This window comes from Lissotriton vulgaris, chromosome 3_2 (genome assembly GCF_964263255.1).
Source record: "Lissotriton vulgaris chromosome 3_2, aLisVul1.2, whole genome shotgun sequence".
In the NCBI taxonomy this organism is placed as follows: domain Eukaryota; kingdom Metazoa; phylum Chordata; class Amphibia; order Caudata; family Salamandridae; genus Lissotriton; species Lissotriton vulgaris.
Genome location: NC_141690.1, coordinates 329,721,405 through 330,009,762, shown reverse-complemented (window position 1 = coordinate 330,009,762; position 288,358 = coordinate 329,721,405). Strand labels below are relative to the sequence as shown.

Genomic DNA, 288,358 nt, shown 5'->3' with positions numbered 1-288,358 from the left:
AATGCAGTTCACAGCATACAAAGCAGATAATGCTGATGAAAGTTCAAGTTCAAACTCAAGCTCAAGTACAAGTCTAAGTTCCTTGGAAAGTAAAAATACTGACAAAGGATGTTAGTGTACAAATGTTTGGTTTGTGGTAGTGCACTCTTGGTATACCTGGTTTGTGTATTTCAAAATATGGTCATGCAGGTTGTTGGTGCATAGGTTGGTACCCTACTGAGCTGTTAGGGTATATATACAAAGTCTTGACATGTGTGCTCTGTGAAAACAGGACCCACTCCTTCCTTGCACTCCTTTTTCTTTCATTCAAATCTTACTCCATGAATTCAAATACTTTTCTTTTGAAAATTTATTTTCATTTTCAAATCATTTTTGTAGCGAGTTTTTCCAATTCATATTACTTCATATATTTTTCATCGTCTTTTACATGATTATGATTAGTCCCAATGCATTTCAAGCATTACGCTCTTCATCAGGGGATTATTTTTCTGAAAATACAATACACATATTTCAATACTGTGGTCCGATAATGCAACAACTCCAACTGGAGCTAAATCATATAACAATTCTGTACATAGTTATTCCCTGTTCCCCTATTTCCAACACATCCTATAACATTTCACCGCTCGTAAAAAACGTGTGGGTGTTCTACGTTCTAACTCATCACAACATTAAAATTCACTGACCTTCAATACTTTACGTAAGTTCTCAAAACTGCAAGAAAAAAGAAGGAAATTTCTCTCAACGATTATGTCTCTTAGTCTAGTCATTAAGCTTGCTCTCAGAGAAAGCTGAAGAAGATTTTCCAGGAAAAAGAACTCACAACGTATAACATTGTGAACCAAAGAAAAACCTGAGAGATAGATAGATTCTGAAACTAGTGAAAGTGAATCACCAGCGGTCAGAAGATCAATGAGAAGGAGAGTAACAAACACAAAATAAGCCTCATCTGAATTGGTATATCTAGCTACAGTATCTGAAGAGGAGAAAGAAGAAGCAGAATTAGAAAATTACAATGTAGTAAATTATTATCAATATAATTTTGAAACTGAATCATCATCATTTGATCTTTATTTCGACGTTTTTTCAGCCATAAAAGATTACAATTAAAACTGAATCTGATAGTGGAGCAGACACAGAAGAAGAATCACCTTGAAAGAAAGAAGAGACTGTTGTTAGGACCCCTGTCAGACCTGGCATCCTTGGTGTGGTTCCCCTGACTTTTTGACCTTTGACCTCCTGTTTTGCTGACTTCATTTTTGCTGTCTTTAGGACTCTGGGATTATTTTAACACTACTGACAAGTGCTTTACTTATTCGACAATTGGCATATTTAATTTACTTATAAGTCCCTAGTAAAGTGTACCTTTAAATTAAATGCTACTTGTGTGCCTGCAGCACTGATTATGCCACCACTACAGTAGCCCTTCAAACATGTCTCAAGCCTGCCATTGCAGAGCCGGTGTGTGCAGTTTTAATCGGCCATGTCAACCTGGCAAGTTAACATTCTTGTCCGGCCCAAACCTACCTTTCTAATACATATGAGTCCCCCCTAAGGTAGGCCTTAGACAGCACTAAGGGTAGGGTGCAGTGGATTTAAATGTAGGACATGAACTAATAAGGTTGATTTGATCAATAGCGCCCTAGATGCAAGGCAATGCCCGGTTAAATCCGTGGCAATCTCCACTCCTTGTGCAGCCTCTTACTACCTAGAAATTCTGCCACCTGTGTCCTTTGAAGACTTAGCCATTTTAACAGCAAAAGTCAAATCAGGTTCCCCAGACGACCCAGTAAAACCTGACATCTTTAGAAAATTCTACAATTGCCTGATGATGGAGGGTAGGACATTCATCAACAACTACCTTCAATCAGCAGTGATTCCTAAATCTTGGAAACACGCTAAGGTGTACCGCTACTCAAAAAACCCACTCTTGATTCATCCTTATCAGAGAATTACAGACCTATATCTCTGCTTCCATATCTTGCCAACATTATGAAATTTCATGTAAACACCATCATGACTAACTATCTAAAATCTAATTTGATTCTGGATATCTCTCAGAATGGGTTCCGCCCCAGACATAGTACGAAATCAGCACTCTTGGCAGTTACAGAGCAGCTCTGGGCAGCACTAGACGAGGGCAGCACGTCAGCACTATTTTTCCTCGATCTTAGTGCCGCCTTTGATACGGTCTCCCATAAAATTCTTCTCCAACGACTTGAAGAGATCGGAGTCAAAGGTGCGGCTCTGGACGGTTTACAGCATTTCTCTCGAAAGGCTCGAAAAGCTCCTTCCAGGTTCGCACCCCCTTACTGATCCAGTATCTACCCTCTAAGGTGCGGGGGAACCCCAGGGCTCTGTACTGAGCCCTATGCTGTTCAACGTATACGTCCACCCTTTGGCTTTGTTAGCCAAAGAACGCAACATCAAAATGATATGTTACGTGGATCATACGCAGCTGGTGTTAACCTTCACTAAGAGCCCGATTACTGACCAATTGAAGTTCTGTGCGGATGTCCTGGCCATCTCTGAGTGGATGACTATCAACTACCTGCAGCTGAACTCTGCTAAAACAGAGTTGCTCCTGGTATGCCGCAACACCCATAAATGGGACTTCCAGTGGTGGCGTATGGCCTTAGGCTCCCCCAACCTAAAAACACTGTTAAGGATCTGGGAGTTCTGATTGATACTGCCCTTACCTTCGAGCCTCATTCAAAGAAGGTGGCTGGTACATGCTTTGGTCTCCTGCGCAGCCTTATACACATTCTGGTTTTTTTACGCCTCTATCCGCCAACTAATAGTGCAGTCTCTGGTCTTGTCGTGCCTAGATTAATGCATCTGTCTTTTGCTGGGCACTAATAAAACTGTCATGGCTAGACTCCAGCGAGTACAAAATGCAGCAGGACGCATTCTTTTTGCCGTACCCTGGATATGTTGTATCACTAGTCTTCTACACCGTCTCCATTGGCTGCCCATAAGTCAAAGAATTCAATTTAAACCCTTATGTACCACTCATAAGATTCTACATGGTCAGTCCCCAAATCTTGCAAGAGCTCCGCACAGCCTATGTTCCTAGGTGCGCACTTAGCTCTGCTGACCACCATCTGCTGTGCACTCCACGAGTTCGCCGCTGCAAAGCTGGGGGCCGCTCCTTCAAAGCTCAGGCTCCCGCATTGTGGAACTCCATCCCTCTGACTGCTCGCTATACCTGCGATCACTGGACATTCAGGAGACTGATTAAAATCTGGCTTTTCACATCCATTTAGCTGCACTTTTTCTTGTCTTCCGATCTGCAAACGCTGGGACGCCCTGTTGCTGGGGCAGCCATGCGCTGTATAAGTCCATTTAACATAACATAACATAACATAACATAACATAACATAACATAACATAACATAACATAGCATAACATAACATAACATAACATAACATAACCTTTAATTTTTACATGTCCTGGTACTAAAAAAATGAATACATTTGTTTTTGACTAATGCAAGCCCTATCTGTCCCATAGGTTGACATTGGAATCACCTTATTGGGAAAAGATAGATAATATTTAATAGTTTGGTGTCTCTGGACTCACAATTAAAAATCACAACTTGAATTGTAAATTGCAAGTCTGAAAATGTCACTTTTAGAAAGTTAGCATTTTCTTACTTTAACTATTCTGTGCCTCTGCCTTCTCTGAATACACGTCTGGGGTGGGTGACAGCTGTGCTTTGTACATTTCCTCTAGACAGCCACACACAAAGGGAGCTTCCACATCCTAATGGGCCATTAACATCCTGATGGGTCACACTGGGCAGGATAGGATGGAGGAGCTGACACTTGCACTTTAATGAACTGCAGTGAGCCTGGGGCCAGGGCAGGAAGGGCAATGACTGTGCGAATTTCAAAGGTCTCTCTTTGACGTCTCCCCCACTTCAAAGGCACAACTGGGTATAAGCACTGGACCCCTGACAGCACCAAATAAATAAACGTCTGGGCCTGAGGACATTCTGCTAGGAAGAAGGTCTGCTGTGCCGCTGAAAGGATTGTCACATTCTGGACTCTACTTGGTTTGCTGGACCCTTGCTTTGCTGGGCCTGCCCTGCTTCCTGCTGCCCTCCTTGCCTGGGAGTGAGACGGTCTGGACCTGCATCCCTACATCCCCAGAACTAAAGTGACTCCAAGGGCTTGCTGGCTTGCCTCCTCTTTGGAAGTCTCATGGACATCAAAGACTTTTAACAACCCTGCTACAGACTCTGGACTCTGCCAACCGTGAGTCCTGCCCTGTCAAATAGTTCTTGTGGGAAACTGTAGTTTCTTGGTTTAGGGAGTTAGGAAAGGATTAGTAAGGTTGGTGAATGAATAAACAATTTTGGTGAGAATTCTCAGAAACTAATCTTAGGTCCTGTAATAATCATAATGGTTTGTGCGATTGTTCTGTTCCTTTTGCTAAGATTTGCAATGTGTGTTATTAAGAAGTGTAGAAACAAAGATTATAATAAATTGATGAAAAGGAAAAGATCCGTCAAAATGGAGATGGGATGATTTAAGGACTGTGTCCATAACCAGTTGAAGATGGTATAGGAGAATTCCAGAAAGAAATAAGAACGTGATGATGATGACAACTAAATGATATCTTGATTATTAACGTTTTATTATTGTGTTTTAGTGTGTATAAAATAATCAGAGGGGAAACTGTGTTAGGGTTTTTCTGGGTTTATATTTTTGTAAATTAATATTGATGATGAATAATGAGTTTTATAATGAAGTTGTGGTAGTAAATATGCCTGTAAATAAAGATACATAAATATATATTTATCTTTGTGAATAGACCCCTACTTTTGCAAGCTTCACATAATTCTTAGTGTTGATTTATCCATAATACTTTTAATTCCTAAGTATTTTTCAAACAAAGAGCTTTCCAAATGTCGAGGGACTGTCTTTCACAGTTATTTTAGCTCCTTCTTATTCTTTGTAATGTAATGTATGTATACTTGTAAAGTGCACTGTTACCTCGTCACGTGGCGTCCTGGCGCTGTATACCGCTAGGGAACCCGTCCTGGCTTTCCCTGTGAGAGGGCACCCCCAAGGTGAAGCCAGGCATCCCCGGCGCTGCTAGGGCCGTTGTGGAGATTAAGCAAGCTATTGCCCAGAGTTGCAGAGTGGGACCCATGGTTAGCGTAGGCACCTAGGCGAGAATTATCGAGTCCGCGGACATTGACCCAAGACCCTGCCGCGTCGGGAATTGAACCCTGGTCCCGGGCCGATCCCTGCTTCAGGATCGCCGCTTCTAACCAGTGAGCCACACTTCTCCCTCTTTATTTGGGGCCTTAGTTTATAGACTACGAGATTGTTCAATGAATTCCCTACAGGTGCATATGGATTCGTCTGGCCAATTGTCGCTTCTCCACTCCAATTATCTAGTGTTAGGGAATTTTAATCTACACATAAATGACTTGGCCAACAGGGCTACTACGCAGTTTTTGTCTGATCTAGAAGGATTCAATCTAGAACAACTAGTGAATGGTTCCACACATAAGGCAGGTCATACGTGGGATCTTATTTTTTAGAACCTTTCTAATGTTCAGGTTAAGCCATCCCTAAAGCTTATCTCATCTGGCCACTTTTTAATACATTTTGAGGTTTTCATGACCTTGCCCATTAGGAAGAAGGTTTTAATATATAAAACCTCTACAGCATGGCACAAGATTTCTGAACCTCGCATAGTTGAGGCTCTACAATCAATCCCTATCCATTTATCAGCCTCTTTAGATTTGGATGCCGCTAGTTTTAATATTTACCTCTAGGAGATCAAAGCCATCTCCGGCATGGTTGTCATATACGTTAAAGGCAAAGAAGAATCAGTGCAAGCTTCTGGACTAAAATGGAGGAATTATTATGACAATGACAGGGTTGCGAAAATTGTCTATAAATCAGCCCTGAAACATTTTGTACATCCATTGTTATGGCCCATTGAGGCCTATATCTCGGCCACTATCCCTTCCGCAATGAAAAGGCCTCAGAAACGTTTTACGATTGTGTAAATTCCTTTCTCTCTGCCTTGCCTCAAAGAAGAAGCTCACCCCTTCAATCAATTTATGTGACGATCTTTCAAATTTATTTTTTACGAAAGTTCAAACAATTTTCAATCAAATTCCTACTCAAGTCTTGACTGGACTAGAAGAGGATTCCAGCCCATCATCAGGCCCTTTACTTACTGCTTTTAACTATATCACTCTGGAAGATTCTACTGCCAAATCAGCCAAATGCAAACTGGGATCCCCTCTATACCAATGTCCTCCTGATATTTTAAAGCTTGCTTCCACCCTTGTGAATTCCACTTGAATAAACTGTTGAATACTTCTCTGGAATTTGCTTTTGTTCCAAGGAGTTGGAAGCAGGCTCTTCTGCTCCTTAAAGAAACCTAATGCTGGTCCTAATATTTTAAGTATTTGTAGACCCATATCACTCCTGCCTTTAGTGGCTAAATTGTTTGAGAAGTTTGTCAACAAACAACTCTCCTATTTTTTAGAAACCAATCACCTCCTACATGATTCTCAATCTGGATTCCACTCAGAATTTAGCACTGAATCGATCTTGCTTAAGGTCACTGAGTTAATTAAGGGGAATCCCGACCAGAGCTCCTCAGTGATTGTGGTTTTAATTGATTTGTCCTTAGTGTTTACCACGGTTTCTCATCCAATTCAGTTAAATAAACTCAGTAGAACTGAAATTTGAGGAAAAACATTGTCTTAGCTTAAATCCTTTATTGAAGAAAGCATGCAGGCAGTATTTCTTCCACCTTCCACCTCTACCTCCAAACCACTTGAGTGTAGGGTCCATCAGGTCTCACCTTCTTCAACATTTACTTGGAGCCTTTTGTGAGTCTTGTTGAGTCATGGGGTCTGCCTGTGGTCTCAAATGCCGTTGATACACAGCTCCTCCTATCCTTTCAGGTGAATGATGTTGTGGTTTACTGGTACAAGGATTGTGGTTGCTGCTTGAGAAGAGTTGTTATCCCCTCAACCAATAAACTAATGTCTTACAGACTGCACCTGCTGAACCCCTTTGGACTTCAGAAAGAGGGCTATATTTATTGTAACCTGTGGAGTGGGACATCAATGACAGAGCCTTGTCTCACATGAACCCATTACAAAAGAGTGGACTACAAGGGTTATTTGGCTTGCTCCTGTTTGGCTACAGGGAAACACAAATTGCAAGTAGCTCAATTTTATGAAGAGCCCAGCTGACCAGTTCCAGCTGGTTCCTGCTGGTGACTCTCCCTGGAGTGAGTCCTGGCCCCCAAGTGGTGTCCCTAAGGTTTTGGAGCCCCTTGATAATTGTATAATCCTCCTGCCTAACGCTAAAACCTGAGACTTAGAAACTTTTTCAAGGATTTATACCTGGAGAGCCACCAGAAGACTGGGACCATCCTGGTAAGTCAATCTGACGAAGATGCTGGACCAAAGTTTCAGATTGTTTCCACTCTGAGCTTTTCTGCAGGTGCAAGTCTCTTATAGCAGGACATTGCAGAGAAGCTATTCTACCTCATGGAGCCCTGTCTAGCAGCCTTGTCCTGCTGGAGGTATCTGAGCTCCAAAAATCTGATAACGTTTGAAGGTGAAAATCTTCACCAGGTGAAGGCGCCAAAAGTATCAGGTTAGCGAAGGAACTCCCTTGAGAGAGAATGTTTAATTTCTCCCACTGAGCGCTTTCCCGCCAAATATCAACGGCTTAACTAGGGCTTTGACAGCCAGCTATCTGGCCTCGTGGAACCTAGCTCTGCCACAACCTACTGCCTCGTCTGGCTGGGAATTTTTGATTTCCATTTCAGAGACCAAGGGCCCTATTTATATATTTGTGGTATGTATGCTCCATCACAACAGCAACGGAGTATATTTATACTGCCAAGAGAAAGGTCTGCCCACCAGATTTAAACGCTGGTGGACCTTAGCTGGAATCACAGCAGGAACTACTCCTTCTCTGCCATGATTAAATCCCTCTGACAGCTCTTTGGAGTAAGGGCAGTCAGAGGCAGACATATAATTCTGCTCACTTAATTTAGATGGGTGGAATTATAGGTCAGTTTTAACTGCCCATCACCTCCAATTAAAGCCCTGGCGATTAGGAGCAGTGAGAACGCCCATGGCGAGGGGAGCATTTTCTTTTTTCTTTTCAAAAAGAAAATCACACTTCTGGACTTTCTTTTTGGGAAAAAAAGAAGAGTAGAGGGCACAGTCATGCAGACTGTAAATAGCATTCACAGGAAGCGCCATGACGGGGGCCCTAACAATGCTTCAGAAATGACCATTAGCTTGGCAATCATTTCTAAATTAGGCAGGCGACACCTCCGTCAAGGGGACAGAGTAATTTACTCCTGCTCTCTGAGAGAGAATTGGGCCGCCCTACTATATATGAATTAGGCTGTAAGTTAGAAGGTAAATCTCATGTCCAGAACAAGCTTGGTTTTTGTATCCAACCTGCTCTCCATCACAGTCAGCCCTAATTCAGCTCTAGGTACCAGTCAAGTACAACCAGATAAGCGTGGTTGGTGCATGATGCTTTTTGCCACTATTTTATTTATTTACGATTTTGTTTCTTTTCATCGCCACTGTTGCCACGCAGCAAGAGGGAGCAGGACTCCAAGTCCTAGGCTCCTTTGTGGACGCCACCATCGACGGCAGGATCCCGTGCCTGGAGGCGCGTAAAAAGCACCAGAGGGCTCCCGCTTCTTTTCACCACCACTGTTGCCACACATCGAGGGGGAGCAGGACCAGGACTCCAAGTCCCAGGCTCCTTTGTGGCCCACTGACGCCACCATCGACGGCATGAGTGTAGGGTGCTGGGAGTTTGTCATTATGAACTCCACAGCACCATAATGGCTACACTGAAAACTGAGAAGTTTGGTATCTCAGCACATTAAACTCACACTGATGCCAGTGTGGGATTTAATGTAAAATGCACACAGAGGGCATCTTAGAGATACCCCCTGAAAACTAAACTACCACTAGTGTCTGGGCTGAATGGCTGCTTTCAGCTGCCACCACCAGACATGTTTCTGGACCCCTGGGTCGAGAGCCTGGTGCTCTCGGGGGCCTGAAACAATGCACATCCTGGGACGAGGAGCCAAACCTGGGACGAGGTGCCAACCTCCTCCCCCAGGATGGGCAAGGTTCACGAAGGGGAAGCTTCAAAGTCTAGTCACCTTTGTGAGCTTCCCCAGGCAACTTTCTGCTCTCAGCAGCTGGTCCCCACTGGTTCTGACCCCCACTTTGGGGTGGAGAACCGGCAGGAAAAACAAGTGAGGGAGAGAGGTGTGCTCACCTCTGCCAACTCCACCCCTCAGGTGGGGTAGGCGAGGTGAAGCACAACTCTCAGTCCACGCCATCTTGAAGATGGGGGACTCAGCCAACCAGGGACAGGCTCATGACCCCTCCCACTGGAGGGTGGCATAATAGGGGGTGTACCCACTCCAGGGGAGGGATCCATTGGTCCCAATATTTCTACCTACCTGTAACGCCCCTAAATCTTGTATTTAGGGGCACCCCTAAACCTTGCTTCCGCAGATGAGAAGAAACTACAAGAAGAAGAAGAAGAAGGACCGAACAGCCGTGCAGCAGCTAACAAGAGGAAGTCGCCCAATGACTTGGCCCCAGCCTTACCGGCCTGTCTCTCCCTTATTATTATTATTATTATTATTCCGAGTTTTGTATAGCGCCTGGTTACCAATAGGCATCCCCGCGCTTATCAGAACATAACACAGCTACAAGAATGCAAGGATTAAACAGAGAACAAAAAAGTTTTTAAGAGTTTACGAAACCTGAAGAGACTGGCTTCGGAGCGCAGTTGTAGGGGCAGTGAGTTCCACAAGGAGGCCACATTTATTGAAAACCTTCTGCCCCCAGTTCTTGCCTTTTTCACCCTGCCAACCTGAAGGAGATGTTGGTGGTCAGAGCGGAGGGAACGAGAGGCCTTATAGGGCTGGACCATCTCCTCAAGGATAGGTGGACCCACCCCATGCAGGACTTTGTGGGCGATGCAGAGTGACTTGAATTTCACCCGGTCCTTCACAGGGAGCCAGTGCAGTGCCCTCAACGCCGGGCGGGCAGATTGCCGCCTAGGGAGACCCGTCAAAAGCCTGGCAGCCGCGTTCTGCACTTGCTGCAGTCTGTTCTGCTCCTGCGAAATTCCGGTGTGTCCTGCAGCCAGCAACCTCGAGAACCCAGGAGGACCTGCTTGCCTTCAACCCCAAAGACTTTGTCTCCCTATCATGATTTTGCCCTATAAGTTGGTATTATTGTATGATATGTGACACACAGCTCTCGTACTCACAAGTTATTTGGAAATCACATGTCGGTTGTTGTTATTGAATGTATGCAATGCCTCGTAAGGCAGAGATGACATTTATGCTCCTTTTCTGTTTTTGTGAAATCCAATAAAGAAATAATAAATTAAAAAAAGACTTTGTCTCCCGCGGAACACCAGATTTGTTCACCTGCGCCCTTTGGCCCAGTTGGGAAACCGTGAATCCGCAACACTCTGCACCCACCGTCCATGGCCCGAATTTGAGTGGGCCAACACAATGAGGAGGTCCCCCCAGCGATCCTGACCCGAGATCTGATGGCCCCTGACCCCTGACCTGCCTGATCTCCTGCAGTCTAAATCCAGAAGGCCCCCCTAACCTCGACCAGGAGCTGGTAAGAAGATCCGACCTCAAAAGGCATTACTGCACCCAGTGCCCCACGGCCTTTTGAGCTCAAACCAATAGTGCCTAACTAAACCCAAACTTCGCAACCTACCTCTTGAAGTGGTGGTCGCACCCAGAAGACCTTCGTCCCCAAGCCTGCAGTGTCTTTGCAAACCGGAGATTCTCTATTGAAAACAACAGGCCGCCCGACGTCAAAACAGCACCCTGCACCCGGCCGCCCTAGTGCCACTGAGGGTGCACCTTCAGTGCTTATTTGTTTCCCCATTTGCCCTGAGCTAAAGTCCAGGAGCTTTGGTCCAACAGCCAAGTGTCCTGCTAGCTAGCAGCCACCAACCGGAGGCTCCATCCGGTTGGTGGCTGCTGGATAACATTGGGCCTTAACACTTTGCACCTGGCCGCCCTAGTGCCGCTGAGGGTGTAACAAGAGTGCATCACTGACCATAGGTTACCCCTGAGTCTAACCCCAGAACCTCAACTCCCACTACCAAATACTTACCTCAAAACTGATAACACTATTTTCCTCCGTACCATAACATTGACTGTTTTTCTGTGAAAAGTGCTAAATGTGGAGTTTGAGAACCTAAAGAAATTCTTTAAAATTGCATAATCTAACAAAAACGATTTTACTTCAGGAAATGTCCCAGAGTAGTATCTAGGTATACTACTCTGTGTAAGTCTAGTAATCTCAAAAGTTACTTACCTGCTATTTTATTAAAAAGCCTATTCAAATCTATGTACTGCATTTACTAAGTATTGCATTTCTCTGTAATCCGTACTATTTTATTTGAAGTTTTTATAGAGAGCGAATTTGACCCGTTAGGGTATCAGAGCGCTTGACAGGAATGAGCAATACTATACAACATATTTGAGGGGGGCTGGGTACACAAGGGATAAAGGACAACATTTGCATTCGCATTTTAAGAGAAAATGTAGGTCCCTGGGTCCATACTGTAAATCAAACCAAAGTGCATATACAATTATCATTCAAACTGTATTTCAATTGCATTTCTACTGTAAAGTATTTATTGCTTACCTGCACCAGGCTTGCTTGGTTCTATAAAACAAAATAACTAAAAGAATATGTTTATACAAAAACAATTGGTCTGTAAAGTCTTGTGAATTCACGAAAGCTGTATAACTGCACATATTGAAAGGACATAGGTGCAATTTTGACACTTTATGTAATAATTGGGCCCCTAATTAAGTCTGGGGTTAACAATGACCTTTTGTGTTTATTAAAATTCTTTCTCTCTCTCTCTCTGTCTATCAGCTAGCTTCACTGTGAGTGACAGCATTCTGTTCTTTCACAAGGAATATATTGACACACAGTCATTTTGTTCAGTGCCATGAACTACTGCAGCAATGTGTGCTGAGACCAAAACAATGTTTGCTTTTGTCAATGTTTGTTATAATGGTGAGGGCCAGGCAGCTCCCACACCAATAAGGTTTTACAAAAACCATGCAGATGACCAACAATTTCAGACTTACTGGCTTTACCAATGCTTGTTTATTTGTATGTTTCCCATAATCTTATTCAATTGGTTACACTGATTTTCCATTATGAATATTTTGGGGAAATACTAGCATACATCAACACAGTTCAGTTCATTTAGTCTTTATTTCGAATAAAAAATTCATAAAAGACAGCAATATTTAAAAAAGACATTATCAACATTACAATATTATACAATGGTTCCCCAGGTACAAAGCAAGATTTACCACAATCATATACAAACATTAAAAGCTGATTACTGTTTAAAAGGGGGTTTACAATTAAAAAAAGGGTTTACAGTTTCTTTACGCGACATCAACACATTTTACTTAATGATGCTGCAAAGAAATGGTCCCTAAAATTTTACAGAAGTTTAGCGAAATGTTTTTGCATTTTTTTGTGAATATTTTATTTTGAAAGCAACGAATCATCAATCTTGCTTTCAAGCTTTTGCAAATATTTGCATCTAATCAGAAAGCATTCTGGGAGCATTCTAGATAGCCTCATATTGCTAAACATTGAAAACGTGTGTACACATTTTTATACTAGAACCACTGTCAGTAGCGCAGTCTGAGCTTACAACATTTACTTAGAGAGCTCACCCAAATAAAAAAGGCTTTGCATTAATGAACTATAAATACAAGTTTGAACAGCGTTAACACATATGTACGAATATTACCTTAACTTTCCTTGATCCTTAATAGGGTACTGTAAATTGGCAGCCAAAGGGTTTGTGTTGTAGAGGCTTGGACCTACACCTGAAAAAGTTAATCCCTTAACCCCAGACAATATGTCCCAGGCATCAGGCTATAGGAATTCCACATTCCTGGAAAGTTGCAAATCCTAAACTGTTGAGGTGGTCCATCTCCCTACAGGGAATGACCTTTGTAATGGAACACAGACCTGGGACTGCCCATGCCAATGCAGATGGACTTTTCATCTGCTGGAAAGGTGCAAATCCTAAACTGTTGAGGTGGTCCATCTCCCTACAGGGAATGGACTTTGTTGTGGACACAGACCTAGGACTGCCCATGCCAATGCAGAGGGACCTTCCAGGTTCTTTCACTTAGAAAATGAAGTCTCTCTAGGGGTAAGGTTAGTCTCATCCTCTTTCGTTTGGGGGGGCGGTTGTGTGAGAAAGTGCCCTCTTTCTGCATAGTTGCACCCACCTTTTACTGAATTGCTGATGTGCTTTGACCGAGTGTGCCCTGGCCTCCTGCTAATCATGTACCCAGGGCCTATGTTCTTTCCCTAAAACTGCATTGAAGCTTGCCTTAAACCCAATTGTCATCTCTGGCCACAGGTCAGCCCCTTGTAAATGGTACCACAGGTACCCAGGGCACTGTGACCAGAGAAGGCCTCTAAGGGTTGCAGCACTTATTGTGCCACCCTTAGAGGTCCTGTACCCTGACACTCACACACTGCCTTTGCAGGCTGCATGTCTTGCCGCAGAACAAAGTGAAGAGTCGAAATGGCACACATCCCTGTGTGCCTTGCCTACAACCCACTCCCTTGCATAGATCAGTCACCCCTCTAGCTGGGTGCAATATACCAGTGGTGAGGGTACAGGTGCATGAGCCCTGTACCCCTACAGTGTCTAAGTCCATTCTTAGACATTGCAAGTACAGTGCTGCCATTAAGAGTATATGGTGCTGGGAGTTTGTCATTACAAACTCCACAGCACCATAATGGCTACACTGAAAACTGAGAAGTTTGGTACCAAACTTCTCAGCACATTAAACCCACACTAATGCCAGTGTGGGATTTAATGTAAAATGCACACAGAGGGCATCTTAGAGATACCCCCTGAAAACGAACCTACCACTAGTGTCTGGGCTGAGTGGGGCCTCCTGCTCGCGGGGGCCTTAAAACAATGCACATCTTGGGAAGAGGTGCCAAGCCTCCTCCCCCAGGATGGGCAGGGTTGATGAAGGGGAAGCTTCAAAGGCTTGCCGCCTTTATGAGCTTCCCCAGGCCACTTTCTGCTCTCAGCAACTGGTCCCCACTGGTTCTGACCCCCACTTTGGGCAACCAAACCACAAATCTGCACCACTCTGCACCCGCCGTCCACGGCCATAGCTCGAGTGGGCAAATACCACAAGGAGGTCCCCCCAGCGATCTTGACCCGAGATCCGATGACCCCTGACCCGCCTCAAGCCTTCAGCCAACGCCTGCAGTCTAAATCCAGAAGACCCCCCTAACCGCGACCAGGAGCTGGTAAGAAGATCCAGCCCCAAAAGGCACCCCTGCACCCGACGCCCCACGGCCTTGTGTGGCCAAACCGATGGTGCCTAACCAACCCCCAACTTCCCTCTCGAAGTAGTGGTCACACCCAGAAGACCTTCGTCCCCAAACCGGCAGTGTTTTTGCAAACCGGAGGTTCTCCATTGAAAACAACAGGGTGCCTGACGTCGAAACAGCATCCTGCACCCGGCCGCCCTAGTGCCGCTTAGGGTGCACGTTTGGTGCTAATTTATTTCCCCATTTGCCCTGAGTTAAAGTCCAGGGGCTGTGCTCCCACAGCTAAGTGGCCTGCTAGCCAGCAGACACCAACCGGAGGCCCCTCATCCCCTATTGCTGTGGTTCCCAAACTGTGCGCCGCGGCGCCCTGGTGCGCCATTATCAGGAGCCAGGGGCGCCGCGCATGATGTGGGAAAGGAAGTGTGAAAGTCGCACTAAGAATGTGTCACTTCCCCCTCCCCCCCCCCCCCGCCGCCTCCGTGATGAATAGGTTGCTCTCCCCCTAGTCTCTGCCTTTCTGAAGCAGAGCATCACGGCGGCGGGGGGTGCACAAACAGCGCACACAGGACTCGGCTACAGGCATAGCTGTGAGGCCCGCCTGCCAATTTTGGAGCTGGGGAACCGGGTTCGACCCTCGACGTCAGCTCAGAATCCTGTGTCATTCTGGGCAAATCACTTAATCTCCCAGCGCCTACAAAAACAGAATACATGAATGTATCCTTGTGTAACGTGACTGGTGCTCTTCGGGTCGAGTTTGCGCTATATAAATCTGCAGCCAAAAAAATAAATAATAATCCAGCCGACCAAAACACAGAAAAAGGGTAAAACTTTTCAACTGTCAAATGACATTCAATAACGTTCCTATTATGACGGCTTTTTCAAATTCATGTGCAACGTTGTACCAAGTCCATTATCAGGCAAAAAAATCACATTATTGATGACATATTTTTTGGATTCTTTAAATGGTAGAATAATTTAATGATTGGGAGAGAGAGAGGGTGTTTGTGCGCTGCTTAATAAACCTGTGGCGGTATCCCAGTGTTCTCTCTGGGAGCACAGATACGCATAAAATGACTGTCTTTAACCTCACTTGGGTAGGTGCTTGCGGGGTCAGGGGCCTGGTGGAGAGCGTTGGGTGGGTGGGTGCAGGGTCAGGTCCTTGTGGAGAGCATTGGGTGGGTGGGTCAGGGGTCTGGTGGAGAGCGTTGGGGGGGGTGAGTGCAGGGTGAGAGGCCTGGTGGGGAGCGTTGGGTGGTTGGGTGCAGGGTAAGAGGCCTGGTGGGGAGCGTTGGGTGGGTGGGTGCAGGGTCAGGGTCCTGGTGGAGAGCTTTGGGTGGGTGGGTGCAGGGTTAGGGGCCTGGTGGAGAGCGTAGGGTGGGTGCAGGATCAGGGGTCTGGTGGAGAGCGTTGGGTGGGTGGGTGTGGGGTCAGGGGCCTGGTGGAGAGCGTTGGGTGAGTGGGTGCAGGATGGGGGGCGTGGTGGAGAGCGTTGGGTGGGTGGGTGCAGGGTGGGGGGCCTGGTGGAGAGCGTTGGGTGGGTGCAGGCTCAGGGGCCTGGTGGAGAGCATTGGGTGGGTGGGTGCAGGGTCAGGGGCCTGGTGGAGAGCGTTGGGTGGGTGCAGGTTCAGGGGCCTGGTGGAGAGCATTGGGTGCGCGCAGGGTGAGAGCCCTGGTGGAGGGCGTTGGGTGGGTGGGTGCAGGGTGGGGGGCCTGGTTGGGAGCGTTGGGTGGGTGGGTGCCGGGTCAGGGGACTGATGGAGAGTGTTGGGTGGGTGGATGCAGGGTGGGGGACCTGGTGGAGAGCGTTGGGTGGGTGCAGGTTCAGGGGCTTGGTGGAGAGCATTGGGTGCGTGCAGGGTGAGAGGCCTGGTGGAGAGCGTTGGGTGGGCACCTTATGCCCTGAGGCAGCCACACTCTGCCAGCTTCTGTCTTTGCCTCACTCCTCATTGAGGGGTCGTCACTCGTGACTGCTGCATGTTGGAGAGTGTGAGGGGAGAAGGGTGAAAGGCAGAGGGGAGAAGGGTGCAAGGAAGAGGGGAGAAGGGTGCAAGGCAGAGGGGAGAAGGGTGCAAGGCAGAGGGGAGAATGGTGCAAGGCAGAGAGGAGAAGAGTGCAAGGCAGAGGGGAGAAGGGTGCAAGGCAGCGGGGAGAAGGTTGCAAGGCAGAGGGGAGAAGGGTGCAAGGCAGAGAGGAGAGGGGTGCAAGGTAGAGAAGGGTGCAAGGAGGAGGGGAAAAGGGTGCAACGGGGAGGGGGAGAAGGGTGCAAGACAGGGGAGAAGGGTGCAAGGCAGAGGGGAGAAGGGTGCAAGGCAGAGGGGAGAAGGCTGCAAGGCAGAGGGGAGAAGGCTGCAAGGCAGAGGGGAGAAGGGTGCAATGCAAAGAGGAGAAGGGTGCAAGGTATAGAAGGGTGCAAGGAGGAGGGGAGAAGGGTGCACGGCAGAAGGGAGAAGGGTGCAACGGGGAGGGGAGAAGGGTGCAAGACAGGGGAGAAGGGTGCAAGGCAGAGGAGAGAATGCTGCAAGGCAGAGGGGAGAAGGCTGCAAGGCAGAGGGGAGAAGGGTGCAAGGCAGAGGGGAGAAGGGTGCAAGGCAGAGGGAAGAAGGGTGCAAGGCAGAGGGGAGAAGGGTGCAATGTAGAAAAGGGTGCACGGTTGAGGTGAAGTAGGGTACAAGGGGAAGGGGGAGAAGGGTGCAAGGTGGAGGGGGAGAAGGCTGTAAGGCAGAGGGGGAAAGGGTGCAAGGGGGAAGGTGATGAAGTTAAAAATGTGCCCCCCTCCCGAAAACATTTCTGCGGATACCCATGATCAGAGCCCACCTCACGTAAACTTCTTGTAACACCACAGAGCTCCTTGAGCCTTTCTCTAGCCTGGTTACTTTTAGTGGGAGTGCTTTATACTACTCTATGTATGCGTTGAGATGTACTTTGTGATTGCAAATAAAGTTTTATGATAGTGATGGCTACTCTCTGAATCCTTCATCAAGTCTAGGCTTGATTCTTCATGTAGACCAGTGGTTCCCAAAGCGTGCGCTGCGGCACCCCGGTGCGAGGGTAAAAAAATGGTAGGGAGCCACGGCCAACTGCCAATTTGGTCAAGGGAGCCACCAGTCAAAAAAAGTTTGGGAACCACTGCCCTATTGGATAACATTGGGCCTCAACACTCTGCACTCTGCCGCCCTAGTTCCACTGTGGGTGTAACAAGAGTGCATCACTGACCCTGGGGGACCCCTGAGTCTGCCCTTAGAACCTCAACTCCCACTACCAAATACTTACCTCAAAACCTATAATACTATTTTCCTCCATAGGATAACATTGACTGTTTTTCTGTGAAAAGTTCCAAGTGTAGAGTTTGAGAAGTTGAAAGTTGAAGTTGAAACGAATTTATTGAGCGCACATTGACCGAGCGGTTTCTTGGCGCTGAGGACAGATGTAAAAGGAGAACTGCTCACTCAGTAAAAGCTTGTGAGAACAGCCAGGTTTTCAGCCGTTTGCGGAACTCCATGTAATGAGCCGTAGTTCTAATAGTAAAAGGTAAGGAGTTCCAAAAGGAAGGGGCCAGGTAAGAAAAACACAGGCCATCATGTTTCTTCCTTTTGAAGCGAGGGATATGCAATACATTTTTATTAGAAGAACAAAGATCACGAGTAGGAACATAAAGCTTAGGTTTAGTGGAAACAAACACAGGGGCAGATCCAACTAAGGCCTTAAAGATCAGGCAACCAAGCTTAAACAGAGACCGTTCAGTGAGGGGTAACCAGTAGAGGGATTTAAGAAGAGGAGTGGTGTGATGGGATTTTGGAAGATTATAGACTAGCCATGCGGCTTGATTTTGAAGAAGTTGAAGACGGCGAAGCTCCTAGGCGAGTATTCCGACATACAGGGCATTTGCGTAGTCCAGACGCGAGATAACCATGGCTAGCAAAATTAATTTAAGCGCCTCTGTGGAAAAAAACGGGAGATCTTACGTATAATGTGCAAATTAAGAAAATATGACCACAGCACTGACTTGGTGATGCATAGAAATGTCACTGCTGACCTTAATGCCTAGACTTTTAACAGTGTGGGCGGGGGGAGGGGAAGAACCAAGGGAAGAGGGCCAGAAGGTGGAAGACCAGGGGCTTGAACACCACCGGTAAGAACCAGCTCGGTCTTATCTGGATTGAGCTTAAGGTGGTTCATGCTCATCCAGTCGCTGATAAAGATCATAACAGATTGAAAATTGAGGATGGAAGAAGGGGAGGAAGAGATATTAAAGATGAGCTGGATATGGTCGGCGTAATTAAATACCGTAACGTCCAGTTTGTGAAGGGCCAAGATAAGAGGAAGAATATAAAGATAGAAAAGAAGGGGAGAAAGAGAAGAACCCTGGGGGACACCACAAGTGACGGGGCAGGCAGTGGCTGAAAAGCCGGCTAACTGAACCGCTTGATGACGGTTCTCCAGGAATGAGGAGATCCAAGCTAAAGAGGATCCCAGTAGGCCAGCACTCTTGACACGGTCGACCAAAATGACATGGTCGACCGTGTCAAATGCGGCCAAAAGATCCAAGAGGACCAAGGCCTGAAAATAATTTGCGTCGGAGCCACATCTAAGTTCGTCGAGGACAGTGAGAATGACAGACTCAGTTGAGTGCGCAGGACAGAAACCCGCTTGATGAGGATCCAAGAAGTTCGAGGTCTCGATAAAATTACTCAAACAGGATGTAACGTGGCTCTCTAGAAGCTTCCCCAAAAAGGGGAGTAAGGAAATAGGGCAAAAACTGCTGGGGAGGGAGGGGTCGCCCCTGTCTTCTTCAAAATGGGTATAACTTTAGCAGATTTGAAAAGGTCAGGGACCACCCCCAGTGTGAGAGAGTTGTTTAGCAAAGAAAGAGGGGGATCAGGACAGGCAGAGAAGACCTCCTTCAGTAAATAAACTGGGCAACTATCAGTAGGGGAGCCCGATTTAACTTTAGAAAGCAAAATAGAAAATTTTTCCCTGGAAATATGAGGAAGCTGATCCAGAAATTGGGTGTTGGGGTGAAGAACAGGGCAAAAAAATTGGGAGAGGGAGGGGGAATATTTGCTTGAATGGTAATGATTTTATCAATGAAATACTCATTAAGGGAATTACAGAGAGCTTGTGAAGGGGAGGGTTTAAGAGTAGCCCTTGCAGATGTGGCAAGGTCGTGAACAATAGAAAAGATATCCTTAGATTTATTGGAAGAAAGGAGAATTTTGGATGTGAAATAGTCCGATTTGGCAGAAAGGATAGATTTTTTATAGTCATACAGTAGAGTGCGATATGTGGATTTTAAAATGGGGCAGTAACTAAGCCTCCATTGACGTTCAGCTCGCCTTAGGGCCAGTTTTTTTAGTTTTAACTCAGATGAAAACCATCTGTTAGAGCCGTGAAGGCGTTGAGTCTTCAGTGACTTTAGGGGTACCAGCTGGTCACAGGCAGAAGAAAGCCAGTTGTTAATGGCCGTGGCCTGGTCATGGAGAGAAAAACCAGCAAAATCAGGACAAGAAGATGCAAGAGAAGAACAAAGAAGGGACTTGTCAACACGTCCCCAGTTGCGAACCCAGGTGTTGATAGGGAGCGAAGATTTGCCCTCCTCCTTGAGGTCAAAAGAAAAGGAAATAAAATGGTGGTCGGACCAAAGGCAGGGGCTCATAGTCGGAGTAGAAATGTCTAAATTGGCCGACCAAACCTGGTCTATGATGTGACCATAAATATGGGTTGGGGAATATATGTGCTGAGCAAAATTCAAATTACAAAGGAGATCAGTGAAATCTTTGGAATGGGAGTCCTCCCGGGGATCAGAAGGCCAAAAGTTAAAATCGCCTAACACTAAGAGGCGAGAGGTATTAACAACTATGGCGGCCAGCAGTTCCCCAATTGCATGAGAGAAGAGGGGCATGTTCTGCGGAGGACGGTAGAAAAGGGCACAAGTGAAAGGGGCAGTGGTGGAGATCGATCTAATAATAAAGTAATCCACTGCTGGAATAACTAAGGAAGGGATCAGCAAAAAATGAAGTTTCGAATGAATAATAATCGCTACTCAACCTCCAGATTGCCCAACTGGCCGATCAGAGCGCAAAACATAATAAGGGTCAGGAACGGCCGCCAGGATATCAGGGGAGGAATCAGGAGAAAGCCATGTTTTGGTTAAAAACAACATGGCAGGCCTAACTAAGTCCAAAAAAGAAAAGAGCTCGAGCTGATGCTTGACCAGGGATCGAGCATTGAGAAGGTAGACTGACAGGGTCTTCGGGGCAGGCTGTGTTGACATGACAAATGACCTAACAAGGGAAAAGAGGACGCGGTAGAATTGGCTTTTAAGATACCAATTTCTTGAATTCTTGAATGGATATGGTCCAGGATCGCCCAATTGCCCAATTGCCCTGAAGAGCAAAGAGTTCTTGGGAAGAATACCTGTAGAGATGGGCAGAGTGCTTTGCCCCTGGTCCCGGCTGGCAGCGGACGGGCGCAGACGGGCTTACCTTTGGGGCGCCTTCGGCGCGTCCGCTGCGCACGGGTTAAGGCATGTGGGCTATGTAGGCAAGCGAGAAAAACGTGGTACCGGAGACTCCACCCCCCAAGGTCAGGTGGTTGCTTGGCCTCCCCGCACGCCCTCCGCTCAATCAGGCGAGCCTGCGTCGGACCGGGGCTGTGAGGATGAGGAAACCGGGAAGGGGAGCAGAGATGCCAGCAGAAAGGCGAATTACCTTCAGGCAGGTGAGAAAAAGATCACCAAAGGCGTAAGGGGGCTGCTAGGCAAAGAGGAAAAAAAATAGCCAGCTCCTAGACTTATATCACCCAAAATAAGATAAAACTAAATAATAATTTAAAAGTCACAGCTGAGCACACTTTAAAATAAATAGCCAAGACTTATGTGAGGAGGAAGCCCCACTTACACGCGTGAGAAACTAAAGAAATTCTTTAAAATTGCATAATCTAACAAAAACGATTTACTTACCTGTTTTCAGGAAATGTCCCAGAGTAGTATCTAGGTATACTACTCTGTGTAAGCCTAGTAATCTTAAAAGTTACTTACCTGCTATTTTACTAAAAAGCCTATTCAAGTCTATGTAATGCATTTACTAAGTATTGCATTTCTCTGCATTCATACAGTAAATCAAACCAAAGTGCATATACTATTATCATTCAAACTGTATTTCAATTTCATTTCTACTGTAAAGTATTTATTGCTTACCTGCTCCAGGCTTGCTTGGTTCTAGAAAATAAAATAACTAACAGAATATTTTTCCACAAAAACAATTGGTCTGAAGTTCAGTCTTTGAGTGTGTGAATTAATTTGCTGACTGAGTGTGTCCAACAAATGCTTAACACTGTTCTCTGATACTGCCTTACTGCTCGACCACACTACCACAAATAGAGAGTAAGGTTCTATCTAACTTTTACCTCTGCCTACCTTTGGGGTTCCACTGGACTCTCTGCACACTATACCTCACTTTGGTATAGTATATACAGAGCCAGCTTCCTACAATTATGTCTTGGCTTGATGCATAATTCAGTGACATCCACACAGTTGTGGTCAGAATTCCGATTTTCGTCATCATCATGTGAAATTAGCAGACAGTATTGCAGGATTCAGAACACTACACTTTCTGGTAAAATATTTTCATCTGCCAAGATTATCTGTTCATACTTGGCCAAACGGCTGCTTGTCATATGCCAAGTTTGGGTAAAAGTCAGCAAAATCTCGACTGAATGAGGGAGAATCACAATAAGAGTGTAGCCCATCTCAAGTCCCTCACTCTGTTTCGTACCTGTACAGACGGCGGCAAATGTTTTCAGGTAACTTGGAAGTGCTACAGCTGCAGTATTCAGTGTGGCTGAAAAGTAGCCCCCTGGCTGAGGGTCTGCGCCAACACAGAGAATGCAGATCTGTCACATTTGTGACAGAACAAAAAGAAATCCTTCTCATAATCTGGCATTTCTTGTGCTGGTGCACCACATACAGAGCTTGTGTCTGAGTTCCAGGAAGGTACTCATGCATTCCTCGCTCCAAGGTACCAGATCACTCACGTTATTGTGGATAGGACCCTGTAGAGGCTTTGCCAGTAGGGAAAGGTTAAGAATCCACTGACGAGAGTAGCAAACCATTTCCAGGAACATTCTCACCTCTCTTTCTGTGAGGGATGGCTTCGATCTCTTTGGACACCTTTCTCACTCCCTTCTCAGTGTGGTGTCCCAATTATGTGACCTCTTTCTGACAACATTCAAGTTTATTAGGAAAAAACCTTGTGTCCATTCTCTTTGAGATAATTAATCAATGCATTTGTAAGGAGCTATTCCTATTGCTGCTTGCAGGCTGTGCCTCGTCAGCTCCATCCTGCAGCTACACACCATAGAGCGCCTCTCCGATATCCAAGCGTACTTGGCCAGCGGCATCTTATTTACATCAGGTGTGTGTTGCGTTTCCCAAACTCACAGAGATTTATGGGACGAGAATCCCTACATGCCAGATTAGGAAAATGCTGCATTCAGGCGAGGTGCTGCCATTAAAAGTTCCCTAAGAATTACTGACTAGGCGTTTATTATTATTTTATTATTATGAATCTGTCTATCACATGTGCTTGTATACACAGCAAATGTACTTTTTGAAACATTTGTTATCCCAATCCAAGATGGCTGAATATCTTCTTAGATTATTGTCAGGCCCTATTTTCCACAAAAAGGGAGCTCCATTTTGCAGTCCAGTTGCATCACAGTTATTCCCGAATCACTCACTGAACTCCGTGGATGCTCAGCACTCTTTCCAGTTGCTATTGCTATTCCTCTACTCTTCGACCTGCTGCTTGGCCTGAACAACTATAAGGTTGTATCTGGTCTCCACTTTTTCTCCTTTTTGCTGTAGTATTTTCTGGAGCATTGCTAAATTTCCTGTTACAATCTGGCTTCTGGTATTATCTCTGGAAATAAACATCCATTTCTGAAAACTAATAACACTCTACAGACATCTCACAGAAGACCAGCGCTTGGTAGGTTACAACACCTCTAGAGCTTTCATTGTTGAGACAGATGCCGCAGATTTAGCTATGGCTGCCGTTTTGATTCAGCCAGGTCATGACGGAGAAGAAAATCCCATCGCTTTCATCTCAAAGAAGTTAACACCAACAGAAAAAACTATTCTATTCTGGAAAATGAACTGAAGACGGCTGAAATGCCAGAAACCAGTCCTAGAATGCTTGTTTCCGGTCCAGGGAAGGCATGGCTTGACAGTTTGGTCTGGACTGTTCCCATGAGGCACAGGCTCAGACTGATTTGCATATGGCCATGTCTGAACTGGGGTGGCAGAGTGGGCTAAAGAACGGTGAAGGATTAAACTCAGATCTGTTGACTGGGTGTGAGTGTTTGATTGGTTCAGATGCTCAGTCCATCACCACCCCCTTTTGTACCGCTCCTAGCTAGCAAGGCAGCTTCTATCGAATAAAGGCATTTCTTGTTTTCTTGAGTGACTGTTCATACCAATCACAGAAACCTTCCAGTATACTAACAGGCTGAATGTTGGAATAGTAGGCAAGCCAGCCAGGCATTTTTCTTTACTTACATTCCTAGATCTAAAATTATCATTGCAAACTCATTATCCAAATGTTACCCTAATCCTGAGAAATTCAGGACTACAGAGAAAATTATTGTTTCTCAGGTCTTCAGTTCTGCAACAACCTACACATTTCTTGAGTCAATCTGTCAAGAAACCAAACAATTAAATCTATGCAAATTAAAACAACTATATGGTTAATTTTGGATTAAAACACTAACGGTTTGATTTCTGTTGAAAATAAACTATTTATTCCAGCGAAAACATTCACAGAAATATACACTACAGTTATGCCACAAAGCACTAACCTCTGGACACAAAGGTCGATGCGTCACTAAGATGTCATTAAAATTCATCAAATCCTGCAAAGTCGATGCCCAAAATAAATCTGAAACACAAAGAAAAGCAGGATTATTATTGTCCGCTAAAAGTGCTTCCAATTCTTGGGAGAGTATATCTACTGACTTTACAGTTCAGTTACCACAATCTGAAAAATGTACCACAATCATGATTACAATGGATTCAGTTACTAACATGATTCACTTTCTACTCTACCTAAATACAGAATGTGTCAGAAATGTCTAAAATCATTTATTCCAACATATGTCGACATCATTGATTGCCCTTTAAAATAATTTCTGATCATGGCCCTCTATATGTCTGAACAAGTTTGGAAGTCCTTATGTCATAAGCTAGGCATCCAAAGAGCATTCCCTCCCTGCTTCCACCCTCAGCTAAATGGGTAAACTAAGAGACTAAATAATAGTCTTGCAGAGATTTTAAGATGCTAAATTTCTGCAATCCAAAACAACTAGAAATCCCTCTTACCTACAGCAGAGGTTGTTCACAATAATTCTATTCTCAATTCTAGTAGCTATTCTCCTTCTTGCACCTTAACATGATCCAATCCTCAAATCCTTCCACACCTCTCAGAAACTGAAGCTACTGTACCTGCAGTCCAAACCTATTAGAGAAATTAAAGAAGGTTCGAGGGAAACCACTCCAGAAATTACAAATTGCAAAAAAAAGGCAAATGTCTCAGGAAAATCGCCATTGGCAACCAGCTCCAACCTATATGACAGGTGACAAAGTTTGGTTGTCCTCTATCAAATTTCCTCGCTCTATATGTTGGTCTAAATTCTTTCCTAGATATTCTCCACTAGATTTTTTGGACCGGTCTAAATTTCAAAGGTTATTAATCCTGTCGCAGTATGACTCAAACTCTCCCATACCGAGGGTTCATCCTTCCTTTTATATCTCCAAATTAAAAATGTAAATCTGTTGTAAATGCCAGTCAGTTAAAGTAGGCCAGATGTCATACTTGTCGATGAACAACCTGAATATGTAGTGTAAGAGATATGAGACTCACTGTATTTTAGAGGGAAACCATAATTGGTAATTAACAGGGACTGCCCAATAGTTCCTTTTAAATGCTCTGGCCTTCCAATCACAGAAGTCATTCCTGACACTCCCTCTAGATTAAGATTATATTGGGGGAGGAGGACCGTGGATAAACGGCATCTATTTTCACTTTCAATTTCACTGACTCAGCATTTTTCTTCAGTTCAATTTCCTTTCCGGTAAAATCCCAAACGTCTTCCCTTACTCTACATTTTAAATCAGGAGGCAAGTCTTCCTTTGTCAAAACAGAAAACAAACAGACATTTGAATCTTGTGATTTTATTTTGAAGTCGTCGTCTTTGTCTTGGGTCTGAATTGCCACTCAATCTGGCTTACAGAAAATTGTACAATTTATCTTGTGCAAAAGGTCCCTTCCCAACAAATATACAGTACTTGTCTCACTTATTATGAATTCATGATTACTTTCTATTGGGCCAATCTTTACATGGACATTTGATGGAACTTGATTTGTTATATTTCTATTTGAGATGCCTACAACTTGGAGTTCTTTTCCAGAGAGGGGTAGGTTTAGAACTTCCATCTGATAAACTTTGGAGTGGGTGGAACCTGTATCGATCAGGGAGGCCATTACTTCACAATCAACTTATGGGTCACTCTGGGCTGCATCTAGGACTGCACGGAATATGTAATCATTCTCCTTCCTCAGGCACCGTAATTGGGAGTGGTTAGGGCCAAGTCCAGTTGGACTTTCAGAAGCAGTGAAAAACTGGTGAAAACTGTCATCAGTAAGTATATGATTATGCCTAAATCTAGGCTTTTTTGTTGAAAATTAAATCCTTTATTTCACATGTTTTTGCTGCATCATTGGCGCTTGGGGTCTTTTTGCATTGTATGATCTCTGATTCTGCATGTTTTGTACAGGGTTTGGTCGGATGGAAGCTGCTGACTGCATCACTCCATTCTGAGACACATATTCATGTTCTGAAAATGACAATCCACCTAAACATCAGTCAGAACTTTGCTGGGATTCAGTCTGGTACACTCTTGTTGCCAATATACAATCGTGTTACAATAATTGGATGGTGTGCTCTTTTTCATGTCTCTTATGCTCACATTGACATTTGAATTGTCAACAAAACCTCTACCTTCATGAGAAACTACATTTCCTGTTTGCACATACTGAACACCCCCTTGAGCGCCAACTCCTTGCACACCTACTGGAAAAAGAATCAAAGTCTGAATCTGACACAAAAGAACCTCTCTGCCTACTCCTCTGAGTCATTTTCGTTTGTATCAACAAGTAATTCTCCTTGGTCTTTCTTTCTTTGCATTGTGCATGTCACTGCAATATTGTCATTGATTCAATTTCTCATTGAGGGCTTTGTCTGCCAAAACATCCTATTCTGCTCAATCTGAGAACTGAGTTCTAGGCTCAATGAAGCACACACGCTGAAACCAATCCACTAAGGCTTTAGTGAGCTGGGTCTCTGGGGTATCCTTTTTCGCTATGTCCCCTTAATTCTTTGACTACTGATCCTTCAATTTTTTCAACTTCCCCAATTCTATGGTACAATTCACTCATTCTTTAATGTGCACTCTTAAATTTAGCAATCTCATCTCCTTTATTTGTTCATCACCCATTACCATTCTTAAATTTGTGAGCATATCTTTCCTCTTATCTAAATCAATCCCATAATCTTCAGCCCAACTTTCCAATTTCTCATTTGTCTCTCGGGCCTGTCTGGTAGCTTCTCTACTTAGACATTTCAGCTCAGCTTCATCATTTGAATTAATTTCTCTATGTCAATTGTATCTTTCAAAATCTCTTTGAATTTCGCTTTCAATCTCAATATGTCGATGTATTTGGCCACTGCTTCTCCAGAGTGAGGGTGTGAATCAGGGACAGTACCAATAGCAAAGGTAGTTGTGCTGGGTGCGTCTTTGGATGTTTCTAGTGTGACAGAACGTCTTCCCCCTCCCAGTGCACTCTGTACAGTAGATAAACTCGCACTCTTTCTAGCACCGGCTCTTAATTCTCTCACCACCTGCCCAGTGGTTGTGATTATCCAGGAGAGAGGGCATTTTGGTATTAGCATACAAAACGTTAAAAATATTTTGGTTTGTGAAAACATAGGGTTGGTGCCTTTCTGTTGTTCCAAAGGTCCACTGTCCAAAGTGTAAGTGTACAATAAGTTATCACTAAGTGTTGTGCTAGGATGGGTGGATTGCTATTTAATAAATATAAATGTGAGTTTCGTTTAGGAAACCTTCCATTCCCATTTGTAGTGGCGGCGGGTTTCTTTGAATTTGTGGAACGTCGCAGCGTCGGCCTACTTTGCCTACAGACCGGGTTACTACCTTGGAAATAACCTCCTTTTGGAATTGGAATATTTACCCGTTCCTCGAAATATACACAAGAAAAATATGTTTTGGGTTTCTTGAGAACACAACACTGAGATCCAAGCCCTGAAGAAGTTCTGTTTCAGAACGAAACGCATTGGCTGGCTATCACTGAATTTTTCCAAAGGAACATTAAATAAGCATTGAAATATACACCAAGACTCAGCGTATCAATAAGGACATCATTTGAGTTATTTTTTCATTGTTTGGACTTATTTACTAAGCGGTGCTATTCTGAATTCAAGGAGAAGACTTAGTGATAACAAACCACCCCAGAGCAAATCTTGATGCTAACCAACTAGTCCTAGTGAGACACCCAAAGATGTAATCAACAAATCACAGCGCGGCTCACAACGCAATCAACCACTTAATGATCCAGAGGTTAACCAATCTTAACACGTCTGCGCATCACCCCACAGTAAGTAACCAACCATGGGCGGTGTGCAGGGCTGTGAGATCTGAGTTTGGCCCACTTAAAACAATTTATGATTGACAATTCTTGCCTGCTTTACTTAAGTGAAAAAAGGAAAGAACAAACCTAACCTAAAAGATTTCACACACACAGAAGAAAGTCGGTTTTCGACCAGCTGTGACCTACTCTCGATCAGCCTGTTTACTCCTGCTCACCAAAGAACAAAAGATCATCAACCTGGATGAACATGCATTCACAACTAGACCTACCATGGTGTGGATGTGCCACGTCATAACACACACCTCAACTTAACCAGACAATTCCAATGACAAGCTTATCTTTCGAAATGTTAAAATTTTTAATGAAATCTGATAACCAAACCTCACACTCTGAAACAAAAATACACAACAGAATAATAAAACAATGCATTTAATGAACATAAGCGATGCACAAACAAATGTCAACAAAAATTGATGCAGGAGACAGTTACTAAACACTGACAAACTCAACTTAAAATGAGACAAAAATCTAAATTGCAATAAACAAAACTCCTAGGATTCCACAAATCAGAGCTGCATAGCCAAAGTCTCACAGCCTGTATAGGTTATTGGTGATACTGGAAACTCAAACTACAAATATCACAGTGCACTGCTGAGCATACAATATATCACTCTCACTGGAACATTCTACCATGATGTATCACCCTATTTATACTCACTTCTCCTTAATTCATGCATCAGCTTCAGGAACATCGAAACTCTGCCACAAATCCAAAATGGACCATTCGAATTCTGGAGTACAGACTGAATTAGTTCAATTTGGTGTCTGGACCTAATTAGCTGTAGCATCAAGATCCAGTTTCAGGCTGTCCAGTTTCCAATGATCCAGCCTCAACCCATCCTCCGCTGTCCTATCTCTTAGTGCTAGTTCTAGTAATGTCAAAGACAAAGGGCTTCTGATGGACTGGAGCTGTGTTAATTCCCTATGAATTTTGTTTCTCCTCAACTAGAACAGTCCAACTAATTCCAATACAAATTACAACTTAAACCGTAAAGTAAATTAGGCCTTACAGTGAAAAGTAGACAAGTATTACAAAAATGGTTACAAGTCAGTCAATCAGGCATTAAACTCAAATATCAGTATGGAGCTCAGAAAATAATACAATAGCTGAACAAATAATAGCAGCTCAAATAAAATAAGTCATAAATCAGAGATCAGACCTACACCCTCAGGAAAGAGCTCATTTTATAATGCAAAATACACTTACGATTATACATTCAATACATTTGTTTAAGCGTCCAATGGTTGAACCAATCATGTCACATTATTCAGCACTAGCCCACAGATTCACATAATGTGGTTCCCACCACTGGTGCCCTTCGGACACCTCAATAGTTAGTACAAATGTCGTTACTTGATATACAACGACAAGTTCTCATGAGAAATCGCCTTGGTACCAAAAGGTGAGGCCTTGGGCACCTTCACTCCCAATGAAACAATGAGTTACAGAACTCTAAAGGAATGAAGAATTATTCTGTACCTGCAAAAATGACATTACATCTCAAAGTGGTGTTTACAAAGCTGCTAGTATATAAATTGCCAGTGAGAAAGAAACAAAATTATTGCTGCTGAAAGATGGCTGCATACAGCACCAATGATTTTGAAATTGCGGTCAAAAACAGCTCATGTTAGTTTAAGCATACAGTTCCCTCAAGAGAATGTTTTTATTTCAATTACATATTCATTTTCATCGTGTTTATGCTAGTGTGTGCAAAATTATAAAACTCTACCCCAGTGTCATCAACTCTTTTTAAAGTTTTTCTTATCATTTGTTTTACCTTTTTAGGTCAAGCCTAGAGCAGCGCATGCGCTACTTGCTCGACTTTTAGTAAGGGATTTTTCAAAGTGGTACCAGAGGCTTTAGCTGGCCTCAAGCTTGCGTGCACGTGCGATTACACGCGCGCAGCCGCCATGTGGGTTTCTGTCAAGGCTCATTAACCCGTGCATGTGCCAGTCCATCTGAAGCCACTCAATCTGTACTTAACTTGGATTTTTCCTTATTCTAAATATGTTTGAGCAGCGCAGCATGCTGTTTTTATTTTCTGGTTAAATCTCTCTCCTGTCTCCAGGCTTTTTAGTTTAAACATATATATCTCTTTCTCCAGTGAACAGAACAAAAAGTAATAACTTTCTCTGCCATGCCGGCATCACCGTGTTTCTCTTGTCATTGTCAGCGCTTTCCACCTGGATCTTGTGTTTCTCATCTGTTCCCCGTGCACTAACACTCAGCATCCAGCGTGTTCCCCTCCCCAAGCAGCCTCTCTGCAGAATGGCACCACACATTTTCCTTCGCAGAAACTCTTTCTAGATACAGATGCAGACACATCGGGTTTGGCCAAGGCAGACGCTCTCCCATTGGCCGTGGGACACTCTACTCTGGCTAGATCATATATTTCACGAAATGGGGCGCTTAACTTTCCCAACCGGGGTTTCTGTGTTTTAATGCACACGTTTTGAATGCATTTTCAACACACAGCCTTGTATTCTTTGCCAAAACATCACTTTCTAACAAATACAGAAATATAGGTGCACGCATGCTGTAAATGAAATCACATTCGATCATTTCAAAATCAAATTATCTGCTTTTTAGTTATTTCACATGTTGTAACTAGTTTGTGTGGGTTAGATACAACAAGGAGTTCATAGTCGATATTGAATCCTTACTTGATCTCATAAAACATAGCATAAAATATACCATAATGTAAAGTAACGTGAAATAACTTGAGGTACCTTGACATGAGATTAAATGGCAATGGAACATTTTAAATAATGATAGTCTAGGTATAACCATGGCCTCTGGAATTATGCAAATCTGTGGCTGCAGCGTTTTTCACATGATTATTGATTTGTCTCCATTCATCTGTCATCTGCTGCATTATCTGTAGCTTCTAGATGAAATCAAAATTGTTTCTAGCTTTAACGGTTCAAAAGTTACTAAAACGCAGTGACTAGTTGCAGCGTAGTGGAAGGTCCTTTGTCAAGGTTGAGAGGCCACCTTTCTGTTGCTTTTTGCTCCACTTGGGGGTTACATTGGTACTTATGAGTTGCAACCTATCCCAGACACTGTTAACAAGTGTGAAAATGAGGAAAACAAATGTATTAATAGTCTCACAAAATGTAGTCAACCCTGCCACATAATTTGGTCCCCACACACTGCATAATTTCAGTGGCCTTTAGTATAACGTATTTGTTAGACCTGGCACCATTGGTGAGGGTCTCCCTTCCATTTTTCGCTGTTGTCTCCTCTGTTTTTGCTGGTATTAGATGCTCTGGGCGCTGTGTCACTGCCATTCAGTGCCACAGCGCAAATGCTCCCTGGGTAAATATGATTGTTGTAGGAGAGTAGGGTTTGCTATCCTATGGTCACCCCAAATTTTTGCTTTTTGCTTCACTGGTTTATGACTTAATGTGGCTGTGGGCCTGCTAATCAGACCCACAGCCTGCTGTTCTCTCTCTAAATTACTACCAATGCACTCTAGGTGCATTACGAATTGGAACTGGTTCACCTTATTGGCCCCTGTAACAGTGTACCCTAGGTACCCAGGGCATAGGTGTTTCCAAGGCCTACCAGGGGCTGCAGCATGTATTGTGCCACCCCTGGCCTGGCCTCCATATTTGACACAACTGGCTGATCACTCAGCTGGGGTAAGTGGGTGTAATCATCTCTTACTTAGATATAGTATCCCTATATCTAACCTTAAACTGGACACATATGTTCCTATCAGCCACTCCTATGGCAGGCCTCATCAATCCTGGAGGCAGAGTGCTTGGAAATATGTGAGATGGTGCTCTAGCATGAGCTGAGCCTGTCTGCAGCTGTCGGTACCCACTCCCTTAGCTGTTCCGGGATATTGCCATACCATATACTCTTAAGTGCATTATAATCCTCGCGGTTATTTGCTAACTTTGGTTTGGCTTTATCAAAACATGTCGAGGAACGTGTCATAAGATTTGGAATACTATCCCCTCGACAGTTCTGTCGACGGGGATAGCATTCCACCCTTCTAGAGGGACACGACATGTGCGTAGCCTTAACCCCGGTTAAAGTTAACCAGAGCCTCAGCATCACAAAATGGATGCTGCCACCACAGACACAAGTCTGACCTCCTGCTGCTGGGAGTCCTTCCAGCGAGGGAGGCTTGGACAAAGGGTTTCCTGCCTTGGGAGGTGCGAGCACCACCCCAGACAGGATTTTGTGTATTGGTAGGACAGGGCTGAATAGATTGAGACATGCCCGGGGCACACAAGGTGTCCCTGTGCATAAGCCAGTCCAAACCGGTCCTGGGACTTTCCAGACCCAGGCCTGGCGAGGAGCTGGACAAAGGAAAGGGGGTGTAACCGCCCCCCTTCCTGGTCCCACCCAGATGAGGGACCTAGCAGGTGATCCACCCCTCAGATTGGGAATAAGAGTGGGAGCAGTGCCATTGCACCTCAGATCATCCTGAATCAACTTGAAACTAAGATGACGACTTGACTTCGACATTCTGCTGCACAGAAGACTGAAGAGCATCTCCCTTGTGGCCTAGGAGTGGACACCCTGTGAACACAGGCACCATCCAGCAACTCGACGTCTGCTTTGCCTCCGCCTCCCGCCGGAGCCCGAGCCCAGAGCCTCACAAGACCCAGACTCCCAGACTTCTCACAGCCTGATCCACAGTCCTTGCAAAGAAGGGAACCGTGGAGGCACCGAGAGACGTGGGACCGGACCTCTTGAAAGACCCCCGAGAAGCTGACTGCGCAGCATCCAAGGCATCCTCGACGTTGTGCTTTGGGGACTGAGAAGCCCCACCACCGAGCAGCCCTTGCACGGAAGATCAGCCCCCCAGCATCTCCACGATCTGCGTGGGGCCCTTTTGCATTGTGCCACTCGACGCGCCATCCCGGCCACTTTCCACGTGGTCAGTGGTCATCTTGGCAACAAAACCTACAAACTACACTGCGGGTCTGGTTGCTCCAGACTTGCCCTCACTCCTGTAAAAGGGAGCACCCGCTCTGACCTTGCTGGTCCGAGTGATAAGCCTTTTTCGATTCCTGCGTGGCTTGCATTAGCCAAGGCCTGTTTTCTCCAATCAAGTTGCCGACACCGCCAACAATGAGAAGCCTGCGTGGGACAGCTCATGATTGACTCCTGGACGTCCTCGACCTCTTCGTGTCCATGTGGCTGCAGAGAGAAGCTACACCTCAATGCCTGTCTGCACCCGACATCGCCTGGTTCCAATCTGGTTCCACGGTAGTCACTGGCTAGTGACTTTGAACATTGTTCCCTCTGCTTTCAGGTCTTCACAACTTCAGATACATCCTTGGATCCACCGGAACTCTTCACATCGAGCCGCCTGCAGCATCTTCAGCTCCAAGCACCATCGTCCTGCGTGACGAAACCCAACACTACTTCAACCCTATGCCCCCTCTTCCTGTGGGTGAAGTAACTCAGCAACGCCGGTGTTCCCACACTGGTACACACCTCTAGGGACTGTGTCTTAAGTTTCAGCGTTCTAGGTCACTCGGAAGGTTCCGAACTAACTAACTTTGTAACTTTTACGCACTATAGACATTGCATTGGTGAGTGCGTGCACTTTAAACACTGCACCCGAGTCCCGCGGGCCTTTCCCGACTTAGTCACTGCTAGTCCCGATCAGCTCCAGCGATTCCCAAGGCCCTAGGCCTGTTTCCTTTTCGATTGGTATCTCTTATACCACTTTCTTAGTATATGGTTTAGGTGGCCCCTAGGGCTCATCCATATTGTGCAACTTTAGTATATTTTAAACTGTGTTTTGTTTAACGCTTGTGCTTCTGTGCTCATAAAGAGTTCATGGGATATTTGTAGTTAATAAATATATATATATTTTCAATATATATGTGTGTGGTGTCTTTTCATTTGGTATTCAAGGGGATTGTGTATGGTAATACAGCTGGCTTCACATGCCTTTCAGAGTTTAGCCTAAGACTGCTTTGTCCATGTTACCACTAGGATAACTGGTCTATAAGGTTGACTTACAACCAATCATCATAAGGGTTGCTTGGCATGGTACAGGGTGATCACTAGAACTAGTGAGCATCATATACCAAGCCAACTTCTCACAATTGTGAATTGGTATATCCCTGATTGGCTTACTTGGTGTACCTGTTAGTCCCTAGTAGTGTAGCCTGTGTGTGCCCAGGGCTGGTAACCCAAATGCTGCCGGTGGGCCTGCAGCGCTGGTTTGCGCCACCCACAGAAGCACCTTGTAAAGTGTTCCTCAGACCTGCCACTGCAGTGTCTGCGTGCAGTCATGAGCTGCCATCTTGGCTACGAAGTGCATACACTTACCAGACCCTGAACCTTCCCTTAGCATCATGTCAGTCACCCCTATGGTAGGTGCATTGTGTGTGTAAGGTAGGACATGGTTTGATATGTGTAGCATGTCCTGGTAGTGAATCACCCTCCATTTTGTTTTTCACTACTGCAAGGCTACCTGTTCTCCATAGGCTAGAAGGGGCAGACTGGCTATTACATCTTATAGTCCTAACTGTCCCAGGGAACATGGTAGAAATTCGAGTTTAGTATGCCTGAGCTCAGAATAATAAAATACATCTTTTAGCAAAGTTGTTTTTAATATTCTGTGTTTGAAAATATGACTTTTAGAAAGTAGGTATTTTCTTGCCTAATCCTTCCAGTGTGCTCTGCTGTTATGTGTATTGCTTGTCTGGGTTTAGAGGGGCAAGGCAGGCTGAGTCAGACCTGGGTTGAATAGAGAGATCTGCAATGAGTACTGGGGAGGGGTAGCTCCTTGACCTGAATAGGGCTGTGCCTGGCAAGGTGAATGCTGGCTCCACCTCCTACAGTGCGTCTGATGGGAGACCCTCTCTTTCTAAAAGGAAGGATGCAGCCTGGTAAACAAAGTGCTCGAGGCCTGAGCAGAACTGGTTCTGGCTGGGTTCAGTGACTAGAGACTTTTGAGAACAAAGACTTTTGGGGTATAAATATCTGTGCCCAAACCCCTGAATTTTGTATTGCTCCTGGATGTCAAGAGGGACCTCTGTCCGTGTTACTGAAGGAATCTGCAGGAGAGGACTGTCCCTGTGTTTGTGTGCTATTTCTTGGACTGGCCTGCAGTAGTTTCCCTTGGACTTGGAAGAAGAGGGAAAGGGACTTTTGAGAGACTTTTATTTTTGCTAAGCAATCACCCAAGGGCTAGAAGAGAGCTAGCCTCCTGCTGGAGTCACAGGCACATCTGCCTCCCCCACTAGCCTCCTGATTCCTCCCAGCGAGTATTTCTATCTGCAGGTGAGGCCTCTGTGAGTTCCAAGGCCTCTAGTTCTACTACAGAGAAGAGAGTGCTGAAATCGTCGCTAACTCTATTTGCGAGCTGCCGCAGCTGAAGAGCATAAGAAAAATCATCGTGCTGCTGCCGCCGAGCACTGGCAAACCAAAGATCCTCGCATTGCACGCTTGCGGGCCACAAAGTGCTTGCTAACCCCAGAGATCATCGCATCGCATCGCACGTTTGCGGTCTTTTGAAGACTCGCTAACTCCGGATTATAGCATCGAGATCGGCACATCACGACATGGCAGAGCGCCCGCCGAGCGTCCGCCATTTTCCTCGCATTGCACCCAGATCGTCGCTCCCTCGCGGGGCACCATTTTCTTTCGTCGCAACAAGATCGCACACACAACAGGATCAGCGCATCATCCTAACTTGCGGCAAGGATTCACCGCATCGCTGGCCTAGCGTGAAGAAGTCCGTCGCTTTGTCCCGCACACACCCGCAGACAGGCGCATCATCCTCCCTTGCAGAAAGGATTCAACGCATCACCAGCCTAGCATGGGTAAATCATCGCTACAGCTCGTTTGCGACATTTTTCTATGAAATCCAGGTACTTTGTAAGTAAAAAGGTCGCAGAGACCCCTGCTTTGAACTGAGCCCCTATTGAAACACTTTGAACTCTTTTTCCAGCTTTTCAAGAGTGCCCCCTTTTTCAGTATTGTGGCTTTTTACCGTTATTGGTCTTGAGTTAAGTCTATATATAAAGATACTTATTTTTATAACTACTTGTGTGGTGTCCCTTTGTAGTGCCCTTCACTGTGTTACTGTGTATGATCATAAATGCTTTACACACTGCCTGTGAGCTAAGCCTAGCTGCTCGTGCTACGTTACCACAGGGTTGAGCAGGGGTTATCAAAGGGTGTAGCCGCCTTACTCTGACTTAGGAAGAAGGGTCCCTACTTGGACTGTGGCCAGCCACTGCCAACTATAGACCCCCATTTCTATAAGTATTGAAATTAAAACATCTCTAGGTAAGGGATAAGCTAAGTAAACGTGCCACATGTTTGCATATTCTCTTTAGTAGTCTATACTTTATTGAGCTCGTTGATAAGATGACATGCAACATGCCCGGTTCTTCAGCAGACACTAAGGAGCTTATTTACAAGCCCCTTGCGTGCAGGTACGTCACTTTTTGGGACGCTCCGGCAGCCCATTTCGCTGCCCCATATGTACAAGAACAGGTAAATCCACCCTACATGGCTTTTTTGTGTCCTTGTAAATATGGCTTCTTTTCACTCAGAACTTTGTGTGAAAGGAGCGTGCCATGGGTGCTGCTGTGGGTGTTCGCAAGCAACACCCATGTTTTCTGCCACATTCCCAGATTTACAACCTTTCGTAAACCTAGGAATGCATCAGAATGGGGAGGCATAGGGAGGTGTAACAAGGAGAAATGTTTTCATTTCTCCTCGTTTTTTTCCCTCTTTCTATGCATTCTGCACCACACATAGAAAGAGGAAAACACCTCTTGTGAGTCTTTTGTGAAGGAAGGTGTCCCTTCCTGAACAAAATAATCATCCCCGCAATGCATGGAGGCCGTTATTTATGAGAAAGTGACTCTGCGCGGCTCCGCAAGCCATTTTGCTGCGCCTCACGGAGTCACTTTCAGAGCACGGGGTTGCGTCATATCTACAACGATATGATGGATCCCTCTGCTCTCCCCAGTGGTGGCACACAATTGGCTGCCGTGCGCCGATGCAGGCACCCTTTCACTATGGTGCAAGGGTGCTTGAGTTGCGAGAATGAAAGTTTTTGTGCAGTAAGGGACACCTTCCTGCACAAAAACAATCACGAGGTACTTTCCTTTTTTGTATGTGTCCTGCAGAATGCAGCACGCATAGAAAGAGGAAACAAGTATTGGCATAGCCATTAGGTCTCGCCTTTGGGACCTTATAAGTGTCTAGCCATGCACCAAGGATATTGTGCTGCATAACTAAATACTTATAAGGTCCCAAAAGTGAAACTTATTGGCTATGCTAATGTTTGCTTTCCTGATGTTGCATGGCATCAACAAAAAGGCACTGGCGAGGCCCAGGGGTGTAGCTTGGTTGGTAAAATTGGGGGAGCTTCAGATTTTACAATAACCACGTTGGCATATCACGTTAAAATAAATTACATGAGAAGCACAGCATGGGGAGGCTAAGGGCTAGTAGAAAGGGAGAGGGGTGGGTTAGGGGGTACTTAAAACTCATTATTTTGTAAAGTAACCAACATGTTTAAGATCTTCAAAACAGACGGGGTAGGGTAGTGGTATGTGTGAGTAAGTGTAAAAAAAAAATCCAGGTGAAATCCGACCAACACCTCAGCATACCCGCCTGAAAGCATCTGTACCCAACTATATTTTAGAGAATTGTTTTATTAGGGGGATGTAACACCACAAAACTGCCATGTCCTCAAACCCCCTCCTCCCCCCCCCCCCCCGACCTACCTACAACCCTGGGGAGGCCAATAGCCCAGCATCAACCTATTGGCTTTGCCAATGCTTGTTCTTTTATTTTGCTTCTCCATCCTAAGCTCCACTCTCGACTCCATTCAAAACTGGATGTCAACTCATCAACTGATTCTGAATCCCTCCAAAACTGAATTCCTCCTCTTCTCCTCCTCACTCTCTCCTCCCCCGGTTCAATCATGGATGGATCAGATGAATCTACTAAACAATAAACCCATCATTGTCGACAGCGCCAAATCCCTTGGTGTCATACTAGACAAAAAACTCAATCTAATTCCCCACATCAATTCCATTGTAAAATCTGCTCGATACCAACTGCGCCTTCTTTGGGGCATCCGTCGCTTCTTCCCGGAGCGGGACCTTATAACCCTGGTTCAATCACTGGTCCTCTCCAGACTCGACTACTGCAATTCTCTTCTTACTGGCCTCCCCAAATCCCACTTGTCCCCACTGAAGTCTGTTTTCCACTCAGCAGCTCATTTCATTTATGGGGCCAAAAGAAGCGATCACATCACACCGATGTTATCCACCCTCTGCTGGCTTCCCTTTGAGGCTAGAGCTATCTACAAGACAGCTTGTATCACCCACAAAGCCCTGCACTCCTCTTCTCCTCGCTACCTGGCGAATAAACTGAAACTCTCTGGAGGCTCTAGACCTTCACGTAATGCGGAGAATCTACTGCTTGAACCTCCCACTTTCAAGAAGGAAAGAACGATGGCCCAATCCTTTTCAGGCAACGCAGTGAGAATCTGGAACTCATTCCCGCCTCAGCTCCGGACCACCGCCTCCTCCCAGGCCTTTAAAAGGAACCTCAAAGTTCTCCTCCTCCAGAGACACCTCCAAAAGTAATTCACGTCCTCTCTTTTTATGAAGGAAGACCTCCCACTACTGAAAATTCCTACTTTTCATGTCCATGGAAGTGCCTTCCCAGTGTGTTCTTGTGGTTAGAGTGTTTGCCTTTTATTGCAGTATTATCCATGTACTTGTGTTTGGTACCCTCTTGCAACTTGCACTCACCACCTTGCCCCTGTAGCACACGGTTTGCTTCCTCTCACAGGTTTTTTACCTTTGATACTGAGAGAGCACAATTTGAATGAAACGTACGTATACGCCATATGTACAAGCCCATGGCGTAAAGTTAGCTCATGTAACTTGAGAAATGAGAAAATGTATCCGTACTTATTCAAGAGTGTTTTAGTAGAGATAGAAAGCCCCTATAGAGTATGGGCTATAATAGAAATGTGTGGAAATGCTTAGAAATATTAGACGTGATTAATCAGGATCCATGTTATGTAGCTGCTAAAGGAGGAATGTCATGCTGCAAAGCACAGAAGGGAACAGGCCTCATGGCCAGGGCAAGGAAGATTGGAAATGTACACTTATACATGACATGGATTGCACTATGTTATTTAGTAATTCTGTTTATTCGTTAGATTTATATTCCATAGAAGTGTTTCTCATAATTAAAGAATAAGGTGTTAACATGTTATTTTAGTTCTCGAAAGGATTTGAAGAGAATAGAACCTCTGCGAGAAGGGTTGTAGGCCTGAAGAGAGAATAAGTTTTTTTCTAATTTGCACGTGCTGGTACATGACGGGTTGTGTCGAGAAATAAGTTGCAAACTTCTGTTAGAAGTCTATGAGAAATGGGATCCAAGTTGCGGATGTCTGTCTGCAGGTGCGAGGGGGGTTCCAATCAAAAGTTTGATGAATAGAGCTCTGTTCGAGGAGACTGGTACATACATGGAGGAGGATTCAGGAATGTTTAGGGGGTTTCAGCGAGCTGGAGAAGAAGCCTAGGAAGCAAGGTCAACGCTAAACACGAGGCCCAAAGGAAGATCATCATGGAAAAAGCCAGAACCGACACCACGTGAGGGGCGTCTTTTGAGGGGCGTTTCAACTGTAATTATGATTTTGTATTAGGGACAGCACCCCTGGGTGGAGAGAGAGCAGATGCCTGGGGACCTTACAGAGAGCGGATGGGTAGGCAGAGAGGGGTCATGACTGGAGATCATAGGTTTTCACCTAAGACTAAGAGTGGGTGAACTTCTTAGGAAGTCATTCACAGCTGACACCTTTGATAGGTTGGGACTTCGTTAAGTAGGGATACCATCCAGTACAGAGTAGGGACAGCCTAACCTGATTCCTTCCTTCCTTTGTAAATGACGGATAGATTACAATTTGTGTCTATTCTTGCAACCCTGATGATTTTGGAATTAATTATAGTGATATTCTTTGGTCGTCTAAGAATTTTTAGAGAACATATGTTTGTATTAGTGCCTCTATATCTTTTGAATCTCGTTTTGAGATGCCTGTATTTGCAGTTATCCGTGACTCTATAATAAACCTTTGAAACTTAGAAGTAGTATGTGGTTTTTCAGAGTCGAGCCCATTATTAGTCAAACTAACTTGGTATTGGATGCACTTTCTTTCCTCAATGACAGGCAATAAAGATTCAGTCGACCTGAACGGGGTTTAGATCTGGAGTGGTAAACTGGAGATCAAAAATCCCGCCCTCCCAGTTGGTAGCTATAGAGGATGGTTGCCTTCTTGAGGAAGGTGATCTAGGCCAGGTTAGATTACCCCAAGGCCCCTAGAGATCGATGATCAGAAGAATTGCCCGCCGAAGAGGGTGCTGACGGCGTGAGAAAGAAAAGCAGCAGTATCGGTCGAGAGTGAGTATAAAGGGTCATGCGTGTTAGATTGCGGTGTTTTTGTGTTTTATCTATGTCGTAATGTCTTGCGGAGTTGAATGCCTGTAGAGTGACTGTGGAACAGGTTGTGAGCGCGCGCAACCGGTGCAAATCTTAAGTTCAGAAGAGAGCTTAAGTGGTTCGGGTGTATCGGACATCCAGAGTAATTGTCAACCAGTGTGAAGGGGGTCATGAGGTACCATTGTTCGCCCGCAGGACCGTGATAGGGGGAACGTAAGAGTGAGTGTGTGAGTAACGGACGCTGGTCGGAAGTTACGGTGTGTAAGCAACCTATCAGAGAGACGATTGCCTGGAAAGGCATTTCGTCAGTTGTGGTGACAATTACAGATAAACTGTGGACACACAGGCAAGAGAAGTGATCGCTTGGTCGGAAGTAATCACCTTTCAGTGTATGAATGGGACGCATGCGTGACCGAGAGACGAGCTGAGAAAGGAGGGGAACTGCTGCAAAGGGGAGACGAGTGACGTCAGAAAGTGCCGCGCTGGGATTTGCCGGTAGGGTGAGACCGCGCTGTGATAGGCCAGCTAGCAAAGCCGCGCTAGGATTGGCGGATTGTCACCAGGAAGTAAACAGAATAGCGAAGCAGGAAATTGTACATTTGATCATGAAGTGTTTTAAATGGTTAAGAGCGATGTTTAAGAGAGAGAGGCGGAGATCTTATGATGGGGAAGAGGCCCCGCCGGAGGGTACGCCGGCTAATTATATGGCGACGAATGTTGGGTTGCATACTATATTGTGGATTTCAAATTGGTGTAAGATTACAGAAGGGAATGAGGAACTGACGTTTCCAAAGTATGGGACGTTTAGATTAGAGATATTACATCAGTTAAAAGCAGTTATGACCTCAATGAGACCTCTGCCTAGACCGACCCAGTTTGAAGCCCTTAATGCATGGATTAGGGCGGCGCACGATAGGAACCAGAACAGGCGTCAAGAAAGGGTGAAACGATCGGTAAGAGCAGTGCAGGATGCCAAGTGGGATGCGGATGCTAAAAGATGGAGAGTGCATAACCTTGAAGTAAACAAACTGTACCCAGTGATAGAGGTGGCGGGAAACAGGAGCCCATTAGAGGAGGATGATGAGAGCGAGACAGAGGACAGCCTGATAAATAGGTTGCTAACAGATAGGCCACCCCCGTACAATAGAGAGACAGAAAATGCCGAGCCCAGCAGAGAAGGGGGGGCTGGCATAGGGGAGTATAGACCGCTTCCTAGCACGGATTGGGATCCCACTGCAAGTAAAGAATTGCCTCAACCTAGTCCGGTGCAGAAGGTAGTCGGAAGGTTTGTGGTACAAAAGGTGTCAGAAACGGAGCGTGCCACATCCTATGCACTGCCAGACGCCCTGCAAGTACCTGTTACGATAGGTCCTATAGTATCGATTTATGACCCAGAGAGAGCCAGAGGGGAGGAACAGGTACGATTGGACAGGGAGAGAGCAGAAATGGCGAGGAGGAACGATACAATCAATTCCCCAAGACAGCTGCCAGGACCAAGGGACTGGAGCACCCCAGTACATACAGCAGTAGATCCCACAAGAGGTCAGGGGGGCCCGAGATGGCCGGTAGATCTGAGGGGATCAGAGCCGAAATCCTTCCAGGAGTTAAGAGAGTACCTGAAGGAATGGGATGCGGCAGTAGAGGCTCACAAGAGCCTGATAGCAGCGGAAGCTGAAAGGGAAAGCCAAGATAGCAGGATCCGGACTCACTGCGGGGCTGATGAAAGCAGTCCGGAGTGGGACGGGAAGAGTCAGGAAAGTAGAGGAGATACTCGTCATACCAGGAGTGGAGGTAGACCAGTATTGGAAAACAGGAGCCCTGAGTGTGGAGGGGTGTCCCGCCCCGTTCACTGCAAAGGGGATAGGAGAACGCAGGAGTATAGGGACAGCTTTAAGTGCACCCACTGTGCGTCTGGCAATAGTGGACAAAACGAGAGTTGCGAGAGGTCTCGCCATGACCCCTGTAATCAAGAACATGAATGGAATACCGGGGACATGGGGAGTCGAGAAGGAGCTTTCCAGGTACTGAGTGACACTAGGCAATGAGGGAATAGCGACAGGGTGGAGAACAGCAGAGAATCCTATCATGGGGCTAGGGAAAACAGAGAGAATGGACAAAATGAAATTGGGGGAAACAGGACGGTGTTTCACCACCCTCCAAGGGAAGATGGCCGAGCATGGGACTTAGAAAGAAGGGAACAAGGGAGGATTCTCCTGAACACCCCTGAGCCGAGGCGTAGGACTCGGAGCTGGGATGGGAGAGATACCAATGAACATCCTAAGAAAGACATGTTGCGAGCCGAGATAAAAGCAAAGAGACTTGATGTCGCCAGTTTAAAATCAGATCTGGATGACATGGTAGATGGTACTTTGCCTTTGGAGAGAATGGACATGTACGAGCAGGATGAAGTACTGTTCATGGCAAAGGACATCACTCGGAAAGCGAGAGCAGCACATGAGAAATTAGCCGAACTGGCAGGAAAATACATGGTAGACTTGTCAAGGACCAAAGCATTACAGGGTAACCACAGGCTACATTATTCAGATCAGGACCTAGATGAGAGAAGAACAATAGGATTAAAAACACACATAAGGGAATTGATCACTGGAATAAGGACATGGAGAGCGCTGGATAAATGGGAAGAAAGATGGTCCAAGAAAGGGACCGTCAGGAGAAGCACACTTGGGATGTCCCCAGAGGGAGGGCTGCAGAAGATAGAGGCATACCCTTTGCGTGAGGTTGCAAACGGGAGCTATGTGCATGTGCCCTGGAGTAGGGGGGACTTAGCTGCCTTTACCAATTCCTTCCCTAAATTGAGGGAGAATCCAGTGGAATGGTACAAGCAGGTAGAGAGGTTCGTAAAAATCTCCAAAGTACTCTGGATTGACCTGAACACCCTGTTTGACATTGTGGTACCAGGAGACTTGTGGTCAGCATGTAAGGTTAGTGCTGAATGGCCCACATCAGAACCAGAGAGAGATGCACGGACTAATGGACCGTCCGAGACAGTAATGACAAAATATGAGAGAGTGATGACTTGGCTGAAGGAAAAGGTGCCAATGCAGGACATAGATTGGGTCAAAATAGATCGAACTAGGCAGGAACCCAAGGAGACAGTTCATGAGTATTATGAGAGGTTGCTGAAGACGTTTAAACAATATAGCGGGTTGGACGTAATGGATCCTAAAGACATAGGGCAGTTTGTGTCTAAATTTGTTTTGGGCTTAAGACCGGATATTTGTTTAATGATTCAGCAACACTTGATTTGTTGGCAAAATAAACCTTTGGACGAAATTCTGAGATATGCTAGATTCTGCAGTGATGAGATAGATTCAAAAGCCAAAAAGCTAAAAGAAAAGCTGATGGTGGTACAGATGCAGTCAGCCGGTAAGGGTGGACAACAGCAACAGGGAACAGGGACCGTGGGCAGGAGACAGAATAACCAGAACAAAGGTAATGAGGAGAACTCCAACTCAAGACCTAGGGTAGACATTGCGACATTGAAAAAGACGACCCGGTGCCATCAATGTAACGAGGTGGGACATTGGAAACGCGAGTGTCCCTATAACGTTGAAATTGGAGAACTAGAGATAGAGGAGGAAGAGGTTCAAAACACTCCAGGAAAAGGGGCAACAGCATACCAAGGAAAGGTGGTCAAAGGGGGGACCCCAGCTCCACGAGCCCAGTTCCCTCAACCACCCAGAATAGGGACAGGGGGAAAGACCTATAGACAGATGCCTCTTTTCGTAGGAGGAGAAGAGTGTTACTACGTTGATCCCCTAACGGGCTAGAGAGTGGAGAGAGAAGACTGTACCCTCGGGGCAGTCTTAGAGGTGGACCAAAGGGGACCATACGTGGAGGCCGAAGTGGCAGGGTGTCCCACGACTTTCTTAGTAGACACAGGGGCCACTCGATCCACGTTGAGATCAGCCGTAGTTCCAGGCCTGCCCATGTCAGGAGAAACGATTCAAGTGGTGGGGGTCGCAAACAGGAGAATAACAAGCCCATTGACCGAACCAGTGCTAGTGAAAATAGGGAAATACAGCGATGAGCATCAGTTTGTGGTTTGTGATTCTAGCCCTGTATGTCTATTGGGAAGGGATTTATTGTGCAAGTTAAATTGTACAATATACTGCACACCGCAGGGAGTGGAAGTACTGACTAATGATGATGACGCTGACTTTAAGGTCGCAAACTCAAGAACGTGCGTGGAGCTGTATCCCACTCTGACAGTGGATGAGCTCCCTTGGGATCTAAGGGAGACCGTGACCCCAGAAGTGTAGGATTTCACTGGGGAAGAGATTGAACTAGTCAAGGGAGTGGACCCAGTGAAAATCATAGTAAAACCGAATGCTGAATTCCAAGAACACCCCAATATAAATTGACCCCAGAAACGATTGCAGGTATAAAACCCGTGATCGAGTCCATGATTAAGCAGGGAATACTGAAAGAAATCGTGGGTAGTCCATGTAACTCCCCGATTATGGGTTTGCAGAAACCAAGTGGGAAATTCAGAATAGTGCAGGACCTTCGAAAAATCAATAACATAGTTGTCTCATGTTGTCCAGTGGTACCGAATCCATCAGTGATATTGTTTCAGATACCGTTCCAAGCCGAATGGTTTACAGTGATAGACCCTTGCCAGGCTTTCTTTTCGATCCCTTTGGACGAGGATAGCCACTTTCTTTTCGCTTTTAAGCTGGAAGGTCGCGTATTAACATGGTGTCGTATCCCACAGGGGTATACAGAGAGCCCATCGATTTTTAACCAGCTTTTGAAGAAAAATCTTGAAAGTCTGGTGCTGCCCCAGAATTCGGTTCTGGTCCAGTACATATACGACCTACTTGTTGCGTCAGAAACTGAAGAAGCTTGCAAGGAGGACTCCATTGCTTTACTAAATCACCTAGCTGCAAACGGGCACAAGGTGTCTCCGAGCAAATTGCAGTACTGCCTGACGGAAGTGCAGCATTTGGGGCACAGAATTGAAAAAGGAAAACGGAAGGTGTCACCAGACAGAATAGAGGCGATCATGAAAATGAACGCACCTAAAACACAGAGAGAGGTCAGGATGTTCCTAGGGATGGTGGGTTATTGCCGACAGTGGATAGCGAACTTTTCACTGAAAGCAAAACCCTTGCAAAAACTGACGCACAAGGAGGTGAGTGATCCGGTGCCATGGGACAAAGATTGTTTGATGGCGTTCCTGCAGCTGAGAGAGGACCTGTGTCGTGCTCCTGCTCTGGGAATGCCAGATTACGACAAAACATTCTTGCTTTACTGTTTTGAAAGAGAGGGTTGTGCTTTGTCAGTCCTGGTCCAAATCCATGGGAATGCCCGTAGACCAGTCGCCTATTTTTCGGCTACCTTAGACCCAGTAGCCGCAGCGTTGCCCGGATGTCTCAAATCCGTTGCTGCAACGGGTGTCAGCATTGAAAGGTGCGAAAACATAGTCATGGGACACCAGTTAGAGGTGTATGTGCCACATTCTGTTGAACTGTTGATGACCAGGACCAAAACTCAGCATCTGACCAATAGCAGGCTCACGCGCTATGAGCAAGTCATTCTTGCTGCAGAGAACGTGACCCTCAAGAGATGCTCTGTTTTGAACCCTGCTACATTGATGCCACTCCCAAGTGACATTGAGGATGATGAATGTACAGATCACGATTGCCTTGATGTGACTGAACTATGCACCAAACCGAGACCCGACATCGTGGATGAGCCACTGACTGACCCTGATGAAGTTTTCTTTGTTGATGGCTCATGTGTAAGAGACGATGTTGGTCAGTTGAGAGCAGCTTATGCTGTTTGTACAATTACTGGAGTTGTGGAAGCCGCATGCCTGGAAGGAGTACACTCCGCTCAGGTAGCTGAAATTGTTGCATTGACGCGTGCCTGCTTGGCAAGCAACCAAATTCGAGTCACCATATACACCGATAGCCAATATGGTTTCGGGGTAGTTCATGATTACGGGCAATTGTAGTCTCAAAGGGGTTACATGACCTCTTCAAGTTCACCCATTCGAAATGGGGAGTTTGTACGCTTATTGTTGGAAGCCTTGCAATGTCCGGCAGCTATTGCCGTTGTGAAATGTACAGCACATACCAGAAACACAGACTTTGTGTCACAGGGCAATAGATATGCTGACGAAGTTGCACGTTATTGTGCCGAACAAGGGTACTCTTTCACGGAGGTGGAAGTGGGTGGAATAAATGTAAGGACTGAGTTAGCTATGATATTGGAAACCGTAGATACTTGGGACGAGTTAAAATGTATACAAGAAAATGTACCCGATTTTGAGAAAAGAACATGGGAAACTGCCGGATGTGTGATGGGCGAAACAAACTTTTGGGTTTCAGCAGATGGAAGGGCAGTGTTGCCAAATGAGTTGGTGAGCCCAATGGCAAGGCAGATACATGGTCCAGTACACCTAGGGAGAGACGCTATGTTGAGGGTATTCAGACAAACGTGGTACAATCCCAAGTTTAGAGTAGCCGCAGAAGCAGTGTGCCAGCGTTGTGTGACCTGTCAGCAGCTGAACATAGGAAAAAGAACACGAGTTGCATTGAGTCACATAGGGAGGTCTGGGGGTCCGTTCAATCGGATGCAACTGGACTTCATTGAAATGCCAAGATGCAACCGCCTTCGATACGTCCTGGTGGTTGTTTGCATATTTTCCAGATGGGTCGAGGCATACCCTACACGCAGGTGTGACACCCTCACAGTAGCCAAGTTATTGCTTAGGGAACTCCTCCCGCGCTTCGGGGTACCGGCCTCTTTGGAATCAGATAGGGGAACACATTTTAACAGCGAACTTGTGAAGATGATTTGTGCAGGCCTGAACATAGACCAGAAATTGCATTGTAGCTATCGACCAGAAGCTTCGGGAATTGTGGAGCAGATAAATGGCACCATAAAGTCCCGAATTGCCAAAATGTGTTCATCAACGTCTCTGAGTTGGCCTGATGCCCTGCCACTAGTTCTTATGAGCATCCGTAGTACCCCAGACAGAAGAACGGGACTATCACCACACGAGGTGTTAATGGGGAGGGCAATGAGATTGCCATCAGTACCAACTGCAGCATTGTTGAATATCACAGATGATATGAACCTGGACTATTGTAAGGGTCTGTCTGATGCCATTCATTCTGTGTCCCTTCAGGTGCAGGCTGCCGAGGTCCCGTCGTGCCAGTGTCACAATCAGCCAGATTGACTAACCTGGATATCCGGTACAGCAGGAGCGAGGTCGTAGCAAACTTCCTTCCTCCCTGGATACGGTACTACAGTCGAATGCAAACGTGCACTCGCCTATAGGACCCCACCCCGGGAAGGGGAAAAAATGGATAAATAAAATATAAAGTGGTGGCAGCCAGAAACCATCTACCGGACTTGACAGCAGAAGAAACGCCAAACGTAGAGGTTGTAAATAAGGACCTGCAGAGGAATACAAGAGCAAGACCGTTACCTTTGGCCCTCCCACTCCCTGTCTTATTGTGTATGTAATAGTGGGAAAGGGCACTTACTTGATGAGGCTTCCACTCCACCCAACAGAAAAGAAGGCAAAATGGTAAAAATAAAGAAAAGAAAAGAAGAAAGGATTTGCCCAGAATCCTTATATCAGTTAAGAAGTACACGACTTCTACAGTGCTCTTCAGTAATGTCACCAGCCGGTGAATAACACCAATCAGATCACATGGATCCAAAGCAGTTTCAAAAAGGAAGGTTCAAGTAAACACAGGGTTACAGAATCCGGAATCCGAGCCACTCAACAGCTCACTGTGAATCCCCAAAATGTTCAGCAAGGTACCTTTGCCACAAAAAGAACGTCCATAAACGTTTGCGCAAACAAAAATAAGAGGAAGAGTTTCAACAACACTCTTCCATCTAGCATCTGCTAGTGCCTGTTCAATTGTCAAACTGCTGAGGCAATCTAATGTCTAATCAAGGCTCCACTGGAACCCCAGCTCACCCCACGGCTCAACAGCCGATGTCCGTATACCGCGTTCCTTACTTCCAGCGCGGTTCCTGACAGCACGGCTCCCGTCTCTCTCTCCAGCTCTCAGCGTGGCTCCCCGACGCTGCTCTCCAGCTCTCAGCGCGGCTCCTGTCTCTCTCCAGCTCTCAGCGCGGCTCCCCGACGCTGCTCTCCACTGATCCCAGTGTGCTCCATTAATCTGTAACACGAGCGCGGAAAAAAGGTTTCCGCATCAGAAAAACACAATCCACGGAAAGCACAGATCCAAGGCTCAATCCACGATACGAGGAAACTCAGGTGACAAGCACCATTGCGAACGCGGAAAGAAAGTATATAGAAAACGGACTTCAGCAGTCAAGGACAGAGACAAGGGACTACATCAGGCATTCTGGGATTTGTAGTGCTCTATGTGGCTACAGTCGTGACAGAACCCCCTCTCAATGACCGACGTCTCGGCGGTCCACCAGGCTTCGATGGGAACGTAGCGTGAAACCGCCTTAACAAACCAGGACAGTGTAAGTTACCGAGAGGTTCCCAAGAACTCTCCTCAGGACCATACCCCTTCCAATCAATCAGATACTGCAAGGCCCCCCTCACCCTTCTAGAATCCAGCACAGCCTTAACTTCATATTCCACATCCCCTTCCACCCTAACTGGCTGGGGTTTCGCTACAGCTCTTGTCCCTTGGATATAGGGTTTCAGCAAGGACACATGGAATACGGGATGTATGTGCCAGGAAGAAGGAAGCTTTAATTTCATGGCTACTGGATTAATCACAGCCACAATGGGATAGGGACCCACAAACTTAGGTTGTAAACGTGTGTTGCCTTTCACTCTCAAGTGTTTCGTACTCAACCATACTTTGTCTCCCACTACATAACAAGGTTCTGGGGTTCTCTTTCTGTCTGTCTGCAGTTTGTCACGGTTTCTGGCTGCCTCCAATTGTTCTTTGGCTGACTTCAAAACAGATTGAAGATGGGCATGATGTTGTTGTATTGAGGGATGAGAAGAAGGGCATAACTGGTCGAACGGCAAGGAATTGGGGTGATATCCAGTGAGGCAAAAGAAAGGAGAACACCCTAATGATGAGTGAGTGGTGTTATTGTAGGCGAACTCAGCCATCCACAACAACGTCCTCCACTCTTCCTCCTGTTGTAAAGTAAAGCACCTCAAATACTGCTCTAATGTTTGATTCAGTCTTTCTGTTTTACCATCCGTCTGTGGATGGTAACTTGTGGATAGTCTGGCATCTATTTTCATCACTTCACATAGCGCTTTCCAAAACTTTGAAGTGAACTGAGTGCCTCTATCCGTTATTAGAACAGAAGGAAGCCCATGCAACCGCACAACATTCTGCAGAAAAACTATAGCTAATTCACCAGAGGTGGGCAATTTGGGTAAAGCAATAAAATGACCCATTTTGGTGAGGTGATCGACCACTACTAGAATGGTGTTGTTGCCGAAACTGATAGGCATCTCCACTATAAAGTCCATAGAAACTGTATGCCATGGATAGGGAGGAACAGGGATAGGACGCAACAATCCAGTACTTCTTTGATGTTGCGCTTTAGCCTGGATACATATGGGACACTTAGTAACATATTCTTCAATGTCTTTTCTCATGGTTTCCCACCAAAAATACCGGGAGGTGGACTAGAAAGTCTTGAGGATCCCTGGATGCCCACTCAAAGATGAGTCATGGGTCCATTGAAGGACTAACTCCTGTACTTCATGGTCCGGTAGGAACAACTGATTGTTTCTGAAGAGAAGTCCATCTTTCTTCTGCCGTTGCAAAGGCTCCTTGGTTACCCAGGCTTGTGTATCTACAAGGCTGCTTTTGTCTTTTACTAGTTTCAAGAAGTCTGCAGGACCAACCACTGCCGCTACTGTTTGATGGAAAGATGCTCTGTGAAGAAGGAATGGGGGTTCTTCCATCGCAGTAGACTGATTCTTGAGTACTGATTCCGGTCTGGATAAGGCATCAGCTTTGCCATTTTGTGTGCCCGGACGATACTTGATTATGAAATCAAAATCGGAGAAAAATAACGACCACCGCAATTGACGAGGTGTTAAAGCCTTTGCACTCTTCAGGAAGAGAAGGTTTCTATGGTCTGTAAAGATTTCCACGGTATGTCTTGCCCCCAACAAATGATGTCTCCATTCTTCGCACGCTCGCTTGATAGCCAATAACTCCTTATCAGTTATGCTATAATTCACTTCGCTAGCAGACAGTTTTCTGGAGAAATAGGCCACTGGGTGCAGCTGGCCGGTATCTGGATTCCGCTGGGATAATACACCTCCGATAGCAAAATGCGATGCATCAGTTTCTAATACGAAAGGCTGTCTGGCATCTGGATGGCGTAAGATGGGTGCCGTAATGAAACACTTCTTCAGGGTTTGGAAAGCCTGTTCAGCAGCCTCAGTCCACTTGAATGTAGCTCCTTTCTTCAAAAGGTGAGTTAACGGCTGGATAATCGTGGAGAATCCTTGTATAAATCGCCGATAAAAGTTGGCAAAACCGATGAAGCTCTGCAAAGCTTTTACACTCCCTGGTGACTCCCATTGGGTGATAGCTTGAATCTTTTTATGATCCATTTGTAACCCCTTAGGGCCGATGATATACCCCAGGAATTCTACCTCAGTGGCATGGAACAAGCATTTCTCATGCCTTTGGAGCCTTTCCAGTACTTCCATTACATGCTTAACGTGTTCCTCCTGTGTGGCGGAGTAGATAAGGATGTCGTCAATGTACACTATGCAGGATACATCCAATAATCCCCTCAGCACCTCATCCATAAAGTATTGAAAAGCCGCCGGGGCATTACACAGGCCAAAGGGCATCACTTGATATTCGTAGAGCCCGTATTTAGTGCGGAAAGCAGTCTTCCATTCGTCTCCGCGACGAACCCGCACTAAATGGTATGCCCCCCGCAAATCAAGTTTAGTGAATATCGTCGCATCCTTCAACTGATCCAAGAGCACAGGTATTAAAGGAAGAGGATATCTGTTCTTCCTGGTTACTCTATTGATGGCTCTGTAGTCAATACAGATTCGCAAACCCCCTTCCTTTTTAGGAATAAAAAACAGAGGAGATGATGCTGGAGAAGTGGAGGGTCGTATGAAACCAGAGGCTAGGAGTTTCTTCAGGTACTCTTGAAGGTAAACATTTTCTGATTCTGTGAGAGCATATATTCTGCTACATGGAATGTTGGCCCCAGGCTCTAACTCGATCACACAATCGTAATCCCGATGAGGGGGTAGTTTGCTGGCTTCTTTTTCATCGAAAACGTCACGATATTGGCTATACACCTCAGGAAGAAAAGAGATGGCATTCACCTCGAGATGTATTCCTACTCCTGCCAGAGTGCTTGCTGGAGATTCTACGTGGATGGTCTCATGGATACAAGGGAGGGAACAATGATCCTTGCAGTACGCAGAACTCAAGGTGATAGTTCGATCAGCCCACTTAACAACAGGATCATGCAAAGTCAACCAGGGCATTCCCAAAATTAGTTTGAACTGCGGGGCATCAATTAAATCAAATGATATATATTCATGATGGTTTTGTCCCACTTGCATCACCAACTGACTTGTATGATAACACACTGGCCCGGAAGTTAAGTCAGACCCATCCACGGCCTTCACAGCTTCAGGGGTCTCTTTTTGGATACAAGGAATTCCAAGTCTTTTGGCGTATTGCAGATCGATGAATTTTCCTGTTGCTCCACTGTCCAACATGGCATGTACCATCACAGGTTGACCCCCTGGCCATTGTATTGTAACACAGACATTCATGTGGGGTACGGCTGGTTGCATCGTATTGGCGATGGCATGGTAGACCTCTGATTCGGTGTCTAAGCTCAAGCAAGGGGTCTGTGACTCGCTTGAGCATTCTCGTTTCCCGCCACATTGAGGGGATGTTCCACCACAGAAAGAGAACGGGCACTTTTAGTCTTAGCTCTGCATTCTCTAATGAAGTGTCCAGATTTCCCACAGTACATGCAGAGTTTGAGATTGCGTCTTCGATTACGTTCATCTGGAGATAATGGTCCTCTTACACCTCCGATTTGCATGGGTTCAGAGGTATCGGAGGTTGTAGCGCTTTCTGCAACGGCTTTAGGTTTTACCATAGGGAACCGGAAATCATACCGATGTTTGTCGCCTCTGCGTTCTTGTAATCGATGGTCAAGCTGCACTGTGAGGTCAATTAATTCTTCGCAGGTGGGAGGCAAGGTGACTACCTGCGCTAACACATCCTTTAATTCACCTCGCAACCCTTGATAAAACAAGGAGATTCTCTTTGAGGTTGGCCAATCAGTTTTAACAACAAGACGGTTAAAATTGGTAATATAAGACAGCAAGTCTTGCGATCCTTGTTTTAGGGTAATCAGTTCCCTATCTAAGGTCAACATATGTGCCTTACGATCAAACAGTTTACGCATCTCGTCACAAAACCCCTCAAAGTCGTCTAATACTGGATCCTTCTTTTCAATGAGCGGGAACGACCAACTAGCTGCGTTACCCCCCAAATAGGACAACATAAAGGCTGTTTTTGAGTGGTCATCAGGGAATACCGTTGGCTTACATAAAAAATGTAACCTACACTGACCCAGGAAGGTACCGAATTTCTTAGGGTCCCCCATAAACCTTTCTGGAGGCGCAAGAGGCAGCTGAATCGGTTGTACTACTTGAATAGTGGGAGACCCTTGTCCTGCTCCCTGGACAGTGGGGTTCTGAGTGTGTGTCGGAGGCTGGAAAGTAGCTTCTTTAATGTAATGGGTTCCTCTTAAACCAGTAGGACTGGTACGTGCTATTCCTGCTACCTCCTGTCGTAGGGTACCCATCTCCTTTCTAAGTTCCTGGTTTTCTCCTCTAACGGCATTTACTTCCACCCGTAGAGCGTTAAGGGTCTCTAACATAGAAGCTAGAATATTCTCAGTCTCCATCGCTCAGGCTGTAATCCAACGTGGGCTTGTCACTCTGTCACAATCAGCCAGATTGACTAACCTGGATATCCGGTACAGCAGGAGCGAGGTCGTAGCAAACTTCCTTCCTCCCTGGATACGGTACTACAGTCGAATGCAAACGTGCACTCGCCTATAGGACCCCACCCCGGGAAGGGGAAAAAATGGATAAATAAAATATAAAGTGGTGGCAGCCAGAAACCATCTACCGGACTTGACAGCAGAAGAAACGCCAAACGTAGAGGTTGTAAATAAGGACCTGCAGAGGAATACAAGAGCAAGACCGTTACCTTTGGCCCTCCCACTCCCTGTCTTATTGTGTATGTAATAGTGGGAAAGGGCACTTACTTGATGAGGCTTCCACTCCACCCAACAGAAAAGAAGGCAAAATGGTAAAAATAAAGAAAAGAAAAGAAGAAAGGATTTGCCCAGAATCCTTATATCAGGTAAGAAGTACACAACTTCTACCGTGCTCTTCAGTAATGTCACCAGCCGGTGAATAACACCAATCAGATCACATGGATCCAAAGCAGTTTCAAAAAGGAAGGTTCAAGTAAACACAGGGTTACAGAATCCGGAATCCGAGCCACTCAACAGCTCACTGTGAATCCCCAAAATGTTCAGCAAGGTACCTTTGCCACAAAAAGAACGTCCATAAACGTTTGCGCAAACAAAAATAAGAGGAAGAGTTTCAACAACACTCTTCCATCTAGCATCTGCTAGTGCCTGTTCAATTGTCAAACTGCTGAGGCAATCTAATGTCTAATCAAGGCTCCACTGGAACCCCAGCTCACCCCACGGCTCAACAGCCGATGTCCGTATACCGCGTTCCTTACTTCCAGCGCGGTTCCTGACAGCACGGCTCCCGTCTCTCTCTCCAGCTCTCAGCGCGGCTCCCCGACGCTGCTCTCCAGCTCTCAGCGCGGCTCCTGTCTCTCTCCAGCTCTCAGCGCGGCTCCCCGACGCTGCTCTCCACTGATCCCAGTGTGCTCCAATAATCTGTAACACGAGCGCGGAAAAAAGGTTTCCGCATCAGAAAAACACAATCCACGGAAAGCACAGATCCAAGGCTCAATCCACGATACGAGGAAACTCAGGTGACAAGCACCATTGCGAACGCGGAAAGAAAGTATATAGAAAACGGACTTCAGCAGTCAAGGACAGAGACAAGGGACTACATCAGGCATTCTGGGATTTGTAGTGCTCTATGTGGCTACAGTCGTGACAGCCAGGACTTGTGTCATGACCTGTGCCCTGGAGACTGGGTACTGGTCAAAAAGCACGTCAGAAGAAGCTGCCTAGATGTCCGGTGGCATGGGCCCTACCAGATCATCCTAACATCGAATACTGCTGTGAAAGTGGGAGGTGTGCCCAACTGGATCCACGCGTCCCATACGCGGAGAGTTCCAGCACCTCTGGAAGAAACAGCTCCTCTCTCGGATGTAAGTCCAGCTGTGGAGAGAGAAGCCATAGAGGGGGCCAGCCAAGCTGTAGAGGTGCCAGAAGAAGCTGGGAGCGTGTCTGACCAGGCCGAGGACGGTCAGTACAATAGTGAAACCGACGACGCTACAGAAGGAGGAAGTAGCTGGGAGTATGAATCAGACGCTGGCCAAGCTGAAAGTGAGCACGAGCAAAGCAGCAAGTCAAGGAGCAGGAGGGCAAGGCGTGGAGAGGCCAGCTGGCCGCAAAGGAGAAGGTCAAGCCTGAGGTCAACTCCAGAGAGACCCCTTGCTCCAATATCCGAAGACTCAGACCTGGACGAAGGCGCTCTGGGCTCTGAAGCGGCAGATCCAAGAAGGTCAAGGAGAGTACGTGTGCCTAGCAGAAGATACGCCACTCCTGAGTGGACATACCTGGCGACAGATGTCTTGGGAACGAGCTACAGGGAGAATAAAGGCGGTGATAGTGACCAGCACTGAACCCATCATCACAGTAGAAGTACAGCTGTTGGTGCCTAGAGTCGAAACAGAAGGGTCACTAACGTTCAAAATCCCCAACCCTCCCTACCTAAGCAAGTTAAAGCACATGTTCTTCACCGAATTACAATTCCCCGACTTCGGAACAACGATAACAAGTCATGAAGAGCACATTCTTCGTTTGGAAATATTGAACTACGCTATCCAAGCCGCGGGTTCAAGCCTCATTGTAGATGCTTAAAGACTTTGTAAATAAACGAGAGTGAGAAGATAACCTAGCGCCTAGTGGAAGCAGAGAAAACCTAGGGGTTTCCTTTAAGTTGACTGAGAAGGGCTAGCGTTGTCTGTGTTAAAGTTCAAAAAGACTTTGTAAAAAGAGATTGCCAGCTTCCGATTGTGTGGTTCTAAAGACTGAAGGATCAAGAGAGACTGTAAAGGAACTCAAAGAGAAAGAACTTTGTGTTGAAAAGGAGAAAGGAATCATACTGTCTGAAGAACATGGAGGCCGGTAATCCGAACCGCAGAGCCAAATGTATAATAGGCACACTAATAGTGGGAGTGATAATTCTTATAGCTTTAGTAGTTACTGTATCATATGTGATGGGACACGAGAGTGAGGCAAGGGTACCAGACGAAAAATCTGTAGTGACACCATAACCCACAGCTGCTGGTAAGAAAGGGGAAACAATACAGGAGAAAGCGTTGTTAGCAGCAGAAACCCGTAGGTTACATATGGATGAGTCCCAGGGCGACTATAGGTCAAATGCTTATGCCAAACTGTTATATGAGTATGTTGATGCCATGGAGGTCAAGAACTGTTATGTGTGTATGCAACTGCCTGCGTCTGTGGATGAAGGCATTAGATACCACCACCTCCCACTGACTTATGGCATTACATGTAGCTTATTGCTTAGCATATTTTACGGACGAGATAGTTTTGAGTACTACTTTTCTAATTATGATTCAGTGTTACCAGAAGTCCCAAATTACAAGCAAATGAATAAATGGGACTACTATAAGAGTGAAGACAGATTGGCGAAATTCTTCATTCCTTGGGATACTTTAGATACTTCACATGCCCGCAGAAATAACCTGACTTGCAAGGTGTCAGAAGTCGAGAAGAAGTTTATAGGGCAAGTGGATGATCGTTACAGAAGGCAAAAGATTCTGAAAAAATCAGGACAGTGGAAGACAGATTGGACCGAGGAGGAGAAAGCACACAAAAGGAAGGGTAGTAGTGGTCCAATAGCTTTGGATAGAACACAGAAAGGGAAGTTATGCCTTCACAGAAGCCAAACGTACTACGAAAACGTATTCGTAGGGGAGGTCAGTTGTGAACATGCATTTAGATTAGAATATTACACAAAGGACTTCTTGAAAGGAATGCAAGTGATTCCAAATGTATATTTTGTATGTGGAAGAAATGCCTACGTGAGACTACCTGATAACTGGTGTGGATCATGTTATTTGGCAATTGTCTTCCCCAAAATATACCATGCCCAAGACTTAGAGATCATAGAGGGCAAGGTCTCAACAAGAGGAAGAAGAGACCTAGGGGATGCGGAAATAGTTGGAGATGTATTTGGCGCTGCATTTCCTATTTTAGGACTGATCCTCAATGATGTCAAAATTAGGAGACTGGCAACAGTCGTAGACAGATTGTCTGCCAGTACTGCTAGATCCTTAATGCTGGTGGAAGGAGAGATGCAGTCGATAAGGGCCATGGTGCTTCAGAACCGTCTTGCGTTAGACGTCCTGCTAGCCAAGGAAGGCGGAGTCTGTAAGGCTTTGAGGGTCCAGGAATGCTGTACTTACATTCCAGACAACTCAAAACCCCTTGAGAAAGTCATTATGAATATAACTAACATCCACAAAGAGATCGCAGACCTAACTAAAGTAAATGTTTGGGAAAAAGTGGGTCATGGAATGGGTGAAGTTGGAGGTTGGTTCGCCAACATAGGGAAGAGCTTTGTATGGTATATACTAACCCTGGGCGGAGTTCGTGGAGTGGGGCTTCGCGGAGCTACGCGAAGTGGGCGAGAAACTACGCCCACCTCCGCACTCCGCGTAGCCCCACTCCGCAAAACCACTGGCCGCCAGCCCCGCCACCCGCCTCCCTCCCGCCCTCCCTAAATACTTTAAAATAAAGGAACGCAATAATTTTAAAAGCACTTACCTTGCCGCCGCTGGCCGCCGCGTTCCCCGGGGCTCGTTATCTTCCGTCTTCCGTATTTTGCCGTAATGCGCATGCGCGGGCGGCCGCGCATGCGCATTTTCTCGTGAAAACGCGCATGCGCGGCCGACCGCGCATGCGCATTACTGCAAAATACGGAAGACGGAAGATAACGAGCCCCGGGGAACGCGGCGGCCAGCGGCGGCAAGGTAAGTGCTTTTAAAATTATTGCGTTCCTTTATTTTAAAGTATTTAGGGAGGGCGGGAGGGAGGCGGGTGGCGGCCAGCTACGCTCCGTCTGCGGAGCGTGCGTAGTGCCGCCTGGCTCCGCCAGCTCCGCAAAATGCGGAGTGGGCGGCACTACGCACACTCCGCAGACGGAGCGTAGCTGGCCGCCCACCGTTAGTATATACTGAAACCTATCATCATAATAGTGATCTGCGTGATCATATTGTGGGGATTGGTGAGGTCGTACCAATGGTACAGATCAAATAGGCTGGAGAGATCCAGGAGAGAACAGGAACGGAGATTAGCTGCAATACAGGACAATCAGTACAGGAGTCTGAGGGCTTTAGAAATGCTGAAACGAGGGAGCCTTGCAACAAGTTCTGTATGAAACATTCAAATTGATGTACTAGTGATGACCCCTAGAGGTCATCAAAGGGGGGAACTGAGAGAGCGCAATTTGAATGAAACGTACGTATACGCCATATGTACAAGCCCATGGCGTAAAGTTAGCTCATGTAACTTGAGAAATGAGAAAATGTATCCGTACTTATTCAAGAGTGTTTTAGTAGAGATAGAAAGCCCCTATAGAGTATGGGCTATAATAGAAATGTGTGGAAATGCTTAGAAATATTAGACGTGATTAATCAGGATCCATGTTATTTAGCTGCTAAAGGAGGAATGTCATGCTGCAAAGCACAGAAGGGAACAGGCCTCATGGCCAGGGCAAGGAAGATTGGAAATGTACACTTATACATGACATGGATTGCACTATGTTATTTAGTAATTCTGTTTATTCGTTAGATTTATATTCCATAGAAGTGTTTCTCATAATTAAAGAATAAAGTGTTAACATGTTATTTTAGTTCTCGAAAGGATTTGAAGAGAATAGAACCTCTGCGAGAAGGGTTGTAGGCCTGAAGAGAGAAAAAGGTTTTTTTCTAATTTGCACGTGCTGGTACATGACGGGTTGTGTCGAGAAATAAGTTGCAAACTTCTGTTAGAAGTCTATGAGAAATGGGATCCAAGTTGCGGATGTCTGTCTGCAGGTGCGAGGGGGGTTCCAATCAAAAGTTTGATGAATAGAGCTCTGTTCGAGGAGACTGGTACATACATGGAGGAGGATTCAGGAATGTTTAGGGGGTATCAGCGAGCTGGAGAAGAAGCCTGGGAAGCAAGGTCAACGCTAAACACGAGGCCCAAAGGAAGATCATCATGGAAAAAGCCAGAACCGACACCACGTGAGGGGCGTCTTTTGAGGGGCGTTTGAGTGGATACGCCGGTGTGCGTAATCGCAGCGCTCTACAAATGTCCCAATAATAATAATAATAATAATAATAATAACTGTAATTATGATTTTGTATTAGGGACAGCACCCCTGGGTGGAGAGAGAGCAGATGCCTGGGGACTTTACAGAGAGCGGATGGGTAGGCAGAGAGGGGTCATGACTGGAGATCATAGGTTTTCACCTAAGACTAAGAGTGGGTGAACTTCTTAGGAAGTCATTCACAGCTGACACCTTTGATAGGTTGGGACTTCGTTAAGTAGGGATACCATCCAGTACAGAGTAGGGACAGCCTAACCTGATTCCTTCCTTCCTTTGTAAATGACGGATAGATTACAATTTGTGTCTATTCTTGCAACCCTGATGATTTTGGAATTAATTATAGTGATATTCTTTGGTCGCCTAAGAATTTTTAGAGAACATATGTTTGTATTAGTGCCTCTATATCTTTTGAATCTCGTTTTGAGATGCCTGTATTTGCAGTTATCCGTGACTCTATAATAAACCTTTGAAACTTAGAAGTAGTATGTGGTTTTTCAGAGTCGAGCCCATTATTAGTCAAACTAACTTGGTATTGGATGCACTTTCTTTCCTCAATGACAGGCAATAAAGATTCAGTCGACCTGAACGGGGTTTAGATCTGGAGTGGTAAACTGGAGATCAAAAATCCCGCCCTCCCAATACTTGCACAAGTGCCACCTTCACCTACGTAAGGTTTGTTCTTGTGCCTGAGTGTCTAGCATATATTGCAGTATTATACCTCAAATTATACTCTATTTTCTCGTGTAGCCTGCACACTTGTCACTTTTTCCTCTTGTGCACTTTTTACTACCTCATGTATTTTTGGTAGCTCACATTTTTACTACCTCATGTATTTTGTTTGCTTAGAAGTGTCACTATTACCTTGTCTACCTCATGTATTTTTGGTTGCTCACAATTTTTACTACCTCATGTATTTTTGTTTGCTCACGATGATCACTTTACCGTATGTAACGTAACGTATGCTTTTGCAATCTGCTGTTCGTGTAATGTTCTCAGTTTGTATCATTTCTGTTCCTATTGTAAAGCGCTCTGACGCCTTCGGGCAAAGTCCGCGCTATATAAAACTGCATAAATAAATAAATAAAATAAATAAATAAAAATGACACTACCCCAACAGAGAACACGCTTCTCCTGCGACTGTTTCCATGGAATGATAATCACTTTGTTACAGTGGTCTATGGTGGCACGTTGGAGGCAGACAACCATTCCCAGTTTCGTGTGACAGTCGACTCGTCCTACATAGTCTTCATCTCCCCCTAGAGGACGCTAGAACTCTTGCAGTAGCAATGCACTCTGCCTGACCCTATCATGGTATCTCCTCGGGACAGTCTGCACCGTCACGCAGTTTGACATGCGCAGTCAGTTCTTGCCGTGGAGGGCTGGCTGCACTTCCCACATGAACACATGAACCCGAGCCGGAGGCTTCTCAGCGCAGTGTGCAGCAGGATGGCAGAGGAAGCGAAGAGGCTTGCGGGCTGCGCCGCCGTGGACAACCACGTGAAGGTAACCGTCCTCGCAAACTATGCGAGAAACGCGCCCATAGATAGTGCTGCTCAGTAGAAGTGCTTGGAAGCTGGGAGGAGCTATATGTAGTGTCTTTCGTGCGCATAGTTGACATGATTTTCAAGGGTCGGCGGAGGCAGTAGCAGACCAGGGGGTTGCACTGTCCAAACCAGCAGGACCACGTGGGCTGCACACAGAACATGAGATGAGCTGCACGCGCGGCCCAGAAACAATCACATGATGCACCGCGGGGTCAGCCAGCTGCACATGTATGTATGCATGTAGCTGATTGAATCCCAGGGTTTAAAACAAAACTTTCCTTGTGTTATGAAACCTGGGGCTGACGTAAAGCGCTCCGATGCATTTGGGCTAAGTTCGCGCCAAATCCAATTGAAAATAAAATTGCACCTTTAGCATCGCTGCGTCCCGTATGCAACAAGACCATGAAGGGACAAGAAGGTCCTTCTTGGAGTGGTTCGCTTAGCAACAAAAAAATAGGTTTAACATACAATATTTGAGTCCTTGCTTCTTAGCCACAGTCAATTTCTCTGGATTGGATTACCTTCCATCATGCTTTCCTTATTGCTGACAATATTAAAGGCGCTGCCATAAAGTGTCCCAGGTGGACAGTTGTGGAGCGACTTTTGTACTGTCCAATGCACTTTTTGTTTCATGCCCGTGTGACGAACCGAAATGGCAATCATGCAGATTATAACTCTGGACCTGTATCTATCTGATTTTATTCTGTTGACTGCAGATAAGGACTGTATGTACTTTAGGGCCCCTCGTGACTCTCTTGCCATTTCTCCATGCAGTCATGGAAGATCGCAAGGCCAGGCGTGCAGAACAAGGGAAACTCCTCCATTTGCCATGAATCAGATGATGGGCAAGGTCAAGTCCAGACCATGGATTGTGATAAGTCCAAATGTTGCCCATACAGGATGTTACATTTTTCCTCCACGCTTTGGCCTTGTAAGATTTCTCGGTCTTACAGCTTGTGTGCTGCTGCCTGCTGTAGGCCCATTTGCCTTCCAGTTGCTTCGGGTTCATAGTTATGTTTTTTCCAGTGTTTGGCAATTGTTACATGTTGTAGCGCAGCTAGGACCTCGTCCCATGGAAGGGATGCATTCAGCCCTCCAAGGTATCTGGTGTAGAAAGGTCAAAGTAGTGTTTAAGGCATATTGCCCTGCAATATTTAGCAGGTAGGCTGACGCATTTGATTTTCAGTGTGACCTGACAAACTTTGGGTTGGGTGGTAGATGTAAATGGAGTCAGAGAGCCTTTGCTAGAGAGAGCAGATTAGGAAGGCATCGTTATATTTCAATGTTGCCTTCCGGTAGTTTTTAGCTTTTTCTATGTTTTGGTGAAAATGTGATTAGGTTTGTGACAATGCTGCTGGTTGATATAGGAAGTATTCTAAGGCAGTCATGTGTCATGGTTTCTCAGGTTATGGTTAGCTGATTTGGTTTATTGCTTCACCCATGCAGTGCCTACCTGATAACGGATAGTACATGTCTAACTTATGCTGTGCATGAATGCATGTCTTTATCCCATACTCTGATTTGCACGCAAAGCATTGAATGTGGGGTGAAGTGACGCTTTTTGACCAAGAATGCAGAACTGTCATGCATAGCGCATGGATAGAGGGCATTTGACACAGTGCACTGTGTGCTTCCAGGCCCTTGGAAAATAGAACACAAGGCCTATGCCTTGGAAAACAACTAAAACGGCATACTGCACTAATGAGAGAAATTTCTGATAGGCAAGGCATGTTTACCAGAATATAAAGCAAGATGGCCAGAAATTTTGTAGTAGGGTAGAGGAGGAATACAAGGCCACACTATCTATTCATGTAAGCTCTTCCCTTTCGTGTGGTTCTTGAATAGGTTCTAGCTGCTTTCCCACACTAGGACGTGCCACTCCTGCCTTCTCATCGGAGCTGCGCAACCCGACTATTCTCCATGCTGCAGCTCATACCAATTTGATTGACAATGTGTTGTCTTCTCGGCAGACCGTGCGAAGGAGAAGGGCTGGCGTAAGCAGTGTATGTTCATGACCTGACCTGACCTGACCTTGTAAGAGCCGGTCGCTCCTCCCGCCGTGTGGCTCCTCCTGAGTGCGCCGGTTCCCCCTGCTGTTGCCGCCTGTTCGCCGCTGCTCCCAGGGCTTAGGTGCCTCTTGGTTGTGTTCTATTCTGCTCTGTGCCTTTTTGTGTGACCGTTGGCCCCCTGTACTTTGCCGATTTTGTGCTTGTCAGCCGCCTGGTTCCCGCTGTTTTTCCCCACTCCCCGCTGCTGCTCCCCCGCGGCCCGTCCCCTTTTCTCTTGTGTACCCTCTCCCCCTCCTATTCGCCACCCTGCTCCCGCCTCCCAGCTGCTCCTCCCTCCCTCCCCTCACCCACTGTGGAAAATGAGCCCATAATCCTATCGATGCCCAGGCCGCTGGCGCAAACCGCCTCTTAGTTTCCATGTTGAATAATTACCAAATAAAGAGACGGGCGCTGGAAGCAGGAATCAAGAACAGAGTTTAATTCTCATGAGGAGAGCCAGTCATTTCGGACACGAAACACAGTGTCTTTCGGGAGGTGCTCTAACAAGTGAGCTGAGACTCTTGCTTTTATACCTTACAAAACACTTGATGGTACAATCAGGACAGTATGACGCAAAAGAAAGACATCCCTATAATCCTCGTCTCAATCCTACCCCACACATGTTCACAATGGGGACCCTTGACCTGCTGATAAGAGGGGAGGGCAATCACGCAGCTGAGTGTTCCGTAGGATGTGTACGCCTGATCATAGCCCAGGGGGTGGGGTGGCTAGGACGAATAGTGGATCCTTTGAAGAGGAGTGACTTCATACAATGAGGGCAGTAAATGGTATCTCCTGGCTTAGGCGATGGCCTCGGACATGTGTGGTCAGCCGGACTCGGGGGAAGGGGTCATCAAAGGAGTGGTATTCATGCCGCGTGGACAATCGAGCGCGGAGGGAAGGCTTGTCAACAGAGGGGCATTCATGGAAGGGAAGGAGGTGTTGGTCAGGCGCGGCCGTGACTCTCAAGGACAGGGCCTTGCAGAAGAAGAAGGTTTATGACTTGCCCATGTGAGGAGAAGGGAGGGGTAGCCAGGGTGGACACAGGGACAGAGTCACGCAGAGAGAGAGAGAGAGAGAGAGATCTGATGACCAGTACATGAGAGAGCGGGGGCAGTCAGGTGCAGCTGGGGAGGGCTACGTCAGCCAAGGCGAAGGATGCCTCTTCAAGAGGGGATGGGGGGTTTTGTGCGGGTCAAGCAGGAGAGTCGCCTTTCGCAGCAGGGTCGCACAGGGGGGAGAGGGTTTCATGGCCTACGCATAAGAGAGGGGGGGTTTAGGGTATGCGCAGGAGGGAAGCCGGGGGTTCCAATGGGTAAATAGGCCATGGTGCCTAGAATGGCTGTACATATGCATAGGGGTATGGGCTCTTACTGGCAGAGTGATACGGTCAATGGTCTACGGAATTCATGGTGCTCACAGGGAGAGGAGTGGGAGAAGAAGGGGAATGAATGCTGTCTATGTACATCAATTTCTTCAACTTTCACAGTCGCCCCTTTTTACATAACAGCAGTCATTTTTGCAATTGATGGATTTACAGGTAGACAGGCATCGTTGATGAATTAGCATTTTGTCGATACTAACATTTGGTGTTCAACCATAGACAGTCGAGGTGATGGGCAGAGTGCAGCACATAGGAAATTGCATTTTCATTGTGTTCCTGACGATAAAAAAAACGCACTACATAGCATAAATCTTTCTAACTTAAAAATGTGACCAATGAACAGTTTTGACCAGGTAGTTGAGAGCGGAATTCAGTTCAATACACATGATTTCTTCGTCCCAGTGTCTTTTTATCAGTGAGCCATCACTGGTAGGCTCTAGTCCGTGTACTTTCGTTGGCGCTGTTGAGCACCGGCGGTGGAGCTATGGGTCCAGCTCAGTTCTATCCTTTCGCGTTGCAGGGTGCGGTCAGTCCTCTGCTGTCAGACCACAGTCCTGTTCCCTAAATAATCCGTTTGGCGGCGCCTTATGCTCGGCACCTATATTTCTGTGGCACCACCCTATTCCCATATGAAGGCAGTTCTTCCTTCTGGCAAAAAGTCACGTGGAAAAGAGGGTGAGCATGGTTCAAATAGTCGATAGGAGAGAGGGCGGAGTTGGGTCAGAGTTCCTGGGACACGCAAAAGGGACCAAGGGAGCAAAGGATAACAAGCAGGCAGGCCCATCCATCGGGCCCAAAGAAGGGGGACGGAGACTCCAGGCACACGTGGGTTAGCAGGCGGGGGGCTTCGAGGCGGCCCATCGTTTTTCATTTTCCACGTTGAAATTGCGGTCTCGTCCCGTATCCTGTTGCTCTGCGGCTCCACCTTTGGTCGAGGTCACACGTGTCCCAAGATCCGCAGTCAGGCTGTACGTCACATCCGACCCATCTCCTTCGGTGATCGTGAATCTTTGAATAGGTACAAGACAAGGTTTTAGAGAAATGGCAGAAGAAGATATCTACGCATGTGAATTCCTCCCTCAATTCTACGCATTTGGGAGATACGCTCATTGGTCAGTCAGAGGTCCTATTACCAAGCAGTGCATGTGTCAGCATTCCTACTGAGTTTATGGCAGGTTTATTCATTGTCCTGTTTATAACTCAAGTGAGGATAAATGAGATTCCCATCAACTGTGCATTACATCATATTCAACATTACGGAGCATTTCCCTTCAGGACTGGCTAACATTTTTAGACAGGGCGGGGGTGCCATCATCGACAGTCAGGTAAAACAAGATTTTCTCGAGGGTCAACAGCTACTCATGGTCATCATGTTTATATCCGGGACAGCAACTGGGTTCTATCAAAATGGGGCGGGGAGGCTTCGGGCGCTTACGCTTCGGTGCAAAAAGGGGGGTGGGGCAATCTGGGCATTGGGGGTCAATCTAGACGTTGGCGTTCGTCTCTGAAGAACAGACATAAGGTGCCATTGACATGCAGTTCCCCTATAAATGGCCAGATTTGGGGGACTTTAGTCGTCTTACCTGTCCTTTCCTTCTCAGCCAATTCAAGTTCATTCATTTTGCAGAAAGGAGAGGCAGTAATATGGCGAGATACAATCATTTTAGTTTCGGTCAATTTTCGCTGAACACCTTCGCGTTCAATATGTATCAAATCAGACCGGCGCCGGTGGGGCACAGTTTTACCAAAAAGAGGGAGAGAAAATAGGGAGACTCTCATAGAGAGTGAGAGTCGTCCGCAATCTAAACGAGCCATTCGGTACACGTATGACATGTAGAGAGAGAGAGAAAGAGAGAGATAAGGGGGTGGAGAGAGAGAGAGACACAGAGAGAGAGAGACGTGTACGAAAATAGGTCATTTAGTGCGCTCACAACACGGAACAGCAAAGGTCAGGTAACACGCAGATACAGACAGAGGGAAGACATAAATCCGTACATCACACACACACAAACTCAAACAGGGAAGACGGCACACGTATTACACATATATAAGACATTCACGACAAGGCAGGAAACAATTGTTAGCCTACAAGATCTGTTTTATATATCCTAAGTATCTTTACTATCCTATTTATCTACGTGCTTAGCTCTTTCTACCCTTCCCTCCTTTTCCTTCTCGCTTGTCACGTCTGCGAGCGTTCCCAATTACCAATACTCACACCTCGGTTGGTCGATCAGAATTTAACCTGGTCGTGCTAGTTACCCATGGTTGGATCTTAAACCATTTTTCAGTTCCCTCCTTTGGTGGGAAGTTCTCCAGGCTGAGGCAACGGCAAGTATTGATCGGGAGAACAGTCGGACAGCTTGGCTATATCTATAAGAGTGTGAGAAAGGGGGTAGTGCATTTTGAACATCAGCAACATTTCTAACTTCCTAGACGGGTGGTGCCGTGGCAACCCTTACCCGTATAATTTTCTTTGTCCTTTCCCTACCTAGTCAAACGTCCAGTTACATTATTTAACACGTCATTTCTAGTCAATTTTTCGTCATTCAGTACCTGTCCAGTTTCTATGTCAGTCCATCCTCTCAGTCGCTATGTCCTAAGGAGGAACAGTCATGTCAAGTCTACGTCTTTTAAAACTTGTCGTTAAGAGTACTACACACTTATTCCCTCCTTCCCTTTTCGTCGGTGGTCCGACCGTCGCTCTTCCACACTTCAGCCGACGTTCTGACGTGACCTGCAGAAGGGAGGGAAAAGAAGGGGTGGGGGGGGGGGGCAGCATTCAAAGTACATCAGCATGTAGTAGTCCAAAAATGTTTTTACCTACCACCTACTCGACCTATCTCCGCGTACTGCATTTCTTTACCATCTCGGCGTTTAAGCCTAGAGGGACCAGTAATGTCAGATAGATAATCATTGACGATCTGCATATCTACATGAGTTACTCGGTCGTAACCCTCTCTGTCGGGTGCAAGGGTGGCGGCCAGGTGGCATTTCTGTGGTGTCGTTTTTTAAGGGTGTCTAAAACACTTTTCCTGGCTGCCTGCGATACATAATGTAGCTGCTAAATATCTGATCCCTTTTGATCTACATCCTTCATCATACTTATTCTTCGCTCACAGTAGTAGGGCATCCAAAACTCATTAATGCAACTGCTACAACCATGCTTTCTTTTTCAAAATACTTTTAATAAATGAAATTGGTGGCAGTTCATTGCATAAAGTGCAGCAGTGCAATAAAATCGCATTAAAATTTTCTTACAGAGCAAGCATGATGCATGTCAAGAATTCAGTTTTAATTAATTCATAAATTCATTATCCAATACTCATTCTTTTATCTAAATTACACCAATTCATTTTCCAAATCATAATCAGTACCCACCCTAAGTCAGTTCATTATCCAAGCACATACTCAACATCCTTCATATCTACTTTCATTATCCAAAAACTGCATATAGATCTCGGGACAAAAAGCTGCGCAATCAGGGTGCAACAAAGTTTATTCAAATACGTTTCATTTTGTGTCGGCGCCATTTTGGGTGGGGTCAGGCAAGTTCTAGCACAGTCAGAGTGTCTCTAGTCTCGCATGGTTGGCCCAGAACTTTCCGTTGGCAGTTCAAAAAGTTTTGTGCTATGTGGTTAACAGTCTAACAAATATGGACCATGAGTCAAAGAGTGGGGAGAGCGGCAACAATTTTCCTACCGGGTCATTCTGGTGTTCCTCCGGAACTGAACAAGTCTGTGCCGTGGCGGTATTTTAGCCATTTCCAATCCGAGGCTGGCGCCGGCAGGAGTTGCACCAATGTCGTGGTTCCCAGTGAAGGGGGCGGGGGCGCCCATGCGGAGGGATCGGGGTGCCCCCCGGCTCTTATAGAATCTTCAAGGTTGAGGAGAGAAGGCATAGGGTGCGTGCCCGTCCTGGGCAGAAGACCGCTTTTTGATGTTGACCCTCTTTAAGTAAGAGCATTGGGGTGTCGCTGGAAGCCTCCACCTGGAGGGAGGTGGGGGAGGCTCGTTCGCGTCACCTCCCCCTTCCAGCGACCCCGCGCCGTTCCTCGGCTCCGTCGCTTCGATATTGGCCGTGCTGGCTATTGAAGATGGGGGGGGGTGGTCGGCGGCTGAGGCAAGACAGCCCCCCCTTTTCTCTTGACATGTGGCGGGACTACCTGCAACTGTCCAGGCGTCGACATGTGGCGGCACTACCTGTAACTATCCAGGAATTTGACATGTGGCGGGACTACTTGGAAGCGCCGCCATTCTCGCTTTTGGCTTCGGCCTTCTTCGTGGGTCGGACCAGGCGAGAGACAGAAGGGGGGGGGGGGTGGTCGGTGGCTGAGGCAAGACAGCCCCCCCCCGTGGCCTGCAGGGCAGCAGAAGAGGAGAGAAGGAGAGGTCTCTGTCATTCTTTGGACCGCCTGCCCAACATCATCTCCTCCTGACCGTGGCCAGGCGAGCCCCTCGTGCCTCGAGGCCTCGCCTTCCGGATGGGCGTAACCGCGAACCTGTTGCACTTCGGGAGCTTCCGGAATGGGGGTAGGTACCTATTGAATTGTTTCTATTTCATGTGACCGTTATTTTGGGCGTGGCGGGAAATGGGGCAGACATGTTGGGAGCAGGAATAGGCAGTGAAGCCTAGCTACCTCGTGGCTATTTCTGCTTTCAAACTTTTCACCATTTTATATTTCTTGTTACGAACTATTTCTAATGTTTCTTATTTTTAGTGAAGTCAAAAGCTCATCAGGGGGTTACTGACTTAGCCTGATTTCTTTTTATTTTTCTTTCTCTTCCTTAGCGTGTTTCGAGCTAAAGCTTTCTGTTAGTAGGGAACGGTGATCACTTCATATTTTTATGTGTCCTTTTCACTAGGGGGTACTTCTGGACGGACCAGACGAGTTCCCTCCAATAAATGGTCCGGGGTGGAACGAGATTATCGATCAAAAAGGGGAACATATATTCCTTCATTAGGGTATCATCCTGGACAGACCGAGCGATGTACTTCCACTTACTAGAGTAGCCTCCTGGACGGACCAGATGGTCTACTTCCACTAAATGGCCCATGAGCGGGGAGCATATGTCCTCCATAAGGGTAGTCTCCTGGGCGGACCATGCGAGCTGCCCCCCAAATAACCAAACAGTGGGGAGTGGGTAGGACTGACGAATTCACAAAGGGGCATAACCTACCCTTTACTACTTGCAAAGACTAGATAGAATATTTCTATTCCACGTTGTTTGCAGGCAGAAAATACCTCAAACGAAACAATTCCTGGAACAACAATGTCCAGGCAACCAACCAATCAGTGGGGAGAAAAATAGGCATGACGGATTACAACGGGGACAAATGTCTGCATTACCTGCCCTTCGCTATCCAAAAAGGAAGACAGAATATCTCTACTCGTCTCAGTTTGTAGACAGGGAAGATCTCAAAGAGCAACAATCGATTATTAATCGACTTCAAACAATCCAGTGGGGAGAAAAGTAGGCATGACGAATTACAACGGGGACAAAGTCTGCATTACCTACCCTTCTCTATCTGCAAAGAGGGACGACGTTCCTATTCGCCGCTGTTTGCAAACAGAGAATGTCTCGTTCTCAAAAGAGAACCAATATGTCAAGTAGCCTTCAAAGCTAAATGAACCAATACCAACAATATCAGTATACAAATACCGATTTTCAATACAAACAATCAATCAATCAGGTGGATAGAGCCACCCTACCAATCAGGCGTAAAAACACCCTACTTAATCTTACCCGGAACGGACCATACGGACAGTTCTACGACTTCCTCCTCCAGCGCCCGATCGTTCTCTTACTCCATGTAGCATTCCTGTGGGATTCCAGTCAGGACAATAGGTCACTCAAGAGAGGTCCGTTCAGAATTGGTGAAGTTCTGTCGATCGGCAGCCGGGCGAGGGCCCTCTCAAGGCAGGCATACCCCGATCATTTAGATGTTCACTTCTTCGTCTGGATCTCTCTTACCGAACCTTATGTCACTGATGGACCCCGCGTTGGGACGCCAATTGTGGAAAATGAGCCCATAATCCTATCGATGCCCAGGCCGCTGGCGCAAACCGCCTCTTAGTTTCCATGTTGAATAATTACCAAATAAAGAGACGGGCGCTGGAAGCAGGAATCAAGAACAGAGTTTAATTCTCATGAGGAGAGCCAGTCATTTCGGACACGAAACACAGTGTCTTTCGGGAGGTGCTCTAACAAGTGAGCTGAGACTCTTGCTTTTATACCTTACAAAACACTTGATGGTACAATCAGGACAGTATGACGCAAAAGAAAGACATCCCTATAATCCTCGTCTCAATCCTACCCCACACATGTTCACAATGGGGACCCTTGACCTGCTGATAAGAGGGGAGGGCAATCACGCAGCTGAGTGTTCCGTAGGATGTGTACGCCTGATCATAGCCCAGGGGGTGGGGTGGCTAGGACCAATAGTGGATCCTTTGAAGAGGAGTGACTTCATACAATGAGGGCAGTAAATGGTATCTCCTGGCTTAGGCGATGGCCTCGGACATGTGTGGTCAGCCGGACTCGGGGGAAGGGGTCATCAAAGGAGTGGTATTCATGCCGCGTGGACAATCGAGCGCGGAGGGAAGGCTTGTCAACAGAGGGGCATTCATGGAAGGGAAGGAGGTGTTGGTCAGGCGCGGCCGTGACTCTCAAGGACAGGGCCTTGCAGAAGAAGAAGGTTTATGACTTGCCCATGTGAGGAGAAGGGAGGGGTAGCCAGGGTGGACACAGGGACAGAGTCACGCAGAGAGAGAGAGAGAGAGAGAGATCTGATGACCAGTACATGAGAGAGCGGGGGCAGTCAGGTGCAGCTGGGGAGGGCTACGTCAGCCAAGGCGAAGGATGCCTCTTCAAGAGGGGATGGGGGGTTTTGTGCGGGTCAAGCAGGAGAGTCGCCTTTCGCAGCAGGGTCGCACAGGGGGGAGAGGGTTTCATGGCCTACGCATAAGAGAGGGGGGGTTTAGGGTATGCGCAGGAGGGAAGCCGGGGGTTCCAATGGGTAAATAGGCCATGGTGCCTAGAATGGCTGTACATATGCATAGGGGTATGGGCTCTTACTGGCAGAGTGATACGGTCAATGGTCTACGGTATTCATGGTGCTCACAGGGAGAGGAGTGGGAGAAGAAGGGGAATGAATGCTGTCTATGTACATCAATTTCTTCAACTTTCACACCACTGCGCCATTTATGGCGGAGTCCGCGCGCGCAGCGGGCGTGCCGATTGCGCGCCGAAGGCGTGCCAAAGGCAAGTCAGTCTGCGCCCGTCCGCGCCTGGACCGCGCCAGGAACCTTGGATCTCGACAATGCAAACGTACCCGATGAACCTACGACGCCGCCACCCTCCACGCACTCAACACCGGCCGAAACCCCGCCTGCTACCTGGCCACCCCAAAAGGCACCCACGGTCCCTTCACGTGCCAAGAGTGCAAATTCACCTGCATTTGCCCCGGACCAGCACCCGCCAAGTCTATCACCAGCAAGAATCACCTCCAGTGCATCCTGCTCAACACCCGCTCCGTCCACAGGCACGCTGTCGAACTCTGGAACCTCCTAGACGCAACAGCACCAGACGTCGCCTTCCTCACGGAAACCTGGATGAACGCCTCCTCAGCCCCCGACATCGCCATAGCCATCCCGGACGGCTATAAGATCACCCGGAGGACCGCACCAACCAAACCGGAGGAGGCATCGCCATCGTCCACAGAAACACCATCCGCATCACGACCAACTCGGAAGACACCATCACAGCCGCCGAACACCTGCACTTTCGGATACACACCGACCCAAGGACCACCCTCAGAGGCACCCTTATCTACAGACCCCCGGGACCACGCACTCAATTAAGCGAAGCCATCGCAGACTTCGTGAGCCCGCACGCCCTCGCCTCCCCAGACTACATCCTCCTAGGAGACCACAACTTCCAACTGGAGAACAAAAACGACAGCAACACCACCACCCTGCTGGACAACCTCGCCAACCTCTGACTCAAGCAACTTGTGAACATCTCCACCCACTACGCCGGCCACACGCTCGACCCCGTCTTCTCCCCCAGCAAACACATCTCCTTCAGCCACTCCACCGGACTCCACTGGACAGACCACAGCTGCGTCCACTTCTCCTTCAAGAAAACCCCACCACCACCCGCAACAGCCCCCGCAGAAGCTGGAGCAAGATCACCACCGAGCAGCTCACCACCTCCCTCTCCCAGAACCCTCCCACCATCACAATGGACCCCAACGAAGCAGCCCGCAACCTCGCACAATGGATCACCGACTGCGCCGACGAACTCGCACCACTGATGAAACCACCCAGCAGACCCCACAGCAAGAATGCCTCGTGGTTCACGGACGACCTCATAAACTCAAAGAAAACCTGGCGCTCCCTGGAGAAGAGCTGGCGCCAGGACCAGACATCAGAGAACCTGACAGCCATTAAGAACTCCACCCGCAAGCACCACCAACTGATCCGTACCACCAAGAGAACTACTTACAAACAGCGCCTGGACAACAACACCCACAACAGCAAGGAACTCTTCAGCATCGTTAAAGAGCTCTCCAACCCCAGCGCCTGCAACAACTACATCACCCCCTCGCAAGACCTCTGTGACTCCCTCGCCTCGTTCTTTCACCGCAAGATCGCCGACATACACAACAGCTTCGTCGCACAGACCAACAACCCTACCACCGATCCAGCGCGCCCAACGGCCACCCTCTGCACCTGGAACCCGGTCAGCACCGAAGACACTGCCCGCACTATGAGCACCATCCACTCCGGCTCCCCCACCGACCCATGCCCACACCACATCTTTAACAAAGCCGACTCCATCATCGCACCCCAACTCCGCGATGTCATCAACAGCTCATTCGCATCAGCCACCTTCCCAGAGAGCTGGAAGCACGCCGAACTCAGCGCCCTCCTGAAAAAACCCACCTCGGACCCAACGGACCTCAAGAACTTTCGACCCATCTCGCTCCTCCCGTTTCCTGCCAAAGTCATCGAGAAGACGGTCAACCAACATCTCTCCGCCTTCCTCGAGACAAACTAATCCCTGGACCCATCACAGTCCGGTTTCCGAGCTAACCACAGCCCTGAGACCGCCCTAATCGCAGCCACCGACATCAGGTCTATGCTTGACAACGGGGAAACCACCGCACTCATCCTCCTGGATCTCTCAGCAGCCATCGACATGGTATGCCACCTCACCCAGATACAACGCCTCAACGACACCGGAATCCAATGCGCGGCCGTAGAATGGATCATCTCGTTCCTCGCCGGTAAAACCCAGGGAGTTCGCCTCCCCCCGTTTCGGTCTGCGGCTACCGTCCTCTGCGGCGTCCCACAAGGATCATCGCTCAGCCCCACCCTCTTCAATGTCTACATGAGCCCCCTTGCGGCCATCGCACGCAAACACAACCTCAACATCATCTCCTACGCCGACGACACACAGCTGATCCTCTCCCTCACCAACGACCCCGCCACCGCCAGAGCCAACCTCCAGGAAGGAATGAAGGACGTCGCGGATTGGATGAAGCTCAGCCGCCTGAAGCTGAACTCAGACAAGACGGAAGTCCTCATTCTCGGACCATCCTCCTCGGCCTGGGACGACTCCTGGTGGCCACCTGCCCTGGGCACCGCCCCCAAACCCACAGACCATGCACGCAACCTGGGCTTCATCCTGGACTCCTCCCTCACGATGACCAAACAAGTCAACGCCGTCTCATCGTCCTGCTTCAACACCCTGCGCATGCTCTGGAAAATCTTCAGATGGATCCCCACCGCGACTAGGAAAACGGTCACCCAGGCCCTCGTCACCAGCCGCCTAGACTACGGAAACACCCTCTACGCCCGAACTACAGCCAAGCTCCAGAAAAGACTGCAGCGCATTCAGAACACCTCGGCAAGACTCATCCTGGACATCCCCCGCCACAGCCACATCTCTGCCCACCTGAAGAATCTGCACTGGCTCCCCGTCAGCAAGAGAATCACATTCCGGCTCCTCACCCACGCACACAAAGCTCTCCACGACGCGGGCCCGATGTACCTCAACAACCGCCTCGCATTCTACACGCCAACCCGCCAGCTCCGTTCCGCCAGCCTCGCCCTTGCAGCCGTCCCACGCATTCGCAAAGCCACCGCCGGAGGAAGATCCTTCTCCTACCTGGCAGCCAAGACATGGAACTCCCTCCCCACCCACCTCCGGCTGACAAAGAACCATCTTGCCTTCAGGAAGCAACTCAAGTCCTGGCTGTTCGAGCAGTAGCGACCCCCCCCCCACACCCGCCCAGCGCCTTGAGACCCTTACGGGTGAGTAGCGCGCTTTACAAATTCCTTGATTGATTGATGTGTCCGTATGAGCTACCATGCTGCTATTGTATGTTATTGATTATGGAGAAAGCAATTAGGATAGGACAATACCTACTCTTTAGGGATATCGTTCCACCTCAGCTATTTTTTCCCCTATTTTGTTGATTGAGTTTGGGCTTGTACAGTTTGTACATTGATTGTATTTGAGCTTGTGCACTAATGTGTTACGCGGATCTTGCTGTCCTGGTAGTACTAGTGGAGAATAAACGGCCCATGTTCTCTAAACTAATGTCCATAGCATATACACAGAGCTTATTATATAACAGAGGTAACATAAGTATTCCTTAGCACCCCTGATCGAGATTAAGGCTGTGCCCTACAGAACTTACTGGGCTGCAGGCCACAGTTAGATAGTCAAGGAAGAAAAACAACATTATGTCCAGTCTAAGCAAAGGGTAAAAAGGTAAGAGCGGAATTCTATTGGATTAAAAAATTGAACTCATTACAATCTTTTGGGATGAATGATCGGGTGGAATACGCGTGCTTTTTATAATTGTTCTATTTGGGCACATCAATGCCTTCATTTCACTCTTAATCCTAGAGCAAATATGAAATTGATCACCATTGTTAATGTATTTCGATTATGGACACTTATGACACATATCGAGTATTCTTTTAAGGACATTCGTGATGCAGTACTTAAACTTATTTAGCCTCCAGGACTATTTTGACCATTTGTATTTCACCGTTTTTTTACGATCTCTACATTAGCACATTCAAACACACTAATATAGAATGCACCCACACCTATCTTCCGCATTTGAACTTCAGATTTAACATCTGCCGATCCGGATTCCTGATTGGGTACACAAATCATGTGACCCATAGTGATGCCATATTCTCATATCACATGATCACCGAAGGTTTAACATAACCGCATGCCATAGGTCCTCGAATTTTCCCATAATTCCGCACCAGGAAATGCAGAATGGCGCGGTGAACGCGAACGCTTTTGACGAACAATCGGAAGTTGAGCGAATATTCGCTACATTGTATTTCGGAGTGTAGATCTATTGCGTTGCTTAATAACATCGAAAAGAACGAGTCTAGTTTAAATGCCTGTACGTTTCCCAGACAGTACTAAACTATATCATATTACCCAGCATAACGCAACAGCGTCTGACTCGGCCAACGCAATAATCTTGTCAAAGCAAACTTCAGCGCACGCTGCACTCAGCCACTAAATCTTCCCAATAGTTGACAGACAAAAGTAGGCCATGGACCTATGCAGATAGCGTAACGACAATTAGAATATAACGCAATACTCATATACCAATCGTTGAACTATAGGATGTATCACGTATAATGTATGTGTGTTAAACAATGATATGTTTAACATTGCAAGTAGCATGTATATTCTTTTGGTTTTTCCGATTCAAAATGACTGAACTGCTCTTGTATCTTTCCTTTGTAGACCCCTGAAGAAGGGTCACCCTCATGACCCGAAATGCATTGGGTGTTGTAAAAAGCATTTGTTTGCTCGTATAATGATGTGAAAAATTCAAAACAAATTTAATCATGAAGTAATGAAAAAGTGAACAGAATAAAACAAATTAATGGAAACTTAATCACGTGAAAGACCTCTTGAATTCATGGATCATATTGTGAAGAAACAATCATGTTTCATAAAAGCAGTGCGCAAATCTTTGAGGTTGGTGACTCCAATCACATACAGTTTACTAGTTCCTGGGCACTGTCAGACACGGTGTGACAGATTGTGCAGAACAACAAGACCTCTTGCAACAAATAGTAGAAAAACGAGAAAAACGTAAAGTAACACCATACATACATGAAACATGTATGTATGGTGGACTTTCCACCCCCCCCAACCCAAGGGGGAAAATGTATCCAATGTTTTTTGTAAAATGCCTTGCTTGGGATTTTGGTGTTTTTCTGCAATGGATGCATAATTGGATGGTGGTCTGATTTTAAACTCTTCAAAGTCCTGACAAGCTTATGATATCAGTAGCGGCCTGTGCCACACCACTGGCAAATGCATCTCTATTGGACTCCTGTACATAACAGGAAAATAAACCGATACATGCAAGGGCACACACCTCATGGTGGCACGAACCCATACATCTCATGTGACATACTAGAGATATGTACATACATTCATAGTAGGGCTTCCCATGGTATGGGAGCAGTATTTCTAGTGACATTTTTCACAGCACTGCTCATTGGGTTTTTAATTCTACACTATGGGAATGACTGGATAAGGGGCCGTGCCTGCATGAACCCATAAGTGCTGGAGTTAAACAGTGCCTTTGAGACTGCTACATCTATTTCAATAGCGCAGTCAATGAAGAATTGTGGAATTTGTCACCTCCCAGATCCCACCGTTTGCCGGTCCCACCTTGGCAAGCTGTTACTACTCCTTAGAAAGTAGTCACAGGCTGGGAGTGTCAGTGGACCTAGTGTGCTTTCCATACTTTTCCCTTTTTGGGGTAATGGGGAGACCTTGGGCTACTGGGTTTTAGGTTCACAGAGAGCAGGAGAGCAAGATTTAAGAGAGTTTACAAGCAGAGGTCTTGTGGTACAGGGTTTAAGCATCCCATGCATTTCACAGCAGTTGGGATTTGGACAAGTGTATTCCCTCTCCCAGTGTTAAACTTGCATAGGAAAGATGGCCTGGTCGTAAATAGAATTACAAACCTGCCTGCACTTGCCATGTATCCCCTGTTCTGTTCATAGGTGCTTGAATCACAGATTTAGCCAAAGTTTGCAGCCTGTTGGTTATTTTTGTGGAGCAGTCAAAACAATCAATCACACACTTGTACTGGGGTGTCTCTTGAGGATGCAACACTTATGGCTTGAGCCAAGGGGTGATCTCAATCAGTACTCGTAGTAATGGTATATTGTACCAGGATAAAACCCTGACAAAACTTGGGCGCAGGATCGAATGTATTCTGTGTTAACCTAAGTAGTGGGCAAGGTTAATTTCTGTGCTCAAGTCTGGGGAATCGAACCTGAACTTGCTCGGCCTCTGGAAGTATATGTATTTTCAAACTGAATTGAACTGGAATTGTTATAGCACCAACACAAGTTATTTTAAGCTAATGTTCACCTGTTTCTTGGTGAAATCCTGAAGTTGTGGCCATCACCACTTTAAGCCCCCAGAAAGGTTTGATAGAAGTGATCCATGTTTTAGGCTCCTACAATCGTCACTCCTATTCGTTTAAAAGGGCTGATAACTGCGGGCAGATTCTATCCAGAACTTTATTGATGATGCAAGTAGGCATAAATTTAACTAGCTCTTGGCTCATATTAAGTCTTGTCCTTGACAATTTATTAGTTGTTTAAAGTCCTCAAGATAGAACTTTTCTGGCTACAATGCTGCAGCCCAAGTGATTACAAATTGTGCTCACTGGGCTGTCGTATCTGGGTGCCTCATTGTAGAGTGTAAATCTTCTTCTCTCTCTTACTTCCTATTCCAAACAGATTCTTATGAGAAAAGGGCACGTGCCACCAAGAATAGTGAAGACTTTCTAAATGTTATTTTGTTTGCACAGACTAGGGATAGTTTTAGGTAGTCAAGCAAGTGAAGAATCAGGTGTGCTGCTCAAACAGCTTGACATGGCGTATAAACTGAAGGGTTAAGTTGTGTCCTATGATAAGCAATAAGCTTAGAGCTCACCTAGGATTTCTTAAACAGAAGATGCAACATCATAGACGCCTGGTCTTTCTCCTAATTACAGATTACTTTGGAATTCCAAAAGTATTCAACAATCTTGTCCTTCCCATTGCAGATCATAGATCATGTATTTAGATATTTTGACTCTGATAGCTTTTCAAAGATTAGCCCCCAAATTGCTCTGTTTTTGATTTTTACTTAAAGCCTTATTTCTAAATCGTGAATGCAACTTGAGGTTTTGGAATTAGAGAAGAGCTAGGGTTTGGTGCTGGGTTGGTGAAAAGTCTTTATCAAAACACCAGATTGTACCTAGAAGTCAAAAGAGTAAGTTATTCACCATGGATCACAAGACCAATACCATACAGATAACACCCGTGGGAACACACCATGCAAATTTTTATATGATGTTGGCCGATTAAGGGCTCAAGGACGTATGGAAAAAATTCTCATCAGAAGCCACACTGTACTGCCCTCTTTTGCATCATTTGGGTTCTCCTCCTCCAGGAGACAAAACAAAACGGCCGGTCTGATGTTACCGTGACCGAAAAAGAAATGTGAGAGGGAAGTAATATATGATATTCAGATGTTGAGGTGGCGACTGGAAAAAGCAGTGTGAAGTGGTAAGAGTGAAATGGTGAGGGGTTATAAAATTAGGTAAACTGGGTAGAGGTCAAAAGTTTATTAGTATCTCCCAGTCCCTAAGGTTAAAAGACAAGTGCAAGTGCGGGTTTGAAATAATAACCGCACTCAGTAGTGGTCAACATGTTTCTGCATTTAAAGAAAAGAGTTTCAATGCATTCTTCAGGACCTGTTATTTCAAAACTACTGCTTTTCAGGAAAAATAATAAAAAGATATCACCTGAGAATCCCAGGTTGTGTGCTCAACCATGTACTGTTATCGCACCGTACCAATGGCATTGGATCCACAGGAAGGACAAAAACAAACAAGACAAAAGAACATGAATGTGTCATATTCCCGCGTTTGTTTTTAATACTTTGTCAAATAAAACCTTAATTTAATGGCGCCAAATTCGCACATGCTGAGAAATAAGTTCCATTGCAAACACTCACCCATAAACGATGGTTGAGGAGCTTCACCCCACCTGGCTGCGGCTCAGGTATTAGGAGCACCGCTCTAAAGTAGGAAAATTGAATTTAAAAGAAGAGAGGCAATCATGGCTCAGTTGAAAATATCCATTGAATGGTACATGGATTACTTATGAACATTCACTGCTTATACCGATTCTATAGAATCAGATGGTTGATCTTCAACTCAGTTTCAAAAGAAAAAATCTCAAAACGATTAATATGATTTTCTACATATTGCGAAGCTCTGTGTATATTATTGCATATGTAGAGTATCACATGAATTTTGGCAAAGCCTCAAGAAACCCGTCTATGAGTTTCTGGACATGCGATCAAACGTACTCGCGCTACGCTGCTTCAGAAGGTAAACTCCTAGCCACGTTAGGTGATACAGAGGAAAATCATATCCCTGGCGATTTAAGCGCGTTGAGCACAAGGGTATCGTGCGCATGGCTTACCTATCCGTCGGTGTCTCCCAACAGTCATCCGAGCCGTCTGGGGGGGCACCGGTTGTTTGACTCGCGCCGTGTGTATGCGGCTGTTTCGGAAGGTAGAGTCACGTGATCGGCTGTAGTCACGTGATTGGTATGTATGTCGGGATTTGGTGTTCGAGAAGCGTTATATCGTAGTTTTAGCGAACAACAAACGCTAGAACCCAGTATATGTTTAAAAACTGTCATTAAGCCTATTGTCCTGGCTGTTTTAGACTTATTATCGCATTTCATGTGTATTTTGGTGGCACAGTATCGTATGCCCGAAATTTCTAAGAAAGGCATTTCTTTTGAAGGATACTCAGTGCGTGCATGATAAAAGGTGTCACTATGAGTGTTGAAGACAAAAGCAAGTTCGTTAGGTCAATACGCTGAACATTGTATATGATGGTAAATTAAAGGGACATCCACAGTATCGGCTCATTGAGTCCCTCCTTATCACTGTTCAGTCTGTAGACCCATTTCTGTTCAATTTTAAAAAGAAAACGGCCAGCGTCAGGGCAAAATTCAGGGATCTGTGGTTGTTCTAAGACAGTCCAGTAGAATTCGTCAGGGCCGTGTCCTTTCTCCAAGAAATGTGCAGTAAGGCGGGTGGCTTGTTTACGGCACCATACTGTGCTCTTATGCTCTTGCATTCTCGTCCTTACTTTCCTAGTCGTCATGCCAACGTATCGAAGTTGGCAAGGACATGTTTGTTATCAAATAGATAAGGTTACTGCTGTTACAATTGGTGAACCTGGTTTGTGTCCACGGTCTGTTTGTCCCTATATCTATGCTGGTTGATTTGCAAGTTTGGGGACACACTGAGCAAGCCCCACAGGGATGGTGGCCTTGGACAGGCGGCAAATCCCACAGTGTGCCCACCTGTCTGGGTTGTTTGCTCCGTGGGCGTGTGTGGACTAACTGGTCCTTGAGATTTTGTCCTCTTTTGAAGACAAAAAGAGGTAGAGGGATGTCATCCCCCCCAGTTTTTAAGATCGACCAATGTTTTTTTACGATCCTTTGAACTTGATTTGATCTGCTGTTAAATGTATTCACAAAGGTGATGCGGTTGGTTTTTTCTTTGGGAGGATGTATCTCAAGCAGAGATTCCCTATTATTATTTGATGCCCTCTTTTTGGATTGGCGAATGATTTTCTTTGGGTAGTTTTTTGCACTGAGTTGTTGTTCCAGGTTTCTCGAATGAATCTTAAAGGCCTCTTTGTTGGAGCAGTTCCTTTGTACTCTGAGAAACTGGCCAAAAGGTAAATTGTCTCTTAGTGCTCGAGGGTGACAACTGACGTATCTCAAAAGTGCATTTCTGGCCATAGGTTTGCGATAGAGTTCAGATTCAAGGCCATTAGGAGTCGCGTGAATCTTCAGATCGAGAAATGCCAATGTGGTCCGACTGTATTCGATGGTAAATTTCAGGTATACATTTCTGGTGTTAAGCCATTCATGGAAAGACACAAGATCGTCTTCTGTGCCTCGCCAAACCACCAGAATGTCATCTATATATCGCTTCCAGACGTGTAGCGATAATAGATAAGGGTTGGCAGGTGTAAGGACCTCCTGTTGTTCAAAGTTATGAACGTATAGATTCGCCAGACTTGGAGCGAAGACACTACCCATGCTAGTCCCAGATGTTTGTAGGTAGGTAGTGTCTTCGAAGCGAAAGTAGTTTTCTTTTATTGCGATTTCTGCTAGATTCATAATAAACCGCGTTGGCATGATGGACTTGTGGTCACTTTGTTCTAGTAGACTGCCCACAACTTCTAGTGTTTCAGTTTGCGGAATCGATGTATACAATGACTCTACGTCAAACGATACGAGAATGTCAGTGTTGATGTTGAATTGTATACTTGGAAGGAGTCTCAAAACGTCCTTCGTATCCTGAAGGAACGTAGGCATGGCTTTGACCGTAGGATTTAAGAAGTGGTCAACAAAGGTCGACAGTGGTTCCAATATAGAGCCTATGCCTGAAATAATAGGCCTTCCAGGTGGCGGTCTCTGGGGTTTATGGATTTTAGGAAGGCAATAAAAGTATGGTATGGTGGGTATCGGGCGGAGGACGTGGCAGAAACAGGTTCACAGGCGGGGAGTCGCTTAGGAGCAAATTGACTGAGCGTGAAGGTTTTCCGCCTGCCGTCAGCCCATGATGTTCCAAAACGGACAATTGCAAATTTTTTGTCTCCCTTAATGAGGCGAGACCACTGGATATTATCCTCCATAGGAACTTTTACTATATCAGGTTGTATTAGTCCTTTTTTCGTTTTCTACACCTTAGGTCAGGATACCTTAGTGAGTGTCCACCAAGGAGTAAGAATGAATGTTTTGGTCCTGATGAATGCTGAGCTGACTTTAGGCTCTCAAGCAGAAACATGTTGACCATCTTTGTTTATTTGTCACTACTGTGAGGACTTATTGGTTCAAACTAACTCAACCAATCACCAGTCCTTTCTTTTTTTCACCGTTTTTAATAGTCAGAGCTACCTTCTCAATAAAATGAATTGCTTGATGAGTAGCCTACACTCTTTTTAAAGCACTTTTCCAATCACCAATTCATGTTCCTTTCAAACTATCAGGGGCCCAATGAAGACAACTGGCTACCAACTTTTAGTTTGGGCCTGAGGGTCCTTTTTCCACACTAAGCACGTGCACTCTATTCCTTTACTAACTGGGAACCTATAGACGGCGTAAACCACTATACTGACTACCAGCACATCTGGCTTCCCGCTCTTTTTCTTGACGTTTGTTTCCTTTGTTTGACACTCTTATGTTGATTGATATAGATAAAGGGACAAACAGACCGTGGACACAAACCAGGTTCAACTGTAACAGCAGTAACCTTATCTATTTGATAACATGTCCTTGCCAACTTCGATACATTGGCATGACGACTAGGAAAGTAAGGATGAGAATACAAGAGCATAAGAGCACAGTACGGTGCCGTAAACAAGCCACTCGCCTTACTGCACATTTCTTGGAGAAAGGACACGGCCCTGACGAATTCTACTGGACTGTCTTAGAACAACCACAGATCCCTGAATTTTGCCCTGACGCTGGTCGTTTTCCTTTTTAAAATTGAACAGAAATGGGTCTACAGACTGAACAGTGATAAGAAGGGACTCAATGAGCCGATACCGTGGATGTCCCTTTAATTTACCATCATATACAATGTTCAGCGTATAGACCTGACGAACTTGCTTTTCTGTCTTCAACACTCATAGTGACACCTTTTATCATGCACGCACTGAGTATCCTTCAAAAGAAATGCCTTTCTTAGAAATTTCGGGCATACGATACTGTGCCACCAAAATACACATGAAATGCGATAATAAGTCTAAAACAGCCAGGACAATAGGCTTAATGACAGTTTTTAAACATATACTGGGTTCTAGCGTTTGTTGTTCGCTAAAACTACGATATAACGCTTCTCGAACTACAAATCCCGACATACATAGCAATCACGTGACTACAGCCGATCACGTGACTCTACCTTCCGAAACAGCCGCATAAACACGGCGCGAGTCAAACAACCGGTGCCCCCCCATACAGCTCGGATGACTGTCGGGAGACACCGACGGATAGGTAAGCCATGCGCACGATACCCTTGTGCTCAACACGCTTAAATCGCCAGGGATATGATTTTCCTCTGTATCACCTAACGTGGCTAGGAGTTTACCTTCTTAAGCAGCGTAGCGCGAGTATGTTTGATCGCATGTCCAGAAACTCATAGACTGGTTTCTTGAGGCTTTGCCAAAATTCATGTGATACTCTACATATGCAATAATATACACAGAGCTTCGCAATATGTAGAAAATCATATTAATCGTTTTGAGATTTTTTCTTTTGAAACTGAGTTGAAGATCAACCATCTGATTCTATAGAATCGGTATAAGCAGTGAATGTTCATAAGTAATCCATGTACCATTCAATGGATATTTTCAACTGAGCCATGATTGCCTCTCTTCTTTTAAATTCAATTTTCATACTTTAGAGCGGTGCTCCTAATACCTGAGCCGCAGCCAGGTGGGGTGAAGCTCCTCAACCATCGTTTATGGGTGAGTGTTTGCAATGGAACTTATTTCTCAGCATGTGCGAATTTGGCGCCATTAAATTAAGGTTTTATTTGACAAAGTATTAAAAACAAACGCGGGAATATGACACATTCATGTTCTTTTGTCTTGTTTGTTTTTGTCCTTCCTGTGGATCCAATGCCATTGGTACGGTGCGATAACAGTACATGGTTGAGCACACAACCTGGGATTCTCAGGTGATATCTTTTTATTATTTTTCCTGAAAAGCAGTAGTTTTGAAATAACAGGTCCTGAAGAATGCATTGAAACTCTTTTCTTTAAATGCAGAAACATGTTGACCACTACTGAGTGCGGTTATTATTTCAAACCCGCACTTGCACTTGTCTTTTAACCTTAGGGACTGGGAAATACTAATAAACTTTTGACCTCTACCCAGTTTACCTAATTTTATAACCCCTCACCATTTCACTCTTACCACTTCACACTGCTTTTTCCAGTCGCCACCTCAACATCTGAATATCATATATTACTTCCCTCTCACATTTCTTTTTCGGTCACGGTAACATCAGACCGGCCGTTTTGTTTTGTCTCCTGGGCGAGGAGAACCCAAATGATGCAAAAGAGGGCAGTACAGTGTGGCTTCTGATGGGAATTTTTTCCATACGTCCTTGAGCCCTTACTCGGCCAACATCATATAAAAATTTGCATGGTGTGTTCCCACGGGTGTTATCTGTATGGTATTGGTCTTGTGATCCATGGTAAATAACTTACTCTTTTGACTTCTAGGTACAATCTGGTGTTTTGATATTGTGTTTGGGGCGTGTACCTGGTTAGTCGTTAAACCTGCCCTTAGACCCTCTTCTCAATCGTTGTTGTGTATGAAAAGTCTTTATCACCTCGACCATGGCTCAAAATCGTCTTAGATACCCCTCAGAACACTATACCAGTGGATGAGTGCTAAGACTTGTACTACAAGAAATGATAAACTCGCCTTGTTAGGGTCATACCTCAGTACAGTGAATATGTTGTTGCAAGCAATTCTCCACATACATCTCAGGATTACCCATACGTATTTTCTCGTGCTACGTTCCACTTTTTTATGCTCCGTTAATGTGCAGCATGGTAGCAAAACTGCTTGTCACTTTGCACATGATCTCTTCTGGGTCAACCAGTTGTGATCTGCTTCTTAACCCCCAAGAACTTCTTGTTCTGCATGGAATTGTTCATCACTTTGTAATCTGAATGCCTGTAGCTGAAAATCGCATCAAAATGTTCACGCTACCAAAGTAGCCTGTCTTCTGTTTTTTTAGCAGGTTGGTAGTTCTCAACACGTCAGTTTGGTTCTGTACTGTCTTCGGTAATAGCTGTCATACTATTAAGTGTTTCTAACAATAGCAGTCATTCTTCTATGAGGGGATAGTGTACTATTAGCTGGGTCTGGTGGCTTAGTGGATTAATGCGTCCATTGCATGGGCCTGTGTTCGACCTCATGGTCACAGGTTTAAATCCCGGCGGGTCTACTCAGCCTTTCATCCATCTGAGGTCGATAAAATGAGTACCATTTATTTTTATTTATTTATTTATAAAGTTTTATAAGCGCTGCGAGGCCTCCGGGTAGTTACGCGCTATACAAGTGCAATTTTTCATTTCATTTCATTTATATAGCGCGAACTTGATCCCGAAGGATATCAGAGCGCTTTACAATTTGAGGCAACGGTAAGAAATCAGAACATTAGTCTACACTGCACTCCATGCAACATACACTCCAAATACCACTCAGTGCCACATAATTATATGCTACATAATTACACTGCGCTCAACGCAACATACACTCCAAATACCACTCAGTGCCACATAATTACACACCACATAATTATATGCTACTCTTCCATGCAGGAACAAAAAGGGAAATTTTTCCCCCTCAACTTCTGAGGACCAGACGGACAATGGGGGCAAACTGAGAGTCAGGCTCTCTTCTGATCATCATTGGTTTGTACTTGTGATGAACCTCTTTTCCTTCCTGCACATCTCCCGTGAGTATGCCTTTGGTTCGATTAAAGGAATATCCTTGATTGTACACAGACTGTCTTTGAAGATAATAAGTGCGTCCTTGAGCTCCATACTGGTTGAATCCTGCTCTGAAATTCTGTGCTCTCCACCAGCCACGAAAGTAAATGTCCCAACTTTGCGATACTGCAACTAACCTAACGCCCTTGCTGTATCAGTGTCCGCTTTAAGACCTTGCAGAACTTCATCAACATACTTACCAAAAAGAGTGAGCTTATCAAAAGGCATGTCTAAGATTTTAGAGTTCACATCAGTACAGAAGGCTGGATTTTAACCAGCATTGCCTCCTTAGTGCAGTCCCTCCTTCCAACTGAAAAATCCTGCATCTGAAGAATCCAACGCTGCATACATAATAAAAGAAGTTGGGGGCGTGGCTTAGCAGGCTGCATAGCGGACGTGTGCTAGCCAGCTCCGCCCAGCCCATCACTGATCCGACACTTATCCTAGCTCCCTCGGACCTTAACCAAGTCCTGGAGGGGGCATCTTGACGCCAGTCACCTGTCGGGGCAGTCCGGTGAGCAGCGGCGGTGTCAGGAGCGGCTGGGCGCTGCAGGCGACGTGTCCACGAGGCGCGGCCTGGTCTATGGTGGTGGAGCCAGGAAGTGGATTTCAGCGAGTCCTGGAGGTGGCGCGAGCCACGTGGCTTCCCACAAGTGCCTGCGGCAGCGGATTGTGATCCTGGCGCTCAGTGGTGGCAGTGGTCTTTGTGGGGCAGGTCGGGCCCGGGGTTCAGGCTGTGTACACTGGTGAGTAGCTGAGGGGGAGAGGGGGCACCCCAGCTAGCGGAGAGACTCTGCTGCGCCCGCACACCGCGCCTGGGAGAGAGGCCGGATTCTGGGGCCCCGGGAGGGCCCTCCTCCCAGACATTTGGTGGCTGCAGTGCAACAGTGAGCGGGAGCCTCCCCCCTACACTCCCTCCCCCCCTCCCAGACTGGTGTCTTTGTCTGGGGACTGGCGGCTTTGAGTTGGGTAACAATGAACATCTGTTGTTCAGTGCCAAGAGACCTCTGGGTGAATGTGCGCTTTACAAATACACATGTTATGTTATGTTATTACAATAAAGCTTCGGTGGGGATTACCCCACTCCGAGTTGAATTGAGAAGTGTACCTCTTATCAGTCCTTATAAGGCAAAGAGTAGCATGGAAAAAAGCATCTCCTTTAATTTAGAAATGTGCTCTGTTCGTTGCTTTATTTTTTTAAATACTGATGCAACTAGTGGTTTCACTATTGAGACATTGACATAGCTTTTTGTACAACACATGGTTGAGCTAGAGCCTTGAAGGTCAATGAAACAAAGCAATATTTTCTGTAATATCAGTTTAATAAACACTTTTTTTCCAGTAGGTTGGCTTAATTGTGTGCTGAGCCAAAACAACCCAACGCAAAAATTGATCACTTTGCATTGCTTATCTAATCAAAGGAATTTATTTTTGAAATAGTTTAAGTAGTCGATCACTCCTAGCGTGAACCACCCTATGGGGGGGCGGGGAGGGGATGAAGGGGAGATAAAATGCGGTGGGAGTGACTTTCAGGTCGGTACCTAAAAGATGGATCTCCTCTACGGGAATTTAGTTGCTCTTGATGTCTATTTTAATACTTAACAAGCATTTGCAATGCAATAGGTCTCGCATTAGGAAAGTTTGAGCTATTGGAATTTGAAATGACAAATTTTTTAGTTAGGTTTTGTTTTTGAAAATAGCGAAATTAATAGCTTTGTCATTTACAATGCCAATAGTTATAATTTTTGCAAATGTGACACATATAGCACTTGTAATGCAATATGTGTTGTATTTACGTGACTTACATGTATTGATATTACAAATAACAATGGCTTTTAATTTTTTTTTACATAATTAATACTTAAATAAAAGGTATTATAATTTATAATGGCAATAGCTTAAACTTTTGTAAATAACTTGTGAAGATTATGTTCTGTGTCTTTTATTGTTACAAAACTCCTAGAACAGAAGTGAAATATTAACATCTTTTTGTTACATTTGTAATAAAGCTTGAAACATTGAGAGAACATATTTGAACTAGTTGTTGAATGGTTGCACAGATTGATGTTGTGGTGGCGAATGAGTGATGCGGGGTGAGGGTGAGTGAGGGTGAGTGAGGGTGAGTGAGGGTGAGTGAGGGTGAGTGAGGGTGAGTGAGGGTGAGTGAGTGTGTGGGGATGTGTGAGGGAACATATTTGAACTAGTTGTTGAATGGTTGCACAGATTGATGTTGTGGTGGCGAATGAGTGATCCGGGGTGAGTGAGGGTGAGTGAGGGTGAGTGAGGGTGAGTGAGGGTGAGTGAGGGTGAGTGAGGGTGAGTGAGGGTGAGTGAGGGTGAGTGAGGGTGAGTGAGGGTGAGTGAGGGTGAGTGAGGGTGAGTGAGGGTGAGTGAGTGTGTGGGGATGTGTGAGGGTGAGTGAGGGAGGGTGAAGGGGGGTGAGTGAGGGTGTGGGGATGTGTGAGGGTGAGTGAGGGAGGGTGAAGGGGGTGAGTGAGGGTGTGTGGCCGAGGAGGTGTGAGGGTGAGTGAGGGTTTGATTGTGTGAGGGTGAGTGTGTGATGGTGTGAGGGTGAGTGAGGGTTTGATTGTGTGAGGGTGAGTGTGTGATGGTGTGAGGGTGAGTGAGGGTTTGATTGTGTGAGGGTGAGTGTGTGATGGTGTGAGGGTGAGTGAGGGTTTGATTGTGTGAGGGTGAGCGTGTGATGGTGTGAGGGTGAGTGAGGGTTTGATTGTGTGAGGGTGAGTGTGTGATGGTGTGAGGGTGAGTGAGGGTTTGATTGTGTGAGGGTGAGGGTGAGTGAGGGTTTGATTGTGTGAGGGTGAGTGTGTGATGGTGTGAGGGTGAGTGAGGGTTTGATTGTGTGAGGGTGAGTGTGTGATGGTGTGAGGGTGAGTGAGGGTTTGATTGTGTGAGGGTGAGTGTGTGATGGTGTGAGGGTGAGTGAGGGTTTGATTGTGTGAGGGTGAGTGTGTGATGGTGTGAGGGTGAGTGAGGGTTTGATTGTGTGAGGGTGAGTGTGTGATGGTGTGAGGGTGAGTGAGGGTTTGATTGTGTGAGGGTGAGTGTGTGATGGTGTGAGGGTGAGTGAGGGTTTGATTGTGTGAGGGTGAGTGTGTGATGGTGTGAGGGTGAGTGAGGGTTTGATTGTGTGAGGGTGAGTGTGTGATGTGTGAGGGTGAGTGAGGGTTTGATGGTGTGAGGGTGAGTGTGTGATGGTGTGAGGGTGAGTGAGGGTTTGATTGTGTGAGGGTGAGTGTGTCATGGTGTGAGGGTGCGAGGATGTGAGAGGGTGGGGTGATGTGAGGGGTGTGAGGGTGAGGGGGGTGTGAGGGTGAGGGGGGTGTGAGGGTGAGTGAGGGTGTGAGGGTGACTAGGAGAAGCTGGCAGTGTAGTTCTCCGGTTCCACACCTAGTGGCACAACATGACTGAATAAAAGAGGAATGGCAGTCCACACAAGTCAATACATCGCATAATCGGCCATCGGAAAATGTGAGAATATTCGGACGCCGCTAACGAAGAAGGAAATCTTGCACAAACATCAAGATCCAGTGTGAGGGCCCCTGGAGCCGAACTGAAACCAAATTGGCACGCAGCCCTAACTGAGACACTGTGGGGTGCTACGGAGAATAGTAGCCCCTCGCAGTGCACTATGGATCCTACACCCTACTCACAATAAAGAGGGAAGACATTTTAACAAGCAGAGTGCATTGAAACAGCACTTAAAGTGCAGAAAGCATGTGAGATGCATTAATCCCCGGCAGAGAGCGCTAAGAATGACCCGTGACGGCCGCTGCGACTCAGACACACCGTGTAGCATTCGGCATCGATCACAATAGCAGGAGCTGCACTCAGAGCGTCACCTACCTTACAAGCCCACCCCCCCCCCTCGTTTTTTCGTCCCACTTAATGCCCTGGGTGCAAAGGACGCACAGCTCTCACTGCGGTACATGCACTCATACAATCCTCGCACGGACTTTGCAGGAATCTAGCCGTATGTAGCTCGAGAAAGCGCCTAGACTCGAGGCTTGGGGTGACTGGCACACAGATCACTGTCGGTGAGTGGACCGGGGAGCTGGGCTTCAGGGCAGCAGAGGGCGTGTAGGGGCACCTCACTCAGGCATCAATGGGGGGGGGGGGGGGTTAAACATCCTTAAATTAAGCACTGCCTGGACCACAGGGGTAGAATGGGGTTTCTAAAAGACCCAGGATACGGGCGTCTTCAGGTAAATGATTGATGTTTGAAGTCTGGGGCTCACCAGCTGCTGCAGGAGGCCTCTCGTCTGCGAGGAGACAGCTCTTGTGCAAGCACAGCGCCAAAGTCCAATGAAGAGCTGCATTTGAAACCAGACGCGCCCACGGAGTGGCTGCTAGGAGAGGAGCAGTGCCCGGGACCTGCCGCAGTGCCCAGAAACGATCACGTGACACGACACGTGGGAAAGGTCTTTCAGTGGAAGCAATTTTTAAATAGTCAAAGCAAGGTTGTTTCCAAAATTATTTCTTTCCTATAACATGCATTGGTAGAAGTTACTCTTTATAACAATAGAATTCGTATGACCAGACGAAAAACAAAAAATAGCAACCAGACTGAACTGCCGTTGAAATGTAAATGTTGCACTACAAAGGAATGAAATATCTTCCTGCTGAGTGTTTAACTTGTACACAACGCGAAGTCATGCACAACCCACTTCTTCCAGAGAATAAAAAACAAGTTCATATTATAGGGTGCCGCCGCGCTGCCCGCGGCGACCCGGAAGCTCTTGGCCGGCCGGCCAATCCACTCGCGGCCGACTGGAAGTCCCGCCTCCCGAAGTCCGCGAGCTGCCGGCGCATGGAGCGCCCTGCCGGTCCGGGATAGCCCGGGTCCCCAGGAGGGGGCCGGGGAGAAGGAGGAGTGTGGCGCCTGTTGCGGGGCTCCTCTGACCTGAGGGAGCCCCGATTTAGAAGAAGACGCGCCGCGCCGTGAGGAGCGGAGCGCGAGAGGAGCCCCGCCGGAAGAGCGCAGTCGGTGAGTGGGGCCCAGGGGTGATGCGAAGTCCGTGCGTGCCTGTGTGTATGCCTGGAGGGGAGGGGAGGGGGGGGGGAGTGTGTGTGTGCGCGCGTGTGTGCGCGAGGGAATGTGTGTGCGCATGCGTGACTGTGTGTGATTGAGAGAGAATGCGAGGCGGGGGATAGTGTGCCGTGTGCCTGTATGTGTGCTGTGTGCCTGTATGTGTGCCGTGTGCCTGCGTGTGCATGCGCGCGCCTGTGTGTGTGTGTGCGTGCGTGCATGCAGAGGGGTGGGGGCTGCCTGTGTCTGTGTGAGAGCAAGGGCTTTGCACCGCGCGAGCGCAGCTCAGACGCGCGCTCCCGAGGTGAAATCTGACAATGGGAAAGCGCGCGTCTGATTGCTGTCCACTTTCCTAAATACGGGCAACATAAGTTGTCGAGCTGACAGCATTCATGCTTTGCATGAATGCCACATCAGCTCGACCTAAAAAGGGTTATTTCTTCCTTTCTCCCTGTTTCACGTGTTGTGATGTTTACAGTGGTTAGGTCTGATAACAGCTTTTTTAGTTTTGTGAAGTATTGCATATCTCTCGAATGATGGAGATGTGTGTTTACTAGAGGTGAACTAACTAAAAAGAATTTAACACATTTTCATTTGTATTTAACAGAATAATCAAGCCCTCGGTATTGGAAGTGGTTCTACTATTGTCCATGCAGTTAACAGACTAGGTGAGAAACTGTGTTTTGGTCTGTTGGATAACTGAGGTGCTTTTCCTTTTTAAAAAATAAAAGTTGGGACAACATTAAGCCCCATCTTGTCTTTAAATATTTCTGTCCTGAGTAAAATGAAGAGTGGAAATCTCTGCAACCCACCAGTGTAAAAGAAGGTAACTTTCCTAAACTGGCACAGTCTACTTTCCATTCCCACGAGAAGCTGGTACCTTCCCTTTCTTCACTACCCTGTGATTTGTATGTTAACAAGTTAGCTGTGCACAAACAAGGTCTGATGAAGGTCACCGGGCAGCAACAGCTGCCAATTCACAAACATAAGAATGTCTGTTATTGCATAGTTCTTTCAACCTCTTAGCACTCTCTTGCCATTGGAGTTGCAAAGCCCCCATGGTTGTAGTTGTGCATAGACATGTGTATTTGCATCTGAGCCACCAACCATTTAGCATGGAAAAGAAGCTTGTGCATAGATGAACACAATTATAAAGAATGCAGAGAACTACACAGCTTAAAGTAACCTTGTCCCCTCTCATTGAAACTGAGAAATATTCTATTACTATATGAGCAAATATGCTGAAACAAATTACTTTTTTTCATGTGAAGGTATCTGGAAAATTAAGAGGAGATTCGATTAGCCAGATGAGCAGAAATTAAGTTCATATTTAATGAAAGAAAGTTCAAGGAGTTGTTTGGTAACTCACAGGAGTTGAAAGAGACCGATGAACTCCACTTGCAGTTCAGTTGTTTAACAATTTTGCATTTGTTGTAATTCTCCAAATCTAGGATTGCTAGTGGATTGCATTTTTGTTTGGGAAATACAATTTCTAGAACAGGGTACTTTCACATGTATTGTCTTTGATAGAAATGGGATTTAGAAATGGTAAATGGGATTTTGTCAAGGATCAGTCAGCACTATGACATGAGAAATGAACTTTGGATATGTTGAAAGTATTTTTGTTTTAATAAGCGAGATGTTAATAAAATCTATTTTTAGTGTTGGAATTTTTATAACAGTATTTATTAATTCTAAATAAACAGTTTAAAATTATAAGCAGGTGGGCCAGGAAATCTCTTACCATGAAATACTTTACAGTTAAGTCACTGACATGTTGTATGAGAAAGGTACTTGAGGTATGTGTCACAATATTTATAGCACAAGCCTCCCTCTGTAGCATGGTAACTGCATAGTGCATGACCAACGAATATGCCCTTAAGCTTACATGGGGACAGGTTCATGTAAGTAGTGCTTCTTGAAGAAATGGCCCTCGTTCTTTACAAAATTGTAGGAGGGTAGGTTTCTTTCAGATGATGATGATGAGAATTTTGTTTCATATCTCGGATGTGCAGATAGAGGGGGCATTATTTCTGTTTGTTTAAAAAAAAAAACTTTTTGGAAATTCTTCTCTCACAATATGGCAGTGTCCTGTTTCCTGATTTAGTATTGACCTTTTAACATGGTTAGTTTCTCTACCAAGTATGTATTGTTGCTATTGAAAACAGGGAGTCAGATCACCTCTGTTCCTCTCCGAACCCACAGAGATCAACTGCATAGTTCCCCAGGGTTCCTCCCTGAGCTTCACCCTCTTCAACGTCTACATGGCCCCTCTCGCGACCATCGTCGGGAACCACAGACTCAACATAGTCTTCTAAGCTGATGACACCTAACCGATCCTCACCCTCACAGACGAACCAACAACCTCCAGAAACAACTTCCACAACAGAATAAAGTCTGCGGTCACCTGAATGAAGAGCAGCTGGCTCAAACTGAACTTGGACAAGACCGAGTCCTCATTCTAGGACCCTCACCCTCCGCATGGAACTACTTCTGTTGGCCCTCCACACTGGGAACCCCACCCCCATAAACCACACACGTAACCTATGCATCATACTGGATTACTCCCTCACAAAGAACCATCATATTATCGGCGTTGCCTCATCGTGCTTTCACATGCTCTGCCTGCTTCAAAAGACAATCAGATGGATCCCCACCGAATCCAGAAAAACAGTCCCTCACGCACTCATCCACAGCAGACTCGACTATGGCAAAGCATTCTAAGCAGGCATCACCCAGAAACTCCTCGTGCAATTTCAGAATGTTCTAAACGCAGCAGCCAGACTGGTCCTCAACATCCCTTGCCGCAGCCACATCCCGAACACTTCTGACAACTCCACTAGCTCCCAATCAACAAAAGAATCACCTTCAAGCTCCTTACTCACACCTACAAAGTTCTACATGATGGACCAGCATACCTGAATCACTGCCTCTCATTCCACGCCCCCACCAGTCACCCCTGCTCTGCCAGCTGGCTCTTGCCACCATCCCTCGGATCTACAAGACAAGAACGGGAAGAAGATCCTTCTCCTACCTTGCCGTCAAGACCCAGAACATCCTGTCTACCCACCTCAGACACGCCCGTCTTTGACCCAATTCAGGAAAGACCCCAAGACCTGGCTCTTCAACTGAACACCTAAGCGCAGGCAGACCAGCAATCCCTTACCCGACACCCCCCTCCCCCCCAGCGCCTGGGGACCCTCTGGGTGAGTAGCTGCGCTTTACAAACCCTGATTGAATGTAGGCATGAAGCTGTAACCAATATGTTCTTTCAGCATTGTAGTGATGGTATTGAAGTTCTTCAGACTTTCTATAGCATTTTGAATACCTTTCTGGGGTTCCAAAGTGGGTTTGAGGACACCTTTTAGCAGAGCATTCTCTCTGTAGAGGTGCAACAGGACCACAGATTCCACTCTTGTCCTCAAGTCCGTTTTGGATAGAAATGGTTTCACTTATTTTTCAGTCGGAGCTCATACTATGTTGAATTTTCTTGGCAATGTACTCATTGAGCGAGAGGTTTGGGTTAAAGCAAGGTAATTAGTTAATGTAGGTTCCTTTCCATTGGCTGTCAGCTGGGGGTGAAAATATCTGGATTTATGTAACATACCAAACCTTGAACCAAAAGTCAATGCAGTCTCATCCGCCTGCTTCCACGCCGTACCCATCAAGATCTTCATGTGGCTGTGGCTCCGGACAAATACCAGAAGGTTCATCATGCAGGCCGTCATCCCCAGCAGACTTGACTACGGAAACACGCTGTACATAGTAATCACTTTACGCTTCCTTAAGAGACTCCAGACAATACTCAACTCAATGACAAGACTCGTATTCAGCCTCCCCAGACGAACCCACATCACACCACATCTCAAGAAACTAAGCTGGCTCCCGATTGGGTAAAGATGCCAGTTCAAGATGCTAACTCACACTTACAAGGCCCTGCACAACGAAGGACCAGCATACACCAATAAATGCCTGACCCTCCACCAACCGACCCAACACCTTCCATCAGCTTCCCTCTCAGACACCCCAAGGATCCATTGAGCCAACAGCGGATGACGCTCCTTCTCGCACCCGGCATCCAACAACCTCACCCTGCACCTCAGGACCGCACTGTCGCTCAAGTAATTGAGAAGAGAATGAAAGACCTGGATGTTTGGATGGTCAAACCTCCACGCAGTGGCAAAAGCTCCAGCACCTTGAGACCCTCACAGGTGATTTGCCACTCAGTACAAAGGTTTGGTTTATTAACCGCATCGCTGCTGCGGCGATTTTTGCGCTGTGCGGCAATTTTTAAATTACCGCGATACATGACGAGCTGAGCTCGTCATCAGCATCGAAGGGGTTAAAGGATCTATCTTTGTCAGGTTATCTTATCATCCAGTTCTGGATCACTTGTCATACCCTGAAGAGATTTTGAATTTCCGGTGAGTGCTGTAAGTTTATTAGTGGATCTTGATGCTGTTGTTGGTGAGTATGGATCCAGCAAAGGTTTAATGCTGTATGACAGAACTTGTGCGCTGCTGCTGGCAGGCATTGATGAACCAAAGTCTTATTAAGGGAAGTTTGGCTCTTGTGTACCATAGCCAGGCTAGCCAGGCTCAATTACTCAATGAGTAGCCTTGTAAGAAGTAACAGGAAGGGGAAGGGAGTGGTTGCAAGACATAAACGCAATTTAAAACAGCCGAAGGGGGGTGGGGGGGTCAGAATTCAAACACAGGAGCTGACAGATCATCTGATAATGTGGCTAAAGTCTCTGCCAAAAATCTTTTCTCAAATGTATGAACTACGACCGGTCAGGTTTGCTATTCTTATTTAGCGTGCTTCAATGCCTAATTCCAGTCATCAGTTAGCACCCAGGATATAAAAAGCATTGGCAAAGGCAGTAGGTCTTGCCTATGTGAGAGCTATTGGCCAACTTCTCACAGAGTGGCGTAGAGTTGAGTGCTGTAAAGTGGCGCAGAATGGCATAGTGACGAGGAGTGGATAGGAGTAGTGTGGAGTGGCATCGTGGAGTGGAGTAACCTAGAGTGGCATAAAGGAGTACAGTTGTAGGTTTAAGTAACTAAAACATCAGTAAGAAGCTGTATCCCTGTGTTTAAAAGTAGATAAACACACTGAACACCCAGGAATAATAATTGTGCTTTTCTAAAAAAAGACGAGGAAGAACACATGTAGTTGGTCCCTGCTCTAAAGGGGCGCTAACACAAAATGTAAACAATATGTCTCTATTGATGTAGTCCCGTATATAGTTGCATGAAAGCTAGAGCACCATCGTAGCCAGTGTGACATGGACCCTAGTGCAAGGAAGGAAATGGCCCACGGCTGGTATTTAAATGATAAAATACAGCAGTAATCGGGGTTTAAGTAGCCCCTCAGGGGCCCACTGCCACTGCACCCATTGCACCAATGGAAGCTACACCACTGCATATTACATACATATTTAATGACTTGTTAGCTAAAGTAAACCCAACATTTATAGCAAAATCAACTTAATAGTTTATAATGACACAATCAAAGCCATCCCTTAGTCTGATATAGTTGCGATCCATTTCATTAATCAGAATGTGAATTTAAAAAAATACTATTGTTTACATTCCTCTTGCGGCTCAGTACTGTTAGTTATTTCAAAGTATACTCTTTTCAACATTAATATTGTAGTTTGCAGCCACACATTCTGTTCTTGCGTGTCAATATATATATATATATATATATATATATATATAATACTATAATACTGAGCCACACTATCTTTTGGTTTGTTTAAAAAAAAAAATGTGATGGCCTCTCAAAATGCTTTACAAGGTTGTTTTTTTTAATTTTTACTAGCACCGGTGGAATCAGCCACGTTCTGTTTGTTGTTACTTTGTAACTACACTGTAGGTTAAGTATTTTACCCACAAAGACTTGAGATGTTTTATGTTTCCTAAAATAGCTAATTCCGAAAAACGGAAATGTAATTCTCTATTAAAGATTCTGTAGTTTCCATATCCTTATACACATCTCCTAAATAAATGGAAAAATAAGTTGCCTCTAGATTCTGTGGTGTTCCAAGTAAGAACATGTAGCTTCATGTACGTCAAGGGATGATGGAACGCTGAATCAAAACTTCTTTCTGGGACATAATTCTTTGTATTTTATTGGATAAGAAGATGTATACCTACAGCCAAGCAATTTCACTTGCATCTTAAAAAAATACCTCGCCCATTCAGGGTTGAGACTCTTGTATTGTCCACAAATACCTATTTTGTGGTCCTGGGTTTACAGTATGCTGGGTAAAAAATGTCTTTCAGAATATTTACATCTACAAATCAAGCAAAACTTGGGTGAAGTTTTCTCCTTTTAGCCAATACCATCCCATCACCGATAAGAGCCATACAAAACAGTGGACTTTCCAGAGTGTATTTTTGATTAATTTAAAAAACTTCTTGCTCTTTGTATACTTTTTCCTGCAGGTAAGGTGGAGGTTTACAATTTCGAAGAAAGGTGAACTCTAGCTACAAAGATCATACCTTTCTCAGCATGATCTCACTGTCTTTTTCCCATAATGCATTCTGCATTGGGGTGTTATTGAATATTTTTTTCCTTTTGAGGCTCCTCATTCATTTCTCTAGTTGGGGGAGGCACATGAGTGCTGGTAATCAGTGCGTTAGATGGAAAATTAGAAGTGCAGGTACCTGCTTGTTTCTGACAAGTGCCATACTATACAATTCAAAGTATTAAGTGGATCTGGAGAAGTCCCGGTACTCTCCCTCTCATAATAACAAGCATTGGCATAGCAATAGGTCTCGCCTTTGGGACCTTATAAGTGTTTAGTTATCCAGCACAATATGCTTGGTGCAACAAGGCGAGACCTATTGGCTATGCCAATGCTTTTAAAAGTTGAAGTTACATTTCCAACTTATTCTCTTACTTCAAAAACTGTTCCGAATGGATCGGGATGAGGCAAACGACAGCAGCGCCAAAAAAAGGCAGAGAACGCTAACCAATACTGTCCTGCACTTGCTCCCTTCAATGAAAGAGAAGATGCAAAGTGCTGATTTATTCATGGCAGAGCCCCATGTCATGACAATACTGTCAGCTATCGCCCATCTGTGCCCGGGGAGTTAGAGAGATGGTTATCTCCGTACAACTGACACTCACATCTTTTATCCCTTTATCTACGCAATGACAGCTGAGAAGAGGAATCACAGGGCGTCTAAATCGGACACAAAAAAACTGAGCTTAGGTATAAGCTAAAATAACTGACCGAGATAAAACCAATCAGCACAAAGGCAGCGTCCTGGCCCAGTTGAATGTATTAATGGTGCCGGAGTAGGGGTCGTTAAGGGGACCCGAAGGGAGACCTTCACTGTGAGAGAGGAAAAAGCAGAGCATGCAGTGACCAGCCAAGTGAGAATGTTATTGAAAGTACCTTGTAAGGAGGGGGCTAGCTGCTCCCACTTTCGCCATCCTTTTTCAGACTTGGAAGCGTCCATGTTTCAAGAATGGAAGAGCTCATTTGGTGTAACAGGGTGGGGGAGGACTCGTGGCAAGAAGGCTGGGAAATGATTTTTCACAACAAGCTGGGCGGATGTGTGAAACTTCTCCCAGAGTGGAGGAGAGGATGATAGTGGCAGAAAGCAATACTGTTCGAGGCAGACGAGCAAGAATGTTGATTTTCGGTGATTGATATAAAGAAACAGAAGCACTAAAATACCATTGTGGCCCCGCAGCCGCGAAAGTTAATTGTGAGAGGGGGAGCAGGAGGTGAGCCCGCGAGTGGTGTGCTCATGCGGGCTTGGGAGAGCAGTCTGCTCTTTTTCAAAGCACATACTCGTGCTTGTGGTGCGCCGCTGCACACTCCTGCAAGGCGTATGCCGCCACAAGCACGAGTATGTGCTTCGAAAAAGAGCTCCCCGACGTCTAAAGGTTTCCTATGCAGCGCATGCGCGCTGGGTAGGCCAGACCTAAAAAAGTGCTGGTACTGGTACCAGGCAAACCCGACCCATTTAAAGCACTGGTCGGTATTCGTTTCTCTTTGTGCTACTCTTTTCCCTAAGGGACATTTCCTCACTTGTTACCACGGGAAACCACAGTTTGTAAAGTGGAAGGGTGAAAGATTTTCTTGGGAGAAGAGGCGTGAAGGGCAGAAAAGATTGTGGAAGTACAAAGGTGGAGGTACCCTCCCACCTTTGAATGAAAAAAAGGGGAGGAAAAAGGATGTAGAGGCATGTCTTATGGATATAGGCTCTCACTTTTGTGTTAAAAAAAAATCAAACAATTTGATAAGAACTAGTAGATGGTGCGCATCATGGCATAATGTCTAGGTCGCAGCACTCCGACCCTATTAATCCAGCTTTTACCCAGCACAAAAACGTTCAGTGGGAAGGGTGGCACACAAAAAGGTATGCGGGTGGTGGGGTTGGGAGTAAACAACAATAGGGTATTTTACAGCAGGACAGTGGCACGCCTGAGCCGTGTGCTGCTGGTATTCCTACGTTTTCTAGAGCCGAGTCTCAAACCACGTTCATATTTCCTATGTAGACATTTAGGAGTGGTGCAATATGTGAGCTTTTTTGATAGAGAAGAACAGACCAGTTTTGAATAATCTTGTTGTATCCTTTGCATTATCGACATTTCATTAATAAAATGCCGAGTGAAATGATTTCTGGGACAGAGAACATGAACTGATATAACTTTTTTCTTTTTGTAGCTGAAAGGGTGAAACAAGAAAATCTGAATGTAGTGTGTGTTCCCACATCATTTCAGGTAAGAGTGCTCACACATTGTATGTTTACGCTTCTATTTAGTCGCAGCTATATTAAAGACTGGGCTAGCACGAGTTATGGCATATCTGCACCCAGGGCTTTGAGTGGGATGAACAAACTGGGGGGGGGGTCTCTCACAGAGGGGTGGCCAGGCCAATGTATTTAAGGGCGTGGCTTAAAAACGTGTATGCTAAAAAATCTGTGCTCAGCATAGTGTGCCGCCCGACTTGTATTTTGCTGTGTCTGTCATTGCATCCAGATATATGATACAAGTAACTTCATACGAACAACAAGCCAGGACTTTTGTCTTTGTCAATGGTTTTTAGTTGCATACGATAAATAAGCAGCGACTATAGCTTGTATATCATATTACAAAAGCATCCACTTAAAGCCCTGGTGACACCACGACAATGTTTGCTGCCCCTGAGTTTCAAAAAGAGAAGGGAAATCCAGAGAGAAAATGACTCTCTTTAAAAGACATCCCTTCCCCTACAACGCTCACCTGGCATGACGTCATGCCTTTTAAGTTTCCACTAGTTAGAAGAGAGCAGTGCACATCGATGTGCCTGCTGTCACTACAGTCTGGAAAAAAGCGGACCGCCTGTGCCAGGGCACAAAACAGAGCCTGTTAGGAACCTGTTTCGAGGCCTTCTTTAAAAACCTGCTGGTGCTCTGCTCCGGTGAGACCCGGCCCACTTAAAGACCTGTCTGCACCCATTTCTTCACAGAAGGGACTCTTTGCGTGGTAGCATTACTTCGTGGCCTCTTGCCACAGGCTTGTGGAACCAGGCATGTGTCTCAAGGCCTCATACACAATTCAAAGTTTTCAAGCACTCCTGCCATATTGCTAAGTTTTCAATTGAAGAGTTTTGCACCGATGCACCTCCGTGGATGCACAGTTGATCACTTGGCTTCCAAATACCCACGTCATTATTCAGATGCCAACAAGAATTTTGTCTCCCTTCTTTACCTATATGTGGCGTCACGGGCCATTTTTAGCAAAAAGCAGATGCAGGCAAGAGCCACTCTTAAATGAGTGAAGCGGAGCATCGAGCCGATCTGCGAACGCCGGAACACCGAGAGAAGCGCGTGGCAGGGAACGCGCGTCACAGCTGCTTCGAGGAAGAGGCTCTCCACAGCTTTGTAACCTTTGTCGGCCAGAGGCCGCCACCTGCGAATGAGAAGGGAGGTGATGAGACAGTGAGCCCCGGTCCATCGGTCCACTGCGGTTTTCCGAGGTGAGAAGAAGGGGACAATGAAAAATTGTCTAGCAGACGCGACAAAGAATTTTCAATTCTATTAAGGACACGGAGGCGAGGATTATGCTTCTCTTTACTTTACTGACATAAACAGCAGCCAATAAAAACTTTAAACTGGCATGACCCCGGAAGGACAACCCCCTCCAACAGTCTGCACCAATCAGTCTCAAGTCCCTTGTATAACTGTCCATGCACATAATACGACCTCCTCTTTCTTTGCGAATACATCATCCGTCCAACGTGACCGGAGGTCAACATGGCAACCATCGCATCCAACGTCGAGGAAACCATCCTCTGCATAACTGCAAACAATCCAGATCATAGGCAGGTCGACTCAAGTCCGCTACTGTCGATCACCTGAAACAAGAATATATGTCGTAATGGCTATTCCTCAAACTGGAAATACAATCAAGCCATCATAAACATTCGGGTGGGTACAGTACATCATATAATCATTCAATAATGCATGACATCCCAAGTCTGCAAGCCCGGGTGGGATAATCCTCGCCTCCGTGTCCTTAATAGAATTGAAAATTCTTTGTCGCGTCTGCTAGACAATTTTTCATTCTATGTCAGTCCACGGAGGCTCAGATTATGCTAGTTTAAAGTTTCTCCACCACCACTGAGGCTACATCCACAATAGGCTTATGATAAAATGTCTTGAATGTGGATTCAGAAGACCAATCTGCCGCAGTCACAATATCCTGAAGCCGAGAACCAGCCCCAAATGACTTAGATGCCATAGCACCCCTCACAGAATGAGCTCCAAATTTAGAGTTATCAATACCGGCAAGGTCCAACAACCAGGTAACCCACCTGGCCAGAGTCGCACAGGCGACTGGGCGGAAAGGCCTCTGCAAGAAAATTAACAATTGACCAAAACCAGTCCTAAACTCTCTAGTACAATCCACATATACCTTCAGACATTGAACAACACACAATTTACTGTGATGAGGAAAAGCAGGATAAGCAATACATTTTGTATGCGTCTTAGTACGTTTAGAAATCGTAAATGAAACTCCCGAGGGAGTGAATACTCTACCTGCCAAATCCAAGGCGCGAATATCCGATACTCGCCTGCACGAGATCAAACAGAGCAAAAGTGTAAGCTTCGCCGAGAGCTGCTTGCGAGACAGCCCCACATTAGCCGGCCAGGTCGTCAAAAAAAAACGAAGGACCACAGACACGTCCCAAAGTTCAGTGTACCGTGGCTGAGGAGGATTCACCAGGCGAATCCCCCTAACTACTTTACAAACCAGGGGATGCTCCCCCACCGGCTTGCCCTCAACATGCGGATGTCCCGCCGAAATAGCCGACCTGAAATTATTCACCGATCTGTAAGCCATTCCTGACCGCGCCAATTCAGAGAGAAAGTTCACTATCACAGTGATATCGGAACCCATTGGATCACCCTGTCGTTCAGCACACCAACCGACCCACCGTCTCCAAGCTGACTCATATCGCTTGTGAGTGGAAGGTGCCCATGCCTGAGATAAGAAAAAGATAGCGTCTTGCGAAGCTCCCGGCATTTGTCAACGGCGCCGGAAAGTCTCCATGCCATAAGAGACAACTGCTCCTGAAGGGCCAGCGGATGGTAAAGACCCATCGGGTCCGTCAGAAGATCCGGGAACGCCGAGATCCGCACCGGCAGTGCACAGGCGAGACTCATCGCTTCTGGGAACCATGCTTGCGCCTTCCAGCACGGGAAGATCCATATCATCTCCGCCTACTGCCTCCGAACTTGAGCCAGAACCCTCGGGATCATAATAAATGGAGGAAACGCATATAGAATGCCCGTCGTCCGTGACTGAAGAAGGGCGTCCGAGCTGATCGCCAACGGATCCGGCCGCCAACTGTAAAACTGGGGCACTTGTCTGTTGAGCCGTGAGGCAAACAGATCCACCACACACGGACCCCATTTGTGATCCAGTGCACTGAAGATCCGGGGGTGCAACCTCCAATCGCTGGCATCTCTCAAGTATCGAGAGTTCCAATCCGCCGTCACATTGGCGGATCCCGGTATATACTCCGCTGTCACCGAAATTTGATGGGCCAGGCAATAATGCCAAAAGTCCTTGGCTATCTCCGCAAGGAGACGCGACCTGGTGCCTTCCAGGCGATTTATGTAGCGTACCGCGGACACATTGTCCATGCGGAGGAGAATACAACACGAAACTCCCTGAGGGGACAGAGTGCGGATCGCAAAAGAACCCGCCAGGAGTTCCAGACAGTTGATGTGGAGACTCAACTCCTCGCGGGACCACCGGCCCCCGGTCTCCACCGAGCCGCAACGGGCTCCCCAGCCCCACCGGCTGGCATCCGACTCAATCACCACTTCCGGGGTGGCCGCGAAAATGGCTCTGCCGTTCCACGCATCCATATGCTCCAACCACTAGGTTATCTCCGTACGTGCCTCCGCAGAAAGAGAAATCCGTTGGGCATAGGTCAGGCCCTTGCGCAATGCAAGGCCTTCAAACGCTGCAGGGTCCCGTAATGCAAAGGACCCGGAAAGATCGACTTCTGTATGTTCAGGAGAAAACCCAAGTCCTGAAGGAGGTGGATCGTCCACGACCGATGGAGCGACACCACCTCCGGTGACCGACCTAAGATCAAGATGTCGTCGAGGTAAATAATGAGGCGAACACCCCGTTCCCTCAACCTCTGCACGATGGGTTTCATCAGCTTGGTGAAACACCATGGGGCGGACGACAGTCCAAAGGGCATGGCGGAAAAGTCGAACCACCGATCGCGCCATTGAAACTGCAGGAACCGCCTGTGTGGAGGATAGATGGCCACTGCTAAATAGGCGTCCTTAAAATCCAGACGCGCCATCCAATCCTGCTCCAATAGTATATCTCTCAGGAAGTGTATCCCCTTCCATTTGGAAGTGTCGATAAACGACCCAGCCATTGAACTCCTTGAGATTCAACACCAGTCGATACCCTTGGTCCTTCTTCGGGACCACAAAGACGGTGCTGACGAAGCCTAGCTCGTGTGGGGAGGATTCCACAAACGCTCCCTTCTGGATCAAGGAGCATATCTCTGCGCCGATGCAACTCTGCTCTGTTCGGGAAAAAACACAGTGGACCTGGTCTCCGCCGCTGCATCGGGGAGGCATTAAATTCTATGTGGAAACCCTGTACCGTTTGCAACACCCAAGGGTCGTTCGTGAGCTGGCGCCACCTGTGGAGAAAAGGTGACAGTCTGCCCCCCACCATATGCTCTGATGGGCATAGAAGTCGTACCTGAATAGGAGTAGTCTCCTGAGTTCGCCAGTTGTCCACGATAATCTCCTCTTTGCCCCTTGCCACGACCTCCTCTATCACGGGAGGGGAAGAAGTTGGGGTGTTGATTACCTCTGCCTCTCTGCTCTGCTCCACGTGAGGTCTGCGCATAACCTCGGCCGGACCCTCGACCTCTTGGGCGGCCGGCCCTATCAAAAACACCACCATGGAGAACCCTCTCGATGTTGGACTGGGCCTTGTCCAATGCGGAGAAGGTGGCAACATATTTGCCCATCTCCCTGACAAATATGTCTCCGAATAGCATACCAATAGCTAGGACACCAGGTTCGGAAGGGGCTATCTCCGCCAGCTGGGAGTCAAGTCTCATAAGAAAAGAGCGCCTCCGCTCTGTAGACACGGCCACATTCGCATTACCTAAAGCACATGGCACGCTGTGCCCATTCCAGAACATCCGACCCATCCAGCGGCACATTCCTATCTTTGGCTATCACTGCCGCGTCCAGAATCTTCGTTAGGGGACCGGTGACATCCAACATTTTGACTTGGACACCTCTCCATGCTCCATCCAGCCCCTTTCCTCTGATCCTTCGCAAACTTGCGCATAAACGCCGCCATTGTGGGATCTAAATCCGGAGTGTCAGCCACCTTCCCTGTCAAGGCCGGCCTGGGGCATCCGGAGCGCAACGTGGCCCTCACTCCATTATCGAAACCCTGACGCAGGTTGTTGCTCACATATTGTGCCACCTCAGGGCACGGTATCCACTCAGTGGACCGAGGGTGCACAATATTGTTTGGGTTAAAGATTCCTGGGTACCTGACCATCGTCCGCCTTTCGGGTGTGCTTCACCTTTCTAGATCTCTTGCAGGGGGCCACTGATTCCACCTCCGAATCAGATGAATCCGACGGAGTCGGGGAAGAGTCCCCAGACGTGTCATTCGCCATTGAGCCATGGTCCCTCAGGACATTCCTGGCCATTCAGGCCAACACCTGGGCCGAGGACTGAGAAGAGGTACCGCCCTTCCCGGCAGATTTGAACTTTCCCTTTCCGTAATTTTTAAGGGGCTTAGCAAAAGGCTTAAGAGCCTGGACTAGTGCAGTCTTCACTGACCCTTGGCCGTGGGAATCCAGGGCCTCTACCAAATTCTCCTCCAAATGCTCTTCTTGTGGCTCATAGTCTACATATTCATCATATTCTGCCCACTGGATATCCTCCTCGGCGTAGTACGCCATAGCTCTGAAGCAGGGAGGTGTGGAGGAGCTTCAAGGGGGGGGAGTAGCCCAGGGGAGCCTCCAACACACACGCAAACTCAAACAACCAAAATCACTACAGGCAATGAGGCTGAATATTAGGTGGAAGGAGACCCCTATTTTGCACACTGTAAGCTCCCCTAGAGCAGAGCTCTAATGCGGATGCGCTCCGTTTAGCGTTCTACTGAGGCCAGGATTGATGCAGTCTGAAAGCGCGATGCGTGAGGAGCCGGTAAAGTGAAAAACGAAAGTCGGCTCCTCGCGCATGCGCAGTGCGTGTGGGGGCCGGGCTCGACTGCCTCCTGCGCGCGAGCGTCTCGCGTCTGCCTCCTCCTGCTCCACCGCCCCCTACCGGTACACCGCCGGTCGCGCTACGCGCTGAAAACCGAAAACGCCCGCGCGGGCCAATAAACAATAAAATTTGAAAAAAGGCAATAATCACAAAGTCATCAAAACACCTCAACCACGAGCGGAGGTCCGCTCAGCACATATCATCACTGACGCGCGCGTGCGCCGTCTACAACCACCGCCCTTACACACATTACCCCCAAGAAAGAAGTAAAATAGAAGGGCACTTAACTCGCTGCTGCAGCAGCAAAGAAAGAGGAGGTCGTATTATGTGCATGGACAGTTATACAAGGGACTTGAGACTGATTGGTGCAGACTGTTGGAGGGGGTTGTCCTTCCGGGGTCATGCCAGTTTAAAGTTTTTATTGGCTGCTGTTTATGTCAGTAAAGTAAAGAGAAGCATAATCTGAGCCTCCGTGGACTGACATAGAATGCTGGCGTGCTCCTGCTGCTGCGGATAGCTTGGTGAGCTCCATTATTTGTTTACCCAGTGTTAGATTCGGATCAAAAATTGTCCCGGGCACGCAAAAAAAAAAAAAGTGCCCTACATTTGCAGATTGCCTTAACGCAAAACATTGCTTCACCAAAGTTTTATTAAAGGAAGGGGGTGCATGTCTCTGACAGAGGAATGTTTTTTTTAACTTGATTTAGATTAAAAAAATGCACGGATTACTTCACACCGGTGAACTACACGTGAATACAAGTGAGGCCACTTCTGCTCAGGCCTCCTGCCCCCAACCAATCTGCATACATTAATTGGCCGGCCCAGCGAGAGAAAGGGAGTGACCTCTCCGCCCGATGATAAAAGGAAGGTAATAGAGGCCCATCTGCCTCTAAAAAGGCCACTCCAGCACCCAGTGGGCCGCTTCCGAACAGCACAGACACTGCCCAAATCGACCACCAGGCTGCCCAATAATGCAGCCCACAGCTGGAACTTGGATACTGGCCCCTTGACCAGTGCCCGAGTGCCCGCCTTACCAATCCGACTCTGTGTTCACCCCAGTCTCTCCATCATTCCTGTCTACTAGCCTCGTCTGCTCCAGCTATTCCCCATCATCCTCCTCGCCAGTCCACCGTCCGTTACAGCTAACCAGCCAGCCTTCTGACTTGGAAACAAATGGTCTGTGCCACAAGTGTGCCCCTGGGCAAGCGCTGTTGGTGGTAATAGTGCGCTGGAAGTATGGTGAGAGGAAATCTCCGTGGCAGTAGCTAGAGCCCCATGCACTGTGGAAGCAGCCCAAATAAGTTTGGTGAGGCCAAGGCTTTAAGTGGGATGAAAAAACCGGGGAGGGGGTCTCTCAAAAGGTCGTGGCCGATGTAATTAAGGGCGTGGCTTAAAAACACGTACGGCGAAAATCTGTTCTTAGTGTGCTGCCCACTGGTATTTTGCTACTTCTGTCATTACATCCAGATATATAATACAACAAGCATTTGCAATGCAATAGGTCTCGCATTAGGAAAGTTTGAGCTATTGGTCTTGTAAATGACAAATATTTTATTTATGTGTTGGTTTTGAAAATTGCGAAATTAATAGCTTTTTCATTTACAATGCCAATAGTTTTAACTTACGCAAATGTGACACCTATAGCATTTGTAATGCAATATGTGTTGTATTTACGTGACTTAGATGTATTGATATTACAATTACCAATTTCTTTTTTTTAATAATTAATACTAAAATAAAAGTTATTGTGATTTATAATGGCAATAGCTTAAACTTTTGTAAATAACTTTTGTGAAGATTATGTTCAGTATATTTTATTGTGACGAAAATCCAAGAACAGAAGTGAAATATTAACATCTTTTTGTGACATTTGTAATAAAGCTTGAAACATTGAGAGAACATATTTGAACTAGTTGTTGTTGAATGGTTGCACAGATTTATGCTGTGGTGGCGCAGAGTGATGTTGTGGTGCCCCTGAGTGATGCTGTGGTGCCCCTGAGTGATTCTGTGGTGGTGCCGAGTGATGCTGTGGTGATGCGATAGAGAGTTAGTGCAGTAGATAGAGTGAGGGCGATAGATAGATAGAGGGAGGCCGATAGAGTTTGGGCGTAGGGTACTGCCCCTAGAGTACCCTATTCCTGATACAAGCAGTACACAGCATTGATGACACATGAGCTGTACTGCAAAAAGTGTACATTTGTGGTCCCTGAGGATCAGTTTTTGCCCCTTTGCTCTAAGACAGCAAAAGTGAGAAAGAACGAGAAATACATAGAGATGGAGAATGTGAGAGAAAAATTAGAAGAGGAGAGACAGAGAGGGAAGGATGACAGAGTGCAGAAAACATGTAAGAGAGAAAGAAAAATAAGGCAGAGAAAGATAGGATATGAAAATAGAAGAAATAAATGAGGATAAATAGATAAGAAAGAAGCAAAAGAAAGGCGGTGAAGGAAAAAGATACATGAGAAGAAAATGAAAGGAAGAAAAAACGAAACAGTGAAATGAATGAAAGGAGAAGAAGAAAATAGAATGACAGAGAAAGGCATAAAGAGACAAATAAGAACATCAGAATGGAGAAAGAGGAAAGAAGGCAAGAGAAAAAAAGACAACAAGAAAAGGATGGAGAGTAAGGCAAGAAGAAAATGAGAGGTACAAAGGCAAAGAGAGAAGACGTTAAAATAAAATGGGAAAAAAAGGAGCTACATGGAGAAACGTACACAAAAATAAATAGAAATAAAGAGAAAAAAATAAGAAGGGAGGAAAGATCAAGACAGGGAAAGATGATAAGGCTGAAAGAAAGGAGGGAACGCAGAGAAAAGGGTGGGAAAGAAGGGAATAGAGGCAGAAAGAAGTAGGACAAAAGAAAGAAAGTAGAGAAGGAAGAAATAGGGGATATGAAGGTAAAGTAAATGGAGTATGGAGAAAAAATGGGAACGAAAAAGAGAGAATGAAAGAACAAAGGAAAATAATATTTAGAAAGAAAGAAAAGAGAATTAGAAAGGAAGAACGATGCAGAGAAAAGGAGAAAAAATAGAGAGAATGAAAGAAGAAAAGAAAGAACCAGGGCTGGTGCACAGAGTTCTCTCTCAAAGTTTAAGCCAAATAGACGTAACTGTCTGGCTCCATGCCCAGGACCGTATTAATTCTTCTTTGAGGGCACTAGCGGAAAGTAGGGGCACCTTCCTTTAATGATAAACTCCCCTTCAGTGAGGGGAGAATGCCTCTGCACAGACTTTCTTCTGGCCCTTTGGTGAGGTTAGAGGTTGGACTTGAACGAGCAGATGAGGCCATGTCTACTGGTCTGAGGGAAATCAGACCGTCCTGGCTGTGGCCTCTGGGCTCCTGTGGGGACCGTGAAGGAGGCCTGGCTACTGTTTGAGGGCACCGCTCTAGTGTCAAGAATGTAGATGTGAACCCCACCAGCCCCCCAAGCATCTAATGTGGACAGCACCGTGCTGGGGGTCACTCCACTAGGTGGGGAACCACACCGTGCAGGGGACGAGCCTCTTGTGCAGCCTACATTGTTCCTACTGAACACATTCATACGAAATCACAATCATGCGAAATCTGATGTACACATGAATACGAAATCTTGTACACATACATCCGAAATCCGATGTACACAGTAGTACTAATGTGCAGACCAAATGAGTTTGGGAGATCTCTCTCCACTGTCTTTAAGGACGACGACATTCTTGACCTGGTTGTTGAGTCTGTGCATGTTACCCTGTGTGTAGCAAGATTGTCATGAGCTCAGAGCCACATTTTTCAGAAACCATGGTTACTTAGTGCTAGACTCCACTGTGAAATATCGCAACCCTTTAAAAGCACAATTTGTGAAAATTAAAGCGTGGTACAAAATCGTGGTTTGGGCTGGGAATATGCAGAATGGCACATCTGGAACACTTTTTCCTCCCCCTTTGTTTTGGGATTGAGGCAGGAGATGTGTTTGTGTTCCCTGTCTTTTCAATAAATACAACATACATGAAAAAATACCAGTTCTGCAGCTGTCCTTATAAATGTCATGTCAGGCTGGGATAATAAACATTGTGTGTGTGTGTGGTGCCGGTGATATGTGACGCTGTGCATGAGGTGCTGTTAGGATATGCATCTGGGTTCGCCTGTGTGATGGCGATGTGCTTTGTGTGCATTTCCTTATGTATGGTGTGTGTTGTTGCTGGAGTGCTGCATTCGTATGTAATATGTGCGCTTTGTTGATGCGTTTTCTCTGCTGTGCATGCGTGCGCCTGGGTGATACACGCGACTGCTGTGTGCATTTAATTGGTCATATATGTGCGTGGGGTGGTGGTGTTTTTTGTGTGCAGGGTCTTAGGTTTGCGTTCGCAGTGTATGCTGTGGGCATGTTTTCTTTTATGTACTCATGATGTGTGCGTTATGACAGAATGTGTGTCTTGTGTGTGCAAGCGGTGTTTGCAGCGCGCATAGTAATGGTGTGTGCTTGTGCGTATGGGTTGCTGATGTTGATACACTGCCCTGGTGGGGTGACTAGTGTATGTTTTCTCTCGTTGTGTGCATTGTGCTGGTAAGTCTAGTGCTAATGTGTTTTATTCCAAGCGTGTTGGTGCTTATGGTCTAAGTGATGTGTATTTGCTGTATGTGCGTGTGTAAGATGCGTGTGTAGTGGAGTTTCTGTCTATGGTGAAGTACTCTTCTGCTAGTATTGCGCTTTGTGTGTTAATTAACCAGTGGGTGTGTTTGCATACTTGGGTGTGGTGATGGGTGAGTGAGTAAATTGCTGCTGGTGCGTTTGTCGTACTGTGTGCGCATACGTTTGTGCTGCTGGTAATGTGTGTGGGGGAGGGGAGGAGCATAGAAGCGAGGGGCGGGACCACTTTCTCCAGCAGATAACTGGAAGTCGTTCAGGGAAAGATTTGCTTAGAAACCCAGACAGGGAGATCGTATTTTGGGGGACATTAAACAATACATGGATCCTACCCCTGACTTGTTCCGGAAGACAGTGAGAGATGGCTAAATCGGCAGATGTACTGAGAAATGCCAGCCAGTGTTAGTTACGGAGAAATCAGAAGGAGCTGTCAGGCAGTCAGTCTCAGATCCGCTGCAATCAACCCAGGGCAAAGAAATGTCCGGCTGTGACAGGTCTGGAACAATCATGTTGTGTAAAGTAACATCGAGCAGTGCCGAGTTCAGACACCACCACCCCGGGAGCTTTGCAAAGATACCCTCAAGCATCAAAAGTGCATTTTGGGTCACTGAACACTCCCAACAGCAAAGGCACGTGATCGTGGATCAGTCACTCCCATCAACGTAAGTGGCCACGGAGGAGAGAGCAGTGACCCATGTACGGTTATAAAAAAAATTGTCGTGGGGGCACAGAAATCCGGTAGGGGAAGGATTCCTAAACCTTGCAACAAACAAAGAACTCCTCTGACCCCGAGCCAGGGTTCAGGAGGTGCGTGCATTTGTGGGTGTATGTGCGTGCTGTCCCGTCGTTCGAGTCTCTGCTCATGGGGCAGCTGACGGCTGGCTGACTGTACGCAAATATGGGTCTGCAAGACGTCAGCGCTTTGCCGTGAAATGGATAAAAAAAAAAACAAGCAGAGCCGGCACGGCTTCCTGTACAGGCGGGAAGACCTCAGCCAACAGAACGAGAAGCGAGGGGGCGAACCAGACGCCATGGGAAACCAGTCACATCAATGCTACTGTAACAAGTAAAACAAGTCAAGTGTGAAGCAGTGGGCGGGTAATCTGATGCCTTTGAAGCTCTCGCTGCCTTTGAAGCTCTCGCTGCCTTTGATGATGGAATGCGAGTCACGGAAGGCAGGCGCTGGAGGGGGTGGGCTGCCTGCAACTCGAGCGACCATATGGAGAGGAAGGGGGGGTGGACGGCCTGCTGGGAGAAGCTTGTGTGAGGGAGGCTGGGCTGCCTTTGATGATCGAATGCGAGCTCGTGCACGAGGAGCTTGTGGTCACGTGATTCACGTGAACTGTTGGAAATCCTCATCGTAAAAAGTCAGTTTTGTGGTTTGGTTGCAATAGGTCTCTCTGCGAGACCTAAAAAGTAACAATGCACCTAAAACAAGCCAGTAGTATTGGATTTGTAAATGCTTGTTAATTGCATAAGATAAATAAGCAACAATTATGGCTTTGTTGTATAGCATATTGAAAATGTTTCAGTTCTGAAATGGTGAGTCTGTGAAATAACTATAACGAGTCCCTTTGAAGTTACATTGAAGGCAGGGTAGAGTGGTACTGTTGCAGTTAAGTTATATATTTTTTTTCATCCGGGGGTTGAGGACAAAAATGGAGAGCCCCATAGGGACCTGTCTCAGCACTTGCTTTTTAGAACTGCCGGTGCTGAGCACTGCCAAGACCTGGCCCACCTAAAGCCCTGGGTGTGGCCTTGCTAGTTATGTAATACAATACGACATGCCATTGAGCTTATCGGTGCCGTGGCCACGAGAAATTCCTGACTGCATCCAGAAGGGTTCAGATCATGTGAAAATTGCCTCTAAAGTTTAAATGTCACTTGGGACATCTTAGTGGGAGATGTCCTATTGTTTTCGTGTGTTCCTTTCTAAATGTAAAATAACTTGTTGGGTCCTTAACTGGGCCTTTGAAAGGACATTGTTCTGGATACTGATGACTGGCCACAAGCTCACTAGAACCTGAGTCCTGCCATGCCCCCAAATATCAGACTATTTTAAGAATTTTGGTGGGAGGTATCTTTTTTTTTTTGTTCAAGTTTGTTGCCTCTACATTTTGGGGTGCCATCTTTAATTAAGACTTTTTTAGAGGCTACACCTTTTATTCATCTTATTTGTACCAAGTTGGTACACCAAACACAGACTTGGGTCTCAAGTCTCTACATCTGCATCTTTTGCCCACTTTTTAGATACATGAGTGAGAGTTTAGCCTCTGCTAACATTCGGAGGCCTGGGCGCTGCTGTAGATTCTCAATTAAGCCTGAGCTAAGTCCTGAAGGATAACTTTCGCCTTAGGGCCAATGTTAACAAAAATATAGATATATTACGCCTAAAGTAAAGCATTGACAACATTGATGTCATTCGGTATGATTCCTTTTGTCATTCTGAATTGCTAGTCCTCTACACTCCCTTAAACTTGTAACCAGTCAGAGTAACTTGGTGTCCAAGTAAAATGCAAAACAACGTCATGGTTTACTACCCAGGAACGATCCACTTATTGTATCCCAAGAGATGGTGTCAAACATATTCCTGGACGCCTCATTCCCCTACCTCTTCCCTCCTTGCTTTTGCTGAAATTATAAATCATAAAGATTGCAGGGACCAAAGATTTTCTTAGGAGCCCACTGCTGAATGCTGGGGTTGCCAAATCCCAAGTCTCCCTAGTCTTGAATCATTCTTTCTTCCACCACCAGACACTTCCTGCCCATCACACGCTTGCAACTTCTGTTTCATCTCTGCTTTCACTCTACATCTTTGTTTTCTTTTCTTTTTCATCTTCTCTAGTTCCCTTTTTCTGCCCTTCTCTCTCTTGCTGTGTGAATGTGGGTGATGAAAATGAGGTGGTGGTCCCCACAAATGGGTGTTGGTGTCCACGACCTGCATTATCTGGCGCAAGTTAAGCACTGCTTCTTATAAAAGCTGTATCGGCTTAGGCCATTGTGTGTCTAGTCTGAATCCACACACTCTTCCGTGAAAGGGTGAGCATCATTTACTCCAGTTGGGACGTGATTAAACAGGTGAGCCGGAGGCCTGCAAGCAGCAGCACTTGAACAAAGGCAGAAGACTTCATGGGCATTGCTCATATTTAAGAAATCCACAGCAACAGCCTCTAATTTACAGACACTCGTCCTCCTACCTAAGATGAAAAGCTGCTCACGATTAATTGTGCTGTCCTTTCAAGTCCACCACAGTGTATCCCATCCACTCTGGAGACTGCCTCTCCAGTACTTGCTTGTGAAAGAAAGATACTGGACTAAGAGTGAGGCAGGAGGGAAGACCTCCGGGTGCAACCAATCTTTCTGGTGTGTTCCTTCTGGTGTGACCTCCAGGCTTAGAACCTGTTGCCTCTCGTCTCTTCATTGCATGGGGCACAATCCTTCCTGCCCGGCACATCTGTCTGAAGGTTGCATTGTCCCTGACACTTTGTTAGAGACCGTCTTGGGTTCTACCTGCTGATCCAATAGCTGTGCACCCCCCTTGACCTTGAAGTACAGTGTCCAATGAGCTTCCCATGGCCCTAGGGCCCTCCGGACGCTGATCACACCTGCTTGGCACATGTCTTCTCAGCTCTTGTATCTTTGAGGTCTGATACTCTGACTGCAGGTGGGCACAAGACCTGCCAGTGATGAACGCTTGTCCAAAGATCTGCTCTTGGAACATTCTGGAGCGCTCACATCAGCCCAGCGGTGCATTATCGAACACAGACATACTGGTGCTCCCCGGTGCCTGTTTCCAATGCACACATTTAATTTTGAGCTACAGCTGCCTGAGAGACTTCCAATGTCCTTGCTCTGATGAGGAATATATTAGACTGCATTCACCAGTAGTGCTATCACATTTGTTTAAGCTCTCGAACCTTGAACTGAGAAAAGGTCTATTCTCATTGTAAAGTAGGAGTAGAGACTGGATCTTCAGTTTGTTGTCATATACGTGTGAGTTTCTAAACTGTGCTTGCGAGTTAGTCTAAAAAAAGGTATTTACTTGCCTCAGCATGGAAGTCCATGATGGGGCAAGCTACAAAACACCCTTCTCAGGTAAGTAACGTGTTCCCAGTGTTACTTTCAGATGCCAGTGCCATGGAATAAGATGCATCTCTTTTAAGCGCTTCATAAGAAAGACATGTTTCTACCTCGTTGGAAATATGTTTAGCCTTAGCTGCTATTTAAGTAAGCACTCTGAAATGAAAATGTTTGTACCAATGATCATGGGAACACTTTTAATTCTTTGTTAACTTGTGAAGTGGCGCTAGTTTCACAACATTCCTAACTTTACCAAGCCATTTAAATAATGTGTAGCATAGTTAATTACTAGTAAAAAGTTGATGTACCTTTTCAGCCTGATTGTTCAATTTTTACTTTTAGGCACGTCAGCTGATTTTACAGAATGGATTAATTTTAAGTGACCTGGACAGACATCCAGAGGTAAGAGGGTGAAACATTTCTTCAGTACTTAGTTTAGGAAAAAGATTTTGTAACTTCGGTTAGTCCCTTCCTGAAACATTATCCTCTTTGACAGATGCAGATGAAGTCCAATGGTTTGTTGCGCTTCATCTTTATTGTAGAACAAAATATAAAATGGGCTTGCATTGAGGGGTCCTTGTCTGTGTATAGACTTTTAATGGTATTTTCTGATCAGGTTATTGGTCAAGAGTGTTCATTCACATTATCAACAGAGCCCTTTTCTGTTCTGGTGCTCAGAGGATTGGTTCATGGCTGCACCCAAGCAGGGCTGGAGTGTGAACCCTTACATGTGTGCACCTTTGTGCTGGTGGAGACATTTACTCCGCACATCTCTATAGTGAAATTCTCGCTACTATTAAATTGCCTTTTGTGCATTAACTAATACCCCCATGTTATGCCAAAAGCCTAACATCTGTTTTTTACTCCCACAGTGTTTATACAGCACGCTTACCATGTCGTGATGTTTCTAAAGTCAATTAATTCTCTTACCAGTTAGTGCTGCATTCATATTTCATCACAGTGTCCCAGCATCTTTTTTCAAACAGAAGTCGTTACAACTGGTTAAATTCTGTGCTCTCCTTTATCATCCCACTCATGGTCACATGCACGCAAACAAACCGTAATATAAAATGGGCTTGCATTGAGGGGTCCTTGTCTGTGTATAGACTTTTAATGGCATTTTCTGATCATGTTATTGGGTCAAGAGTGTTTATTCACATTATCAACAGAGCCCTTGTCTGCTCTTCTGCTCAGAGATTGGTTCATGGCTGCACCCAAGCAGGGCTGGAGTGTGAACCCTTACATGTGTGCACCTTTGTGCTGGTGGAGAAATTTTAGCAAGTGCCGAATGCCGCTAATGGCTGCCCCTCAACAACCACCGCACAGAAATATACCAACACAACAGATTTCACACACGTCATGGACCTTATTTTTTTTTAAACTAAGGCAAGTTTCACAACAGCTAAAAACTGCCTACACTAAGGAAAATAGTTAGGCCATTGTTATTCGTGTTGCACTATTTTAGAATAGTTTTTACTTTGTTTAGTTTGTGCGTATTATCCTTCAACAATTTGACACAAATGTTGGTTGGTGGTGGTGGAGGTTGGCTTTTCTCGGTGAAGCTCTGGAAACAGTAGGCTTTTTTGTGCCATTCTGGTGTCTTGAGGTGTGCAAATGAGCCCACACAAGCTTAATTTGTATGTCATACAGCAGACCACCATGTGGTAAAATGTATTATTATCTAGTTTTCATCCATAGGCTTTAGGCGCTTCACAGTCCTACCTCCTACCTGTGCGATCTCACAAGCGAGTCTTACCATGTCCAGCATCAGAACATGGCAGCATGGCTGACTGTGCTTCTAGGTGTTAATTACTAGACTAAGTCACTCCTTACATGTGATGCTAAAATCTCAAATTTGTTTGTGTATGTAGCAAAGTCTTGACTGTACTTTTTAGTAGAACAAAAACACGCAATTGTGTTGAAAGGTATTGTGGCTTGTGATCTCTTGTTCACTGCAAAGGAAATGATATTCTTCCAGCATGGCACTTCCCTGTTGAAGGTTTTGCAAATTAAGATGCGAACCATAAACTCTTCTTGTATTGTGTAATACAGTGGATGGTGTGTACGCTGCATAAAATAATGCATTGTCGATACATCAATGGACTAAACATTCAAAGGGTGTACACATTAAGCAAACTGTAAATCTGTTTTTTTCTTAAATCTAGCCATCTGTATTACTTACCACTAATTAATCACTGGAATCCCATACACAAAAGAGTTGGACTTTGATTTACTCCTGTAGGGTTTTACCTCTATTTAGAGTGAATTTCAAAGTCGTTTTAGAAAATCCAGGCATGACGTTCTTGCTCTTATAGAAAGCGTATGTGTAAGTATTCACACACAATAGGCTTGGTGCTTTAATTCTCTTTGGGGAACTGCTGTCCTTAAAAATACTATTAGCATCAGGTACTAAAGGGAATAGTTGTAAGTTTACGTATGCTAACATATACCACACATACATTTGCCCTTTAACTCTAGGGAAATTATGTTCCCCCAAGGAAAACCCCCATCACCAGTTATGGGATATATTGCCCCCCTAGATAGGGACGTTACCTTAGCATTGACACTAGTAAATATTAAACTGTATCCACGGTGGGAATTCCTACAAACTTGGGGGATCTTGGGAGACCAGAAGATCTTCTTAGGTAGGTATCCCATTCTGGGAACACAAACAACCATAGAAATAAATCTATTTACAAGTCTAAATCCAGGTTTCGTGACAGCCGGGTGATGTGGACTCCGGGCTAAGAAACAGTTTGATCTTGGGTAGATCACTTGATCTCCATGTGCCCAAATATACAAATTTGGGCAATGCAATCTGTGCATGTGAACGGTAATGTTTCTGTGTAGTTTAAACTTGTAAACCCCCACTTGATGTACATGACCTTGTATTATCACATATCCCCATCACCCCAAATGATGTAGAGTCCTTCATTTCTCTTCAGATAAGTTCTAACTCTAAAAATACTGATATATTCTTTACCTTTGCACTCATGCTGAATGTATTTATGCACCTATGGTCACAACCTTTGTGTCCTAGGATGTCTGGATATTTATACTTTCTTTCTATCTTATCAATCGTCCAAAATGCCTTGCCGCCACTTTCTTAAAATAACTAACCCGAAGAAAGCATTCTGCATCTCAAACATCCAGACCTTGATGCATAGCTCTAGCAAATATACACCACAAAGGCTTCTTATAGTTTATCTCTCCGAAAACACGTTGTACCCAGAGCTAACCGCTGCGCTATTGCTCAAACTGTTCTTTTCAGTCTGCTTTACATTTACAGTACCTTTGACTTACAGTTTAAGCAGAACGGAAAATGAGGTGAAGAATTGAAGACCTACCTAATGCCCCAAAAAAGACAACATCAATAATACGATGTATTTTTTATTTTTTAATTAAGGTTTTCATCATATAAAATCAGATACAAACAGTATGCCATCAATTACCGCTTGTAGCAAAACATATTGCAGTTGTTACATTTGTGTTACATCAACCAAAGTGCCAGAAAAAGCATTCCAACCCAGTCGCCACCTGACAACACCTCTCATACCACACAGTTCTTTTGTTCACATCTGGAGTATTCAGCAAAGTGGACGTAAGTTGGCTCCAAAAATCTTTTGGGCGTGAGGGCATTGGCCGTTCCTCAGCAAATATTTCCAATTGTTCATTCCAATAGGACATGTCCAGTAGCCACTGTTTGGGTTTATGTGCTGATCTCTCGCCCCAGTGCATAGCCACTCTACGTTTAGCTAGCAGCAGTGCTACTGCCACACATTTATGATGTGTGGGTTGTATCCGTTTGACAAGTCCAAGCAAACCCATTTGGCTCCATAACCATAGCTGATGAGTCTGCCACTACCTGTATCCAGTACTGCCCGACTGTGGCGCACAGCCAGGGTAAATGCATAAAGTCTGCGTCTAGTGCCCCACTCGGTGACCAATTTGTACTTCCTCGCAATCCATATCCAAACGGTCTAATAGGGTGTGATACATTTGTTGTAAGTATTTAAAATGAATTATGTGTAAGTTGGATTTTGGTGTGAGCATTCCCGTTAATGTGCAACAAAATCCCCATTCCTCTATTGTCAGGGGCTTGTCAAGTGCGTCGTTCCATCTGGGTAATGCTGGGTTCTGGGTCGTTTACCCATCTGTTTCAATCAATCAATCAATCAATCTATTTGTAGAGCGCGCTATTTACCCGTGAGGGTCTCAAGGCGCTGGGGAGCGGGGGGGGGGGGGAGCTTCACTACTGTTCGAAGAGCCAGGTCTTGAGGAGTCTTCTGAAGGCGAATAGGTCTTCGGTCTGCTGTAGGTGAGTAGGAAGGGTGTTCCAGGCCTTGGCGGCGAGGTAGGAGAAGGATCTGCTGCCTGAGGTTGTTCGTTGGATACGGGGGACGGCGGCGAGGGCGAGGCTGGCGGAGCGGATCTGGCGGGTCGGGGTGTGGAAGCTGAGTCTGCTGTTCAGGAAGGCTGGTCCGGCGTTTTGGAGTGTTTTGTGTGCGTGGGTGATCCTCTTGTCGACAGGGAGCCAGTGTAGGTTTCTCAGGTGGGGGGTGATGTGGCTGCGGCGGGGGACGTTGATGATAAGTCGGGCTGAGGCATTTTGGATGCGCTGTAGTCGTCGTATGTGTTTGGCTGGGATTCCGGCGTAGAGTGTGTTGCCGTAGTCCAGCCTGCTGCCGACGAGGGCCTGTGTCACCATTCTTCTTGTTTCGGTCGGGATCCACTTGTAGATCCTGCGGAGCATGCGGAGGGTGTTGTAGCAGGAGGAGGAGACGGCGTTGACCTGTTTAGACATGGAGAGGGAGGAGTCAAGGATGAATCCAAGATTGCGTGCATGGTCGGAGGGTGTCGGTGCTGTCCCCAGAGTGGTTGGCCAGCAGGAATCGTCCCAGGCTGAGGGGTTGGGTCCGAGGATGAGGACCTCCGTCTTGTCGGAGTTCGGTTTCAGGCGGCTGCTCCTCATCCAGTCGGCGATGGCCTTCATTCCGTCGTGGATGTTGGTTTTGGCGGTGCGTGGGTCCTTGGTGAGGGAGAGGATGAGCTGAGTGTCGTTGGCGTAGGAGATGATGTTGAGGTTGTGGTGGCGGGCCACTTGTGCGAGGGGGGCCATGTAGATGTTGAACAGCGTCGGGCTGAGGGAGGAACCCTTGGGGACGCCGCAGATGATGTTGGTGGCATCGGATCAGAAAGGTGGGAGGCGGACGCTCTGGGATCTGTCGGAGAGGAAGGATGTGGTCCAGTCGAGGGCCTTCTCTTGGATACCGGCTTCTTGGAGGCGTGTTTTTAGAGTGCGATGGCAGACCGCGTTGAAGGCGGCCGAGAGGTCCAGGAGGATGAGGGTAGATGTTTTGCCGTTGTCTAATTGGCGCCTGATGTCGTCTGTAGCGGCGATGAGGGCTGTGTTGGTGCTGTGGTTTCGTCTGAAACCGGATTGGGACGGGTTCAGGATGTTGTTGTCTTCGAGGTGGTGGGTCAGTTGCATGTTGACGATTTTCTCGATGACCGTCGCCGGGAACGGAAGCAGGGAGATGGGTCGGAAGTTCTTGAGGTCCTTGGGGTCCGCCTTGGGCTTTTTGAGGAAGGCGTTGATTTCAGCGTGCTTCAGCTTTCCGGTAATGTCGCTGTTTCGAAGGAGATGTTGATGATCTTCCGTAGTTGGGGTGCGATGGCTGCGTCTGCCTTGTTGAATATGTGGTGTGGGCACAGGTCTGTCGGTGATCCTGAGTGGATGGAGTTCATGACCTTGCATGTCTCGACGTCGCTGACGTTGGACCAGGAGGTCAGGCGGTAGGTGCTGTTGGTGTTCGGGAGAGGGGTGGAGTCTGGCGTGGTCGGGTCGGTCGTGGTGTTGAAGCTTTCGTGGATGTCGGCAATCTTGCGGTGGAAGAAGATGGCCAGTGAGTCGCACAGTTCCTGTGAGGGCGGGATGTCGTTGGTGTTGGCGCTGGGGTTGGAGAGTTCTTTTACGATGCGGAAGAGCTCTTTGCTGTCGTGTGTGTTTTTATCCAGGCGGTCTTTGAAGGAGGATCTCTTGGCTGATTTGATGAGGTGGTGGTGTCTGCGGGTGGCGTCCTTGAGTGCTGCGTGGTTGTCCGATGTTCGTTCGTGGAGCCATTTCTTCTCCAGTTTCCGGCGTGCTCGCTTGGAGGCCAGGAGCTCAGCGGTGAACCAGGTGGCTCCCTTGCTGGCGTGGTTGTTGGAGGGTTTCTTCAGTGGGGCGAGGGTATTGGCACAGTCGTTAATCCACTGTCTGAGGTTGCGGGCTGCGGCGTCTGGGTTGGTGGGGTCGGTGGGTGGGTTCTGGGAGAGGGTGGTTAACAGCTGATCTTTGGTGACTTTGCTCCAGCAGCGGCGAGACAGCTGTTGGGTGTGATGGTGCGTGGTTGGTTTTTTGAAGGTGAAGTGAATGCAGCGGTGGTCGGTCCAGTGGGGTTCGGTCGTGTGGTCGAAGGTGACGTGGTTGCTTGTGGAGAAGATGGCGTTCAGCATGTGGCCGGCGGCGTGGGTGGGCGCGGTGACGAGTTGTCTGAGGCCGAGGTTGACGAGGTTATCGATCAGCGTGGAGGAGTTGGCGTCATTGTTGTTTTCGAGGTGGAAGTTCAGGTCCCCGAGGAGGATGTAGTCAGTGGAGGCGAGTGCGTGGGTGCTGGCGAGGTCGGCGATGGAGTCGCTGAAGCGGGCCCGGGGTCCGGGGGGGTCTGTAGATGAGTTCCTGTGAGGGTGGTGTTGGGGTCGGTGTGGATCCAGAAGTGCAGGTGTTCGGCGGTGTTGAGGGAGTCGTCTGTGTGGGTGGTGACCTTGAGGGTGGACTTGTGGACGATGGCTATTCCTCCTCCGATGCCGTTGGCGTGGTCCCTGCGGGTGATCTTGTATCCGTCTGGGATGGCCACGGCGATGTCTGGTGCAGAGAAGTCGTTCCACCACGTTTCAGTCAGGAAGGCTACATCCGGGCCTGTGGTGTCGAGCAGGTCCCAGAGCTCGATGGCGTGTTTGCGTGCGGAGCGGGTGTTGAGGAGTATGCAGCGGAGACGGTTGGGTCTGGTTCTTGGTGGTTTGATGGTTCTGTCGCAGGTGAATCTGCAGCGGTGGCAGGAGAAGGGTCCTTGGGTGTGTTTCGGGGCGGCCTGGTTGCAGCGTTGGTCTCGGCCGGTGTTGAGAGCGGGGAGGGAGTCGGCGTCGTAGCGGAGTCTGGGTCGGGTGCGTTGGGGGGCACGGGGGCCAGGGGTTCTGGCGCTGGGCAAGGTCCAGGCATGGACGCGCTTGCCTTAGGTGCGCCAGCGGAGCGCCCGCGTAGCGTCTTCCATATGAGGGGATGTGGGAGGAAGGAGCAGCTGGATGGCGGGAGCGAGGTGGCGAATGGGATTGCAGGTGGGCGGGCCACAGGGAAGCAGCTGCGTGACAAACGGGCGGGGGCCGCGGGAGAACTGGGCACAGGAAGGAAAAACAAGATTAGGCAAGAAAACAAGTACAGGCACAGAGGAATAAAAACAAGTCTGGGCAAGAAAGCAAGTACAGGCACAGGGGAATAAAAACAAGTCTGGGCAAGAAAGCAAGTACAGGCACAGGGAAATAAGAACAAGTCTGGGCAAGAAAGCAAGTTAGGCACAGGGGAAATATACAAGATTAGACAAAAACAATGCAGGCAGGGCCGTGCAGCAGCGTGGGGAGCGACCAGCCTGTTTGAGCTGCATTATGTAATCCCGTTATGAGATTCCTACGTATGGGGCTAGCAACCAAAATTTGGAGCGTTCCCAATGCAGGGGGACACTGTTGGTAAAGTAGGATACAGCTCCTTTATAGCAGCCATGAGGCGATAGTTTGTGGATGCCAGTAATGGCGTCTGGTGTTGAGTGCGTGGGATGTCCGCCAAATAGATGAACTGTCTTGCTGGATTCATATCTTTTAATGTCTTTTGCCCATCTTTATCAAACATGTTGAGCACACCAGCCTTATGAGTGTCCGAAATTGCCGAATGGTGTTTTCTAGAGAGACTACAGGGCATACAAAGGAAGCTTCTTGGTTTTCGCACCAAGTGTTCTCCATGCCGTCATTGTGCAGTGGATAGTGTTATTCTCCCCTCTGCGCTCATCTGTGCATTGATGTGGCAAAATGGTGCTGAGTGGAATGGGGTGTGTGTTGTCAGCCTCCATTGATACGTTTCCTGTGTATACGTGAGGACTATACCGATTAATGTGCAAATAGTGCCTGGGCACATAAGTAATATAGATATATATGTCCAGTGCACCAAATCCTTCTTCTGTGAATGGAAGTGTTAGCGTGTCCCAGCTGATCCGGGCTGCATACCCTTTCCAAGCTAGTGTGATCGTGTTAATGACCTGACCGTTTTTAGGAAGTGTTGTGGCAGCACTATGGGGATTTTGGTGAAGAGGTATAGAAACCTGGGTAGCACTGTAATTTTCGGGATCGCCACTCTATCTGCCAGCGATAGCAGCATTCATGACCATCGAGCCACCTACTTCTCCAGCTTCAACGCCGCCATCCCATAGTTCTCACAGAACACCAAATCTGAGTCTCTATGGATCCAGATCCCCAAATATTTGACAGTCTGTGCCCTATTCCAGAGGAAAGTCCAGTGAGTGAGGTTGCATACTTGATGTCAGGGGGAATACAACTGAATTCATCCAGTGTATACTGAGGCCGAAGTACCATTCAAAGCAGGTATATTCCTGGATTATTGGTTACGGATGTGCGACTCCATATTGTCTGCGTACGGGGAAAGCGTGGCGTCTGCATGTCTCTGATGGAGCATGCACACTAGGGGCTCAGGGGCGCGATTGTAACCAAGGCTGGGGACAGGGGGCAGCTTTGTCGCATATCTCTGTGCACAGGTAGTATCTCCAATGTGTGTTCATTAACATGCACCCTTTTTACAGGGTCTGTGTACAACAGACGCACATACCCATCTTAGGAAAGCCTCAAGCATACCCATGCGACTCAGTATTGTGAACGTATACATCCTCTCAATGGAGTCGAAGGCTTCAGTGACTGTAGGAAGCTGGCTCTGTATATGGTATGCCACTAGGTGGTTATACCATGCACAGAGTCCAGGGGTTCCCCAAAAGTGTACAGGGCTCCATGTAAAACCCAAAGTGCTCTATTAATTATAGTGTGTGCGAGCAGCTTAAAGCCCAACACAGAGAAGTGTAAGACATCTATTTCCCAACATTGACCAATGATGGACACACAACTCAAAAAGGAGATCCGTACCAATTTTAGAAAAATATCCTTATTGTGTATTTTATTTTAAGCAATCAAAAAATCAAGTGGGGAAAGGATCACTTGTCCTGCATAACCTGGGTATACAGTTATCGTATTGACGTGTCCCAAATAAAAACCCCTCATTCACGGGTTTTCGATAGAAAGGGCGGTATATCTTGGTTCTATACAGTTATCGTATTGACGTGTCCCAAATAAAAACTCCTCATTCACGTGTTTTCGATAGAAAGGGCGTTATAACTTGGTTCTCCACCTATTGTGCACGTGATTGCATCATCATAGGGTTAGTGAATTATGCATCCTCCACCCATAGGTATACCTCTGGTTAAAAACAGTAGTGATCAGTGATGTGTTGGGAAGGGGCGGGGTTTCACTCTTTAAAAATACTCGTACAGCCAGGAATTGATTTATATTAAGTCTGGATTCGAGACTTAATTTGCTCTGGTGCGCTTTAGAGAATTATTAGGGCTCACGCACTCAAAAATTGTGTTTTATTCTTAAAATAGGTCGACATGTTTCAGCCCTTGGCTCCTTAGATCGGTCAAATGGGTTTTCTTCAGGTCCACTGTGGCATGTGTACTGAGACTGTGAGCGTCTCAGTGGGTGTGATCTAAAAAAAAAAGAGCCTTTCTATTTTTGGGGAGGTAGGAAATGGGATATATTAATCCGTATCCTGGTCAGGTCTCGCAGTACCTTCAGTGGTTATGTATTGTGCCTCAATGGGTTCCCAGGGAGGCCTACTGCTGTCTCGCTCCAGTCACGACTTGTGCTGACTACCACTCTGAGCCCTTATTTTAAGATCAAGATCTTCGCAATAAGGTAATTACGTTTTCAGAACAATATCCGAGCATTTCAGTGTTATCCTATGTAGGAAAACAATAATGCGGTTAAAAGGTTAAGTATTGCACTTACAGTTCCAGTTGTCGGGCCAAAGGTGGACAAGAATTAGGGGAGTACCAAAACTGCACCACTGGCGGCACAGGGATGGATGGGTGCAGAGGTCAAAATCGTAGTGCAGCCCAATGCTTTTCAATGGAGACTGGGGTGCTTGAAGCCACACTGCTTGCTTATAAGTGCATGGGCCAAACTTTGAGGGTTAGGACCAGCAGAGGGGGGGGCCACAAAGCTGCACCAAACATACACTACCAGTGGCAGAGGGTCGGCTGGATGCAGGTTGCACTTTCAGCATAGGACACCCAATGCTTTTCTTTGAGGATTTTGCTTTCGACAAACAGGCTGCAGACGCCATACTGGAGGTTGCAGGGGGAAGACCAATGACGGCAGAGGTAAGTACAGATGGAGACATTCGTAGGGGCACAATCGATTCAGCTCATCGAGGTTCAGGGGTGCATTTAGACGTCTGAGTCTTCTAACGGGAGCCGGTCGCGGTCCGGGGAGCCACTGGATGCAGGCGGCAGGTGTCGTCAACGGGGTCCAGTGGAGGTCAGCCAGCCCTGAACTCAAGGTCAAGATCGCTGGGGAGACTTCACTGGACAGGTGAGCAACTTAAACTCGAGCTGTGGGCTTCGAGTACAGAGTGAGCAGGAGTTGCGGTTTCTGCTGGATCCAGAGTCCATGTAGTTGGATGCTTCTGGACAGGGCCGCTGTCCTCGGGATATCTGGTCTTTGTTGAAGATCAGGCAGTCTTCCTCTAGATTCTGGGAGTCGCCTACTTTGCAGAGCCCTTAAAACTGGAGACAGGCCAGTAGGGCTTGGGCCAAGTCAGTAGTCTTCTTCGGGCGTTGTTGCATGGCCTCATCTTCATCCTTCTTTGTAGGTTGCAGGAATCTAGTTTCAAGGTCTGGAGGAGCCACCTAAATACTAAATTTAGCTGTGTTTGGGGTAGTAGCAGGCAGTGTCAATGTGCACCTTCATGTGGTACCAACACCCGCTATTATGTCATCCTCCTGTGGGAGCAGGGCATAGACCTAGCCTTGATTGGAGGAGTCCCTTCATCTTTAAGATGGAGGTGGGCTGAAAAGTATTTTTAACTTCACCTCCTCCACCTTAGGGATGGAGTTGGCAAAGGTGGTCACATCTTCTAGCCTTTTTACGTTTTCCCACCGGTTTTCCTGCCCAAAGTGGGGGTGTAAACTGTGGGCTGCTATCTGTTTCAAGCAGAATGATACTTTGTGTTTTTTTTTTAGTTTAGTGTATTTTTTACACATTTTTTCTTGCAAAATAGGATTTTATAAGTATTATAGTGCAGTTAAATATTTCTCACATCAGTCTTCAACTAAGCATCAGTCTATCACAACGAATGCGTGTTTCTTTGAGAGCTAAGGTTTCAACATGACCTCTGTGTTCTCCAAAAAGTCCCAGCTGCTGCTGTTCCAGGAGTCTCCTCATTTATTGTATGGGGACCAGAATAATTCACCATCCTGCTACCAGTTGTTAGGTGTGGCAAACTAGTCCTCTATATAATTAGAAAAACAATAAAAGATTTTGCAGACCTTGAAAGCTGTCTGGAGCCAGACCTAAAAACTAGTTTGTATTTAGTTACAGCTGTCATAGCTGTTAAACTCGTAATGGACAACATACAATAACATAACATTTTGCATGGGTGATCAAAAACATGTTACTAAATATACACCTCTCATTCTGAAAACCGGCCCTTCTTTAACTCTTTCGCTGCGGCGGCTATTCCGCCGCAGCGCTAACAGGGCGGGCGGCCGCATGCTGGTGACAGAACTGCTCCGTCACCAGCCGCGGTTGAGCTGTGCTCGTGACGGAGCGGTTCCGTCATGGCCCGCCCCGCTCAATAGAACGCGCCACGCAGCCGCGAAATAAGCGCCGCGCAGGCGCGGCGGCCGGGCCATGACGGAACCGCTCCGTCATCAGCACAGCCCAACCGCAGCTGATGACGGAGCGGTTCCGTCATCAGCATCGAACGTGTTAAAAGTTCATGACACGTGTTATACATTTTAGAATAAACACAGTCATTTCAATGCCATTTACATCAAATGTGGCTGTACCTCTTTGACTGATATTAGTAAAAGACACCCACTTTTCGTTTGAAACAACCAGAATGTAATCATTCAGTATCGGGCTAAATAAAGTACATTTTGAGTAACTGCCAGAGATAACAAATGTCATGGATTACCTCTTGTAGGGTAGAGATCAAAGGAGTTTAGTTCATTTGAACTTAATTCATACAGATTTCACTTCAGAGACTGAATCACATGGAGCATTGAGGACCAAGATGGCTAGATTTAAGGAGCAAAGCAAACACAAGGAGATGATGGACGGAGCGGTGAAACTTTTTAGACTGTCACCCCCGGTGACTGATCTTGGTTGAACCTATCTATCATCGTTCTTTAGCTCACTTCGCCACCCCAGTTCAGACCCAACCAGATGCAAATTAGTCTTGATCCTGTGCCTCATGGGAACAGTCCAGTCTGGACTGGAAACCAGCATCCTGGCACTGGTTTCGGGGAAGCACCCCTCATCAGCCTGGATGGATTGAATCCAGTGGCAAACTGAGCTAAGGACCCACGCCAGCAGGCCCTTAATATGCAAATGGAGTAGACTACTTGCTTGTTTGCAGATCTCCAAGGACGGATTACATGTAATTGGATATAAAGCTAAAAAGTATTAATTTTGTGTTTTACAAAGTGCTTTACAAAATGAAAGGCGACCCAATGCTAAAGGTAGATGAGCAGCGAAGGAGCATATTAAAGCATGAACTGTGTGAGAGCAAAGGAGCAAACAATGAGAGGTTCGGGAAACAATGGAGAGTGGCAATGAGAGACTGAAAGGGAATGGGAAAGTAGATAAATTGGCAAAAAGAAAAACTACAAATGTAATATGTAGTGACATAAAAGTTATAGAGAAGTGGAGTTTGGAAATGAAAAAATAAACGTAAATACAGTGGTAATAGAAAAGAAGTGAGCGAGAAGCCATACATTTAAATAAAGCTAGAATATGTGGGTGAGTAAAAGTTAAGAAGCAGAAAGGAATGAAAACTAAAGAGTAACACATGAAAATACTGTGGACGTGTATTTGCCGGAGAAGCAATTGATTGCAGTTATTGGGAAGGAATTTATTGAAGTGAAATCATGGTGTGCGGGCAAGAGGCGCGGGTTACAAAATAGAATGTAATGAATATTCAGTGGAGGATTAAACTTTACATGCCAAAGAACGATTAGAAGCTGTGAGAGGGAAGCAATTTATTTAAATTAATTTAAATAAAACATGGATTTGCAGGTGAGTGAAAATTTTGGGTGAGCAGGGGACAGAGTCAAAGGAGAAGTTAAAGAATGACAGGTGAAGTAAGAGTGACAAAAAAACCCTTTTGGAGCAGTGAGTGGAAAGCAATTTCTTTAAATAAATTCAACGGTGATGTGCAGGCAAGTTAAAGTTAAATAAAACAGTGATGTTCAGTTCAGTGTAGGAATAGGTATCGGAAATGGAATAGTAGAAAATAAAATGTTGTGGAAGTCCGTTTGGAAGAAAAGCAATTTGTGTCAGTTAATGGAAGGATCACAAGAGGTAATGTGCTGACAAGTGAAACTTACTCGAAAAAGGATGGGGACGAAAGAAAAGTACATGCAATTACATTGGAGGTTTCCTTCCAAAGATCGAAAATTGCAACATTCGGGCGAATAAAAGTCAATCGGAGGCAGAGGAAACCTAAAAAGTATGATTTGAGTGTGAAAGGGAGAGAACGGATGACATTTGTTCTGTTTTGAAGGTAGGATGTAATCCAGTCAAAAGCAGTTTAATCTATTCCGGCTTCATAGAGTCTTTGTACTATTGTCATGGTCAACAATGTCAAAGGCAGTTGATAGGTCCAAGAGTAGCAGTGCAGCAACCCAGTTCCAGTCTGCTGTGTTCTTAAGGTCATCCCAGATTGCGCTGAGGGCAGATTCTGTACCTCTTCCTGGACCGAATCCTGCATGGAAGTTGCAAACTTTGGAGTTATCTTCAATGAACTGAGACATCTGGGCGAATGCTGCTCTTTCTATTATTGTGTCCCGGAAAGGTCCATTTGTAATCGGTCTGTAGTCGTTGGGGTCAAGCGGGTCCGGGTTAGTTTTGCTTAATAATGGGTGTATGTATGCCCTTTTTAGGTTTCGCCTCGCCGAAGGATGCGCTCTGCGCATCTTTTCGGCGCAGGCGAAATCCTGTTGAGAACTGTAAGGTGGCTTTGTCCGGCCCTCGTCCTTGATTGGCTGGCTCCGTAAACGGAGCCTTGCCATTGGACGAGGGGCCTGTCCGTCAATGCCGGACCAGACACGGGGGCGTTCCCGACATTCTTTGGCTTTTGCCGACGTCACGGGACGCCGGGAACGCCCCCGTGTCTGGTCCGGCATTGCCGGCACCTCCCTTGCTGCTCGGGTCTCCTTATTTGTTCCTAGATGCCCCTCTCCCGCCTCCCTCGTCCTCTCCCGCCCCCCTCCCGCCGTTCGTGTACTCTCCCGCCTCCCTCGTCCTCTCCCGCCCCCCTCGTTCTCTCCCGCGCCGGCCGGCCGTCGTCAGCTCTCTCCTCCCCCTTTCCCGCCCCCTCCTGCTTCTTTCCTGGAGGCTGAGCGAGGCGGGCGGGACACAGCGGCTCCGTCTGGACCTCTCCCGGGCCGCTCCAGGCTACAAACACCGCTTGGCTCTGCAGGCATGGACCGCCACCACCGCACCTCCCCACCGGGGGCCCTGGAGTGCCAGCCTAGGGTCCGGAGCAGCGGCGGTGAGCAGGACGCTACAGGGTGAGCAGACGCGAACTTCCGCCCCTTCCCCAGGCCGCTATCATCTTTAAACTGTCCTCGCGGCTTCCTGACACAGGATGGGTCCTGCACAAAGAGGTTAGAACAACAAGCAGGGGGTATGCAGCAAGAGGGGAGGCGCAGGAAGCGAGGGGGTTCGGGAGCGAAGGGGGTGGCCATGGGGGAATGAGAGACGGGGTGGGCGCAGGAACAAGCAGACGACGAGAACGACATGGAGAGAGAGGGTGCCTTGCATGAGGAGGAGAACGAGCGAGCATGTCTGTAGTGAACCGTGGTAGTGCTGAGTGTAAGGGTTATGCAGGAAATGGTGCAGTGCCAGTATCATCTTAAGGGGTTAGGGGACCCCGGGCAAACATACTTTAGGGGCCCCTGCTAAGAACAGCTTTATATGTTATATCCGATTTTCTGCTAATTCACGCCCCATGATGACAAAAAACATTGAATAATACCTTAAAATCTGAGATGGAGGAATAGACCGATGGGCGATAGAGAGAAAGTTCACTTTCACAGGAGCCCCTGGGAAATTGCCCGCAGGCTCCGTGGAAGTCTTTAGTGCATGTTAATATAACTTGTATATACCCCTGCAAGCTGGCCTCATAGAGCTGTTGGAATTGGATACCATTACTTCCTGGTCTCCCGGGTTTCTTCACAAAGCAGAGCCTTTCTTTTTAAATTGGATTGGCTGTAGTCTGGGTGGGTTAATATTTGGCATACATGCGTGGATGGTTATTATTGTTTGGTATATATGCAGCTGGAAATAATAATGAGTACTTGCCACATAAAGGATTGGTATCGGGTAAACTGTAAACAGGGTTGAGCTGACCGACTCATCAAGGCAGTGCTTAATTTGTAAAAGAATAAGAGCCTGGCCCAAAGTTTTGCTCAGAAGCCAGAGGCTGACTTTATTGAAGATCCAGTTACCAAATTCTAACGCTCTATAGTCCTGATTCTACCTCATGCCTTTTTTATCCTCACCACACACTTCCTGCCTCGTAATTTCAGTCATGCAGGTTTTTGTTAATTCCTGCTTTCACGCTTTGTCTCTGCTTTTTAGGTTTCCTGTTTATATCACCGTGTGATGTCACAGTACCCTCATTGTTTATACCACCCAGCTGTGCTCAGTTTCTTTATAGCACCTTGTGACATCACAGTGCTACTTGTTTACATTGCCCTGTGTGGCTCTCCTCTTGATACTCTTCTGCAGGAGTAAATGCACAAGCCAGTTTTCATCGTAGTGCAAAATGATAACTGAAATAGTTGCAATCCAAATCGCATTTGCGAGAGATTAAGCTATTGCCATTGTAAATGACAATGCCATTTATTTATCTGTTTTCAAAACCAACACATAAATAAAAAGTTTGTCATTCACAATGCCAATAGCTCAAACTTTTCCAAAGGCGAAACCGTTGCATTGTAAATGCTTGTTTAGGTCTTCTAGAAAGATTCCTAAAGTTAAGGAATTATTGACGAATCTTGGTGTATTATAAAGAGTCAAACACAAGATTGACAATTTGGGACTCAAATAGGAAGTCGCCAATGAGTGTCCGGAAAGCCAAGCAACAGTAAGCAATAGATGGGCTGAAAGCCCTTCTATGTACTTGGTAAGCCACAATGTGTCTTGCACCATACAGCGCATGCCTAGTATTCTTGTCCCAAGCAATGACCTACGGTTGAAACAGGCACAGAATGTTGAAATGAGTTGTAACAAGTTGAGTTGTAACATCTGCATGTCTTTGCATTTTAACAATTCATTAAAAAAAAAAAAAAACTAGTTTGAATGTGACGTTTGTATCAGTAAAGAGAAACACATTGGACTGGCTAGTGTGTTTTTTTAATATAATTATAAAAAAACAAAAAAACTCAATTTTGAAACTGCACTGATGTGCCAAACTTTACTTGCATTCAGGCTAAGTAACTCAAAGAAATAAAGTACAGCTCCAATCTTTGAATGGTGTTAAATCTTTTATTGTCTTATTGTGTTTGCTTTGTTCGCCCTAAGTGGAAGGGTATGCCCAGACGTGTGTCCCTTGCTCGTTTTGCCACTGGATTCAAGCTAGCCTGCCTGATATGGGGTGATGCCCCAAAACTGGTCCCAGGATTCTTGTTTCCAGTCAAGGGAAGACCTGGCCTGGCAGTTTGGGCTGGACTGTTCCCATGAGGAGCAGGGACAAGAGTTGACTTGCATATGGCTGGGTCTGAACTGGGGTGGCGAAGTGAGCAGAAGAACGATGATGGATACAAGTTTCAGCACTCATCATGCTTGCTAACTTTCGCTTATCTTTTCATAATGGTCACAAGTCCACATTTATTAGCCACCTTTTTAATAGCTTTACATGGTTTCAATAGGCGGTACTGGTAATAGCGTAACTAATGGAAGTTTAGGATTAAATATTTTTCCATTCAAAGCCCCTCTCTGAAATCTCACGTTGTCTCCATTTCTTCTTTATTATCCACAGCTTGATGTTGCTATTGATGGAGCCGATGAAGTGGACTCGGACCTCAATCTTATAAAGGGTGGTGGGTAAGGGACTAAACATGCTTTTATATGTGGTTAGTCGAAACTTGAGTTCTAGATTTTATTATATCAACAATATTTTAATACTTTTTCTTGTTGGCATCTCATTCCTTACTACGTGAAGAATCATTATCAGTTGTCAAGCTAGAAATTATTGCTATTTAAATTTGTTGAGTAGAATAAGAGAACCTTGCAGCTGACCTAAGAATATAGACTGTGATGGAAGAAAATCCAAGAGGCGGTTTGATTTTTGTGCCCATATTTCTGTCTGCTGTAAGTCTGCTTTGGATAAAATGTTTCCTGTGGTAATATGTACATCTGCCATAATTTAAATGTACAGCAGAGGTGGTGTTTAAGTCATGATTGATAATCATATGAACCATTCTTGCCTATGAACATGTGGTTAAATAAATCTGACCAGTTCTGTCATACATCTTTTAAACACAATGCTACTTTATTTAGTTCAGACTGATTAGCCCACGGAATTTGCATCTCAGCTGGTCCTTTTAGCGCACATTTAATTTCAAAACCCTTCTTATCACATTATTTCTGCATACCCATTGTAGCCTCTGATCATGGTGTTTGATTCTGCAAACAAACCTCATTTTTGTTTTTTAATGTAATTGTGATGGATTTAAGGAACAGCTGTTTCTTTTTATTCATGTTGTATGAAACATGTTAGGGAAATAGCCACTGCTTTGAGTGGCCCCTAATTCAACTCTCCAGCCCTTTCCATGTACATTGATGATATTTTTAACTTGAAAGTACATATATGTGGAGTTCAGTAAATCTATGCTTGCCTATATATCTATATATTTACATTCACAATATTTTGGTATTTTGTGTATTATTATTTGCCCTCTGAGTAATAGGTGCAGCAGGTGGTGAGTACTAAATTGCTGTGTAGCAAGTATGGATGTAGTCTGTAATTCAGCCCAAGTTGCTGTAGCAGTGAGCAGAGAGTAGTGGTGCTGTTGGTGAAGCCGAAAACAGGCTTGGACAGCTCGGGCCAAAGGGGATAAAAAGAAACTTAGGAAGGTAAACCTCAGGCTGAATGACACCCCGTTGGAGGTGGTAGAGGAATTTGATTACCTCGGGGTGAGACTTTGCAATAACTTGAGCTGGTCAGCCCATATCGCCAAATGGTTTTAAATCTCAAAAGGGTTGCAGGAGTAATTCTTAAGAACCAGCGTCGATCTTTCAGTCGTCCCATAGCCCCCACCCTGGCAATTTATGAAGGGAAAGCTTTGGCAGCGGCAGTTTATGGCTCAGAACTTTGGGGGGCGGAAAATACAAAAGTTTTAGCGGTGGCCGAGAATAAGTTTATTAGAGATATGGTCTCGCTACCCTTATCGTCCCCTTTGAAACCTCTTTTTTTGGACATGGGTAAAAAATCGGTTGTGGATCTAGTGCAAATTCGCCCCTTGTTATTCTGGGTTCGTCTTAGAAGGACCCCAGAACTTTATAATTATGCTAAGGTTCTGGATGAGCTTATTAGTTTAAATGTAGCAAACAAAATTAAATGGCTCAACAATTTAAAGAGACTTGTAAAATCAATAGGTCTGGAGGAGAGTTGGATCTCGCAACTGCCACCCCCAAAAGCAATTGTCAAAAAACTTTATTGGGATTTGGTTGCTGCCAAAGAACACAGGAATCCAAACTGGGGTCATTTAACTAGTACCTTCCTTGATCACAAGCCCCTTAGGAAGTTAGAGCCCTTTTTGGATTTTATCCAGGTCCCTCGTGATAGAACATTGTTTCTGAAACTCCGATATGGTATTCTACCCCTTAACTCATTCAAGGCATGTTGGAAGGGACATAGAGGAACAGAGGACAAATGCCCAGGTTGTTCCTGCCCAAAAGAATCCTTGGGCCACTTCCTATTTGCATGTGTAGCATATAAAAAACCTAGAGGAAGGTGGTTGAAACCTGTCTGTAGGAACCTAGGGGTGAAGGACCATAGATTAGCTATGCGTATTTTTTTAACGGATGTTTCTTCAATGTATATGGTCTGTGGAGTGGCTAAATATGTGGCGAATGCTTGGCTCATTAGGTCAAAACTCGTACCTACTGTCTGAATTGTTTTATGATTTGTTTTATGTACAGTCTATTATGGATTTATTAGGGATAATGTATATGTACTTTTATGAAATTTTGTTTCGAATAAAGTATTTCAATGCTTTTATATGTGGTTAGTCGAAACTTGAGTTCTAGATTTTATTATATCAACAATATTTTAATACTTTTTCTTGTTGGCATCTCATTCCTTACTACGTGAAGAATCATTCATCAGTTGTCAAGCTAGAAATTATTGCTATTTAAATTTGTTGAGTAGAATAAGAGAACCTTGCAGCTGACCTAAGAATATAGACTGTGATGGAAGAAAATCCAAGAGGCGGTTTGATTTTTGTGCCCATATTTCTGTCTGCTGTAAGTCTGCTTTGGATAAAATGTTTCCTGTGGTAATATGTACATCTGCCATAATTTAAATGTACAGCAGAGGTGGTGTTTAAGTCATGATTGATAATCATATGAACCATTCTTGCCTATGAACATGTGGTTAAATAAATCTGACCAGTTCTGTCATACATCTTTTAAACACAATGCTACTTTATTTAGTTCAGACTGATTAGCCCACGGAATTTGCATCTCAGCTGGTCCTTTTAGCGCACATTTAATTTCAAAACCCTTCTTATCACATTATTTCTGCATACCCATTGTAGCCTCTGATCATGGTGTTTGATTCTGCAAACAAACCTCATTTTTGTTTTTTAATGTAATTGTGATGGATTTAAGGAACAGCTGTTTCTTTTTATTCATGTTGTATGAAACATGTTAGGGAAATAGCCACTGCTTTGAGTGGCCCCTAATTCAACTCTCCAGCCCTTTCCATGTACATTGATGATATTTTTAACTTGAAAGTACATATATGTGGAGTTCAGTAAATCTATGCTTGCCTATATATCTATATATTTACATTCACAATATTTTGGTATTTTGTGTATTATTATTTGCCCTCTGAGTAATAGGTGCAGCAGGTGGTGAGTACTAAATTGCTGTGTAGCAAGTATGGATGTAGTCTGTAATTCAGCCCAAGTTGCTGTAGCAGTGAGCAGAGAGTAGTGGTGCTGTTGGTGAAGCCGAAAACAGGCTTGGACAGCTCGGGCCAAAGGGGATCCCCTCGTGCCATTGAGAGAAAGCACATGATAGTGTATTAGAACATTGGAATGTTGGTAGCTCCATTGCAGACAATGGAGTGCTCCCTGCTTCTACTTGCCGGACAAAGGCCCGCAGAGCAACACTCCAATGTTCTACAAAGGCTTCTCGAAGCTCGAGGGGATTTACATACCCTCGAACTTCGAGAACCCTTTTTTTAATTTGTTAGAACATTCTGCCCTCTTGTGGCAGAATGTTCTAATAGCCTTATAGCCCTTCGTAGCGGGCTATACCGGCTATTAAAGTCCCGCTGTCTCGTTAAAGTCCCTCGCCCTCGGTTAGGGCCTTTAACGATTCAGCGGGCCTTTAATAGCCGATATAGCCCGCTACGGCGGGCTATAAGATGCATGCTCATCCCTCAGTTGAGTGGGTGTAGCTGCTTTGCAGCGAAGAAGCATAAGGAAAAGCTGTTACCATATATTATACGGCTTCTGTGCAGGAGATGTAGGGTGTTAAATATGTGAGGCATGGCGTTACAATTGGGGGTTACACATAGGCCCTGATTACTAGTACAGGTGCTGTTTATCGCACCTGATAGATAACAGTGCCATGGAGTAGTTTATTTATAGGGTGCCATAAATAGCACCAGTTACTAATTGGTGGGGAATGACATTTGGATATTGGTGTTTAAAGCACCCAAATCTGCATGAGACAGTGAATACCGTTTGTAACCCCCCCCTATTACATTTTTTTTTTTTTTTATTAAATTTGTACTTTATTACACCTTCAAATTGTGCACACAGCCTTCATCGCCTACAACCCGGAGGCCGGCGGCAACAGTAGTCCACACCCAGGTCAATAAGTAGAGGTCACACACGTAGCCACGACTCCAACCACCCGAAGGCCTGCTAGCGCAACAGTAGGAGAGGAAAAAGTGTGAGACAATACCGAGTTATGAAAGCAATTGATGACGGACCACAATATAACAAAACAAAATCCGACCAGCAGCGTTGGTGATGTCACTCCATATCGCAGTTCTGTGTGCACAGGTAATACAGCCTGTATATACACAATAAGCCAATTACCTGAAGACCGGAGGATAAAGTCCCCCTGGTAGGGGGAGATGAGAAGGTGTAGTAAACCACTAAAAAAACCCACCCAAGAACAAGACCCCCACCCTGCAAACTAGCCAGACTACCTCTACCCGTGACCACTCGCCCACCCCCACCCATTACCACAACTGCGGTCGAACTCAGGACCCATAGCTACTGACTCAAGGACCCAATGGAACGGAGCAAAGTACTAGAGGGACTATGCGAACCACCACCCAGAACAGCCGACATAAGTATCCACCCAGCACACTGCACAGACAAAACGTAGGCGGGATCCCCCACCCACCTCCAGGAAGGGAACATTCAACCATCATTCTCCTCAGAGTCAACCATCGACACCCCACCTTCCTGCAGCTCATCTAACACCTCCCCCTCAGAATCCGACTCACTGTCCCCTTGCGCGCTCTGGAACTCCTTAAATAACCCCCAGAAGTTTTTGGGGCGACTTTTCGGGGGAAGCAGTTCACTGTACACCTCCGACTGCGTACAACAGTAGAGCAAGTCGGCCTCCCAGCGCTTCTTAGTAGGAACAGGCCCCCTCATCCAGCACAACGCAACCAAACGCTTGGCCACCAGCAATGCTGCGTCAGCAAGCCGCCTCAATGTCACCGGCAGCGGTTTAGAGAAACCCAGCAATGCCCGCGCCAGGCAGGGTAAAACCTCTGCGCCCAGGAAAGAGCTAAGTTCCGCGAAGACCTCTCCCCAAAACTTATGGATGCTAGGACAAGTCCAGGCCATATGGAGAAAATCAGCCACAGGGAAATGGCAGCGCTCACACTCCGCTGAATCCCGCAGCCCATACCTATGTAGCCTATCCGGCGTATAATATACCCGCTGCAGGTACTTAAAGTGAATTAGGCGGTGTCTACTGTTAAGTGAAATTTTCCTAGTGTTAGCGCAGCAATAACGCCACATCTCGTCCGTGATCGGGGATTGAAGGTCAGCCTGCCAGGCCAATCGGGCCCTGGAGGGGGGGCACCGCCGATGCCCATCACCAAGTTTCTTAAGAGCAGTGATCAACTTACGGGAAGAGGGGGTCTTAATCACATACGTGAGCTCAGGCACTTCCTGTGGTTCCGCCAACTCCGGGCCCAGTGAAACCAGCGCCGCTCTACGAACCCTGTGGTACTGGAAGTTATGTAATAGCGTCGCCCCAGGGCAGGACTGGAGGGCCTGCTGCGACGTCTTCATAGTACCATTTAGGAAGAGATCTCCCATCTTGTCGATGCCCAACTCCCGCAACGCTTTCAGGACGCCTGTCTCCGTCAGCGGGGCTAACCATCCCCCATTACATTTCGATAGGTTTAACCGTGCCACTGCGACTTATGTGTGGGGTTTCTGCGAGGGCGAGGTGTGCGGATTAGAAGTTTCTGGACCTCTTGGTATTACAGCTATTTTTGTTTTTACTCTGAGTGGCCAATTTCTGCCTTTAGAGAAGAGTGTTAAAGACATGTTTTACCCTGGAATATTCTTTGGAGTGGTTAGTGATGTAAGCTAAGACTGGATGAGGGTTTCGTTTTGTGGTCCTACTTTTTCTTCCCAATACAAGCTTCTGTTAAGGAGGCCTTTTTAAGTGCTCGAATGTTATCCTGGCTACTTGGTACAAAATTTGTGATCTGCTATTGATGCATACAATGTTTCAAGCAGCTTATGCAAAGGGGAAAGTAGTTGTCATTCCTCTCCTGAATATGTAGTAGTGTTTGAAGGACTCTGTCAAAAGTTAGGACTGTCCAAAGCTCTCCTTCGGAGTTGTACAGGCACTAGTCCACTCTTCTACCCTTCTGTCACCGGTAGATTACCGCCCACCACGGGATGAAGGCATCTGACCCTGAAGGGAGGGTTGAACTGCTTCTGTCTGTCTCTCCGTAGCTTGTTTGAGGTGGCAGGAGCTTCCTGAACCATACACTACTGAGAGTGCATACTGTTCCAAAGTTTTAGCTGTCAAGAAAGATAAAGATCCATCCATCCCTGACAGTGTTTCATTTTGGGTACCTTAAGCTAAAAATTACTGGAGGAACTAAGAGTTGCAAAGGTGTATTCCAGGAGAATTTTGGATGTGTGGAACGAGGGCGGCGGAATTGAAGAGTCTTATGACCACTTCTGAAAACAACACACTTCGAAGCAGAAGACAATTAACACTTGTCCAGTGAAGAAAACCAAGAATGAGTGTGGCAGTGGTGTTCTGGATGGTATAAATGAACCCAATTCCAGTGTTCAATACAGGATGATATGACTAGTTTATTTATTTATAAAGTTTTATATAGCGCAAACAAGATACTGAAGGATATCAGATTTCTTTACAAAGAATGGAAGGAAGGACATGCATCCTATATCGAACATCAAGTTAGAATACAATGCAGGAATAATCTCATAATTCCCAGACAAATGAATCGGGGAGAGTAGTGCAATAAACAGGTACATAGCAGGCTCCAAAGGGGGGCAAACCGTGCGGGAAAGAGCATACATCGAATATTGACATCAAGTAGGAATACATTACATGAATAATCACTTGATTCCTAGACAAATTAATCAATGAGAGAGATACAATAAGCAGGAAAATAGCGGGCTACGAGGGGGGCACACAATACGGTACAGAAGAGCAGCATCACACGAAGGTACAATAGATGTAGGATCAATGATTTCGAGCAGGTGACCCTAGCCCAAATTAAGGTAAAAATGTGTTCATAAGGAATCTTTTGGCTTCCAGTTTGAAAGCAGTCGTTGAAGAGATTCTGCGAACTTCCGGTGGGAGAGAGTTCCATATCCTTGGGGTAGCGCCAGAGAAGGCTCGGAGACAGGTTCTCTTTTTCCTAAGGATGGGTGGTTTCAGGACGAGAGGAGAGTGATAGCGCTTCTAAAGGCTCTCTCCCCCCACAAGACAATTCAAGCTTTTGCGCAACAGTTCACACTTAGCAGTATTCTACAGGCAGCAGTGGAAGATTTTTCCTCCATTCTTTCATGGCCAGAAAACAGGAGGCACATTCACTAATCTCTGCTCAAAGAAGTCACTGGCCTGCAGTCCTGGAAAGTATCCTGCATTTGCGTGGTTGTGGTTCACGTCTGATTAATCACAGACTGGGGATAGTGTCAACGTCTAACCTGTTTTTGCAGCTGTTTATTTATTTGAATGTAGTCCCCTATGAAATGTGCTAGAAAGGGTAAAACGGCAAGCCACCTGCATATTTTGTAGAAAGCGTGTCTTTTTAATTTTTTTTTTTTTATTTATTAAGGCTTACATCAAATAGCAACCTCTTATTCCTAGATGGAACTTGAGTACAATCTATTTTGTCACTATATTTTATCACTTGGGTTAGTATGTGGAAAATGTGAGTTTCCAGAACTTATTAAAATTAAAAGGCTGTTTTCTGCCTTATATTTCCCACATGATTTATTCAAGTGTCACAAATGAAGAGTATTTATTACAAAGACAGTGAATGGGCAGTGTGATACACAACATGATAACCACTTTTTATTTAACCAAGGGGTAGAAGTAGCATATTGTTGATATACACACTGGGATCCTTATGGTTCTAGGGTGAACTCCGCACAGGAACTACGTCATATGCAGGGAGGTGTTAGGGTGTGGGTAATGTTGAATATGAGATAATGCGCAGTGCGTGAATGTATGCCGAGGAATAAAGAAGTGTTTGACTACAGCTCCCATGTGGTGTACATTATCCCCATGCTCCATGGCTGGGGAAGACACTCCTGTCCTGCATTCCGTCTGTGCCTTCAGATTTGCTTGTCTCCTCCTCCCAGCTGCACGCTCCGCCCATTCCATGAGTGCACTTTACTGTCTCCAGTCCTAGTAGTGTAGCTTGAAATAGGCAGTAAGTCGGCACCTGAGAGACCACAGCTACTGCTTCTCCGGCACCAGCGTAGGGTTTGGAAGTCTTGTGATCTCTTTAACAGGAACGTGACCTACTCACTTGGTCTGCTGTAGTGGAAAATGTGCTGTGTCTTAATAAACACCTTCTGCTAGTCCTGAACATGGCTTTTTGCCAGTGTCTCTTTGCACAGTTTGTCCTAAAACTACTAGTACCAGAATGCATCATACTATTGGTTATATAACCAGAACTTGCAGAATGTGTCCCAGCACAAGAGACCATTTGACCATTATAGATTATTACTGTAGTGTGTTCATTCCAATGTTATTGATTCAACGAGGAAAGAAAAGACCATAAAACAAGGAAATATCATTAGCTGGCTAGTGGTTTTCATTTGAAATGATTTTACAAGGTTATAAAAAGATCTGGAGGGAAAACAAATGTCATTCTTTGGATAACTTGGAGGCAAGAAAGTTAAAACATTTGAACACTTCTGGATTAAAAGTATAGACCGCGTCTGCACCTAAAAGCACAAATGTGTATGACTGCGACTAGCTTTACTGGAGTATTTGTTTAAAAAAAATAAAGGGGACAAAGCAAATTGTCCTTGCTTCTCATAACAAGCATAAGTGAATTAATTACTTAAGCAATCGCACTAAGCCTTACAAATATAAAACAGAAACCTTAAACTGCCGTCTGCCCGGGTTATCCCCACAACAGCATTGGTCATTTTACCTTTTAGGTTTCAAAAATAGTATCCTACCCTTTTGTATGCCAACAGTCAGCGTTAATTTTTTTTTCCCTTATTTTTTTTTGTTGGGCGAGATGATGATGATGATAGTAGGCGGCCTTTGTGGAATTATTGCTGGCAGGAGGGCTGATATTGTGAGAGACCACCAAGGTGTCACTTTGTGCTGCTAGGGACTATTCCTGCTGCTGGTGGGGTCATACCACTTGCAAAGTGTCTGATAAATGCCTAAGTGAAAGTTCCTGCTACTGGTGCCGGAAATGTATATCTGCTTGGGCCATTGTGTAAGTTTGAACTAACATGTTACTCAAAATGTCACGTGCCAGACCTGGAAATGCCACCCTTTACGGCACAGCAAACATGGAAGAGTCACACATACGGATCCTGGAAACTTGGCAGCACTGAGGGTGCCCCTGCCCCAGCCTGGCCCCCTTGACCCTGAGCTACTGCCTCATTAGATTAAGGATCAAATGAAAGCGAAAGGTTATGGATAGGTTTAGATTTAGTTTGTAGTGTGCAGTTGTCTCATCTCAGATTTGTTATCACAATAGAGCAATGGGGACATTTACTTACTTCCAATACATTGAGCTCTACTTTAGTTTGAATATTAAGCCTCTGCAAGAGGTATTGCCACATTTATGTTTCTGTGTACTGTATTACTGTAATTGACCAGCAGAGGGAACCATTAAACCATATATGCTTATTTTGGGTGAGCTTGCGTGTAGAAAATCCGCCACAACCATACAGGCTAAGAAAACAATATATATACATCTTTTAGGAAGGTGGCTTTTCATGTAGTGTACCATAACGAGGTACACTATGTAGAAAGTCCAGACTACCCATACTGGCTTACAAGGTTTAAATTAACAATCCCAAATGCTCTCTCTTCTGGTAGTGTGGGCGAGCAGTTTAGGCTTCTCAGAGGTTAGTGTTAAACATTTGTTGTACACAGTCAATAAATGAAACACGCACTCAAAAATCATCTTGAATAATAAATCCACATTTGCAAAGCGCACATTCACCCGTAAGGGTCTCTAGGCGCTGGGGGCCGTCGGGAAGATCAAGCAAGCTATTGCCCAGAGTCACATGGTGCTGGGCTAATCTGCCGCCGGTGCCGGGGATCGAACCGTGAGCCCCAGATTCCGGGGTCAGTCGCCCTAGCCGCTGCGCCACACCTCTTCCTCACCTTGAGACCAATTTAGAAAAATGACATCAATTTTTAGATAAGTTTAGAGACCAAGATATTCGTAACCGGTTAAGTACTTTATATTTTATCAAATTTTACAGTAAAAACTGTAGAAAATGACAGCTGCCAGATTTGAGGCATGAGCCTCAAATATAATAATGTTATTCTATGGGAGACACATTCACTGCATAGGTGACTTACATATGACTTGCAGAACTGTTCTTCTAGACTTGAGGTAAGTAGGGGCAAAGGTCCAAGAAAGCACCAACAGATCAAGTTTACCTGCCCTGGGGTGTCCAGGTGTAGAGGTGCTTTTTGCAGTAGAAGCCTTGAACCTGCAAAAGCTGCAAGTGGGGGCTGGGGGACCAGTCCGGTAGATTTCAAATTGGGTTGGGGGGAGGCTCTTGAGGGTTTCGGGACCTCAGAGACTCCATCTGTTTACGTGAACCTGGGCTAGAGAGCTCGAGTGCAAAGGTGTTTTTTTCCAGCGGGTTGGTGAGTTAGAGATTCTCACAGATCCTGGTGTTCCTAGCTCCAGTACCCTAGGTATTCGTGCAGGGCGGCTCCTTGGGGTCCTGGCATCTCCCGATTCGGTAGGGATACTGATCTGACCTGAGAACCGATATCTTTTGCTTGGGTGCTGTTCCCTCAGTGGGCCCGGAGGTTGTCGGATTTCTGGACCTGGCTGCACCAGTCTGTGCTTGCTTGTGCAGGGAAGTGGCTCCTTCACATCAAGGGAAATGCTGGTGGGTAGAGGATGTGCTGGGCAGACCTCCAAGAGTTCGGGGAGACTGTTCCGCTTCTGGACAAGTTGGTGTCAGTTATTGGCGGGAGAGCAGCAGTCAGGCAGGGTTTTGCAACAAGGAAGATGCTGGTCCACAGTTGTCACATCTTTGGCCCTTCTTAGTCCTTCTTCAGGCAGACGAATCTCGAGTTCCTGGTGTCAGGGACTTGACTAAATACTGGTGCCAAATGGGCAGGGTGTGGCATCTCTCAGTTCTGGGGGAAGCCTGGGTCGCATATCAAAGGTACCAGGATCTTTGAAGTCCTTGGCCTCGATATGCTAAATCACTAGGAGGAGGTATGAACATCGTCCTCCGGAGCAGGCCTTGTTTCTGACCACAGAGAGCGCAGCCTCTCACCTGCAGGGGGGTCAGAAACTGGTCTGTGGTGGCAGGCTGATAGATACCAGTCAGCCAGTACATTACATACTGGTAGGGTCTAAGGTGCTCTCTGGGGGCATTTCATAATAAATTGTGTACTGGAACCAGTACAGATTTATTTAGACATGGTGTTTGATACCAAAGCCATCATGTACCTGTGGAACTCCTAATGACCAGTGCCCAGTACATAAACTTAAGATGGCTTCCCTGTTCACTTGTACCATCTAATAATTGAACTAGACAGCATAGGGCCATTTCTGTTTATGCAGATATGCCATCACATGTAATATAATGCTACAAGGCCTGCTGTAGGGGTAACTTACATATATTGTCTGTAATCACTTAGACCTGTGGACGCCATGTCATATTTTCGCTTGTTGTTGGCACCATGACGCGCAGTCTGTAATGGCAGCCTGCATGCAATTTACAGGATGTTCCCGTTAGGTGGCATCATACATGCTTCAGCCCTGTTGGACCATCGTTAATACCCAGGTCATAGGTACCAGCTGTACCACCTACTAGGGACTTACAGGGATGTTAAAGTGTGTGCCAATTGAGTTACAAATAAACAGTTTTATCTTGTTTTTAAGGAATGAGGCCTGGGTAGCAGAGACCCCAGTGCACATCAGTCGAAAAACATCTGTACCAGTGGCAAAATGCGGGGAGGACTGACAAAAAGGGGCACTTTTCTACGCATCTTATGCAAAAATTCTTTACTACCCAAGAATAGCATTTTCCATTAAAGCCACTTAAATTAAATCTGCTTTCTTAAACATTATAAGAGACTTTTCAAACACAAAAATGTGAAGAGATCCTCAGTTACTTCAAAGAGAATATGCATGTGATTAGGGAAATTTTGACAGGACACAAAATCCTCAGTACCCCTACCTGAATGCGCACATCTACAAGATTTCATCAACCTAATCAATCCGGAAGAACTATCCAAGTTCATCACACATCTAAAATCTACTGTTTCTGTCGTCCCTTACCAGCAAAAATAATTGAGTCAAGTCAAGTCAAGTCAAAGAATTTATATAGCGCACTACATACCCAGAGGGTCTCAAGGCGCTTAGGGAGGGGAGGAGGATTACTTGTCAAATATCCACGTTTTAAGTTGTTTTCTGAATGCTAGGTGGTTCTGGGTAAGGCGAAGGTAAGTGGGGAGTGAGTTCCATGTTTTAGCAGCCAGGTATGAGAAGGATCTGCCTCCCATGGTGGTCTTGTTGATGCGAGGTACAGTGGCGAGGGCTTGGCTGGAAGAACGTAGTTGTCGGGAGGGGGTGTAGAAGGACAGTCGTGAGTTGAGGCATTCTGGTCCGATGTCGTAGAGTGATTTGTGTGCGTGGGTTAGCAGTCTGAAGGTGATCCTCTTATTGACGGGTAGCCAGTGGAGGTCTTTCAGGTGACCAGAGATGTGTTCGTTGCGTGGGATGTCTAATATGATCCTGGCTGAGGCGTTTTGGATTCGTTGGAGTTTCTTCTGGAGTTTAGCGGTAGTACCTGCGTAGAGGGTGTTTCCGTAGTCCAGTCGGCTCGTGACCAGAGCGTGGGTGACTGTTTTTCTTGTTTCGGTGGGGATCCAGCGAAATGTTTTTTTGAGCATGCGAAGAATGTTGAAGCAGGATGAGGATACGGCGCTGACTTGTCTGTTCATTGAGAGTGAAGAATCCAGGATAACGCCTAGGTTCCGTGCGTGGTCTGTCGGGATGGGTGCTTTTCCGAGGGCTTCCGGCCACCAAGAGTCGTCCCATGCAGAGGGGGATGTACCTAAGATGAGGACTTCTGTTTTATCTGAGTTCAGTTTCAGATGGCTGTGCTTCATCCATTCGGCAACTTCTTTCATTCCTTCGTGTAGGTTAGTTTTGGCGGTGCTGGGGTCATTGGTGAGAGAGAGGATCAGTTGAGTGTCATCCGCGTAAGAGATGATGTTGAGGTTGTGTTGGCGGGCGATGGCCGCGAGGGGGCTCATGTATACGTTGAAGAGGGTGGGACTGAGTGAGGACCCTTGGGGTACGCCACAGATGACTTCCGTGGCCTCGGACTTGAATGGTGGAAGGCGGACTCTCTGGGTTCTTACGGTGAGGAACGAGGTGATCCATTCAAGTGCTTTTCCTTGGATTCCGATGTTTCTGAGGCGTTGTAAAAGGGTGCTGTGGCAGACTGTGTCGAAGGCTGCAGAGAGGTCGAGGAGGATGAGGGCGACAGGGTCTCCATTGTCCAGTAGAGTTCGAATGTCGTCTGTTGCTGCGATGAGGGCGGTCTCAGTGCTGTGCTTTGCTCGGAAGCCAGATTGTGAGGAGTCGAGGGATTTGTTGGCTTCGAGGAAAGCGGCGAGCTGGTTGTTGACAGCTTTCTCGATTACTTTAGCCGGGAATGGAAGGAGTGAAATGGGGCGGTAATTTTTGAGTTCGGTGGGGTCCGCTGTGGGTTTTTTCAGAAGGGCGGTGAGTTCAGCGTGTTTCCAGCTTTCCGGGAAGGTGGCGGAGTTGAGGGAGCAGTTGATGACGTCTCGGAGGTGCGGTGCTATGATGGAATTTGCTTTGTTGAAGATGTGGTGAGGACATGGGTCTGTGGGGGATCCTGAGTGGATGGAGTTCATCAGGCGGATGGTGTCCTCAGTGGAGATTGGGTTCCAGTTGTTAAGGGTGTTCAAGGGGGGAGAATGTTCAGCATATGGTTGGGTGGGTTGGTCTCCGGGTTGGTTGTCGAAGCTGTTGTGGATGTCTGCAATTTTGTTGTGGAAGAATGAGGCTAGGGAGTCGCAGAGGGCTTGAGAGGGGGTGATGTCGTTGGAGTTGGCTGAGGGATTAGTAAATTCCTTGACGATGTTGAAAAGTTCCTTGCTGTTGTGGGCGTTGTTGTCAAGTCGATCCTTGAATGCTGTTTTCTTGGCCTTTCGGATTAGTTGGTGGTGTGTGCGGGTGGCGTTTTTGAAGGCGTCCTTGGTGCTAGTGGTTGGGTCTTTTTTCCAGGCCTTTTCAAGGTAGCGGCAGAGTTTCTTGGACTTCTTAAGATCATCGTTGAACCATGAGGCCTTCTTGCTGCCAGGTTTGCTTTGACGTTTTTTCAGTGGTGCTAAGGTGTCGGCGGTGTTGGATAACCATAGGGTGAAGTTGGCGGCGGCTTGGTTTGGGTTAGAAGAGTGGGCTGGGGTGTTTAGAAGGAGCGATGAGGAGATCTGGTCGATGGTGATTTTGTTCCAGTTTCTTTGCAGAGTTGGTTGGGGGTGGTTGATGGGTTTTGGCTTGTTGTAGGTGAAGTGAACGCAGCTGTGGTCAGTCCAGAGGAGATACGTAGTGTGGCTGAAAGAGACATGATTGCTGGAGGTGAAGATAGGGTTGAGTGTGTGGCCTGCGATGTGGGTGGGGGTAGTGACCAGTTGTTTAAGTCCGAGGTTGTCCAAGAGGGTGGTGGTGTTGCGGTCGTTGATCTTTTCAAGGTGGAAGTTGAGGTCTCCCAGAAGGATGTAGTCTTTGGAGGGGAGCGCGTGTGGAGTGATGAAGTCCGTGATGTCTTCACTGAATTTTGCACTGGGTCCTGGTGGTCTGTAGATGAGGGTGCCTCTGAGTGTGGTATTGGGGTCGATGTGGATCTGGAAGTGAAGGTGTTCGGAGTTGGCGAGGTTGGAGTCAGAGCTGGTTGAGATGCGAATGGATTTTTTATGGACGATGGCGATTCCACCTCCTGTGTGGCCGGTACGGTCCTTGCGTGTGATCTTATAATCTTCAGGGATGGCAATGGTGATGTCTGGGGCGGAGGAAGCTTTCATCCATGTTTCTGTTAGGAAGGCGACGTCTGGAGAGATGGTGTCTAGTAGATACCAAAGGTCAATGGCGTGCCTGTGGACCGATCGGGTGTTGAGGAGGATGCATTGTAGGTGATTGGGGTCGGGAATCTGTGGTGTGGCCGTAGTGGAGATGTTGTCGGTGCCGATGAATTTGCAGGAGTAGCAAGAGAAAGGTCCATGGGTGTGTCCAGGAGCGGCTTGGACGCAGTTGGGGGCGCGACCGGGGTTAAGGGCTAGGAGGGTGGCGGCATCATAAGTAATGCGGGAGGGGTGGGTAGCGCGAGGGGCAGGGACTCTGGCGCTGGGCGCGGTCCAGGCGCGGACGGGCGTAGACGGGCTTACCTTTGGCGCACCTTCGGCGCGGGTTGGGCGCGGTCGCTGCGCGTGAACGCTGCGCGCGGGAACTGCTGTCGTATATGGATGGTGGAGGGGGAGGGGCGAGGGCTGCTCAGCTGGGAGGCGGGGCGGGTATCCTCCGACCACAACAATCAACAAAATGGCAGCGGAGCGCTGGTGGATAACGCGCAAGCACAGCCAAAGTTACACAGGCAGTTACAAACAAAACAGAGCAAAAGCGGCAATGAAAGTGATGACGGAGCACAAAAGCGCTAATCAAGGCAGAATGCAGGAAATGGCAATGAGGCGCTGCACAACGATACCAGGTGTCGTCAAGACACTGGGGAGCGACCACTCGGCTCGGGAGAGTAGAGCGAGTCAGAATTGAGAACCCTTTCCCCCTCTTCATAGACAACTGGGGTTATCTGGTTAATGAATCACTTACTCAAGGCAGATTTGCAGGCATTTCACTGCAGGACAAACATAGACACTCTAAGCGTCAGTGTTTGCCACGCAGTGATTGCCGTTTTATTCACTTTTATTTTTATTGGGGTTGTCCCCCACCCCCGTACTCCCACTGCGCTCCCCACTTTTCCCTCAGACATTTCACCACCTACAACTGCAGCACTGTTTTAGCACCGCGGTGCATGTGGCGAAATGTCAGTCAATATAATTATCGCAGGCCAAAGTCTACATAGTCCCATATTTTTGGCATTTTTTAAGACCGGCCAGATGAACTCCTCTTCAGAAAACCCAATCTGGATCAGATCTTAACTTCTGACTAACCTCCAGTTTCCAACCTAGTGTGGTTTGACAAAGATGGAAAAAAAAGAACAAATCAACTAAAGTCTATCCGGAGAACACTTTTTGGCCAATTGCCAGACTACCAATGTCAGACCTGTTCTTCACATTGAAATAGCAATATTAAAGGTGTAAGATTAGGTACACGTCCAAGATAAAAACAACTCGTCTTAATCTTCCTGTTAGACCATTTGGCAGCCTTGGGTACAGTTGACCACAAAAGATTTCTACAAATAGTTGAATACCGCCTTGAATTTTTTAGAGCAGGTATTAGGTTGGTTCAACAAATTCCTAACTGACAGATCCTAAGTAGGAAAGATTAGCAGTCATACTTTGACTATTGCCAACATGAGATGTGGAAATCTGCAAGATCAATGCTTGCGCCTTAAAACCTGATCCTACGTTTGATGGAGCAAGGATTCGCACGTAACGCGACTTGCTCTCTTCATGAACCTCGCTTAAATCATAACTGTACTAACTCCGATTATTTGTCATCTATTTGTATTTCCCCAACACACGGGTGTCCCTAGGAGGCTTGCCTATGTGTTTTTTTTCATCGTAATCAAGCTTGCACATTAATAAAATGGCCGCTTTGCAGAAATCCAGTCTGCGCATGCGTCGGTCATACCCATGTGATGTGACGCACTCGCAATCTGGAGGGAAAAGTTCGCTCATGCGCAGTGGTGTTAAAATGGCCGCTTGTCACTAATCATGCTTCATGCTATCTTAGGCCGCTTTTGTCTGCATCTTTTCTGCACTAACTCTTAATGCTGTAAGTATTATAAAATAAGGGATTAAGAGTAGTTGGTCATGGTGTACAGTGTATTCATTTTATTCTGTGTTATTAATTTGTTTTCGCTTACTTTTCATGTACCGCGTAAATGAGGCCCTTGAAATGGGGATGGGATCCATTTTGAAGCTGACGTATCCCTCATCACGTGATCAAAGATCTGGGACGTGCAGCAATGGAACCTGGCCGGATTGGCCATTGAAAAGGGGACTGTCCTTTCCCGGCGCACCTTTGCCCTTGAAGATGTGCTATTTTTATTCTGAAATGCGCAACAATGTTGCAAACCTTTTCTTCACTATTGTACTTTCCCACACGTATGCCTGGGAACCCAGATGTTAGGGCGAGGGTAATGTCACGTGAACTAACGTAATAGAAATATAGGTGGTAACAAATGTCTTATATCACCTCCCTTGACCAATCAGAAGATGGGACTTTGTCATTTTGCAACATTTATGGGTGGTCTTGGGGACTTAAAACTGTATATATAGCCTAGCTTAGCTTAGAGAAATTGTCCGACTTGTCCGACTAGCAGACCTGTCACTGACCCTACGAACTCTATAGGTGCCTGATACAGAGTGCTGCGGAGCATTCTGCCTGAAACTTTCCACAAACTCCAAGGGGTGGAAATTAGTCCTAAGTGCTAAGCGAAGCACTTTGCTGGGAGATTCGAAGACCCAATCGGGGTTATTGGCGGATTCCGTGCAGAAGAGGGGGTAACGCTGGCGTTGCATCCGATGCTGTGAGGGGTTGGTCGTGCCTTGGTGAACCCAGTCCTGACCCAGACCTGAGGGGTATCCTGTCCTGACTGTCCATGAGCTGTACCTGCTCACCTCCTGGTATTCCCTGAATCCTTGAGGGTCCTTGTCCCGTTCTTTCCCAACTGACCCGTGGCCAGGGTTAGTCCTCATTCTCACCTAGGTAAATATTGACATAGGTGTCTGTCTATACTATACTCTCAACTTTTCCTCCTCTGATTAAAAGCAATCTTGCCTGTGATGTTCTCCATATCTCCTTTTGAATGTAATTTCATGCAATTGATTATTAGCAAATGTTCCACTTTTACCCTTCCCATAGGACATTGTTAAACCCGACTGTTTATCTAGATTGTTCCACTTATTCCTTTCCCCTTAGTATGTTTGCCGTGAAGTTAGAAAGATAGCATAAGGTTTAGGAAATAGTATAAAATTATTAGGTCACACATTAGGTTTTCCTCACGTCCTTGCCCTAGATTAAAACTGTATTTAGATAAATATTCATTATGATTCATGCCCTATAGTGTTCCCTTATACTCTATCATCCTCACTCTCATACATATTTATATTCTGGTTCTAATACTTATCATTGATGTATTACTTTGCATTTGCCTACTTGTAATGGCATTTTCGTTCTAAACTTATACTATATAAAACCCTTAAAACCATCAAGGTGTCTGTGGTCATTATACATTATAGTAAATACTAAAGGTATTAAATGTGTAAAGTGGAATTTTCTCCTCTTTAGGAAAACCCTTATCACCTGTCCACTGCTAGCTCCTGATCTGTCAGGAGTAATGTGCCTGGGGTAAGTCAGGTACATGAATAGTAAGTGGTGTAAGAGTCACCCACTCGATTACTGATAGTAGCGTGATAGAGGTTTCACCCGGTTCATTGCGAAACACGGTCATCATATGCACGCCAGGGCCCAGTGCGTGGAGAATTTGGAAATCTAGTGACCCGGGTGACCGCGCGCTCTATCAGTAATTTCTGGTTAGCAGAGGAATGGTTAGGACTAGTAAGATAGGTAGATAAGATAGTTAGAAAATAAACCGTGAAAAATAAATGTGCTGCTAAAATTTTAATATTGATTATGTTACTTAATATTTTATTGCGCAACTGTTTTTGAAATATTTTAATTGTTTTAAGATAATTTTATATATATGTATTGCTGCTAAATATTATATGTTTTGTTAACCAATTGTGTGTGATTGTTGAGTGTTGTCTGAAATCCCCGGGGAATTGTATAACGGATGGTGAGTAGAATCCATTCCGTTCTGAGGTCATTTGTAGGGAGGAAAGGTTAGTGCATGGTTCAAGTGTAACTGGAAGCGCTAATTAGGTCTTTTTCGGAAAACTGTATGAATGACAGTAACGGGACTGCTGATAGAAACCTTGGTCTGATATCACCTAGTAAGGGTCACACTAAGGGAGTAATAGAGTCATCGGAGCTTGTATGATAGCAAAGGGAAACGCTGACGAACCCCAGGCTTAGTATATATCCCGGAAAGTGGATGAGACTGGGTAATAGCAGGTTTTCTAATGCTTGCGTGAGGGTAGGCAAGAGAAGTCTATCCAAAGTGTATGAAAAGTAGACAGAAGTGGTTTACTTGCAGTAAAAGAAAAACTTTCTATCTCTTTAGAACACTCCTACACAATGGCGAATGTTACACGTTGTTGACTAAAATAAAGAATAGCACCTTAGAGAAAATACAAAGTTTCCGTTACCTTGTGAAGGAGGGAGACAGTCGAAGGGCTGCTCTGACGTCACTCCGTGCCGCGCTGGTATTGGTTAAACCAGCGGGTGTGTAGTGAAGCCGAAGTTGTAAGGGAGGGGTGAGTGCCTGAGCGTGAGAACGCGTCTCGCGAAAAGGCCACACACCCATTGGTCGAGAACCTTTGCAACCTCTGCACTGATTGGTTGTTGAGAAATTGGAGTCGCGCTAGCATTGGAAGCACAAACGAAGTAAAAATTTTCCGCACCGAGCTTATAGGTTGTTACGAGCGGTGTATGTGGTACCCTGATTTCCTGCCTGATCCACGAAATCTAGGGTGTCATAAAGAGTTGATGAGCAGAGGCAGACCTCACAACATGTACGGAGGAAAGAGAAAAATGTCATTTGTCAGCAAAATAAAGAATTTCTTCAAAACTGACAAACCCGTACGCACTAGGGAGGGCGTGATCATTCCTCCGCCAAATACTCCAGCCTCTTTCATGATGTTAGAGAAAGGGTATCATACCTGTGTATGGGTAGAGAACTGGGTAAAGTACACTGCGGAGGATGGAGTTTTAGCCTTTCCCATTGATGGTACTTTTAACGGGAGAGTCCTATTTAACCTGAGGACCCGAATGAATGAATTACATCCCAGACCTAGATTAACTCAGTATGAAGCTTTAGAGGAATGGGAAATTGAGGCTCTAGAGCGAGACAGACCCCGAATGGACAAAGGAGTGACCCGATGGTATCCAAAAATGATAAAAGAAACCAAGGAGCAGAAATTGAAACAGTGGAGACAAAATATGATGGTAGAAGGGTTATTCCCCATGTTCGGAGCTAATGAAATGGTGGGAGGGAAGAAATGTACTGAGAAAACCAGACACATGATGCCCCTGGGTGAATCGGAAGATGAATTTTTAGAGGACTTATTTATGAAAGGTCCCCCGCCTTATAATGAAGACACCAGCTCTCAAAGCTTAAATACTCCATTGAGACCTTCAGGAAGAAGAAGTACTAGGGAAGCCGATTCCACAGGGATAGAACAGAGAAGAGCGGGAGGAGAGGGATTTGGTAGACCCGACCCCGTGGTCCCGAATTACAACCCTTTTGGCGAAGAAAGACCAGTTTTATCCACTCCATCTGCTCCGAATATATATCCTTCTCTAGCACCCCAAATGATACAGGATCCCCCCATGAATCGAGTATTACACGAGCAGGAAAGGGATGCCCTGAGAGGACAACGGAATGATCTCATACATGCCATAGCTCAGATTAATCCAAATCCTGAAGCCCTGACGATTCCAGTAACCATTGGTCCAGTTTTTCCCCTATATGGGGACAGAATGAATACTCCAAAAACTCCAGTCATAACCCCGATGATGCCCCTGCCCAGAAGGGAACCACTCATTATTGATGACCAAGCAAGTGAATGTGAGTCCATGGCCTCCTTGATGGATCTGCCTAATAGGGAACAGGGACCTAGTATGTCTCAAATGAGAACTCAGACTAGGAACAAAGACGTACTAATAGAGTCCTCATCAGGAACTCAAAGTGCGACAGTGGTAACTCCAGAGGAAATAGAAAGATGGACTCGAGAATTAGAAAAGGGAACCCCTCATCCGAAACCACTGGATATTTATAAACTAAGGATAGAGCTAGAGGAACTGAGCGCAGGGAATGTGAGTTTAGATCGATTGAATGTCCCAGAGGAAGATGAGTTGTTGTTCATGTGCAAACACCTTACTCGGAACGCAAAAATATACTATGACAAATTAATGGACACGGCAGTTTGTATGGGAATAGATATCAGCAGATCCAAGGTACTACAGAAATCCTATAGGGTAGAATTTTCAGACAAAGATCTAGAAAACCTGAATACCGCAGGGAAGAAGACGCAGATTAAAGAACTGATAAACTTAGCACAGAAATGGGGAGATTTAGACAAGTGGAAAGCCAGGTGGGCAAAGAAAAAGGAGGATATCAAGGAGAGACCACGGACTGCTGAGTACGTCCTACAAGAGGCTGACAAACCAGAAAAGTTATGTCCCATGAGAGAAGTCCCAGGAGGAAAATATGTCCATGTCCCTTGGTCCAGACAAGATATAGTATCATTTACAAATGACTTTCCAAAATTACGGTAGAAACCAGTCGATTGGTACCGACAGGTCGAACGCTTCATAAAAGTTCAGAAATGTCTTCTGAAAGACCTGGATGGTTTTTTCGACATTGTGGTCCCTGTAGATTTGTGGACCGACTGCAAAATTGAGATTGATTGGCCTAGCGAAGAGTATGCGAGAGACGAGATAACAGGAGCTCCCGCACCTGAAGTAATGAGGAAGTATGAGCAAGTCATACAGTACCTCAAGAAGAAAGTGCCCGCAAAAGAAACTGATTGGACCCGTATAGATAGAACTACCCAAGAGCGTGATGAATCAGTCCACTCTTATTATGAAAGGTTACTGCAGGTCTTCAAAACTTACAGTGGAATCGATAATGTGGACCTGAAGGATATGACACATTTCTGTTATCGATTCGTGTTAGGATTGAGACCTGAAATATCCCAGGGGATTAGGGATAACAAAATCAGTTGGCAAGGGAAACCCATTGATGATGTTCTCAAATATGCCAAATACTGCGAAGATGAGATCGAGAACAAAAAGAAAGCCCTAAAGGAGAAAGTTATGTGGGCTCAGGTGAAATTAGCTGAACAACAAGAAAAACAGTTAAGTAAAATGACTAACAGTAATAATGCTCCAAATCCGAATGCTGGGGGTGGAGGCAGGCCCCGGGTAAAAATGAGTAGGGAAGAGGCTATGGAAAAATTCCCCTGTCACGGATGTGGTCACATGGGACATTGGAGAGATAAATGTCCGCACTTGCAGGCTGGTAATGCCCCCGTAAATGGTTTAAATCCACAGGTGCAGAAAGAGGGGATCCGAAAGACCCAACAGCAGGTAAATCAAGCCCCGGTGCCACGCGCACCTAGACAGAATTATAGGAATCAGGGTCAACAGAATGAAAGGGTCGAAGTGTGGGAAGGAGAGAATGAAAGAAATGCACCCATTCCACAATACCTGTTAAATGATACTTTTCTCTGTGATGATCAATACTGACGGGGCCTGAGAGGGGAGGACAAGGAGTGCGTGCTTGGCGCCTCCTTACCGGTAGACCAGACTGGACCATACATTGAAGGAAAGGTTGAAGGGACAGATGTCACCTTTCTGTTGGACACTGGCGCTACCCGTTCCACTGTGAGAACAGCGGACGTTCCTAACCTACCCCTCTCGGGAGAAGCTATCCAAGTAGTGGGAGTTTCTAATCAAATAATCAGTACTCCAGTAACAGAACCTATGGAAATTTCCATAGGAAATTTCAAGGAAATGCACAGATTTGTAGTCTGTGATTCCAGTCCCGTAAACCTATTAGGACGAGATTTGTTGTGCAAAATGCGTTGCACCATCTTTTGCTCACCAAATGGTGTTGAAATTCAGACCCCAGATGAAGATGGCCTATATAAATTGATGTTACTGAGGCCCGACACAGAAATTAAGCCCATGTCCATTGAGAGTCTACCTGAAGAACTGCAATCAAGCGTACTACCTGAAGTTTGGGATTTCACTGGGAAAGATGTAGGCTTAATGGCAAATGTTGACCCAGTTAAAATAACTATAAAAGCAAATGCTGTATACCCAAATACCAAACAGTATAAAATGAGTGCAGAAGTGAAAGAAGGAGTCGCAAAGGAATTAAACAGATTGCTCAAAGCAAACATCATTCAGGAAGTGATGAGCAGTCCCTGTAATTCACCCATACTTGGAATTAAGAAGCCTAGCGGAAAATATAGGGTAGTGCAGGACCTGCGCAAGGTAAACCAAATTGTAGTACCTTGTTGTCCCATAGTGCCAAACCCCGCAGTAATACTGTATCAAATTCCTTGGGAGGCGGAATGGTTCACTGTCATAGACCTGTGCCATGCGTTCTTTTCCATCCCATTACATCCAGAAAGCAAATTCCTTTTTAGTTTTGAGTTCAACAGTCAGGTCTATGTCTGGAATCGTGTCCCCCAGGGGTACACCGAAAGCCCATCGATTTTCAACCAGATTCTAAAGAAATGTCTTGAATCCTTAGTACTGCCTAAAGAGTCTGTCCTGGTACAGTACATAGATGACCTGTTGGTGGCATTTAGAAGTCAAGACGACTGTGTCACTGATACTATTGCCTTGCTGAATCACCTAGGAAAAGGAGGACATAAGGTCTCACCAGACAAACTACAGTTCTGCAAAACCTCAGTAAAATATCTGGGGCACCAGATAGAGAAAGGGATCCGGAAAGTCACTACAGAAAGAATTAAAATAATTCGAGAGATGTCACTACCAGTAACCCAGAAGGAAGTAAGAATGTTCCTAGGAGTTGTTGGGTATTGCAGACAGTGGATCGTAGGTTTCGCGGCTATAGCTAAACCCTTGATTAACATGACAAAGAAAGGAGCGGAAGACCCAGTTTGTTGGAATGATGAATGCATGACTGCTTGGGTAACACTGCGGAACTGTCTGTGCACAGCTCCAGCCTTAGGAATGCCTGACTATTCCAAGAACTTTGAATTGTTCTGTGACACGAGAGACAATTGTGCGCTCTCGGTCTTAACCCAGGAACATGGTCTGATAAGACGTCCCGTGGCCTACTTTTCAGCCGCCCTAGATCCAGTGGCTGCTGGATTACCTGGGTGTCTGAAAGCAGTAGCTGCTACCTGTACAAGCCTAGAGCAGAGTGAGAACATTGTGATGGGACATCCTGTCACTGTATTTGTTCCACATTCAGTTGTAATCTTGCTCACCCGAACCAAGACACAGTATCTCACCCCTAGTCGGCTGACTAAGTATGAGAGGATTCTCATTGGTGCAGAAAATGTAATAATTTCCCGATGTAACATTCTGAACCCTGCCACTCTATTGCCCCTTCCCATTGATGTAGAGGCAGGAGGTGAAATTGACCATAGCTGCATAGACTTGACTGAATTTAGCACAAAACCCCGTCCTGATATCAGAGAAGTGGCCTTGGTTGATGAAGACCTCAAAATGTTTGTGGATGGTTCATGCTTGAGACATGAGAATGGAGGTTTGAGTGCTGCCTATGCTGTAGTCACTTTGGAAAAGACCCTGGAAGCTTCCTATCTTTGCGAAGTTAAATCTGCTCAAGTAGCGGAGCTCATTGCCCTGACAAGAGCTTGTAAAATTGGGAAAAACAAAAGGGTAACCGTTTATACTGACAGTCAGTACTGTTATGGGGTTGTTCATGACTTCGGCCAGCTCTGGTTGCAAAGAGAATTCATGACTTCCTCAGGTTCTCCTATCCGAAATGGAAAACCAGTACAAAACTTACTAGAAGCAATCCAATTGCCCAAAGAATTGGCTGTGGTCAAGTGTGCGGCTCACCGAGCTGGAAATGACGAGGTGACAGCCGGAAACAGATATGCTGCCCAGTACTGCGCCCGACACAAAATGTCCCTCCTAATTAAATTATGGGGAGGTGAAAGCAGCTGCCAACTGATGTTGTTTGAAAGATTGGGAACATGGGATGAATTGAGAGAATTACAACAGACAACAGACAAGAAAGAAAGGGACATGTGGAGGCAGGATGAATGTCAACCCAGGAAAGGAGATGGTGTTGTGGTCCACGTGACTGGTATGCCTGTACTACCTGAACGACTGGTTACCGCAATGGCACGGATAATACATGAACCAACACATATTGGGAGGGATGCCATGTGCCGAATGTTTGAAAAGGTGTTCTACAGTCCAAAATTCAGGAGCACAGCAGACAAACTTTGTCAGAGGTGTTTAGTGTGTCAACAGTTCAATGCAGGAAAGAAAACAGTAGTGGAACAAAGTACCATTGGGAGAGCAGAAGGTCCCTTCATAAGGATGCAGGCAGACTTCATAAAACTGCCCCTGTGCAAGGGATATCAATATGTCCTGGTCATAGTTTGCTTGTTTTCCCGGTGGGTGGAGGCTTATCCAACAAAGAAGAATGATGCCCTGACAGTAGCTAAATTGTTACTTAGGGAACTGATCCCCCGCTTTGGAATTCCTGAGACAATTGAAACAGACCAAGGTGGACATTTTTCAAACGAGGTCCTAAAAGAACTCTGCAAAGCATTCAAAATGGAGCAAAGGCTGCACTGTGCCTATCATCCAGAGGCTTCTGGAATAGTCGAGCAGATAAACGGCACTCTCAAGTCCAGGCTGGCAAAACTGTGTGACTCCACAAAAATGAACTGGATAGAAGCTTTGCCCATGGTGCTGATGAGCTTGAGAAGTATTCCAAACAGAAAGACAGGCTTGAGCCCCCATGAAGTGCTGATGGGAAGAATGATGCGACAAGCATGGGTACCTGGACACAAACTGCTAAGTATTTCTGATGATATGGTGCTAGAATACTGCAGGCAGTTGGGTGACCAAGTGCGTTCTATCTCTCACCAGATTGGAGAGACTGCTGTCGAATGGCCTACAACCCCAGCTCACAAGCTGAAACCAGGTGATTGGGTGGTGTTGAAGAAACATACCCGGAAGAGTTGCCTTAAACCGAAGTGGGGCAAGCCTCGACAAGTGATCCTTGTCACCACAACTGCTGTGAAGTGTGCTGGTGTACCAAAGTGGATCCATGCAAGTCACACGAAGAAGGTGACTGGAGAAAACGCGACTGAAGCCGAAGGTAGTCCAGCAGAGGAGACTCCAGAAGAGGGTCCGGATCCCGCTGACATCGAACTACCAGGCACAAGTCAAGAAGTTGAATGGTTTCCTGCTGATGACCAGGTTCTTGATCCAATAAGAACCAGAAAGTACTCTTACTTAGGTAGTGAGTGGGACAGTGCAGGTGAGTCAGAACAAGAAGGAGAAGGTCAGATCATCAAAGCCATCATAACATCTGATCAGGGAATAGGCCAAGTAGGGACAGATCAAGTCATCAACACTCCTTCTGAGACAGAGGAGACTGGAAAGGGACAGATAGTAGTCAAAGCAGAAGTTCATGCGGAAGAAAATCAAGAGATTGAAGAGCATGAACAAGGCCAGTTAGTAATAGATGAACGTGTTCAGGAAGAAGAGTCCAGTGAGTCACTCACAAACGAAGATCAAATACAGACTAAACCTGAACTAGGTCAGCTTAAGGACCAGGCAGAAGAAATAGATGAAAGACCTGGAACTAGTCAGACAGGAAGGGAAAAAGACACTGCTGAAGCAATAGTGCGACAAAGAAGAAAAAGCAAAAGAGTTCACGAGGAAGAGCAGGTTTCCTCGACTACAAACAGGATCGAAAAGAAGGATGAACCCCGATATGTAAAAAGACTAAGACTAAGAATAAAAACAGTCGAAGAAAAACTAAAGGACCGAAAAAGGGCTGAAAGTGAAAGAAAAGAAGCCCGAGGAAAGTCCATCCGAAAGGGCGGCAGAGTAAAGAAACAGAACAGACTGTATCGAAGCCCTGAGTGGACCTATTTGGTGTTGGAAGAAATTGATGAGCCCGAAGCTTGTGGCAAAAGCGACGAAGGGTCCATTGCTGATCGGAGTTCTGACGAAGACCCTCCTTGAGGTGAAGTGAAGTAAAACCTCTGCTGAGAAGAAACGAAGAGGGGTTGAGAAAACCACCTGTAAGATAAAATGTCTGATTCAAATGTCACTGGAAGGTCCAGATTTAGCTGTTGCAAGACATGCTGTAAAATATGCATCTGTAGTGTAGTGGTATTAGTGATGATATGGATAGGATTAACAGTGTTTATACCTTTTATGATAAGCAAAGACCCTAACATGTATCCTACAGACTTGACAACACAAGACGCAGAAGTTGTAAATACTGAAGAAACACCACGAAGAGTAGAAAGACGCGACAATGCAATGAGTCTGAGACATACACGACCCGATTTAGAAGCATCAGATGAGGGAGAACTACATTATCACCAAATGAAGAACAGGACACACTTAAATGTTTTCGCTAATCTTTTAGTACACTATGTAGAAGCTATGGAAATAGAAGATTGCTATGTCTGCATGATGCTACCTACCTCAGTAGCCGAAGGTGTGACATACCACCATTTACCCCTGACCTATGGAATTTCCTGTAGTATTTTAGCTAGTTTATTCTATAGAAGCACTTTACAGTATTATTACTCAAACACTGACGTTATCTTTTCAGAACTTCCTATTAGAGGGAATCTGAACCTTGTACATACCCTTGGTGGAGTGACTCGCTACATGGGGGAATATTTCCTGAATATAGGTGACATAGATCTGAATGAAGCTCGTAGAGACAACTTGACGTGTTCCTTACATGCACAAGAGAAAATGTTCTTGAAAATGGCAGAGAAGAGAAGGGAAAAGTTTCAGAAAAAGGCAAATGACGAAAAGAACAGAACCCCTAGATGGGCAGAAAACATGGATAACACCTCACAAAGCGAAGTTACTCCTGCTCTGTTGCTGGATTTTGAACGGAAAGGGAAACTCTGTCTTCATAGAGAAAAGACTAGTTATTATAACAATGTATTCATTGGTTCCAGCGAGTGTGAACATAATTACAAGGTAATTGGAGGTTGGGGTTTCAAAAATGGGTCAGAACCTGTGTTTCCAGGAATTTATTATATATGTGGAAACAAGGCGTATTTCAAATTGCCAGATCACTGGTATGGAAGCTGCTACTTTGGCATTGTCTTTCCGAAAATATACCATGTGAACAATGCAGCTGGAAGCAATGAGATTACTAATGGCTTAGTGCGTAGAAAACGTGAAAGTGTAGGAGAAATTATAGGTGATATTTTTAGTGCACTGATACCTGGAATGGGGGTAGCTCTGAATACTCATAGAATCTGCAAATTATCTACAGTAGTGGATCGGTTATCAACTGACACTGCTGCGGGATTTCTGATGATCAATACCGAAATGGTTGCGATCAGATCAATGGTTTTACAGAATCGCCTTGCTCTTGATACCTTATTGGCAAAAGAGGGCGGAGTCTGCAGGATGCTGAGGGCACAACATTGTTGCACTTACATTCCTGATAAAAGTGTCGAAATTAAGAGGTATATAAGAAACATTACTAATTTGGAAAAAGAACTCAAACCATTAGAGGTTGACAGTGCCTGGAAGAGACTGACTGATGGTCTCTCCTCTGTAGGTAGTTGGTTCTCTAACTTAGGTAAAAGTCTTATATGGAACATACTGATGCCAATAGCTGGAATAGGTTTGATTGTTCTGATCATATTCATCTGTTGCAAGTGCCAGAAATGCAGAAAATATATAGTGAATAAAAGAGGAAAGCGAAAGGCTGAAGACTTAGAATTAGAAGAATTAAGAAACCAGATATATAAGAAAATAAAGAACAATCATACACACAGAGAGGCGGAGAGAAAGCTCAACAATAAGTTCATTGAGATTGACATGGATGAAATGGAAGAATGAAGTTGGCATCTGTTTTCATGTGTAGTGATGATAGTAAATATCATCAAAGAGGGGATTGATGGAGCAAGGATTCGCACGTAACGCGACTTGCTCTCTTCATGAACCTCGCTTAAATCATAACTGTACTAACTCCGATTATTTGTCATCTATTTGTATTTCCCCAACACACGGGTGTCCCTAGGAGGCTTGCCTATGTGTTTTTTTTCATCGTAATCAAGCTTGCACATTAATAAAATGGCCGCTTTGCAGAAATCCAGTCTGCGCATGCGTCGGTCATACCCATGTGATGTGACGCACTCGCAATCTGGAGGGAAAAGTTCGCTCATGCGCAGTGGTGTTAAAATGGCCGCTTGTCACTAATCATGCTTCATGCTATCTTAGGCCGCTTTTGTCTATGCATCTTTTCTGCACTAACTCTTAATGCTGTAAGTATTATAAAATAAGGGATTAAGAGTAGTTGGTCATGGTGTACAGTGTATTCATTTTATTCTGTGTTATTAATTTGTTTTCGCTTACTTTTCATGTACCGCGTAAATGAGGCCCTTGAAATGGGGATGGGATCCATCTTGAAGCTGACGTATCCCTCATCACGTGATCAAAGATCTGGGACGTGCAGCAATGGAACCTGGCCGGATTGGCCATTGAAAAGGGGACTGTCCTTTCCCGGCGCACCTTTGCCCTTGAAGATGTGCTATTTTTATTCTGAAATGCGCAACAATGTTGCAAACCTTTTCTTCACTATTGTACTTTCCCACACGTATGCCTGGGAACCCAGATGTTAGGGGGAGGGTAATGTCACGTGAACTTACGTAATAGAAATATAGGTGGTAACAAATGTCTTATATCACCTCCCTTGACCAATCAGAAGATGGGACTTTGTCATTTTGCAACATTTATGGGTGGTCTTGGGGACTTAAAACTGTATATATAGCCTAGCTTAGCTTAGAGAAATTGTCTGACTTGTCCGACTAGCAGACCTGTCACTGACCCTACGAACTCTATAGGTGCCTGATACAGAGTGCTGCGGAGCATTCTGCCTGAAACTTTCCACAAACTCCAAGGGGTGGAAATTAGTCCTAAGTGCTAAGCGAAGCACTTTGCTGGGAGATTCGAAGACCCAATCGGGGTTATTGGCGGATTCCGTGCAGAAGAGGGGGTAACGCTGGCGTTGCATCCGATGCTGTGAGGGGTTGGTCGTGCCTTGGTGAACCCAGTCCTGACCCAGACCTGAGGGGTATCCTGTCCTGACTGTCCATGAGCTGTACCTGCTCACCTCCTGGTATTCCCTGAATCCTTGAGGGTCCTTGTCCCGTTCTTTCCCAACTGACCCGTGGCCAGGGTTAGTCCTCATTCTCACCTAGGTAAATATTGACATAGGTGTCTGTCTATACTATACTCTCAACTTTTCCTCCTCTGATTAAAAGCCATCTTGCCTGTGATGTTCTCCATATCTCCTTTTGAATGTAATTTCATGCAATTGAATATTAGCAAATGTTCCACTTTTACCCTTCCCATAGGACATTGTTAAACCCGACTGTTTATCTAGATTGTTCCACTTATTCCTTTCCCCTTAGTATGTTTGCCGTGAAGTTAGAAAGATAGCATAAGGTTTAGGAAATAGTATAAAATTATTAGGTCACACATTAGGTTTTCCTCACGTCCTTGCCCTAGATCAAAACTGTATTTAGATAAATATTCATTATGATTCATGCCCTATAGTGTTCCCTTATACTCTATCATCCTCACTCTCATACATATTTATATTCTGGTTCTAATACTTATCATTGATGTATTACTTTGCATTTGCCTACTTGTAATGGCATTTTCGTTCTAAACTTATACTATATAAAACCCTTAAAACCATCAAGGTGTCTGTGGTCATTATACATTATAGTAAATACTAAAGGTATTAAATGTGTAAAGTGGAATTTTCTCCTCTTTAGGAAAACCCTTATCACCTGTCCACTGCTAGCTCCTGATCTGTCAGGAGTAATGTGCCTGGGGTAAGTCAGGTACATGAATAGTAAGTGGTGTAAGAGTCACCCACTCGATTACTGATAGTAGCGTGATAGAGGTTTCACCCGGTTCATTGCGAAACACGGTCATCATATGCACGCCAGGGCCCAGTGCGTGGAGAATTTGGAAATCTAGTGACCCGGGTGACCCGCGTGCTCTATCACGTTACTCTGGTATTACCCTTGTCCATTATGCAAATGCAGTGAAACTAAGAACTATCCTAAGAAATGGTCTAGCCCAATCAAAAAAAAAATGGATGCAACAAAGTTCTCCTTCTAAACCCCCAGAAAATTGAATTTCTCCTCTTTTCAATGTTAACATAGCAGATTGGATGCAACGCTTCTGCTACACACCAAGCCGGTAGAATTCACACTTAATATAGTCCTCACTCTGGTCTCTAAATCAACAGATGGCGAGAGCCGAAAACTTTCATTTCTACGTATAAACAAATTCTCTGACTTATTACACAGCTGCCCTTTCTCTTATATCGAGATTTGATTTTGGGAATGCATTTGTAGAAGTTCATCTATTAACTGTACTGATCTCAGCTACTATGTTAGTCCTCTTTGTGATTAAATTGGACCATGTTACTCCGATCTGCATTGGCCGTCAATTACCACCAGAATCCCAAATTTGCTTATCCACATGGCCAGCCGTGAAAGTACGCTAACATCTCTTGCTGATCTTCTCACCATCTGGAGTGGCCATGGGGGTCTAGGAGGTCATAAAACCGTTCTACAAAAACCCTGAGCACAACTACAACAGCACAAAGCAAATTCTCTGGTGCAGCCTCCTCAGTCTGCAGCGCTCTGACCTCTTATCTGAGAATTCTGACCACACTCACTACTTGCCAGAATCCAGTGAATACCCACCTCTTTAGACAATACCTATACTGTCGTCTTACAGCAAGTCTCCCAACTCAAAAACAAGTCACAAACTTCTCAATATTGGTTATTGGATCTTTTCGGCTCCTCTGGCCATTAACTCTGACCTCACTCATTCCTTCTTGCAGAAAGCTACAGGTTCGCCTTTTGTATATCTCCATATTCATTTTCACATAGACACTGGTATTTCACTTTTTATTATGTTCACTGTTTGCGTTCTTGCTAGTTGTTCAACCTCACTTACCCATCTTGATGTAATTCTTCTAATAACATTTTGGAAAAGTCAAGCGCGTTCATACAGATGAGGCCCAGGTGTACCTTCAATGTTGAAATAAATGAGGAAAATGTGCCTGCAGGTGAAATATGAAGTAGAATTTGTCTCATGCATCATAGTTTCATTGAAATTCCAGGAATTGCAGCGAGACCCTTGTTAGTGAAGTATGCTGGTGGTGGAAATTGTCACAGTGTACTTACTGTATCTGTTGCACTTAGCTGTGGGAGGTGAGTAGGAATTTTGCTGCAGTGTCTAAATGAAAAGATGCTGTAATAGAGCTCCTACACGTGGCACCTTGCTGCCCCTAATGCCTGTGATCTTATTCCTTATTTCTTTTGTGTAGTTCCAGCCTAATTTGTTGAATTGAAAAGGTAGGTAACTTCCTTTTGTCTGGAGCCCTGATCACTATCTGTATGACAATGTAGTTCTAGGTTGCCCTGCTATGCCAGATCTAGAAAGTAATACCGTATTCTGTTTTCCATTGAATAACCGCTGCTTGTCCTTCATTCGCTTTCTAGAGGTTGTTTGGCACAAGAGAAGATAGTCGCTGGCTGTGCGAAATCTTTCATCGTCATTGCTGACTTCAGGTAAAGTAATTTCTGGCTTTGTTCTTTGTTGGAAAGGTGGGGATCAATCCACATCTTTCAGATAAAATTGTGTAGACTGTGGCACAACTGAACTACACTTCTGACTGCACTATAGCCATGCAGTAGGTAGTCAAATGAGATTACACTTTCCTCTGTGGGTGTAATCCAGTCTCTTCAGATAATCAGATGAAAGGGACTACTTTTTTACAACTGGGCTTTTATGTTTTTGTCTCCATGTAGCAGTCTGAGTTATGCTGCAGAATCTTGGTCACCGCTCTCTAAAATTGTTGCTCTTTACCTCACTGTAATTTTGTGAAATGTAACACCAGAGACCTTATTACTGTATGGTTTGTAATAATGTATAGTTAATTAATCAGTATCCTTTTACAGCATACCATACAAACTGAATTCCCCTGAGGCTCTGGAAGTAGATGTTACTCAGCTTGTTTTAGCAACCTAAGAAGGATGAAAGGCAGTGGGGTCAGCAAAATTAGTACATGCGACTTTCAGATTGCTCACAGAACAAACACTTGCGTCCACTGAGCTATCTTTTCAGCTATGTACCGATTGTATAAGTAGATATAGGGCTGCATTTTGGAAAAGTTTGAATTGATGATAACATAATACTGCCAGTGATTTTTGGACACTGAAGACTCTTCATCAAATTTGTATCCTGCGTTTCAGACCAGCAAAGACTATATGGACCAAGCCATTTTCCGAGGAATGGAACACTGGATTTCGAGTCCACATTTCCACCTACATGTTTCATTTTTATGAGTTAATTTTATTTTGCCCCCCATCCAGCCCTAGATGGTCACCACGCATGGAAGGAAAGGTATGGCCACTGTCAGCAGGCATTTCTGAACCTCAGAATGTATTTGTCAGTTTAGACTTAAAAGATAAAGCTGTGGTAGCATCAGAGGGTTGAGTGTAGATGTTAAATAAGGTCTGGCACAGTGAGGAACCTTGATAACACCATGATCAGTGTTGAGGGCAGAGCATAGAAATGGAAGCAGCTCCGTACCGTCAAAAATGCAATAGGACCAGGTGATGGCACACAGCAGATGCCTCCTGTCTCTAAATGACCCGATCGGGGCATGGCCCTTGGGTACAGACACTGTGTGTAATGCGAACAAAACCAGTACAGTGACACATGTCTGACATCATCAGGTAAAGCTTCCAGCGCCAGGTCTGTCTCCAGACTTGCCTGAAAACCTGCTCAAGTTTCTTCAAGAAGCTCAGATACTTTGGAATTCCAGTTGAAATCTGGCTATCTTTTCCAGAACACTCGGCACCTTTGGTAGAGGAGGGTAGATTTGGTGATTCAGATGGATGCATAACCCTTTCTAATAGTTCCGCTCAGGTTTTAAATCTAGACCGCCTTGGTTAGATATTTAAATGCTTTGCAAATACGTTTTGCTATCTCAGTTGTTTTCTAATTTAGGAAGAGCCTGGATCCTAATAGAGAACGTTATTTTGTTGAATTTAGTTATATAAAATATTGTTTGCCTATTGTGCACATGGAAGGAGAGAAGATCCTGCTAAGGCATAAATTGTCACATTGGAGCACCACAAATACCATACTCTTTACATGAAGCTATGGCCAGGGTTTAAATGTACTCCTGCTTTTTGTGCGGTTTTATTCACTCCAAGTTGCCCACCATGATGCTTTTCGGCTCCAGCTCTATCATTGTTCACATATAAAGGCGATGTTTTGTATTACTTTTTATAGTGTCTCCACAACCCTTGTTTACGTGAAAAATAATGAGGTTGAGCGGTCTAGGGCGCCACGTGGACTTGGCTGTAAGGCTTCCATCCGGTGTGATCTTGTTTAATAGTTTTGATTGTGGACAACTCCAGGACCCCAAACCCCACGGACCCTGACCAACTTTTTATATTTAGAGGGTATAGTAAAACTATCAAGGAACATGCAAGTTCCAAAGCAGCTTTCATTCCCAACCGTTGTGTGTTCATTCATGCATGTTAGGGACTTGTACTTATGGACCACTACTCTAGATTCATCATTATTTAGATTGGTCAAGTCCTTGGTGCTGATGAATGCCTCAGACCCTACAGGGCTGCTGTAGGATAGAAACATGTCCACCAATTCCCTTTGACTCTTTGGATAATTGCTTCCTGCAAGTCCCATTTATTTTTTGAACTTATCATAGATTTCACTACTAGCTAATAAATAATTAAAATACTGGTTATGGTTATCTATGTATAATTTTACATCACATGGCCCAATCTATTATCACTTATTTCCTTTGTAAATTAGACTTTTACAAGGTGTCATCCAATGGGCCTTTGTGATCCATAAACACATGATACAAGTTCTCCTAAAAGTGCTCAGCAAGCAGCCATTGGGGGATGCAATTCTCCCCTCCCCCTCCCCCCAAGGAGCATGACCCAATCCATGCATCCTAAAAAAGGTCCCTCCATGTACATAAAAATAGCTTCTGACAATCCAAATAATTCGTAACGTCATGCCTTTTTTACGGTTGTCTAACGTGGGACAGTGCTCACTCTTAAATATTTGCTGGCCTTGATGTAAATAAATATATCACTTTAAACCACTGAATCGAAATTTGCCTAGCTTACGTAACGGTAAGTTTCAATTCTATTAAGGACACGGAGGCGAGGATTATGCTATATCTTCCTTCGCTTTATTAACATAAAGACTCCACAGCAGCTTAGGAAAAGATATAATAAGAACAAAAATGCTTTAAACATAAAGCATTAACGTAATGTTCAACAAAAAATAAACAACAACTCCCAAGAGTCTCTTGCGTAACAATAGTCCATAGTCCTTTTACTCTGTCCATCATCACTATATAACCGGACTTCTCATCATCTTCCTCCTCTTTCTTCGCGCAGATCACGCTTGAGCCTCATTGGTCCTGCTTAGCACCGTCGTTGCCTGTCAAAAAAGGAACAGCGTCAGCGAGGTGGCCCAGGAATGCGACAACAAGGCGAGGAGCATTCAGTGATCAACACAGTACTGACAATGTAAAGGAAAACGCTTTACTTACTGCCATACGGGTGGGTAGAGACACCACTGTGGCCCGGGTGGGATAATCCTCGCCTCCGTGTCCTTAATAGAATTGAAACTTACCGTTACGTAAGCTAGGCAAATTTCGATTCTATGTCAGGACCGGAGGCTTCAGATTATGCTAGTTTAAAGCTTACTTACCACCAACTGAGCCAAATCCACCACCGGCTTAAAATAAAACCTCTTGAAGGTGGAATCCGAGGACCAATCCGCCGCGCGCATTAGGTCCTCCAGACGAGCACCCACCGAGAATGCCTTAGAGGCCATGGCCCCCCTGGCGGAGTTTGCTCCAAAGAGAGAAGTATTGATGCCTGCTTCTTGCATGACCCATCGCACCCACCGAGCAATAGTAGGGGAGGAGACAGCTTTGTGTGGCTTCCGCAGGGCAATCAACAACTGACGCTCGCCCAGAGGGCGCAGATCCAAGGTCAGGTCCTCATATGCTTTGAGGCATTGCACGACACACAACTTAGGAGTGTCAGTAAAGGCTGGATAAGAAATGGAACGCGACAACGTCTTAGTACGCCGGCCCACGGTGAAAGTAACCCCATCCGGGGAAAAAATGCGTGCAGAGACATCCAGCGCGCGCACGTCCGAGACGCGCCTACAAGAAACCAGACATAACAACATGGCTAACTTCGCCGACAGCTCCTTAAGAGACAGATAAGAATTGGCTGGCCACGACAGGAACAAATTCAGAACCAAATTGACGTCCCAAAGGACGGAGTACCTGGGTTCTGGCGGCAGTGCGAGGCGAACAGCCCGCAGAAGCCGACACACAAAAGGATGTTCCCCTACTGGGTGGCCATCGATGTTATCATGGCCTGCAGAAATCGCCGACCGGATAGCATTGATCGTCCTATACGCTAGACCCTTGTCGGCCAAATGCGCCAGGAAATTCAGCACGGGAACAAGGCCTGCGACCACGGGATCCAGATCCCTTCGTAAACACCAACGCATCCACTTAAGCCAAGCGGATCTGTAACGCTTCGTCGTACTGTCGGCCCATGCTTTGGAGAGCAAGTGCTCAGCCGACCCCGAAAGGCCCGGGAGCGCCCAGCATCTCCTGAGAGCCTCCACGCCACGAGGCGGAGAGTGTTCTGCACGACGAGAGGGTGAGGTTCCTGATCCGGGTTCGTCAGGAGCAGAGGAAACAGGGGGAGTAGGATTGGAAAATCCCAAGAAAGTTCCAGAAGAACCGGAAACCATACTTGAGACCTCCACAGCGGTGTAACCAACACCAGTTCCGCACCCTGGCGGCGTATTTGAGCCGCCGTTCGCATGATCATGGAGAAAGGGGGAAACGCGAACAGCTGTTCCCGACTCCAATCCTGCAAGAACGCGTCCGTGGCCTCCGCTAGAGGGTCCGGCCTCCAGCTGTAAAACCGCGGCAGCTGGTGGTCGAGACGGGACGCAAAGAGGTCCACCGAGAAGGGACCCCAAAGGGAGTGTAGCCACCGGAAGACTTCCGGATCCAGTTTCCACTGGCTGGCGTCCCTGAGATGTCGAGAGTGCCAATCCGCTACCTGATTGCATTGGCCTGGCAGATACTCCGCCGTCACCGCAATGTGACGAGACAGGCAATAATCCCAGAAATCCTTCGCTAAATCCGCCAAGGCGCGGGAACGAGGACCTCCTAGGTGGTTCACATACCGAACCGCCGAAATATTGTCCATCCGTAACAGGACACAAGCCTTGACCGAGTCTTTGGTCCAACAGCGAACTGCGAAGGAGCCCGCAAGGAGCTCCAAACAATTGATATGCAATTGTTGTTCTTCCGACGACCAGGCGCCGCCGGTGGAAAAATCCCCGCACCGGGCGCCCCAGCCCGACCTGCTGGCGTCCGACTCTATGATCAGGTCCGGAGCCGAACCGAAGATCGCTCGCCCATTCCATGCCTCCATGTGAGACAGCCACCATGACATTTCTTCCTTCACTTCGTCTGTGAGGGGAACCCACTGGTCGTAACACATCCCCCGGCGCAGATGCTGCGCCTTCAAGCGTTGCAGAGCCCTGTAGTGCAGCGGGCCCGGGAAAATCGCCTGGATGGAGGACGAGAGAAGGCCCACCACCTTGGCGATATGACGCAGTGACGTACGCTCTCTTGCGATCGTCTGCCGAAGCAGGTGTCGAATCTTCGCGACCTTCCGACCCGGCAGGCTCAGGACCGCCTGTACCGAGTCCACCACGAAACCCAAAAAGGTGATCTGCTGAGTGGGAACCAAAACCGACTTGGAGCCGTTGATGACGAACCCTAGTCTCTGAAGCAGGCCGACAGCTTGACGCAGCTGGCCCGCCAACACCTCCGGGCACTGCCCCATGAGGAGGATGTCGTCTAAGTATACAAGCATCCGGACCCCCCTGACTTCTGAGAAACTCCACCACCGGGTGGAGGACCTTCGTGAAGCACCACGGGGCCGAAGAAAGACCGAACGGCAGGGCGGTGAATTCGAACACCTTGTCGTCCCACAGGAATTGTAGGAAACGACGATGAGGGGGGTGGATGGGAACGACCAAGTAGGCATCCTTGAGATCCAGTCGTACCATCCAATCCCGAGGGAGGAGCACGTCTCGAAGGAGGTGGATCCCCTCCATCTTGAAGTGACGGTAGACCAACCACCCATTGAACTCTTTGAGATTGATCACCGGCCTCTTGCCCCCATCCGTCTTGTCCACTAGGAAGACGTTGCTGAGGAACCCATGTGGGTGGCGCGTTGATAGACGGATGGCTCCCTTGCGCCGCAGCAAGTCTGAGACCTCTTCGTCTATCAATCGCGCGTCGGATTCTGAAAAAACCATCGGGCGCGGGGGCCTCGCCTGAGTTGGCGGGTCGTAAAACTCGATATGGAAACCTCTTACAGTTTGCAAAACCCAAGCGTCGGCAGTGAGCAATTCCCACTCCCCGTAAAAGCTTGCCAGCCGCCCCCCAATCGGAACTTGATCCAAGCAAAGTACACTTACCGGGGGCATTTCCTTGTCCGGAGTTCTTCTTGAACACTCTGCCACCATAGCGCTGTCCCCTCGTGGGGTAGAAGTTGGTGTAGTTGGCTGAGGTCTGGTACTGACCTCTTCCGGAGCCTTGTCCTCGGTTGTTGGTCTGCTGACCACGGCCGATCGCGCGGCCCCTGCCGCGACCGGCCCCTCTAGAAAAACGCTGGTGGAAGACCTTCTTGATGCTGGACTGAGCCTTGTCCAGCGACGTGAACGTATTCACGAACTTTCCCAGCTCGCGGATGAAAGGCTCACCGAAGAGGCCACCCTGAGCCACGGCACCTGCCTCCGACGAGGCCAGGTCCCCCAGCTTCGGATCCAGCTTGATAAGGAGCGAACGCCGCCTCTCCTTGGACAGGGCACAGTTGGGCGTTGCCCAAAAAGACGATCACCCTCTGGGCCCAGTTGGAGAGCACCTCCGGTGAAATGGCAGTGCCATTCACTCGAGCCTCCTCCGCCATATCGAGGATCTTCGTGGCGGGCCCGACCGCATCCAACAACTTGTCCCGGCAAGCCCGCCAGGACCGGTCGATCCCCTTCCTGGGGTCCTTCATGAATTTCGCCAGGAAGGTGGCCATCTTGGGGTCCAACTCTGGTGTCATGGCCACTTTCCCTTCCAGGGTAGGCCGAGGGCATTCCCCACGCAGGCAACCCCTCGCCTCCTTTTCTAGGGGCTTGCGCAGCCTGCCCGCGACAAACTTCGCCACCGTCTCCCCCGGGGCCCAGGCCGCGGATCGGGGGTGGACGATCTCGTCCGGGTCCAGCATGCCCGACTCGGGGCATCTCCTTCGCTGAAGGTGTCGGAAGCCAAGAACGGGTCGACTCCCCGTCGTCATCCGAGTCCGGAGAGTCGTAGATCGGGGAGGCGGGCGCCGTAGACACGTCGCCCGAAGTGCCAGGATCCACCAAGGGTGCAGGGGGCACCGCCGTCGCCTTGGCCAGGAAGGCGTCACGAAGCCGCTAGAAAGCGCCCCTGTCCACGCCTTGGGCCTCTGATGAAGGTCCCTCCCCACGAGGTCTCTTCGGAGCGGGTGGCAACCCGCCGGACGTCCCCGGGAGTTCGGGGGACGGAGGCACCTGCGCCGCTGCCAGCTTCGCGCACTCCTCCACGATGCGGGCGGAAAGGCGGTCCTCCATGGGCCCTACCACCTCCGTCACGCAACGATAGATGGAGTTGTCTACCGCCTGATAGAACTCATCATCCTGCAGATAGGGGCAGGCTTCCTCATCGTATTCCCCTTCCATCTCGGAACCAAGGGCAAATGCGGGGCACCCAAGAGGGCGGCAACCGAGAAAGTTCTCGCATGTGGGCAGGCCAAGCGGCTGCGATCACGTTTTGGGCCAGCTGACGTGGCAGGTGGGCTGCACCAACCCCCAAGCGCGCAGACCCTCCTCGCCGGGACCGGGTCTACGTACCCCTCAAGCGCGCTAGGCCACACACGGGTAAAGAGGTGCAAAGATCTCACCCGAAGGTGATTCACGCGGTCAGAACCGCCATACAGACCCCAGAGGGCGTCAAAAAGTGGGCAAAAGTACTGACCCGGATCACCAGGTGTCAGAGGGGTACGCGAGGATCGGCCCCCGTGCAAGCAGACCCTACGGCGTGGCTCCTCGCACTGCGGAGGCGCGCCGGCGGGTCGGCGAGACGACAGGCCGCCCCCTTGCGGTCTATGTACACACCGCACACAAGTGGGAATAAAGTCGCGTAGGAACGAAGAACGTTCCCGCAACTGGGGACTCTGTAAGGAAATAAACCATGCAAGGAGTCCCCCCAAAGATCGTACACAAGACAATCAATCACAATGAAAAGGTAACAAATAGAAAAGCACTTATCTGGCTGCGGGAGCAGCGAAGAAAGAGGAGGAAGATGATGAGAAGTCCGGTTATATAGTGATGATGGACAGAGTAAAAGGACTATGGACTATTGTTACGCAAGAGACTCTTGGGAGTTGTTGTTTATTTTTTGTTGAACATTACGTTAATGCTTTATGTTTAAAGCATTTTTGTTCTTATTATATCTTTTCCTAAGCTGCTGTGGAGTCTTTATGTTAATAAAGCGAAGGAAGATATAGCATAATCTGAAGCCTCCGGTCCTGACATAGAATTCATGGTAAGCACTCACTGTTACCATAGTTGGTGACCAGTTGTATAATCTTGGGAGTTTGTGTCTTTGGGTTTTGGCACCAGGCTGGATGATCTTTGGAACTAGTTTAAAATCACTCAAGATCAGAAGGGAGTTCAAAATAAATGTAGTCCAGTAACTCATCTGAGATCTATTGGAACAAGATGCTTGTGTTGCTTGAGGAAATATTACGCTTCCAGTGTTTACGTAAACATTAGTTAATATTTGTTTATTATGTTATTTTCTTAATTTTCATATAAAACTCTAATACTATGGGAACCATCTGATGGCTTTCTGTAGAATATTTGGACATTGGACTACAGGTCAAGTTGTTAAAATAAGCATTTGTGGAGTTTGGTATGTTCTGTGGCGTGAAGGTGAGCAGGTATAGGACAGAGTGCACACTCGGGAACAGTTTTGTTGCTTAGGAAATTGTAACAGTTCAGCACACTTCCTGTGACTAAGGGAGGCCACTTCCTCAGTAAGTTGTGAAAAGGTAGAGGTTTTAAGTTCCTGCTTTTGGACAGCTCAGTCAACTTAATTTGCAGATCAGCAGAGCATTGCATTTTTATGTAAGTCAAATTATTACATTTTCATCATTTCTGCCACTATCTGTGGATAAATGTAATACTAGAGATTTAATGTGTAGTTAGAATCTATTGTGCATAATTTGTAAGCTATTTTTCTTACGTTAGGTTAATTTTAACTTCTGGTATTAGTACAAATGATTCTGAATTGTGCATTTTGGTTAAAGGAGCAATGTATAGTGGAGGCACACTGAGCTACATGACAATTTGCAAAGCATTTCTGTGACTGTAAACCCAATAGTCAAAGTATTTTTTCCAAATAAAAGCGCTTTCATGGCCGTCTGTTTTTTCAAAGCGTGCGAACGGCCTTAACAAGAGCATGACATCTCATTTCTCGTGTGCTTTAAACTTCTGTAAAAGGGACTGCTCTAGGTGTTGCAATTTACATTGTGAAATCATCAACCTCCTTATCGGAACAGGGAGTGCTTTTGGTGTGGTTCAAGATCTGCTTTCTGAATTACGGTGATATACGCCAAATCAGTAGCCGGATACAACCTAAGATTGTACTTTACAACTGAAACACCTTTACCTGTCCCATAAAAATGAAACCACAATTACCTTTTTTTTTCCTTTTTCCAGGAAAGATTCCAAACATTTTGGAGAACAGTGGAAGAAAGGCATTCCAATTGAAGTCATTCCAATGGCCTATGTGCCAGTGTCCAAAGCTCTCGCCAACAGGTTCGGAGGAGTCGCTGAACTAAGAATGGCCGTTAGTAAAGCTGTAAGTACATTGCGTCGCTTGGGCTTGCATTACACACTTGGAGAATGATTGTGGTATTGGCAGTGAGCAGATGTCCTCTCTCACGCAGGTTAATGTAATATGAAGGGAGCGAAGGAACAGATCCATGTTACATGTTTGTGTAGGAGTGTGCGTTGCCATTTAGGTTGTACGTTCTAGCGTCACATTTTTTGGGGTACGTCCCAGACTTCATGGATCGTTGGGCAGCTTGCATCTGGAGCGACTGCTGACAGGAACGCTGTCTGCTGGCTCTTCACGCAATCAGAATAAATTGGAGTTTTAAACTTACTTCTGTGTCATGCTGTGATTCTTTGGACTCAATATAATTTGGTGACAATCCTGAGATCTGAACCCCCAAAGAGTAAAGAAGCACATTGAAACAAAACCTTGAGGTCTGTCACTACTACCTGCCTGGTGGCTGAGGTACAGGAGAGGTATGTCGGGCAGGGTCAATGAGTGCGGGTGGGGTGGAGATCGAAAGAAAGAACTGGGACAGTTCACACATGCATGTGGTGCACAGCGTGACATTGGCTTTCTGGATCAGTCCTTCCCTCGAGTTGGTTGAAACAGGCAACCGGATTGGCAGCAGAGATGATCTTATTCCTTCACAATGTGTCCCATTGGTTGCGTGAGTGGCAGAACGTGTCGGCCATTTTCCAAAGGATGTTGGACAACGGAGAGATTATTTCTACAGGGTTAAGGAACAGCAATTTGAAGCACATGCAAGGCTGCATTATGAAATGGAAAACAAAATAATTGACTAACAAGTGAAGACTTTCCTAGGTGAGCGCATTTTAAATTATAACGGACAAGTTTTAGAAAAAACAACAGGATAGGAAAAGCTGCTTCTAAGTGATTATAGAGAACGTTTTTGTGAGGCACCTTTTTCCACTGCTCATAATCCTGTGGTTATCTAGTTCAAAATGCTAATTTACTAACCTAATATTTTCAGGAGTCTGGGATTCCCAGAATGTAATAGAGCCAATGGCACAGGACATGGCTACTTAATAGACATAGATGGCACCAGGTTTGATTCTGTCGTGAATAAGGTGTTGTTTATATAATTGTCCTGGCACAGATATTTGATCACCTAACTGAGATTATCCCACCAGCTCCTGTACCTGCCATGTGGAACGTGCATGTGGAAGCAATAAAGAGACTGTAGTATCACTTTAAAGATGATTCACGTGTAATAGTGGAAATGCATAGTTTTATCATCTGCGTATGGCACCAACATGAATGCATCAACAGTTTTTTTAGCAGAATTGAAGATTGTATCTTCCACACTGGATAAATAACAGATAGACCAACTAATAGTCACTTGTAATTATGGTAGGACACCAGGGAGACAATTGTTTTGCAGGCACCAGGCTCTTCATAAAGCACTGGAGATAACTAGAGGCATTGAGAGGTCTGTACGTGATCTAAGGAACTAGCAAAGTCCAGGTTCAGTGGGAGGTCATGGTCCTTTAGGTGCAGTCTGTGGCAAAGCCAAGTACAGTATCTATACACCAAGTGGTAGTAGGAGACAAGAGATAAATACAGGAAATAACAAGGTAATTTTTTATAGGGGAGGTTCACACAATCTTATGGTAGATTCAAATGTCTGTCCAGCAGTGAGGGAGGCTTGCATGAAGTGCAAGAAACTCATCCACTTTGCTACAGTGTGTCACAATGTGCAGACAGTGCTTTTAGTAAATGAACAGCAAATAGATTGGATGGCATGGGCGAGTGGTATTGTATATTAAGATGGTAGAAGGCCATGTAAAGGCGGGCGAAAAGGGACGTTTTTATCCCTACCATGTTGCCTATCAGGCACTGCCACCATGGTAGGAAATAAGACACCCTCTGCTGCACTGCTCAAGGAGCCAGACGGATATGTGATCCTCTACCTCAACCGTGCATTCCCGAACACTACCTCCATAGCGCAACCGAGAACCTTAACTACCTCATAAACACTACCTCAACAACGCGACAGGAACCTTGAATGCCTCAAAAACACTACCTCAATCCCGCCCCTCAGGCGGCTGTCAATTTGCTGAACTTGTATGATGTCTGTCTATTTTTTACTGTACTATTTCGCACCCTTTCTCCCAATCAAATTGTGAAGCGCTCCGATACCCTTGGGTCTGGCCAGCGCTATAGAAAACTCTAAAAATAAATAAATAAATGTGATGGTCGGTTTTGCTGACTGCCAACCATCCTTCTGCCATTGAAATATGGCGGGCAGATAAGGTGGTTTCGATGGCCGTGGGACCGTCACCGACAGGCTGTCGGTGATGATCCCACCTTCATCATAATCAGCCCCCTAGGTGTGTGACACTGCCTCATAACTGCAACAGCTACATCCACATCCCTTTCTCGGCTGAAAAAAATGTGTTCTATAAAGTAACTTCTGGTCACTGGCAGACAATTGAACAGTAATTTGTCCAAACTAATTTTTCTTAGGAAGGAAGATAGTGTCCTTATATAAATAATTTGTATAGCCTATAAAATAAACATCCATTGTGAATAGTGATTTTTATTTTAGCTACTTGGTTATAAGATGCAAAAATGGTGCTCCATATTTTCTGAGCTATTGTTAGAATTAGCTAGGCTATTCCAAATGCATAGGTTTAACATTTGTATACTGTTGGAGCCTCACTGGTGACCTGGAACGTCAGCTTAAGTTACAACTTGAAACATACAGGTTAGGTGTTTTAAATTTGAGTGCAATACATAAGGCCTTTTATTTGTAGTCATCCTGGTTGTTGACTCATTTAGTGTCAAATTTAGTGCTTCCAAACCAAAAATGGGTTTACTTCTACTTGTTTAGGAAAAGGCACACGCTGTCAGGGGCGGTTTAGAAGTTCCACTCTACTTACATGTCACAATGCAAACTATTTAGATTCACAAAAATCTAAAAAGAATCTTGAGGCAAAGATGAAGAATGTCTTCTTACACTTACGCTCTGCACAACAGAGTCCTTGTCACATGGTGAGGAGGACAGAGCAAGGAAATATAGTATCCACATGTCACGACATTCACAGTCGATTATGGCATTTGAGATCATGTACATAGTGTTGTGTTTTACCAAATGGATTGACTAATATATTATAAGGTCTGGTGGCTGTTGATATTGGATGGAGTTTTTGAAGAATAAAGCAAACCTATATAAATTAGTGAAGCTCAAACAGATTCATGCAGCCAGTCCTGCAGCTGCACTGACTGCAATGAGGGGGGAAAGGGGAAATACAGTACTGTTTGAGCAAAGCATAAGTGCATGAGGTCTATAAAGGACTAACTTTTCATTTTCTTTTCTTCGGTTGTATTCAGCTCTAATTTATTTTTATTTTTTTACACATTGAAAAGGATTTAATGGCAGTTTGTTTGTTTAGGTAGCTTATATGTATGTGCATGTATGCTCCATCTCTAAGATGAGTTTCACTGTCGGTTTCTGGGTTTGTGTCATTGTCCTGCTGCAGATAACTAGGTCAATTGTGCAAGTGAGATATGGACTTTAAAGAAATCTGACCTACTTTCACTTCTTTCTCCGCAGGGTCCAGTGGTGACTGATAATGGCAATTTCCTTCTAGACTGGAAATTTGATAAGTTACACAACTGGAGCACAGTGAATACAGCTATTAAAATGATTCCAGGTAACCGGTTCTCATGGGAAATTGGGTGTCATTACGTACATTATACTGGCCCTTTTTAGGTCGAGCTTTTGAGACCTCTTGTATATACTTTAGTATATAGTTATAAATTAGTATATACTTATATGTGTATGTACTTTGTGGGCTCTGGAGATCAGCCCTAGGACTTGTCTGCTTCCGTGTAGGGACTTTTTTTCTGTTGAACTGCCTCAATTTTACTGTCTTAATAGAAAAGGACCAGTAGAGGCCAGTAAAATACCAGAATTGCTTTCTGCTGAGGGACTTTCTTTTTTAATTTTTCTGGCAACTGCCTCTATTTAACTTTCTTGATAGAAAACGACCAACAGAGGTCAGTTAAATACCAGAATCACTTTAGCATTCTCTAGATTCCAGTCCATAGAAATGACATCTGGCTCAAGCAATCCCAGATAGCCCTAATCCAGGTGTATTTCAAGAGGATACAACACTGTTTCAGCTTCTGAAGGTCTCTTAGCCCTCCACTGGGCTCGCCTGCTAAGATTGGGTGCTTCTCTCGCCTGAACCCCCAACTCTAACTAGCACTGTTCCTCAGCCACTCTTAAGAAGGAATAGAGCCAGCCTGGCAAGAAATAGGATAATGTTAAAGATATGCCTTCCCTGGATCTATGCTTTTATATAAATGTGCCACCTTCAGAGTTCTTGGCTGTGGGTTGTGTGTTCATTTAGTGGCATCTTATCGCCTCTCACTCCTCGGACACATGTTGGTTGAAGTTTCTGTGATTAATTTCCCCTGTCTTTCTGCCAGAAATCTTCCAGCAGGGTAGATGCAACCGCAGGCCCTTTGTTCTCCTTGTTTATTCCTATTATAGATCAGAACCGGGGTGTGGATTTTGAATTACAATCCTTGCCTGAGGGGAAAAACATAGAAAGCTCGGTTTACTGGGCACTCTTAATCTGAGGCAGGGATGAGCGACTTTTCTAGAAATCATCTTTGTGACATTTATAGTAAAGGTCCGTAATAAATATAGTTTTCAGTAACTACCATAAAGGAGTGAAGACTGATTGCTTCGCTGTCTCCCAATCACTTAGGTATGGGAAATATGCATTTTGTACTTGGAGCATACCTTTGCAAAAAGTTGCTTCAGTCTGTGCAGTATGGAGGCCAGTTTAAAGTTTATTCTGATGGGCTTCCTGGAGATTTCGTTTACAGGGGTTTAGGGCTGCAATGGTAGCCCAGATGCCATGTTTTATAGTAATCTCATGTGGCGATACAAAGCTACACTGCAGGCCACATTCAGTATTTTACGTTTATTGCCACTTTCGCAGTTTTTACCTATCTTTACTGTGACCTTGCCCAACTGTCAAGACACGTTTGGGTTACCCAGTTACTTGGTGGAAACACACACATGGATTTTTCAATAGGGAGAAACTGGAAAATGGAAATCTGTGTGCCAGCATGGGTAAAAGAAAATGCGGAGGCAAAAATATGAAGGTATAAGAAGAACTGCAGAAATTAAAAGAAGGTAACATAACAGAGGAGGTGGAATCTGTTTATGGCAGACTACACTTGTGGTGACTTGCAGTGAACAGAAGAGGCCAAGGATGGTACTAGACTTTCTAAGAGACAGTGGGTTCATTGTGAAGTTTTCCATGGTCAGCATAAGAGTATCAACATTAAAGCACTTGGGAACTAGTTAGGATGGTCATCATCACCTAGCTTTGCAGTATTGCTGTAATTGAAGGTATTTCATAAACGTTTGTGGGAGGTCAGTGTGCTCTCTGCTTCAGTACTGCAGGTAAGATTGCACCAGAGCTTGTACCGGAATCACCTTGTAGTGGAATTAAGCATGAGTGTCATTTTGACTATCATGAGTAGCTAAAGATCTGCACTTTTGGTTACTGGGGTCATTTGTGCGGAGGAAGAAAGAGATGAAACCCCCAGATTTGTAACTCTTGTTGCCTTTAATTTTGAGAGATGCCAGCATTGGCAGAAAATGCCCATGCTGGCAATTGGAAAGGTAAATTGGTTGGGCTTGCCTTAGCAGAGAGTAGCACAACTGTTTCCGATCGATTGGGGCTTAGGTTATTCCCCCTTGGCCATCTATAAATGGAAATGTGTTCAGCTGACAGATATCTTTCGATGCCGTTGTTATCCCTCTTATAGGTATTGCTTAGTCTACATGGCCTTCAGGTTTTCTGGAAGAGCGCCTCGAACACGTCAGTACCATTAACCAAATATCCCAAATAAGGTTTGGGACTGACAACGCATGGATTATTTCCTGTGCTTTAAAGTGAAACTATCAAGCTTTACTTGTATGTGGCCTGTCTCAAAAGATTTAATAGCAGATGGGGCTACCACAGTAGTGCCCATATTTACTTGGAGTCTGTGGAAGTAGGCCCTGGGATAATTTGGATGATTGAGGACCAGCAAGATTGGTGATTTACATGCTTGCTCATATAACTAGAAATGAGGACAAACAAGTTTTCAGCATCCCAGTTAATTTTGTGAGGTGTTCCAGGAACGCTCCTTGGTCAATTGGGTTAAATTAGGCCTGTGTGGAGTACTGCAATGTGGAACTCCGTGAAGTGACTAAAAAAACTCTCCAGCGATATGCAGAATTTCACAAGCGGCGGAGTGAGTTAAGTTGCACCAGTTACGCTGATTTTTAGAGGCAGGTGTTTGTCTCATGCTGGAAAATCAGTGCAAACGACTCCATGCGCATCGCAAGAGGACGCTGCTTTTTTCTGCCACTCGAGTAGATGTTCTACTCGAGAGGCAGCTTCCTCAACATGAACAGAAGCTTTCTCAACGTGAGCAGTAGTTGGCATCCGTGATCATCAGTGTTGACTAATCTTGCCAGGAGGTGGTCTGGGGTAAGATTTCCCTTGCTCGCTCTCACCAACTTAACTTTGCCAAGCACAAATGGGGAAAAAAACTCAGTTTTCGGAACTCGGTGCACAGAGTGGGAAAAACTCCACGAGCGAAGCGAATTCAATGCCCATACCTAGTTGAAGACTTCTGATCCATCAAGATAAATCTGGTGAACCCTAATCCATCATTTCTAGAAGATAATCCCAAATGTCCATAAGAACGGGCACTGTGCTTTGAAATGGCTGGAGACCAGATTGGTTCAGATGAAGCAGATTATGATCTTGCAAGCGCTTTGTGATAATTCCCACTGACTTTACTGAAGACGGGAGCTTCAAGATCTCATTAAGCTGGCATGACCTGGTGAGCAGGGAGGTGCCTGCTTTGGAGGCCCAGTTGAGGACACTAGTCATAGCTTTCTAAATGCATTGTTTTGTGATTGTTTTACATGCTACTTCACAGCACTGAGATGACCCTGATGAACACTGGTCCGGAGTTGTGATAAAAAGTCCTTCCTGAATTCGAATGTACTCTTCATGGGGGTGGGGGCTGTTCTCCAGGTAGAGGTTTTGTTTGGTCCCTGTTTTGGCTACTTAAGTGGTGAAGGTCTTTCCAAAGAGGGTAGGTTGTACACTGTGCAAACACGGCGTTGCAATCACCTAAGAGTTTAGGGTTCTGTCCTCCATACTCTGCGATTGTTTGATTTTAATTATTCTCATCAGCTATATACATATTTTTCCTTTTGTCTAGTTCTAGCGGAATGGTTCCTTTGTGCCCTATATTTTAATTTTAAATTGTTTCATTTTATTTACAATTAAATGTTTCCCTTCTTCGATGCTTGATGGTGCCAAATGTATAGTACAGACCTTCTTTTTTTTTTTTTTTAGATTTTCAATTTTTTATTTTAATGCAAACTTGTATTTTAGACTAATAGTAACGGGTTACGTTGTGTACTTTCGTAGTACGTGTAGGAGGACAGGGAGTGGCAGTTGGAAGCTAGAAAACAGAAGGCAATAATACAGACAAGTGTAACTATGGAGTTGCAGATTAAAAAACAGTATGAATAAGACTGCATGCAGTTTCCATATTGGAGTACAAACACAAGAACCACTAACTTTTTTGAAGAGATCAGAATTTGTGTTTTTTTGCGAGCTAACCCAGTGTCTTAGATGAGTAAGTACTGTGCCATCATTAAATTCAGGCCAAACACACATTTGAAGATGGGGCGAGTTGAGTTGGGGTGAGACCGCTATCGAAGGTGAATTCACAAGCACTACATTGTTGACTGTCTTTGTTTTGCAGGTGTGGTGGACACTGGTCTTTTTATCGGCATGGCAGAGAAGGTCTACTTTGGTATGGAAGACGGAACGGTCAGCGCCCGTGACAAGCCTGTGCATTAACACTACCACAAGAGCACACTTTGCTTGATTCCAGTGCACTTATTCCGCCTCGGAGCGCCAAATCTGGAGTGCAGCAGTGACCTTTTTTGGTTATAGTGCAATTTATGGATTAGGTAGCCTTTGAATAGCTTTCCTTTTCTAATTATGAGGAAAGCTGATGGCTACATAAATGTCTTTTTACAAAAAAAAAAAACGTAACATTTTATATTGTGAAATCTCACTAGGACCTGATGTAAATGTTTATTTCAACACATTGTTGCGGTTCATTCCAATTGTGCCTTCTATGTGCCTGCCATTTACTCTACGCTGTGCCAATTGAGTTTTAAAGGATATTAAGAAGCTAAGAGTAATGAATTATACATTTTGGTGGAGCACTCCTAAGACACTGAATCCATCCATTCATTAAAATGCAAAAGTATCAGATATTCATATTTTTGTAAAAGCCAAATATTTGTCTTATCGTTTGTCTCTTTTGCTGTATCAGCGTCATATTTCACTTATGTCATGGTACGAATCACGAATGCCAATAAAATATTTCAGTCAAACAGCCTTGACTTTTATCTTTTGCTTGAATGTCAAAACCTGTTGAAAGAAGTATGGACTGTTTCTGTGTCTCGGCATGTGTTTTTATGATCTGACTTGACAGTGCATCTGTTGCCGGAGTATTATGTAATCATCACTAGATAGAGGATTTGGCTACGCCCACATGTATGAAGCCGGGAATACATGTTTTGATTGGGCAGAAGTTGTGTGCTTCCACAAAAAAGTGCCTGCCCCCTAGCAGCTGTGATTATTTTATTTATCTAGCTGCCTGAGTTTGAGCTTTCATAGGTGCACATTGTAATGCTACTAAAATGCCTTAGATAAGTAAATAATTTGTTGTGTTTTTCTCTAGCAGCAGCAGAGATGAGAGGAGGAAGTCATTAATCAACATGAATCTTTAGGACTGCCTCGACAGTGCAACTGCCACTTGACCTTTTAACCTACACCAATATTATTCTACAGTCCTTTGCTTTCACACAAATAAATATCTGTCCCCATGCTACATTCGTTGTAATGCTTCCCGTTACCATACATCATTCATTCCTTTAAAGCCAGACCTATTGGCATTGCCAGTGCTTGTTGTAATAGTTGAAAACACCTTAATTTGAAATATACCCAATAGTGCCTGAAATGCATCAGTCAGTAACATGCAAATATATCTTCCCTCTTCCCCCCCCCAAAAACCTCACAAGGATATCTAAAAAACGTATACCCACGAGTAAAGAATTGTTCCTTTTTTAGGTCGAGCCCTGAGCCAGCACGCAAGCGCTGCTCTGGGGTTGATCTGGGGTAGTTGAATACAGGAGAGAAGCCACGCAAAGGCTTGTTTCCCCATTGGCCACTTCCTTATTCAGCCTACGATAGCTTGAGACAAAGTGAAAGTACGCACAGAAAAGTTCGAAGAAGCAGGAAGTGCACTGCCACACTACTCTTTATTTCAGTAATTGTTATTGAAAATAAAAAGCATACACTACTCTTAACATGTTTGTGTGCGCAGGGTGCGTTGTCTGTGCCGGTCTGTGCTTTTTGCAAATGGTGGCAGGTAAGTATGTACTTTTTCACTATGAATGCGTGTGTGTGCATGTGTTTGAGAGAGAACGACTGGGCATGTGTGTGTGAATAGACTCTTCTGAATTAAACAGGAGGGGATTCAAATATTTGCTACGATTCTCCATAAACTAATTTTGCATGAACAAAAACACCAAGTATTGTGTGGACGTCTCTCGGGAAATGGCGTCTATTCAGCGTTGTGTTGAAATGGCTCTGCGGTTGTTTTGTAACTTTGACATATCATGTCAATCACAGTCGCACTGAGCAGAGCTGAAGTGGGTCCCAGGGGACTAGTAGGACGGGTGGCAGGGGGTATCTATCAGCCACCCAGGATGCTCCTGAAGCACCACTTAGGGCACAGCACACACGTTTCCTGTAGGTAGACGGATGATTCGCTGTGCTGGAGCAATACCGCTTATGGGTGTCTCCTGCCCGGTTGTGATGCGTCGGGATGGTTCATTTGCTTCTCTGTAGAACTCCCTCAAATTTTCACTGTGGAGGGTTAACCTTGCTCCCTGTGTGGAATTTATGGCTGATATACCATTTTGTAGCGTGGCCTTTAGCATCACTGTCCAGCCCTTCGTGCAACAGTGATCGTCCATAAAGTACAAGCAGTTTGGCGAGTGTGTGCTGTGATATTTTTCTCTTCTAATGAGAAGCTTGCATTTAGCATAGAAGCAAGGAAACAAAGTGAGAAACAGACAACTGCACCTTCTTAGATGCTTTTGACGTATTCATGGAAAATTCTTGCGCAGTCCATTCTCTAACGGCCATTGCACAGATGTACAGTTAGTGCTCATGCAATACAGGGGGTGTCCTTATGCTGGTCTTTAAGTGGGATGGGGGTGTCTCAAAGAGGTATGGCCAATGTAATTAAGGGCGTGACTTAGAAACACATAAGCTAAAAATCGGTGCTCAGCATAGTGTGCCGCCCGACTTGTATTTTGCTGTTTCTGTCATTGCATCCAGATACATGATACAACAAGTAACAGCATACCTACAAATCAGGACTCTTGGCTTTGTCAATGGTTGTTAGTTGCATAAGATAAATAAGCAGCAACTGTAGCTTCTATATAATATTGAAAAAGCTTCCACTTAAAGACCTTGTTTCCCCACGACTGTTGCTGCTCCTGAGTTTCAAAAAGAGAAGGGAAATCCAGAGAGAAAATGACGCTTTAAAGGATTTTCCTTTTCCTACAACGCTCAGCTGGCATGACGTCATGCCGTAACTTCTTTCCCCTGCATTAGAGTCCCAAACTTTAAAGTTAAACTTTTACATGTTCGGTTAAACTTTATATATGATTTTCAGTTGTCTGCATGTTTCTAATATTCTTTTATGTAGCTATTGGTATAACTTTACGTAGAGTGGTCTGAATTGATTAATGATCTTCCATCGTTCAGTTATAATTGAGCCAAGTGTTTACATTCTGGATTATTAAAAATTCAGAAAATATAGAAACGATTGTGAAAGGGTTAGTTTCAATATAGAGTGAACATACGAAGAAACATTGCACAGCTTTTTGTAAATTGTCTTCAAATACAGAAGCATAGTTTAAACACCACTGCGCATCATAAACAAATAATGCGGTGACCTAGTGATGTGAGAAGCACACGTTTGTCTCGTAGTTTAACTTTATTTCGATAACTAGAAATGCTCCAGTGATTAGAACCCATTCCTGCAACGTGCCATTGGAAATGTGATATCCTGCGGCATAATATAATTGTTGGTGATTATATGACTTGTCCACAAGAGTGATGATGCATTGGACATACTTTACTCTAAATAAAAAGGACCCTGTTATTTGACATTATAGAAGTAGCAGCAGCATAGAGGCCACACCGCCATAATTTAATGTAAGAACAAGCATTGGCAAAGCCAATATGTCTCGCCTATGTGCCAATGTCTTTTAGCCATGTTGTAGAGTAACCTGCTGCTTTGCAGCATCACTAAGTTATTTAAAAAGAAAAAGCACTATTACGCACTAACTGGAAGGAAGTAAGGTGCTATTATGCAGCCAGTGCTGGCTTGTAGGCACTCAAGACAAGACAACTGGAGGGTGGGTGCTGAGAGGGAAGAGGCAACACTAACAACTGGAGCATGGCGGGTGGGAGGCATGAAGCAACATGGACAATGGGAGGGTGGAAGTTAAGAAATCTTACTGAAAATGGGAAGGTGGGGGTAGGAGGAAAGACACAACACAGACTACAGGTGGGTGGGGTTGGGAAGAAGAAACGACATGGGCGACTGCGCTAGCTAGAAAGAAAAACAATACCTCAGTCACAGCACAGCACCAGCAGTGAAAGGACCCTTATTAAGATGAAGCAATCAGTACTTGTTTAAGCATACAACAAGGGGATGATTCAGTTAAGGTGGACAGAGGCTGGAATCTGTAACGCTATATTTCATGAACAACAATGCCTCTGACACCATAAATAACACTTCCGGGTGTCTGAGCACCCGACACCCGGAAGAGAATGCGTCCTTTAGGAATTGCGAAACACTGAAGAAACAGCAGGAACAGATACCACTTCTCGCAACTAAGAAAAAACAAGAGAAAACCAGCAGACTCTGAATTGAGAGGACAAAACTGCGCATAACGGACATAAAAGTTAAAGGTTGTATCATGATGTCCTACCCCGAAAGCACACAGCCCTGATGAAGACCACATATGAAAACATCACCTGGTCCAACAACAAGAAGGTCGAAACGCGTTGGCAATAGATAGTTGTTTGGAGAACTCTATGCACTTTAGATTCCCTCCATGGGAACCAACAGCGGAAAGGATTAATTTCCCCGTGGAGCATAAATGTTTAAAAATAGACCCCCGTCCCTATACAGGACCGGAACCACAATCACAACTGATGGATAAAATGAGAATTGTCCCCAGTCAAATAGTTTCGAAAGTAGAAGTAGGACAGAGAGGAGAAACACCTCTTTGACAAAATCAAGTGTCAATTATATGTATAATGACCCATAAGGAATCTTTTACCAACTTGTTTGAAATGAAATTTGTGTTACAATTGGAAATGTATTTATGGTATCTACTAAATGTTTTATGTATATAGATGTAGTATGTAAATTTATGCAGTCCAAAAGTGATAATGATAGAAAATAAGGAGAGTTGAATAGAAAAACTGTTGAAATGAAGGTGAATACTAATATATATAAAAAAGATAAGTAATGGAAAAATTATTTGTTTAGAAACCCGAAGTCAATAAAAGGGACTTCTGGCGCAAAAGGAAAGAGTGTTATTTATGGTGTCAGAGGCATTGTTGTTCATGAAATATAGCAATCAGTACTTGTATCATGCCCCAGACGATAGAAGAGGAAGTGAAACTGAAATATGTTACCCAATTAGGAGGCAGCAAATGAGTGACAGCGAAGCCAACAATGGTATGCAATTGGCGGGCTCCCACCACATTGTAAAAAACTATCTCATGCAAGTAAGATCTGTGCTAGTGCATGTGCTCTTGCAGACGAGACCTAAACACCAGCAATCCCCTTTAGACATTTGCAACCCTACCTATCAACTCCCCCAGTCTCAAGGGAGTTCTACTGGAATTTTTAACATAATGAATAGGTGTTTATATACCAATGTTTACAAACAGAAGTACATGGCTGGGATTGACATAACATGAATTTCCACTAATATATGGGGTTTCTCGTAGTTAAAGTGTTAGAAATGGTGTTTCTGTGTGTCAGAGTATGCACCCTGTACAAGCAGGATCTACTCAAGGTAAGCTACATACACACTAAAAGATAAACTGTGTTCACCCTCTGGGAACTTGGCACATAGCAGTCAGGCTTATCCAAAGAGGCAATGTGTAAAGTATTTGTGCAACATACAAGCACAGTAACACCATGAAAACACCTACAAAATCGTAAGTAGAACCAGAGTTATGAATTTTTTAAAGAATAAAGCAAAGAGAAGGGCTTAGAAGCAAATAGCACATAGTGTTTACTTGAGGTTGTCCTGGATCGGGTTAATCCAAAGACTCCCGCAGATCCAGCTAACCAAGTACCTTATGTTGGCAATCAAGTCTTCATCGACAAACACCGTTACGATGCAGGTGATGAGTCATCACTGACCCGCACATTCCATCAGAGCAATGCTTTCGATAGGCGTTGAAGGGCAATACATCAGTTCTGATTGGCGCAAAGTTGTCACTGCGTCGATTTTGACGGTTCTGTACAGCAGAAGTCAACTTTCAAGGGCTCATGATTGGAGTGGCTCCACTTGGGTGGTTTGCCTGCAAGAGAAAACATTAAAGGTTGTGGGTACTCATAAACATTTGCATGCACGTTCCATTCTGGAATACAGTAGGGGAACTTATCAATTCCCTGAAGAACTGAAATTCTTTGTGAATTGCAGGAAAGTTGGAATTTCACACAATTAGGGCTGCATTAAAAGTGTACATTGTCTCTTTATTTTAGAATTGAACACTGCGGGTCATTCTTGTTTATACAGCTCCATTACTTGGTCAATACTTTGCACTATGGCAGGAGTAAACATTCTTGCAGGGTGGTATTTTGCAATGAATTGCACAGAAGACTTAAGATTATTATAATGAGGCGGCTTTTCCATGAGTTTAGTGTTAACTGAGATGGAGTTGTGCAACGGATTCTAGTCCTTATCCCTTTTATACATTTGTAATATACGAAATGTGTGACCACTGTACCTTTCAGGTGACAAAATAGTGCCTACTGAGGACATTTTATTCATATTGAATGCTTTGAATTTCGTGTGAAGATGCAGAACGCTGATATCTGTCATTTTTGAGTCTCCACGAAGCTGTCATACTATGTGTTGAACGAGGCGAATCTCCTATAGGCTATTGCTTTGAGTTCCGAATAAAAGGCCACTTTTGGATATTCTCTTTTGCCCACCTCTGGCTTTAAATTCCTAAAGATGTCCAGCTTAATAGAAGGTGCCAGTCCAATTGAAAGAGCTGTAGATCTAACACAAGACCAATAGTGTCAAATCATTGACCTCTCCTCAACAATAGTCCTGGCAGGTTATTCTTTACTGACACCAGTACCAGTAATTGCAAATGTCACTAATTCTACACCATCTGATTAACACTGTACAATAGAGACTATAGTGTAAATTCACCAATTATAGTAGAAGTCCGGTACACTGGAAAGTCGCCAGCACAGTCTGCTGTTTATGCTTTAAGTAACAAGAAGGAATTTCACTCTGGCAACTTAGCTAGCTTTCACCTTAACAAAACGGATGCTAAACTCCTATTTGAAGAAATCCAACAAACATTTCTCTGGGCTGATGTTACGGATGGTATTTACAAAGCAATCTCCAACCGACACATTATTTGCGTCTGTTAATTCAACTGTATTGGCAGCAAGGAATGTATAAACATGGAAATCACTTAACCTGGAACTGCAGATCAAACTGATGCAATCATTGGCTGTTAGACATGACTTTTTCAGCGGGTTTGCCCCCAGACTTTTTGCTTTTTGGCCTCCTGTTTTTAACCCTGTTTTTGTTGGTTTTGGGACTCTGGGCACTTTACCCCTGCTACAGTGCATATGCTCTCTAGGTAAATTATGTTATGGATTGGGGTTTCCATGATTGACATGTTTGATTTACTGATAAGTCCCAAGTTACATGCAGTGTGTGTGCCAAGGCCTGTAAATCAAATGTTGCTCGTGGGCCTGCAGCACTGATTGTGCCACTCAAACATCAGCCTTTAGAAGGGTTCTCCGACCTGCCACTGCATTGTCTGCAAGCAGTTGTGACTGCCATGTCGACTTGGCAAGTGCATCCATTTGCCAGGCCCTAACCCTTTCCTTTTCTCACATGTGCGACACTCCTAAGGTAGGCCCAAAGTGCCACTGTGTGCAGAGTATGTGAAAAGTAGGACATTTACTGTTGTGTATGACATGTCCTGATGGTGAAATACTGTGTATTTTGTTTTTCACTAATGAAAGGCTATCTGTTCCATAGTATAGAATGGGGAATAGTTTGTTACATCTTACAAGTATAACTTCCCATTGGGACAAGATAGAAAGATGGAATTTAGTATGTCTGAAGTCTGAATATCAAAATGCATATTTTAGTTAAGATGAGCTTTATATTGTGTGTTTGAAAATACCACTTTTAGAAAGTGGGTATTTTCTTGCTTGGATCGAGAAACCTGCCAAGAAGAAGAGCCGGAAGAACTGCCTGGAGGAGTACTGCCCCTTTGCTGTGTTGTTGCTTTGCTTGGTCGGCCCTCAGTTGCCTTTTCTGCCTTGGGCAGTGAAAGAACTGGACTGAACTTTCTCAAACTTGTTGCTGAGTATCTCCAAGGGCTTGAAATAGAGCTTGCCTCCCGTTCACGAAGTCTCAGGGGCAACAAAGACTTCACCAACCTCTGTGTACCGCCTCTGGAAACACGGTTTCAATTGCCACAGAGGGGTAAAGCAACCAACTTTGTCATTGGCTCTGGCTCCTGAAGGCACTGCAGAGGGCACTGCCGCATCTCACCGCAACCCTGGAATCAACGACGACCGCCACCTTGACTCTCAGTGCCAGCTGTGGTCGAGCAGACAAGAGATGCAACATACATATGCAACAACACAATCCCGCTTGTGGTCGGGGCTCTATTGGCCATCAGTTAAATCTCTGACCCACCCTCTTTTGCACAAAGTGTTCAGGGTTATACCACATTCACTGGTGACCATATCAGGAAATGCAAACTATTCGGCCATACTCAAGAGTTCCTTTTGACTTTCGGTTTCAGTCAAAAGTGTCTGGTGCTGCACCTTCATTCCCCGGGGCCCCAAAGGCCCTAGTTCAAGTATTGCCCACTCCTGCCCCATGGAAGCATTCAGCATTACTGCGGGTGCAATCAGTGCTGGCACTCGCTAAATCAGATTCTGCTTGAAGAAGTCAGGGTACTCTTAGTACAGCCAACAGCGTTGGCAAATGCTCATTCTTCCAAGTGGCACTGTTGCTCTTCCAGTGATTGGAGCAGCCTCCAGGTTACATTGATGTGGTAAAAAATTCTTCCAAAAACTAAAAAAAATAGAACTCCCTTTGAGAAACTAAATAATTAGATTCTCATACATACAATCAGAGGATCAACCAATATCACCAAAACACAAATATGGACTGAAGTGTGTAAATATCTACACAGTGCCAGCCAAATTTCCCTATTTAATATATTCATTAAAATCAAAATACAAAGAAATTCATTATTAAAATCAACAACTATTCAACATTTTAAAAAAAGAGCATAAAAACATGTCATATATAGAGTTAACATAATCACTAAAGGATAAAATATAACATCATTAATATATCCTCATTGAACAGAAAGCATAGCGGGAGAGTACATTAGACAATGTATCATGTCATTAAAAAAACACCAGTCTGTAGTTAATCATTTGTTCAGTTGGAATATTTTTAAATTCAGTTCTCGTATACTAACAAATATCCCAAAGATCTAGTGTATCAAATCTGTGAAGCATCGACACGTTTCGGTCGGTACTAGGTTTTCACAACCACCTTCTTAAGGAAAAACGATATCTCCCAGCCAGAATGTATTCTCTAAACAATATATAGAAAAAAGAATACACATTACTGTTGGCACCCACTGTGGAAAACATTTATATTTTGGTGATATTCAGAAGGTCCTACATAAGAACTTCTATTCATACATTCGAATTAATAGTGCAAAACCCAGAGGTCACCCTTGGGTCTTGCTGTGAAAATACCTTTATTCCTCAAGAGCAGAAACTCCAAGGCAGGCTCAAAGGATTTTGCATACTCAGGGGATTTAAGGTAAGTATTGATGTATATATATACCCCTTTGTATGGCTCCACATATACCTACCAATAAGGCTACATGTTTGATTAAAATAGCCCCACATGTGGTATAGTGCAGTCCTAATATAGATAAAAACAATTCTAGGTAATAGTTATCTGTATCTGTTTTTCAGTCAACAACTGTCAAAAAAATATCGAGAAGAAAGGGTACAGCTCCTACAGCAATAGATAAAGAGGGCGCCAACATTCCATCAATAATAGAACTTGTATTCTCATAGTGCGGTACTTATAGAGATGTTTTCAATACAAAATGAACCATAATATTGGTAATTGGATAGGTTCCGCATTAATAATATTAGATGGAGGAAGCACTTCTCCAATAGATTTCAGTGTGTGTAAATACACACACTGTTGCCTATAAGCTCTTAAGCTGATAAGAAGCTCCTGCCATTTGTCCCCTTAGACACTAGGAAAACTCTTGTAACTATGTTGGCATTATCTAAAATGGACTAACGAAACGCTCTGTATGCAGGGCTTCAAAAACAGTTACTATTAAAGCTCTAGCGCCTCCAGAAAGCTGCAGCCAGGCTAGTCTTGGACATACCCAGATTTGAGCCGGTGGCTCACAGATTGTGCAGTCTCCACTGGCTAACAATAGAGCAGAGAATTCAATTTAAGTCTGCATGCCTGGCATATAAGGCCCCCATTTTCTGAAATACAACCTAAGACAATACGACCCACCCAGGACCCTCAGGTCTAGTAATGCTATGCTAATCAAGACCCCCAGAGTTAAGACCTGGAATCAGATACCAGTAGCAATAAAATATAGTCCATCACTGCTATCTTTCCCAAAGTCCCCAAAGACCTGGATCTTTTCAAAATAATCTTGTCCAAATAACCCCCGGCATCTCTGGCGTTCCTCTCTTCTCCCACTCTTGGCAGTCTTTGTCATTTTTTAGCGCCAAGACGCCCACGGGCATTCGTACGCTTTACAAATCTGATGATCAAATCAAATTTAACATAAGAGCAGTAATTTATTGCTTAAACCTGAATATAGGTATACTGCCCTCCCATTCGCTTAAAAAATCCCTTGTTCATTTGATATATCCCAGGGTTTCTATGTATGCCTGTTGGGTCAGTAAACCTCCTTTTATGATCTTAAGAATCTCATGGGATAAAAGTAGTTAGACTTCTGACTTTTGTATTTGGACTACAGTGCCCAATGCTAGACTTAATTCTAGATAATTAATTGGATATAGAAAATTGCACACGTTACCAAAGGTTTCAAAATTACAGTTCTTCCACATGGGAACAGTCGAGGCAGAACTGCCAGGCCAGGCCCTTCTCAGACCAGAAACCAGCATCCTGGGAACGGGTTTGGGGTAATATTTTGGACGGGAACGGGAGCAGGGAGATAGGTTGGTAGTTATTGACTTCGCTGGGGTCTGCTGACGGTTTCTTTAACAGGATGTTTCTTTAGTAGGATGTAGCGATTGTGTTGAACAAGGTAGTAAAATCGTGGCTGATTCTTGCTTCGTCTAGGTTGAAGAAATGGTGAGGACATGGGTTGGTTGGGGCCACTTAGTTGACTAAGTTCATGATAGAGGCAGTGCCCTGTGGAGCGAGCTGGTTCCATTCAGTTAGTTGGATGTCTGCGGTGATCGTGGCGTCATTGTGTTGCTTGAAGAAGTCGGTGGCTAGAGTGATGTCAACTTTTGTGGTGGTGCATTGAATAGATTCCTTGTGTGTGATGGCAATTGCGCCGCAGGCTCAGAGTGCCCAGATAGGCTTGCCTTTGTCGTGCCAGCAGCATGCCCGCTGCAAGCCCCCACTATATGGACATGCTGCGACTGGCATTAAGTATGTCTTGGGGTGGGTAGGGTATCTGTTGGCGAGAAGTACGGTAGATGGAAAATCCTGGCAGTGACTGTGTCACTTGGTCAAACGGCAGCAACTGGGAACAAAGGGGAATTGGAGGCCACAGGCAAGAAGCAGGCGAGTTGCAGGCTAGGTACCCTGGTGTATGTTGGATCACACCAGTTGTCCCGTCTCTGGGATCCGTTTTTTTTTTTAAATTTGGTACCTACACACACCCTTTGATATCAATTATTGTTCTGATGCATGTGGCCTCCAGTTTGGCCTTTCTACCTTCAGCATGCTGTGTCTATGTGCGGAGTTGCTGTGTTTCTGACTTGCCCTCCTACACATTTTTTCAATGCTGCTTCTCTAACTGGATGATTCTGTATAGCTGCAGATTCCTCCCCATTCTTGTCTGCCTTCCCACTCTGTGTTGTTTTGTGGTAGCTTGGTGTCTGGCTGGTTTTCTGCGCTGCCTTGCTGCTGCTTTCATTGGCCCAGTCTTTGCCTCTAAAGGTGTCGGTGTAACAACTGGCATCTGGAATGCTAGTGGCGCCTTGTATGCCTCCTTGATACCATGACCGGAGAGGAGTTGGAGAAGCGACAAACCCAAGACACCATCTGCAGATGCTTGAGAGCTATGCCAAGTGTCTGGATCTAGTCTAGCGCCTAAGGGATTCATGAGGGTGAGGAATTTGCACCAGATCATTACTTAAAGTAAGTATGTGCCTGGCTCAGGACATCTCTTGCATTCATTCTGTCACATTTAAAAAAAACAAAAACATTTTTGTCTGTGTTCTTGAGAATTATTCGAAGTGTTTAGTTGCAGAGCAAATGCCAATGTTGTCCCACTAGGTTTCTGTACATTACAGAGCTATAAAAGAAAGAGAAATGTCCTTCTACAAGACCCTAGAAATTATTTCAACATATCTTGCCAGGTCTAGAAGCATTTTCTTCTTGAACAAATAGGCAGTTTTTGGGAAGTGTACTCCATAGTGGGGTCGTAATTCAGATTCTGACCTCCTTAGTGTACAAACTGTGCAGCGACCTGTAAATTAAAATGTTCATACAAAAGGTCCCCTCAGATTCCATTTACATGGCAAGGAGGGTTGGTGAGCGCCAGGCTCTCCATTTTAAGGATCCGCACTTAGTTTTTCATTAAGATGAGATGGTACTAAGAACAGCCCCTTCCTCCATATGTATGTATTAATGGCATTTCATGTCAGCCAGCCTGTGTGCTCCCTTAGTGAATGACATTTTAACCTTCATGGCCTCTTTCACTGGTGCCACTTTGCCCACAAAGTGGCAAAGATGTTAATGCCAGGTGGATAGTCCCCTACATAGCTAAGGTCTATGAGACAAGAAGATTTGAGCCTCCCCCAAGCCTCCAGGGTGCATCATCGTGCAAAAGTTTATAACATGTTTTACATGGTGGTCAGTCACTGACAGAATTTGCCTTTTATTAAACGATCAGCAATTGTGTCATTTACACTCTCCTGACGTCAAACTTTCTATATAGCTGGGAAGCATGCATTAGCAGGTTAACGCATTGCCTCAGCAGGTTAACACATTGCCTCATCCACAGTATACCCACTAAATGGCAGTGTTGGATCAAAAAGTGTTTGTGCTACATGAAATACAAGCTAGAGAATTCATAGCGTTTAGAGAGACATGCGCCTGGTATTGTTTGACATTAGGAGGCAAAACATGAGTAGATCCGTTGAAAGAACTGTCCTATCTCAATCCAAACAAAATATTTTGCAAAGCACACACCTGTCATAATGCAGGTTGTACTAAAGGTTATATAAAAATATAGCAACGCTCCAAACATGAATATTTTTATATATCTAGTAGTTTATTTCTAACCCAATAGAGGTGCAACATGTTTTATGTAGTCATCCATACTGGGTGTGCTGAGATATTAATTTCCATTCATAATACTAAAGTGATAACTATACTGCCTAAAATGCTAACGGTTAGGTTAGATTTCAGGACTGGCTGGATGTCGGAGATGGCATTGGTTCACTTGGCAGCTGTATTTAGAGCTGTCATGTACAACCACCAACGACTGAACTAACTAAAAGTGTATATAGAGGAAAGATTTAAGATTGTTATATATTTGAAACACACTCTTTTGGAATGCTAGAGTGTAGTGTTGTCAGTTTCTGATAGAGACATCTAGCTACACCTTAGAACAGAGGTCTTCAAACTTTTTGATGCCGAGACCCCCTTGTAAAACCTTTTTAGGCGTAAGGACACCCTTCCGACAAAAGTTTCTAGAAACTGGTACTCTTCATCATCAACTTTTGACAACCATAAATGCGCCTGCCTCATCACATCCATCCATCTATCATTCATCCACCCACACTTTCACACATCCATCCATCCTTTCATCCTTGCATCCATCCTTCCATCCATACATCCATCCTTCAACCATCTACCTTTTCATCCTTCCATTCATACATCTATCCTTTACCCATCCAACCTTCCATCCATCCACCCATCATTCATCCACCCACCTTTTCACACATCCATCCATCATTCATCCATCCACCCTTTCATCCAATCATCCATCCATCCACCCTTTCATCCATCCATCCTTCATCCATCCACCCTTTCATCCTTCCATCCATCCACCCTTTCATCCATTCATCCACCCTTTCATCCTTCCATCCATTCATCTATCCTTCATCCATCAACCCTTTCATCCTTCCATCCATACATCCATCCACCCTTTCATCCTTACATCCATACATCTATCCTTTACCCATCCACCCTTCCATCCATCCATCATTCATCCACCCACCTTTTAACACATCATCCATCATTCATCCGTGCAACCTTTTATCCATCCATACATCCATCCACCCTTTCATCCTCCCATCCATACATCCATCCTTCCTCCATCCACCCTTTCATCCATACATCCATCCACCCACCCTTTCCTCCATCCATCCATCCTTCATCCGTCCACCTTTTCATCCTTCCATCCATCCACCTTTTCATCCTCCCATCCATACATCTATCCTTCATCCATCCACCCTTTCATCCATCCATCCACCCACCCTTTCATCCATCCATCCACCCATCATTCATCCCCCCACCTTTTCACACATCCATCCATGCATCATTCATCCATGCAACCTTTTATCCATCCATACATCCATCCTTCATCCACCCTTTCATCCTTCCATATATCCGTCCTTTAGCCATCCACCCTTTCATCCATCCACCCATCGTTCATCCCCCCACCTTTTCACACATGCATCATTCATCAATACAACTTTTTATCAACCCATACATCCAGCCACCCTTTCATCCATCCATCCTTCATCCGTCCACCTTTTCATCCTTCCATCCATCCACCTTTTCATCCTCCCATCCATACATCTATCCTTCATCCATCCACCCTTTCATCCATCCATCCACCCATCATTCATCCCCCCACCTTTTCACACATCCATCCATGCATCATTCATCCATGCAACCCATTATCCATCCATACATCCATCCTTCATCCACCCTTTCATCCTTCCATACATCCATCCTTTAGCCATCCACCCTTTCATCCATCCACCCATCATTCATCCCCCACCTTTTCACACATGCATCATTCATCCATATAACTTTTTATCAATCCATACATCCACTCACCCTTTCATCCATCCATCCATCCATCCACCCTTTCATCCTTCCATCCATCCACCCTTTCATTCATTCATCCACCCTTCCATCCATCTACCCTTTCATCCATCCATCCATCCACCCTTTCATCCATCCACCCTTTCATCCTTTCATCCATCCACCCTTTCATCCATCCATCCTTTCATCCATCCACCCATCATTCATCCACCCACCTTTTCACATATCCATCCATCCTTCATCCTTACATCCATCCATCCACCCATCATTCATCCACCCACCTTTTCTGTGACTCTCTCATGGGGGGAATGGGGGGGAGGAGGGGGTCAGTATCTCTGTGTCTTCTTCCTTGTTTCCCGCTCATGGGAGGGTATCTCTGTGCCTCCCTGCTGGGGGCGGGAGGGGGGACGTGTCACGGGACCCACAGCTCCAGGCGCGCAACATCCATTATACTCAAAGGGCTACACTACAGCCTGCTCCCCCAGACCCCCCCACCCACGTTCCCCCCTCCCCCAGCTCGTGTGTGTGAGCCTGGCTGAAACCGTTTCAGGGACACACACACAGCCACACCCGGGTACTTGACAGGTCTTTAAAAGACATTCTACTTGTTAATGAGCCTTTGATGTTTTTCACACCTCAGCCTCCCACATGAGCACCCTCTATCAGCCCAACGCCAGGAATTGCATGCCCCTGACAGAATCTTCGACCCCCTTCCAAGGACTCCATGACCCCCCCTAGGGGTCGCGCCCCACAGATTGAAGACCTCTGCCTTAGAATATTCGCCAGGCGTCAGACTGGATCTGGAAAATCTTGAGCAGTACCTCTGCATGCCAGCAGGTGGCATTGGCCAGCTCCACATCATACGTGTTTGAAGTAACCTTGTGGTGCCTACTAAAATGCCACACCGGCGGGCTGGCATCAGTTTCTTTCTTTCAGCACCAACAGCGTAGATTTGGAGAGCTCTTAGTCACTTTTTGAGCAACTTTTTCTACTTTTTGCCAACTGTTTTTGAGCAGTTGCTACCAGTGTACTAGGAACATGTCTCCTACCAAACCTACATAGTTTAAACCTTGTGAGGAATGTCATAGAAGAATTCCCGTGTCTGATTTCTCACTTGGTCTGTCTCTGGTGCCTGAGGCGCCCAAATGTCCAGATGTGGCACTATTGGTTTCTAAGCAGTAGAAAGTGTTTAATCTTTAAAAATTCATATCTCTCGTTCCCTATATATATTATTTCGGGTTGGGGTCATTTTAAAGGTAACAATATTTCCTAATTTTATTAATTGGTGTTGGATCTTTATTGTGAGTTGTGTCTTAATTTACTGAATTGATGTTTTTAAATGCTTTACTCACCTGTCTGGGAATAATTTTCTGAGACCAATCCGAGCCCTAGACTGTGTTCGAGACCTTATTGTCAGTGGCAGATGCAGATATTCATCACTACTAGGTTTCAGGTTTTAAAGTCTTTATTTCGATTGATAAAAATCATAAAAGACAATATTACAGCAATAATTAATGAACAATAAATACACATACATAAAAGGAATTAAATAGTTATAGACAATCCTGAAACAACAAATTCCCCAAAGGGTAATAAGAATATAGATAAATATCAAATAAATTCATTCTGTCCGGATTTAAGCTATTATTTTGCCCTGAGTATCCACGCCCAGCCCAGATATTTAGCAGTACAGACTGTGATGATTTCCAGTGTGTTAGTTTTTAGTACATGGATAGCCTCTGCTGATTTCCTTATGGGCAGGCTCTGAAAGAGAGGTTTTAGCCATTTGGCCCTTGGTTCATGATATTTGGGACAAGCAAACAGAAAATGGCCCTCGGTTTCCTTCTGGCCTGGGCACCATTTACATTGGTCCAAGGTGTTAGAGGACCAATTTTTCGTGAATGTATTCAACGGCAATGTGCCCACACGGAACTGGTGGAAAAGTTTCCTGTCTAAGGATTTGGTAATCGTGTCCCAATAATGTTCACGTATGGGATCCAGCTTGAAACAGAGAAACCTGCCAGTAAGACTAGTAGAACTGGAGGCATTTATTCTGTTTAAGCGAAGCGTGGCCCAGTACAATTCTTTGAATGCCAGTTTAGTTGGAAAAACATTAGCTGCTGGGGATAACCAAAGGTGCTCTAAACCCATATCCGTCAGGATGGTTTTAACCATTCGGAACCAGGGAATTTTTTCCGAACCACTAATTGCCCTTACTTCTACCACCCCATTTGCAAAAAGGGTAAGATCAGGCGAGGTCCAAAGGCGCCTCCAAAAGGCAACCAGTCGAAATCTGGCCAACTCATTAATTGGACGGCATCCCAAGTCCAAGCAAAGGGGGATAGAGGGGGACGACTGCGGCAAGCCAACAAGGTTGCGGAGGAACTTGCACTGTATTTTAAACAGACCCGTCAGATCCTTGTGGCCCCACAGATCTGCACCATATAGAATTGCAGGGTTGATTTTTGCGTCGTAAATTTTAAGGACTGGTGTGACTCGCTTTGTAATAGATTTCCTTTGCTCGCTGAGTAGGCAGCCAGTAAGTCGAGCAAGTTTAAGATGTTGAGCATCAACTTGTGATTTCCATTTCAGGCGACTATCTAGCATAACCCCCAAATATGTCATGTTCTCTACTTGGTCCAATTTAACTCCGCCCATACTAACTGTACTCCGGACAGGGTGGTTCTTGGTTAGCACCATGAATTTGGTTTTCCCAACATTCACCTTAAGGTCGCTGATGACACAGAACTCCTCGAAGCGGTCCAAGGCCCGCTGTAATCCGCTGCGTGTTCTGGAGAGGAGTAGAGTGTCATCAGCAAAGATGAGCATCGGGAATCGCTGTCCAGCCAGCATGGGGGCGTCAGTTGGGGTCATTTCAAAAATTTTTACGACCTGATCAATGAACAACAGGAAAAGAGTAGGTGCCAAAACACAGCCCTGGCGGACGCCACGGGTGACTGGGAAGGGTTCTGTTACCTGGCCCTGTCCACCCCATCTTACCCTGGCAAAGTTGTCCTTATGCAATTTGATTATCAGGTCAAGCAGTTCTGTTGGCATCCCTAAAGTCTTCAATACTCCCCACATTTTCTCCCTCGGTACGAGATCGAAGGCGGACTTCAGATCGATGAACGCTGCGTAGATGGTACCACCGCCAAGCAGCACCACCTTCCAGTAGATCAGACAAAATCTGAACACCTGGTCGATGGTGCTGGTTCCCGATCTGAAGCCCGCCTGCATTGGGGATATGATGTTCTCCATCTCGATCCATCCCTGGACCCTGCCCAAGACCATGCGAGCAATGAGTTTTTGGATAGAGTCAATAAGACTAATCGGGCGATAATTGCCCGGATCAGACCTATTGCCCTTTTTATAGATCGGGAGGATCTCCGCCCCCTTCCAAGATTTGGGTATGCCTGCACCTGCGGCTATGGAGTTTGCCACCATGACAATGTATGGTATCCACAGGGTAGGGTTAGCTTTGAACAAGTCAGCAGGTATAAGGTCCATACCTGGCGCTTTCCCCCGCGTGGTACAATTTAGTGCAAGCTCAACCTCTCCTACTGTGAAGATGACGATCTCACTTTGGGATGTAGGGTGGGGTGTCTCTTCTAATGTACTAGAAGGAATAGGGTTGACTGCACAGAACTGAGATGCATAGAAGGTCACCCATTCATCGGGGGGCACATGGTTTGTGGGGATACGTCCGTCCGGATCCTTCCCCCATTTGACTATTTCCCAAAATTTGATGGGGTTATTAGACGTGGAGGCTACCAAGAGGTCGGACCAATATTTGTCCTCCCACTCTCTTTTGGCTTCCCCTTGTATTTTCCTGTAGGATGATCTAGCAGCTTTCACAAAGCTAGCATTCCGGGACTTGACTGCTTTAACTAGGGCAGTATGAGCTTCCCTGCAGTTTTTGTTATACCATTTGTGGGGACGGGTAGGTACTGTATTGTTTCCCTGTCTGCAAGGTTGCGAGAGCAGGATTTTTAAGTCCTCAAAGCAACGATTGTGGAGACTGAGGATAGGGTCAGCTTCTCTGGTATTATCCCCCAACACAGCGTGGGTCAGCATTTTATTAAGAGTATTGTTAACCACACTGGTAATCTTGTTACTCAATAGCTCATCCCCCACAATTTTGGACCATTTTACCCTCTTCCTATCATTAGTTAGGAGGGTGTCCCCTGTCTGAGTGATACCAGGTTCTTCTAATCTTGCTAGACCTGGCATCTTTAATTGCAAACTCAAGGGATTGTGGTCGCTTTCTGGGCGGGGGGTTACCTCCATGTCCAGCATCAGAGACCAATCTTCCACTTTCAGCAAGATGTAATCAATACGGCTTTTCCTTAGCCCGTTGTCAAAAGTACAGTTGGCTCCCTGGTCTGATTTGGTTCGGCCATTACAGGCCCGAAAGCCACTATTTAGACAAAAGGCCGTCCAATTCACCGCTGCCTCAGTGGCAGGTACTGGTTTAGGAATCAACAACTCGGGTATACCCCAGACTGCATCCTCCACAGAACCCCAACAATCCCCAGGGTCTAACAGGGGTTCAAAACAACAATTTAGGTCCCCAGCAAGCAGGCAAACATTGGTACAATCAAGGGTGGCCAGAGCAGATTCTAATACCTCCAACAATGGTGGCGTACGGCCACCTGGCAGACCTCGAGCATATATGTTTAGCAAAATCAAGTCCCGATGGCCAGACTTTCTCAGCCTAACAATAAGCAGATCCGGGTTTGGTACACTTATCTCCGAAATGCAATAACCCAGGGATTGTCTCACCCAGATCAGTAACCCCCCGGAGGCTCGCCCTTTGGGGTTCCCAATAACATTACGAGTGGCTGCTTTGTAAAAGTTTACATATCCCTGCTTAAAATACGGGTCGGCAACCCAGGTTTCCTGGAGTAAAATGACATCGTATTTGTCCGTGAACTCAAGCCAGTCACCAGAATGGATACGACTTTTGATCCCAGCAATGTTCCAGGACACTAACGCAAGAGTTTCCGGTGTGGGTACCATAGGGAAGGTCACCACCTCGGAAGCTACAAGCCTGTCCTGTCCTATCCCGGCTTCCAGTCCATTTTCAGGTCCCCCCAAGAGACTATGATCAACCAACAGCCAAGGGGTTCCCCCGTCCCTTAGAGATGGTGTATCCCTTTCTGTTGGAACTGGGACCCTTTTGCACTCCTCTGCCATGACTGTAAGTTGGATGGGCACCTTACCCTGTCTCTTATCTCCAACCTCAGAGGGGGCCATTTCAGCGGGATCGAATGTTAGGGGTGATTTGTGGAGTCAATCAATGGCCTCCAAATCAGACAGTGGACCGAAGCGGTTAAATAAAGGTGGGAAGATTGGTAGGTGCGGTGTCATAGGGTAGTTCTTAGTGATGGTACGACCCTGTTTGGGGGCCCATTGTGAGTGAGCCTGTCTTTGAGGATAGAAATAGGAGAGGTCTAACGTTTGAACATCCCCCTGTCTGGCAAACCTAGCTTCACGACAGATTGTGTCCACTACCCAGGAGTCCCTGAACGATATTAAAATACAATCACCCTCCAAATCCTTGGTGCTCTGACCCACCCAGTCAACCCTCCTTACGAATAGTATTTCTGTTGGCGAGGATGGAGGCAGGGGTCTATATTTATTCAGCCAAAAGATAACCTTGTTACGCAGGTCATCATGGGTCTCCCTTTTGCCAGATGGTAGTGGGGCAACACCAGTCAGCACCATGGTATACGGTGTTGCCTCAATAGGGATATCAACCCGCGGCGTAGTATGCCTGGGTTGCTTCTTTGCCGGGGGATTTAAATTATTTCCATGGTTCGCTGGGTGCCTATTGGTAGGGACACTCTGGGAAACAGTATTAGGTTTTACCTGGGGGGGTGGTTTGGTAGATTGGCGTCTAGCGGGGGTTTTATTCATCGTAGGTTTTGTCGTGTGTGAACGTTGGGGCACAGCCTTTGATACCTTATTTGGGGAATTTTTGTGAGCTCCCCCTTTATTGGTGTTGAGATTGTCTACTACTGGCCCTGGTGGATTATGATTGTTAACAGCGAGACTAAATGGAATGTTGATTGTATTTGAGGCTAAAGATGGTAGGGAAGATTTAGCTGACCCGGAATCTATGTCTGACAAAGACAATAATATAGCGGAGTTCGCATTTACTACGGCCTCCAGAGAGTTTATTTGCAGTGTCATTAGTCTGGTCCTCTCCAAAACAGGTGAAAGGAGGTTTTTTATTAAAGCCTCCATCTTTGCCAGCAAAGAATCATCACTGCTTAAACATGTTGGACATGGGTTTGAGGAGCCTAGGGAAATAAGGGAGGGGCATAAGGTGTTAGTCAGGGCATTTGTGCATTGATTTCCGCTTGGATGGTCTAGCCCTAGTGTGGGATTGCCAGCGGGGTCTTTTAATTTCGGCATCTTAGGTTCTCTCCCTCCCTTGGAACTGGAGTCTTGTTTCCTTTTCCTTGAACCCTTGTCTATACCTGTAGAATCCGTGTGGACTGGGGCGTCGGAATCTACTTTGGGAGGGTCAGGGGATAAGTCGACAGAATCGGAGCTTTGTTTGATGTAATGACTATCCTGGGTTCCAGGATCTCCTGATACTTCATGGTCGTCCAGGGGATGTTTGGGAAAGTGTGTAGTGTGAGCGGGTGGATCTATCTCCTCGCTATCCAAGTGAACAATAGCTTCCGTGGTGTCTTGGTGTATACAGTTAAAAGCTGCGTGTGCTTGTGCAGATGACACGGGGCTGGGGATCTTGGCCAACCTACCTAACGAAGAACGTTTGCCACTGACCAAATCTAAGGAAAGACGCTTTTCCACCATTGCAATTTCCTTTTCAAGGATACCCGTGGCTCGTGTGATAAAAGCGTCTAATGGGCCTGATACCACTCCTGTGGGTGTTTGAATTTGGACATTACGAGTTTTACCAGATCTCAAAGCCATGATTTCCGGGCTAACACCAACTACAATAGTCGGACCTAAATACACACTTTATATAACTAGAATTGTCGCTAGAAAATCCGCCCAGAAGACTGGACGATTATTCGGGAGCCCAGACACAAGTATGCCTATCTTACTTGTAGCACGGCAGTCCAGGGGTTTGGGGCCGGGGCCGTCCGCTGCCGTCCTCGAACGGCCTCAAACGGCCCGCTCTTAGCCCGGTCTTTGCTCCGGGCTGCGTCCCGCGCTGCGGGAAGGTTGGGCGAAGTTATACCCGTGTACAGGGAAGTGGGCGGCCGCCAGGGAGAGCGGACCGGAAGTTGATACCGGTCTGGCAGGGACTCCTGGGTGATGGAGTCCCTGACGCTCGCAGCCCTGCAGCCCTCTGCCACTGACCAGCAAGCTTCGAGCAAGGACTTGGGCGGATGCCCCTTGCAGCGTCCAACAGCGATGCGGCACCCGCGGAGCGGGTGCGGCGAGGTCCGGGGTAGTCTCTCTCCTAGAACGGTGAGCGCGTCCTTGAAGTGCGCTGTCCACACAGTAACGAGTGTCCCACTGGTGCTGGGGGAAATTGACGATTTTAAGGTCTTTCAGTGGGCGGCCGCCAGGGAGAGCGGACCGGAAGTTGATACCGGTCTGGCAGGGACTCCTGGGTGATGGAGTCCCTGACGCTCGCAGCCCTGCAGCCCTCTACCACTGACCAGCAAGCTTCGAGCAAGGACTTGGGCGGATGCCCCTTGCAGCGTCCAACAGCGATGCGGCACCCGCGGAGCGGGTGCGGCGTGGTCCGGGGTAGTCTCTCTCCTAGAACGGTGAGCGCGTCCTTGAAGTGCGCTGTCATCACTACTAATAAACCACTTCCCAACACACTACCAGGACAGGTTAAACTTAGTACATGTCCTACCTTTTACCTACACAGCAACCTGCCTACCTTAGGGGCGACTTGTGTGTAATAAAAGGGGAGTTTAAGGCTTGGGAAGTGGTTTTAAATGCCAAGTTGGAAGTGGCAGTAAACTGCAAACAAAGGCCTTACAATGGCAGACCTGAGACAAGTTGGAAAGGGGGTTTGTGTGAGTTGCACAATCAGTGTCGCATGCCCACTAGTAGCATTTAGGTTACAGGTCCTGGGTATATGGTATACCACTTTACAAGGGACTTACAAGTTTGTTAAGTATTCCAATGTGGTATACACCAATGTCACCATGCTTTGGTGAGAAGTACATGCACTTTACCACTGGTCAGCAGTGGTAAAGTGTGCAGAGACCTACGGCCAACAAAAAAGATACAGCAAAAAGTGGAGGTAAGCAGGCAAAAGGTTTGGGGAAAAAGTACCCTAAGAATGTGAGGTCTAACAAAGTTCTACCAGAATTGTGACATTTTCTATGGTGTAATTCTGCTCACAGGAGTGAGTTTCGGCCTTTAAGGCTGGGTTGTGGGTATTCTTAAACCTTTGCATGCACATTCCATTCTGGGATACAGTAGGGGAATTTACAAGTTCCCTGAAGAACTCCTGAAATTCTTTGTGAATTGCAGGAAGTCAGAATTTAACAGATAGTAGGTCTACCTTAAAAGTTTAGATTTTCTTCTTTTTTTATCATTGATCTCTGCGGATCATTCTTGTTCGTACAGCCCCATTACTTGGTCAGTCCTTTGCACTACGGCAGATGTAAAATTCTGGCTGTGTGGAATTTTGCAATGGACTGCACAGAAGAAGCAAGATTGATACAATGAGGGGCTTTTGCACGTGGGGGCTGCACAGTATTAACTGGGATGGAGTCTTCAAGGGATTCTAGTGCTCCTCCTTTTTGTACATTTTTAATATGTCAACATTGTGAGCCCTGCACTGACACAATAGTGCCTACTGAGGGCATTTAAGTGATATCTGCCGTTTATGATTCTCCGTGAAGCTACCATACTATTTGTCTGTCTAGTGTAATTTACGGTTGTGACTGATGGTATCTCCTGTAGCCTATGACTTTCAGTTCCCAAAGCCCTTGGCCCTTTGTGGAGCCAGCTTTGTCAGCATTTTTTTTGTTTTTTGCCAATTGTGCAATAGTCCCCATTAAAAGGCCAGTTTCGGATATTCCCTTTTGCCCACCTCTAGCTTTAACGTCCTAAAGATGTGCAGTTTAATCGAAGGTGCTAGTACAAATCTATAAGGCGCAGATCCAACACAAGACCAACAGTGTCGAAAGGAGAACCGCAATCTTCCCAACTGTATTGGTAGCAAGAAATGTATTTACATGGAAATCACTTAACCTGGAACTCAAGATCAACCTAATGCAATCTATGGCCAACTCCATAACCAACATGGATACAAATATCACAATTTAGAAACCAAACTGTGCACATATCATGTATCTAATAAATGTGATCTATCTATTTACTATAGATAAACTCTGCACCCTCCCTGAACAATTGGCACGTCTTGCTGAGAACCAAAAGAACCTAAGAAAATCAAATCAGAGCTTTCGTGGAGCTTACTCCTGGTTAAGGTGGTAGCCCTCCACCACTATGATGGTAGTGCGTTTTGCCCCCCTATCCCCCCCGCCCCGTCCACACCTCCTGGTCCAAACAGACCGTAATCCGTGAGATAGGCCTATGTCTTGGCGCAGTTGCTGTGTTCACCTATGGCAAAAAGACAGCATTAAGGATCCAGACAAGAGTCTAGTTGGGCATTCAGGGCCGGGGTACACGTCTGTCTGCAGTAATCTGCTTGGACAGGCACCCCAACCGATCAACTAACAAACTCTGATCCCACATGCCCTAACCCGCCCCTACAGACCTAAAATTAATGTGGGTCTAAATCAGGCAAAACCGCAAAGACCGGTAAGAACTGAAATGTGACTTTTTGCCAGCCAGAGGCCAACATATTCCACCCTCTGAATGTAGGGGGAACTTCTGATGAACGAGCTATGCAGGCGATCAGAGTACGCGAACAAACTCATTTTCACCCCATGATACACATCACGAGTTAGATGTCACACATTTACTAGGGCAAATATCTTGTGTTTGTTACAACATATCCCCTTTAAGTCATTAACAAACTGAGGCCATCATAAGCATCCAATGTGAAACATCTCATCTCTACCATAAAACAGAATCGACAATTGTACCCTGGAGCTCCTCAACACATGTGGGGCAAGGTCTTAGCGAAATATCGTTATTTGTACTGTGGCGTCTTGACATTTGAACAGCGAAACCAGGGAAATATCCTTACATTATAAACAATAGTATGGTTTCGGACAGCACCAGTCTAGCAGCAAAAAACATCCTGAAGGGTGCGAACAGGGCATCTGATCCAACCATGCACACGAACCTCCAGATCCCAATCAAACTCAATGGGAAACAACAAATTAATTGACACAATCACCGTCAAATAAAAGACGCAGATTGGGGCTGGTTTGCCCCCATGCTAACTGCAAGGAAAGGTAACTGTTGCAAACCAGTTAGAAGAATTGAGGGGTAGCACGCTGAACAAGCGCAATCTCACAGTAGTATGGTGTAACATCAATGGTCTAAAGCACATTCTCGGTGCAACTGAAGCTCTTAAATTTATAAAAAGTGGCAACATCGTTTTTCTGAAGGAAATGTGGGCAGTGGAACCCCACCTGATCGCAGGGTACTACAACGTACATCAGCCAGCAGATAAAGTCTAACATTTTGGTATACCACCTGGAGATCACTCAATCTTGTCGCTAAAAACATAAAAGTAGAAACAACAAAACTTAACACAGAAAGTACTTCACTTCAAGCATGTATAATCAACGGTTATTAAAATGGTAGTTGTTCTAAACCAATACCACTCAATAATGTTAATCTAAAACTCCACAGGACTGACAGGAAACCAATAGTGGTATGCCTCTGTGAAGTACTTGACGACTTATTCATCTCTCACTCACTTTCTTTTTCAACAAGGGTGCAACAAGATTTAATAATGTGCCTACGCTACCGATCTTGTGATATACGCTCCACCATGAAGCCCGCCAAGCCCGTTGTAACCCTTACGGAGCCCGCGAGGCAATGCTATCACTGTACTGTATGTATATATGAAAACTTGCTAATAAAAGATTGTTGAAATAAAAAAAAAAACACCAACACACATTTAGAGGCATTTCATGATTGGGTTACACCTTGGTGAGTGACCTCCTTCTAGAGACATCTTATGTAATACAGCGTCCCGAAAGGGACAATCTTCCATGGGGGACGCAATTCCAGCTGGAGCACTCCTTTGATGACCAGTTAAAGGTTCTGGGTTCTACGAGGGGGGATGAAAATATCTCACTATTAAGGACGCTGAGATGGAGCAAGGAATGTTTAACCTTCTTCAATTTGTTGAACAGTTATTGCTCTGATGCAGGGGTCTCCGGTTTGTCCTTTGTGCCTAGAGCATGCTGTGTTCATGAGTTGCAGTGTCTCCGTGACTCATTTTTTCTTCACTGCTTCTCAAACGATGTGTAATTCTATATAACTGCAGATTCCTCCCCACTCAAGTCCCCTCCCCCTCTCTGGTTATGTGGCAGTTTGGTTTCGGACTGATTTCTGCACTGCCTTGCGGCTGCTTTCATTGGTCCAGTCTCTGCTCTAAAGGAGTAAACCTAAAAAGTGTCATCTGAATGCTAAGGGCGCCTCTCATCCTTAATATCATGACTGGAGAGGAGCCAGAATCGTGACAAACCCAGGTCACCATCTGCAGGTGCAGGAGAGATATTTCCAGTGTTAAGAACCAGTCTAGCACCTAAGAGACTCATGAGGGTGATGAATTTGCAATTAGATGGAGTATCCACCAGATATGTTTCTGGCTCATGACATGCCCTAACACTCTGACACATTTATAGACCAGCATTTTTGTTTGTGCTCTTAAGAATCAGTAAAAGTGTATGTATGTATGTATTGTACACTGATGTAAATGAAGTTGGGAGGCCAATGAAAATACAACATACACTTATATAGTGCGGGCTGTCACCCAGAGGGTATCCTGGCGCTTTGACTCCACTAAACCAGATCCGCGGCCACCGCATTATGCTGTTCTAGGATAAAGGTGGGTTTTCAAACCTTTTTTAAAGGATGGCAAATCCTTCATACTCCGCAAAGAGAGAGGGAGGGAGTTCCAGAGTTTAGCGGCTGAGTATTTAAAGGAACGGCCGCCCATTCATGCTCTCCGAACTCTCGGAACCACCGCCAGACATGCCAAGGAAGAGCAAAGCTGTCTTGCTGGATGGTACCACAAAAAGAGTTTCTGCAACAAGACAGGTCCTTGGTCATGCAATGCCTTAAAGGCCAGGCAGGCATCTTTGAAGCAGATTCGTTGTTGGACAGGTAGCCAATGAAGATCTTTTAGTGCTAGGGAGGAGGAAGCCCCACCAGGCCTAGAAAGAGCAAGCTTCGCTGCCATGTTCTGAACACGCTGCAGCCGACTAAGTAGAGTAGTAGGTCCGCCCAGGAGTAAGGCATTGCAATAGTCAATCCTACTTAGGATAATGCTGCGCACCACCACTGGCCTAGTTTGCGCAGGGAGAAGTGGGAGAATTTTTCGCAGAGTGCGTAATAGCAGCATACAAGTGAAATGGTCTTGTTGACGAATCCATCCATCTGCAGATAGGGGCTGAACATAACTCCCAGATTGCGGGCTGAATCGGCCGCCACCACTGTGCCCATAGCGGATGATGGCCAAAAATCAACTGGTAGAGGGCGCGGGGTACGATCAGATGAGCAATATAGTACCTCCGTTTTTGAGCCATTAAACTGGAGAGAATTAGTTCTCAGCCAGTCGGCCATAGCAGACATACAGAGTTCGAAGGTCTCTTTAGACACAGCGTCTTCTCCTTCTGAGTGATCTGATAGACACTACTAGCCGCAGATTCCTTCACGTAAATTATGACCAGGCGTGAGACTGGATTCAGAAAACTTTTTGCCACAGCATCCCTGCGCGCCTGGGGCAGGACGACATCACGCGACTCCGCCCAGGCGTCGTCTGCGCATGTTACGTCAGCGAGGTCACGTAAGACCCAACCCAGCAAGCCTACATCATTTTTTTACTTTTCCGCGTACAACGCAGATCCAGTCCTTGCTACGGGCCTGTTTCGCACCCCTTTTTTCTCCATTCTTTTGGTGGAACAGTGTTCAAATGCCTTCGGGCTTCAAAACTTGTACGTTTTGTGGGCGTCTTATGTTGGCGATGGACCCGCACCTCATTCATATGTGGTGTTTAGGGGGGGATCACGGCACCACTGACTGCGAGGCCTGTCAACAGTTGAAGCCGAAGTCGAGGCTGGAGCGCTGCATGAAACTTCTCTCGGCGCGTCTCTCCAGGTCGACGTCCTCCCTCGTTCAGCTTCGGCGGACGGCTTCATGTTCAGCTGTGGTCGTCGCCCTCGCCCTTCTCTGATGTCACGTGAATGTCGCTCCCTGGTAGGTAAGTGTTGCAGCTTGTCCCTGGGGGCTGGCTTCCAGCTCACCGGGGGCGTGGACTCTCCGTGGGTGATGCGGCCCCCCGTGTCGTCCTATCCACCGTTTCCCGGTGTGGGGGCGTCGAGAGTCCAACTGGAGACATACGTGGCAGCCTTGCAGGCCTCGCTGGCGTCTCCCTCTTCTTCCCCTCCTGGGACCCCTCGCCTTGCGCAGGGCCCTCTGCGGTGCCGCCAGCCCCTGCTGGTTTGGATCCAAGCTTGGAGGGTGTGGTGCTGTTGGAGTGCGGCTCCTCAGGGGCACCCTCTTCAGTCCATGGTGTTTCGGTCTCGCCGCAAACTCCTGCGGGAGTCCCTGTGGTGTCGCTGGAGGTTTCCGGGGTTCAGGTTGCATCCCCGAGCCCCTCTCGGTCCCTTGACAGGGTGGTCTTGTCCAAGGCCGAGGTGACGCCGCTACGGCGCCGGCAGCAGCTGGCCCGTGCGGAGCCACAGGGGTTGGTGCACTCTCCTCATCCCACTCTGGGTCCTCCCCAGCAGGCCGCTGCCTCAACGGGTGGCGAGTCGGAGTTACTCGCCGCCTCATTGGTTGCCGAGCAATCTATGCCTCATTCTGGGCCGCGGCTGGCAGAAGGCTTCGTGTCCCTCCCCAGGCCCGTCTTGTTCCCCCACACGGATGGCTACCATGGTGGAGGTCGTGGTGGTGCCGTTCTGGTGCTGACCCGGAGCCTGTTCAGCTCCAGCCCCACTCAAGTATCCACTCCGGTCTCCAGCGTGGGGTGACTTGAAGGAACCTTGATACTAAAATGTCTTAGATAAGTAAATAATTTGTTGTGTTTTTCTCTAGCAGCAGCAGAGATGAGAGGAGGAAGTCATTAATCGACATGAATTTTTAGGACTGCCTCGACAGTGCAACTGCCACTTGACCTTTTAACCTACACCAATATTATTCTACAGTCCTTTGCTTCCACACAAATAAATATCTGTCCCCATGCTACATACGTTGTAACGCTTCCCGTTACCATACATCATTCATTCCTTTAAAGCCAGCTTGTTGTAATAGTTGAAAACACCTTAATTTGAAATGTACCCAATAGTGCCTGAAATGCATCAGTCAGTAACATGCAAATATATCTCCCCTCTTTCCCCCCCAAAACCTCACAAGGATATCTAAAAAAACGTATACCCATGAGTAAAGTATTGTTCCTTTTTTAGGTCGAGCCCTGAGCCAGCGCGCAAGCGTTGCTCTGGGGTTGATCTGGGGTAGTTGAATACAGGAGAGAAGCCACGCCCACTTACCCGCCCATCTTTTTCATTGGCTTGTGTTTCTGTTGTTCCTAAAGGCTGCCTTCAGATTGGTTTATAGTCTTGTTAGTCCCTCCTTATGACAGCCAATTCGTCATTTGTATCCTTCCAAGGCTACTGGCCCCTTTACTTCGAGTGTTGCACTGTAACTATTTTCTTCCCATGCCTTCTACCCCAACCCCCTCCCGTAGTCTGTGCATTCTCACCCCCCTCGCACTCTTGTTGTTCGTGCCTTCTCGCTCCCTTCTCCCCACCCGCACTCCCTGTTTTCAATGCAATATGTCTCGCGTAAATGCGAGTCCTATTGCATTGCAAATGCTTGTTTCCCCATTGGCCACTTCCTTATTCAGCCTACGACAGCCTGAGACAAAGTGAAAGTACGCACAGAAAAGTTTGAAGAGGCAGGAAGTGCACTGCCACATGACTCTTAACATGTTTGTGTGCGAAGGGAGCGTTGTCTGTGCCGGTCTGTGCTTATTGCAAAAGGTGGCATGTAAGTATGTACTTTTTCACTATGAATGCGTGTGTGTGCATGTGTTGGAGAGAGAGCGACTGGGCATGTGTGTGTGTGTGAATAGACTCTTCTGAATTAAACAGGAGGGGATTCAAATATTTGCTACGAGTCTCCATAAACTAATTTTGCATGAACAAAAACACCAAGTATTGTGTGGGCGTCTCTCGGGAAATGGCGTCTATTCAGCGTTGTGTTGAAATGGCTCTGCGGTTGTTTTGTAACTTTGGCATATCATGTCAATCACAGTCACACTGAGCAGAGCTAAAGTGGGTCCCAGGGGACTAGTAGGATGGGTGGCATGGGGTATCTATCAGATTCCCATGATCCTCCTGAAGCACCACTTAGGACACGGCACACAGGTTTTCTGTAGGTAGACAGATGATTCGCTGTGCTGGAGCAATACCGCTTATGGGACTTCTCTGCCAGGTTGTGATACGTCGGGATGGTTCATTTGCTTCTCTGTAGAATTCCCTCAAATTTTCACTGTGGAGGGTTAACCTTGTTCCCAGTGTGGAATATATGGCTGATATACCATTTTGTAGCGTGGCCTTTACCATCACTGTCCAGCTCTTCGTGCACCAGTGATAGTCCATAAAGTACAAGCAGTTTGGCGAGTGTGTGCTGTGATATTTTTCTCTTCTAATGAGAAGCTTGCATTTAGCATAGAATCAAGGAAACAAAAGTGCGAAACAGGCAACTGCACCTTTTTAGATGCTTTTGACGTATTTATGGGAAATTCTTTCGCAGTCCTTTCTCTAACGGCCATTGCACAGATGTACAGTTAGTGCTCGTGTAATACAGGGGGGTGTCCCTATGCAGGGCTGTAAGTGGGATGGGGGTGTCTCAAAGAGGTATGGCCAATGTAATTAAGGGCGTGACTTAGAAACACATAAGCTAAAAATCGGTGCTCAGCATAGTGTGCCGCCCGACTTGTATTTTGCTGTTTCTGTCATTGCATCCAGATACATGATACAACAAGTAACAGCATACCTACAAATCAGGACTCTTGGCTTTGTCAATGGTTGTTAGTTGCATAAGATAAATAAGCAGCTACTGTAGCTTGTATATAATATTGAAAAAGCTTCCACTTAAAGACCTTGTAACACCACGACAATGTTGCTGCTCCTGAGTTTCAAAAAGAGAACGTAAATCCAGAGAGAAAATGACGCTTTAAAGGATTTTCCTTCTCCTACAACGCTCACCTGGCATGACGTCATGCCGTTACTTCTCCACTAGTGAGAAGTGAGCCGTGTGAGCACGCGCACATGATGTGCCTGCTGTCACTGCAGTCTGGAAAAAGAACGGACAGCATGAGCACGTTAGAGACCAGTTTCGAGGCCTCCTTTAAACCAGCATTTGCAATGTAGTAGCTCTCGCATTTACACTAGTTTAACCCCTTCCACACTCATGACGAGCTGGGCTCGTCATGGTGTAGCCTCCTCATACACTGATGACGAGCCCAGCTCGTCATAAAACAATACAAATAGCGAATTCCCAGCACAGGAGGGGAATTGCCTTAGCAGCCATGGAGTTAAGCTATTGGCATTGTAATTTACAATGCGTTTTATTTATGTTTTAAAATCGAAAACAAAAATAAAAGGCATTGTCATTTGCAATGTCGAAAGCTCAAACTCGAGCAAATGCGAGACATTGCATTGCAAATCCTTGTTAATATTTTTTAACACAAATAATCTTTTGTTATAATTTTTTGCATACCTATTTTTAGTAAGAGAACTTTGCAAGATTTCTAAAATAGAGGATCTTTATCTAACATACCACATTTTTAGGTCTCGCCTGTCGATGCGCATGCGCATCGAGCAAGCGAGAGTATTGGGACTTATCCACTCTTTATCCACACTGCAAGGAATCGTGGCGATTCCTTGCAGTGCCCGTGACTTTTAAGCTCAATGCGCATGCGCATTGAGCTTAAAAGCGCGTGCACGTCAGTTCCCTCAGCCGCACTAGGCCCCCGCTCCGCCCCCTCGCATTTCTCCTCCCCCCTCCCCTTATCTGCCTTCCCTCCGTGTGTTCCCTCTCCCCGCTCCGCCCCCTCCCCTGCCCGCCGTGTTGCATTTCTCCTCCCCCTCCCCCCTCCCCTTATCAGCCTTCGCTCCGTCTGTTCCCTCTCCCCGCTCCGCCCTCTACCCTGCCCTAAACTACCATGTTTGCCACCTGCCTAACATCAACATTTTTTACTAATTGAAAGTCTACCTTGTGCTTAACAATATTAATTACTATCAGACAAACACTGGTTCCGCACACAAATTTAATCTAATAGACTGATGTGGCTGATCAATGCCTACCTCAACACCATACTAAATTGTCGTCGAGTCGAATCAGGTAGGCAGGCTGACTTGCTGCGATGTTACTTTGGTAGTGAGCTGCCTGCTATGGCAGCAATGGAAAAAAAAATGTGCGCGCGTTCTCGCACAGCCTACTTCTACCCTACCAAAAACCAGCCCAAAAACAGCGTCTTCCAGTCTGCTCACCAACAGCAAGTGCTTAAGACTGCTGCCGCACGCACTGCAGTACCGCCATTAACAGTACATAAAAATGCTAATTTTGTAAATGTCTTCAATCTGTGGCCGAAGCTCAGGGCAGTACCGTCATTAACAGTACATAAATAATGGTAATCATGTGAATGTCTCCAATGTGGCGGCAAAGCTCAGGGTGAGTTAAATTGTTTGAAGTTTGAAATGCAAATTTTGAAAAGCCAGAAAATTGCAAGCAAGAGTGAAAAACTTGTAATTACAAAAACAACAAATGCTACGCACTGCTTCTGCACCCTCACTCACCCTCAACCCCTCACCCCCTCACCCTCACTCACCCTCAACCCCTCACCCTCACTCACCCTCAACCCCTCACCCTCAACCCCTCACTCACCCTCACTCTCACTCATCCTCACTCACCCTCAACCCCTCACTCACCCTCAACCCCTCACCCCTACTCACCCTCACCCTCACTCACCCTCACTCACCCTCAACCCCTCACCCTCACTCACCCTCACCCTCACTCACCCTCAACCCCTCACCCTCACTCACCCTCAACCCCTCACCCTCACTCACCCTCAACCCCTCACCCTCACTCACCCTCACTCACCCTCAACTCCTCACCCTCACTCACCCTCACTCACCCTCACTCACCCTCACTCACCCTCACCCACCCTCACCCTCACTCACCCTCACCCACCCTCACCCACCCTCACCCTCACTCACCCTCACCCTCACCCTCACTCACCCTCACTCACCCACCCTCACTCACCCTCACCCTCACTCACCCTCACCCTCACTCACCCTCACCCTCACTCACCCTCAACCCCTCACCCTCACTCACCCTCAACCCCTCACCCTCACTCACCCTCAACCCCTCACCCTCAACCCCTCACTCTCACTCATCCTCACTCACCCTCAACCCCTCACCCTCACCCACCCTCAACCCCTCACCCACCCTCAACCCCTCACCCTCACCCACCCTCAACCCCTCACCCACCCTCAACACCTCACCCTCACACACTGCAATAGCTCTCAGACCATTTCAGTTACAGCTTTTAGAAATATTTATGGCTTTTTTTATTTGTAACTCTTTAGCATTAGCTACAGGAAACAAAAATGCTAAACATTTACAAAAAAACCCATAAACAATTCTAAAAGCACTAACTCTAATGGTGCGAGACCTATTGCATTTCTAATGCTTGTTAACTCTATATACTTACTTCAAACAGTTGTTCTCACCCAACATGGAAAGTTTGCTAAATTAATATGTGGTTTCTTAGTGTGTTCTATCTGTTGCTGCAACCTCTTTCCCCTGCAATACAGAGTCCCACATTTTAAAGTTAAACTTTTACATGTTTGGTCAAACTATATGTATGATTTTCAGTTGTCTGCATGTTTCTAATATTCTTTTATGTAGCTATTGGTATAACTTTACGTAGAGCGGTCTGAATGGATTAATGATCTTCCATCGTTCAGTTATAGTTGAGCCAAGTGTTTACATTCTGAATTATAAAAAATTCAGAAAATATAGAAACGATTGTGAAAGGGTTAGTTTCAATATAGAGTGGACATACGAAGAAACATTGTACAGCTTTTTGTAAATAGTCTTCAAATACAGAAGCATAGTTTGAACACTACACTGCGCATCGTAAACATAAAATGCATTTTGAAGGTGACATAGTGATGTAAGAAGCACACGTTTGTCTAGTAGTCAAACTTTATTTCGATAACTAGAAATGGCCCAGTGAGTAGAGAATGATGTCATGAAAACCCATTCCTGCAACGTGTCATTGGAAATGTGATATCCTGTGGCATAATATAATTGTTGGTGATTATATGACTTGTCCACAAGAGTGATTATGCATTTGAGATACTTTACTCTAAATAAAATAGACCCTGTTATTGACATTATAGAAGTAACAGCAGCATAGAGGCCACACCACCATAATTTCATGTAAGAATAAACATTGGCAAAGCCAATATGTCTCGCCTATGTGCCAATGTCTTTTAGCCATGTTGTAGAGTAACCTGCTGCTGTGCAGCATCGCTAAAAGTTATTTAAAAAGAAAAAGCACTATTACGCACTAACTGGAAGGTAAATAAGGTGCTTTTACGCAGCCAGTGCTGGCTTTTAGGCGCTCAAGACAAGACAACTGGAGGGTGGGTGCTGAGAGGGAAGAGGCAACACGAACAACTGGAGCGTTGTAGGTTGTAGGCATGAAGCAACATGGACGATGGGAGGGTGGAAGTTAAGAAATCTTAATGACTATTGGAAGGTGGGGGTAGGAGGAAAGACACAACACAGACTACAGGTAATTGGGGTTGGGAAGAAGAAACAACATGGGTGACTGCGCTAGCTAGAAAGAAAAACAATACCTCAGTCACAGCACCAGCAGTGAAAGGACCCTTATTAAGATGAAGCAATCAGTACTTGTATCATGCCCCAGACGATAGAAGAGAAAGTGAAACTGGAATGTGTTACCCAATTAGGAGGCAGCAAATGAGTGACAGCGAAGCCGACAATGATATGCAGTTGGCGGGCTCCCACCACATTGTAGAAAACTATCTCACGCAAATCAGATCATCTGTGCTAGTGCATGTGCTCTTGCAGACGAGACCTAAAAACCAGGAATCCCCTTTAGACATTTGCAACCCTACCCTACCCAGTCTCAAGGGAGTTCTACTGGATTTTTTAACATAATGAAAAGGTGTGCATATACCAATGTTTACAAACAGAAGTACATGGCTGGGAATGACAAAACATGAATTTCCACTATTATATGGGGTTTCTCGTAGTTAAAGGGTTAGAAATGGTGTTTCTGTCTGTCAGAGTATGCACCCTGTACAAGCAGGATCTACTCGGGGTAAGCTGGATACACACTAAAAGATGAACTGTGATCACCCTCTGGGAACTTGGCACAGAGCAGTCCGGCTTATCCAAAGAGGCAATGTGTAAAGTATTTGTGCAACATACACGCACAGTAACACCATGAAAAACCTAAAAAATCGAGAAATAGATTATATTTTTAGGAGTAAAACAAGAACAAAACAACAAAAATCCAATAAGTAGAACCAGAGTTAAGAATTTTTTTAAGAATAAAGCAGAGAGAAGGGCTCAGAAGCAAATAGCACATAGTGTTTACTTGAGGTTGTGCTGGATCGGGTTAATCCAAAGACTCACGCAGATCCAGCTAACAAAGTACCTTACGTTGGTTCCGTTCCATACAGGCAATCAAGTCTTCCTCGACAAACACTGTTACGATGCAGGTGATGAGCCATCACTGACCCACACAGTCCATCAAAGCAATGCTTTCGATCGGCGTTGAAGGGCAATACATCAGTTCTGATTGGCGTAAAGTTGTCACTGCGTCGATTTTGATGGTTCTGTACAGCAGAAGTCATCTTTCAAGGGCTCATGATTGGAGTGGCTCCACTTGCCAGGGCAGGACTCTCAGATGCCAGGTGCTGTTGAAGGAAGTCCTTGATGGACCTGAGACTTTAGAACAGGGAGCAAGCCAGCAAGCCCTAGGGGTCCCTCTTTGGTCACGTGAGATGGGCCCAGTCTTTGTCCTCAGTAGGACACAGATCAGCAGGGCTGCACAGCAACGCAGAAAAGTGTTTTTTCCAGAGCAGCAGTCAAACAGAGTGGCAATCCTTGTAGCACAGCAGTCTTTACTCCTGGTAGAGTTCGTCACAGGTCCAGTAGTGTACTCTCTTGGTAGGATCAGAGCCCCAGAGCCTATACCCAGTTTTGCCTTTGAAGAGGGGGTGACTACAGAGCAGGCCCTTGAAATGCACAGGTCCCTATTTCTTCTCAGCCCTGGCTCCAGGCTATCCGTAGGAGATAATCAACCCTTTGTGTGACAAACAGAACCCTGCCTAGCAGGTGTGTCAGCGTCCCCTCACACTTCCTGCCCAGAATGCAGATGCGTCTCTGTCACACCTACATTTCCAGTGTTTTTGGTTGTCTAGAGGGAATGCACAAAGAGTAGTTGTCACCCACCACGGTCATGTATTGGTGATAAGCTACAAGGCACACAGCAGTACGAGCAGAGAAATGTCCATTTTCTAAAAGTGGCATTTCTCAGATAGTAATGTTCAATCCAGCTTTACCAGTAAAGAGGATTTATCATTAACATTTCAAAGATATGAAACCTGATTAAACTACTCCTTTCTAATCTGGAATAACAGCTTAAAAGTGTATTAAGGAAGGCCCAAATATCATATGAGAGGAGTAGTCCTCACAGTAGTGAAACAACAAATTTGGATGTTTCACTACCAGGGCAGGAGAAACTTGAAAGTACATGTCCTACCTTTTACTAACACTGTACCCTGCCCTTAGGGCTTTCCTATGACCTACCTTAGGGGCGACTTGAGAGTAATAAATAGGGAGGTTAAGGCTTGGCAAGTGATTTTAAACGTCAAGTCGTAGTGACAGTAAACTGCCCACACATGCCTTGCAATGGCAGACCTGAGACGGGTTGGAAAGGCTACTCCTGTGGTTGGCACAATCAGTGTTTCAGGCCCATAAGAAGCATTCACGTTACAGGCCATGGGTATATGGTATACCACTTTACATGGGACCTATAAGTAAGCTGAATATGCCAATTGGGTATACACTAATGTCACAATGTATAGAGGAAAGCACATGCACTTTAGAACTGGCCAGCAGTGGTAAAGTGCCTGGCGGTCTAAGGCCAACAAAACTATACAGCAAAAAGAGGAGGTAAGCCGCAAAACGCTTGGGGGAAGACCAGCCTAATGATGTCAGGTCAAATAAAGTTCTACCAGAAGAGTGATTTTTTTGGGATATTTTTTAAATTATTTTTATTAACAAATGACAAAACAGGTGGCAATCATCACAGTATAGCATTAATTCGGTTACCTTTGAAGCGCAAGGAGTCTCAGGACATATACAGTAATTACATTGTAGAGGGACAGAAATAGTGTAGCAAGCAGAGTTCACAGTACCAGCAGTTCGTCAATCAGAGCGGTTTGGTGGGGGTTCACAGATGTTCCATCTGTAATCGTTCCAGGCGGACCAAATCCGTGTCCACTTCCCAGGACAGCCCCTTGCCTCATACACAGTCTTCTCCTGGAGCATGCACCAGTCCATATCGGACTTCCATTGTCCAATCTTAGGAGGTTGAGTCACCCCCCACAGCCTTGCTATGTTCCTTTTAGAGACCACAAATCCTAGAGTGGCCCAAACTTTCCCACTAAGCGATAGGTCTGTAGGTTCCCAGATGTTCAGTAGGCATTTCTTGGCTTCAAGCCTGACCTCTACCTCCCAGACCTCCTGCACACATCGGGTCATTCGGGTCCAATAGTGTCTGAACCGCGGGCAGTCCCAAAGTGTGTGAAAAAAGGTTCCCACCTCTCCACATCCCGTCTACAAAGTCCATCTGCACTTCGGCCCATTCGCTGTAGTCTAGTCCCTGAGAGGTAGACTCGATGTAGGATTTTTAGTTGGATGAGCCAAAACCTGACCGAAATAGCCACCTCCTTAGGGGAGGCTAGTGCAATGCGGGGTAATTCTGTTCATGGAGTGAGTTCTGGCCTTCATGGATGGGTTGCCTGCAAGGGAAAATATTAAAGGTTGTGGGTACTCATAAACCTTTGCATGCACATTCCATTCTGGAATACAGTAGGGGAATTTAAAATTCCCTGAAGAACTCCTGAAATTCTTTGTGAATTGCAGGAAAGTTGGAATTTCACACAATTGGGGCTACATTAAAAGTGTACATTGTCTCTTTTTTTTAGAATTGAACTCTGCGGGTCATTCTTGTTTATACAGCTCCATTACTTGGTCAATACTTTGCACTATGGCAGGAGTAAACATTCTTGCAGGGTGGTATTTTGCAATAAATTGCACAGAAGACTTAAGATTATTATAATGAGGCGGCTTTTCCATGAGCTTAGTGTTAACTGCGATGGAGTCGTGCATGGGATTCTAGTCCTCATCCCTTTTATACATTTGTAATATACGAAATGTGCGACCACTGTACCTTTCAGGTTACAAAATAGTGCCTACTAAGGACATTTTATTAATATTGAATGCTTTGAATTTCGTGTGAAGATGCATAACGCTGATATCTGACCTTTTTGAGTCTCCACGAAGCTGTCATACTATGTACGTTGAACGAGGCGAAAATTTGGTCTATGTATCTCCTGTAGGCTATTGCTTTGAGTTCCGACTAAAAGGCCAATTTTGGATATTCTCTTTTGCCCACCTCTGGCTTTAAATTACTAAAGATGTCCAGCATAATAGAAGGTACCAGTCCAATTGAAAGAGCCGTAGATCTAACACAAGACCAATAGTGTCAAAAGGAGGAGCGTGATCTCCCAATCATTGAGCTCTCCTCAACAATAGTCCTGGCAGGTCATTCTTTACTGACACCAGTACCAGTAATAGCAAAAGTCACTAATTCTATGCCATCTGATTAACACTGTACAATAGAGACTATAGTGTAAATTCACCAATTATAGAAGAAGTCCGGTACACTGGAAAGTCGCCAGCACAGTCGCCTGTTTATGCTTTAAGTAACAAGAAGGAATTTCATTCTGGCAACTTAGCTAGCTTTCACCTTAACAAAACTGATGCTAAACTCCTATTAGAAGAAATCCAACAAACATTTCTCTGGGATGATGTTACGGATGGTATTTACAAAGCAATCTCCAACTGACACATTATTTGCGTCTGTTAATTCAACTGTATTGGCAGCAAGGAATGTATAAACATGGAAATCACTTAACTTGGAACTGCAGATCAAACTGATGCAATCAGTGGCTGTTAGACTTGACTTTTTCAGTGGGTTTACCACCAGACTTTTTGCTTTTTGGCCTCCTGTTTTTGACCCTGTTTTTGTTGGTTTTGGGACTCTGGTCACGTTACCCCTGCTACAGTGAATATGCTCTCTAGGAAAATTATGTTATGGATTGGTGTTTCCATGATTGATATATTTGATTTACTCATAAGTCCCTAGTTACATGCACTGTGTGTGCCAGGGCCTGTAAATCAAATGTTGCTCGTGGGCATGTAGCACTGATTGTGCCACTCACACAAGCAGCCTTTAGAAGGGTTCTCAGACCTGCCACTGCATTGTCTGAGCAGTTGTGACTGCCATGTCGACTTGGCAACTTCATCCATTTGTCAGGCCCTAACCCTTCCCTTTTCTCACATTTGTGACACTCCTCAGGTAGGCCCAAAGTGCCACTATGTGCAGTGTATGTGAAACGTAGGACATGTACTGGTGTGTGTGACATGTCCTGATGGTGAAATACTGTGTATTTTGTTTTTCACTAATGAAAGGCTATCTATTCCATAGTATAGAATCGGGAATACTTTGTTACATCTTACAAGTATAACTTCCCATTGTGACAAGATAGAAAGATGGAATTTAGTATGCCTGAAGTCTGAATATAAAAATGCATATTTTAGTAAAGATGATTTTTATATTGTGCATTTGAAAATACCACTTTTAGAAAGTGAGTATTTTCTTGCTTGGATCAAGAAACCTGCCAAGAAGAAGAGCCGGAAGAACTGCCTGGAGGAGTACTGCCCCTTTACTGTGTTGTTGCTTTGCTTGGTCGGCCCTCAGTTGCCTCTTCTGACTTGGGCAGGAAAAGAACTGGACTGAACTTTCTCAAACTTGTTGCTGAGTATCTCCAAGGGCTTGAAATAGAGCTTGCCTCCCGTTCACGAAGTTTCAGGGGTAACAAAGACTTCACCGACCTCTGTGCACCGCCTCTGGAAACACAGTTTCAATTGCCACAGAGGGGGAATGCATCCGACTCAGTCACTGGCTCTGGGTCCTGAAGGCACTGCAGAGGGCACCGCTGCATCTCACCGCAACCCTGGTCTCAACGGCGACCGCCACCTTGACTCTCAGTGCCAGCTGTGGTTGAGCAGACAAGAGATGCAACATACATATGCAACAACACAATCCCGCTTGTGGTCGGGTCTCTATTGGTCATCAGTTGAATCTCTGACCCACCCTCTTTTGCACAATGTGTTCAGGGTTATACCACAATCACTGGTGACCATATCAGGAAATGCAAACTATTAGGCCATACTCAAGAGTTCCTTTTGACTTTGGGTTTCAGCCAAAAGTGTCTGGTGCCGCACCTTCATTCCCCGGGGCCCCAAAGGCCCTAGTTCAAGTATTGCCCACTCCTGCCCCATGGAAGCATTCAGCATTACTGCGGGTGCCATCAGTGCTGGCACTCGCTAAATCAGATTCTGCTTGAAGAAGTCAGGGTACTCTTAGTATAGCCAACAGCGTTGGCACATGCTCATTCTTCCAAGTGACACTGTTGCTCTCCCAGTGATTGGAGCAGCCTCCAGATCACATTGATGTGGTAAAAAATTCTTCCAAAAGTAAAAAAATAGAACTCCCTTTGGGTAACTAAATACTTAGATTCTCATGCATACAATCAGAGGATCAACCAATATCACCAAAACACAAATATGGAAGTGTGTAAATATCTACACAGTGCCAGCCAAATTTCCCTATTTAATAAATTCATTAAAATCAAAATACAAAGAAATTCATTATTAAAATCAACAATTATTCAACTTTTTAAAAAAAAGTGCATAAAAGCATACGTCATATATAGAGTTAACATAATCACTAAAGGATCAAATATAACATCATTAATATACCCTCATTGAACAGAAAGCATAGCGGGAGAGTACATTAGACAATTTATCATGTCATTGAAAAAACACCAGTCTGTAGTTAATCATTTGTTCAGTTGGAATATTTTAAAATTCAGTTCTCGTATGCTAAAAAATATCCCAAAGATCTAGTGTATCAAATCTGTGAAGCATCGACACGTTTTGGTGGGTACTAGGATTTCACAGTCACCTTCTTAAGGAAAAACGATATCTCCCAGCCACAATGTATTCTCTAAACAATATATAGAAAAAAGAATACACATTACTGTTGGCACCTATTGTGGAAAACATTTATATTTTGGTGATATTCAGAAGGTCCTACATAAGAACTTCTATTCATACATTCAAATTAATAGTGCAAAACCCAGAAGTCACCCTTGGGTGTTGCTGTGAAAATCCCTTTATTCCTCAAGAGCAGAAACTCCAAGGCAGACTCAAAGGAGTTTGCATATTCAGGGGATTAAGGTAAGTATGGATTTGTATATATACCCCTTTGTATTGCTCCACAAATACCTACCAATAAGGCTACATGTTTCATTAAAATAGCCCCACATGTGGTATAGTGCAGTCCTATTATAGATAAAAACAATTCTAGGTAATAGTTATCTGTATCTGTTTTTAAGTCAACAACTGTTTAAAAAATTTCGCGAGAATGTTACAGATCCTACAGCAATAGATAAAGAGGGTGCCAACATTCCCTCAATAATTGAAACTTCTATTCTCATAGTGCGATACTTATGGGGATGTTTTCAATACAAAATGTACCTTAGTATTGGTAATTGGATAGGTTCCGCATCAATATTATTAGATGGAGGAAGCACTTCTCCAATAGATTTCAGTGTGTGTAAAATACACACACTGTTGCCTATAAGCTCTTAAGCTGATAAGAAAGCTGCCATTTGTCCCCTTAATAATAATAATAATGACATTTGTAGAGCGCATGGAAAAAATACGCCATCTCGGCGTGTCCCCGCGCTAAAAAAGAGAGGCAGAAACCCATAAGGGGGGGAGTGGACAGAGCGAGGCAAAAAGGGCAGCGGTGGGCTATAAGGAGAAAAGAAAAGTTTTAAGTTTTCGTCGGAAAATATTTTCTGAAGGCTCTAGGCGGAGATGGATTGGAAGTTTGTTCCATGCTGTGGCCGCCGTCACTCTGAAGGACCGGCCTCCCATTTTTTCTCTCCTGTAGCAATGGGTCACAAGGGTGCCCGTATCGCTAGATCTTAGTGATCTGCGTGGTTCGTGTCTGGTAATCAGACCTGACAGATATCCGGGGGCTTTGTTCCAGATAATCTGATGACATATGAGGAGTGCTTTGTATTTTATTCTTTTTTTCACTGGGAGCCAGTGGAGGGCATCCAGGGTGGCTTTAGAGTTAGCCCTTCGTGGGAGTCTAAGCACTAGGCGAGCTGCAGCATTTTGCAATACCTGCAGTCGTCCTATGCTTTTACTAGAAGCTCCCAAGAGCAGGACATTCCCGTAATCGAGGCGTGAAGTAATTAGTGCCTGGGTCATAGTGCGCCTGGCCTCTAAAGGAAGGAGATCTAAGGTTTTATTGAGAGTTTTTAGGACTCCAAAGCACTTGCCTACTAGACGGTTGATGTGTGTCTCATAGGAGAGTGTGGGATCCATCCATATCCCTACGTTTTTTGCTTCAGTGCATGGTGTTGGCATGTCACCTAGGCAGTTTGGCCACCAATCGCATGTCCAGTGTCTTTGATCACCGCCTACCACCAAGACTTCCGTCTTGGATCCGTTCAATTTAAGGCAGTGCGTATCCATCCAAGTGGCCAGTGCTTGCATACAGGCTCTGAAATTGTTTGCCTCAGCAGCCGGAGTTTGAGTGAGGGTGAGTAGGAGCTGAGTATCGTCGGCATAGGATACAATCTCTACGCCGAACGATTCTAGCTTCGGTTTTAACATTGTCATCGCTGGTTCCTTCATTTCTGTGAAGGTTTCTCCAGCCTCAGGATGAGTGGAAAAAGAGCTGTATATCTTCTTGACTTTGTTGGCAAAATATGCTGCCACCTTGTTACATTCCATAACGGAATCAGTTTCTGGAGAGTTGGAAAGCGAGACAGCTGAGATTTCTTTGTAAATTTTGAAGAGTTCCCTGGATGTGCATTCTGCCTCACTAATTCTTTTTCCGTAGAAGGTTGCTTTAGTAGTTCTGACCTGTTTTTGATAGCTTCTCTGGGCTGTTTTGTATTGAAGCTTAGTTAGATCATTCCTGTCCTTGCGCCATAGTCTTTCAAGCTTTTTGCACTCAGATCTGATCGATTGCAGATTATTATTGTACCAAGGTGCCGTTTTCCTGACTCTATTACCTTTTTTTGCCGTGGATAGAGGAGCTACCCTATTCAAGGCATCAAGAATTCGGGTATCTAAATTTTGATTGGCGCTTTCACTATCTGTGCCTTCCGGCATCCCACCTAGACTTAGCATCTCGTTAAAGATGGGTTGTGAAAATGTTTTCCATCTGCGATGAGGGTAGCTATTATTACCACTCAGAAGGGGGGCAGACTTATATGCCGTGTTAATCTCAAAAGGGACTAAAAAATGGTCAGTCCAGTGGAGTGGGTTAGGAGTACTAGTAGTAATGCCTTCCCAGTTAGCGAACACCGGATCCAGTAGATGGCCATGGATATGAGTGGGTGTTAGGTTTTTTAGAGCCATATTCGTATTAGATAATTCCTGCTTAAGGTCAGTGACCTCCTTTAGCTGGGTCTTCTCGAAATGGATATTTAGATCCCCCATGAGGAGAACTTTCCTATGTCTCAGTGCTAAGTGGGTGAGGTGTTCTAGTAAACTTGGTCTAAAATTTCACAGGGTCCCAGGGGGTCTATAGAGGAGGACACCCGAGATGTAGTCCTGAGGACCAAGTTTCAGTGCAAATTTGCCGGCTTCGCAGCTATCTATTCCAAGAGGTTCATGAGAACACACCAGGGGGGCTTTGCTGATCACAGCGATACCACCTCCTCGGCCTACCGGTCGATCTACCCTGGTTATACTATAGTCGGATGGAAGAGATTCAATGATTTCCGGGTCGGAATCTGCCCCTAGAGTCAAAAAGAGTATGTCAAGGCCCTCTTCAAGGAGCATATTCCAAATTTGCAAGGCGTGTTTTGGGAGGGATCGACAGTTTAGCAGACCTCCCCTGAGGATCTTTGTCGTCGATCTGTATGCACGTTAGAAATGGGCAGTGTCGGCATTTACTAGAGGAGATGACCTCCATATTGTGCAAGCAGCATTCATTTATTGTCGGGCATAGGTTCCTTAGGGCCTGTGTACTGTAAGTTATGGGGTCATTGGGGGAACGGACAGGGGTTCTGGCCCTGGACCGCGCCCGGCCGCGGACGGGCGCAGACGGGCTTGCCTTATGCGCGCCTTCGGCCCTGCCCTGTTCCCATGATGCACTGGGCCAGGGACAGACTGATATGCATATAGCCAGGTTCTGAGCTGGGATGGTAAAGTGAGATAAATAACGGTGATGGATCAAGCCCTGATGTTTGGACTGGGTAAGAGTGGTCTGCTTAATTCAGACACTCTGTTCATCACCACCCCCTTTTCTGAATCGTTTTTGGCCACTATAGGTGTGGCAGGGTATACTCAGACATGAGTCCCTTTCTCACTGCATCATCAGGATTCAAGCAAGCCGGGCCGAAGACGCCTGAAATGCCAGAAACCGGTCCCTGGTAGCTTGTCTCCTTTCTGGTGAAGAATTGGCTTGGTAGTTTAGTCTGCCCTCTTCCCATGATGCACTGGGCCAGGGACAGACTGATTTGCATATAGCCAGGTTCTGAGCTGGGATGGTGCAGTGAGATAAATAACGGTGATGGATCAAGCCCTGATCTTTGGACTGGGTAAGAGTGGTCTGCTTAATTCAGACACTCTGTTCATCACCACCCCCTTTTCTGAATCGTTTTTGGCCACTATAGGTGTGGCAGGGTATACTCAGACATGAGTCCCTTTCTCACTGCATCATCAGGATTCAAGCAAGCCGGGCCGAAGTCGGCTGAAATGCCAGAAACCGGTCCCTGGTAGCTTGTCTCCTTTCTGTTGAAGAATTGGCTTGGTAGTTTAGTCTGCCCTGTTCCCATGATGCACTGGGCCAGGGACAGACTGATTTACATATAGCCAGGTTCTGAGCTGGGATGGTGCAGTGAGATAAATAACGGTGATGGATCAAGCCCTGATCTTTGGACTGGGTAAGAGTGGTCTGCTTAATTCGGACACTCTGTTCATCACCACCCCCTTTTCTGAATCGTTTTTGGCCACTATAGGTGTGGCAGGGTATACTCAGACATGAGTCCCTTTCTCACTGCATCATCAGGATTCAAGCAAGCAGGGCCGAAGACGGCTGAAATGCCAGAAACCGGTCCCTGGTAGCTTGTCTCCTTTCTGGTGAAGAATTGGCTTGGTAGTTTAGTCTGCCCTGTTCCCATGATGCACTGGGCCAGGGACAGACTGATATGCATATAGCCTGGTTCTGAGCTGGGATGGTGCAGTGAGATAAATAACGGTGATGGATCAAGCCCTGATCCTTGGACTGGGTAAGAGTGGTCTGCTTAATTCGGACACTCTGTTCATCACCACCCCCTTTTCTGAATCGTTTTTGGCCACTATAGGTGTGGCAGAGTATACTCAGACATGAGTCCCTTTCTCACTGCATCATCAGGATTCAAGCAAGCAGGGCCGAAGACGGCTGAAATGCCAGAAACCGGTCCCTGGTAGCTTGTCTCCTTTCTGGTGAAGAATTGGCTTGGTAGTTTAGTCTGCCCTGTTCCCATGATGCACTGGGCCAGGGACAGACTGATTTGCATATAGCAAGGTTCTGAGCTGGGATGGTGGAGTGAGATAAATAACGGTGATGGATCAAGCCCTGATCTTTGGACTGGGTAAGAGTGGTCTGCTTAATTCAGACACTCTGTTCATCACCACCCCCTTTTCTGAATCAATTCTGTCTAGGAAAGCGGAATTCTACGAGAATAGAATTGCGACGGCTAGAGACCCCCTGAAGGAAGTCTTTAAGGTCCTGTCAGAACTAAGGAAAACTAAAGAGCAGAGTCCTTCTTTCTCGCAGGATGACTGCCAAAAACGTCAGTACTTCTTTTCCATGAAAATTGCTGATATACTAATGGAAATTTCGCATACCCCAATACTTGACTGTCCGGTTCAATTTACCCCGGTAGCGCCTTTGATCATCCATCCCTTGAGTACATTGCCCCCGATTACCAAGGAGTCATTGGCTAGCCTAATGGGGCCAGTAAAGCCTGGTCGCAGGCGGACCCTTGTCCCCCTAGGGTATTTAAGCTAGCTCTACCAGGAATGGAGGACGATGTCCTGGCCCTTCTTAATAGTTCTTTGGAAACTGGATTGGTTCCCACCATTTTCAAGGAAGCACTTTTAATCCCTCTCCTGAAAGTCCGGGGCAGATACAAAAAACTTGAAAAACTTTCCCAGCTGCTGTTTCTAGCAAAAATCCTGGAACAAGATGTTCTTGCATATCTCTCTAGTCATCTTGAAAACAATGAACTGCTAGAACGGAATCAAGCGGGGTTTAGGGCACATCATAGTACGGAGTTGGTGATGCCGTCCATTCTTGACGATCTGATGTGTTGAGCAGATAAAAAGCCCTGGTGCTGTTGGACCTCTCCGCGGCTTTTGACACAGTAAATCATAGTTAATTGCTGGAGTGGCTGGGGGAGTTCGGCGTTCAGGGAACTGCTCACGCCTGGTTAACTTCCTTTCTTCAAGATATTGTTCAGAGAGTGCAGTTGGCAGATCTGGTTTCAGCATCAGCCGGCATTTCGTGTGGAGTGCCACAAGGATCGGCACTTTCACCGCTCCTTTTTAATGTGTACCTGCAGCCATTGATTGCGGCGTTAAACCAGATGGAATGCCAAATCTACAATTATGCAGATGACACTCAGCTAGTCATCCAAATTGAGGATTCACCCGGTGCACATGCTAGCCTGCAGAACATCTTGAAATATACAGTCAACTGGATGACCGCTAATTCCTTGAAGATAAATCCAGATAAAACTGAGGTGCTGCCAATTACCATCTCTGGTAGCCCTTGGAACGAGCTTTTCTGGCCGCAGGAATTAGGGCCATTTCCAGAACCAGCAGTGGATGTGAAAAGCCTGGGCATCCACATAGATGGCAAATTGACTATGATGAAGCAAGTGTCTTCAGTTACTGGAACGTGTGTAGGCCTTTTAAGACAACTCAGGAAAATTTCTCATCTTTTGTCCCCAACAACTTTGAGGCGGGCCGTATCCGCCATGATTCTGTCACACCTAGACTATGGTAATTCACTGTACGCTGGCCTACCCCAGCCTCAATTGACTAGATTACAAACAGCCATGAATGACGCAGCTAGGTTGGTATTAAAAAAACGAGGAGAACACATGCAACACCATTACTGCGTAAATTATATTGGCTACCAATCAGACCAAGAATAATGTTTAAAGGACTCTGTATCACGCACAAAGCCCTATATGGTAACGCGCCAAGCTACATTAATGCAAGTTTGGTCCCCTACACTCCTAGTAGGGCGCTCCATTCAATGGACGCTACCCTTTTGGCAAGCCCACGATTCAGACTTGCTACCAGGGGTGTGGGTGCATTCTCAAATGCGATTCCAGTGGCCTGGAACAACTTGCCAATACATCTGCGCAAAGAATCAGGCCTCCTGCACTTCAGGAAGATGCTTAAAACTGTGCTCTTCCGGGAGGCATGGGGCTTGATCTGAGGTCGCTTTGCTGCAGGAACAATCTGTGTGTACATTAGGACAAGCGCTTAGAGACCCCTGGGTGATTATGCGCTATATAAATCTAAATAAATAAATATGCTACTCAAGACCCCCAGAGTTAAACAACTCAGATGGGGTGGGGAAGCTTTGTTTTGCACACAGCAAAGTCCTGGAATCAGATACCAGTAGCAATAAAATATAGTCCATCACTGCTATCTTTCCGAAAGTCCCTAAAGACCTGGCTCTTTTCAAAATAATCTTGTCCAAATAACCCCCGGCATCTCTGGCGTACCTCTCTTCTCCCACTCTTGGCAATCTTTAAGTCATTTTTTAGCGCCAAGACGCCCACAGGCATTCGTGCGCTCTACAAATCTGATAATTAAATCAAATCAAATTTAACATAAGAGCAGTAATTTATTGCGTAAACCTGAATATAGGTATACTGCCCTCCCATTCGCTTAAAAAATCCCTTGTTCATTTGATATATCCCAGGGTTTCTATGTATGCCTGTTGGGTCGGTAAACCTCCTTTTATGATCTTAAGAATCGTATGGGATAAAAGTAGGTAGACTCCTGACTTTAGCATTGGACACTGTAGTCCGAATACAAGACTTAATTCGAGATAATTAATTGGATATAGATAAATGCTCACGTTACCAAAGGTTTCAAAATTCCAGTTCTTCCACATGGGAACAGTCGAGTCAGAACTGCCAGGCCAGGCCCTTCTCAGACCAGAAACAAGCATCCTGGGACCGGGTTTGGGGTAACATTTTGGACGGGAACGGGAGCAGGGAGATAGGTTGGTAGTTCTTGACTTCGCTGGGCTCTGCTGACGGTTTCTTTAACAGGATGTTTCTTTAGTAGGATGTAGCGATTGTGTTGAACAAGGTAGTAAATACGTGGCTGATTCTTGCTTCGTCTAGGTTGAAGATATGGTGAGGACATGGGTTAGTTGGGACCACTTAGTTGACTACGTTCATGATAGAGGTGGTGTCCTGGAGCGAGCTGGTTCCATTCAGTTAGTTGGATGTCTGCGGTGATAGTGGCGTCATTGTGTTGCTTGAAGAAGTCGGTGGCTAGAGTGATGTCAACTTTTGTGGTGGTGCATTGAATAGATTCCTTGTGTGTGATGGCAACCGCGCCGCAGGCTCAGAGGGCCCAGATAGGCTTGCCTTTGTCGTGCCAGCAGCGTGCCCGCTGCAAGCCCCCACTATATGGACATGCTGCGGCTGGCATTAAGTATGTCTTGGGGTGGGTAGGGTATCTGTTGGCGAGAAGTACGGTAGATGGAAAATCCTGGCACTGACTGTGTCACTTGGTCAAACGGCAGCAACTGGGAACAAATGGGAATTGGAGGCCACAGGCAAGAAGCAGGCGAGGTGCAGGCTAGCTACCCTGGTGTATGTTGGATCACACCGGTTGTCCCGTCTCTGGGATCCGTTTTTTTTAATTTGGTACCTACACACACCCTTTGATATCAATTATTGTTTTGATGCATGTGGCCTCCAGTTTGGCCTTTCTACCTTGAGCGTGCTGTGTCTATGTGCGGAGTTGCTGTGTCTCTGACTTGCCCTCCTACACATTTTTTCAATGCTGCTTCTCTAACTGTGGATGGTTCTGTACAGCTGCAGGTTCCTCCCCATTCTGGTCTGCCTTCCCACTCTGTGTTGTTTTGTGATTGCTTGGTTCCTGGCTGATTTTCTGTGCTGCCTTGTTGCTGCTTTCATTGGCCCAGTCTTTGCCTCTAAAGGTGTAGGTGTAAAAACTGGCATCTGGAATGCTAGCGGCGCCTCCTATGCCACCATGGTACCATGACCGGAGAGGAGTTGGAGAAGCGACAAACCCAAGCCACCATCTGCAGATGCTTGAGAGCTATGCCAAGTGTCTGGTTCTAGTCTAGCACCTAAGGGATTCACGAGGGTGGGGAATTTGCACCAGATCATTACTTAAAGTAAGTATGTGCCTGGCTCAGGACATCTCTTACATTCATTCTGTCACATTTAAAAAAAAACCACAAAAAACATTTTAGTCTGTGCTCTTGAGAATCATTAGAAGTGTTTAGTTGCAGATCAAATGCCAATGTTTTCCCACTAGGTTTCTGTACATTACAGAGCTATAAAAGGAAGAGAAATGTCCTGCTACAAGACCCTAAAAATTATTTCAACATATCTTGCCAGGTCTAGAAGCATTTTCTTCTTGAACAAATAGGCAGTTTTTGGGAAGTGTACTCCATAGTGGGATCGTAATTCAGATTCTGACCTCCTTAGTGTCCAAACTGTGCGGCAACCTGTAAATTAATATTGTCATATATAAGGTCCCCTTAGATGCCAATAACATGGTAAGGAGGACTGGTGAGCGCCAGGCTCTCCATTTCACGGATCCATACTTAGGGCCCTATTATGATGGCGGACGGACTTGCGTCTTTCCACCTCCCCTGAGTAAGAGGGACCGTCTGCATGGGCAGCGGCGGTCCCTCAATGGCAATTAGGATTTGACCGCTTCCCTGGCGGTCACATCCTGTTTTTTTTTTTACATTGCGGCGGGTGCTGCTTGAAGCAGCACCCGCCGCAATGTAAAAAATGAAAGCAGTGCATTTGCATGCACTAAGTGGCAGGCACCGCGCGGTGCCTGCCGCTTCGTGTACGCAAAGGCAGGGGGGTACCATAGGTACCATCCATGTGCACCCCCCCCAGCCCCCTTCACCCAGGGGGCCCGCAACTGGCCCCCGAAGTGAATGTCCGTATGCTTTTCCACGGCGGAAAAGCCGCCGCTGAAAAGCATGTGATTCCCTCCATCCTAATATGGCTGGCGGTGCCCGATAGACACTGGCAGCCATGTTAGTGCTTTTCCGCCGCGGTCAGAAGGCGACCGCGGCGGAAAAGCTGAGGACGGAATTCAAGACCCACCAGCCATCCTAATTTGGAGGTGGGTCTTTGGAGGCTCCGCAGCGGTTTTCCCGCATCCTCTGGGCCGGCGGTGGCTTCCGCCGGCCCGGAGGATGCGAGAAAACCGCGATCATAATCAGCCCCTAAGTTTTCCATTAAGATGAGATGGTACTAAGAACAGTCCCTTCCTTCATATGTATGTATTAATGGCATTTCATGTCAGCCAGCCTTTGTGCTCCCTTAGTTAATGAAATTTTAACCTTCATGGCCTCTTTCACTGGTGCCACTTTGGACACAAAGTGGCAAAGATGCTATTGCCAGGTGGATAGTCCCCTTCATAGCTAAGGTCTATGACACAAGAAGATTAGAGCCTCCAGAGTGCATCATCGTGCACAGATAATGAGCTTCCAACATGTTGAACATGGTGATCAGTCACGGTCGGACTCCGCCTTTTATTAAAGGATGAGCAATTGTGTCATTTACACTTTACAGACGGCAACCTTTGTATATAGATGGGAAGCATGCATTAGCAGGTTAACGCATTGCCTCATCCACAATACACCCACTAGATGGCAGTGTTGGATCAAAAAGTGTTTTTGCTCCATGAAATACAAGCTAGAGAATTCATAACGTTTAGAGAGACATGAGCCTGGTATTGTTTGACATTAGGAGCCAAAACATGAGTTGATCCGTCGAAAGAGCTGTCATATCTCAATCCAAACAAAATATTTTGCAAAGCACATACCGGTCATAATGCAGGTTGTACTAAATGTTATATAAAAATATAGCAACGCTCCAAAAATGAACATTTTTATATATCTAGTAGTTTATTTCTAATCCAATAGAGGTGCAACATGTTTTATGTAGTCATAGATACTGGGTGTGCTGAGATATTAATTCCCATTCTTAATACTAAAGTGATAACTATACTGCCTAAAATGCTAACGGTTAGGTTAGATTTCAGGACTGGCTTACTTGACAGCTGTATTTAGCATCGTCATGTACAACCATCAACGACTGAACTAACTAAAAGTGTATATAGAGGAAAGATATAAGATTGTTATATATTTGAAACACACTCTTTTGGAATGCTAGAGTGTAGTGTTGCCAGTTTCTGATAAAGACATCTAGCCACAGATTCCTCACCTAAGAATATTCCCGCGGCGTCAGACTGGATCTGGAAAATCATGAGCAGTACCTCTGCATGCCAGCAGGTGGCATTGGTCAGCTCCACGTCATACGTGTTTGAAGTAACCTTGTGGTGCCTACTAAAATGCCACACCGGCGGGCTGGCATCAGTTTCTTTCTTTCAGCACCAACAGCGTAGATTTGAAGAGCTCTTAGTCACTTTTTGAGCAACTTTTTCGACTTTTTGCCAACTATTTTTGAGCAGTTGCTACCAGTGTACTAGGAACATGTCTCCTACCAAACCTACATAGTTTAAACCTTGTGAGGAATGTCATAGAAGAATGCCTGTGTCTGATTTCTCACTTGGTCTGTCTCTGGTGCTTGAGGCGCCCAAATGTCCAGATGTGGCACTATTGGTTTCTAAGCAGTAGAAGTGTTTAATATTTAAAAATTCATTTCTCTCGTTCCCTATATTTTTTTTTTCAAGTTGGGGTAATTTTAAAGATAAAAATATTTCCTATTTTTATAAATTGGCGTTGGATCTTTATTGTGAGTTGTGTCTTAATTTACTGAATGGATGTTTTAAATGCTTTACTCACCTGTCTGGGAATAATTTTCTGAGACCAATCCGAGCCCTAGACTGTGTTCGAGACCTTATTGTCAGTGGCAGATGCAGATATTCATCACTACTAATAAACCACTTCCCAACACACTACCAGGACAGGTTAAACTTAAAAGTACATGTCTTACCTTTTACCTACACAGCACCCTGTCTACCTTAGGGGCGACCTGTGTGTAATAAAAGGGGAGTTTAAGGCTTGGGAAGTGGTTTTAAATGCCAAGTTGGAAGTGGCAGTAAACTGCAAACCCAGGCCTTACAATGGCAGACCTGAGACAAGTTGGAAAGTATGTTTGTGTGAGTTGTACAACCAGTGTCGCATGCCCACTAGTAGCATTTAGGTTACAGGTCCTGGGTATATGGTATACCACTTTACAAAGGACTTACAAGTTTGTTAGATATGCCAATTTGGTATACACCAATGTCACCATGCTTTGGTGAGAAGTACATGCACTTTACCACTGGTCAGCAGTGGTAAAGTGTGCAGAGACCTACGGCCAACAAAAAAGATACAGCAAAAAGTGGAGGTAAGCAGTCAAAAGGTTTGGGGAAAAATCACCCTAAGAATGTGAGGTCTAACAAAGTTGTACCAGAATTGTGACATTTTCTATGGTGTAATTCTGCTCACAGGAGTGAGTTTCGGCCTTTAAGGCTGGGTTGTGTGTATTCTTAAACCTTTGCATGCACATTCCATTCTGGGATACAGTTGAGGAATTTACAGGTTCCCAGAAGAACTCCTGAAATTCTTTGTGAATTGCAGGAAGTCAGAATTTAACAGATAGTAGGTCTACCTTAAAAGTTTAGATTTTCTTCTTTTTTTATCATTGATCTCTGCGGATCATTCTTGTTCGTACAGCCCCATTACTTGGTCAGTCCTTTGCACTATGGCAGATGTAAAATTCTGGCTGCGTGGAATTTTGCAATGGACTGTGCAGAAGAAGCAAGATTAATACAATGAAGGGGGCTTTTGCACGTGGTGGCTGCACAGTATTAACTGGGATGGAGTCTTCAAGGGATTCTAGTCCTCGTCCTTTTTGTGCATTTTTAAAATGTCAAAATTGTGAGCCCTGCACTGACACAATAGTGCCCCCTGGGGGCATTTAAGTGATATTGAATGCTTAGAATCTCGTGTGAAGATGCATAACACGGATATCTGCCATTTATGATTCTCCGTGAAGCTACCATACTATTTGTCTGTCTAGTGTAATTTACGGTTGTGACTGACGGTATCTCCTGTAGCCTATGACTTTCAGTTTCCAAAGCCGTTGGCCCTTTGTGGAGCCAGCTTTGTCAGCATTTTTTTTGTTTTTTGCTTATTGTGCAATAGTCCCCATTAAAAGGCCAGTTTCGGATATTCCCTTTTGCCCACCTCTAGCTTTAACGTCCTAAAGATGTGCAGTTTAATAGAAGGTGCTAGTTCAAATCTATAAGGCGCAGATCCAACACAAGACCAACAGTGTCGAAAGGAGAACCGCCATCTCCCAACTGTATTGGCAGCAACAAATGTATTTACATGGAAATCACTTAACCTGGAACTCAAGATCAAACTAATGGAATCTATGGCCAACTCCATAACCAACATAGATACAAATATCACAATTTAGAAACGAAACTGTGCTCATATTATGTATCTAATAAATGTGATCTATCTATTTACTATAGATAAACTCTGCATCCTCACTGAACTATTGATATGTCTTGCTGAGAACCAAAAGAACCTAAAGAAATCAAATGTCACAAAGCCCACACAACTTAATAAATAATATGATGGATATAACATAGTGTGTAATCCTATCCACAAACCACTCGAGCCAGTGAATAAGGGAGATCGTATGGCCAGGTGAAGATTGACCAAGTCAAAAGTCTGCTGCAGAAGTAGCCATGGAGGAGCATGCATATCGTCAATCAAACAAACCCTTCTGTAGTAGGGGATCTCTGTGTATAGTCATAATCTAGTGAATAGTCCTGCTCATGTGCATGGACCCCAGCAATCAAAAATAATCTCTTAAATTGTCAAGAAATGCAGAACTGCAAGACAATTAAGAGAAAACTAAAGACAAATAATGCAGCCTATATCCACAGGCTACACTGTCCAGTACTTCAACTAGAAATTCCACCAAAAACACCACACACAATACAGCCTGCCCAGTTTCCTCCATAGAGAAACTTGCCTCTACCAGTAAAATCCTCTGGAATGATAGAGAGGAAAGCATGGACAGACAAGCCCCATAGGCTGCCATTATGTGGCTTACAATAGGTTACTGTGCCTTTAAGAGAACTTTCCCGAACCTTCTCCCAGTATCCCAGAATGCACAGCAGGTCCCTTCTACTTTCAGTTCTTTTTTCCAGCTCCCCTTTTTCAAGGGTTTATTGGATTTTGTTCGCTTTTTTGACAAAAAGTGTTTGTGATATATATTTCTTGGTGCTTTTCTTCTCTCCTGTGCTCTCTTCGACAAATGCCCAGTGTGTGGAAGGAAGAAGGCCAGGAGTGATCCACATGAGGTGCGACATCTGCCTGCACCTTTCAGCTAGAACCCTGAGGGAAAGACTGAAGATTAGGCTTCAAGGCCTTGAGGAGAGACGACTGCAGGCTGCAGGTGGGTCTGGGCAGGCTTGGAAGGTTTCCTCTGCCTCTGCTGAGGCCTCTGGGGGGCTCCCCAGGGGCAGGAAGACCAGCAAACGGTCCCAGTCTCCGCCGGCGTCGATTGCCTCGACGGCGTCGAGAGGGATGACGACGGTGTGTTCCCCATCTCCCCGGGGCTCCGGGTCGAGAAGGCGTGAGAGGTCGACGTCGAGGGGCCTGGTTCGGCCGCCGTCGAGCCCACCGTCGACGGTGTCTTCTTCGTTTTCGTCGACGTCAGCGTCGAGCCATCGGCGTTGAAGGAGGACAGACAGGCGTCGGCGCTCGTCGTCGAGACGACACCGCCGTTCGCTGTCGAGAAGACGGTCGCCATCGAGAAGACGATCGCCGTCGAGAAGACTGTCGCCGTCGAGAGGACGGTCGCCGTCGAGAAGACTGTCGCCGTCGAGGGGATCTTCGGCGTCTAAGACCTCGAGAAAGAGGACGGCGTCGAGGAGGAGTCGACGTTCGTCGTCGAAAAGGGATCGGTCGACGTCGCGGATGCGCCGTTCGACGTCGAGGAAGGATAGTTCGGCATCGCGGAGGCGACGCTCGACACCTGAGTCGCGGAGGCGACATCCGACTCCGGAACAACGTCGTTTGGAGTCGAGGAGAAAGAGGTCCGTGTCGAGGAGTCGTTCGCACTCCCCGAAGCGGCGCAGAAGGGATTCTGGCGCCAGAAGTCACTCTGGGTCTGATGGAGGCCGCCGGAGGCGGCGATCACGGACTGGAGGGGCTGATTTCCAGTCCCCTCCTCCGAAGAAGTCACCGGGCTCGGTGTACTCGGTGGTATATACGCCACCCCGGCCAAGGTCTCCTCCTCCGCCTCCTCCTATACCGAAGGAGAATCCTCCCGTCAAGCCTCCTCTACCATCAGGACAGCCACCACCACCGCTGCCACTGCATGGGCCTGCCCCTCGGCCGGTGATACCCCCTGTCCCTCCGCCGAGATCGGTGTCGCTACCGCTTCTCCCCACTCCGCCTAAGGGGACTTCAAAACCTCGTCCCCAGGATAAGCCGCGGGAGACACCCCCAAGGAAACCTGCGGAGCGCCCACCGACCGGGAGGTCACGCTCTCGTTCCCGGAGGAGAAAGCGATCGCGTAACAGGTCGTCCACGCGGTCGAGACATCGCCATAGGAGGCACAGATCTCGCTCACGCACGAAGTCCTCAGGAATCAGGGACTTCTCCCCGACGTTGTCAGGATCACCGGATACAAGGGTCTCTCCGGTTGATGACTTGGTGGCGTTCCATGATGTCCTTCTGCGAGGCGCTGCCAAATTGGGCCTATCCTTGACGGTGCCCACGCCTAAGACATCAGTTATCTTCGAGACACTGCACCAGAAACACCTGTTTCGCCCACTACTACCTTTGGTGCCGGTAAATTCAAGGAAAAAATGGTTTTTCGATGTCAGAGAATGGGCGCACTGCCAGTATGGAAGCACTGTAGGACAAAGTGGGAGGTGGTGCAACTGGGTGAGTGGACAACCATATAACCACTCAAAGGAGAAGTCAGCAAGCTGTACTAATCCAACGCTAGAGAAAGAAACATACCCTATGCACACACTCAATAAGTACAAAATGGTCACAATGTGGCCTAACACAAAAGTTCAATATAGTGCAGAGAAACAACAGTAATAAACAGTAATTGATGTAAATAAATGAACATGTGTTGAAAAAGGTCTTGGTTTCCTTGTTTTAATAGAACAGAGCTTGAAAACAACCAGCCGACACGTGTTTCATCGCATCTCGCGAATCTTCAGGGCTGGAAACAATACAGAAAAACATGGGGCTATTCTTAGGGATATGTACAATTGTAAATGGCAAATGATAACCTTAGAACCACTTCGGGCCAGCCGTTGAGACAAGCATCAAGTGGGATAACTTCATGCATAGATGTATACCCTTGAGATGGTTTTAGGAAGACATCTTTTAGTGTGCTAGGGTGCCCGCAGATAAGTTATTCACTATATAACGGTCTTGTGTGCATTCCATGCGGTTCGTTGAACAGTTGTGCATATTGACACCCCAAAAGATTGTGTGAGGCCGTGTGAGTGATCTGTGATTTTATGCTCAAATAGTTGATAGTGAAGTGCTAGACTAAATTCTACGGCGGTGTGAAAGATCATGCGTACAATAAGTGCACCGTGGTTCAAAATGGAAAATTCCGACACATACCTCAAATGGTTGTGCTTGGACCAAGAGGTCTAAAATTTGAAGAGTATGAAAAAGCCAGGAGAAGGAAAAGAGGCATGGAGAAGAAAGGGGAAGAAAAGAAGAAAGGTGGGAAAATTAGATACAAGGAAAAACACAAATTACTCGAAGCTGAGTGACTATGCATAGACTCAAGGTCTATCTGATTCATCACATCTAAGAAAATATCAGCCTTATGGGTGAACTTAGATTGAAAGTTGGGTAGCGAAAATAATGTATAAAGCAATAGGCTCACCGCTCTTCCGGTGATACTTCCGACCCGGAAGGGCCCAAGACCAGCAAATTTCAATAATCAAGTGAAGTAAACTAGCTGCAATAGAGTTGAAGAAAAATAAATTCAGGTGTATAGGAGAGTAAACTAGTGAAGCTTAGTTATTTGTCATTACTGCTGATGGAAAAATTAACATGTCTCCACCGGTGCTTGTAATATCTATGCTCTTCTAGTCTACAGACTGTGGTTGGCAAAGGGTGATTATATGCCAGACAAACAATGCAACATCTAGCTTAAATCAATGTAGGGATTACAATGGGGTAAGTTGTTAGATTTACTAGTAGGGAAGAGGGATCCTATATCTTTCACATTTAAACATCGCTCTATTCTCAACGTCCTACATTTTGTGAAAGTAATGCCCCTACATGTGCAAGAAACGAATATAAAAGATTTATTCCAATCGGATTGTCAAGTTACCTTACAAGCGTAATGCGCTTTTGTTGGTCACCCGGGAGAAGATATACTGATACAAATAGTGTTGGTTCACTCTATATCTGAAATATGATATACACGGTGATATTAGGGAGAGCTATTGATGCGTGGCATGAAGCATGCATTTTAGAAATATAAAGGAAATTGACCCAGGTTGCTTACCTAAGAGTTCCTAGATCGAGGACTGAGAAAGGTCGCTCTACGGCCTCGTATTAGTTTGACGTCTGTAAGAAAACAGTCAGAGCAAAAGGTTTTATGCTCTGAAACCAAGACTATGATAGATTTAAGCCCCTAGAGAAATCATTTGCTTACGCTACCTGAAAGACGTCTTGTTTCTTTCGTTTCTCCCGGGTCTCTGTGTTCGAAGTGCGGACACGTGACCCAGAAGTATCTGTTACTTTTAAAGCATCCGGTCCCCTTAATGACGCGATCGCCGTCTTCAAAGGAAAGATTTAAAGAGATAGTAACACAGAGGGGAAGCCGGGACAGTGATGTGCACAACTCCAAAGTGTATTGACAAGTCAAGTGCTATATCCAGGCAGTAATATCTCGCCGAGATAGAGGTGCGCATATAGTTGAGAAAGAATAGTTCTTGTTTATCACAAGGTGATATCTGTACATGCTGATTGGGCATAAGATTATCAAATATTTTGTGAAAAAGTGCTTATCAATTTACGTGACATCGCCAAAATACAGTGTATAGTGGGAGATTGCGAGAAATTCTCGTAAATGCCACGCAAGCATGTATGTATGCTCAATGCCAACATGATACAGCCAATAAGCAGTGTTTCATGGGTATTTGCGAGAAGATGTTGCAAAAGCCTCGCATATAAAGTCATTTGACATACAGGTTGTGGGAGACGTGTAAATGATATCTTCCCAACCTCTCTTACAATTCTAAGAACCTTGCTCGGTTCCATCATGTGAAAAAATATAACAACATATGGTATATACAAGATGTTACTGTAATTTTCATTGCAATTATCGCGCCCATATGCAAGCACATTTGCATTTCATACGGTATTGTCACTGAACTCAATATCCAGTAGATACCTCCATGACAAACAACAAATACAATAAATGTAAAACATTGTGTAGAATTCATCAAAAAGTTGCATCCTGGTTGGCGTGAGGATAATATGTATGTCTGGTATTTTACTGGTATTATTCATAAATTCAGTCACCCAAGAAGAATTGAAGCTCAGAGTCGAAGTTAAGACCTAGACCAACTGCGTACATTTTCATGATCCACATGGCTTCTGTGCGTCTCAATTTCAGTTCTCTATTACCTCCTCTGATTCCCAAGTTGACTACATCTATGCCAAAGAAGGAAACCGCTTTCTCATTTTCAGAATTTTGGCATCCTGCCACATGTAGGGCTACAGGATACTTAGGGTCTTGTCTGAGGATTGCTCTCATATGTTCCGAGATTCTGTCCTTAAGGGCACGTATAGTGCTCCCTACATATTGTTTTCCACACTTACATTCTATGATGTATATTACATATTTGGTAAGACAGTTAATGTTGGTGTTTATAGTGAAACATTCGCCTTTGGGATTTGAAAATTGTTTAGTGTTATGCTTTGCCCATCTGCACATGGCACAAAAGCCACATTTGAAAAAACCTTTGCTTCTCGTAGAAAGCCAATCTGTTGCGTGTAGGCCATGCGGTACAGTGGGACTCAATCTATTTCTGAGGGTATTGCCTCTCCTGAAACAGATCTGGGGCCTGTTTGTGACAAACGGAAATAAAGATATCTCATTTTTCAATATCCCCCAATGTTTGTTCATGCTTTTTCTCAAAGTGTGGTGAAAGAAATTGAATTCTGTGATCAACCTAATTGTGTTGTCTGCAGAAGGAGGTTGTTTTTTGGCTGCAGAATGTCTGTTCTCACAGTTTTGCTAATTCTTGTTTCTGCCTGTTTGATAATATTATTGGCATAACCTCTTTTGGAGAACCTTTGGTGCCGGGCCTGGAGGAACCGGCCAAGGACCTTTTCCTCATCCCTCCGGTGACTAGGGCAGCACCATCGAGGTTGCAGAAGAAGTACCGGGCTCCTGATTCAGACCCGGCTTTTCTTCGGGTGGACCCTCCTCCGGATTCAGTGATTGTGACGGCGGCCCGCAAACAGCATGCCACCACCCCGTCATCCACCGTCCCCCTGGACAAAGAATCTAAGCGGATAGATTCAGAGGGAAGGAAGATGTGTGGAACATCGGCGATCTCCATGAAGGCTGCAAGCGCCACAGCTCTTTTGGGTCGCTACGACCGCTCCCTCTGGGAATCTCTTCAGCAGTTTGCAGAGCACTTACCTCGCAAAAAACGGGAGGATTTCCTGGAAGTGCTAAATGAGGGGATGCTGGTCGCTAATCAGAATATCAGCGCTGCGGCAGATTCATCCCTATTAGCGGCGCATGGTTTTTGCCATGGAATTAACCAGAAACGACACGCCTGACCTCACTAAAACCAGACGCGCAGCAGAGGGTGGCCAACCTCCCATTCTCTGGCGAAACCCTCTTTGGGAAACATGCGGATGACGAAATGGCCCGCATGAAGGCGGAAGCCGAAACACTCATGGCTGTGGGCCTGGAGAAGCCTAAAGACACGAAGAAATCATTCTGCCCATTCCAACGGCGGTTCGGTGGGTAGGGCAGAGGACGTGGCCAAGCTTCGGGACAGTCGCAACAACAACAACAGTTCCGTAAGCCGTTCCAGAAACGCCAGAAGGGCAGAGGAGGCCAGCAGTCGGCTCCAGCGACCAAGGGCCAGGCTGGGTCTAGGCCCTAGGAACCTACTTCCCCCGGATCTGTTACCCACTCCGGTAGGGGGAAGCATTCAATTTTTACTGGCAGAATGGACAAAAATTACTCAGGACAAGTGGGTGCTGAATATTGTTTGCAATGGATACAGTCTTCGGTTCACCAGCCCGCCTCCATCAATCCCTCCAGTCAGTTTGCAGTATCAACTGCAGGAGCTCCAGGAGGAGGCAGATATCCTGTTAAGGAAAAGGGCGATAGAAGACGTACCTCTGTCTCAGAGAGGTCTGTACTCCTAGTTCTTCCTGGTTCGCAAGAAGGACAAGAACGAGTTCAGGCCCATTCTGGACTTGCGACAGGCAAATAGATGGATTCGCAGGGAAAAGTTTTGCATGCTATCGTTGCATCAGATTTATCCTCAGTTGCAACAAGGAGACTGGCTATGTGCTATAGACCTACAGGAAGCTTACTTCCATGTGCCCATTGCACACAAACACAGGAAGTTCCTGCGGTTCCAAGTCGGCGTCAATCATTATCAATACACAGTACTCCCATTTGAACTAAAGTCTGCGCCGAGAACGTTCTCGAAGTGCATGGCGGTTGTAGCAGCACACCTGAGGAAGAACAAGGTGTTTGTCTACCCGTACCTGGACGATTGGTTGATCAAATGTAAATGTAAATGTGTTTCAATTTATATAGCGCACTTTAACCCAGGGGCCTCAAGGCGCTTGCTTAGGGAACCCATCCTGGTATTCCCCTGTGAGATACCCCGGCCGGGTATCCACAAGGTGAAAGCCAGGCATCCCGCCGCGAGGGGCCGTAGTGGAGATTAAGCAAGCTATTGCCCAGAGTCGCAGAGTGTGACCCCGTGAGTCGAGTAGGCACCAGAGCGAGAATTGTCGACTCCGTGGAATTTTTGAGCCCGAGACCCGCCGAGGCGGGGAATCGAACCCTGGTCCACGGCCGATCTCAGCTTCTGGGTCTGCCGCCTCTAACCACTGAAACACGCTTCCTCCTTCTCAGAAGCTCGAGCACACTTCCAGAAGACATGCGTTCTCTTGAACAAACTGGGGTTGCACGTCAACATGTCCAAGTCTGTCCCGACTCCAGTCCAATGCATACAGTACTTGGGAGCCTCCATCAATACGCTGTCAGCAAGCGTGTCTCCTTCGGAGGAGCGACAAATATCACTCCTTCGGAAGGCTCAGGCTCTTATGACCACTCCATATACAACAGTGAGGATGGTGTCTTCTCTACAGGGATCGATGGCCTCTTGAATCTTCCTGACGCCACACGTGCGGCTGCACATGAGACCGCTGCAGGAGTGCTTGGAGGACCAGTGGGATCAGAGGAAAGGATCTTGGGACGACAAGATACGGCTGTCTCTGCATGCTCTTCAGTCTCTGAAGTGGTGGTGTTTGGCGGAGAATCTCCTCAGAGGGGTTCCCTTCCACAAGGATATTCCCACGCAGACTGTTGTGACGGATGCTTCTCTCCAGGGGTGGGGAGCGCATACCGGAAGTCTACAGATTCAAGGAACGTGGTCCCCGATGGAGGCCACGTATCACATCAATTTCCTGGAACTCAGAGCTGTTCACTTGGCACTGAAGACCTTTCTTCCGTCCTTCCGGACCAACTCTCTGCTTGTACAGACGGACAATACCACCACGATGTATTGCCTCAACAAGCAGGGGGGTTCGAGATCACGCACTCTGTCGCAGGAGGCGCAGGCGATCTGGCACTGGTTTCTGGCCAGAGGACTGACGATGACGGCTACCCATTTGCCAGGTGTGCAGAATGTTCAGGCAGACGCACTGAGCAGACTGATTCAGGAAAACCACGAATGGGTCATAAACGACGAAGTACTAGGAGACGTCTTCGCAAGATGGGGAACTCCAGACGTAGATCTGTTCGCCACTGCCGAAAACAGCAAATGCCGAGACTTCGCCTCCAGGTACTACCAGCAGGGGATGCTGGGGAATGCTTTATGGATCAACCGGTCAAACAGCTTTCTGTACGCTTTTCCACCCTTTCCCCTGATTCCGGCGGTACTCATCAAGCTGGCCTGGTCCAGGGCTCGGATGATCCTGATCGCCCCGGAATGGCCCGGACAGTGGTCGTTCATGGACCTGCTTCACTGGTCTCTCCTTCCTCACATTCGGCTGCCGTGCAGGCCGGACCTTCTCACGAAGTTCGGGGGCAGATGTTGCACCCCATCCTCTCGTCTTTGAGTTTGGCGGCATGGCTCCTGTCCTGAGATAGTGCAATATGGCCATCTTAATCTGCCCGAAGATTGCATGGACATACTGAAGGAGTCTAAAAGACCTTCCTCTCGGACTTCCTATGCTTACAAGTGGAAGAGGTTCTGTATCTGGTGTCAGTCCAAGAACTATGACCCGACGACGTGCAAGGAAGATGTCATCCTTCCTTACCTTCTGCATTTGGCACAATCTGGCCTTAATGTTCATTCCATTAAGGTTCATCTTGCTGCATTGACTGCCTACAGGAGTTGCCCTTCACAGACTTCCTTTTTCCAGGTCCCTGTGATCAAAGATTTTTTGGAAGGCTTGAAGAAAGTGTTCCCTCCTGTCAGGCTCCCTTTCCTTCATGGGAATTGAATGTGGTGCTGTCCAGATTGATGAAGGAGCCTTTTGAACCCATTCATAAGGCTTCGTTGCAGCACCTGTCCTGGAAGGCGGCATTCCTCGTGGCCATTACATCAGCCCGCAGGGTGAGTGAAATTTAGGCGTTGTGTTGCCAAGAACCTTATACTGTATTTCATGCTGCTAAGGTTGTTATGCATACTCACCCTAAATTTCATCCCAAGGTTATTTCTGATTTTCATGTCAACCAGACTATAACTTTGCCTACGTTTTTTCAAAATCATTCATCTCCAGCGGAAAGGTCTCTGCATTCCCTGGATGTTAGAAGGGTGTTGAAATTTTATCTGGATAAGACCAAAGATATTCGTAGGTCAGACCAATTATTTGTCAATTATGGATCGGTCAGGACAGGTCTTGCTACCTCTAAGCAGTCCATCTCTAGGTGGATTGTGTCCTGCATACAGTTGTGTTACCAAAAAGCTAATAAGACCTTAGGGGGTAAGCCTATGGCTCATTCCACCAGGGGAAAAGCTGCCACGACAGCTTTACTCCGTAATGTTCTGATTGCAGAGATCTGCAAGGCGGCCACTTGGCAGTCGGTTCATACCTTTGCTAAGCATTACTGCCTGGACCTGATGCCAGGGTGGATGCTCAGGTTGGACCGGCTTCGCTGCGGAATTTGTTTGCACAATAGTGGTGTTGATTCTCTTCTCTCCACCGACGCTTTAGTGTGGGGATGGGCTTGCCATTCTATTCACTAGATTATGACTATACACAGAGATCCCCTACTACAGAAGGAGTAGTTTCTGTCCTGTAACTCCAGTTCTGTAGTAGGGGTATCTCTGTTATAGTCATAAGCGCCCGCCTTCCTCCCCAGTGGAGATAAATATTCATGCAAGGAATGCTACAGGTCTGGCGTGCTACGCCTTCAAAAAGAACTGAAAGTAAAAGGGACCTGCTGTGCATTCTGGGATACTGGGAGAAAGTTCTGGAAAGTTCTCTTAAAGGCACAGAATCCTATTGTAAGCCACATAATGGCAGCCTATGGGGCTTGTCTGTCCATGCTTTCCTCTCTATCATTCCAGAGGCTTTTACTGGTAGAGGCAAGTTTCTCTATGGAGGAAACTGGGCAGGCTGTATTGTGTGTGGTGTTTTTGGTGGAATTTCTAGTTGAAGTACTGGACAGTGTAGCCTGTGGATATAGGCGGCATTATTTGTCTTTAAATTCTCTCTTAAGTGTCTTACAGTTCTGCATTTCTTGACAATTTAAGAGATTATTTTTGATTGCCGGGGTCCACGCACATGAGCGGGACTATTCACTAGATTATGACTATAACAGAGATACCCCTACTACAGAACTGGAGTTACAGGACAGAAACTACTTCCACGCCACAAGTCATTCATTCAACAGAAAAACTACTGACAAGAAGAGAAAAAAAAGACTGAAGAAAAATTTGAAAAAGCCACAAGCTAGCAGACTGCCCTCAAGGTAAGAAATCTGAGTACTCTTAGAGACTCTACAACTAAAACGCTTCTGAATATTTGAAAAGTGTCATAACCCCTTTCAGAGGGCCACGTGGCATGCCAAGGCTACTGAGACCAACCGTGGTGGGTGAGGCCTTTTACTCCTGATGTCCTGGGGCCCAACCTATTATAGAACTGGCTCAACTGGGCGAAGTACCCCTTCTGCACTTGACTCTCAGTGGAAGCTGTGGTCGAACAGTCAAGGCTACCTCGGGGGATGTAGATAAAGGTGAGTATACATGACCCATAATTCAAAATGCAAACGGTACGAACAATGAATTAATGTCCAGCCAAATTCTTGCTTTTATCAGATAAAGAAACATTTTATTACTTATTCCACTTCTGCAAACAGATGAGACGTTCATATGCAACAACACAATCTCCCTTGAGGTTGGTAATCTAGTGGTCGTCGGGGGAGTCTCTGTCCCACTGTCCTTCGTGTAACATGTCCAGGGTTATTCACCATACACTGGTGGCGTATTAGGGAATGTAAACTATTATGCTGTATTCAAGCGTTACTTTTGACTCCGGAATCAGTCCAAAGTTTCTATGGTAATGCAGCACTTTTATCCCTTGGGGCCCCAAAAGGCCTAAATTCAAGTCTTACCCGCTCCTGCAGCATGGGAGGTTCAACCTTAACGGCGGGTGCGCTCAGTGCGAGCACTTGGGAGATCCATATCTGCTCGGCAAAGTAAGGCTTCTCGCAGTACACACTGCAGCACTGGGGGGGGGGGGCACAGGCTCACTCTCTGGAGAGTGGCTGTGCCATTCTGAAGCAATCAGAGCAACTTCCAGCTTATATCAATGCAGTAAGTCGAGTTCTTCCCGGGTGGGGAATTCAGTCCTTTGGCTCCCTATGCGGCGTGTTGTACTACTCAGTGTCCTCATGGTCCACAGGGTCATTCAGGGCAGATCCTGCAGTGCGCTAGTCCTGCTAGTCACAGCCTCCTTTTCATTCCTGGCAGTGGCCTGAAGTCTTTGATGATTGGGTCCCTGCAACCTTCCCCGGCATACGAAGTTGCTGCAGTACCTTCTGGGCGCACCGTCGGGTGCAATTGCCTGCACCACGGCTTTCCCTCCTGGCATATAGGGTGCCTACTCAGGCATTCAAAAGTCAACTTCTTCTCCACTGCCCCCCTCTGGCATATGGGGGCATTGCTCTCCTCATGTCTTTGCCAGGCAGGCCTGGGTTTCCAAAATGGAACCTAGGGTCCTCCATACAATGTACCATTGCAGGCACACCCACTCAGTGTACAGTCATAGTATACTTTCTCTTCAGCACTACAGATTTTCTCTCTTTAGCCAGGGTGTGCAATTTCAAAACACATGCACTGCCAGCACACACCCATACGATAAGCACTGCACAGCTCTTCACATATGTATTGTACTTCACACATGCACACATACACCAAGCACATGCTGTCCCTGCTCACACTGCACAGCACTACATTTCTCATTTAATGTATTCCTCTCAGGCATACATATGGCCAGTACATGAACTAAATACACATGTACTGCTCCATCCTTGTACTGTACGCTTCCCAGGCACACATACAACTAACGCAGAGCAGCTATTCCTCCTCTGTGCAGCACTACACATCTACTTGACGTAGGCCAAGGATGATGTAAGCACAGAACAGTGGAACTTTTAACTCCAGAGACAGAGTGAAAAGGTCCTGTTCACTACTACTGATCACTGATCCTTCGTGGGTGATTCCTGCACTTTACAAATATCCTACACACATACATACATACATACTGCACGGTGTGATGCCATCAGAGCTCTCGTGGAGCTTAACTCCTGGTGAAGGTGGTAGCCCTCCACCACTAGGATGGTAGTGCGTTTTGCCCCTCCCACCTCCACCCCCCGTCCACCCCTCCGGGTCCAAACAGACCGCAATTCGTGAGATAGACCTATGTCTTGGCGCAGTTGCTGTGTTCACCTATGGAAAAAAGACCACATTAAGGATCCAGACAGGAGTCTAGTTGGGCATTCAGGGCAGGGGTACACGTCTGTATGCAGCAATCTGCTTGAACAGGCACCCCAACCGATCCACTAACAAACTCAGATCCCACATGCCCTAACCCGCCCCTACAAACCTAAAATTAATGTGGGACTAAATCAGGCAAAACAGCGAAGACAGGTAAGAACTTAGGTGTGACTTTTGCCAGCCAGCGGCCAACATTAGCCACCCTCTGAATGTAGGGGAACTTCTGATGAACGAGCTATGCAGGCGATCAGAGTACGCGAACAAACTCATTTTCACCCCATGATACACATCACAATGTAGATGTGACACATTAACTAGGGCAACTATCTTGTGTTTGTTACAACATATCCCTCCTTTAAGTCAATAACAAACTGAGGCCATCATAAGCATTGTTAGAACCGGCTGTCTCTAGTTGGCAGAGGTATGCACTTCTGACAAATAGGGACACTCCTTTTCTAGTCAGGGCAAGGGGATCACACCCTTCGATAACCCCTGCTCACCCCCTTGGTAGCTTGGCAGAGCAGAACAGGCTTATCTCAGAGGCTGTGTGTTAAGCAATTATGACCACATACAGTAATACAGTGAATACACTACAAATGGACACGACACAGTAGTATTATAAAAATAAGTATTTTTATATAAGGCTTAGCACAAGACCAAATAACGGCAACACGGTACACAATCGAAATAAATTCTCTGGGAAGGAAAAAGGGATAGTTCAAAGATAGTTTCTTTTTCAGCACGAAAAGTCTTTAGTATCAAGCAATCTTCTTCTTGGCAATACAGTTCTTAGCAACAGGGTAACCCACACGGGGGCTACACGACGTGGAGGCAAAGTTAATCCAAGGGTTCGGCGTCGACCGCGAGGAGCGCTACGTCGAGCCCGGAGTCACACGGACCCCCAACAACACAGTACCTTGGAAAATGAAGCACACGATGATCAGCGGCGTCGAACGATCCGGCGTCGCGCCTTCGGTGTCAAGCAGGCCTCAGCAGGCGTCGTCGATGATGCGGTTGCACAGAGTGAGCAGCGCTCACGGCGTCGGTGGGCACACGGTTGATGCGATCAGCAGCGGTGCAGACACGAGGTCCTCTGGAGCTAGAGCCGTACTCCCACTCACTGGCGTTGCTGCTGGCGTCGGTCGGGCCCGGCGTCCGGTCGTCGTGATTGCTGGTTCTTTCAGAGGCGCTGGATTCGCACTTCCAGCAAATAGCACCTTAGCAGATGAAGTCCTTTAGCCCTGTGACTTCAGCAGGAGACTGGCACTCTTCCAGTCCTTGGAGATTTTCTTAGCAAGCGTGAGAGTACACACACAGTTCCTCTCTCCTGGTTCCTTGGCAAAAATAAAGAAGCACTGCAGGATTCCCCCAACAACAGCACACTGGCAGAAGGGGTAGGCAGTCCTTAGATCAGCAGGCCTCTTGTCCTTGGTTACAGGGTTCCTTGTCAGAAGTGATCTGATTTCCTAGTTCAGGGGTCCTTCTCTTATACCCCTTTTCGTCTTTGATCCCTTTGTCCATGCCGGGGATTTCCCAACATCCTGGGTCTGTGAAAGTGGAGCTAGGCAGTGGCACCTGGCCTATTCATTGAGCAGGGCTGGGTCCTCAGACGCCCAGCAGGAGGTGGAGCCAACATTGATACTGGCCGGAGCAGAGCTATCGCCCTCCTGGCAGGAGGTGGGGCTAGGATCGTCCATGGCAGGCACAGAGCCATCAGTCGCTTAGCAGGAGGTGGAGCCAGCATTGTATCAGGCAAGGCAGGCTATCAACAACTACTCTTCCCCCTACTCTCAACGTAAATGTCCCACTCATCCCACACTGACTCATCCAGACCTGTGGAGCCACCCAGCTCCTGTCACACACACGCAAGACCAGCAGAAACCAGATATGATTAGACAAGAAAATAGACACTTTTTAAAAGTACTATTTTCGAACCCAGGGTCCAAAAACCATCCACACCAACGGATGCGTAGTTAAACCCCGAGTTCAGGGATACCAAACTCGACATTGCACCATGCTCCCCGAGCCAGCTAGGATCATAGCGTTAACAATCCCGGCGGCCCATTCTATCCAACGGAGAGCAGGCTACCTCGCAATAGTGAAGCACGAAGATGGCGGTACTTCACTATCAGGACATGCCAACTTGGTCAGGCGTGTCCTACCTTAGACGTACAATGCACCCTGCCCATGGGCCTACCATAGGGGTGACTAACATGAAGTCAAGGGAAGGTTGGAGGGCCTGGCAAGTAGGTATACCTGCGCAGCCTGCGTGACAGTACAAGACTGCACGTGGGTCTCGCAATGACCGACCCGTAGACATTCTTTTACGAGGCCGCTCCTGTGGGTGGCACAACACGTGCTGCAAGCCCACGAGCGGCAGTTGTATTTACAAGCCCCGGCACGCCTGGTGCACTAGACTAGGGACTGACAGTAAACCAAAATAGGCCAAACATGGATACAATAGATACATCAATTTAACATCGGGAGCACTTGCGCTATGGCACTGATCAGCAGTGACACGGCGCCCAAAGCATATACCAGCAAAACATCGTAAAACAGTAGAGGCAACAGCAAAAATGGAGGAGAGACTCAAGCCAATGATGTCAGGTCTAACACGTGTCCCCTCCAGCTGAAATGTGGGGAGAACTACCCTTGACCTAGGGAGTCCTCAGCACTAAGGCGGAAAAATCTGGACAGACCATCAGCATTGGCGTGATCTGTACCAGGGCGGTGTTCCACCGTAAAGTCCATCCCCTGTAGGGAAATGGACCACTTCAACAGTTTTGGATTCTCACCCCTCATCTGCATCAACCATCTGAGGGGCCTGTGGTCTGTCTGAACCCGGAAGTGAGTCCCAAACAGGTAGGGTCTTAGCTTCTTCAGCGCCCAGACCACAGCAAATGCTTCTCTCTCTATCGCACTCCACCTCGTTTCCCTGGGAAGTAGCCTCCGACTGATGAAGGCTACAGGTAAGTCTCGGCCCTCTTCATTCACCTGAGCTAGAACAGCCCCCACGCCATGCTCTGAAGCGTCCGTCTGAACAATAAATTCTTTCGAAAAGTCGGGTGCCTGGAGAATGGGTGCTGTACACATTGCAGTTTTCAGGGTGTCAAAGGCCGTTTGACAGGCATCAGTCCAGATCACATTTCGCGGCTGCTTCCTGGAAGTCAGCGAAGTCAAGGGGTGCACAATGTTACCGTAATCCTTGACAAACCTCCTGTAGTAACCCGTGAGACCTAAGAAGGCTCTCACCTGAGTTTGGGTCTTGGGCGGTGCCCAAGCCAGGATGGTATCAATCTTGGGTTGCAGGGGGGCCACCTTACCGCTCCCTACTTGGTGCCCCAAGTACACCACAGAACCCTGCCCAATCTGGCACTTACTGGCTTTGATTGTGAGGCCTGCTCCGCGCAGGGCCAACAACACTTCCTGGAGGTGGCGCAAGTGTTCCTCCCAGCTGGCGCTGAACACTGCGATGTCGTCCAGGTAGGCGGCACTGAAATCCTCCAGTCCAGCCAAGACCCGGTTGACCAACATCTGGAAGGTGGCAGGGGCATTCTTCATCCCAAAGGGCATCACCCGGAACTGGTACAGCCCATCTGGTGTGGAGAATGCTGACCTCTCCTTTGCCCCATCAGTCAAGGCGATCTGCCAGTACCCAGACGTTAAATCGAACGTACTAAGGTACCGGGCAGCCCCCAACCGATCGATGAGCTCATCAGCTCTGGGGATGGGGTGCGCGTCAGTCTTCGTGACCGAATTGAGTCCTCGGTAATCCACGCAGAACCGGAGTTCTGGTGAAGCACCAGGCGCTGCAGCCTTCGGGACCAAGACCACTGGGCTGGCCCAAGGACTGCTAGAGGACTCAACCACCCCTAACGCAAACATTTTGGAGACCTCCTCCTTAATGTACGCTCTGACCTTGTCAGTCACCCTGTAAGCCTTGTGCTTCACAGGAGGGCTGTCTCCGGTGTCAACGTCATGGACACACCAATGAGTGACACCTGGAACCAAGGAAATCAGATCCGGGAATTGTCCCAACAGGTGGCGACAATCCTGTTTCTGTTCAAGAGTCAGTGTGTCGGAGAGGACTACACCATCCACTGACCCGTCTTGCTCTTTAGCACACAGGAGGTCAGGAAGAGGCTCACTCTCCTCCTCCATTCCATCATCTGTCGCTAGGAGCATGCCCACTTCGGACCTTTCTAAGGGGGGCTTCAAACGGTTGATATGCAGGACCCGCAAGGGGTTCCTGGGAGATTTCAAGTCCACCAGGTAGGTGACATCGCTCTTCTTCTCCACAACCTTAAACGGTCCAGTCCACCTGTCCTTGAGCGCACAAGGTTCCACAGGGGACATGACCCACACTTCCTGACCAGGCTGAAGCTCTACCAGAGTGGCATTCCGGTCGTACCAACGCTTCATCTCCTCCTGGCTGGCCTCCAGATTTGCCTGAGCAAGTTCTCTGAAGCGCCGAGTCTGGTTCCGAAAGGCCAGCATGTAGCTGTATACATCCTGGGGAGGTTTCCTGGGAGATTGCTCCCAGCCTTCCTTGACCAGACTCAAAGGTCCTCTTACCGGGTGACCGTATAAGAGCTCAAAGGGGCTGAACCCTAGAGACTTCTGCGGCACCTCACGGTAAGCAAACAACAGGCATGGCAAGAGGACGTCCCATTTCCGCCTCATTGGTTCTTCAAGACCCATAATGATGCCTTTTAGGGTCCGGTTGAATCTCTCAACCAGCCCGTTTCCTTGCGGGTGGTAAGGAGTGGTGAACTTGTAGGTTACCCCACACTCCTTCCACAGAGACTTCATGTAGTTCGAAATGAAGTTGGTGCCCCGGTCGGACACCACCTCTCTGGGGAACCCCATCCGGGAGAAAACACCCATCAGTGCCCGTCCCACCACGGGGGCCGTCACTGTTCTGAGAGGGATGGCTTCCGGGTACCTCGTGGCATGGTCCACCAAGACCAGGATGAACCTGTTGCCCAGGGCTGTCTTGGGGTCCAGGGGCCCAACAATGTCAATACCCACCCGGTCAAAGGGGGTGTTGACCACTGGAAAAGGTTGGAGAGGAGCCTTCTGCTTCCTTCCGCTTTTCCCACTTGCCTGGCAAGTGCGACAAGTCTTGCAATGGATGTCTACATCCCTGCGCATCTGAGGCCAATAAAAATGGGTGACAAGCCTGTCATAGGTCTTGTCCTGCCCCAGATGTCCAGCTAAAGGTACGTCATGAGCCAACCCCAGTAGGAAGGCTCTGAAGCGCTGGGGTACCACCAGCACACGGGCTGACCCAGGCTCAGCAGCCTTAGGCTCGCTATACAGGAGGTCGTTCTCCCAGTACACAAAATGTGATCCTGACTGATCACCTGAGGATTGGGCTGAGGCCTGGTGCCTCATGCCCACAAGAGAAGGGCACACTTTCTGTTCCGCACAGAATTCCTCCCTGGAGGGACCACCATCCTGCTGCCAATGGGTCAGCTCGGGCAGGTCTCCCAGTTCGGCAATTTGTTCCCCTGTGGGCTCCAGGGCATCCCCCTCAGGGTCTACCTCCTCCTGGACCACGGGAACTACGGGGGCCGGTTTCCCGCGCCTCCTGCCTCTTCTCTTCACAGCTGGGTCCTGGGCCGTACTTTCAGGCTCCGGGACCCCATCAACACCCTTACTCGCTGTCATGGATCGAGTGGTTGCACACACCCACTCTGGCACACCCAACATTTTCAAGTGCGCCGCCCTCTCCACCTTAGCCCAAGGGGAGTCTTCTAAATCATTGCCCAGGAGACAATCGACAGGCATGGCGGGCCTCACAGCAACCTGAAGAGTACCTGAAACTCCCCCCCATTCAAAGGAAACTTGAGCCACCTCACACTCTTTCTGGGAGTTGTCGGCAGCTATCACGGGGTAGAATGCGTGGGGAACCACCTGCTCTCTGGACACTAAGTGACACTTGACAGCTGTCACACTCGCTCCGGTGTCTCTGAGAGCTTCCACTCTATGGCCATTAATGGTCACCCACTGCCTATATTTACTAGTGTTACTAGGCAGAGGGGGTGGAGGGACCATTTGCATGTCTCCTAGCGAGACCAGGGACATTTCTGCGGGACCCCTCCCACCATGGACAACCATCTCCTCCCCTCCCAAGGCTACGCTCGCCAACTGACGAGGGGGTGCACGCGGCGGTGCATTCGAATCCTTTTTGGGACACTGGGGGTCATAAAACCGGTGTCCCACCTGCCCACAACTGTAGCAGGTTAGGGGGCCCCTATGAACAGGTTTACCCGTCGGGGCCCCTGGCTTCTTCTCAGGGGGAGGCTGGGAACCTTTCCCTTGGTTCCCTTGGGGATTACTTTGGGGCCCTTTCTGAGACTCCTTCTGTTTACCCTTGTCCCCCCCACTCTTCTGCTGGGGACCCTGCCCACCTTTGGCTGAGTCTCCCACTGGACCCTTGTGGACCCTGGTACTGACCCAGCGGTCCGCCTCCTCAGCAAGTTTTCTAGGGTTAGATATCTTGCTATCAATCAGGTGCTGGCGCAGCTCTGGAAAACATTTATTCGACAAGTGCTCCCAAGCAAACAAATCATAAAGAGCTTCATAATTTTCTACTTTGCTGCCCTTTAACCAACCATCCATGGCTCTGCAAAAATAAGACACATATTCAACCCACGTCGTACCAGGCAACTTCTTACATTCTCTAAAAGCTTGTCTGTACTTCTCGGGGGTTAAGCCATATCGCAACATTAAAGCATCTTTCATATGAGCATACGACATCCTATCCGCAACAGGCATGTCTAACAAGGTATCTCTCCCCTCATTCACAAAGCGACCCCACAACCCCGCTCCCCAATTCTTCTCAGGGACCTGGTGGGCCAACAATGCTAACTCATATGCTTTAAACCATTGACCAATATCTTCATTCCTATTGTAATCTTTGATCACATCTTTCGGGAAGTAAAACTTACTTTCTGCAGGCTCGGATGGAATGCTGCCACCAGAGGGATTCAACTCTAACTTCTTAGCTTGGATATCCAGTTCCCTCAACCTGGCTTCACGCTCCAAGGCTAACTTCTCTCGTTCAAACTCCAACTTTTTGATCTCTAAATCAGCTTCCCTTCTACCTCTTGCATTTTCTAACTCCAACTGCCCATTTATTTTTAGCCTTGCCATCTCCATGTTGTAAGCTCGCTCTTTCGCCCTTTCTTCTCTTTCTTCAGGGGAAAGACCTTTGGAGGAAACACTGCTTCCGGGAGAGGGCACAGGTCCATTCACTGGCACCTCCTCATCCCCTTCCTCTGTGGGTACCACCACCACATCAGAGGGATTTCTGGACTCCCACCAGGCCTGTAATGCTTTATAAAAATCATCTTTTCTCGAGAGGCCTGTGGTAGGAACTTTAAACTGGTCGCAAAAGTGTTTCAGCTCATCTTTCTTGTATTTCTTAAGCTTGCTCCTCTCGAACTCCTCCACAACAACGACAGCAGGGGCAGTGACTCCGTTGTCACTCATGGTTAAACTGGCAGTGTTCACAAAAAAATCAAGTTTCAGGAAAGCGGAGAACAAAAATAGGATCCTTCCGAATTAGATTGTGACTGCGTTATGGTCTGCCTTCACTACGTAGCGCACACTAATCACTGTATATGGGTCATAAATGCAAGGTCCAAATCCTCACCGCTGACCCACCAATGTTAGAACCGGCTGTCTCTAGTTGGCAGAGGTATGCACTTCGGACAAATAGGGACACTCCTTTTCTAATCAGGGCAAGGGGATCACACCCTTCGATAACCCCTGCTCACCCCCTTGGTAGCTTGGCAGAGCAGAACAGGCTTATCTCAGAGGCTGTGTGTTAAGCAATTATGACCACATACAGTAATACAGTGAATACACTACAAATGGACACGACACAGTAGTATTATAAAAATAAGTATTTTTATATAAGGCTTAGCACAAGACCAAATAACGGCAACACAGTACACAATCGAAATAAATACTCTGGGAAGGAAAAAGGGATAGTTCAAAGATAGTTTCTTTTTCAGCACGAAAAGTCTTTAGTATCAAGCAATCTTCTTCTTGCCAATACAGTTCTTAGCAACAGGGTAACCCACACGGGGGCTACACGACGTGGAGGCAAAGTTAATCCAAGGGTTCGGCGTCGACCGCGAGGAGGGCTACGTCGAGCCCGGAGTCACACGGACCCCCAACAACACAGTACCTTGGAAAATGAAGCACACGATGATCAGCGGCGTCGAACGATCCGGCGTCGCGCCTTCGGTGTCAAGCAGGCCTCAGCAGGCGTCGTCGATGATGCGGTTGCACAGAGTGAGCAGCGCTCACGGCGTCGGTGGGCACACGGTTGATGCGATCAGCAGCGGTGCAGACACGAGGTCCTCTGGAGCTAGAGCCGTACTCCCACTCACTGGCGTTGCTGCTGGCGTCGGTCGGGCCCGGCGTCCGGTCGTCGTGATTGCTGGTTCTTTCAGAGGCGCTAGATTCGCACTTCCAGCAAATAGCACCTTAGCAGATGAAGTCCTTTAGCCCTGTGACTTCAGCAGGAGACTGGCACTCTTCCAGTCCTTGGAGATTTTCTTAGCAAGCGTGAGAGTACACACACAGTTCCTCTCTCCTGGTTCCTTGGCAAAAATAAAGAAACACTGCAGGATTCCCCCAACAACAGCACACTGGCAGAAGGGGTAGGCAGTCTTTAGATCAGCAGGCCTCTTGTCCTTGGTTACAGGGTTCCTTGTCAGAAGTGATCTGATTTCCTAGTTCAGGGGTCCTTCTCTTATACCCCTTTTCGTCTTTGATCCCTTTGTCCATGCCGGGGATTTCCCAACATCCTGGGTCTGTGAAAGTGGAGCTAGGCAGTAGCACCTGGCCTATTCATTGAGCAGGGCTGGGTCCTCAGACGCCCAGCAGGAGGTGGAGCCAACATTGATACTGGCCGGAGCAGAGCTATCGCCCTCCTGGCAGGAGGTGGGGCTAGGATCGTCCATGGCAGGCACAGAGCCATCAGTCGCTTAGCAGGAGGTGGAGCCAGCATTGTATCAGGCAAGGCAGGCTATCAACAACTACTCTCCCCCTACTCTCAACGTAAATGTCCCACTCATCCCACACTGACTCATCCAGACCTGTGGAGCCACCCAGCTCCTGTCACACACACGCAAGACCAGCAGAAACCAGATATGATTAGACAAGAAAATAGACACTTTCTAAAAGTACTATTTTCGAACCCAGGGTCCAAAAACCATCCACACCAACGGATGCGTAGTTAAACCCCGAGTTCAGGGATACCAAACTCGACATTGCACCATGCTCCCCGAGCCAGCTAGGATCATAGCGTTAACAATCCCGGCGGCCCATTCTATCCAACGGAGAGCAGGCTACCTCGCAATAGTGAAGCACGAAGATGGCGGTACTTCACTATCAGGACATGCCAACTTGGTCAGGCGTGTCCTACCTTAGACGAACAATGCACCCTGCCCGTGGGCCTACCATAGGGGTGACTAACATGAAGTCAAGGGAAGGTTGGAGGGGCTGGCAAGCAGGTATACCTGTGCAGCCTGCGTGACAGTACAAGACTGCACGTGGGTCTCGCAATGACCGACCCGTAGACATTCTTTTACGAGGCCGCTCCTGTGGGTGGCACAACACGTGCTGCAAGCCCACGAGCGGCAGTTGTATTTACAAGCCCCGGCACGCCTGGTGCACTAGACTAGGGACTGACAGTAAACCAAAATAGGCCAAACATGGATACAATAGATACATCAATTTAACATCGGGAGCACTTGCGCTATGGCACTGATCAGCAGTTTTTTTTGAAATGAAAAAACCCAGGCAGACTTCAAACACAAAAGCTGGCTAGACAATAAAATAAAAAACATGAATGTGTACTGAATAAGGTTAACCACTAAAGCTGTAAACGAAGGTATAATTAATAAGAAAGAATACGATTTTCTTAATAAATCTGAAAGGAAGGTGTCTTGTATCTATGGTCTTCCTAAGATCCATAAGGACCTTCTGAATCCTCCATATCGCCCTATAGTCTCTACGATTGGAACACCGTTAGAGGCTCTGTCCAAATATCTAGATCAAGTCTTACGTCCATATATCTCACTATCGAAGTCATATGTGAGAGATACCGGTGACATGATTACAAAAGTGGAGAATCTGGCTTTCAATGAAGGTAATGACATCTTGGTGACTCTTGATGTAGAGTCTTTATACAGTAATATACCGCAAGCTGAAGCGATCGAGGCTACAATGTGGTTTATCGACCTACATAAAATTCCCTGTTCAAAATCGTTCATTAAAGACTGCCTGACCTTAGTTTTAAAGGAAAATTTTTTTGAATTTGGAGAGGATTTGTATTTACAAATCAAGGGAGTAAGCATGGGGGCTTCTATGGCCCCATCTATTGCAAATATCTACATGATTTTATTTGAACACAAGTTCATCTATAATGAAGTGGCACCATTCTTTGAGTCTGTCTCCCATTGGTATCGTTATATTGACGACATATTTTTTATATGGACCGATGGGAGACAGACTCTACAGGAATTTTTATTGTGGTTGAATCTCACAGATGAAAATTTAAGATTCACTGCACATATAAATGAAAATAAAGTGGAGTTCCTGGACATAAACATTCAAAACAGAGAAGGTATTCTCGAAGTAGAATTGTTTACGAAGCCCACTGCGCGAAACACCCTCTTGCATTTTAAGAGCTACCACCCGCGTTGCCAAAGAGACAGTATCCCCTTCTCTCAATTTTTGAGAGTAAGGCGGAACTGCACTAACATAAGAGACTTTGATACACAAGCAGAGAAAATGAAACTGAAATTCATTGAAAGAGGGTATCCCCACCGCCTGATAAGAGGTGCCTACAAGAGAGCACGATTTTATGATCGTGACTCGCTTTTATACTCACAAAAACAGAAGGCAGACCCCAAATTAGTATGCATCACTAAACATTCTACCATGGACTCCACTATTAGACACATAATAAATTCCAATTGGCATCTTTTAAATGTCCAAGATGATGAACCCAAATTGCAAAAACCTATGTTCGCCCACAAACGAAATAAGAATTTAAAAGACCAAATAGTGCACTCCCGACATAAAGTAAAAAGTAAGGACACCCCCTTTATCCAGAAATCTATCACTGGGTTAAATGCCATCAAGGGGACATCTCGCTGTGGCTCTTGCCAATCCTGTGACACAATCATAGCAGGTGAGATCATGGAATTCAATAAAATTAAAATCCATGCAAAGGAACTTTGGACCTGTAATACCAAAAATGTTATATACCTACTCGTTTGTCCCTGCAACCTAGGTTATGTGGGCGAAACATCCCGCGCCATCAAGACTAGGCTAACTGAGCATAGGTCCGCCATTAAGACACTGAAAACCACAGCACCCCTAGTAAGTCATTTTATTGAATATAAACATAAGCCCGAGGATCTGAGATGGCGCATCCTAGAAAGAATTAACTTGCAAAAAAATCAAGGAGGAGATGCAATCCGCAAAAAAAGAGAAGTCTTTTGGATATTTTCCCTCGGTACTTTTGTACATGGTTTAAACCAAGAATTACCTTGGGAAAATGCAATTATATGACTTGGTCGAACAAGCCTTTTTGGACATAACTAAATAATGATTACCCGTAGGATATATCAGTATGCCTGTCATGACAGACAATACTCGGCATTATGTTGACAATCTGTCAACAGTCGACGTCTGATTTATTTGAAGTCAATCCTATTCTTTGCGAAGATAGGTTAGGATCCTTTTCAGTTATAAATCCTTCAAAGAAGAAGATATTTATGCAGACCCTGTCGCTTTAAATAAAGGCAGGTTTTTGCTGCGTAAAGAGGAAGTTACCTGTGAAGACCCTGCCGCTTTAAACTGGGGCGGGTCACACCTGTATAAATAGCAAGGGCAAAAGGACTATGCATAAACGCCATTCGTTCATCCGGAACCGCCGAAGGAGGAAGTTCTTTTTCGAGCAGCAACACGTCTATCAAACCGGTAAGAGCATAGGACTATTTCAGCGCAACCCTTGCTAGAAATGGGTTTATATTCTCGATGCTCTATCCATGACAGATCGTGGACGGGCTTCATAATCTCCCGCCCAAACCCTCTGGGATCTCTGATAATCAAAGGGTTTTGTTTTCCCTCGTTTAGTGCCTGCGTCACGTCTACTGCGCCCCCTTTTTAAAATCAGCACATACCGCGTTCCGTGAAGTGCCCCTGAACCACAAAGCGCTTCGCTAAAGAACTACATCACGACGTTCTTCTGTTAAAGGATACATAAACGCTTAAGGTAACTATATGTAGTAAAACTATTTTTAGGTGATCTTTATATGCTTTATTGAGCATCAAAAACTCCCGCTTGAATCCACTGGTTACATATGTAACTAAATAGTTCTCTTCTCTACTTAGTGCCTACATCATGGTGCCGACGCACGTTTAACCAACATACATCGCGTCCTTTGAATCGCTCTCGAACCACGAAGAGCCTTTCCAGGAACTGCCTCTTGCATCCCCTAAAAAGGACAAATTAGTGTGAAAGGTAAATACTTAAATAGAGAGCAGACTCTGGTAACCTTATCTGTCATACCACCATCTGAATAGAAATCTTTTCATGTCTTTCTTTGTCAGTGTAACGAACCAATAACGTCGTATATCACTCAGAGTATCCTGCGACCAATTGAATAAACACATTCTGGGATACTTTCTGACATTTTAAAGAAATACCAAACAATAAATAAAGGAAAGAGAAAAAAAGAAAGCTGCCAGTAAAATACTATCTGAACAGGTGAGCGGATGTACGACCATAATCTCTAGCCGAATTAAAAAATGTCTATAGAGATTTTATATCATTATAATACCTCGACATATATCTTCTTTTGACAATAACAGCTACAATACAGACTGAAACGAACAGATATAACGAACGTGCCCTTTTCCATCCACACTGAAAAATCTTGTCCAAAAAGATTTCTTTAGGTAAGCAGTTAAGTTAGTAAAAGGTTCTCCCAACCTATATAATTTTCTTAAAGATATAGAGGGGTCTGTGAATTTAAATAACTATTAGTCATAAAGAAACATATGAATAGCCTTAGACATGATGGATTTTTAAATGGCCAGCTTTAGATTGCCTTTATTCATCCTCTGCAATGTATTTAAAAAGGCCATCTTTAAAAGTAACTTTTGCCCAACCCCTCCAATAGAGATACATACCGTATCACTCTGTGTGAGTCCCTTAGATGTTACGCTAATCTCCACTAAACAATTGTTACTTAGATCTATGAGTGTAAGGTTACATAGGTATAGCCATCTATTGAATCAATGTGTAAAATGTGTAAATTGTAAATTGTATATATATATTGATGTGTAAATATATAGAATATGTTTGTTTTCATTTAATGTGTTGTTTTTCCAACTGTATATCTTTTTCTTGTTGTCTATACCACAATACAAGTCTGGCAAGCAGAAAGCCTTTTATCGATTTGAGAACACTTTGTGTCCACAAAAGAAAACAATAATGCAATGAACTGTGTTTTTTTTAAATAGTCACCTATATACATTTTTATTCTGTTTAGAGAGAGTGGCTGATTATCTTCTAGTCCTGATGAAGACAAAAGACTTGTCGAAACGCGTTGACGCACAGCCCTAATCTTCATAAAAAGGAAAACAAAAGTTCCTTTTTTTATGTATATCATGATGTGCTTTAAATGTATACTTTCATAATAGCCACATGTTTTTTATGTATTTTATGTAAAGAGTGTATTATCTATTAAACTTCAACTACTTTTGATATCATTTCAGTCCATTGCATTACTTTTTATTCAGTACACATTCATGTTTTTTATTTTATTGTCTAGCCAGCTTTTGTGTTTGAAGTCTGCCTGGGTTTTTTCATTTCAAAAAAAACTGTTGTCCCTGACCCAGGAGTCATATCCATATCAGGGGGTCCTTGTTATCTACAAGAAATTACCCACGGTTGATCCGTGTGGGACCTTTTCTCTTCAATTTCATTCTTGTTGGAAACTATCCTTTGTTTGAAAAGTATTCTGTTTGAGTCCCTAGAAATTAGAGGAATTAGCGTAACATCGTCCTGAATAAACTTAGCAACACCTAGAAGAAAAATGTCTAATTTTAAAACGTTTGGATTCTCTGATGAGGATTTTGCGACACTGGTAGGAACTAATGTAGAATTTGGCACCAATCAAACTAGTAACCCACAAAATAATAATGACCATAATAAACTAGTTAACCTACAAAAGAAACTAATCAGAGTACAGGCTCATGGAGAGTTTATGTTACTTTATCTGAAAGATGGCATAATCCCCATGGGTTTAAGGATCCGCAACATTCCGGGTCTTTTCGTGGAGACTAAGGATTTTCTAATAAAATGGAGTATGATCGCGAGTCGGTGCTCAAGAGATCTCATGATGTTGATCATCTCCACATCCAAAGAATTAGTGATTGAGATAAAAAAAGAAATAGAGGAACTTGAAGATAAGCTAAAAAAATCTATAGCTACAGAGGAAGCTGAGAAACAGCTAGAAACAATCAAAAAAGATATATTATCTTTCTCTGAATATCTGAAAAAAAGAAAGGAGGACAAATTCGTTAAGGACAAAAGATTTTACTCAATAGAGAAAACATATCCCTATATAGTGGATGGTTTTTATAAAGCTGATACCCAACCAGGAACGAGTAACCACACTTTCCAACATAGGGTTAATAACTTCTCCCACTCTTCAGCCTCAAATTCTGAGTCTGAAGGCGAAGAAAATATGGGTTATCAAGATGATAGACCCTTTGAACCTCGAAATGACCAAAGAAATGCACGCCAGCCTTTTTTAGGTCACCGAGGGGGGAGAGGAGGACGCCCGAGAGTCCGTTTTCAAAACCAGACCAGGGGCAATTACCAGTCCAATCAATATGCCCAACAACCTCAGCAATACTTAGAAACGAGGAACAAACAGTATTGGAGGAACGGGATGTAATTCCCATCTTCAACCTATCCTCCTATACCCTCGAATCTTCAGACTTGTCCCTCCTTTCCAAAGGCTTATCCTTTGTCCCGCATGCTAAGGTTAACATCTTTGAACTTTACCAGGACATTCACTCTTTTTTGAGGAAAGTGAGATTAAAAAAATTCTTTTCACAGAATGACCCAATGGACCTAGATAACATGAGTAACAATATTGTGGCATTACCATCTACCTTCACCCCCTCCCTAAATCAAGTAGGACCAGAAGTCAGCATATTCGAAAGGGTAGTATTGAAACGATTGGATCAAGCCCTGAGATTTGTGCCGAAACCCAGATACAACATCTCTAGAGGAGAATACGAATCGCTTGAAAGGTTCAGACAAAATGAAACTTTGGTGATTAAAAATAGCGATAAGGGTGGAGGAATAGTGGTGATCGACTGTAACACATATGAAAAAAATATGACCCAAATGTTAAATAACCCTATTTTCTATAGGAAAATTAAGACTAACCCAACAGAGAGAATAGTTAGAACAATCGATAGGTTAACCACTAAAGCTGTAAACGAAGGTATAATTAATAAGAAAGAATACGATTTTCTTAATAAATCTGAAAGGAAGGTGTCTTGTATCTATGGTCTTCCTAAGATCCATAAGGACCTTCTGAATCCTCCATATCGCCCTATAGTCTCTACGATTGGAACACCGTTAGAGGCTCTGTCCAAATATCTAGATCAAGTCTTACGTCCATATATCTCACTATCGAAGTCATATGTGAGAGATACCGGTGACATGATTACAAAAGTGGAGAATCTGGCTTTCAATGAAGGTAATGACATCTTGGTGACTCTTGATGTAGAGTCTTTATACAGTAATATACCGCAAGCTGAAGCGATCGAGGCTACAATGTGGTTTATCGACCTACATAAAATTCCCTGTTCAAAATCGTTCATTAAAGACTGCCTGACCTTAGTTTTAAAGGAAAATTTTTTTGAATTTGGAGAGGATTTGTATTTACAAATCAAGGGAGTAAGCATGGGGGCTTCTATGGCCCCATCTATTGCAAATATCTACATGATTTTATTTGAACACAAGTTCATCTATAATGAAGTGGCACCATTCTTTGAGTCTGTCTCCCATTGGTATCGTTATATTGACGACATATTTTTTATATGGACCGATGGGAGACAGACTCTACAGGAATTTTTATTGTGGTTGAATCTCACAGATGAAAATTTAAGATTCACTGCACATATAAATGAAAATAAAGTGGAGTTCCTGGACATAAACATTCAAAACAGAGAAGGTATTCTCGAAGTAGAATTGTTTACGAAGCCCACTGCGCGAAACACCCTCTTGCATTTTAAGAGCTACCACCCGCGTTGCCAAAGAGACAGTATCCCCTTCTCTCAATTTTTGAGAGTAAGGCGGAACTGCACTAACATAAGAGACTTTGATACACAAGCAGAGAAAATGAAACTGAAATTCATTGAAAGAGGGTATCCCCACCGCCTGATAAGAGGTGCCTACAAGAGAGCACGATTTTATGATCGTGACTCGCTTTTATACTCACAAAAACAGAAGGCAGACCCCAAATTAGTATGCATCACTAAACATTCTACCATGGACTCCACTATTAGACACATAATAAATTCCAATTGGCATCTTTTAAATGTCCAAGATGATGAACCCAAATTGCAAAAACCTATGTTCGCCCACAAACGAAATAAGAATTTAAAAGACCAAATAGTGCACTCCCGACATAAAGTAAAAAGTAAGGACACCCCCTTTATCCAGAAATCTATCACTGGGTTAAATGCCATCAAGGGGACATCTCGCTGTGGCTCTTGCCAATCCTGTGACACAATCATAGCAGGTGAGATCATGGAATTCAATAAAATTAAAATCCATGCAAAGGAACTTTGGACCTGTAATACCAAAAATGTTATATACCTACTCGTTTGTCCCTGCAACCTAGGTTATGTGGGCGAAACATCCCGCGCCATCAAGACTAGGCTAACTGAGCATAGGTCCGCCATTAAGACACTGAAAACCACAGCACCCCTAGTAAGTCATTTTATTGAATATAAACATAAGCCCGAGGATCTGAGATGGCGCATCCTAGAAAGAATTAACTTGCAAAAAAATCAAGGAGGAGATGCAATCCGCAAAAAAAGAGAAGTCTTTTGGATATTTTCCCTCGGTACTTTTGTACATGGTTTAAACCAAGAATTACCTTGGGAAAATGCAATTATATGACTTGGTCGAACAAGCCTTTTTGGACATAACTAAATAATGATTACCCGTAGGATATATCAGTATGCCTGTCATGACAGACAATACTCGGCATTATGTTGACAATCTGTCAACAGTCGACGTCTGATTTATTTGAAGTCAATCCTATTCTTTGCGAAGATAGGTTAGGATCCTTTTCAGTTATAAATCCTTCAAAGAAGAAGATATTTATGCAGACCCTGTCGCTTTAAATAAAGGCAGGTTTTTGCTGCGTAAAGAGGAAGTTACCTGTGAAGACCCTGCCGCTTTAAACTGGGGCGGGTCACACCTGTATAAATAGCAAGGGCAAAAGGACTATGCATAAACGCCATTCGTTCATCCGGAACCGCCGAAGGAGGAAGTTCTTTTTCGAGCAGCAACACGTCTATCAAACCGGTAAGAGCATAGGACTATTTCAGCGCAACCCTTGCTAGAAATGGGTTTATATTCTCGATGCTCTATCCATGACAGATCGTGGACGGGCTTCATAATCTCCCGCCCAAACCCTCTGGGATCTCTGATAATCAAAGGGTTTTGTTTTCCCTCGTTTAGTGCCTGCATCACGTCTACTGCGCCCCCTTTTTAAAATCAGCACATACCGCGTTCCGTGAAGTGCCCCTGAACCACAAAGCGCTTCGCTAAAGAACTACATCACGACGTTCTTCTGTTAAAGGATACATAAACGCTTAAGGTAACTATATGTAGTAAAACTATTTTTAGGTGATCTTTATATGCTTTATTGAGCATCAAAAACTCCCGCTTGAATCCACTGGTTACATATGTAACTAAATAGTTCTCTTCTCTACTTAGTGCCTACATCATGGTGCCGACGCACGTTTAACCAACATACATCGCGTCCTTTGAATCGCTCTCGAACCACGAAGAGCCTTTCCAGGAACTGCCTCTTGCATCCCCTAAAAAGGACAAATTAGTGTGAAAGGTAAATACTTAAATAGAGAGCAGACTCTGGTAACCTTATCTGTCATACCACCATCTGAATAGAAATCTTTTCATGTCTTTCTTTGTCAGTGTAACGAACCAATAACGTCGTATATCACTCAGAGTATCCTGCGACCAATTGAATAAACACATTCTGGGATACTTTCTGACATTTTAAAGAAATACCAAACAATAAATAAAGGAAAGAGAAAAAAAGAAAGCTGCCAGTAAAATACTATCTGAACAGGTGAGCGGATGTACGACCATAATCTCTAGCCGAATTAAAAAATGTCTATAGAGATTTTATATCATTATAATACCTCGACATATATCTTCTTTTGACAATAACAGCTACAATACAGACTGAAACGAACAGATATAACGAACGTGCCCTTTTCCATCCACACTGAAAAATCTTGTCCAAAAAGATTTCTTTAGGTAAGCAGTTAAGTTAGTAAAAGGTTCTCCCAACCTATATAATTTTCTTAAAGATATAGAGGGGTCTGTGAATTTAAATAACTATTAGTCATAAAGAAACATATGAATAGCCTTAGACATGATGGATTTTTAAATGGCCAGCTTTAGATTGCCTTTATTCATCCTCTGCAATGTATTTAAAAAGGCCATCTTTAAAAGTAACTTTTGCCCAACCCCTCCAATAGAGATACATACCGTATCACTCTGTGTGAGTCCCTTAGATGTTACGCTAATCTCCACTAAACAATTGTTACTTAGATCTATGAGTGTAAGGTTACATAGGTATAGCCATCTATTGAATCAATGTGTAAAATGTGTAAATTGTAAATTGTATATATATATTGATGTGTAAATATATAGAATATGTTTGTTTTCATTTAATGTGTTGTTTTTCCAACTGTATATCTTTTTCTTGTTGTCTATACCACAATACAAGTCTGGCAAGCAGAAAGCCTTTTATCGATTTGAGAACACTTTGTGTCCACAAAAGAAAACAATAATGCAATGAACTGTGTTTTTTTTAAATAGTCACCTATATACATTTTTATTCTGTTTAGAGAGAGTGGCTGATTATCTTCTAGTCCTGATGAAGACAAAAGACTTGTCGAAACGCGTTGACGCACAGCCCTAATCTTCATAAAAAGGAAAACAAAAGTTCCTTTTTTTATGTATATCATGATGTGCTTTAAATGTATACTTTCATAATAGCCACATGTTTTTTATGTATTTTATGTAAAGAGTGTATTATCTATTAAACTTCAACTACTTTTGATATCATTTCAGTCCATTGCATTACTTTTTATTCAGTACACATTCATGTTTTTTATTTTATTGTCTAGCCAGCTTTTGTGTTTGAAGTCTGCCTGGGTTTTTTCATTTCAAAAAAAACTGTTGTCCCTGACCCAGGAGTCATATCCATATCAGGGGGTCCTTGTTATCTACAAGAAATTACCCACGGTTGATCCGTGTGGGACCTTTTCTCTTCAATTTCATTCTTGTTGGAAACTATCCTTTGTTTGAAAAGTATTCTGTTTGAGTCCCTAGAAATTAGAGGAATTAGCGTAACATCGTCCTGAATAAACTTAGCAACACCTAGAAGAAAAATGTCTAATTTTAAAACGTTTGGATTCTCTGATGAGGATTTTGCGACACTGGTAGGAACTAATGTAGAATTTGGCACCAATCAAACTAGTAACCCACAAAATAATAATGACCATAATAAACTAGTTAACCTACAAAAGAAACTAATCAGAGTACAGGCTCATGGAGAGTTTATGTTACTTTATCTGAAAGATGGCATAATCCCCATGGGTTTAAGGATCCGCAACATTCCGGGTCTTTTCGTGGAGACTAAGGATTTTCTAATAAAATGGAGTATGATCGCGAGTCGGTGCTCAAGAGATCTCATGATGTTGATCATCTCCACATCCAAAGAATTAGTGATTGAGATAAAAAAAGAAATAGAGGAACTTGAAGATAAGCTAAAAAAATCTATAGCTACAGAGGAAGCTGAGAAACAGCTAGAAACAATCAAAAAAGATATATTATCTTTCTCTGAATATCTGAAAAAAAGAAAGGAGGACAAATTCGTTAAGGACAAAAGATTTTACTCAATAGAGAAAACATATCCCTATATAGTGGATGGTTTTTATAAAGCTGATACCCAACCAGGAACGAGTAACCACACTTTCCAACATAGGGTTAATAACTTCTCCCACTCTTCAGCCTCAAATTCTGAGTCTGAAGGCGAAGAAAATATGGGTTATCAAGATGATAGACCCTTTGAACCTCGAAATGACCAAAGAAATGCACGCCAGCCTTTTTTAGGTCACCGAGGGGGGAGAGGAGGACGCCCGAGAGTCCGTTTTCAAAACCAGACCAGGGGCAATTACCAGTCCAATCAATATGCCCAACAACCTCAGCAATACTTAGAAACGAGGAACAAACAGTATTGGAGGAACGGGATGTAATTCCCATCTTCAACCTATCCTCCTATACCCTCGAATCTTCAGACTTGTCCCTCCTTTCCAAAGGCTTATCCTTTGTCCCGCATGCTAAGGTTAACATCTTTGAACTTTACCAGGACATTCACTCTTTTTTGAGGAAAGTGAGATTAAAAAAATTCTTTTCACAGAATGACCCAATGGACCTAGATAACATGAGTAACAATATTGTGGCATTACCATCTACCTTCACCCCCTCCCTAAATCAAGTAGGACCAGAAGTCAGCATATTCGAAAGGGTAGTATTGAAACGATTGGATCAAGCCCTGAGATTTGTGCCGAAACCCAGATACAACATCTCTAGAGGAGAATACGAATCGCTTGAAAGGTTCAGACAAAATGAAACTTTGGTGATTAAAAATAGCGATAAGGGTGGAGGAATAGTGGTGATCGACTGTAACACATATGAAAAAAATATGACCCAAATGTTAAATAACCCTATTTTCTATAGGAAAATTAAGACTAACCCAACAGAGAGAATAGTTAGAACAATCGATAGGTTAACCACTAAAGCTGTAAACGAAGGTATAATTAATAAGAAAGAATACGATTTTCTTAATAAATCTGAAAGGAAGGTGTCTTGTATCTATGGTCTTCCTAAGATCCATAAGGACCTTCTGAATCCTCCATATCGCCCTATAGTCTCTACGATTGGAACACCGTTAGAGGCTCTGTCCAAATATCTAGATCAAGTCTTACGTCCATATATCTCACTATCGAAGTCATATGTGAGAGATACCGGTGACATGATTACAAAAGTGGAGAATCTGGCTTTCAATGAAGGTAATGACATCTTGGTGACTCTTGATGTAGAGTCTTTATACAGTAATATACCGCAAGCTGAAGCGATCGAGGCTACAATGTGGTTTATCGACCTACATAAAATTCCCTGTTCAAAATCGTTCATTAAAGACTGCCTGACCTTAGTTTTAAAGGAAAATTTTTTTTGAATTTGGAGAGGATTTGTATTTACAAATCAAGGGAGTAAGCATGGGGGCTTCTATGGCCCCATCTATTGCAAATATCTACATGATTTTATTTGAACACAAGTTCATCTATAATGAAGTGGCACCATTCTTTGAGTCTGTCTCCCATTGGTATCGTTATATTGACGACATATTTTTTATATGGACCGATGGGAGACAGACTCTACAGGAATTTTTATTGTGGTTGAATCTCACAGATGAAAATTTAAGATTCACTGCACATATAAATGAAAATAAAGTGGAGTTCCTGGACATAAACATTCAAAACAGAGAAGGTATTCTCGAAGTAGAATTGTTTACGAAGCCCACTGCGCGAAACACCCTCTTGCATTTTAAGAGCTACCACCCGCGTTGCCAAAGAGACAGTATCCCCTTCTCTCAATTTTTGAGAGTAAGGCGGAACTGCACTAACATAAGAGACTTTGATACACAAGCAGAGAAAATGAAACTGAAATTCATTGAAAGAGGGTATCCCCACCGCCTGATAAGAGGTGCCTACAAGAGAGCACGATTTTATGATCGTGACTCGCTTTTATACTCACAAAAACAGAAGGCAGACCCCAAATTAGTATGCATCACTAAACATTCTACCATGGACTCCACTATTAGACACATAATAAATTCCAATTGGCATCTTTTAAATGTCCAAGATGATGAACCCAAATTGCAAAAACCTATGTTCGCCCACAAACGAAATAAGAATTTAAAAGACCAAATAGTGCACTCCCGACATAAAGTAAAAAGTAAGGACACCCCCTTTATCCAGAAATCTATCACTGGGTTAAATGCCATCAAGGGGACATCTCGCTGTGGCTCTTGCCAATCCTGTGACACAATCATAGCAGGTGAGATCATGGAATTCAATAAAATTAAAATCCATGCAAAGGAACTTTGGACCTGTAATACCAAAAATGTTATATACCTACTCGTTTGTCCCTGCAACCTAGGTTATGTGGGCGAAACATCCCGCGCCATCAAGACTAGGCTAACTGAGCATAGGTCCGCCATTAAGACACTGAAAACCACAGCACCCCTAGTAAGTCATTTTATTGAATATAAACATAAGCCCGAGGATCTGAGATGGCGCATCCTAGAAAGAATTAACTTGCAAAAAAATCAAGGAGGAGATGCAATCCGCAAAAAAAGAGAAGTCTTTTGGATATTTTCCCTCGGTACTTTTGTACATGGTTTAAACCAAGAATTACCTTGGGAAAATGCAATTATATGACTTGGTCGAACAAGCCTTTTTGGACATAACTAAATAATGATTACCCGTAGGATATATCAGTATGCCTGTCATGACAGACAATACTCGGCATTATGTTGACAATCTGTCAACAGTCGACGTCTGATTTATTTGAAGTCAATCCTATTCTTTGCGAAGATAGGTTAGGATCCTTTTCAGTTATAAATCCTTCAAAGAAGAAGATATTTATGCAGACCCTGTCGCTTTAAATAAAGGCAGGTTTTTGCTGCGTAAAGAGGAAGTTACCTGTGAAGACCCTGCCGCTTTAAACTGGGGCGGGTCACACCTGTATAAATAGCAAGGGCAAAAGGACTATGCATAAACGCCATTCGTTCATCCGGAACCGCCGAAGGAGGAAGTTCTTTTTCGAGCAGCAACACGTCTATCAAACCGGTAAGAGCATAGGACTATTTCAGCGCAACCCTTGCTAGAAATGGGTTTATATTCTCGATGCTCTATCCATGACAGATCGTGGACGGGCTTCATAATCTCCCGCCCAAACCCTCTGGGATCTCTGATAATCAAAGGGTTTTGTTTTCCCTCGTTTAGTGCCTGCATCACGTCTACTGCGCCCCCTTTTTAAAATCAGCACATACCGCGTTCCGTGAAGTGCCCCTGAACCACAAAGCGCTTCGCTAAAGAACTACATCACGACGTTCTTCTGTTAAAGGATACATAAACGCTTAAGGTAACTATATGTAGTAAAACTATTTTTAGGTGATCTTTATATGCTTTATTGAGCATCAAAAACTCCCGCTTGAATCCACTGGTTACATATGTAACTAAATAGTTCTCTTCTCTACTTAGTGCCTACATCATGGTGCCGACGCACGTTTAACCAACATACATCGCGTCCTTTGAATCGCTCTCGAACCACGAAGAGCCTTTCCAGGAACTGCCTCTTGCATCCCCTAAAAAGGACAAATTAGTGTGAAAGGTAAATACTTAAATAGAGAGCAGACTCTGGTAACCTTATCTGTCATACCACCATCTGAATAGAAATCTTTTCATGTCTTTCTTTGTCAGTGTAACGAACCAATAACGTCGTATATCACTCAGAGTATCCTGCGACCAATTGAATAAACACATTCTGGGATACTTTCTGACATTTTAAAGAAATACCAAACAATAAATAAAGGAAAGAGAAAAAAAGAAAGCTGCCAGTAAAATACTATCTGAACAGGTGAGCGGATGTACGACCATAATCTCTAGCCGAATTAAAAAATGTCTATAGAGATTTTATATCATTATAATACCTCGACATATATCTTCTTTTGACAATAACAGCTACAATACAGACTGAAACGAACAGATATAACGAACGTGCCCTTTTCCATCCACACTGAAAAATCTTGTCCAAAAAGATTTCTTTAGGTAAGCAGTTAAGTTAGTAAAAGGTTCTCCCAACCTATATAATTTTCTTAAAGATATAGAGGGGTCTGTAAATTTAAATAACTATTAGTCATAAAGAAACATATGAATAGCCTTAGACATGATGGATTTTTAAATGGCCAGCTTTAGATTGCCTTTATTCATCCTCTGCAATGTATTTAAAAAGGCCATCTTTAAAAGTAACTTTTGCCCAACCCCTCCAATAGAGATACATACCGTATCACTCTGTGTGAGTCCCTTAGATGTTACGCTAATCTCCACTAAACAATTGTTACTTAGATCTATGAGTGTAAGGTTACATAGGTATAGCCATCTATTGAATCAATGTGTAAAATGTGTAAATTGTAAATTGTATATATATATTGATGTGTAAATATATAGAATATGTTTGTTTTCATTTAATGTGTTGTTTTTCCAACTGTATATCTTTTTCTTGTTGTCTATACCACAATACAAGTCTGGCAAGCAGAAAGCCTTTTATCGATTTGAGAACACTTTGTGTCCACAAAAGAAAACAATAATGCAATGAACTGTGTTTTTTTTAAATAGTCACCTATATACATTTTTATTCTGTTTAGAGAGAGTGGCTGATTATCTTCTAGTCCTGATGAAGACAAAAGACTTGTCGAAACGCGTTGACGCACAGCCCTAATCTTCATAAAAAGGAAAACAAAAGTTCCTTTTTTTATGTATATCATGATGTGCTTTAAATGTATACTTTCATAATAGCCACATGTTTTTTATGTATTTTATGTAAAGAGTGTATTATCTATTAAACTTCAACTACTTTTGATATCATTTCAGTCCATTGCATTACTTTTTATTCAGTACACATTCATGTTTTTTATTTTATTGTCTAGCCAGCTTTTGTGTTTGAAGTCTGCCTGGGTTTTTTCATTTAAAAAAAAACTGTTGTCCCTGACCCAGGAGTCATATCCATATCAGGGGGTCCTTGTTATCTACAAGAAACTGATCAGCAGTGACACGGCGCCCAAAGCATATACCAGCAAAACATCGTAAAACAGTAGAGGCAACAGCAAAAATGGAGGAGAGACTCAAGCCAATGATGTCAGGTCTAACAAGCATCCAATGTGAGACATGTCATCTCTACCATAACACAGAATCGACAATTATACCCTGGAGCTACTCAACGCATGTGGCGCAAGGTCTTAGTGAAAAATCGTTATTTGCACTGTGGCGTATTGACATTTGAACAGCGAAACCAGGGAAATATCCTTACATTATAAACAATAGTAGTGTTTCCTGACACCACCAGTCCAGCAGCAAAAAACATCCTGAAGGGTGCGAACAGGGCATCTGATCCAACCATGCACACAAACCTCCAGATCCCAATCAAACTCAATGGGAAACAACAAATTAATTGACACAATCACCGTCAAATAAAAGACGCAGATTGGGGCTGGTTTGCTTCCATGCTAACTGCAATGAAAGGTAACTGTTGCAAACAGGTTATAAGAGTAGAGGGGTAGCACAGCTGAACAAGCGCAATCTCACAGTAGTATGGTGTAACATCAATGGTCTAAAGCACATTCTCGGTGCAACTGAAGCTCTTAAATTTATAAAAAGTGGCAACATCGTTTTTCTGAAGGAAATGTGGGCAGTGGAACCACACCTGATCGCAGGGTACTACAACGTACATCAGCCAGCAGATAAAGTCTAACATTTTGGTATACCACCTGGAGATCACTCAATCTTGTCGCTAAAAACATAAAAGTAGAAACAACCATACTTTTTTTGTTTAGGAAATTTTTATTTATCATTTGAAAGATAATACAAAAGACATGTCATTCAATAGTGGGGAAAAATACATAAGCATAAGTATTCCATGACATGCGTAAACATAAAGAAAAGCATAAGTAAGAGGGAAAAAGAGAAAGAGGATAGGTAAAGTTAAGGGAAAAGAAAAAAAGGAAAGAGAAAAGGAAAGAAAGAAGAGTAAGAATAAAAGAAAGAGAAGATAGAAATATACTACGTGGGACTAGTAGCAAGAAATGCAGTGGGAGATTTGGAAGAAAGAAACACCCATACTTAACACAGAAAATACTTCACTTCAAGCATGTATATTCAACGGTTATTAAAATGGTAGTTGTACTAAACCAATACCACTCATTAATGTTAATCTAAAACTCCACAGGACTGGCAGGAAACCACTAGTCCAAGGCCTCTGAGAAGTACTTGACGACTTATTTTGTAGATACATAATAATGAGATCATACTGCCCAGAGATTTCAACATGGCCAGTGTGGGCAGCGGAGATGCAGCCAGCTGGCATGGATCTCCTTGCAAGGAAAGTGAATGACTGCCTTTTTTTATCCTGCAAACCTAACTCTCTACAAGCCTTTAAAAGATCCAAAAAATCGCCCCAAAAACACCAACACACATTTAGAGGCATTTCATCATTGGGGTACACCGTGGTGAGTGACCTCCTTCTAGAGACATATAAATGTAATACAGCGTCCCGAAAGGGACAATCTTCCATGGGGGACGCAATTCCAGCTGGAGCACTCCATTGCTGACCAGTTAAAGGTTCTGGGTTCTACGATGGGGGATGAAAATATCTCACTATTAAGGACGCTGAGATGGAGCAAGGAATGTTTAACCTTCTTCAATTCATTGAACAGTCATTGCTCTGATGCAGGGGTCTCCAGTTTGTCCTTTGTGCCTAGAGCATACTGTGTTCATGAGTTGCAGTGTCTCCGTGACTCATTTTGTCTTCACTGCTTCTCAACCGATGTATAATTCTATATAACTGCAGATTCCTCCCCACTCTTGTCCCCTCCCCCTCTCTGGTGTGTGGTAGCTTGGTTTCGGACTGATTTCTGCACTGCCTTGAGGCTGCTTTCATTGGTCCAGTCTCTGCTCTAAAGGTGTAAACCTATAAAGTGTCATCTGAATGCTAAGGGCGCCTTTCATGGCTCCTTGATATCATGAGCCAGAATCGTGACAAACCCAGGTCCCCATCTGCAGGTGCAGAAGAGATATTTCCAGTATCAAGAACCAGTCTAGCACCTAAGAGACTCATGAGGGTGAGGAATTTGCAATTAGATGGAGTATCCACCAGATATGTGTCTGGCTCAAGACATGCCCTAACACTCTGACACATTTATAGACCAGCATTTTTGTGTGTGCTCTTAAGAATCAGTAAAAGTGATCTGATAGAGACTACTAGCCGCAGATTCCTTCATGTAAAATTATCCCCAGGCGTGAGACTGGATTCTGAAAACTTTTTGCCACAGCATCCCTGCGTGCCTGGGGCAGGACGACCTCATGCGACTCCGCTCCGGCATCGTCCGCGCACGTTACATCAACGAGGTCACGTAAGACCCGCCCCAGCAAGCCTACATCAGTTTTTTCTGTTTCCGCGTGTAACGCGGATCCGGTCCTTGCTACGGGCCTGTTTGGCACCCCTTTTTTCTCCATTCTTTTGGTGGAACAGTGTTCAAATGCCTTCCTTCTTCAAAACTTGTACGTTTTGTGGGCGTCTTATGTTGGCGATGGACCCACACCTCATTCGTATGTGGTGTTTAGAGGAGGATCACGGCACCACTGACTGCGAGGCCTGTCAACAGTTGAAGCCGAAGTCGAGGCTGGAGTGCTGCATGAAACTTCTCTCGGCGCGTCTCTCCAGGTCGACGTCCTCCCTCGTTCAGCTTCGGCGGACTGCTTCAGGTTCAGCTGTGGTCGTTGCCCTTGCCCTTCTCTGATGTCACGTGAAGGTCGCTCCCCGGTGGGTAAGTGTTGCAGCTTGTCCCCGGGGGCTGGGTTCTAGCTCACTGGGGGCGTGGACTCTCCGTAGGTGATGCGCCCCTGCGTGTCGTCCTATCCACTGTTTCCCGGTGTGGGGGCGTCGAGAGTCCAAAGGGAGACATACGTGGCAGCCTTGCAGGCCTCGCTGGCGTCTCCCTCTTCTTCTCCTCCTGGGACCCCTCGCCTTGTTCAGGGCCCTCTGCGTTGCCGCCGGCCCCTGCTGGTTCGGATCCAGGCTTGGTGGGTGTGGTGCTGTTGGAGTGCGGCTCCTCAGGGGCACCCCCTTTATGCCACGGTGTCTCGGTCTCGCCACAAACTCCTGCGGGAGTCCCTGTGGTGTCGCGGGAGGTTGCCAGGGTTCGGGTCGCATCCCCTAGCCCCTCTTGGTCCCTTGGCAGGGTGGTCTTGTCCAAGGCCGAGGTGACACCGTTATGGCACCGGCTGCAGCTTGCCCGTGTGGAGCCACATGGGTCGTGCACTCTCCTCATCTTACTCTGAGTCCTCCCCAGCAGGCGGCTGCCTCAACGGGCGGTGAGTCGGAGGTAGAATCATCCCTGGCACCGCCTCATGGGTTGCCGAGCAATCTATGCCTCATTCTGGGCCGCGGCTGGCAGAGGGCTTTGTGTCCCTCCCCAGGCCCGTCTTGTTCCCCCACACGGATGGCTACCATGGTGGAGGTCGGGGTGGCGCCGTTCCAGTGCTGCCCCGGAGTTAGCTCAGCTCCAGCCCCACTCCAGTATCCACTCCGGTCTCCAGTGCGGGGTGACTTGAAGGACCCTTGTCCGGCGACGTCGGATGGTGCCGGCGCCTTGCCTCAGGCGGCGGACTCTACGGCTCCAAGCAGGGGTCGTACTGCTGATTTGTCTTCGGATGCTCCTTCTACGGAGGCGTAAGTTTCAATGGGGTACACCCTAAGAAACCCCTGACCTGGGTCAGTAAAGGTAGTTACAATAGCAATGGTCAGAGTCTATCGATTCATTAGAACAATAAATGTTAAACAAGCAATTGATCAGGTATAGAACAAAACAATGTTATATCCACAGTGTGCTTATGTTATTTATTAATTAATTCAGACCTAGACTCAATCATGAATTTACGTGAATGCAAGTGGATGCAGTCGTTCGACTCTGTCCAAAATGGCTTAAATGAACAGGATGCAACTTTTTCCCAAATGGCACTACTCAGCCAATAGCCACAGTATATGCAGAGATGTGGACTTTAGCTGTTTGTTAGGATGCTTGATTTGCCTATGTTCATGGGCTTAAAGTACATCCCAGTTCTTTTTCCATAGAGATTAGCTGGGTAATGTTATGTTATGTTATGTTATTTGCATTTTAATGCGCACAGCTGCTCCAGCGAAGGAGCGTCCTGGCGCAGGGAAAGGTAAACACAACACAACACTAAGTCCAGTAACAAAAAGCAAAACATTAAAAGCAAGGAACATTTAAAACAGGAAGGTTTTCAGAGCCCTACGAAAAGATATTAGGTCATTCGAAAGGCGGATTTCCAAGGGGAGCGCATTCCAGAGGGTTGCAGCTTTCACGCGGAAGGAGCGACCCCCCATCCGACTAAGTCTAAAACGGGGGACGACCACCAAGGACTGTCCAAGGGATCGTAGTGAGCGGGTAGGAACATAGGGAGAGATCAGTGTATTGAGTATCCCGGGTGCCAACTCTCTCAGAATTTTAAAAACCAGGCAAAGAGCCTTGAATTGGATACGCTTGCTTATCGGGAGCCAGTGCAAGGACCGCAAGGTGTTAGAGGTAGGGCAGGTTCGAGGCAGACCAACCACCGCCCTAGCCGCCGCGTTCTGGACTCGCTGTAAACGAAGAATCTCGGCTTGGTTCGCTCCTAAAAGGAGTGAACTGGCGTAATCCAGCCGCGAGATGATCATTGCTTGAATGACCAGCTGTCTTGTAGGAGCATCTGTCTTGTAATGTTACCTGTTGTGCATTACTTACGATTGCTCTTACGCTAAACATGTGACAACAGCATTTCCTTAAACGTTTAATTGTATGCATCCAATTAGGCAATGCGTTTGCACATAATATGTGATACTTTTTTCAGTATCTTGTAAATAGCATAAGCATGTGTTGAGCATTGTTTTCTTCTTACCCAACCTCAATACAACTACCATCATATGTGATACTTTTATCAGTATCTTGTAAATAGCATAAGCATGTGTTGAGCATTGTTTTGTTCTTACCCAACCTTAATACAACTACCAAAAGATCGTGGTTTACTCAGACATACACTTCATTCCCCAGTGAGTAACAGTCACTGCAGGCGCTGTTCTTTCCATCATAGTACAATATAACCAAACCTCCGTATGGTCCCTAACGTGATCATCCTACAGCGGGACTTTTCACACGTTCCCTAACATCAATACGCTCTGATTGGCCATGAGCAGCCGAGCCTCTGGGAAGTATCCGGCGGCTGCACCTCGCGGCGCAGACATGACTGGCAAGCGAACACGAAGCATCTTGTAGACAGCCTCTGCTGTCAAACTTAACGGTGAGCCTTTTTTCAGTCCTGGGCTAACTAATCAATCCTCGCCGCGGTCCCAGCGGCCACAGAGATCTGACGCGCGCTGTACAGTAGCGCTCTTACTTTTTGGTTATAAAACTCATGTATAATGCTGTATGTCAGCAACCATTCTATCGGTTAACCTAGCTCCATGACCAGCGCTATATTTTAGCGCCAATTGATCATGATGAGGCCCCCATTGACATATATATTTTTTAGAAATGGACTACAGATGGATACTTAACATCGCCCCTTTTTTTAAAATAAAAGTATGCTTCTCATATATCTAGGCAATTGCCATTAACACTTGGCTTTGTTACATTCCTCCCCCTCCAGAACCGCGTGGGGTGCGTGAATTATGACCGCACAAACGCTGACTTAGCTGGAAAAGAGAAACAACCCTTTGGATGGAAGGCTTCTATTCCCAGTAAGTACCCCCCCAGGATCTTTAGATAATTAATGCATACAACGCGCCTATAATTATCTGTGCTAGTAATTAACACTCCCCTTTCAGATGAAGGCGGGATAACCACTCCAAAAGAAAGGAACCCTTGATGGTCCTACCACAATGGCCACGTAAGGGCCTCTGCTAAAGTAAGCCATTTCTTACCTTGACATGCTCCCTCAGTGTGTTTTTCAGCCTCTTTAAAACATGATACACTCAATTAAAATTATTATTCATAGGCGCTCCTGTTCTTTCCTGTCCTGATGAAGACCCCAGTATGAGGATCAAACCTACCCTTTAACCAGGGGGTCGAAACGTAGACCTGATCACAACCAATCTCCAATCATAGGATTAATCAACAGAGTAACACGAATCCTATGTATATGTGCATATTGGAACTTCAGATCGAACTACAGACTGTAAAGGGTTTATTTTATCCCACTGTGATTGTTCCTAGTCACAACCACCTTTACCCAGTCCTCACGTGTTCCCCATCACACCTATCCTACCTAACTGTTTCCCTCTTTCTATCACTTTGACCGCGATGTTCATGTAAATAATTGGTTTAAAACGTTTGTCTTGTTTCTTTATATGAAGCTCTTAAATGGTATAGTCATATGAGACTAATGCCCACTGGCGTATATATGATTCAATGACGTAATTGAATAATATATTTCCTATGTCTGTATGTAATGATACTTCTTGTGTCTAGGTACCCATTGAATTGAACCAGGTACCTGATTAATACTGTGCTGAATTAATGAATAAATAACATAAGCACACTGTGGATATAACATTGTTTTGTTCTATACCTGATCAATTGCTTGTTTAACATTTATTGTTCTAATGAATCGATAGACTCTGACCATTGCTATTGTAACTACCTTCTACGGAGGCAGCCTGTATACTGGTGTCATCCTCCCCGGAGACGGGTCGCAATGTGGTGTCCTTTACAACGGCATCAAAGGGCGGCTCCCCGCCCTTCCTGAGGCAGAGGTGTTCGTCGGAAGAGAGGCAGGTCCCTCATTCTTTGGCTCCTCTGACTTCCAGGTCTGGCCCTTGCCTGCCCTGTTGGGCCTCGGGGACAGCTGCCTTAGTTTGCAGCCGTCGCCCACGGAAGAGCTGCTTTCCCCGCTGCGGGGGCCCTATGGAGGCGGGTGCAGCCTTTGCTCACCCGGTGTTCACGGCTGTGGGCATCCTGCGTATGGTTGACCCGGTGGCTCACTTTCCGGCGGACCATCTACTGGCGGTCCTCCACCAGGGCTCTGTTGGGTGGGAAATCTTGCTTCCCTTTGAAGGTTGACTCCTTTCTTCCTTGACGGGGGCTTGGAGGCGTCCTGCCTCAGGGGATCCGGGGCCTCGGCATCTTCTGCACCGGCATCTCCCGGCGCCGCGTGACCCGGCGTGCCTTTCCCTCCACCCTTCTGCCTCCAGTGCTCTTTTGCAGACTGCTTTTCCCTCCCTGCCACCACTACTGACTCCGCCATCCCGAGAGGCCCCTGGCTGGACTCTTGGGGGCGCAATATGTTCGCCTCGATCAGCGCTGCCCTGCGGGCCCTGAACACCTTGTGTGTGCTGGCTCGGGCCTCCTCTTGTTTATGGTTCTCGGCTGTGTCTCTGGGATCTGCAGTGTCCCAGGAGGGTGGTCTAGTGGACTTAAGGCATCATGCGTTGGATGGTCAGGAGCTGGTGGCGTTTATTCTCCACTCCGCCCTGGACATCTCGGAGGTGTTGGGCCGGCCATGCTTGGCTTCGGGATGGAGTATTCCCAGAGAATATTCGGGAGTGGCTCATTAATCTTCCGTTTGATGGCAGCATGTTGTTCCATGCCCCGACTGACTCTGCCATCCAGAGACTCTTGGCAGGGCTCCGTCCTCCTCCTCCTCCTCCTCCACCATATCATCCTCCTCCTCCATCCCCTCCTCAGTGATTCCTGAGTCTGGTTGATTCTGGGCCTTCTTAGGCCGCTTGTCGGGTTGTGGAATGCGTTTTCTGGCCACTGAGTCCTTCTTGGGGGCCTTGGCCTTGTTTGCTGCTGAACGGCCCTTTTATTGATCATATGTATGGGTTGGAATTGTTGCGCAGATTTGGCCCTGAGATTAGCCTTCTGCTTGCTTGGGCTGCTTGTCAAGCCTTTCGCTGGGGTGTTTTTTTCCCCGTGGCTCTTATGTTTGTTCCTCTGCTGCGGAAGGTCTTCCAAAGAAGGTTCCCGTATTTTGGGACTTATCGTACCCTAGGTGGGATAGTGGGAGCTGTCATATGGCTTGCACTCTGCTGGGGGTTCCAGTTGCCTCGGGTGCCTGTTCTCCATGGCGTTGATGTAGGTTGCTTTGCTTTCTGAGGTCGTGTGCGCAGCCACTCATGGTGGTGTGCCGTGGCATCTCCCTGCTCCTGCCCTGAGGTCTGGTCTGGGATGATCCTGTGTTCTCCTCAGCCGTACTATGCCTGCTTGGCCTCGGGCTGCTCTTCTTGCTTTTGGTGGCTTTCACTGCCGGCGCTGTTCTGGCTGGCAGGTTGCTCTCCATCTGGAGAGGGTTCGCCTTCTTTTCCCTCATTTCCTTGGGTCCGCTAGGCTTCGTCTTCCGCTCTGTGTGCTTCGACCTCTCCGACCTTGCTCTTGGTTTTTCTCCTTCTTCTCCCTCCTACGTCCTCTTGGCGTCGGTGGAGTTCTGCTTGTGAGGGTTCGCCTTTCCTGGCAAGGACGAGGTTCTACCTGGTCCTCAGATCTGGTCCCCTGTGGGGCCCTCTGTTTTGTATTGGCTGGTGGGGTCCTTTCGCAGACCCTCCTTTCCAGGGGGTATTGCTAGTAGTCTCTATCAGATGTACGAGTTACTTACCTTCGGTAACGATGTATCTGGTAGAGACGATTCTAGCGGTAGCTTCTTTCATGGCCCACCCTTCCTCCCCTATTCTGCGAGGACCCTTGGGTTGGTCTTCGGTACTCGACTCCCGGTGGGGGGCTGTGTCTCCTTGTTCTTGCCGGGTGAATCCATCTGAGGGCGGTTCATTCCTTCTTGGTTCTTTGGAGGATGGTGTTCCAGTGCTCCGGTGCCTGCTGCTTTGGCTACTCCGGGGATTGGTGGGGATTGCTTTCTATCCCTGTCCTTCCCTCTCTCCCTTCCTTCCATTGATATCCTCTGATTAAGGGTCAGCTGATGGCCATGTCTTGCCCTTGTCCCTTGGGTGTGGTTGCCCTTTATGTTGGGGTGGCTTGGATGTTTGTTGTCCCTGTCTGTGTTGGGACTGGTCCCCTTCCTTGCTCCGGTAGAGGTGGTGAGTTTCCTACTTGTACCATATCCTTACGCATGTTCCTGGGCTTCGGGGTGCAGGGGTGGGAGGTTGTCTATGTGCTGGCAGGGTGGTGGCGCAGGGCTCTGCTACTTCTTCTTCTTCTTCCCTGCCTTGGGTTCTGCGGTGTGACACTACTGTGGGGGTGTTGTTAGTTACCGTTTCTTTCCATATTTTCTGCATTTCGTACACTGTTCCCATGCTGCCACATTTTTTTGTCTGGTGGTTCCGCATTGTGGTGCGGAAAAGTTCTCCGAAGAAAAGTGATGTAGGTGCGCAGGGGCGGGTCTTATGTGACCTTACTGGCGTAACGTGCGTGGACGACGCCTGGGCAGAGTCGCGTGATGTTGTCCCGCCCCGGTGCGCAGGGATGCTGTGCCAAAACGTTTTCCGGATCCAGTCTCACGCCTGGGCATCATTTTAAGTGAAGGAATCTGCGGCTAGAATGGTCTCTACCAGATACATCGTTACTGAAGGCAAGTAGCTAGTACATTAGTTGCAGAACAAATGTCAATGTTTTAATACTAGGGTTCTGTACATTACAGAGCGAAAACAAATAGAAACATGTCCTTCTACACGCCCCCGGAAACGTCTGCTTATCTTACCAGGCCTAGAAGCCTTTTCTTCTAGGAAATGTAGGCAGTTTTGGGTAGCGTGTTGTGCAAGGGGATCGTAATTCAAATTTTGCTCCCATTAATGCACAAACTATGCAGCGGCCAGTAACATTAGCTTTTTCCCCACAAAAAGTAGGGGTGGGAGGAGCTCGTGGAGTTACACTCTGCAGAATTCCTCAGAGTTACATAAAAACACTGAGATCCTACAGAGTTCCTCCAACAGGAGGAAAATATGCATGTCGTGCTGCAATTTAGGGCTAGTAACACGAGCAGTGCTAAAAAATCAGCACTAACCATACCATGTTGTGCGTGAGAGGGCACGATTGAATTTTATGCTATTCAAGTAGAAAATATACTTGAGCGGCAGCAAACCTATTTGAGAAGCAGCCCTCTGACTGCGACAACGGCATTAGAAAATGTTGCCAGGGGACACCAGCGCTAGTGCCAAAAAAGTCTGTCACACAGCAATTGCCCGGATCACCACATTACAAAATTAACACGGAGTTGCCAAATTCCCCCAATTCTGCGGGTGGAATAAAAAGCCCCCCTTGGATGCCATTACCATGGTAATAAGGAATGATGAGAGCCACGCTTTCACTTTGAAGGATCCATACATAGTTTTCAATTAAGATGAGATGGTACTAAGAACAGTTCCTTCATTTATTATTATGTATTATTGGAATTTCATGTCTGCCTTTGTATTGTATTGCGTTTTTGTATAGCACTACTATCACCCTACGGGCATCGTGGCGCTCAGACAAAATGTGGCAGTTGTACCTGCAGTTCGAGATCGATAACAGATGGATTCAGACGATACCCAGCTGGTTGTCACCCTATCGGAAAGCCCGTCCCTCGTGGCATCCAACTTTAAAGAAGGTATGACTGCTGTGGCCCGATGGATGACGGACAACTACCTCCAACTCAACGCCGGGAAAACCGAGGTGCTCCTCCTAGGCCGTAACACCAGCCTTTGGAACGAGCACTGGTGGCCGTCATCCCTAGGCGCCACTCCACTCCCCAAAAACTGTGTAAAAAATCTGGGAGTCTGGGTCGATGCCAACCTTAGCTTCCAGTCCCACACAAAAAAGGTGGCCGCTACCTGTATAGGCCTTTTAAGGAACCTCAGGCCCATACTTGGGCTTTTCGATTCCAAGGCCCGCCAGCTTATCGTCCAGGCCACCATTCTATCGCGCCTGGACTACGCTAACGTCCTCCTTTTGGGAGCTAATAAAGCGGAAACCGCTAGGTTCCAACGCATACAAAATGCGGCAGCCAGAACGCTGGTTGGCCTCCCACGCAGATGTTCAGCCAGAGCTACCATCCGTAAGCTCCACTGGCTGCCCGTGGATCGCCGAATCAAATTCAAGGCCTTAGTCACGATCTTTAAGATCGTGAAACAAGGAAATCCCCCTCTGCTTCGCAGCCTTGCCCAACCTTACGTTCCGGGCCGTGCCTTACGCTCTGCCAACCAACTCCTCTTGACAATCCCAAGGATTCGACTTTGCCGAACTGGAGGCCGCTCCTTTAGTGTCCTTGCCGCCACACTGTGGAACGATCTCCCCCTTAGCATTCGTTCCATTGACTCCCTCCCTGCCTTCCGCAGAGCAATTAAGACTCACCTCTTCCCCGCTCCCTAGTTTCCCCCTCTCCCCCTCTCCCTCTATCCTCAGTTTGCACGTCTGTTCTTAGCGCCGGGACACCCCTTTGCCGGGGTAGCTGTTGCGCTTCACCAAATCCTGAAATAGAAATAGAAATAGAAATATGAAACAATAGAGTCTTCAAGCCCTTTCTGAGTTCCGACAGGCAGTTGGCTGCCCTAAGGTTCTGTGGCAGTCCATTCCATAGTTGTCCGGCTGCCACACTGAACGTCCTACCGCCCATTCTAGACCGTTTAAATCTAGGAACCTGGATTAGGCCAGTGTTCGCAGACCAAAGGGGTCTAGGGGGCTCATACCAGTTAAATGTATCCTGTAGTGGTAATGATTCATTCCCATGGACCGCCCTAAAGACGATGCATAATGACCTAAAACTGATCCGTTCTTTTATTGGCAGCCAATGGAGATCCCTCAGCGCCAAAGTTGTGGAGGAGCTCCATGGTCTATTCAGAGCCACCTTAGCTGCTGCCGACTGCACCCGTTGGAGCCCTTGAATGATGTACTGAGGGGCCCCCAAATACAGGGCGTTGCAGTAATTGTGCTCCATTAGTTGATGACATATGAACCTACATGGCCCTGATTGTAAACTGCTTTCTTTTTGAAGTTTGTTTATCTTTCAATCACTTCCACTGGTGTCACTGTGGGCCTCAATGTGGCAAAGATGTTCTTTCTGGGTGGATAGTCCACTTCCTATCTAAGCCCCACGACACAAGAAGATTTCAGCCTTCTCCAAACCTCCAGGGTGCATCATCGTGTGCTCATAATGCGTTTATAGCATGGTTTACATGGTGATCAGTCAGTGTGAGAATCTTCTCCATATCAAAAGAACAACAATTGTGTGATTTACACTCTACAGGAGTCAAACATACCTGTCTCAATCCTACAACAAAATATTTAGTAAAGCACATACGTATCTTAAAGTAGGCTGTGCTGGATATGTCATATACAAATAGAGCACCGCTCCTGTTAGACCTGGCATCTTCTGGCATGAGAGCATCCTGGCCGGACATTTCAACATGACCAATTTGGGCAACCGACCGGCCGAGACGCGGCCAGCTTGCACGGACCCCCTGACAAGGAAAGTGAATGGCTGCCTTCTAGCCGACAAACCTAATTCTGTACAAGCCTTTAACATATCCCAAAAATCGCCCCAAAACACCAACACACCTTTAGTGGCATTTCATCATTGGGTTCCACCTTGGTGAGTAACCTCCTTCTAAAGACATATAAGGGCTCTTTTACGCCGCTGGAGCGTTACTTTTCGGACGCTCCGAAGGCGCAGTGTGTCGGCCGATATTTACCAGATCACGCAAATCCATCCTGCTGGGCTTTCCATGGCCTTGAACATATGAAGTAAAGCAATGCCTGCTCTGCGTGGAAGTGGCATGCCATGGGTATTGTGTGGGTGCTTTCCTGCGCAACACCCATGGCTTGTAAATATGGAGAAATCTGGGTCAGCGTCAAAACTAACGCCTTCTCCTTGTTTTTTCCTCTTTCCATGCGTGCTGTATTCTGCAGCACACAACAACTGAGGAAACGCCTCCTTTGATTGTTTTTGTGCAGGAAGGTGTTCCTTCCTGCACAAAAACAATCTTGCTAACAACACAGGTAACCTTTCACCATGGTGCAAGGGGGCCTGCTTTGGCGCTCTGCTGTAGTTTGTGCGCTGTCAGAAAGGTCAGAAATGAATCATATCTTGTAGATACAGCACATTCCTGCCCTTTTCATTTGACGTAGGGCATCGCAGTTAGAAGGTTTGCAGTGCCGCCCTATGCAAACATATTGTAAATATGCCCCATAATGTAATACAGCGTCCCAAAAAGTGCCATCTTCTATCGAGAATGCAGTTCAGCTTGAGCATTTCATTGCTGAGCAGGTAAAGGTTCTGGGCTCTAATAAGAAGGCTAAAGTGGAGTTAGGACTTTTTAACCCTTTTCAATTTGTGGAAAATAAATTCTCCCAAAAGGTGTTAGTCATGAAGTTCTAATGGACCAACATCAAACTGGATCTCGATAACTGACTCTCTATATAATGTTTTAAGGGGGAAAGCCAGCCGCAAATGAACAGCATCTAGGAAGTCTGGGTTACTGAAAAACCCATGGTATACCCTTGAAGTGTTCTGGTTCTGGCTGAGGTACAACTCTCCTTGTTGCCACATTATTGACATTTCTGCCATTTGGGTCCTGTTTTAAGTGCTGACCAAATGTCCATTTAGCCAGGGTATTCTTATACATATAGTCCCCAGCTGGTGTCGAGAGGGTGGATGACAACCCTTCCATGTGTATTTTCTTGCTTGTTCTCTGTGCCACATTACATGTCTTCTTTTGATTCTCCCTTGTTAAGGCCCTTATATATACGCGAGGTGCCTATGAATTATAAGGCTTCCTTGTAGTTGATATTGTTTGCATCTCTGTCTTTTGTTGTGGTGGGTTTCGTATTGTAGTCAGGTCACCACTGAACAAGCACTTGCTGTTCAGGCTGCCTTTCACTGGTAGCCTGACCATGGCTCTTGGCCTCTGGTTCTGGGCCCCTGGTTTCTCCTGTAGGGATCTAGGTTGGTGATCTCCTGTGTGTTTGGTGTGAGCTGCTGCACAGTTCTGTGGTTTACTCCTTTTTATATCTGAAGGAACCACACAGTCTGTTTTCTGTCTGCTTTAGCAGTTGAACTTTGCAAGTTCTGTCTATGCTGTGGCTGTTTGGGAAGACAATCTGCTTGTGCTGTACACGTTTTTGTAATGTTCTTCTACAGTAGACAGTTGTTATGTTATGGTACTTGGGTATTTATTTAAGCACACATACATGAGCAGGTTTCTTGGCACTGAGGTTCCCATCAGAGACTTGCAAGACAAAGGAGTCACTAGTTC

The 288,358-nt window shown here is 45.8% G+C and overlaps 1 protein-coding gene across 1 annotated transcript; it reads left to right on the top strand.

The window, feature by feature from the left end:
• The first annotated feature begins 60,624 nt into the window (after window positions 1–60,624).
• RPIA (ribose 5-phosphate isomerase A) lies at window positions 60,625–182,443 on the top strand. Its single transcript, XM_086964591.1, has 9 exons — window positions 60,625–60,756; window positions 91,568–91,628; window positions 99,653–99,708; window positions 114,796–114,855; window positions 131,876–131,940; window positions 164,449–164,517; window positions 173,849–173,990; window positions 177,547–177,646; window positions 181,794–182,443. Exons 1-9 carry the CDS (start codon window positions 60,658–60,660, stop codon window positions 181,889–181,891), a joined length of 750 nt encoding a protein of 249 aa, XP_086820717.1. The 5' UTR covers window positions 60,625–60,657; the 3' UTR covers window positions 181,892–182,443.
• Window positions 182,444–288,358: the final 105,915 nt, after the last annotated feature.

Bases quoted from the DNA above. Each gene is read 5' to 3' on its own strand.
- RPIA (XM_086964591.1), top strand. From the start codon at position 60,658: ATGAACCCGAGCCGGAGGCTTCTCAGCGCAGTGTGCAGCAGGATGGCA. The intron at 91,629-99,652 runs GTGAGAAACTGT...TTCTTTTTGTAG, and splicing joins CCATGCAGTTAACAGACTAG to CTGAAAGGGTGAAACAAGAA. The intron at 164,518-173,848 runs GTAAAGTAATTT...TCCTTTTTCCAG, and splicing joins ATCGTCATTGCTGACTTCAG to GAAAGATTCCAAACATTTTG.